We start from the raw sequence: 288,358 nt of genomic DNA on the forward strand, positions 1-288,358 counted from the left end.
TGACCAGGGGTCAAACCCATGCCCCCTGCATTGGGAGCGTGGAGTCTTAACCACGGGAACACCAGGGAAGTCCCTATTTCAGTGACAATTCTTGGGGCCTGATGCTCAGCAGCAGGGGCTGTAGCACCTTAGCAGACCAATCCTGCTAAGCTTGATTTTGAGCATTGGTCTCGGCTGCAAAGCCTCTCAGACTGGTTCTATAGTCCTGAAAATTGTGATATCATTTAAACACATACACACGCGGCACCCTTTATGGTTAATATAATACAAACTTTAAAACCCACATAGGGCAAATGTGTAGATTAATGTATTGCTATAAAGCAAACACCCTTGTAAACAACATCCATGTCATGATAGGATTTTGCTATCCCCCAAACCCTTCATGTCCCCCTATAATGTATAACCCCTCCCTCCCTAAGAATACCCCTCCCTGACTTTTTTTTTTTTTTTTTTTGTGGTTCGCGGGCCTCTCACTGTTGTGGCCTCTCCCGCTGCAGACCACAGGCTCCGGACACGCAGGCTCAGCGGTCATGGCTCACGGGCCCAGCCGCTCTGCGGCATGTGGGATCTTCCCGGACCGGGGCACGAAGCCGCGTCCCCTGCATCGGCAGGCGGACTCTCAACCACTGCGCCACCAGGGAAGCCCCTTAATATTCTTTATATTATTTCTGTACTTCCCTAAACACATTAAGGTTTAGTTTTGCCTGTTGCTTTTTTTTCCTTTCCATCTTTTGTTAATTTACAATCTCTCTCTCCATTGGAACTTAATTGTTGAAGAGACTGGATCAGTTATCCTGTAAAATTTACCAGTCTGGATTTTGTTGACTGATGTAGTTTAATATATTCCTCTGTCCTTAGATTTCCTGTAAAATTGGTAGTTGGATCTAGGTAAGTTTGACCTGAGGTTTGATCTTTTTTTTTTTTTTTCTGGCATGGCCTCAGCATAGAAAGTATTGTGTTCTTTGTCAGAAGATAAAATGTCTGGATTTCTCTGAACTTGCACTGGAGACATTTCCACTTTGTACTTCAATGACAATTAATGTTAGAAGTTCCTGAATTTTTTGCTACAGACTTTTTCCTAAGCAACTGTTATTCTCCCTTTGACTAGATGCAACAGGAACACACCACCTCTTTTTAACTTGGTGCTGGAAGTTTCAGACCTAAATTCGATGTCCCAGCAAAACATTCTGACTTGGAGCACTCACATCCCCTACATGACTCTTGATCTTAGGGAGTCATACTGATCTCAAATCCACCTAGGAAGTTGGCATGAACTTATACCCAGCTGCCTTTGCTCCCCGCCCCTGTATTTTGACTTATTTCACTACTATTATTCACTGCTGTGGCCATTATTAAGTAGCAAAAGTCCCCCTCAAAGTACATAGCCTCAGACAGCCAATTAAGAGAATCGTGAAAAGCAACTTCATCATCATTTACTTCTAGCCACGAGATGGTGTGAAGTAGGAGGAAACAAAATTAACAAGATGGTAAGGGGTAATATAGGTTTCAAGAAAAAAAGTAGTAAACTGTGCTAAGTACTTTTCAAGGGCATTGTTCTTTGTTCGAGGTACCAAGGTTAGGCTAAATGGCTACGTTAACTCGATAAGCTAAGGTTACACTCCAGCGTTCTATCTTTCTGTTGGCTCTGGCACGTTTGTTTTATTGCCCCCATTATAATCAGTATAACCAAACCTTAGGACCTTATCCTGAGAAACTGTGATATGGAGAAGGTGAAAATAGACTGAGCACTGGCTTGCTTTCGAAATCCAACTCCAGCACCAACTGGCAGTGCAACCTGAAGCACATTACTTCACCCCGAGACAGTTTACTTCGTACAAATGGTACTACTTCACCAGGCCGTTGACGACATAACCCAAAGAACAGTGCCACAAGTACCTAATCCACTTCCTAGTAGGCAAGAGACAGTCTTTCTCTTTCACATACTCCCCTGTATATTAAGCCTGCCCTCTGCCATCATTTTAGTCTGGTCTTATTCAAATCGCAATAATTCAGCAACCTTCCGTCTGATCTCTAGAACGCTTGTGTCTCCTCTTCCAACCCACCTAGACTCGCCTTCCTCAAACACACTGCTCTCTCCACTCTGCAGGGCTCACCAGGACTCCAATTGCCTATCACATTGTCCAGTTGGACTTATAGTCTGCCACACAAGCAAAGCTTGTTTCTAATGTGCTCGTGGTCTCTTCTTAACCTCCCCTTAGCCCTAGCCATTCAATCCACATACCTGAGGACCAATTCATGTCCCTCCCTCCTCTCTCAAACACCACCCCAACTACTCTCACCAACTGAACCTGCTCTTCTATTAACACAGCACTTAAATCTGGATCACAACTATTTGGCTCTTGTATATGTTCACCTGATCACTAATTCCTTTTGCTTTCTAAACTAGGTCATAAACGTAAGGGCAGAGGCCATGGTCTGTTTTCCTATACCAATCTTAAAGGCAGAAATCATAGGCCCCACCCGAGACACAAAATTCCGTGTTGATGGGAGTGAACGGGGAAGCATTAACATCACTCTAGGTGATCCTTATAAAAACTGCACTATGAGAAAACCTCTATATATCCTTCCAGCAGAGATAATCTTGTCAACAAGTATTTATCTTTATTTATTGACTAATAAGGCCTTAATACAGGATCAAACATTTCTTTCATCAATACTACATATAAAAAAAGCCAAAGTTGTTTTTTATGGTTCACAAAAAAGGTAGGAAACACTTTACATTTTTCAGATAAGAGGACAGTCACTGCTAAAACAAGGGTTCATCCTCCAGCATGGCAGCCTTACCTTGGTGCCCCTGGGTAATCAGCTGACTTCAGTTGTAGTTGGCCTCTGGCACATTCTAGCAAGTGTTAGCTGGGGAGTGACTACGGTTGTGCACTTGATGCCAGGATGATTCTGCTTTTAAAATGCAGTGTCTTCCAATGATAGCCCTTGAAATTGCCTTCCCAGCATTCCCTAGTTGAAAAAGTTATTCTCCTTCTATTTCTGCTCCTCTAATATCCAGTTTGCTATTCTGCACTATTTTCAGAAGGAATCCTCCATCTTAAACTCCATAAATAAATGAAAACCAAGCCACGCAGTTGGAAATCAAGTTTTGTTTTTATATGAACAGAAGTAGACCATCTAGAAATATTTCAGTTTATTTAAATTGTTAAGTAGAATATGAAACCGAATTTGTAGCTAGTACCAGAGAATGGACTTAACTGTTTGGTGTTGAATGAGAACGGCTTCTACACAGGATCCCAAGAGACTTACAGAAAAGGGGGCAAAGCCCTATTATTAAGCAAATAAAACTCATGTTTCAAACAGGTTATACAAAAATTGATTTATACTCCATTTCCCTTTTTTTGATATTTAGAAAGTGCAGATTTAACAAAAGGTAGCCATATCCTTTCTATGTACAATGCCAATTATAAGTATGCAAACAAAACTGTCAGTCTGTTACCCAAAAATCCCAGTGTTTAGCTCTCAAACCTTAAGTCACTGAACTGAGTAAGGATTAAAAGAGGGTTAAAAATAAAAAAAGCTACTGCCACATTCCAGATAAAGGAAAGCAACAAACACATTAAAATTAATCTAACAACAGTAGGTTTAACCTAAAACTTTTTGAGAAGCTTAACATCATGTCATTATTATTTTTAATGGAAAATTAAGGATTATTTGGCAATGCTGCTTTTACTAGTAGTAAACAATGATAAAGTGAGGCAAAAAACCTAACAACAACCACCAGTGAGGCATATAAAATCACTTTTAGGGCACTATCTGAAAATTCATGGATGTTCATAGCAGATACGTCCCTATGTTGTTTATGTGAGCCAAGAGGTCATTAAAATGCTACCCACGACACAAAAAGACTTTTCAATGGAAGCTGCTGTCCTAAACTCAGCCTCTGCGAGAAATGAATCATGCTATTCACAATTATTTCAACAAAGGTATCATCTTAGGATGCTAGCAGCATAGCAAACTTAACTTACCCTATCCTAATGATAAGCAATGAAGCAAAATTAGAAAAATGAAGTGAAAAAATGACAGGGTGAGAGAGAGCTACAGTATCTTATCTTCACATGAAAAGCCTTTGTTGTCCTTTTTCCAAATCCATGGCAATACAAGTTTTCCAAAGGGATGTGAAGATAGGACTTAAAATTAATAATATTCTAAAGTACTTCTAAATCTTAAGGTAAAGACAACTTAACACTGAAAGAATGTTCTTCGAAGGCCAAATCTCAATATATTTGGCAAACATGTTAATAAATTTCACTCCTCCTTCCCACCTTTTTGAAACAACCTTGACTGGGCTACCAAACTGCTAGAGGAGTTGCCAAAATGGAGACTATTCAAATTTAGGTTAAGAGATTTATTCTAGGAAAGTGAATAGGCTATACACCTAATTAGAAAGACAAACCACAACACCCTCCAAACACTAGTGCATGCAATTAACTCTTCCATTTCATAAACTCAGTGGAGAGACAGGAAGGGAACAAAGAGGGAAAGAGAAGAGGAACATGAAGTCGAACAGCAAATGAAGGAATCTGGGACAGAAGCTTTAGGGGAGAGAGAAAATGAGGGGAGGACACAGTTAACTGACATTTGATAACAGGCAGTTAGAATTTATCTTTCAGTTTACTTAGCAAGTTAAATCAGTGCTTTATGTTAAACTCGACAAACCTGCTAGTTTACCCCTTTCATTTTTAAATAAATCATACCACAGGGTGGTGGGGGAGAAGCAAATAAAGCAGCATGCAGGAAGAGACACAAGGAAAAAGTGGCCAAGGAAAAGAACCGGTGGCAGGAATAGTTTTAATTATAAAGGCCACTTAAGATGAGACTCCACAAACCAAAGCTATCATTTCTGCATTATCCTTTGTCCTCAATTAACTACTTTGAAAATTACAGCCAAGCAGACCACAAACATTATAATGCTTTATGTTTTGATGATATGTCTCCTGCACATGCTTCCACCAAAACAAAAAAAGGAAAAACCAAAGAAGTTCCTTTCCACGTAAGGCACAGGACAAAATCAACCCCATTTACATACACAAGGCGAAAATGAGTGTTTTCCTGGCTTCTGTTTCTTTTGCTATCACATGTCTATAGATTATAGGGACTCAAGCACATTATCCATGACAGAAAATTCCACTGTTGTACAAAATAAAATTGTTAATTCTAACTTTTATTCTTATACAATTTGCAGAATAGAGTTGAAATGATTGCTATAGGTTTTAATGTTGATAAGAACTGGACTATAATACAACTGAAATGCAGTGGTGAGCTGAGCAAGTACATTTAAAAATGAACTCACAGACATGATTTTTCTATACATTTTTTTGTTTGAAGAAAATTATAAAGTCAGCAAGCAGTCACAGATGAAAGAACAAATAAAACAGGTGGACTAGGAGTTAAAAGATGAGGAACAAAAATATCTGTTGAAGAGTTAAAAATGGACAGAGTGGTTTATTTTGCAGCAGGAAGAGAAAACAGGGTGGTGGATGGCAACTGATGGAACAGGAGAGCGTTCAGCAACATTTGCTCTTCCAGCCTGTCACGCCTCCTCCACTGCTGATATCTACGTTTTCACTGTTGGGCTCTTTTACAGGGGTCTGGAACAAACACACAAGGAAAGCAACCCGTGAAAAAACACTGCCATGGATAAATCAAGATTTAACAGCAATATTCTCACAAATGTTAATTTATGTAACAGTGCAATTACAGTCACATGAGATAGGTTTTCTCTCCCATGCAAAGTAAAGAAATGGAAGTTTTGTTTTTGATCTTCATTTTGCCTTTTTCTTCCAAGTTGTGAAATGTCTTGAGGCCTCCTGGCTTTCCTTTGTAGAACTTCTGAAATCTTCTCTGCCCTAACTCTTGTGAAGAGAGGTATATTATCTCCTGGCCTGACCCCTGAGTATTTAGTACTTAAAAAGCATCATCAAGCATATGTATAAAACCAATGTTGGATCATGTCTAACTTCAGAGAAGTGAAACAGCCCTTTTCTGTTTAGTTTTACTTGCCTTTTGAGATTGGAGCTTGTATTTCCATAGCATTGCTTTAAAAAGGCAATTTTAACCATGATACATTAAGTGGAGGGAATAGGGTGGGGCAGAATGCAAAGTTGTATAATTCATGTTAAAAATGGATACAGAAAAAAATCAAAATGAGAGACACCAAAATGTTAATAGTAGTAACCCCTTAGGTGGTGGGTTTATGAATTATTTTATTTTCCTCTTTGTACAATCCTGTATTACCCCAACATCCTAAATATTACTTGTATAATCAGAAGAATATACTATTTTAAGTGGATAGCCTATACTATATGTATGAAAGCAGAATTCATTTTAGGGATAGCATACCTACAGCAAAGTAGACAAATCTTAACTGTGCTTGATGGATTTTTAATATATGCTGTGAAACCACCAGATCAAAATATAGAACATATATAATATGCCCCCAGAAGGCTCCCTTGTGTCCCTTTCCAGTCAGTACTACCCTCCTAAAGGTAACCAATACTCTGATTTCTACCACCACAGATTAGTTTTTTCTGTTTTTGACCTTCATATACATGGAACCATATTTCATGTATTCTTTTGTATCTGATTTCTTTTTCCTTTTGCTCAGTGTCAGCCTATGCAATTTATCCTGTGTGATTTATCCATGCTGTTGTGTAACAGTGTTCATCATGAATGGAATTTTGAAAGCTAGGATATAAGTGGGAACTTATTTTCTCATGGAAACAATATAAAGTTAAGGTAGTTCAAGGGGAAAGAACTAAAATAATTTCTAAAGCTCACACAGCCCAAGGGAGGCTGAATTCATACAGAGGTGACATTTCTACTTGCACTTAGAGCTAACCCACCTAATCTCACTGCCTTATGGAATTCTTCTCTTTACTGTATGCTAAAGATGCAAGTTTTGCATTAAAAAGGTCTTTGTGAAAAATGCACAGAAGAGAAAGAGGCAGCTCAGCACCTGGCCACAGAAAAAAAAGTTGCATAGGAAGTACTCTTTCTCTGGGACTCCTGGGTGTGGGTCAGTTAAAGATATATGGGTGCTTATAGCCAGGGAGGTCACTACATTTATTCAGTTAGCATATCACTCACAGTCTGTCCTTGCACAATTTAACTTAGACCCTTGAAACAGACTCTCAAAAAAAGGGCCAATAACTAAATAGCAAAAGCGGGCAAAAGAATAAACAAAAAAGTTTACAGAAAAGGAAACACAAAAGTGCTTCGTAAACATATCTTTAAAAATGCTCATATTATTCATAAGAGAGCTGCAAATTATATCTGTGTTTTTCACCTGTCAGGTTGGAAAACATCTGAAAGTCTTATAATTCACTATGTTGGTCAAGAGTTTGAGTAAACAGACATTCTCATATATTGCTGGCAGGAGTATAAAAGGGTACAGCCCTCAGGCAGAAGGTGGCAAGCATGTATCAGAATTATAAATGTACTATATGCTCTTTGGCTACTTCTGGGAATCTGTCCTTCAAATATACTTGCACATGTGTAAAATAATATAAAGATTATTCACTACAACACAATTTATGAGATCATAAGGCTGAAAATCACCTAAATGTCCCTCACTGGGAAACCTGTTTAATTATAATAGACTACTCAAAGGAGTAGCACTCAGTTATTTTAAAAATGGAACTATTTTACTTATATTAAGTGCCAAACAGTGCAGAGCATGTTGCCTTACGTGTTTTTTTTTCTTTAAAAAAAAAAAGGGGGGGGCTTCCCTGGTGGCACAGTGGTTGAGAGTCCGCCTGCCGATGCAGGGGACACGGGTTCGTGCCCCGGTCCGGGAAGATCCCACATGGCGCGGAGCGGCTGGGCCCGTGAGCCATGGCCGCTGAGCCTGCGCGTCCGGAGCCTGTGCTCCGCAATGGGAGAGGCCACAGCAGTGAGAGGTCCGCGTACCGCAAAAAAAAAAAAAAAAGGGGGGGGGGAAGGATGGTAATAAAATGTATATATATTCATATTTACTCATATATTAGTAACTAAGAAATTAATTATTGGTTGCCCATGGGGGAGGGATGAGGAGTTGGGGGAATATAGTGAGAAACTTCTCTGTATGTTTACTCTTTTTATTTTAAATGTCTGAATCATGGGAATGAATTATCTATTCAAATAATTAAGTTTTAAATGTTTTAAATTGCTTTCATTCTAAAGTTCTTTTTTCTTTTATCAACTCAGGAGAAAAAGCACTGCACAGAAGGTTGCTAGTCAGGAATCACTACTGTATTTTACATCTTTTAAAGCAAGTTTACATTTGATGTTTTAACTCATAACTTTATCACACTGAAAAGTGCATGTATGTGTATGGGGAAAAAACGCTGCCTCACAATTGGGCCTGCCTACCTGGGGAAGACTCTAGACTGAGATCTTTCTTTATTGGTGCATCCATATCTTTTAACCTTTAATATGATAAGGAAGATCTACCTCACTGACACACAAATTATATGCCTATATAGCACTATTTTTTTGAAATGCAAAGATTTGGAAGAAGATCAAGGGATATAATACAGAAAGAAGTCAGAAACAATGGAGAAGACCAAATTTCCAGAAAGAGAAAAAACACAGAGAACACGGGTATTTCAGTAAGTTTTGTGATAATTCCTATAAGTACTGAAATAATTTTTCACTGTAACCCACCAATCTCAGAAATACAAAGTATTATACTTTCCACCAATTAAAGTATTTTTCTATCTGTTATTCCCTTCATTTAATTAAAAATACAAATGTTTTTTCGTAGTCTACCTAGTATTTTTCTGTTCTACTTTAATTTTTGTTTCTTACAGGAATCTTTTAAAATAAAAATATATTTCCTCAAGGAATTCTAATGGGTTTTTACCTATATCCAGCTGTGTAAAAATATTTTTTAAATTGTTTTTATAACTTTAAAAAGAAGCAAGTTAAAATTTCAAAACAAAACTGTACATGAAGTAAAAGTGATTCTGTCCTGTATCCCCTTCCCCTTCCCACCATCACGCTAGAGTACTCACTAGATAGAGTCTGGTATATATCCTTCCAGATCCTTATTTGCTAAGCATAACCAAATGTGTGTGTGTATATGTGTACATGTGTTTTTGGTATCACATATAATTTTTAAAAGATCATTTACCACACATGTTATATCCTAACTTGCTTTTTATTACTCAATATGTCAATACATTATAGATATCAGACATGATATGCAGGATGTCAGCAGATGTGAACAGGCACAACTTTTGTAGTTACTCTAAACAGCAATAAGTGATAACTGTTTTTTCTAGTTTGAACACTATAGTAAACAGATAGCTCTCCCCTCAAAAAAATTAAGTTGCTTGGTTCCTCAGAAATTTCATTAGATTTACACTCGATAATACCATCTCTATTACAGCTTAGATATATATGTGTGTGTGTGTATGAAATTTGAGGGGCTTTTTGGGGGCGGGGAAATACTGATATCTCAAGTATAAAAATAGGTTACCAGAAGCAATTAAATTTTCTCCTATACAATGCTTGCTCCTCCCTCAGGATTGTGTCAGATTTTCTCTATTTTACTTGCATTTTAAATACACCATAAGATTGAATAGCGAATTCAGGACTCATAACCTTAATTCATAACTCTGTATTTTATCTAGTCATTTGAGGGGAAAATATGAAAATCAGATTTCCCAATTTTGCTACAAGTTACTTGTACTGGCAAATTTTGGGATTCACGAATTAAACCCAGAAAGTAACCTCGAGGTAAAATTCCCCGAGATCAATTTTCAGCTTTTTTTTTTTTTTTTTTTTTTTTTTTTACCTTACAAGTTGAAATGATTGGGTAAATGAAATTTGGGGGCCGACTTACTCTATTTATTCAGTATATAGTATATACATGCCCCTCACTGGCACATCTGAGAAATGACTATATAGAAGAATAGTGCTTTTGTAGCAATAACTACATCATAGATTCACCTCTTATCTTAAATTTTTTACCTATGGGAATGCAAAGGATATATAAGAGAAATGAAACAGAAGAGCCATAACACCATGGACCAGACAAAAAGTTGGAAAAAGGAGTATGAAATTAGGCTAGAGACTGAGTACTGGAGCTCAGAGTGTCAACTGTTACCACTGACTAGATCCTAGAGATTTCTAGATGGCTGCCTGTTCCTTCCAGTTCCTTTCTTTACTTTGGAGGATTATATATTGGTGATGGGTAAACGTTTAGAAACAATACCACCCAAACCCAATTTCTGTATGTAAATCTAGTACTTTAGAAAACATGAAATGTTCAAATGTGACACCAGGCACCTTAGCAGTAAAAAAAAAAAAAAAAGAAAAAAGAAAAAGAAAAAAGAAATTTACCTTTCGAAGGATATCTTCAGCTAATGTGAGGAACGCCTTTTCGATGTTTATATTTGCTTTTGCACTAGTCTCAAAAAATCTAATACCATGCTCTCTTGCAATCTAAAATAGAAGCAAAATATCACCATAAAATTATCAAGTATAGGTTACCAATTGATGACTTTAGCATCCTAAAGGAAACAGTAATATTATTCTAAAGGTAGTAATCTCAACTAGGTTATCTAAAATGAACAGATTATTTCAATGGGTCAAGACTCAAATGGTCAACCTCCTTAGAAAACAAACAAAAATTCACTCAAATGATAAGCTATCATTTCCTATAGCATTTTTAAAAGGATGCAAATAGCTCAAGTGCACTCCACTACCACTAACATAAAAACAATCAAATGCAACACCATCTTCACAAAGAAAGGGCAGCATATTAGTCTCATTCAGAGCTTTTTACCTGTTCTCCTTTTCCTTTAGGTACAACTCTTTTATCATCCATATCACACTTGTTTCCTAGTAACATTCTTTCCACATCTTCATTGGCATGCTAAAATGAAATAAAAATTTAATTTACACACTACCATGAATTATGGCTTAATAAAAATGACTTCATAGGAGGCTGTCTAGTTTCTAGAAACATTCTCAACAAGAGAGGACATATGCAAAAGATCTGAAACTGTAATTTCTTACACATAGTCTAAATCCAAGCTGGATCACGATTTTAGATAATGTGTATTACCCTATAAGAAACCTTAGTTTAAAATTCTATAGAGCCCTTAGTCTCAAAAAGTCACATTGCTAGGGGAGTCCATGCACAAAAATCAGTTAAAAACAAATGTTGCTCCACTGAAATCCTAATGAAATCTTTTGCACAAATAGGAAAATCCATCTCTAAAATTCATGTGGAATATCAAGGGACCCTGAATAGCCAAAACAATCTTGAAAAGAAGTACAAAGTTGGAAAATTCACACTTACTTCCTGATTTCAAAACTTACTACAAAGCTACAGTAATCAAAACAGTGTGCTCCTGGCATAAGGACAGACATGGACAAAAAGAACAGAATAGAGATACCCGAAATAAACTCTTGAGTACACCATCAAATGATTTTCAGCAAGAGTGCCAAGACCATCCAATGGGGGAAAGGACAGTCTTCTCAACAAGTGGTGTTGGGAATACCAGATATCAACATGCAAAAGAATGAAGTTGGACCTTTAACTTACAACACCATACTCAAAATTGGATCAAAGACCTAAATAGAAGACCTAAATCTATTAAACTCTTAGAAAAAAACATAGGGAAAAAGTTTTATCACCTTGGAATTGATTTCTCAGATATGACACCAAAAGCATAAGCAACAAAAAAGAAAAAACAGATAAACTGTACGTCATCAAAATTAAAAACTTCTATGTGTCAAAGATCACTATCAGCAGAATGAAAAAGCAACCCATGGGATGGGGAAAATATCTCAAATTGTCTATCTTTGGCCCAATGCACCTTTCCCTGAAATATCCCTGCAGCAACACAATTATGTTCTCTGGACACCAAAAGTAATTTACGAGACTTGGTTTGTCTTAAATTTGAATCCATCATATTATTTCCACCAGCCCCATCCTCATCTGGATACCTTCTACTCATCTTTTCAGGTCTCAGCTTAAACGTCACTGCCTATTTCAAGACTGTTTGGCTATTCTGGGTACCCTGAATTTCCATATGAATTTTAGAATCAGCCTGTCAACTCCCACCGCTATCCGAAAGAAGCAGCTGGGATTTTGATAGGGATTTCACTAAATCCGCAGAACACTTTGGGCAGTACTGCCATTTTAACAATATGGAATCTTCCAATTCATGGACATAGGATGTCTTTCCAATTATTTAGATATTCTTTAGTTTCTTTTAACAACATTTTATGGTTTTCAAAGCCTTGTGCTTCTTTGGTTAAATTTTTCTTATTTTTTTCTTTTTGATGCTACTATAAATAAAATTATATTCTTAATTTCATTTTTTGATTATTTGCTGCTAATGTATATAAATACAACTGATTTTTGTATACTAATCTTGCTTCCTACAACCGTACTGAACTTGTTTATTAGTTCTAATAGTTTTATTTTTTGGTGGAAGTGTGTAGATTCCTTAGGATTTTCTATATACAAGATCATACCATTTACAAATATAGTTTTACTTTCCAATCTGGGTGCTCTTTTTTTTCTTTGCCTAAATGCCCTAGCTAGAACCTCTAGTACAATGTTAAACAGTAGTGGCCAGAGCAGGCATCCTAATCATGTCCTTGACTGTAGGGGAAAGGATGATGTTGTCTGTGGGATTTTCACAGATGTCTTTTAGATTTTGCCAAATGGGTTTTTTTGCGTGTGTCTGTTGACAAGATCATATGGTTTTCATCTTTTATTAATATGGTGAATTACATTATTTCATATGTTGCATTCCTAGGTAAATTTCTCTTGACCATGATATATATAATCTTTTCTTAAATGTTGCTGGATCAATTCAGCTGTTAAAGTTTAAATTTCTACAACACATTAAAAATTAGACAAAGTCTATCTCTTATATATCAGAAAAACAGATTTTTTTTTTTAATGGCTGGGTTTTACGTATGTTAGTTCTCATGCTGGGAAACTTAAGCCATCCAGCCTACCAAGTTAAATGTATGACCCTGTGGTATAATAAAAAACATATTTTTGGTCTTTGTTCCTATTCCTGGCACAGTGCTCCTAATTTGCTGAGTGATAGGAGTGTCTTTTGTTATTCATAACAAGCCTCTTTCTGTTTACCTAAATTTATGCTAATAGAGGACTCTCAGCAGGGCCTCTACAGAGTTTCACAATGGAGGCTGGTCACCAGAGGAACCAAACACTGAGGGTTCAGACTTTTAACCCCCACCCGCCACGAGGTGAAGGGGGCTAGAGATTAGGGTCAATCACCAGAGGTCAGTGATTTAACTATCATGACTACGTAACGAGGCCCCCATTAAAACCTGGAAACAATGAAGTTAGGGTATCTTCTGTGTTGGTGAACACATCAAGGTGCCAAGAGGGTTACATGTCCAGAGACAGCCTAGAAGCTCTGCATTCGCCAACCCCCATACACTGTCTATGCATTTCTTCCATTTAGCAGTTCCAGAGTTGTGTCCTTTATAATACAATTGTAAGTATAGCTCTTTCCTGAGTTCCATGAGTCCTTTTAGCAAATTACCGAACCACAAAATGGGTCATGGGAACCTCCAAATTTGTAGCCAAGTCACACAGAAGTGCAGGTAGCCTGGGGGACCCAGAACTTGCATTTGAAGGAAGAGCAGTCTTGTGGGACTGAGTCCTTAAACCTGTGGAGTCTGACACTAAGACTGAGTAATTAGTGTCAGAACAGGATTGAATTGTAGGACATCCAGTTGATGTCACAGAATTGGAAAATCGGTTGCTGCTGGAACACTGCACAGTATCTCTATATAAATTGCTCTTATTACACATGCTACTTGGCCAGACAATAAAATAAAGGCTAAGGAAATTTTAAAATGGAGGCTTTGTTTTTGGTTTCAAAATCTGTCTCATTAACAGATTATTAAATACTAACAGACTTCTTGTAGCAATGGCAAAGTTAGTAATAAGCCCTTAGGATTGTTACCATTGAAGATATTATTACCTTGGGTCTAATACTGGCTTAAGACTTGGTCTTTGTGTTTCCAGCCAAAAGTTGCTTTAAACAGGTTTTTTATTTTTGGCCGTGCCACACAGCTTGCGGGATCTTAGCTCCCCGACCAGGGATCAAACCCGGGCCCCTTGCAGTAGAAGTGCAGAGTCCTAACCATTGGACTGCCAGGGAATTCCCAAGAGTTAGTCTTAATGAAATTCAAAGCATAGAAGGTAGAAATAAGACATGAAAAATAAGTCCAACAAGAAGCTACCTATGCTGCAGCACAGAAACAGGCAAGCTTTGACACATTACCTTATAAAAACTGACATCTTCACGTGCAATGATATGGCACTATTTTCTTGGTTAGCATTTTAATGTATTAGTACTCTGTATCTTTCAAAATGTCTAGAAGTGATACGGTATTTCCATAACTTAAAAATACGTTTTTATTTATTTATTTTTGGCATGCCACATGGCTTGTGGGATCTTAGTTCCCTGACCAGGGATTGAACCCGGGCCACAGCAGTGAAAGTGCCAAGTCCTAACCCATGGACTGCCAGGGAATTCCCAAAAATACGTTTTTAAAATTACTATTGAAAATGTAATTCATTCATTCAATAAAAATTCCCCAAGAAAGAATTCATTTAGACAGGTGTGTAAAACCACTGGTAGCTTCTAGTTGGGGCCATCTTACATGATGACCGTATAGAGTTTCTGGGTAATCTGGTAATTGCCTTGGATGGGGTTCAAAACAGATCTGCCCAAAATTTTAAGAAAAAGGTAGGCAAAAAATAACATACCCTGTAAACAAGTAGAAATATTCAACAGTAATGATAGCAAACACTATAAGATCAACTGGAATATTTATTCTTCTTAACCAAGGACACAAATGTGTGTTTATGTAGGGTTTACGCAATTTCTAGGTCTTACCTCATCTATGTTTCTAAGCCATTTGCTGATGTTTTCAAAACTTTTACCATTGGTGATGTCATATACTAGCATGATACCCATTGCTCCTCTGTAGTAGGAGGTTGTGATGGTGTGAAATCGCTCCTGGCCTGCCGTATCCCTGAAATAAACAACCAATAATTTGCACTGAGCATTTGATATTACTAAGTTCTAGATAAAGGGCAAAACAGTAGAATAGTTTGGTAAAATAGAGATTAAAATCCACTATATGACACAAAACAAAATAGAACCACCACTCATTTAATTCTTAAATAGTATACAATTAAGGTTATTTGTAAACATATATATGTGCAAATACTTTTTAGTCTAAGGAAATTAACAACCTACCAATACTGGATGAAAATCTGAAAGGGAGAACAGTACAAAGTGACATAAAATTCTTTTTAAAGTTATTTAAAGACGAATACCAGCAAGTGTGATAAAAACTCTTGGAATTCCATTTATTTAGTGATCTAGTTCCACAATGTAATACAAAAGCTTGTGGAATTTTGAGAACATTAAAGGACTACACCATAGTATAGCCACATTTATCTTTAGAATCATTTACAAAAAGTTGTAAAGATAACCTCATTTATAAATAACAGGACAGAAATACGTAAATAGTAGTATTTTTCAATGCTTTCAAGCTAAAGATATTTTGCTCCTGTAATTTTTCCCTCATTTGCATCACCAATTCCTTTTTATGGATCATTATAATTAGCATATGTACATGTTTAAGTCTCCCCCCCACCTTTCTTAAAAAATTTATTTATTTTTGGCTGCGTTGGGTCTTTGTTGCTGTGCGCGGGCTTTCTCTAGTTGCGGCGAGCGGGGACTACTCTTTGTTGTGGTGTGCGGGCTTCTCATTGCGGTGGCTTCTCGTTGTAGAGCACGGGCTCTAGGCGTGTGGGCTTCAGTAGTTGTGGCACGCGGGCTCAGTAGTTGTGGCTTGCAGGCTCTAGAACACAGGCTCAGTAATTGTGGCGCACGGGCCCAGCTGCTCCGCAGCATGCGGGATCTTCCCGGACCAGAGCTCGAACCCGAGTCCCCTGCATTGGCAGGCAGATTCTTAACCACTGCACCACCAGGGAAGTCCCTCCCCTATCTTTTCTAAAAAAAGCAAAATTCAAACAAACAAAAAACCCCACTCTCAACCCCACATCCCTCCAACTAACACTGCATTTCTCTGTTCCCCTTCCCAGCAAACTTCTTTTTAAAACTTTTGTTTTAAAATAACTACAGCCTCACAGGAAGTTTCGAAAACAGTACAAAGAAGTCCTGTGTACCCTTTACCCAGTTTTTCCCAATGGTAACATCTTACATCATAGTACAAAAAGAAATTGACACTGGTACAATCTACAGACATTATTAGAGTACTGTTCTCTGCAATTTTATCACATGTATAGAGTTGTGTAGTCACTGCCATAAAGAAGGCAGAAAACTGTTGTATCACTCACTCCTCTCTCTACCTCCTATATAGTCCCTACACTCTGGCTAATAATCTGTTTTCCATTTCTCTACTTTTGCCATTTCCAGAATGTTATATAAATGGAATCATGCATAATGCAACCTTTTGAAACGGTTGTTTTCACTTTTTCCAGCATAATGCCCTTGAGATCTACCCAAGTTGTTGCATGTAATACTAGTGTGTTTCATTTTATTGCTGGGTAGTATTCCACTGAATGGACTCATCACAATTTGTTTAATCACTCACCTGTGTAAAGATATTTGGGTCGTTTTTAGTTTTTGGCTATTACAAATAAAGTTGCTATGAACATTCGTGTACAAGTTTCTGTGTGTACATAAGCGTTCATTTCTCTGGGATGAACACCCAGGAATGTTACTGCTGCGTCAGATGGTAAGTATATGTTTAACTTTATAAGAAATTGCCAGTAGTAGCTACTAGAGTAGCTATACTACTTTAATACATTCCCACTAGCAATGTATGAGAGACCCAGTTTCTTTGCATCCTCATCAGCATTTGGTGTTCTCACTATATTTTATTTTAGTTGTACTAATAGGGCATGCAGTGATATCTCATCATCATTTTAATTTGTATTTCTCTACGGCTAATGATGTTATACCCTTTTTGATGTAGTTATCTGCAATCCATATATCCTCTCTGGTGAAATGTCTATTCGTGTCTTTTGCCTATTTTCTTTCTTTTTTTTCCTTAGCTGCACAGTGCAGCATGCAGGATCTTAGTTCCCCAACCAGGGATCAAACCCGTGTCCCCTGCAGTGGAAGCACAGAGTCCTAACCAGTGGACCACCAGGGAATTCCCTCTTTTGTCTATTTTCTAATTGGATGGTTCCCCCCACCCCTTTTTTTTTTAACTATTGAGTGTTGAGAGTTCTTTTTACATGTAAGTCCTTTGTCAGGTTATGTGGTTTGGGAATATTTTCCCAAAGAGTCCGCCTGCCGATGCAGGGGACACGGGTTCGCACCCCGGTCCGGGAAGATCCCACATGCTGCGGAGCAGCTGGGCCCGTGAGCCATGGCCGCTGAGCCTGCACGTCCGGAGCCTGTGCTCCGCAACGGGAGAGGCCACAACACTGAGAGGCCCGCGTACCACAAAAAAAAAAAAAAAAAAAGGTATACAGGTTTGGAAGGAAGACATAAAACTGTCTTTGTTCACAGATGACATGATCATCTATGTGGAAAATCTGAAAGAACTGGCCAAAAAAAAAAGTAGAAACAACCTAAATGTTCATCAACTAATGAATGGGTAAATAAAATGTAGTATATCCATACAATGGAATATTATTCAGCCATAAAAAGGAACGAAGTACTGATATATGCTACAACATGGGTGAACCCTGATAACATTATGTTCAGTGAAAGAAATCAGACACAAAAGATCACATATTGTAATATAATTCCACTTATATGAAATATCCAGAACAGGAAAATCTACAGAGACAGAAAGTAGGTTAGTGGTTACCCTGGATGAAGGGTTTGGGCAGGATGGAAAAAGGCTGCTAAAGGGTATGGGTTTCTTTCCAGAAGTATAAAAATGTTCTAAAATTGTGATCATGGTGAATATACCTTGCAAATATACTAAAAAACTATTTAATTGTATACTTTAAATGGGTGAATTATAAGGTATGTGAATTATGTCTCAATAAAGCCATTACAAAACAAGTAAACAAACGGAAAACATGACTAGGCTTAAAAAAACAAACTAAAAATTCCAATGGCGATTCATTATAACCAGAACCAATCCCAAAATCCTTACCCTGAAGTTTACAAAGTATTACAGGATTTGTACTTTTCACCAGCACCCCCCCCCCCAAATTCTGAGGCACTCTTTTCCCTGACAGCTAGAACCACATTTTTTCATGTCTCCAAATTCACAAGCTTGGTCTCACCAGAGAGCTTCTGTACTAGCTGTGCCCACAGTCCTGTACATGGTTGGCACCTCATCTTTGCATTTTAACCATCACCTTATCAGAAGCCTTCTCTGCCCATCCAATTTAAATAGTCATCCAGTCTCTCTCTATTCCATCTCCTTGCTTTACCTCTCTGCAAAGCACTTATTATAGATTTATTTACTGTCTCCCATGTCCTCTAAAATGTAGGTTCCATCAGAGATTTGTTTGTCTTGTTCACTGCAAAATCCAGAGTATCTACATGGTGAATAAACACTCAAATGTTTGTTAATGAGTCAGTATTTCAGAATCTTACCTAGCAGTCCTTTATTATATTTTAGAATCAAGGCATTCCAATTTAGTTACATGACCCTTAAAAACGTACATTTTTAAAAATAGTGCTTATATGTCTAAAAATATGAGTAGCAAGGAACGTAAAAGAACTACCAGGGCTTCCCTAGTGGTGTGTGGTTGAGAGTCCGCCTGCCGATGCAGGGGACATGGGTTCGTGCCCCAGTCTGGGAAGATCCCACATGCCGCGGAGCGGCTGGGCCCGTGAGCCATGGTCACTGAGCCTGCGCATCCGGAGCCTGTGCTCCGCAACGTGAGAGGCCCGAGTACCGCAAAAAAAAAAGAACTACCAATACGTTAATATTCCTTACATTTAATCACAATGTGCATATATGTTCATATATTTGACACCTATCCATTTATCCATCAATTCAAATATATACTGAGGGTCTACCATGTGCTAGGCATTATGCAAGAACACACACAGAACATGGGTCTGGAGTCAGATCCAACTTTATTGTCAGGTTCCAATCCTTCCAGCTGAGTGACCTTGAAGGTATTTAACCTCCCTGGATCTTTGGGGTTTTTTTTTTAACAAACAAAGTAGTAGGGATAACTAAAGTAAAATTTTATAATTAATTTGTATTTATTATAGATAACCCCAAAGAATCTATAGTATAAAAATATGCAAACATGTAATAATATCATTATATGTGACCCAAAATTTAATTGTGCTTTTAAAATGTCCTAAGTCAAAACCATCTCTACAGAGATGCTCTATGTCTATGGTATTCAGAGCTCTCTCAAGTTAATAGTTGTGTGTGTTTAAGCTATAATCAAAATTGTTTCACAAGCAAAACCCTGGCTTTGCCTGAAGCCTATTTCTGTATGAAAGTAATATAATATGTTTTTTTATTTAGCCAAGTTAAAGATTTGGCTGGACTTTTCAATTTTCTTAAGAGAATCTCAGCCCTGTCATACAAATTTCTGGAGTTACACTTCTTCAGAGGGTGAAAAGTGTCAAGAAGACAAAAAGTAAAGAGACTAGGGGCTGATGCTGGGGATGGTGCAAACAAGTGAAATTTTAAACAGAGTAGAGGAAGTGAAGGGAATAAGGAAGTGAGCCATACAAATATGTGGGAGCAACGGTATTCCAAGAAGGGGAAAGAACAAGTGCAAAGGTCCTGAGGCATGGTTGAGGAATAGAAAGGAGATCAATGTGACTGGAATGGAAGGGGTGAAGCCAGACTAGCAGGAGATCAGAGAGGTGGTGGGGCGGGAGTGCAGATCATGTAGGATCTTATAGGCCTCGGCAAGCATCGCAGCTTTTCCTCTGAGTGAGATGGGAAGTCTATTGGAGGGTTTTACAAAAAGAAATAACTTAATCTGGGTTTAAAAAAAAACTGTTCTGTCTACTGTGTTAAAAATGGGTGTGTGTGCAAAAGCAGAGTTAGGAGGTAATGTAATACCTATCCAAAAAAATGACATTTAAGAAAAACCACCTAATAGACTTGCTATCAATTCTATGTTGCATCCTTAAATTAGGTTAGACTACTAAAAGGCCATACACACAGACACGCACATGTATGCATTTGTATTTATGTATTTATATACCTTCTTAGACACAATCTTATCTCCATTATCTCAATATTATGTCAACAAATTAGAATCATTACAAATAGCTTTATGAAAACTTATTGTGTATTAGTTATGACCTGTTCTTTCCTGCTTTCTTTACATTATTTCTGAAAAGAATAACTTACTTTTTTTGTTGGTAGCCCTCCCTCCCTGCCCTTTTTGTGTTGGACGCCAAGAAGTTTATAGGTAAACTTTACAAATTAAGCATAGCAAATGAGTTGTCCTTTAGAGACAGTATATTTACATTTTTCTCAATTCCAAATTCTTATTTTATCTTTTATTAATCTATTTAGTTACAAGTTGCCTTAAAACAGATGTAATTATAAATGTTTTCATGAAAAAACAATAAAAATTTGTCCTATCACAGTAGAAATAGTTTAGTTCTTTTGTAAATTGCAAAAAGAAGTATAAATTAACTAATAATTCTATCCCACTAGGGAGGGGTTAAAGTTTCCTACCTAAAATCCAGGCTAAAAATGTACTTATCCAGGGCTTCCCTGGTGGCGCGGTGGTTGAGAGTCCGCCTGCCGATGCAGAGGACATGGGTTCGTGCCCTGGTCCGGGAAGATCCCACATGCCGCGGAGCGGCTGGGCCTGTGAGCCATGGCCGCTGAGCCTGCGCGTCCGGAGCCTGTGCTCCGCAACGGGAGAGGCCACAACAGTGAGAGGCCCGCAAAAAAAAAAAAAAAAAAAAAAAGAAGTTTATCCAAGACAAAGAACATACAGGACCGGGCTTCCAGTAGTGTCTAACAGCTGTAATGTAGGAGGGATAGAAAACTTGCATTTCGATTTTTATCATAAGTAATAACAATTTAGGGAAAAAATCTTCCACAGCATTCTGCTATGAATACCACCCCCAACACTGTCTAACATTCTTGGAACACTGTTACACCCAGGTATCCATATGGCTCACGTCCCCATTCATTCACAACTAGCAAATTATATACACACTTCAGTGTCAAATCTATGACTACATTCTCCACCAAGAAAAAACACACTGCAAAGAAACTACTTAGCTAAATCTAAATCAATGGCACCTGGAGAGGAAATTTTATTTTTATATTATTATGCTGCTTAGTTATGAAATACTGATAAAAAGATATTGAAATATTAATGGCCCTTCTGAAAAAGTAATCATGATTTCAGAACAAAATAAGAGTTTTTGTTTTCACTGATGGCATACTACTCCATCTGTTCTTTGATTTTTGTCTCCTCCATCTCCCAAAACTTCTTACAACCCCTCTTCCTTCTTTTTATATGCTCTCCTTGCTAAGTCTTTTAAAATTATCCTTTTCCTGGATCCTCCTATAATACCAATCCCTACCAATTGTTAATGCAATCAACAATTTATTTCAAAGCAGAAAGGGAGTCCCTGCCTCACCATCTCTAGGCTAATTGGTGACCCTCCGCCCAGGGCTAAAAATAGCCACAGCTGCTAATTCATGGTCAAATTATTTTTAGGTTTGCATAAAACCTAAAACACATACACCCAGGTCTAAAGACAGCAGGTTGACTCCAATCAGCAAAAGCAGGTGTTTATTGTCTGAAGAGCAATTAAACACGGTATATATTCACATTACCTTTTCATGTCCCATATTACAGGTTTTTGAGCCTGTTTTCAAAACCACTTGGTTTTCCTCTCCTAGTAAAAATTTTTTCTTCTCAGCCTATGTAGTATAATCAGATTTCTGAAATTATGAATCAATGGCAATAGAATTTTCCTTACATAAAATGACAGATGCACAGCTAAGAGAATGTTGTAAAATCCTATTTTTTCCCACTGACATATAATGAAAGGAGTGATATATTCCTAGGAACTAAAAGAGCTTATTTCCTTAACTGTTAGTCCCACACACAGGGTCAAAGAAGCCGTGTGCTCTGGCTGCTATTATGACAGCTATTTTTAGGCTGGACACTGACAGCACCAGAACAGGCCAGAGACAACATCAAGCTCCTCGGCAAGGCAGAGACCCCAAATTTCGTAACTTTGTGCTTTTGGTAACATAATGAAGTTATTTACTTTATAAATTAGGATGTTAAATTTCTCACATTGGGTTTTATCTTAACAAGGCCTGGATTTCCTCACAGATATGCAACTTCTCTACACCCAAAATACTGTGAGTTTAATTTATGCTCGTCTTCATCGCCCAAAACGGGTCAAAAGTCAAAAGCCTGATACCTACCCTTGCAGAGCTTACATTACAGTGGGGACAGGAACAAACAAGTAAATAAATATGTAATTCCAAATTGTGATAAACCTTAACAAGGTAAACAGGGTAGAGTGATGAAGAATGACGTAAAGGGGAGGGAGGAAGCAATCTTGATAATCAAGGAGGTCTTCTCTATAGAGGTGATGTTTAAGGTAAGTGAGAAGTGAAGTATGAACAGAAACCAATCAAACAAAGTCATTCAGTCAACAAATATTTATTCAGCATCTGTATCTGCCAGGGTCTGTTGTAGGGGATGGTTACATAACCACAAATCAGACAGATGGCATCCCCACCCTCAAAAAGCTGACATTCTAGTGAGGGGAACAACAATGAACACATTTTTTAAATATGGTAAACTTAGATACTAAAAAAATACTATGACAAACATAAACTAAGATAAACATGATAGTGCCTAAAGGACTGGGGTGGCTTTAGTTTGTCATCATGCAGGGCCTCTCTCAGAGGCTAACAATGAACTGAGATTGAATGAGAGAAGGCAGCAACACAAAGATCTGATAAAAAGCATTCCAAGCAGAAGGAACAGGTGAATAACAAGGGCCCACAGATGGGAATATGCTTGGCATGTTCAGGAGAGGAAAAAATGACCACAGTGGCTGGAGCAAAGCTGGTAAGAGATGAGGTCAGAAGGGGCAGTAGCCAGAAACTGGAGTTTTCAAATTCATTTCTGTTGAAATGGGAAGCCTCTGGAATGGAGTGGTACTTCAGAATGCTTAGTCTAGCTACACTTGGGTGGGTTAAGGGGGATCTACAGGGTATGTACAAAGGTCCTAAACTGGAGAAGAGCTTGCCATGTTCATGGAATTGAAAGGAGATCAGCTGTGGGGAGAGACTATATATACAGGGAGCATAAAAGGAGGTCAGAACAGCGGGCAGGGGACCACTCTGTAAACTGTGGAAAGGAGTTTGGATTTGGAATTTCGGCTTTCATTCGAAATGCAAAGGAAAGTCAAAATGGTTATAAATAGGGGAAGGAATGACAACCATGATCATATTTATATTTGAAAAAGGTTACTAAGGCTGTTACCTGGGAAAAGTACTGGAAGAAGGCAAAGGGGAAGTAAGGACCTGTTAGAATATTAAAAGCCTACTGCAATGGTCCAAAGAATAGGTAATGGTGGCTTGATCTAGGGGGTAACAACGGAGACATCAGAATGTGTTTGGATTCTAGACATATTTTAGAGACAGAATCAACAAGACTTGCTAAATTGGATGTTGGGGTTAAGGGAATGGGAAAACTCAAAGACGGCTCCCGTGTATCCGGCACTTTATGTCGGTAAATGTTTAATTTCTCTACAATATGATACTAACTGGTTTCTGGTAACTGTGCTGACGTTAAAATCTGCTGCTGGTACAAGATACAAATGTTGACAGTGGCAAACATTTCTGACCCCCCCGCCAAAAAAAAACCCCAAAAATAACAAAAAAGAAAAAAACCGAAAGAAAAGGCAGACTTAAAGTAACTCACTATGACTGTTTTCCTGGCAGGACCCACTACTCCACGGAAAATGTAGATAGCAAAAGACACTTCGGTAGAAATTTTCTAGAGATCTGGGATTTTAAAAACCATAGCTAGCTGCTTCTCTATCAGCCAAACAAGCTAATTTCAGGCCCACATACATGTGCCTTGGACAGGTGAGACCCTTATGCAACAGTTAAACTAAAAGATTCCTAGAAAGAAATGAGTGAAGACCATTCGAGTAAGAAAAATAAGACAAAGCTTTAGCACAGACTAAAGAAAGTTTCCAAAATTAATATTCAATCACAGAACAATTTTTCATGCTGAAACAAGAACCTGAATATATTCATTCAAACTAAAGAGAGATAAAAATCACTGTGCTTTTTAGTAGCAACTGGAAGCAAAGTACTGAAGTTGAGAATAGCATTTTGAATTTTGGTATCATCATAAGTTAATAGTAATGGGGTTTTTCCTCCTAAAAGCTTTCTTGAATCACTGCAGCATATCCCAGCAGATCTCTTAACCTGGAGCTACATGACTTTTTTTCTCCCTGGAATATTAACATGCATATCAACTCAAGCAAAGAAAACAAAATCAGCTGGCCTAATGCTAACCTCTTGAAAACTATTAATCACAAATTTTAACCAGTCACTCATTCCTAATCTTTACAAGAAAATGGATATTTAAAATTAAAAGCAGGGCTTCCCTGGTGGCGCAGTGGCTAAGAATCTGCCTGCCAGTGCGGGGAACGCGGGTTCGAGCACTGGTCCGGGAAGATCCCACATACTGCGGAGCAACTAAGCCCGTGCACCACAATTACTGAACCTGCGCTCTAGAGCCCGCGAGCCACAGCTACTGAGCCTGCATGCCTAGAGCCCATGCTCCACAACAAGAGAAGCCACCGCAGTGAGAAGCTCGCACACCAGAAAAAAGAGCAGCCCCCGCTCGCCACAACTAGAGAAAGCCCGCGTGCAGCGACGAAGACCCAATGTAGCCAAAAATAAATAAATAAAAATTAATTAAAAAAAAAAAAGCAGGGCTTCCCTGGTGGTGCAGTGGTTGAGAGTCCGCCTGCCAATGCAGGGGACACGGGTTCGTGCCCCGGTCTGGGAAGATCCCACATGCCGCAGAGTGGCTGGGCCCGTGAGCCATGGCCGCTGAGCGTGAGCGTCCGGAGTCTGTGCTCCGCAACGGGAGAGGCCAAAACAGTGAGAGGCCCGCGTACCACCAAAAAAAAAAAAGCAGTCAATTGTATACATGAAAACCTAAACTACATCAAATTTTCCTTCTAAAGTGTTATAAACTCTAAATTATAAATGTTGCCATTTCTCTGCTATACTTGATTTTATAGGTACACTAGAAATCTTTTCTAGATTAATCTTGAAGGCTACACTGGAGGACTTCTTATTTCAAAAGAGCACCTTCTGAGGAAGGCTCTCTTTAAAAACAAGCATTACGTGTTACTCTTTACTTCTGAAAGCTACAGAAACTAAAATGGTAAGAGGAGGGAAAAATGTTTAAAGCCACAGGTCAAGAAACAGAAGGGAGAGTCTGTGGAGGACAGAGTGTAGGAGGAGGAACAGGACATATTCAGTAGGGCAAAGGTTTTATATACTGTATAAAGAAAAATATGTCTTAAAAATATTGTTTTGTATGCTCCTGTTTCTGTTATATACACACACATATACATGTATATTGAGTCACAGAGTCACAATGTAAAATGTATCTTACCTACTGTCAAAAAAGTTTGAGAATTATTGGCTTAAATAATAATTGTATCCCCTATACAGAGGGGATACAGTTAAGAAGAGAGCCAATCAGTCTGGCAAGGCCTAGGAGGGCGCTTGAAACACAAATGTTATGTAGGGACAAGGTCGGAATAAGACGTGAGGGGCTGGTTGAAATTCAGAATAAGTAATTGACATCCTTTCCCTTGAGATCACTTTAATTATAATGAAATAGAATATGAGGCATTTTTCATTTGCTGGGTTATTTCCCAGTTAAAGAAAAGAAAAAATCAATGATCATCAAGTGGGTTGTGCTTCAAAGAGAATCATTAAATTTAGGAAATGCTTTAAAATGTCTAGATTTTATTTAAATTTGTATTAAATTTTAAAGATGTTATGAAGATTGTACTTCTAATTACATGGTCAGGTAATGAAGACATTCTGGTTAGACATACTGGACTTCTAATTATACCTAACTTTTTGAAACTGTCTTTTGGATTCTGGGACATTGTTCTCTCCTAATTCTCCTTTCTAACTCTCCAACTATGGGTTTGCAACTTCCTTTGCTAACTTGTTCCTCTGCTCAAAAATGTTACCATTCTTAGGGTTCTAGCCTCAACATGGGAGATCCCCAAATAATAATACCTACGATTTCTTGAACATTAATTATGCACTGGAGACTGCTCTAAGTGCCTTACGTGTATCACTAATCCTCATAACCACTCTACGATATGTCCAATTACAGTAAAGCCAAAGATTAACATGAATTCATATTTAACACAACTGTTGACTGGCAATGAAGAAAGAAAAACGATAGTTACTGAAAAGAGCAGCAAAATCAATTGACAAACTACTATTTATAGGAGGCAGTATAGCAATTAAGAATGTCACTCTCAACCCTACATTCTGAGCATGTAATGCATCCCAGCTCTGCTATTTACGTGCTGTATGACCTTGGTTAAATTATTTCAAAATGCCTCCATTTCATTATCTATAAAATAGGAATAACCCAAGAGAAAAGAAAGCATTTGCCTATACAAAGATCTGTAGCAGCTTTACGGTGAATAAACAAGTTGTGATTTATCTTAACAATGGAAAACTACTTAGCAATAAAAAGTAATGAACTTATTGATACACATAAAATCATTGATAGTTTTCAAAATAACTACGCTGAGTAAAGAAGCCAGACCCCTCCCCTCAAAAAAGACAAAGAAAAATAACACATTACATGACTGCATTTGTATACAGTACTAGAAAATGGAAACAGGTCTATAGTGACAGAAAGCAGAAAGGTGGTTGCCTGGGGACTGGGGATAGGAAGGCAAGATTACAAAGAGGCTTAAGGAAACTTCTGAGGTGATGAATATGTTCATTATCTTGACTGTGGTGATGGTTTCACAGATTTATATATATGTCAAAGCTTACCAATCTGTATACTTTAAATATGTGTAGTTTATCGTGTGCCAGTTATACCTCAATAAGGCTGTTCAGGAAAATTTTTTTAAAAAAGGAATAATATATCTCTCACAGGGTCATTGTGATCACTTAATATTCACTGAAAAATGCTGCTATTATAATTTTAAAGTCTATGATTCATACCTGAATACAAATTTAAAGAATTTTATTGTGCTTCTACGGGGCAAATCCTATACAAACTAATGAAAATAATAATGCCTATAAAAAGTTATAAACACATTAAGTACATTTTTAGCTTAAAGACTCGCCAAACAACAAAAAGATTATATTAATTTTTTTATAGTGTTTCTGAGCAAAGTATTGTGCTAAAGGCATTACCTAGATTATTTCATGTAATCCTTATAACAATCTTTTGAGATAGGTGATATTATCTCCATTTTACATATGAAGATATAAAGGCCTCACAGTGATATGTAACTTACCCAAGTTCATACTGTAAGTAGAAAAGGTAAAACACTCAAGCCAGATCTCACGGACTCCGAAGTCCATGGCAACAATTTTTTTTTACATCACTGAAAGAAGGTCACCTGACTACTGGCTTAGAATGGGAAGTTTCCTAGAATTTAAACAGTTGACAAGGAAGGATTTCACTGCCTAACCTTCAGGAAGTTAACATTCTACTACATAAAGTGAATAAATTAGCATTACTTACCATATCTGTAGCTTGATCTTCTTTCCTTGCAATTCAACTGTTTTGATCTTAAAGTCTATTCCTACAACATAGAAAAAAAAAGGTAAATTGTATCTATGGCTCTGAACATGGCTATACTAAAATTAATTGGTGTAAAAACATACTTTCAAAATTTGTTTGTTTGGTTCTGGAAATTTACTATGTATGCAATTCTGAGCAAAAGTGTCCAACTGTAAACCTGTGTGATATAAGATCCAAGACAGTAGAAGAAATAGTTATATACAGAGATTTTACAATTAGGAAATTAAAAAAATATTTTTTAATATCTAATATTTTAATGCAAAAGAATAAAAAGATGTTTCCTATTAGCAAAAGACATACCCTTCACTAGCTTCCAGAAAAGAATACTACCAGGGATAAAGAGGGTCATTTCATAATGATGAACAGGTCAATGAATTTAGAAAGTGTAAAAGTACTAGATGTTTATGCATCTAGTAACACAGTGTGTCACAGTACATGAAGCAAAAGTATTATAGGTTCCCCAGGATCTGTCTGCTCTTTAACTAACTAAAATCTTCAATTTGGCCCTTTCAGTTTGTTTCCCATACCCAATTAAAATAAAAAAAGAGGGCCATTTGTCTGACACTTACAAACCTCAGACTATGTCTACAGCCCATATTTTTGTTTCTCTAGGAATTACTGAGAAAATCGTCCTAAAATGATCTGGTTGTCAAGAACAACTCTGAACAGGACTGAACAATCCCAGTTAGGCATAGAATTTGTTAATTAATCTTAATGACAAACCTGACAACCAATACTATTTCAGAAAACTTTCCTGAATAGAAGTGAAATTAGGACAGTCTGAAAGCTCTAAACCCTTTGTGATGGAAACCAGGTAACACTGGAAAACTTCCAAGAATTTAGACTGTTTTAAGCCATCCACCTAACTGTTCAAGACAGAAACCTCATCCTAGACTCCATGATTTTCCCTCTCCATCTCATGTTGTCTATCCTCAAAATAATTAGCAGCAGTTGAAGCAGTTCTTCATTCTTTTCTGCACAAAAACTCTGCTAGTGTTCCTACCTCTCCGGCCACTCATCAATCTTCATTACTGGTTTCTCCTCACCTAACTTTTCTAAAAATTGGAGTGAACGTCTTTTCCCTGATTTTATGGCTTTAAATTCCATGTACACAGTGGCAACTCTCAAATTTTATATCATAGCCCAGACTGCTCCCCTTAACTCCAAACTTAAGATACCCAACTGCTTACTGGCTATCTCCAAATCTCATCTTTCACAAAGACTAAAAAGCAAAAGTCCCTAAAATAGTCCATAAGGTCTTACACATTCTGCCCACCTCCCCCCTGTTCACTCTGACCTCAGCATTTTCTATATCATCTTTTTAAAAAAAATATTTACTTATTTATTTATTTTTTAAATTTTGGCTGCACTGGGCCTTCACTGAGGCATGCGAGATCTTTAGTTGCAGCATGTGGGCTCCTCAGTTGTGGCAGGCGGCATGCATGCAAGATCTAGTTACCCGACCAGGGATCAAACCTGGGCTCCCTGCATTGGGAGCATGGAGTCTTACCCACTGGACAACCAGGGGAGTCCCAGCATCTTCTATATCATCTTACTCTGATCTCGCTAACGGTACTGGCTTCCACAAGTTGTTCCACACACAGGTCAGGCAGATTCCCACCTCAAGGTCTCTGTATATACTGTTCTCCCATCCTGGAATACTTTCTTCTCCATCAGAGCTCCTTCCCCTAGCTAACATATCCTAAGCTGCAACTTTTCCTCATGTCCCTTACCCCATGTCCATTATCTGTTAATACTCCCTTAACCCTATTCCTTACTTTTTAATCTTTAACATTCCTTAAATATACTGTATATATTTACTTTTTCTTTTTCTTTTTCTGCCTCCCTTTGCCAAATATAAGATCCAGCAAGGGTAGGGATTTTTATCTGTTCAATTCTATTAAATTCCCAGCACCTAGAGCTATGCCTGACATATAAGCAGGCATTCAAGAAATCACTGTTGAATAAACAGATAAATGACATTTTCTAGAGAAAATAAAAGGGTCCCTGAGAAAAGACACAGATGCTTCACCTTTAGGGTGAAACTCACCACTTGACAAGCTCTACACTTGCCTGCTTAGCTTCCAGTCAGCTTTTTAGAGTTTCAGGCAAAAGCATGAAGGACAAAGTTCCAACGAGATATCAAAATAAAAAAGCAAAAACAAACAAAAAAGGAAACCTGGAGGAAACAGGGGCAATACAGAGGAAAAGATATAGTTCTTTTTATCTTCTCAGAACAAGATGGGGGGGTGGGGGGAAGAAACAGTAATCTGAACTAGAAAACTCCTGGAAATTAAAAAGGCAGAAATAATATACTCAACAGAAAGGCTGTAAGGGAAAATTAAGATCTCTCAAAAAATACAACAAAATGACAAAGAATGGAATGTATGTGAGATATGATAAGTCAAAAGATCATACCAGGAGATCTGACATCTAACTCATAAGTTCAAGAAAGAACAGAGAAAATGACACACAGAAAATAGTAATCTAAAAATTATGCAAGAAAACTTAACAGAATCAAAGGAATCTATTTTAGACTGAAAGACTCACCTAGTGCCTAGCATAATGAATAAAATAAGATCTATACCGAATTATATCATCATGAAATTTCAGGGCTGAAGATAAATTTCAGGAATAAAGATAATATTATAAAAGCTTGCAGAGAAACAAACCAGGCCATATTAAACAATCAAGAATAACAACTCTGAACTACTCAACGGCAACACTAGAATCCAGGATACAAAAAGGTAAATAAAAGGTATTCTCGGGGGCTTCCCTGGTGGCACAGTGGTTGAGAGTCCGCCTGCCGATGCAGGGGACACAGGTTCGTGCCCCGGTCCGGGAAGATCCCACATGCCGCGGAGCGGCTAGGCCCGTGAGCCATGGCCATGGAGCCTGCGCGTCCGGAGCCCGTGCTCCGCGACAGGAGAGGCCACAATAGTGAGAGGCCCACGTACTGCAAAAAAAGAAAAAGAAAAAAAAAAGTATTCTCGGGCTTCCCTGGTGGCGCAGTGGTTAAGAATCCGCCTGCCAACGCAGGGGACATGGGTTCGAGCCCTGGTCCGGGAAGACCCCACATGCCATGGAGCAACTAAGCCCGTGCGCCACAACTACTGAGCCCGCACGCCTAGAGCCAGTGCTCCACAACGAGAGAAGCCACTGCAATGAGAAGCCCGTGAACTGCAACAAAGAGTAGCCCCTGCTCACTGCAACTAGAGAAAGCCTGCACGCAGCAACGAAGACCCAATGCAGCCAAAAATAAATTAATTAAAAAAAAAAGTATTCCCAACCTATATCCAGCCAAAATCAAATAAGAGTAAAAAAAAGGCATTTCTAAAGATGAAAGATCTCAAAATATTTAGCTCTCGTGCATCTTTTCTAAGACAGCTACTAGGAGAGACTGCTTTACCAAGAATAGGAAGAAAAAGAATCCAGCAAAGAGAGTGATATAGGGAATTCCCTGGTGGTCCAGTGGTTAGGACTTGGTGGTTTCACTGCCGTAGCCTAGGTTCAATCCCTGGTCGGGAAACTAAGATCCCGCAAGCCATGCAGCACACTCCTCCACCCCCCAAAAAAGAGTGATGTAAAGGGCAGTTCAAACTGGCCTAGAGAAGCAACCAGTTCAGGAGAGAATGAGGAAAGAAAACAACAGGACAGAATAAAATGCTAAAATGCAGAGAAAGTGCCAAGAGGTATGCCTCCTAAGAGAAGGAGGGGATGAAATGGTATTAATAGAATTTAAATGAAAAGAAGAGTTCAGAAGGTCTGGCAATTCTGTTGTAGAGTTTGGGATAAAGTATGAATAGTGCCTTGAAATCTAAGCATATGTAACAATGAAGGGACTGTAAACTCAGTAAAAACAGAAAACTGTCCAAGAAAGGAAATGCAATTATAGTACACTACTTGGTTTAGCAGTTAACAAAACGTGTTATAACTATTTGAGAAGATGAAGGGAGAGGAACCAAGAATGCCTCATGGTATTAAGAGTATTCCAATTCTCATCTTCCGTAACAACAAGAGGAAATTTCTCAAATTAGTCTTTTTAAAAGTTAAATACATATGACTAGGGAATATGGGGTTGAATATCAGAAGTAAAGGCCAAAAAATGTTTGGGAAAGGTAACACACAAGTGAGCATGGGGCAAGGATTTATTGTTGCTGCTGCTGTTGTCATAGGCCTTAAAGTACTAACTTCTAAAACTCTGTAGTTATTACATTAATAGAAACAAAAATTAGGTTAATAGAGGAGGAGGTATGTTTACAAATGTTCTCTCCACTACACAAACACTCCGACTTGATCACCTAACTTCTAGCATGGCCCCAAGCCACCCCTACAGTCTCATTCCTTCCAGCCTTTTTTCTATAGTCACTCTCAAAAACAACTTTTACAACTGTGCACTTTTCCCAAGTAAATACCTTAGTCACTCCAGCACGCACTTTCCACACCCCCAAACATAGGTTGGAAAAACCTATATTTAAGATAGAGTAGAAAAGTTGTTTTTTGTTTTTTTTTTAATACCCGTTGCGGAGCACAGGCTCCGTACGTGCAGGCTCAGCGGCCATGGCTCACGGGCCCAGCCGCTCCGCGGCATGTGGGATCTTCCCGGACCGGGGCATGAACCCGTGTCCCCTGCATCGGCAGGTGGACTCTCAACCACTGCGCCATCAGGGAAACCCTAGAAAACTTTTTGATACAAGTTAAAGATTAGGGCAAAATCAATAACTCAGCTGCCAAGAGAAGCTAGGAAAACCTATCACCCTTTAAGAGTCTGCCAGGAAGAATCAGATTCTCCTGCAACACTATCATTTGTTAAATTACCACAGACTAGAGCAAAATCATAGGGTTTGATCCAACCAGCGATTCTTTTCCAGCTTTTGCTTACGTAAAAATATACTAGAGGAAATCCCCACTTTTTACAGATTCCTGGGACCCAGTTCAAACAAGTATTTCAATTTACCACAGTCTAATTCGTTTATCAATTTTCAGTTGCTCAGGAAAGTGAGAAACAATATCAGGCAAAACATTTGCCTTAATGATGTTGCACCATCCAGTGGCAAGAAAAGTAACTGCAACTTCTAGTCATTATAAATATCAGTTTTCCAAAACTTGGCTTCTGATGACACATCAATAGTAATTAATGCAGGCAGAAACAACCTATATAATAAACTCCAGATAACCGAAGTTCAACAACGTATAGCTAAATGATCTATATCTGTGGTTTTTAACAGGTGAAAATCAAGTGTTTTCACCACACCAGGAGAGGAAATAGGAATCGCATACCTACAATCCTTTGAATGTAGCTTAGTCTGAAATTTAAAAGACCTAGTCCTAGCTCTGTCATTAACAGCACAAATTTTGAAAAGGCCATTTTCCATAATGGACATCTCCATATGGATGTGAAAATGGAGAATGCAAAAAAGTTCCCTCTAAAGATCCTTTCATTTAATAGTAATAGCTTAGTAAACACTTTGAGAATTTACAATGTGCCAGGTACTGTTTTAAGCCCTTTGCACAGATAACTCATTAAGTCATCAGAACAATCCTAGTCCATACTATTATTTCTATTCTACAAATGATGAGTGAAATAAAAACCAATAGCAGCAGCAAAAGAAAAATCAATTAACACTAATATTCACTGGATAATTAAATATTGTAAGCATTTCACATATACTATCTCATTTAATATTAACAAAAATCCTCTGAGAAAGTACTAATATGCCTATTTTATTTTACTTTGGCCGTGCCACACAGCTTGCAGGATCTTAGTCAGATCAAGGATCACACCCAGGCCCCGGCAATGAGAGTGCCAAGGCCTAACCACTGGATCGCCAGGGAATTCCCCTAATATGCCTATTTTATAGAAGACAAAATATACAGTAATTTACTTAAGGTCACAGAATTAATAGGCGGCAAAAACCAGGACTCAATTTCATGTCTGTTTGATTGCAGACCATACATGCTCTTAGCCTATTTTCTACTGAGGTAAAATTCACATAAAATTTACCATTTTAAAGTGAACAATTCAGTATATTCGCAATATTGTACAACCAGCACCTCTATCCAGTTCCAAAACATTTTCATCATCTCAAAAGGAAACTCCATACCCATTAGTCAGTGGCTTTCCATTTCCCCTCCCACCACTCCCCTGGAAACCACCAGTCTGCATTCTGTCTCTATAGATTTACCTATTTTGGATATTTCATATAAATGAAAGCATGTAACATGTGACCTTTTGTGTCTGGCTTCTTTCACCTAGCATAATGTTTTCAAGGTCCATCCACGTTGTAGCATGTATCGGTCAGTACCTCATTCCATTTTATGACTGAATAATATTCCATCATATGTATATACACCATTATCTGCTTATCCACTCATCTGTTGACGGACATTTCGGCTGTTTTCACCTTTTGGCCTTGGTAAAGTGTTGCTATGAATATGCATGTATATGTGTTTATATGAGTACCTGTTTTTAATTCTTTGGGGTATATACAAGAAGTGGAATTGCTGGGTCATATGGTAATTTTGTTTAACTTTTTGAGGAACCACTGTTTTCCACAGCAGCTGCACCATTTACATTTCCACTAGCAATGTATGAGGGTTCAATTTTTCTACACATCCTAACCAATGCTTATTATTTTCCTTTTTATAAGTCATTCTAGGGGGTGCATATGAAGTGGTGCCTCACTGTAGTTTTGATTCGCATTTCCCTAATGACTACTGATACTAAACATCAGTTCATGTGCTTGTTGACCATTTGTATACCTTCTCTGGAGAAATGTCTATTCAAGTCCTTTGCCCTTTTTTTTTTTTTTTTTTTTTTTTGCGGTATGCGGGCCTCTCTCTGTTGTGGCCTCTCCCATTGCGGAGCACAGGCTCCGGACGCGCAGGCTCAGCAGCCATGGCCCACGGGCCCAGCCGCTTCGCGGCATGTGGGATCTTCCCAGACCGGGGCACAAACCCGTGTCCCCTGCATTGGCAGGTGGACTCTCAACCACTGCGCCACCAGGGAAGCCCCCTTTGCCCATTTTTAAATCAAGTTATCTTTTTGTTGTTGAGTTGTAAGAGTTCTTTATATCTTCTGGAAAACAGAGTCATATCACAAATATGGTTTGCAAATATTTCCTCCATTCTATAGGCTGTCTTCACTTTCTTAATTACCTTTGATGCATCAAAGTTTTTAATTTTGATGAAGTCCAATTAAATGACCTGTTTTTTTCTTTTGCTGCATGCCATTAACTACTGATTTTAATTTTTGAAATGTATGAGACAGGATAAGTTCCTGGGAACTGAGAAATTACTGACAAAACCAAAGCTAACTTCAACTCTTCCAACTACATCCTAAGATGTAATAAAGAGATAACACAAGCATTTCTAGTGCAATGTAATATATATGTCTATATATGTATTATCTACAAGCTATTTCACATTATAGTAATGTGTGTTACAGAAGAATAAACCACACTTACTATATACTTGACACTAAATGAAGCAGACAAAATCCTCTGTTGACGGGATTTACATTCCAGGGAGAGAAGACAAAAAAAAATAAAGTACGTGAGGAGAGTGTTTCAGGCAGAGGAAACAATAAGTGCGTAGGGTCTGAGGTAGAAATATGCTTGGCATGTTCAGGAAAGATAAGTAGGAGTTTGGGTACAGTGATAACGAGTCTTCTGATCCATGAACATGGTAGATGAACATGGTTCATCATCCATGAACATGAACATGATCTCTGTTTATTTGGGTCTTCTTTAAGTTCTCTCAACAGTATTTTGTAGTTTTCAGTGCCTAGGTCTTGCACATATTTTGTTAAATTTATCCCTACTTCATTTTGTGGATAATACCGTAAATGGTAATTTCAAGTTTTATTTTCCAATTTTTTTTTTTTTTGCTAAATATAGAATACAATTTATTTTTGTATTGACCTTGTATCCTGCAACCTTGCTACATTCACTTATTAATTACAGTTGCTCTTTTTTTTGGGGGGGGGGTGATGGTGGCTTAGAATTTCAATGTATATAATCAGGTAGTCTGTATAAAGGCACTTCCATATCATCTTCCTTTTCAACCTCTATGACTTGCTTCTTTCCCTTGCCTTATTGTACTAGTTAGGACCTCTAATACATTGTTGTTTTGTACTTGATCCTCAAAAGAGAAAGCTTAGACTGAAAGTTTCACCATTAAAGTATTGTGTTAACTGTACATCATTTAGTTGGTTGAGGAAATGTCCTGTTCCTAGTTTGGTGAGGTATCATGATGCAAAATGAGGTTGCATTTTGTCAAAGGGTTTTCTATACGTATTAAAGATGTTCATGATTTTTCTTCTTTATTCCAGTAAGGTGGATAATTAAAATTGATTTTGAATGTGAAGTCAACATTGGATTCCTGAAATAAATCTCACTTGGTTGTGACATATTATTCATTTTATAAGTTCCTGGAATTGATTTGCAAGTTAGATAAGAGTTCTTATATACATGTTCATGAAAGACATGTCAATGATCATTTGGAATAGGTCTTATCTTTATATGGTTTTAGTATCCAAGATAAAGCTGGTCCCATAAATGATTTGGAAGTGTGCCCTCCTCCTATATTTATTGAAGTAGTTTAAGATTGGTATTTTCCCCCTTAAACATTAGATAAAATGCATCAGTGGTGGCACAGTGGTTGAGAGTCTGCCTGCCGATGCAGGGGACACGGGTTCGTGCCCCGGTCCGGGAAGATCCCACATGCCGTGGAGCGGCTGGGCCCGTGAGCCATGGCCGCTGAGCCTGCGCGTCCGGAGCCTGTGCTCCGCAACGGGAGAGGCCCACGTACCGCAAAAAAAAAAAAAAAAAAAAAAAAAAATGCACCAGTGAAGCCACCTGGGCCTTGAGGCTTCTTTCAGAGAATTTTAAACTAAGATTCAGTTTCTTTTTATTTCTTTACTATTTTAAGTTTTTTTTAATTTTTTGGCCACACTGCACAGTATGTGGGTTCTTAGTTCCTGGACCAGAGATCAAACCCGTGTCCCCTGCAGTGAAAGCGCTGAGTCTTAACCACTGGACCGCCAGGTAAGTCCCTCAATTTCTTTAATATATGTCTACTTAATCAATTACTAAAGAGGAATGTTGAAACATCCAGCTATGTAATTGTACATTGTCTATTTCTCCTTCCAATTCTGTCAGGTTTTGCTTCAGGTATTTTGAAACTATTAGGTATATAAATATGATAAATTGACAACTTTATTGTTCTGAAAAGTCTGTATTACTGTAAAGTCTGTATTTATCCCTCACTCTGAAATCTATTTTGTGAAATATTAATAGTCATTTGAGCTTTTTTATGATTAATAGCTTATTAGATATCCCTAATTTTTTTTAAGTGGTTGCACTAGCATTTATAATATACATTTTTAACTTAGGACAGTCTACCTTCAAACAGTATTATACCACTTCTGGTATTAATATAAGACACTTATAGCAGTATACTTCCATTTTCTCCTATTACTGGGCTATTTAAAAAATCTTTTTTCTTCTACATGTTACACTTCTACGTTTTCTAAATATTATGAATCCTATAAAACATAGAAATCTTTGCTTTAAATAGTCAATTGTCTTTGAAATAAACTAAAATGAGAAAAAAGTGTTTTATATTTCCCCACATATTTACCATTTCTTAATCTCTTCATTCCTTTGTGCAGATCTGAGTTTCCATCTGGCATGATTTTCTTCAGCCTGAAAACTTCCTTTAACATTTGTAATAGTGCAAGACTGCCGGCAAGAAATTCTCTCAGCTTTTGTATGGAAAATGTCTTTATTTTGACTTCATTTTTGAAAGATATTTTTGTTAGGATTAAATTCTAACTTGATAAGTTTTTTCCTTTCGGAACTTTCAATATGTAATTTCACTGTCTTCTGGCTTGCATTGTTTCTTTCTCCAACTCCCCAATGTGGGGAGAACTGTAGATTTAAGAAATTTTTTATTTTGAAATTATTTTACAAAAAAGTTGCAAAAAATAGCTCAGAGTTCACATATACCTTTCAGCTAAGCTTCTCCTAATGTTAACACTTACATAACCATAGTACATTTATCAGAAATAAGAAAGTAACACTGGTACAATGCAAACTACAGAACTAATCCACCAGTTTTTGTTTTTTGTTTTTTTTTTACTAATGTCACTGTATTCCAGAATCCAATCCAGATTCCCACTTTGTATTTAGCTGTCATACGTCTCTAGTCTCCTCCAATCTGTGACAGTTACTCAGTCTTTTCTTGTCTTTCATGACCTTGATACTTTCGAAGAATACTGGTCAGGTATTTTGTAGAATTCTCCCTCAATTTGGGTTTGTCTGCTGCCTTCTCATAATTAGAGTAAGATTTTGCATTTTTTGATAAGAATACCACAAAACACCACAGATGTAATGTTTTGCCTTTCTTGGTTCATTATACCAAGTATATATTGTGGATGTCTTCTTTCTATGATATTAACCTTAATAACTTAGTTAAGGTGGTATCTACAGAGCTTCTCTCCGCTGTAAATTTGCTGTTTTTCCCTTTGTAATCAATAATTTCTAAGAGAAAATACCTTGAGACTATGCAAATGTTTCTCATCGTACCTTCACCCAGTGGTTTTACCTTCCATCACTGGACTGCCCGTGACAACTATTACTGCAGTATTTGCGTAACGGTGATTTTGTTTCAGTCACGGTTTTACACTTATTAATTGGAATTCTTCATTTATGATTTGTCCCTTCTACCCACCAACCTATCTGTTTGTTTTATACATACCAATATGGACTAATGGCTATTTTATTCTATTGGTAGTAATGCAATATTATAATTATTTCATTACAGCTTTGGACATTAGAAGCTCTTTCAGGTTGGTTCTTACATACTTTTTTTTTAATTAATTAATTTTTGGCTGTGTTGGGTCTTCGTTGCTGCACGCAGGCTTGCTCTAGTTGCAGCGAGTGGGGGCTACTCCTCATTGCGGTGTGCGGGCTTCTCATTGCGGTGGCTTCTCTTGTTGTGGAGCACGGCTCTAGGCACGTGGACTTCAGTAGTTGTGGCCCACGGGCTCAATAGTTCTGGCTCAAGGGCTCTAGAGCGCAGGCTCAATAGTTGTGGCGCACGGGCTCTAGAGCACAGGCTCAGTAGCTGTGGCGCACAGGCTTAGCTGCTCCGCTGCATGTGGGATCGTCCCAGACCAGGGCTCGAACCTGTGTCCCCTGCATTGGCAGGCAGATTCTTAACCACTGAACCACCAGGGAAGCCCGGTTCTTACATACTTTTGACATATCCCATCCTTTTCTGAGCACTTCTTCATTTTCTGGCACCAAAGATGCTCCCATATATCCCAGTTCTGGAAGCAGTCAGTTCTTTTTAAGAGTCCTGGTTCCTTTTGTTGAAAAACTGAATGTAGAGTCCAAGATCTGGGCACTAGGCATGCTCACTGCTTCTTCTAGGCATTCCCAGAGGACAGAGTGAGAAAATATATTTATGTACACTAATCCATGCATATACACACACCTGTATTTCCACAACCACCTGCATGTATAATATATAAAACCATGAGTTCATACTGATAATTCTGATTCCAATTCAACATCACAGAGTTCCTTCTAGTCTTCTTCCTTTCCTTAACCTCTTTAATAGTAGAAACCTGGCTCTCATTATCTAAAATATATTTACTTATGTGTTCATTCCTAGTATATAGTTTCCAACTTGCTAACCCATACCACCCTTGTGAGAAATCAGAATCACCAAAATGCATGTTTACAGTCCTTTTTACCTTTAGTCTTACAATAGCTAATCAAATACTGTTTTCTAAAGGTATTTTGATTATTCTTTTCTTCTTCCTCAGTGTGGTTATTTGCTCATTTGTTGGCTCATATTGTTTCATAAAAAGTCAACAGCTGTTCTTATCTTTGTCCCTCTGTATATGTAATGTGGTCTTTTTTCCCTCTGGTTTCTCTAAGATTTCTCCTTGTAACTGGTTTTTGGCCACTGGGTTAGCACGTGTCTCAGTGTGATTTTCTCTATGTTCATCCTACCTAGGTTCATAAAGTCTATGGGATTACAGTTCTCGTCATTACTTGGAAAATTTTCAGCCATTATTTCTTCAAATACTTCTTCTGCAACCACAGGACTCCCACCTGCCGTCCTAGAGTCCAAATGCACATGCATGAGACTGCTTGATAATGTCCCACACATCACTGAGGCTCTCTCCTTTTTTTCCCCAGACTTTTCCCCCCAGTGTTTCATTTTGCACAGTTTCTATTACCTTACACTGATCTTTTCTTCTGCAGTGTCTTTTCTTCTTTTAATCTGCTGTTAAGCCCATCAGCTGAATTTTTCATTTCAGATATTGTATTTTTCAGTTCTAGGAGTTCTAATAGGTCTTTTTTACATCTTACATTTCTCTCACGTTCATGCTTCCTTTAAATGCTTCCATGGGTTTCTTACATGTTGAGTTTTTGTTCAGGTGGGCAGCTAAATTAGTTGAGAATCAGCTTAATCCTTTTGAGGCCTATTTTTCAGCACAGTTTTAAGGTGGGACTTGAGTAGCCCCTTTTCTAAAGTTACTTTGGCCCTACTCCTAAGGAGTACCGTATCTGGGGACTCTCCCAAATGGTTCTGATATTCCACAAGGTCTCTCCATTCTGGCTGGTCAAAACTAGAAATACCTCACAACCCAACGTTAAGTCCCAATACTTCTACCAAGTCTCTGGTAGTTGTTCTTCCTCTAATAGTTAGTTGTTCTTTGCCCAGCCTATGGAGCTCCACCCAGCTTAGTATCCAGCCAAAGAGTCAAAGGAGCTCCTCTGCAGATTTCTGGATTTCACTGTCTGTGTAACCCCATCTTCTATGGTAATCACCCCTGCAAATTCCAGCCTCTCAAGTCTATTCTCTGACTTGTATCTCCTTGGCCCAACAAGACTGCCTCACCCTGCTTAGATTCTAATTAACTTAGATTCTAACTGGAATCTAGTTTCAGAAAGAAAGCCTGTGAGATTCGCAGGGCTGAATTTTATTTTCCTTCTCTCAGGGAATGCAGTCCTGCCCTGCCTGTTGTATGTGTTTTGTCCAAGTTCCTCCTTATTTATGGCCAGAGGGCTAATCTGGTACCAGTAAATTACTCTGTAATGTCCAGAAGTAAAAGTTCTCAACAGCTTTATTGTCTTTTAAAGGTTTAAGCAATCCTTAATCTTTCCTGGGATATGTTCCAAATCATTTGAGAACCTAATGAAAATCATGGATCCTTTGCACATGCCCTCACACCAATGTGCATACATACAAAATTTGTAAGTAGAATTTCAGGGAGTTCATAGCCTCTGCCCCAGTCCCCCCACCTTCTATTGTTCCAGAGGGCTGTAACTTATAGTATTGGTACACTACATTATCATTCTTTCCAGGTTTTAGGGCCAATTTTTATTTACTGAAAACTTGCTAAGTGTGAAATTAAAGTATTTGAGCCAAGGAAGTTTTTTTTTTAAATCAAATGAGACGCTTTTTTTTTAAGTTTATTACGAAGTTCAGAAACAATCCAGCTATTATTCTTTCTCCACCTGTGACAGATAATATTTCTCACGTATCTTCATGATGATATACTGGCAGTCTGACACTACAGAGTGAAGAAACAAAGCCAAAGTCATCTGGACTTTGTACCCGATTTCGTAATTAGCTTTTTTCATTATATAATTATTAAAAGGTGAATTATTTTCTTTTACTATCCCAAATCTAGCCACCAGCAAGAGCAACACTGATACTGAATTATAAATATATATATTTCATATACATACTTACTCACCATTCTTCTCTAACCGCTGTTAAAAGCTGGCATTCTTCTAGGATACAAGTCCTTAGAGTACATGCCAGCTCTGTCAGGCCAGATGTATGTGAATAAATCACCTCAGAAGTCACCCTAGTCCTATGTGCTCACAATAAACACCTGTTGATTTAAGTAATGGAAGAAAGTTGAGAGGGTAGAGACAGAAGGGTGAATTGGAAAGGACAGTACTTTGGGGTACTTAATATCTAATTAACAAAAATCAATTGACCAGAATATTAAGGGTTTATTTCTGAACTCTCCACTCTAGTCCACTGATCTGTATGTCTGTCTTTACACTAGTACCACACTGCCTTGATTACTGTAGCTTTGCTTTAAGTTTTGAAATCAGGTAGTGTGTCTTCCAACTTTGTACTTCTTTTCAAGGTAATTTTGGCTATTTCCACATGACTCTTAGGGGCCACCTGTCAACTTCTGCAAACAAGCTAGCTAGGATTTTGATAGGAATTGCACTGACTGTGTAGGTCAATTTGGGTAGTACTGCCATCTTAATATTGTCTTCCAGTCCATGAGCAGTGGGGTAATCTTTCCATTTACTTAGATCTTCTTTAAGCTCTTTCAACAGTGTTTTCAGTGTGCAAGTGTTGCAGTTCTTTTGTCAAATTTATTCCTAAATACTGGTTTCTTTTGATGTCACTGTAAATGGAATTATTGTCTTAAATTCATTTTTGGATGTTTCACTGCCAGTGTATATAAATACATTTCATTTCTGCATATTGCTCTTATATCTCATTCACAGACTTTTAAAAACCAAAGTAGCTAAAGTATCTGTACATTATATTACCTTAAAATTACATTACAAATGCCAACAAAAGTCATTCTAACAAAAAATAATTTCATCCAAGTAAACCAAAGAAGCTGACATCACACGGTAATATATAATAAAGCCCAAGAACTGCTGTATCTGTAAGTCAGGATGAAGAAAGTCTTATTTGTTATGCACTAATTTTAGAGACACTCCTCTAATTCATAAAGTCATTAGGATTCTCACAAGTAATATAGTTGGAAAAGACAGCTGGGAAATCTGACAAATTCCACATCAGTTAATAGACAGTAATATAAAAGCAAGAGAAGCAATACCACAAAAACAGAAAATTAACATGTTTCTCTATGCACAAAAGATGTGATGCCTTTTCTCGACCTGCCAGAGTAAGTTTTCCTATTTGAAAATTTAAAGTTTCCTTTAATATCTATATTTGTAATACCCATGTGGGTATTACAAATGTATTACCCATTTGTAATACCCAAATTTAATTTAAATTTAATTTAAAATTAAAAAAATTTTAAATATTTACTTAGAATTTCCATTTTACCACCTACCAAATTTGGTAAAAATGAAAAAAATATAACCAATTCACACGTACCTCTCACACAATTTCTGAAAACCCAAATGCTCTGAAAAAGTAAAAAACACAACCCACTTACTATGTCTTAATTATTTTGAATTCAAAATTAGTGTAGTAGAAAGTAATAAGCTTTGCTCTGTTTCACAGAAGTCATAAGATTTGTTTCATTGGAGTCACACATTTCCAGAGGTAGTTTTAAATTTGGCATGTGTAGTTAACTCCTTGAGTCCCTAATGAACTTCCTCCATTCCTTTATTCCTGAGCTTCTTTTATAATACTCCTTTGACACTTCTCTAAAAAGGAAAGAGAAACTTTTTTCATCTCAAAGAACTGAGCAAGTAGATTCTGTGATAAAACACCATTAGCTGCTTTTGTTGCTACTTCCACTACTCAAAACTTTGAAGGCACCTTCCAGAAGCTAGTGTTCTCTAGAACATGGCGGTATCTTCATATGTTCTTATTTGGTACCACAGCATCAAGAGTAACTCTGCCTCAAATAACTATCATGATCCCTCCAAAACTACTCCAATCATACTGATGATCTGTTAGGTTATACACTACACATCAATAAGCAAATATAAGGTTAGGGCTGACAGTGAATTAACTTTAGGAATTAAGAAAGGCAGTATGGACCACCGTGATTAAGAGGATACAGACAAACATGCCCTCTGACTCTGCCAGGTACTAGCTGTGTTGCACTGGGTGAAACTTTAACCTCTCTAGACCTGTTTCCCTCATCCACAACAGGAATTAAAATTTCTATCACCAGTATGCTGCGAGGATTACATGAGAATTAATGTGTAAAAAGTCTAGGATGGCACATAAAAAGCCCTCAATGAAGCTATTACATTGGTTCTGAACATTACTCTAGCTACCCAATTTCAGCCTTCTCCCAGTCTTAACGCTTTGCCGTTAGTGAGTCAAACTGTCTATCTTCTTTTTGGCCTGCCCTTATCTTATTCTCCTGATACCTCCTTGATCCAGACCAAACTGTATTCCAAGCAGCATCTCAAATCAGCAACATTGTTCTCAATTTTTCCAGAACTTGCTCACTCACCTTCTAACCCTTTGTTGCTTTCTATCTTCCTTCCCCTTTTATGGATATTTGCAACTTTTCAAGTATTGAAAGGTTTTCTAAATCATTAAAATGAGTTCATATACTATCTTTAAAGGCCACCGAATCTCCAGAATCTAGGACTTGTTGATCAACTGTTTCAAACTTATTAATGCATAATGCTTATTACTCTCTAAGTAATATGACAACTTGTTATTTAGCCACGAAATTTTTACATCAGAATAATACTTTGCAATGGCATTTGTTTATTCTGTATTAGATAAAACATAGCCACTTTAAATTCCTGCTAATCCACTTGACTTCCCCAAATCTTTAAGTCCTCCTCCCCTTTAGATTTCAGATGAGGTTTTATTTAATGTTTTTCGTTTTTAGTCTTTTTTTTTTTTTAATGGATTTATTTTTGGCTGCATTGGGTCTTTGCTGTTGCGCGCGAGCTTTCTCTAGTTGTGGCGAGCAGGGACTACTCTTCCTTGCGGTGCTCAGGCTTCTTATTGCGGTAGCTTCTCTTGTTGCAATAGCTTCTCTTGTTGCGGCAGCTCCTCTTGTTGCGGAGCACGGGCTCTAGGCGCACAGGCTCAGTAGTTGTGGCGCATGGGCTTAGCTGCTCCGCAGCATGTGGGATCTTCCCAGAGCAGGGCTCGAACCCATGTCCCCTGCATTGGCAGGCGGATTCTTAACCACTGCGTCACCAGGGAAGTCCTCCTTTTTTTAGTCTTAAGAAACAAAAACAAAAAAACCTTTCAAGCAACCCTCTTCTCTAGCTTATTTATCAGAGAGACAAAAACATCTGCTTAAACAAGTTAAATCTGTACTGATCCACTCAGGACACTGCCAGCCAAAGCACAAAACCATTTCAATTCCAACAGAGAGCCGGGAGGAGGTAGACGGGAAGGATCTTCAAATGGCATCAGGCAATAAATGACTTAATGGAGGGGATGAGGACTGTTTTCCCTACTGGAAAATAAAGGATAGTTCTACTTTTGGCACTTAAGAATTTAGGAGGCATGGCTTGTTAAGAATGTTTGATGTGGGGAAAGGGGATGTACTAATAAAATTTAAGCATAATGTTCTCTAATTCCTTAGCAATATTCCACTTTCAATTATCTCATCTTGGCATCTTTTTTCTTCTACTGTCTAGGAAGCCTGTACTCTCACGTTGCTGCATGTATCTGCTTCAAAATTTAGAACCAGGCATGCCTCTTCAAGACCTCCAAATTAAGCTCAGTTTCCACTCACAACAAATATGGGCCCCAACTTCTTATTCCTCCCAGAGGTCCCTGGCTTTTGTTACTACTTTTGTTTTATCTAACATTTATATACTGCTTACTATGTGCCAGACACAAGCACTTTACACCCATTGACTCATTTAATCCTCATAGTAGCTCTTAGGGTTTTGTGGATGAGAAAAACTAAGGCACAAGGAAGGTAAGTAATTTACCCAAGGCTAATTTACACATGGCTAAGACTGGCTTTTTAACTCGTCAGTTTGACTCCAAAGTCCACGCTCTTAACTATGAATGCCACCGCTTCCGTTTTTTACCTTGAAAAATAAAATCTGTAACTTACAGAATGCCTGTGCAAGAAATCAGACCAATGGCTCTCCCTCCTTTATAGGACCAATCTTATGTTGTTTCCAGAGGTGACAGATGACAAAGAAAAGGTGGAAAGATTTAAGAGTCCTCAAGATCCAATCAATGTAACACTACCACTGCTATACAGCCTTTCACTTTACTGCTCCCCTTTGAAGCCTCAAAGTAGTGTATAAGTTATTTTGCATATCAGTTAAGTCACTTTGCTCCAAATCTCTTAAAGAAATGTTGCTTTATTCTCTCACAGAGGCACTACTGCTGGTACACTGCTATTTCTCTATATGTAGGACAGCACAAACCATCTCTCAGACCATGCTAATACAGGAACCACAAAGACAATCCATATAAACCCTAGTACAGTTCCCAGCACCTTAGTTAGCCTAAGTGTTAGATCGTATCACTTTTATTACAGACAGGAAATGAAGGCCAAGATATGAAGTCATTTGCCTATTAAAAAAATTTATTGTTACCAAAGCTAGTTTTCTGTCTCCAGTACAAAGTTGTCTACTATTATACTACCAAAAGATTACTACAGAGCAGAGCAAAGAAAGTATTCCAGTTTATAGCCTCTGCAATTAGTTTAAAAATCCAATTCATTCAGTCACTCAACTCTTAATCTCTCCATTCCATAACTTTCATCAACTGCTCTTTCTTCTTCTACTCTTTGTGCTACAGAATGATGATGATAGGCACAAATCTAAGAAGTTCAAGGCCATTTCTAACTCATATTGGTTTATATCAACCTCCCATTAATTGGTTACCTTGGTTCTCTTTCACTGCAAACACAGAATAAGGAATTGTTTTTCTATTTGAGGGTTCCTAGACTGCTAAAAACATTCTACTAATACACTGTTAAAATTAACTATTTCTAAATCAAACAGAAATTAACAATTGTAATAACAATATAGAAAGCATTAATTCCAAACTTCCTGAAAGGAGTACCCTCATTTGCTCTTTACATTTCCTGAAACGTGTGATTCCATGCATGCCCACGGAAGTCTTCCTTATCTACTGATAGATTCCAAGTCACAAGGCTGTAAAAAGAAGCTGAAGTTATAACACCATGAAAATACTAATAAATACACAACTTACTAGCATCTATCCCTCAGCCATCACATAGACATCGTTGGTATGTCTCTTACCAGATGTTCTAATAATATAGTGTAAACTTAATTATAAAGAGAGACTGGAAATCCAGTAAAAGATGCACTGAAAAATGATAGGGAAGAAATAAAGTCACTGACAAACAAAGGAGTGGATAGTTAACATATAAACAGAAATAGATAAGGATGGCAGCACAAGTGGGCCTAAAATTAAAATTACATGAACAGGGACTTCCCTGGTGGCGCAGTGGTAATGAATCCACCTGCCAGTGCAGGGGACACAGGTTCAAGCCCTGGTCCAGGAAGATCCCACATGCCGCGGAGCAACTAAGCCCGTGCGCCACAACTACTGAGCCCATGTGCCACAACTACTGAAGCCCACGTGCCTAGAGCCTGTGCTCTGCAACAAGAGAAGCCACCGTGATGAGAAGCCCATGCACCGCAATGAAGAGTGGCCCCCGCCACTGCAACTAGAGAAAGCCCATGGGCGGCAACGAAGATCCATCGCAGGCAAAAATAAATAAATTAAATAAATAAATTTATATTTAAAAAATTATATGAGCAAAGGATTAAGAGAGTCCCTTGAAGAAATGAATAAGACTCTTAAACTTTTTTTTTTGAAGGTGTTATGTATGTTTATTTTTTAAACAAATTGTAATAATAACAGTATGTTATTGTGTTACTTTTTTGGGCGAACTGAGGTAATATCACTTCAAAATAAAACAGTTTGAGATACTGCCATGGATTTAATGTATTTTCCATAGTTAGAATAGCTTCTTTGTTGGATCTCTCTGCCCTATTTTAATCTCCTGTTATTCCATATTGTTTAAACGTGTTTTTAATGGATTTTTATGTTCATACTATAAAAGTCAAAAGATTCAAGGATTTTATTTATATACTTTTGTCAGATAAAGTATGCCAATACTTCCAACATTAGATTCTTTTTCTCAGTGCTGAATAGTAACGAGGAATCAAAATTATAATCTAAATTTTGTCAAATACAAGACAAAACAAACTAGGTGTCATTAAGTTTTAATTTTATTTCTCAACAACTTCCCAACATTTTTGTCTGTTTTCCATTACTTGTTAGGAAATTTCTTTTACTGTTTTGAATGGATTCCCTTTAAGTGACTTTCCTCAGTACCATTATTTCATACATTATCCTACCATCTGACTTTTCATTTTGTGTCAGTCTATCCTACTAGATTATAAACTGAGCTAGGATGGACCATACATAGAAGCAATGAAAGAGGTAGACCACCAGGACTCAAACTTTTTGTGCTGAGGAACCCTTTATACTTCTAAAATTACTAAGGAGCCCAACAAGCTTTTGTTTATGTGGATTACATCAATTTATACTTACCACATTAGATATTAAAACTAAGAAACATTTTAAAATATTTATTAATATATTCTAAAATAACAACAAACCCATAAATAACATATTTATGAAAAATAACTATATCCTCCAAAACAAAAATAAACTGTGAGAAGAGTGGCATGATTTTATAGCTTTGTAACTTTAACAGCTTAACAGACCGCAATTTTCACATCTACTTCGGCATTCAGTCTGTTGCAATATGCTCTTCTGATTGAAATGCATGAAGAATATGAAGTATTTGAAGAAAGTCTAGTTGCATGCAGATACGTAGCTGGAAAAAGGAAGAATATTTTAAGAGCCTTCTCAGATCACCCTAGATATTCTTCTTCTTCGACACTACCAAACTCAACAAGTGGTACTTTCTTAAAGATTTGTTGCAATGTGGAACCTAAAACCATGTCAATGAATTTTTCATATTCTATTACATTAAATCCATCAGTTACTTTACACTTTGAGTGGATCTTTTTATCCATGCATGATTTTATAACATATAAAACATTAATTTTTTGGAAAACATCAGTTCACTAAGCTTAAGAACATAAGTTCCAAATGTTGACACATCTCATTACACAATATGAAAAAAATCATATTCATTAATATCACCATGGACTTCATCAGGAGAATCTCTAAGAACTGGAAAGCTGTCAAGCTCATGGAGGCAGACCCAAGTTTTCCAAAATTCTAATTTTCATTTAAAAGCATGAATTTATCATTGGCAACAAATACTATCATTTCATTCATTTGAGAAAGTATCTGCCAAATACTCGTTTGAATAACCATACGATGCCAGTTTTCTTTCAAGTATAAATCAAGTTCCTAAAAAAGGTCGCCAATTTAAACAATTTCACAAGTGCTTTTCCTTGAGACAACCATCACTCTCACAGAATGAGGCAGAAGTATTTTACATTTACTTCCCATTTTGTCACAGAAAAAAGATGTGTGCTCATGCGTCAAGATTTAATAAAACTGAAAATTCTTTCCGCTTCATCAAGGACATTTTTAAGTGAAATTAAGCTTTGTTTTCTCCTGTTAGAGTCCATGGTGGTGAAGAATACAATAACTAACTAGGCCAGCTTGGTGCCATTGTCTTAGTTCACACTAAGACCAGCAATTTTACATACCATTGTTTCTGTACCATGATGAATATGGCAAATAACATCTTAGAATTAATATGAAAATACTTTTGACTATCTGTCAAAAAAGATCCCCAGGTGGGGTCAGTGGAGATCCAAATTTTGAGAACCATGGAGGTACACTAACATCTGTTGATAATTTACATGCCATACGATGTTAGACGCTTTCATTATGTATTTCGTTGGTTCCTTTTTTAAAAAAAACAGATAGGGAGGACTTCCCTGGTGCACAGTGATTAAGAATCCACCTGCCAATGCAGGGGACATGGGCTCGAGCCTTGGTCTGGGAAGATTCCACATGCTGCAGAGCAACTAAGCCCGTGCGCCACAACTACTGAGTCTGCGCTCTAGAGCCCCTGAGCCACAACTACTGAAGCCCGTGTGCCACAACTACTGAAGCCCACAAGCCTAGAGCCCATGCTCCGCAACAAGAGAAGCCACCGCAATGAGAAGCCTGTGCACTGCAACAAAGAGTAGCCCCTGCTCGCCGCAACTAAAGAAAGCCCGCGTGCAGCAATGAAGACCCAACGCAGCCAAAAATAAATAAATAAAATAAATCAATTTATATATATAAAAAATTAGGGCTTCCCTGGTGGTGCAGTGGTTGGGAGTCCACCTGCCGATGCAGGGGACATGGGTTCGTGCCTCGGTCCGGGAAGATCCCACATGCCGCGGAGCGGCTGGGCCCGTGAGCCATGGCCGCTGAGCCTGCGCGTCCGGAGCTTGTGCTCCGCAACGGGAGAGGCCACAACAGTGAGAGGCCCAAGTACAGCAAAAAAAAAAAAAAAAATTAATTCCAAAAAGGAAAAAATAAATCCTTGAGGTTCAAAAAGATGTACAGTCACTCTATTGACTGTGAAAACTTAATGTTTTTTAAAATGGTAAAACACACAAACAGATAAAACCAGATTTAATACTGTTTTGCTCAAATCACAACTTCATGATTTGATCTAGTCTTCCCCACCATATCTTATTGAGCTCTCTAGCCTATCCTTCTGAAGCAAGCTCGAATTTCTGAACTTCCCAGAAGAGCCAAAAACAAGTCATCTACACTCTGTGAAAAAGCCAGTAAGTCAAACACAGAAAAAGAGAAACTTAAAGCCAAGAAAACCAACTTCCGTGATAAAGCCAAGGATGCGTAGCTTCAAGTTCAAGGGCCCAAGCATTAAAAATCAAGAAGCTCTCATTGAATACTTGTAGCTTACACGTCCATTATGGCTCAATATAACAGGCAATGAAAAGTAAAGAGAAATCTAAGACTAACACGCAATGAAGTACAATGCTCCACACCAAGACTGTTACCAACAAAGCTATCTGAGCACTTAAAGTTTTTTGCTATCTAATACATTAATATCTTCAAGATATACCTCAGAAAGTTTAAATTATGGAAAAACATAAATCTGTAAATGCTGGAACACTGCAATCCAATAGTTCCAGGGACAGTTAGGATTATGTTTTTTATTTACAGAGGCAAAGATGCAGTTTTACTGATGCTACTAGGTAGGTTCTTGCTACTGGTGACAGGACCACTAGCTTCAACCACGGTCCTGCTGCAGAAAATTTAAACCACTTCTATTAAAGCCAATTTTGGGGGCAAAAAAATTCCAAAGCATCTCAATGCTGTTTAGAGGGAAAAAGAGGCTGCATTAGACACTAAGAATGTATTAGCAGCTCAAATTTTTTTAAAAATATATGAGATGATAGACATAATAGGCATAAGGCAAATCAGAAATTCTTAAATTTAAAATAGAAGGAGCTGCCTCAGTAGTCCTGTCCCCTAGCTATAGTGTACTGTATTCTCTCTCCTCAACGAATCTGCATGAATTGATATGCTAACTGCTCTGCAAAACACCCTTTTATTAAAAAACAGTAAATAAAACATACACACAACGACTCTTTCTTTCCCCTGACTTCTACAGATGAGGTATGAGATATCATTAAGTTTAACTGGCCTTTATTAAGCCTTGCCCACATAGTCAGTCTGAGAAAATGACTCAGCAAGACTCAGCCCATATGAGTTAAGCGATTAACACAATTAGGTTAAACACACATTTCTCTAACATGCTCAATTTACAGATAAAGAAAGAGGCTCAGAGATTAAATTACTTGCTCAAGCTCACAAAGCAAATTAACCATGATTAGAATTCTGTCCCCCGGCTCAATATTCTGTCACATATACTTGGGCACTAAAAGATTATTTCCAAAAAATTAAAGGCTCATTGTCAGCCACCAGTAGGCACATTCACATATACTCTCTCATGATCCTTAAAGATTAAATCACTCAATATACAAACAAGAGTTTAAACACACCTTTGTTAAGTCTTTCACTAGAAAATTCCAACTCCAATACATTTTGCACATTGTCTGGGCCACTCATCCTTTTAAAGCTGAATCTAACCACATCACATACCTGCTTAGACCTTCACTGGAATTCAGATCGTTAGCATGGACTACCAGGCTCCGGATGATCTGGCCAACGCCTACCTCTTCAACATCTACTGCTCTGCTCACCTTACCTGACTCATACCTGCAACACAGACCTTTTCGTTCTTTGAACTAGATAAGCTTCTTTACTCACCAAGGACCTTTTCCTGACTATTTCCTCTGTCTGGAATGTTCTTCCTTCTCTCCTCACTCTTTTCTCCTACCTAACTTCTAATAATATCTCAGATAACAGCATAAATTCCAATTCCTCAGGACCAAATTCCATGAGCTGTCTCCCCATTCCCTGAAACAGATTAAGAACCTGTTTATTCTGATCTCACAATATATTTTGTATTCATAGTAATTATCTAATTAGAGATTACTCTGGTTTGGTGTTTTTGTTTGATGAATATGCATCACATCACCCCCACCAAATTGCTGCAAGTATGGTGATCATTAAGTCTGTTTGACCAAAACAGTCTTCATTTGTCATGTTTCCCAATGTCCTGTCCAAATTTACTATGTCTCAGATTTCATATTTTTAACAAAGCTGCGTTAAAGTATGTGGAGAGGGTTTGGCAGACCTTGAATTGGTACTAACTTCTGCCAAGGTCTTAGCAAGTAGTTACGTGAGACAAATGTCCAGTGTAAACAGTTATCACTTTCTAACACATGGTTGCATCTAAAAAGATAATCAGTGATAACCTGTTGCTCTTTCCCAACCCTTTACAAATGCAAAATAACTGACATTTCCCTTTCCAGCATAGCAAGCTGACAAAGTGTAATAAAAGGCAGCCAGTTCCCTGTTTTGTTTTTGTTTTTTTGGGGGGAGGGGAGGGGGGTGGCACACCGCTCTGCTCACAGGATCTTAGTTCCCAGACCAGGGAATGAACCCAGGGCCATGGAAGTGAAAGTGCCAAGTCCTAACCACTGGACCACCTACGAAGTCCTCAATTCCCTCTGGTTTTAACAGATGCTGGGAAGAGAATGTTTGAAGCTGCTGCCTCAACAAGATGCAAGAAGTCATCAGGTCACCAGTCAGTGGGATAAATGGGTAACATGGAAAATTATACGTGTATGTGAAATGTTCTTTTATAAGGTATACAGAGAGTAAAAATGTTTTTGCTACGATAATTTTATATTATACAAGTATATACAAAATCAATCTATATATTTTGCAGTAAGCCCTCTAGGCAGCAATTTACTCAGAAAAAGTTTATGTTTAAAGTGATAATACTGACGAGAAGAAACAAATCTGACGCAGCATCAGCATTTAATTCAGAAGGTAGTAGTTACTGTAACACTGTGTCTGAAGATGACAATAACACATGCAGCTACAAAAGATGCCATTACAAACATTCTGTGAAGCATGACTTAATTTAGGTCAAACCACTGTTCCTCTAAATTAATTTTTCATTTTTTCAATTCCAAGTTTCTTGTCACTCAAAAAAATTTTTAGTGAATCAATAATTATTAATCTGTTGGCTTCATTAGCAGAATAACTTGACAAAGATAGTCATGTTTAAAACAGAAAAACCATCATCCCATTAATGGCATGTTTTACTTAGTCCAATTTATGGAATGAAAATTAAGCTTTTGGCACTGAAAACAGAATAATGTAATTTGAAAACTACATGTTAAGCAGTTAGTTATATATGAACACTATGGCAAAATGGTTATGTGTACTTTTTTAAATTTTGAAAATACTGTATTTTCAAAGTCAGTCCCAGGGTCATTACAAGTGCTTTCTAAAAACACCAAATAAGCCTTTACGTGAGCAACAGGAATAGAAATCACTTTAAGGCACATGGTAAAAAACTGGAGACTTTATTCTAAAGAAGTTTTGTTTCACAAGTGGACTCATCATGAAAACACTAGAGAATTAGAACTTGAGCAACTATTGGTTTTGCCATACACCCATTTACTAGGCACACCTCTCCCCTATAAAGTGTTGTGGGTAAATAAATAATAATAAGAGTAAAGCTTCTGTAGGTTCAGTCTGTTGAAGATGAAACATCTGATATTACTGTGAATGCTACTGTGAATTGAGTTAAAAATATATGCAACATTAAAGACAATTTTTTTCTCTTAGTAATAATGAGGATACAAATTCCAGTGGAGTACAGATGTCATGGTAAGACAGTATTTCTACTAAGCTTAAAAAAAAAAGAACCTATACAACAAAAAATATACTTGGAATGATTGTGGAACACATTCATAACTGCAGGGACTTCCCTGGTGGTGCAGTGGTTAAGAATCCGCCTGCCAATGCAGGGGACACGGGTTTGAGCCCTGCTCTGGGAAGATCCCACATGCCGCAGAGCAACTAAGCCCATGCTCCACAACTACTGAGCCTGCGCTCTAGAGCTGGCAAGCCACAACTACTGAGCCCACGTGCTACAACTACTGAAGCCCTCGTGCCTAGAGCCTGTGCTCCACAACAACAGAAGCCACCGCAATGAGAAGCACGCGCACCACAACAAAGAACAGCCCCTGCTCAAAGCAACTAGAGAAAGCCTGTGCGCAGCAACAAAGACCCAACACAGCCAAAAATAAATAAACAAATAAATTTTAAAGAAAATTAAAATAAATAAATAACTGCATATAAAAAGGCTACAATATTCTACCAACTGAAAGACAAGCTTTAGATGTTAAACCTTAGAAATACACACAGTGACTCAACTATAAAACCTGTGATCAAGCTGTTAATAATACATATGAATGAACGGGCAGCATGTGATTTGTTACATGTCCTCAATCATATTTTAGAAGTGTTTGAGCCTTTAAAGAACTACTTCATGAATCTAAGTATCCTACAATGGTACTGAACTTTTTTTTAATAAATGAGCCTTCTAAATTTTGGTTGCATTTTTAAAAATCTGCTGGAAGTATTTAATCAAAGTATTTAATGAAGTGAAATGCCAAAAACATCTTAAGGCTTTTTTTTTTTTTTTTTTTTTGGCGGTACGCGGGCCTCTCCCGCCGCAGAGCACAGGCTCCAGACGCGCAGCCTCAGCGGCCATGGCTCACGGGCCCAGCCGCTCCACGTCATGTGGGATCTTCCCGAACCAGGACACGAACCCGTGTGCCCTGCATCAGCAGGCGGACTCTCCACCACTGCGCCACCAGGGAAGCCCCATCTTAAGGCGTTGAAGCCTTTGGCAAATTGCAGTTCTTGAAAATGAGGTTGCAAACAGGGAAGTGCCAAATGAAATTTCCAATTATGTATTTGCAATATATAAACCCTAAAATACAACTCAGAGAACTGCCGAAAACTCTATTTAAAAAACACAACCATACTGGAAAAAACACATTCTTCACAGAAATACAAGGGACATGGCATTAGAGACACAGTTAATAGTTAATAAAGGTATATGACTGTGACACAAAGACTATTCTGCCTTGATTATCTTTTTAACAATCAAATATTTGATACTAAAAAAAAGTGTTACTTTCATGAATACAGACATTCATTTTTAAGAATTAAAAATTCTTATTTTTAAAAATAGTTTTGGAATAAATAAAACCAGTGTCAAATATTTCAATAAATTATGTAACTATTTTCTGCACCCCTTTCACTCTCAATACTTCAGTCTGGATGATAAATTACATGGTCACTCCAGCCACTAGGCATACTCAATTTTGTTCACTCTCCACCAACCTAGCACAGTGCCCATAGTGAGTACTGAATACATGTTTGCCAACTTACTGAAGAGCTCACCCCTTTGATCTTTCCAATAGAGTTTATATGGATTAGTAGAGACCTCACATAAATGAATTCACAAATAAGGGGAGGAAATCCCCATCCCCGCCCTACCATTAACTACTTCAGTTAAAGATATCAGTTACTAGTTACCTAAGTTAGGTCCCTTGATCTCACCAATCTTGTCCCCAACACGAATCACACCAAATCTTTAATATGTTAATTCTCACCTTCCCAGCTCGGATCCTCATCATCTCTCTCTCTTGGATTCTACCTAGCATTTTGCAAATCTGTCTCTCTGCCTCCATTAATTCCCATGTTAATATTTTGGTATATATCTCTTTGTGTTCTTTTTAACACACACATCAAAGTATATATACAGTCATCCCTCGGTATCAGTGGACACTCAAGTCCCTTATGGTTGGCCCTCTGTAACTTGGATACAGAGGGCCAACTACAGCACACTTTTTAAAGAGAGGAAAATGTCATACTTTAAATCTGAAGTCATTCCCCTACTTGATGATATCTTAGAAAATCCAAACTCCTTAACAAGACTTTTGAGGTCTTCTACAATCTAGCCCCAATTTATGTCCTGTCATGCCTCGAATTCTAGCCTCTATGTACTACCTGCAGTCCCCAAACACACCATGTACCAATGACTCCTCCATTCCTATATTCCTATATATTCTGGCTCCAGGATGTCTAGACTCAAACTCTCATATTCCACAATAGGAAATCAACACATAATGTCTAAAATTAATAAATACAGAAGTATAATCATATGATTTAGAAATATGACTTAAAAAAAAAAGTCAGGAAAATGCTTGCTTAATCATGGCCATGTTAACACAATTCTAGCTAATGAAATGTGAAAGTAAGCCGGCCAAAGGGCTTCTGGTCAGAGTTTTTATGCTCCTAAAAGAAGATAAAATGGGGGAATTCCCTGGTGGTCCAGTGGTTAGGACTCGGCAATTTCACTGCCGGGGCCCAGGTTCAATCCCTGCTCAGGGAACTAAGATCCCGCAAGCTGCAAGGTGTATCCCACAAGCGGCGAGGTGTGCCCCCCACCCAAAAAAAAGAGAAAAAGAAATGAGAGAAAGGCAGTTTTTGCAACCAAAAATGTAATAACTGATTCATTCATAGATCAAACCAACAGGTAAAATGTTACTAGAGAATAAGATAGTTGCACCATCTCAAAGCATCACCCTACCTATCATTTATTAATTACAAAGGGGGAAAGTACCTTTAATGGAGAAATCTGGCAGGCTCTATCTTACCCAAGGGTTCAAACTTAGTATCTCCAATAATAGGACAAAATGACATTATGCACTGAGATGTGATGCACTGAGAAAGACACATCACCTAGGTAGTATTTTTGCCAAAATGTTTAATTTGAATCTATTCATGGGGAAACATCCAAAATGTGGGCCATTCTTAATAAAATATTTAGACTCATTCAAAAAAGTCAATGTCACTATCTTATTTATTCTCGATTAACAAAAGTAAAGAGACAAGACAACTAAATTCAATGCATAATCTTGAATTGGACTCTGGAAACCTACACCACCAACCACTCCCCAAAAAAGGCAAAAATGTTGAGGCAGTTTGAATAAGAACTATAAAGCATATATTACTGACTAATATTAAATTTCTTGGGTGTAACTATGAGGTTGTAGTTCTATAAGAGAACATTCTTGTTCTGAGGAGATACGTACTGGAGTATTTAGGGGATGAAGTGTCATGATATCTGCAGCTTACTTACAAATTTTCAAATCGCTTAGCAAATAAAAGAAATACAAATGGTATGAGTGCACAAATGCAGCAAAATGTTAATAATATAGAAAATCTACATGAAGGACATATATGTGAATAGTTACACTATTCTTTCAAATTTTCAGTGCATTTGCACGTTTTTAAAATAAAAAGCTGGAAGGGAAAAACAGAGACACGAGGGCCTTCCCTGGTGGTGCAGTGGTTGAGAGTCCTCCTACCAATGCAGGGGACACAGGTTTGTGCCCCGGTCTGGGAAGATCCCACATGTCGCGGAGCAGCTGGGCCCGTGAGCCATGGTCGCTCAGCCTGCACGTCCAGAGCCTGTGCTCCGCAACGGGAGAGGCCACAGCAGTGAGAGGCCCGCGTACCGCAAAAAAAAAAAAAAAAACAAAAAGAGACACGAGGAAGAAATTGTCCCTTTTCCTCTGGATGATGTTATGACTCAGTACGTCTGGAGCCTAAAATTGCTGCATGTATCTCTATACCAATGAAGAGAACTAGCCTGAGGACAAACTGACTTAGTGGCAGGATGTAAAGATAACTTGGGTTCTTGGTGAGGATGCTGAGCATTTAACAAACTAACCCTAAAAGTGACACATCTTCAAACATTTTGCTGTTGTTTAAGCCAGCTGGGTTGGGGGGGGCAGGGAAAAGCAAAGAGCTGTCACCTCCTAATACATAAATGTACTGAAAAAAAGTATTGCCATCAAAATTACATTAAGGATGCGGAACAAAGAATTAGCAGCAAAGAAGAGGGACATCACAGTACTTATCCTTTCTATGCTATACATTCTAATGCTATGTTTTTAAGCTAATAGGCATTACTTTAAATATAAAATTTTTTAAAAATATTATTCAAATAAAAACAGATGCACCTGTCACTGGAAATCACTTTCCTGACCCAGGAGTAAAGGCACTTACTACAGTGATTTACCACACGATAAAAACATTCTAAACCAAAGAAAATGTCATATATAGAAACCAACTCCATCCCTTTTCTGAAAGCTCCTAGAACCTTAGGTTGGTGGTAGTTAGATTTTGACATTCCAGTGAGTCCCATTTAAGGGGTATGATGTTTGATGCTGGGAAGAGCAATGGCTGCTTAAAATTATCAACAAAAGAGATAAATGGGAAAAAAAATCTCAACTACGTATCAGCTCTTTCAACCTAAAAATATGAAGTCAAATTCTTTGTCTATAAAGAAACTACATCTAATCTGTTTATAACCATCCCCAAAATTATGTACCCAAAGAAATTACTCTCATAAAGATATTTTTCTTCTCATTTGTGTGTGTGTGTTTTGATAACTACTTCTATTTTTTATTTATTTATTTTTTGCCTACGTTGGATCTTCGTCGCTGCGTGCGGGCTTTCTCTAGTTGTGGTGAGCAGGGGCTACTCTTCATTGCGGTGCGTGGGCTTCTCATTGCAGTGGCTTCTCTTGTTGCAGAGCACGGGCTCTAGGTGCATGGGCTTCAGTAGTTGTGGTGCACAGGCTCAGCAGTTGTGGCTTGCAGGCTCTGGAGCGCAGGCTCAGCAGTTGTGGCATATGGGCTTAGCTGCTCCGTGGCATGTGGGATCTTCCCAGACCAGGGATCAAACCTGTGTCCCCTGCACTGGCAGGTGGATTCTTAACCACGGCGCCACCAGGGAAGTCCGAAAAGATACTTTTCAATAAAGTTTTATGAGTCAAATAATGGTAGCCCTTGTACCAATATTTCAGGCCTGGCCAGTATTGTTTTGTTCTAGGTTTTTAAAAATGATTTCACTTTTGTAAAGGTCTGTATTTCCAGCTTCTCTGGTATAATGTACTGGAAAGAATATGGGCTTTAGAGTCTGAGAGACCAGGATTAACAATTCTCGTTTCACCACTTACTAGCTGTGTGACCTTCTTGGCTCAATTACTTAATGTTCCTAATCCTCAATTTTCTCATTAACAAAATGGGGATAATACAAATTTCCTCAGAGGATCAGTGTGAGAATGAACTGAAATAATGTACAGGCATACCTCATTTTATTGCATTTCACTTTATTGTGCTTCAAAGACATTGCGTATTACAGATTGAAGGGTTTGTGGCAATCCTGTGTCGAGGATGTCTGTTGGCATCATTTTTCCAACAGCACTGCTCACTTCCTCCTGTCTGTCACATTTTGATAATTCTCGAAATATTCCAAATTACTGGAGGTTTGTTCCAGACCACCACAGTAAGGCAAATGCCACAATAAAGCAAGTCACATGAATCTTCTGGTTTCCCAGTGCATGTAAAAGTTATGTTTATACAACGCTGTAGTCCATTCAGTAATAGCATTCGGTCTAAAAAAATGTACATACCTTAAAGATACTTTATTGCTAAGAAATACTAACCATCATGTGAGCCTTCAGCAAGTCACAGTAACATCAAAGACAGCTGATCACAGATCACTATAACAAACACAATAATAATGAAAAAGTTTTGAAATATTGAGAATTACCAAAATATGACAGAGACACGAAGTGAGCAAATGCTGTTGGAAAAGCAGACTTGCTCAATGCAGGGTTGCCACAAACCTTCAGTTCGTAAAAAGTTAAGAATCTGTGAAGAACAATAAAGCAAAGCACGGTAAAATGAGGTGCGCCTGTACTGAGTGCGCTTTGGACGTGACCATGCTGCTATGGCCTGAACTATGGATGCTATACAATCTCAACCTAGTTGTGATGTGGGTTTTTTTTTTTTTTTTTTTTGTGGTAAAAACAAGTACCAGGGCTTCCCTGGTGGTGCAGTGGTTAAGAATCCACCTGCCAATGCAGGGGACAGGGATTCGAGCCCTGCTCTGGGAAGATCCCACATGCCGCGGATCAACTAAGCCCACGTACCACAACTACTGAGCCTGTGCTCTACAGCCCATGAGCCACAACTACTGAGCCTGTGTGCCACAACTACTGAAGCCCGCATGCCTAGAGCCCATGCTCCACAACAAGAGAAGCCATTGCAGTGAGAAGCCAGCACACTGCAACGAAGAGCAGCCCCCAGCTCACCGCAACTAGAGAAAGCCGCAGCAAAATAAATAAATAAATAATAAATAAATAAATAATAAAATAAATTTATTTTTTTAAATAGTACCATAAAATTTACCATCTTAACCATTTTTAAGTGTACTGTTCAGTAGTGTTAAGTATATTCACACTGTAGTGCAACAGATCTCCAGAACTTTTTCATCTTGCAGAACTACGTGCATTAAACAACGCTCCTTTGCCCCTTTCCCCCCAGCTCCTGATAAGCCCAAATGGTCTTTGGGTTCCTTCCACCTCATGGCTACTGTAACAAGTGCTGCTATGAACACGGGTGTGCAAAATCTCTTCAAGACTCTGCTTTCAATTCCTCAGGATCTATACCCGAAGGTGGGACTGCTGAACCATATAGTAGTTCTATTTTTTAAATTATCTGACTAGTTATGATACTTGTAATCCTAAAATACTCACGGTTTTTGCCCCAATAAACCTTTGGAATATTTACCATGTACTTCTCAAATTTCGCATTTTGGTTAAAAAAACTTATCATCATGCCTGTGAGACATGCTCCTAACTAGCATATTCCGTAAGTTAGTGGCACTGATTCGCCCAGCCAGTGGTAGCATCAGGATTATGTGACATGGATCTAATCCTGCCACTCACTACCCCATCTACAGTACAAGCTTACTGCCAGATCATATAAGGCCCTTCACAGGCGGCACCACATAATTTCTAAACACTTTATGCTCCAGACCCAAAATGTTGATAAACAGGGAACTGGTTAACTAAATCGTGATACATCTAATGGAACACTATGCGCAGTTTTAAAAAAATGAAGAAACTAATCATGAGGAATGATCTCCAAGATACACTGTGGAGGGAGGAAAAAAAGTAAAATACAACTATTTCTGTGATGTATTTAATAGTACAACCTTGGTTCTCAAACTTCAGCTTGTATGGAAATCATCTGGACGGTTCCGTCAAAACACAGATGGCTGGGGACTTCCCTGGTGGCACAGTGGTTAAGAACCTGCCTGTGAATGCAGGGGCCACAGGTTCGAGTCCTGGTCCGGGAAGATCCCACATGCCGTGGAGCAACTAAGCCCGTGTGCCACAACTATTGAGCCTGTGCTCTAGAGCCCATGAGCCACAACTACTGAGCCCACATGCCACAACTACTGAAGTCCGTGCGCCTAGAGCCCATGCTCCTCAACGAGAGAACCCACCGCGATGAGAAACCCACACACCGCAACCAAGAGTAGCCCCTGCTCGCCGCAACTAGAGAAAACCCATGCACAGCAACCAAGACCCAACACAGCCATAAATAAATAAATAAATTTATAAATGTCAGACTATGCGTGTTAAAAAAAAAAATACAGATGTATGAGTCCTACCCAAGGAATTTCTGATTCAACAGTTGACAGGTAGAACGTGAGAATTTGCATTTCCAGCAAGTTTCCCGGTGATGCTGGTGCTGCCGTGAAGAGGTCCACACTTTGGAACCAGTGTCTTCACAGTCACTGCGTATTTTAAAAAATGGATCATTATTTGTTCATTGCAGCACTATTTACAATAGCCAGGACATGGAAGAAACCTAAATGTCCATCAACAGATGAATAGATAAAGATGTGGCACATATATGCAATGGAATATTACTATTCCATTGGAATAGTATTATTATGGAATGGAATATTATTATTCGTTCCATAAAAAGGAACGAAATTGAGTTATCTGTACTGAGGTGGATGGACCTAGAGTCTGTCATACAGAGTGAAGTAAGTCAGAAAGAGAAAAACAAATACCAGATGCTAACGCACATATATGGAATCTAAAAAAAACTGTACTGATGAACCTAGTGGCAGGACAGGAATAAAGATGCAGACATAGTGAATGGACTTGAGGACACAGTGGGGAAGGGGACAAGGTGAGAGAGTAACACTGACATATATACACTACCAAATGTAAAATGGCTGGCTAGTGGGAAGCTGCTGCACAGCACAGGGAGATCAGCTTGGTGCTTTGTTGACGACCTAGAAGGGTGGGAAAGGGAGGGTGGGAGGGAGGCTCAAGAGGGAGGGGATATGGGGATATACGTATAGATATAGCTGATTCACTTTGTTGTACAGCAGAAACGAACACAAGACTATAAAGCAATTATACTCCAATAAAGGTATTTAAAAAAAAAGGATCATTCTTTATCATCTTTAAAGAAAATCAACCCACCACAGATTGTTCAAATTCAATGGCTGAGGAAAGCCAAATATGGTCTTAAAAGAAAATCATCCACTGAAGCAGATCATGGTAGTTATGTGAGAAAATTCAACTGACAAATAGCAAGGAAGATGAGGCAAGCTGTAATAGTACTCCATTTCAAAATCTACAAAACAACATATGTACAATTGCATTGCATATATCATACAATACCAAGCAGGCACACTGACACCATTGCTTTCAGGAAGATGTGTTTTACAGTAGAAGAGTCAAGAGCAAACTAACAAAAATTTTTAATTATTTACTCTTGAAATTGAGTTACCTATAATGCTTTCCTTAAAATTAATGTTTTAAGACCTCCATTTCTTCCCTTCTAGCCACTCATTTCCATCAACCAACAAATTCACCTAACAAGAGATGATAAAACAAACTGTATTTGAAAATACAGTTCTTTAAAAAACTCTCACTCAACTGAAGCAATTTTAAACTCAGTAGGTTTGCTAAAATTCAATAGAAGATCAGGAAAAAAGGCAAATGTTTGAAGAAACAAATCCATTCAGCAGGGGCTAAAGTATTCCAGGGGGCTCACGCATTCCAAGGGAGACAGAATGTCAAGGATGAGGATGTTACCTGAGACTGAGGCAAGTTTTAAAAGGCAAACTGTGCTTAATTAAATCACTGCTGGAGTTGGAAATCATCATTTAATAGAAAGACCACAACCTAGGGCAAAGAGTAATAGCATTTATATATATATATATATATATATATACACACATGTGTATGTATATCTTCATCACCAATGACTTAAACAGTGCCTACTAAAAAGCATAACGTAGAAAAAAAGTAAAAAATCAGCTCAAGAAAATGTGTTGGGGGCTAAAGAAGAAAGTTTAAAAAAAGTCCTGTAATCTGTGGCACCTACATATAGACATCTTACTAAAGAAAGTTTTTCAGAAGAGAAATTGAAGAAAAATTAGAGGGGGAAGGGGCTTCCCTGGTGGCACAGTGGTTAAGAATCCACCTGCCAATGCAGGGGACACGGGTTCGAGCCCTGGTACAGGAAGATCCCACGTGCTGTGGAGCAACTAAAGCCCGTGCGCCACAACTACTGAGCCTGCGCTCTAGAGCCCATGAGCCACAACTACTGAGCCCACTCGTCACAACTACTGAAGCCCACATGCCGAGCCTGTGCTCCACAATAAGATGCCCAAGCACTGCAATGAAGAGTAGCCCCCTCGCTGCAACTAGAGAAAGCCCATGCACAGCAATGCAGACCCAAGGCAGCCAAAAATAAATACATAAAAATAAATTAAAAAAAAAAAGATGAACCAAAATTGATAGGACCACTTTGTAAAATCGTTCAGTACTATGTGTGAAAGCTAGTACCTACCAAAGCTAAATATATGCGTACACCATGACCCAGCAATCCCACCCCTAAATACACATGCAAGAGGACTGTGTGCGTATTTTTAAAAAAAGAAAAAGAAAAAAAAATTAGAGGGGGAAGTTGTGATATTATAGTGTAAAAATTAGTTATTTGAGTGTATCAGGTTAACAATGAAATTATTTTTATTCCTTTAAGCACCCATTGATCATCAGTCACAAATACCCCAAAAAGGAAACTGTCCACCTGTTGCTTAATTTATAGTTACCTGTGTTATATAAGATATTACTATTAAACACTTTTATTAGAATATTTTATTGTACAGAGAAATACAAACTGCTAAACCCTGTCTGACTTATCCAAAAAGCCCATTATTCTTTTTTTTTTTTTTTTTTTGCGGTACGCGGGCCTCTAACTGTTGTGGCCTCTCCCGTTGCAGAGCACAGGCTCCGGACACGCAGGCTCAGCGGCCATGGCTCACGGGCCCAGCTGCTCCACGGCATGTGGGATCTTCCCAGACCAGGGCACGAACCCGTGTCCCCTGCATCGGCAGGCGGACTCTCAACCACTACGCCACCAGAGAAGCCCAGCCCACTATTCTTGAGGGAGGCATATTAAGTTAAGAGCATGGCTGACTTCCTGGAAGTCCATCTTAGAGCTTAGGTTTAAGCCAGTTTCATTAAGATGCTATTTATGGTCCTGACATTCACAAATCTGTGGAGACCCTTTTTGAATCCATTTAAAATAGAGAAATTACTTCTGTAAATGTTTCATTCAATATGAAAAAAAAATCCTTATATTTATCCCCCAAAACTGGTTCACTCACATTTTAAAGGATAATCCTCCAACAATCCTAATACTTGAGAACTAGTGAGTAAATCTTAAATTTACCTCATCCAAGCTCATAATTTTGTTTGGATTATATTCACCCTCAGGCTTCACTTTTCCATCGATGCATCCCAATTTTTAAAATTCTTTCTGAATACAAAAAATAATTTCATTTTATTATAATAAAGCATTTATCTAGCATCTTGTGGAAAAATTATTCCACAAAAGTCAAACTCTGATTACACATACATAAGGCAACAAAACTCATTTTTTATTATGTCTCCAAAATATATCAAACTTTCTACTTCAACAGAGACTACAGAAGATAAAAGAACTTCTAGGGAATTCCCTGGTGGTCCAGTGATTAGGACTCAGTGCTTTCACTGTCACAGCCGGGATTCAACCCCTGGTCGGGGAACTAAGACCTCGCAAGCTGTGCGGCACGGCCCAGAAAAAAAAAGGAACTTCTCATTGGCCATAATCATCAATTCACAAATCTGTAACTGTATCGTATGGTAATACAATCTTTAATCTTTGTCTTAGTTTTCAGTTCTCCTACCTAAATGTCTATCTCGTCTCATTTCTGCTGGCTGGACATGTCACCTGCATAAAAACAAAAGTCTGCTGCTTCTTCAGGGTCTAATAAAATGGAATTAAAAAACAAAGTCAGTAAGGCACTAAGAAAACACTAAGTACTATGTGTGGCTTTAATTTAGGTGATTTGTGAATATACTATTTGTTTTCATCTGGATTATGTTCAGAGGTTAATGGAAGACTAATCTCTAGATACATGTAAGTGTTTCCACCTGACTGTTTAAAATTCTGTATCTTAAAAAAAACAAAACAAAACTTTCTTTCATGAGGTATAGCAAACATAACTTTGTAAGACAAAACAGTAAAGGGCATAAAGCTTGTATTTCCCACAAATATGAAATGTCTTAGAAGAGCAGCAAAGATATTGAGAATCAGATTCTAACTTAGGTGCTGAGAAAGTAGTGGTATTTTGGTGCACTTTTCAGAAGTCTCCACTAGAACTTAAACACCACAAGGATAGGCACCAAGTTGTACTACTCACCACTGCATCTCTGGCGCTCACAGAGAGTGCCTGACACATTGTAAAACCTCAACGGCAAGTGCAAAGGCTTACAGCTTAATTTCCTACTTTATTTTTGAAAAATGACTATGGCACACAAATCTTTAATCTATTTTGAATCAGACACCACTTCATACACAAAATAAACTATCTAAAGAGACATAAAAGCAAATGTAGCAAAATATTGACAATTGGTGAATCTAGAGGAAGGATATAAGAGGATTCATTATAATAAGTATCTTTCCTGTAGGTCTGAAACTTTGCAAAAGAAGAAAAAAGTTTTCAGAATTCTTACTCACTTAAGCAAAGAGCTAACACTTGAACAGTTATTTTGATATTATATTTACCTTCCACAGCACTCTTGTCCATTTATTATGCTGAATATATATTCCCACACACAAAAATATGCAAAAAGACACTACTGGATTTTTAAAAATTCACACGTATCCATTAATGTCTAATTTAAGGAAGGCAAAGTTAGTAAGACTGAGAATATACAAAGAGGTAGAATAACTACTCACACTTTGTAGGGAAAAATGTTTACTAGTAGGTTTCAAACCAGCTAAAAATCAAGCGGGCGATACCTTATCATTCAATGCCAAGTGCTATAATATATAGGACCCACTGCAATCCTCTGACAGATTATGAGTTTGCTGAATCATTTGTTGGTCAGTATTCTATAAAATAGTATACATCGAGAGCAAAAGACTGAAATTTAAGACTACAGTCATACTCTGTTCAAAAAGCAAAAAATACTCTCCCTTCCCCCCAAGTAAATCAGCCAAGAATTATACATCTAAATTAAAGCTCTTTCCTTTAAATGGTGCTGTTGTGAATACTCTGATTCCCTACTACATTCATTTGACTATCCTAAATAACAAAAATATCAGTATTTTGAGGATGGACTAGATATTTACAAGAACAGTAGCAAAGTATCGTCCATCCCTAATCCTACTGGATGTTATTTATGAGTTAAAAAGTGGAGTCAAAAATCATTTGGAGTCAAAAATTACTTCAAATTCCAGTTAAACTAGAAGAGAAAAATCTTTCTGACCCCTTCTCTCCAAAATCACACCAAAACTTCAAGGAAAACAAGAAATATAAAGAGTTTACAAATGGAGAGACACTGTAACTAACCACAATAGATGAAGAAGTTTATGACCTCAGAACCCACTGAAGAAGATACCAATGAGGAGCAAGCCAATTCACGTCTAAATAGGAGGTTTAGCAATAGGAGGTATTAGGTACCAGGCAGAAAGTAAAGGCTGATTGAAGGTTTATATAAGGACACCCCAAGATGTAGCCTCCATTTCACATAACCAGATATTACCACTCCTCAAGACCTAGCAGGAGTCTAAAGATTTATTCTCTAGAAAATGTGAAACTGACACACTCTGAATTCAGGAACAAGAGTTTCAGTGGAGTGTGGAGATGAATCTAAAACCAGGGAGATTAAAAAGCCCCACCCAGGGCTTCCCTGGTGGCGCTGTGGTTAAGAGTCCGCCTGCCGATGCAGGGGACGTGGGTTCGTGCCCCGGTCTGGGAAGATCCCACATGCCGCGGAGCGGCTGGGCCCGTGAGCCATGGCCGCTGGGCCTGTGCGTCCGGAGCCTGTGCTCTGCAACGGGAGAGGCCACAACAGTGAGAGGCCCGCGTAACGCAAAAAAAAAAAAAAAAAAAGCCCCACCCATGTTTACAAAGCTCACGAACATCTTTTCAAAGACCCATTCTTTTTTTTTTTTTGGCACTTTTTAAAAAAATCTTATTGAAGTGCAGCTGATTCAACGACCCATTCTTAATTATGAACGTATGTCCTGAAATCACCAATCATTTGAGAAAGGCCTCTAAAATAAAATACAGAATAAAACAAACATGGGTATGGAAAACTTGAAGGAAAAAGAGAGTCAAGAAGAAAATGTCAAAAAACCTATCTTCCAAGAAAGATACCGTATTTATAAAACAGGAACAGAATGCTTAAAAAACAAATTTTAAGGAATAAAGCAGAAAAGCACTAGAAATTTAAACATACTACAGCTGAAATAAAATCTTCAATAGAAAAGTTAAAAGATAAAGTCAAAGAAATCTCCCAGAAAGAACGAATTAGCAAAGCTAGAAAATAGAAAATTATACAATCAATCCAGGAAGTCCAACATCCAACTAAAAACAGAAAAAAAAGGGAAGAAAATCACAGGAGGAAAAAATGTAAGAAAACGTGAAGAAGTTAAGGACCTGGAAAGGCCCACCAAGTATCGAGAATGATAGATTTATTTTTAAAAAGACCCACCCACTAAGGTACATGATCTGTTACCAGGAATTCAAAAAAATTAAAAAATCTAAAAACTTACAGAGACAAACTAGGCCATAAACGATGGATAAATAATCAGAATGAGGGCTTCCCTGGTGGCGCAGTGGTTGAGAGTCCGCCTGCCGATGCAGGGGACGCGGGTTCGTGTCCCAGAACCGGAAGATTCCACATGCCGCGGAGCGGCTGAGTCCGTGAGCCATGGCCGTTGAGCCTGCGCGTCCGGAGCTGAGCCTGCGCATCCGGAGTCCCGCAACGGGAGAGGCCACAACGGTGAGAGGCCAGTGTACCGCAAAAAAAAAAAAGAATCAGAATGGTATTGTACCTGCCAACAACATCAGAAGCTAAAAGACAAAAGTAATACTTTCAAAATCCTAAGGGAAAATTATTTTCAAACCAGAACCCTAGGCCCTGTCAAACTTTCGATGGAGTGAAAGGAAAGAATTTAGACATTATCAAATATGGAAAGTCTCAAAAAATGTCCTTTGCCATGTACCCTTTTTGCAAGAAGCTACTAGAGAATGATATGATCCAAGGCAATAAATTAACAACAGTATCTCACATGAGAGAGGCTAAGGGAACAGAAGCAAGAAGGAGAAAGACCTAGAAGAGAGGCATCCAGGAAGAAATATATATATATCTCTAATGGCTTGACTGTGTAGAAAGTCATTCTGAGAGGTTGTTGAAGGATATAGGAAGACTTGCTAATGGGTAAAGGAAATTAATCAAATAAAGAGAACTTTCAACTTCGGAGAAAAGGAAACAGAGTCATAACAGACTATTTGGCTTGATAGGGAATATTCACATGGCCATATTAACGTAACCACTGGATATCAATTTAACAAAAAAAACTGGGATAAAAGTGGGATGAGATTATAACAGGTTAAAATTTTCATCTAATATTAATACTCAAGAGATGGCTGTATACCTTATATTTTGAAAATATAGGAGTATGTAACAGAAGAGGTAGAAGATGCTTCTAAAGAAAAGGACTGAAGATGGAGAGGAAATGAGTCAGGAGACTGCTTTTTTTGTTACTATAAATCTCTTAGCAGTTTACTTAACTTCAAATATGTGTACACATCACTGGTAAAAATTAACTTTAAAAAGCTTTCAAGGGACTTCCCTGGTGGTGCAGAATTCGCCTGCCAGTGCAGGGGACACAGGTTCAAGCCCTGGTCCGGGAAGATCCCACATGCCACGGAGCAACTAAGCCTGTGCGCCACAACTACTGAAGCCCACGTGCCACAACTATTGAAGCCCACGTGCCTAGAGCCCATGGCAAGAAGAGAAGCCACCGCAATGAGAAGCCCGCACACTGCAACGAAGAGTAGCCTCCGCTCACCGCAACTCGCGTGCAGCAACGAAGACCCAACGCACCCAAATAAATAAAATAAAATGTATAAAGAGCTCACGAAACTCAATAGTAAAAAAAAAAAAAGAAAAAAGAATGCAATTAGAAAATGGGCAACTGACGTGAACAGATATTTCACCAGAGAACACACAGATGGCAAATAAGAACATAAAAAGATTTTTCAACACCTCTGGCTATCAAGGAAATGCGATTTAAAACAACAATGAGATTATTACTACACACTTATCAGAATAGCTAAAACACAAAATAGTAAAACCACCAAATGCTGGTGAAGATGCAGAGAAACAAGGTCACTCACACGCTATTGAAGGAATATAAAATAGCACAGCCACTGGAGAAACAGTTCAGTAGTTTCTTATAAAACTAAACATGCAATTACCATATGACCCAGTAATTGCACTATTAGGCATTTATCCCAGAGAAACAAAAATTTATGATCATACAAAACCTTCTACACAAAAATTCATAGCAGCTTTATTTATAACAGCCAGAAACTGGAATCAGCCCAGGTGTTCCCCAATGGGTGAGTCGTTAACCAAACTGTGGGGAATGCATACCATGAAATACTACTCAATAATAAAAAAGGTACTACTGATGCATACAACTTGGATGAATCTCCAGGGAATTAAGCCGACTGAATAAAAGCAAATCCCAAAAGGTTACATCGTATATGGTTCCATTTATATTACATTTGTGAATGACAAAATTTTATAAATGGAGGACAAATTTTTGGAGGAGAGAAGCGGGGGTGGAGGGAGGAAAGGGGTATAAGTTAAAAAAGAACACAAGGGATCCTTGTCTCTTGGAACTGTTCAGTATCTTGACTGTGGTGGTGGCTACATGAACCTACAGAAGTGACAAAACTGTAGTGAATTTCATACACACACAAATGAGTACAAGTAAAACTAGAGAAATTTGAGTAAGACTGGTGTGCTGTAACAGATGACAATATCCTGGCTGTGATATTATACCACAGTTTCACAAAATGTTACCATTAGGAGAAACTGGGCAAAGTGTACAAGGGATCCTTCTGTACTGCTTTTTACAACTGCATGTGAATCTACAACTGCCTTAATAAAAATGTCAATTTAAAAAAGCCTGTGTAAGCACTGCTACTGATATGAAAGAAACAAATCAATACTGTCCTCTGTTCTGATTTTGCTACATTGTACTTTTTGGGTCTCCAGAATAATGTTTCTTTCCATTTTCTAATGTTTTACAACCTTGGATGCTCTGTTTGCTGGAAACTTAGTGTTCCATCACCAGTTGCTGTTTTCCCCAAAAATATGATTTTTCATCTCTGGAAAGAAGGATAAATATCAAGCAATTACTTTTGTTTGTAACTCAAACTATATGGTACTACTATCTTCAAATATAATGTTTTTTCTCATTTGAGATTTACCTTCAGATGAGTTTTCTTCACCAAAATTTTACTCTAGTCTTCTTTTCAAATTCCTTTTCTTATGACCCAAATTTAAAGGACTTAATCCATTAACCCCCAATATTCACCTCTTTGAAGGAAGCAAATCCATGACCTTTTCAAGACTTTTATCAGTCTTTGGGTTCAGACAATGGTCTCAACACTTTATAGCTCTTTTACACTCTACCTTTATGACTGAACCATCTCCATAAGCAGTCTTCCCATGCAGATCTCTTAGCTATTCACAAATTTATATTTTGTGCTAAATAACGGTCTCTTATTTGTAAATCAACTCAACAAGCCCCTATTTCTCGGTTAATCACAATTGCTATCACAGCACTGGCTGGACAACTCTGTACTGTTAAAAGTTGAAACAGATTGACAGTATTTCTCCTATCATTCTTTCCCTTTACAAACCGAACAGGAATATCAGTATTTCCTTTGCCACATCTCGTATACCATTATACATGATAATTCTTGAAAATAAAATAATCATTTCTAACATTATCAGCTCAGCTCTGCTGTGTTACGCTCTGTTTGCAAAAGACAAGTAACCTGAACAAACCCCTTGGTATTTGGTGCTGAGACTTGTTACTTTCCCACTTCTGTCAAAACAAAGACAAAACAACAATAAACCACTGTAACTCCACTTTTCAAATTAAAACTGATGAGTAGGAGAATGACCCTATCATTAATTTTTTCAAACAAAACAATGAAATTCTCAGGATGAGAAACACAGCCATGAACAGGATTGGATGTGGATTTTAGTCAAAACTCTTTCACTAATTAGCCATATAATCTTCTGCAAGTTACCTCCCCTCATCAGTCTCAGTTTCCTGACTCAGTTTCCCTGGTGGTGCAGTGGATAAGAATCCGCCTGCCAATGCAGGCGACATGGGTTTGATCCTTGGTCCAGAAGATCCTACATGCCGCGGAGCAACAAAGCCTGTGCGCCACAACTACTGAGCCTGAGCTCTACAGCCCACGAGCCACAACTACTGAGCCCACATGCCACAACTACTGAGGCCTGCCCGCCTAGAGCCTGTGCTCTGCAACAAGAGAAGCCACTGCAATGAGAAGCCCACGCACCGCAACGAACAGCAGCCCCCCCACTCTGCTCACTGCAACTAGAGAGGCCTGCGCCCAGCAACTAAGACCCAACATGCTAAAAAAAGGAAAAAAAAATTCATATTAGGGTATTTTCCTGTATTAATATTCCAAGGAGATCTATGTAGATACACACAACAAAAAGACAAACCTGCCTTCAGTATCTCAAAGTACAGACCGGTAATAATAAAGCATGGGAAAGTACCTTAAAGGATCCTCTTGACTCAATGACCACTGGTTAACAGTAGTTATCACATGAAACAGTGAGGGGCTGTCTGTGATTAAATGCCCTTTTAGAGAGCTGTGTCAAGTGGCAAAGAGTTTTTTGGGGGCTTTTTGGTAGTAAAATATACGTAACATAAAATTGACCATTTAAACCATTTTTTAAATTTCAGTAAAAAAAAACACATAACATAAAAATATACCAACTTAACCAGTTTTAAGTGTATAGTGTAGTAGTGTTAAGTGTATTTGCATTGATACACAACAGATCTCCAAAACTTCTTCAGCTCATAAAACTAAAACTATACTCTATCCATTAAACAACTCCCCATTTCCCCCTCCCCCCAGTCCCTGGGAGACTATCATTCTACTTTCTACTATTCTACTTTCTGTTTCTATGAATTTGACAACTTTAAATACCTCATATAAATGGAATCATGCAGTATTTGTCCTTCTGTGCATGTTAACCATTTCCAAGTATACAATTCAGTGGCATTAAATATATTCACACTGCTGTGCAACCATCACCACTATCCATCTCCAAAACTTTTTTATCTTCCCAAACTGAAACTCTGTACCCTTTAAGCAATAATTCCCCACTAACTGAAATTCTGTACACATTAGCCAATAACTTCCCATTACCCAGTCCCCAGGCCCTGGTAACCACTATTCTACTTTCTCTATGAATTGACCTATTCTAGGTACCTCACATAAATGATTTTATGCAGTATTTGTCTATTTGTGTCTGGCCTGTTTCACTTAGCATAGTGTTTTCAGTGTTTATCCATGTTGTAAAATCTATCAGAATTTCACTCCTTTTTAAGGTTCAATAATATTCCATTGTATGTATATGCTACATCTTGTGTATCCATTCATTGGTCTATGCACGTTTGGGTTGTTTCCACCTTTCGGCTACTGTGAATAATGCTACTAAACAGACAATAACAAGTGTTGATGAGGATGCGGAGAAATAAGACCCTGGTGCAGTGCTATGGCAACATAAAACTGTGCAGCCACTGTGGAAAACAATATGGTGGTTTCCCAAAAAATTAAAAATAGAATTATGGTATGATCTAGCAATGCCACTTCCAGGTATATACCCAAAAGAACTGAAAGCAGGGACTCGAACAGATAAGTCTATGACAAAGTTCTTTTTTTTTTTCCCAAAGTTAATTTTTGATGTCAGTCATCCTAATGGATGTGAAGTAACGTCACATAGTGGTTTTGATTTGCATTTCCCTAATGATTAGTGATGTTGAACATCTTTTCATGTGTTTACTGGCCCTTTGTATCTTCTTTGGGAAAATCTCGGGATAGTTCTTAATCAATCCTAAAAATACAAGTTCAAATGAAAGAAATTCCTTAGGCGGGCTTCCCTGGTAGTGCAGTAGTTGGGAATGTGGGGGACACAGGTTCGAGCCCTGGTCCGGGAAGATCCCACGTGCCGCAGAGCAAGTAATCCCATGCGCCACAACTACTGAGCCTGTGCTCTCAAGCCCGTGAGCCACAACTACCGAACCCACATGCCACAACTACTGAGCTCGCGCGCCTAGAGTGGGAGCTCTGCAATAAGATAAGCCACCTCAATGAGAAGCCCGCGCACCGCAGCGAAGACCAACACAGTCAAAAATAAATAAATAAATAAATAAATTTTTTTTTTTAAAGAAAAATTCATTGGGCACGCTGGCATTCCTGCAGCATGAGCCACTGCCTGGGTGTCACAGCAAAGTCCTGTCACGTTTAATATGAAAAAGGTTTTGCTCAATTCTCTAAAAAGCAGCCTCTCATATAAAATGGGCTCATTTCAATTAAATAAACCAATTCTTAAATGCATGTTAGTGGAACCATCCTACTCTTCCAACGCTTAGTAAAAACACTCAGAAAGACAACAAAAAGGGTGTGTTCATTTTATACCTCTCCCAGAGGCAAGAGCCTTTACCAATTTAATTTTTTTTTTTTTCGGTATGCGGGCCTCTCACTGTTGTGGCCTCTCCCGTTGCGGAGCACAAGCTCCGGACGTGCAGGCTCAGTGGCCATGGCTCACGGGCCCAGCCGCTCCGCGGCATGTGGGATCCTCCCGGACCGGGGCACGAACCCATGTCCCCTGCATCGGCAGGCGGACTCTCAACCACTGCGCCACCAGGGAAGCCCACCAATTTAATTTTTTACATGGAACCCAGAGACTCCGTTTCCCAGTGAAAGACAGTCCTAACAGAAAAAGTAATATGAAGTCGAGGGGTGGAGGGAGGATTAACACCACCAAAAGACAGCACTTTCAGTAAAACAGCCCACTAAAAATTTCTGCTTTGGGACGAGTCCAAGTACCTACCATATCACGAAAAGGGTAATGCTTTCCTGAGCTCATACTGCCAACAGGGTTATAGCCAAATAAACCAATGAAATCTGCCCATCCGAAAGCAGTACCTCTCTTTAGCAAATACTTCAACAATCTGAGTTTCCAAGACCAGTTTTACCCTAAAATTACTCTATTAGCCAAACAGTTGATTTTCTTATGTAAAATCTGACCTCAATCTACTTCACATATTTAATGCTCAGAAAGTAGGTAGACAAGAAATGTTAAAATAAAACTAGCCAATTCTAGAGGATGCTGATTATACTTACTACCTGTCTGTCTGCCTGCCTTCATTCACTATTTACCATGCACCCATTAAATGCAGGGACTCTTCTAGGTGCTTAGCATCTATCAGCTAAAAGACAAAGCCCTCTGTCCTTGTGCAGCTTATATATTCCAGTGCCCTTGGATTCACTTTGCGATTGGTGAGTGTGGAACATACCAGTAATTTGTTTTTACAACTCTGTCTACAATAAATCTGACCATAAACAACATACACAATTTCTGACACAGATGTGTGGGAAGTGAAAATATACAGAAAATTTTAAATACGGTAGTATGTGTAAGCACTGTAAGTAAGCACCATAAGCCTATAGAAATTATTTCTTCCAAGAATCAATAGCCAATAAGTAACTGAAATGACTGTGCCTAAAATAATGAGGGCCAGCGTTATACCGGCAGTTTGGCCCTACTGAACACCTGCAAGGTAACTACTTCTGTCCAAACCTCAAGAGGTTTTAACAATCAAGTGACAACTCAAATTTCAGTATCATTCATAATTAGAGAGTGCTCTAGATTTTTTAAAAAGCAAAGCAAAACAAAAAAACATCCTAGTCAACTGATGAAATTTAAAATGTCCTAAAAGTAGTACACATTCCAAGTATCTCTAATCATCTGCACATTAGCCAACTGGCTAGTTTATACTGTTTAAACATGCATTGTCCAATATGGCAGCACTAGCCACACTCAGCACCTGAAATGTGCTTAATCTAAATTGAGATGAGCTGTAAATATAACATACACTCTGGAGAAAAAGAATGTAAAATGTCTCAACTATTTTTTAATCTTGATTACATAATAAAATTATAAGACTGGATAACATGAGTTAAAATTAGTATTAAATACTTCTTTTACTTTTTAAATGTGGCTACTAAAAAATATTATCTATGTGACTCACATTATATTTCTTTTGGATGCACTGGTGTTAAGATGCCAGCAGACTTCTAAAACCTGCACACAGAGCTAATACATGCAATGTGTTGGAGCTGTACTCAGAATTTTACACCCATGTATTTATCCATTTCTCAGCTTACACTGTTCAGTATATCTTATATATCAAAATATCATACATATCACACTTTTATATCAAAATATTAAAGTTTCAGAATCTAAAGTGAAATTGTTTAGCAGAGCACTAACAAATATTTGTGGGAACACTGCATGCAGGGCATTCAATCCATAAAGTACCTTGTTCTGCCTCACTTCAGCAGCAGAAGGGTCACAAGTTCCACATACAGCTAATATGCATGCACTGTGCTCCTACAGTGTGCCTGGCACCACGCTAGGTGCTTTGCTCTCAATGACCCATAAAATCCTCACAACTACCTTATGTGATAGGTCCTATTATTAACACTATTTAAAGAAGAAACAAGCAGACAGAGATTAATTAACTTGCCAAAGTTCCCTAACTAGTAACCTGTGGAACTAGGATTCCAACCCAGCAGGTTTGATTCTAAATTACTACACATTTTCCCTAGTAAAAAGACTACACAAGGAATTCCCTGGCGGTTCAGTGGTTAGGACTCCCAGCTTTCACTGCAGAGGGTGCAGGTTCAATCCCTGGTCAGGGAACTAAGGTCCCACAAGTCTTGCGGGGCAGCCAAAAAAAAAAAAAAAGTAAAAAAGAAAGACTACACAAGAAGATTATGTCATTATCTTACAGGATTGGGCTTTAGTTGAGGGTATGCACTCATTAAAAAAGACAAGAGTAGATGGAGTTAATGTTTTGCTTCCTACCCTCCACCCCCTACCCTTCTCAATGAAAGGTTAAAGTTGACCACGTGAATTAAATCCCTGATCTTACTACAGGTTTATTCAATGCTCCCTTTTCCAGAAAGGCCCTACCCCACCCGTGTTCCAATTCCTATCTGTCCTTCAGACTTCATTTTAGACACCATCTCCATGCAAGCGCCTAATTTGGGCTAGTCACCCCTCCTTCCCATGCTTACCCCCACTGTAGCACTTTCCACACTCTATTGTGATTGTCCTCACTAGACTGCTCCTTAAAAGGTCTATTGTGTTCACTTATCTATCCCCAGTCCCTAAAACAGTGCCTAGCATTAGGTGCTCAATAAATATTTACTGAACTATCTAACTACCTGACCCACCCAGATACAGCTAAAAGTGGAATATTAAAAGTAAACATAGTGGTAGGAAGTGCTAACCCACAGGCAGAGAACAAGTTCTAAGTTTCGTGAAATTTATGACAGGTCTAGAGAGCAGTATGACACTCAGGAAATAATGATTACAATGACCCCCTCCCCCCAAAAAAGGGAGTAAAATCAAAACGTAGTTTAAATGATCACTTGCCCAATTTAAATTCAGTAAAATTTGTTTTATGAGAATGAATTAAGTAGGTGACAAATATTTATCACAAGAAATCCAAATCAACGATTCCAAATGCTATAAACTGTTTGAAATCAGCTTAATTGTGACAACTACCAGAGTTCAAAGACTACAGTTGCTTTTTTAAAAACTCATCTTAGTATAAAACTAGTTACACTTAAAAATGGGTTTCATTGCACTGCCCCAACGCTGTGTTCTGGGCCCCAAGTGACAGAGACAACTATGTGTCCTTTAAGATATTTATTGTGTGGGGGGGAAAAAACGGATTTCGCATACAACCCATTTAACACAATTCGTGTTAATGCACTAAATTGTCTCAGCAGAGTCAAATGGGACTTTCCTAGAGCGTTCCCTTTTCTTTTCCTAAACGGGAAACCGATTTAAAAGGTCAATCTTTAGCTCTTATTTTCACACTAAATAATTCTGAAACATGAGGTGAAAAGTACATTAGAAGTCCCAAGGCTACGACTGGCAAGACACTTCCCTGTAAATTCTAGCGTAAACAGAAGGGAGAACTTCATTTTTTCGGGTTCGAGGACAGAAGCTGATCGTCTCCATTAGATTACTGCTTCTGTTGATGTCTCGAACAGCTCTGTGAGCAAACATGCCAGAGAGTCCCACCCCAAGCACGAAGAGCCTCCGATTGTTTGACACATCAATGGATTAGTCAACGCCGAGCAACTCACTTTTCCCTTCTAATTTGCCTTAATTATTCCTCACACAAATCCTCAAGTTTACTTTAAGACCATATGGAATCTTCTTTGCCCTGAAGTATGAATCCAGGCCTTTACCAAATGACTCCTAGTGCTTCAGTCCCAACCACCAAAATAAATCCCTTACAAATATCGTACAGCTAGTAACGCCACACAAACATGGAAAAAGCCAATCCAGACGCTTAAAGAAATAGGATTCTGGAACGCTGTTAATGCTGCATATTTTGTAACAGCAGGCACCGAGCAGAGTGAGAGACTTGAAAGCAAAAGACCGGATGCAAAGCTTGGGAAGACCCCGCCCCAGAAAGCTCGATGCCGATTCAAACAGTAACTTGGGTCTGTCGCCTGGAATCAGAATCACTGAAACAAAGGCGTATATTACTGGAAGCAAGATGTCTGGAATAAAAGAAACGGTTTGCAGATGCAGAGACCGCACACCACCCTCCCACAGGTCTTACCTATGGTGGAAATAAAGGTGGTATTGAAGGCATCATCCGAAAAACGAAAAAGGACGCAGGTCTTCCCCACTCCCGAGTCCCCTATCAGGAGCAGCTTGAAAAGCAGGTCGTACGTCTTCTTCGCCATTGGGAGGAGCGGCACAGGCTCTCGCCGCCGGCGGCCCCAAGGGATCGGTCCCTCTCACTACGGCCAACTCCTCCTCTCTCGGGCGTTCTCAGGCCGGAGGACCGGGAAAGCGTGGGAAAAAGGAGGGCTCGAGAGGGCGCGGGCGACCTAGGAACAGCCTCGTCGAGGAAGCCCCGACGGTGGAAGCGTCCGGTGCCTCCGAGGGCGGCGACCGCGGCTCCGCAGCCTCTCCCAGCCGCTCCGCCCGGTTCCGGGGAGTCGGTCGGGACAAAATGGCCTCCCCTCCCCCCTCAGGGCTGCTCGGCCGGGACGCTCCCACGGGCGAGCAAGCAAGCTCAGCCGTCGAGGGAGAGCGGCGGGCGTGAAGACAGTATCCCTCGCGAGCAGCCGCTCCGCGCTAGGACGCGGCGATGGCAGCGAAGGAGGACCCGGAGCCGACGAGCTCAGCTACATAGCCACAGGAAGCCGAGCCGCCCCGGCCAGAGCCACCTTTTCCCCGTGCCCTCTCACGCCGGCGTGCGCGCTGCCTGAGACGCACGCAAGGACGTACGCCCGCCCTCCCCTCGCGCCCTCGCCCTACGGGCCGCCTCTGCGCACGCGCATCAGAGGGCGTGGGGGCCCGCGGGGGCGCAGAGTGGAGCGTTAGGTCTCCGAGCCTCAGTCTAAGCCCCGACGGAGACTAGAGAGGGGAGGGACGAGAGAGGGCGAGGCCGCGGGCGCGCTCCCTGCGGCCGTCTGATAGGGTGCGCAGCGTTACGAGCACGCCCCGCGGGGGGGCGCTGCCTAGTGACTGCGCAGGCGCGGCATGCTGGAGTAGCCCTTTGACATCCACCGTTTTCCTCCTCAGGTCGCTCACCGGGCTTAGCTGAGGATGCTTCGGGCCGCGTTTGGCGCGTGTGTTTCGCTGAGAGTCTTGGCGCAGCCAAGAGCTTGGGTCGCCGTGTGTTCCTGTGTAGCTGTAGCCGTAAATGTGAGAAAAAGTAGCGCCCTGGGTCATTTAATAGCCTCTTTGCTAAAATGAGGCGCATCCTGAGTGCCCTCTCTCGTGGCTAGTCGGGGCGGGGGAAACATTAAGCTCCGTCCCGGTTTACTTAAGGAACCAGAGTTGGCGTTCAAGAGAGCAGGAGTTTGAAATGGGAAAAACTGGCCACGCTGCTCAGTTGGGATGATGTAATCTGCCCTCCAGGGCGAGGAGTAGAGGGCCGAGGAACACTTGGGTGCAGGGCCAACCTCCCCACCAAGTGGAAGCGCCGGTGCTGTGCTCTACGTGGAGAACCGGCTCCAGAACTTGGACACTTTCTTTTTTATTAATTAATTTTTTTATTATTTATTTTTATTTTTGGCTGCGTTGGGTCTTCGTTGCTGCACGCGGGCTTTCTCTAGTTGCGGCGAGCTGGGTCTACTCTTCGTTGCGGTGCACGGGCTTCTCTTTGCGGTGGCTTCTCTTGTTGCAGAACACAGGCTTTAGGCGCCTGGGCTTCAGTAGTTGTAGCACTCGGTCTCAGTAGTTGTAGCACGCGGCCTCAGTAGTTGTGGCTCGCGGGCTCTAGAGCGCAGGCTCTGTAGTTGTGGCACACAGGCTTAGTTGCCCCGCGGCATGTGGGATCTTCCCAGACCTGGGCTCGAACCCGTGTCCCCTGCATTGGCAGGCAGAGTCTTAACTACTGTGCCAGCGGGGAAGCCCTTGGCCACCCTTTTGCAATAGGGAGAGCCCAATAGCACCATGCTGAGGAAGCGGGGCCCCTCCCTGCCGCCAGAATCGAACCATCAATGTACCAAATTGAGAGATAGTGAAGCCAGCCCCAACCCCGCTGCCTTTTCCTTGCACTTTCTTTTCATATGCCTAGCACTCTTCCTTCCCTCTCTTTCCATCAGTCTCAGGTATACCTTCGCTTTCTTCTTCCTTTCTGTAGTTTAAATGTTCATACTCCTGCCCTACCTTTCTTAGTGTGTGTCATGGCTCCGAAGCACACCTAGGATGTGATGGCAGAGTAGTTGAACCTGGTGGGCTGGTTCAGCCCGATACAGGAGAAAACCCTGAGACATCTGGAAAGCAAGAAACAGGGATTGGGGCTTCCCTGGTAGCGCAGTGGTTGAGAGTCCGCCTGCTGATGCTGGGGAAGCGGGTTCGTGCCCCGGGCCGGAAAGATCCCACATGCCGCAGAGCGGCTGGGCCCGTGAGCCATGGCCACTGAGCCTGCGCGTCCGGAGCCTATGCTCGGCAACGGGAGAGGCCACAGCAGTGAGAGGACCGCGTACCGCAAAAAAAAAAAAAAAAAAAAAAGCAACAGGGATTGGGAAAGAAGTAAAAACTGCATTTTTACGCCCCACCACCACCAAAATGTTTGTGTATTTAATATGTAATTAAAATTAGTCTTTAGGCAGTAGGGTAATCGTATTTCAGTCTCCCATTCTTTGAAGACTTGTCTTACATTCTTCTTTTCCAACTACCCCTAAAGCTTCGTTCGTTTCTGAAGATGCCTGTCTTCTCTAATCTCACTCTCCGCTCTGTTTCTGGAATTGCTCTTGTCATTTAAACCTTATTCTCTATGAATCATTCTTTCTCCAACTGGGAATGTCTTATTAGGAATAATGCCACAATTCTAAAATAGCCTAGCCATGCACATCACAAAATGAGCTATGATCAGTGCCTCACAGGTTTGTCATCAATTCAGAGTCATAACATTCAGGAAAATCATCAGTATTAATGTGATTCTTCCTTTCAAAAGAACTACAATTAACTCAAGCCCCAATGTTGTGAAGCATTTTAGAAAGTTATGATTTTTAAACATAGAAAGCCTAATTAGTTCCACTACAAAAATGTTGGGGACAGTGGGCAACTAAAAATGAAAAATAATTTTTTTTAAATTTCTTTGTTTATCCCAGTTGTTTCCAACAGTTTTATCAGTTAGAGCCTTTTCTCCATGCACTCAATATTCTGGAACTTTAGTAATTAATTATACTATTAATGAAGTTTATTTAGTATTGTATCAGGATCCTAGAAGTTTAGAGCTGTAATATCTTTAAGTCATAATTCAACTCCTGCACGTAATTTACAGATGAGTCTAAGGCTCAGGGAGGTTAGGGACTTGCCAGAGGTCACACTGGCAGTGGCAGAGCCAGCCACTACATGCGCAAGGGAAAAGGGAAGAACACCTCTACAGGACATCATACTGCAAGAAGGCGAGAATTGGAAGGCTCAGCAAGTACTTAATGTTTGGCTTCCCTAAAATTAATTAAAGGTTTTGCTGCAGTGAGGCCTAAACCTCAAGCCCTGTCTACCACTGAAGGCCACTAGAGTGATCAGGCATGATCTCTGACTCTAGAAAATAAGAATAAAATGGGAGTCCATGTAGGCCTAAAGGTATACCTAGAGTTGCGAAGTAATATTTGATAATAATTGAAACAGTGAAAGAAAATGCCAATTTAGTAGTAGTAGCTTGGAGCTTATACCTGCTTTTAAAATTGCTCTGTACAGGGCTTCCTTGGTGGCATAGTGGTTGAGAGTCCGCCTGCCGGTGCAGGGGACGCGAGTTCGTGCCCCGGTCTGGGAAGATCCTACATGCCGCAGAGCAGCTAGGCCCGTGAGCCATGGCTGCTGGGCCTGTGCGTCCAGAGCCTGTGTTCACAATGGGAGAGGCCACAACAGTGAGTAGGCCCGCATACCGCAAAAAAAAAGAATTGCTCTGTACAGAATCTAGTCCAAATATGTGCAAAGCCAAGAAAGAAAATAGGTATATTTATATGTTCATACCAGTAATTAAGGTATTGTCTCTGTATTTTTCTAGAAAGTGCACAGCTGGCCAGTTCATGGTTCCAGTCTTCAGCTTCAACTTTCAGGACCTGCCTCTACAACATGTAAGAAATCCCTGCGTGAAAAGATAGTGACTCAGGATTGTCTTTATCATTCTTCCCACATGTATTTCCCAGTCTCTCTCCCTGATTTCTTCCTCTTTAATCTCTCTGCCCCTTGCTCTCTCTGTTATTGTTAAGAGTGAAGTCTTCCCAGGGACTTCCTGGTGGCACAGTTGTTAAGAATCTGCCTGCCAATGCAGGGGACACGGGTTTGATCCCTGGTCCGGGAAGATTCCATATGCTGCGGAACAACTAAGCCCATGTGCCACAACTACTGAGCCTGTGCTCTAGAGCCCATGAGCCACAACTACTGAGCCCACGTGCCATGACTACTGAAGCCCGCGCACCTACAGCCTGTGCTACACAACAAGAGAAGCCACTGCAATGAGAAGCCCGCGCACCGCAACAAAGAGTAGCCCCTGCTCGCCGCAACTAGAGAAAGCCCGCGTGCAGCAACGAAGACCCAACGTAGCCGAAAATTAATTAATTAATTTAAAAAAAAAAAAAAAAGAATGAAGTCTTCCCTTGAATGGCAGCCCCACTGCTAAGTCATCACATTGCTGTAAAACCTACCGCTCCAGTTCCTGGGACTTTGCCTATTTACTACTGCCTAGTTCCTGTGTTCACACTCTCATTCTTCCCCAGGGCCTTCTTAGAGGAAGGTCTTTGTTTGGCCTTCCTGATGCTAAGTACTGATTGCCCAGAGGCTACCACTGTTCTTATCACCATAGCCTGCCAATATTCTGCTCTGCCTTCATATCTTGATTTAGTCCTACCTCCTGTTAGAGAATTACTGCCCCATGAGCCTTCCCCAGCACATTGGATGTGTTTGTTGTAGTCTGCAGGAATATCTCAGTTCTGAAATGCTGGCCTCCTCACCTGGCACTTAAGGAGCGCCAGGCCCTAGCCAACAAACTTTATTTCCTACCCTATCTATCTTCCACATACTAGTCTCTAGACAGGCTGAACTACTCATCTTTCTCACAGTTACTCTGTATCTTCTTGATTTCATGCTTAGTTTACTGTGGTTCTCTCCATGCAAAGTGCACACCGCTGCTTATCCCACCCACATCCCTTCAACTTAAATGTCCTCACCATAGCCTGTCTTCCTCAGCACACTCTCTAAGAAGGAACTTGTTCCACCTTTGAACTCCCTAGCGCTAAAAAATCAAGTATGTTTCCTCCTTCTCATTTCCACAAATAATACATATTTACTTTTAGAAACTTAAAACCTGCAGATAAGCAAAACAAAAATTTTAATTCTTAAAAATTCTACCCCAGAGATAACGACTATTAGCATTTTGGTGAATAGCTACGTGGATATTCTTCTTCCCACAACTCTTTATTTAGACATTTCTTATGACACATTTTCTACATTTTCTGAAAGACATTTATGTACATATCGTATTTTCTCAAACTGGAATATCCTTGAGGGCTGTGACTATTGCATACATCACTTTGCACAGTGCCTTGAATATATCAGAACATCAAAACATGTTTAGTGAAGGAAAAAGCAAATGAAATTCAGAGATAGATTCACTTTTTTTTTTTTTTCCTGGAAAACAGTACTAATTTGGAGAAACTTTCAAAATGCTGGGAGTGGGGAGGGATTGAAAATTCAAGAGAAGTGAATGGGAAGATAATACCTTTGGAGCAATATTTTATTAATTTTAGAAAATACATGAAGAACTCACCTAACTCCATTTTAGAGTTTATTTCTATGAACAAGAAATACTGTTAGTACTAATGGAGCAACTGTGATATAGTGGAATGAACACTTAACTTGGAATCAGAGAACATAGACTCAAGAACCAACTGTGTGGGCTTCCCTAGTGGCCCAGTGGTTAAGAATCCGCCTGCCAATGCAGGGGACACGGGTTCGAGCCCTGGTCCAGAAGGATCCCACATTCCGCAGAGCAACTGGGCCCATGCGCCACAAATACTGAGCCTGCGCTCTAGAGCCCGCAAGCCACAAGTACTGAGTCTGCGAACCACAACTACTGAAGCCCACGCGTCTGGAGTCCGTGCTCCCAGCAAGAGAAGCCACCGCAATGGGAAGCCCGTGCACCACAACAAAGAGTAGCCTCCGCTCGCCGCAACTAGAGAAAGCCGGAGTGCAGCAACAAAGATGCAACACAGCCAAAAATAAATAAAAATTTTAAAAAAACCAATTGTGCTACTGACTAGCTCTGTGATTCATTTAACCTCACTAAGCCTCATACATCAAAAGAATATAGTACCTCATGAGACTGTTTTAAAAATTAAATAAGATAATGCAAGTAAATGTACTTTTTATACTGTAAAACACTATGCAAATATAAATGATTACTATTATTACTAAGAGATAAGAGCAATGAATTGCACCATAAGGAAAAAGAAAGCAGAAAATTACAAGTAAATTTAGAATACTTATAAATGATCAAAGCAACAAGCCATCCTGGACAAAACATGGTGCCAAAGGAAGTTGAACCAAGAACAGGAATAGGTCAGAAGGAGAATGAAATATTAAAACAGGGAGAAACAAGAATTGGAACTGACAAGCTGTGAAGATTTAATGGAATCATCAAAAGGAGACCAAAAGAAAGAAATACAATGGCTGAAGGCAGCAGACAACTGCCCCCTAAAAAAAAAACTTCCCACCATCAACTCCAGCGGATGAATCTCTATTCACTTCTGTTGGAGCAATTGGTCCAGCACAGTAGTTATAAACATGGGCCTTGAGTTGGCTGGACCTAAGATTCTATATCTGTCACTTTGTTAGAGACCTTGGGTAAGTTACTTAACCTCTCTAAACCTGTTTCCTCATCTATAAAGTAGGAACAAGATAAAAACTACTATAGGGTTGAGTGAGGATGAAATAAGACATAATGTTTGGCCTTTAGTTAATGTTCAGAAATGTTATTACCACCACAAGAACTGAGAAAACTTTTTCTGTTTGGGGATCATTGGCTTGCTGAAAAAAGCAAATCTAGAGGGACATAAGTTAAAAAAAAATCTCATAGTTTTGAGACAAGTAATGCATTCTGTTAATCTATAGGGATCTCCTAGAAGGGAAAACCTTCCCCTAAATCCATCTTTGCAACTCTATGCCTCTTCTAAAAGTGATTATCGGTCAAGCAGGAGCCCTAACCACACTAGGAACTGTATATTTACATTTACATATTAAAATGTAAATGTGTAAGTTAATCTCTTTTTTTAATATCTAAAGGAAAACAAAAGAATCATCTAAGGCAAAGGATGATTATTTGCTAATAATTGGCTATTCAACTATATATTAAAGTAATAACTGCTCATTCATTTTTTACTTAGAAAATGGAGAGCACCAAGAAATGAACAAACATAGTGGTTCTTTTTTAACATGAAGAGGTGCATAGTAAACCCCCAGATGGATCAATACAAAAGAGGGCTATAAGGCACACTTCCGCTGTCAAAGGAAAACTGGGGTATTTATTGTAGCAGCGGTCAGAGCTCTGAAGAGCAAAAAAGGCTTTAGGTAAACTGAGAGAGAGAAAAGGGCAGAGAGCACAGGTTTTGGCAACTTGACATGCCTGAGACGATTGGAAAAAACCCTAGAAGCCACTAAAAGTTAGGGCAGAATAGAGTTGGAGAAAAAAAGCACTTCCTAAAGGCAGAACCCAGGGGAGCATTGGCAAAGTGAGGAAAGAGGTCTGCTCAAGGAAAGACTTGGAACCCCAATGGAACAGAAACTTAGATATCTCTCCAGAAAACTGTATCTCAAGCATCAAGACCTAGAGGATTCATCAGACTTAAAAAGACAATGACAAGAGGGGAATGCTTTAACCCTTTGCCAAGACAAGAAGTATGAAGCTACACTTAACATAAATTCGTAGACTCATGGCACGGTATAATGGAGTCACAATGATCTGATTTTTTTTTTTTTTTTATTTTTGTCTGTGTTGGGTCTTCATTGCTGCACACGGGCTTTCTCTAGTTGCGGCGAGCAGGGGCTACTCTTCGTTGCGGTGCACGGGCTTCTCATTGAGGTGGCTTCTCTTGTTGCGGATCACGAGCTCTAGGCACGTGGACTTCAGTAGTTGTGGCACACAGGCTCAGTAGTCGTGGCACACAGGCTTAGTTGCTCCACAGCATGTGGGATCTTCCCGGACCAGGGCTTGAACCCATGTCCCCTGCATTGGCAAGTGGACTCTTAACCACTGCACCACCACGGAAGTCCCCACAGTGATCTGATCTTGAATCGTTGTTCCATCTCATTTTAGCTGGGTCATCTTAGACCATTTCTTAGCATTCCGAACATCAGTTTCCTCATCTGGAAACTGAGGTTATCAGTAGCTGTGAAATTCAAGCTATTGTAAAGATTAAACTAATCTATGCAAAGAACCTGGCAGGAGAACAAGTGGTTCATTAAACACTAATTCTCTTCCCCCATAAGATGTAAACCATCTAAGGAAGCACTGTTGTATCTCCTATAATACCCAGCCCAGTATCTTGCATGTAATAGGGGCTCAATGAATATTAATTAGGTTGAATTGTGTCTGCATTAGAAAAAAGTTTGGAAGTCATCTAAACTGATTTCTGCTCTGTGAAGAAATGCGGAAACCAACGTATGGCCTGTCCAGCCTCTGTGTGAACACTGCCAGTGAGCTGCTGATGCCAAGAAGGCTGATTGCAGGGCTGATTGCTGTTTGCAGGGCTGGATATTTCTGACGGAAGAGTGCACTGAGTCTAAGTGTGCTTCCATGTTATATCATCAACTTGTTTTAATTCTGTCCTCTGGAGCAACACAGAATAAACCTTCCCCTATATTCACTTGACAACTCTTCAACTATCTAAAGATAGCATTGGTATTTTCCTCTAAACTGCTCCAAACTAACCCTCTTCAAATAAGATGACCCTCAGATAACTGTTAGTGCCACCATTCTGATTTGGTGGCAGACGAAAACGTGTCCGTTTTCGAGCGTGGCATCCATAATTGAACACTGTGCTTGAGTTGATAACATAACCCTGTGAAAATGCCCAGATCAGGCTATTACCTTATTATAGTAGTAAGGGCCAGTTGGGATACTCTGTAAGGCTGAGGTGGTTTGGTACCTGACTGAGAGGAAACTGCCTTCCCGGGGAATTCCCTGGTGGTTAGTCCAGGTGATAAAGAGTTGGCTTGGGTTTGAAAATTGGCTAATATGAAAACTCAGACCCAGGTCAAGTTTGTTATCACTTCAGTTTACTAATAAATTAGCAAACTTGCAAAGAACAATGCCTTCCTAGTTCCCCACAGAAACATGCCCCAATTCTGGTGATCAGAGCAGGCTTTTCAGAGGGAGAAAACTTGTCTAATGAGTTCAGTCAGGACTAAGTTTTTGTAAGATTAGGCTTGGGGAGGGGCTGGGTCAGCATTCAAGGGTCTACCATCTACCACGTAAGAAAACTCCTGTTGGGGACTTCCCTGGTGGTCCAGTGGTTAAGACTCCGTGCTCCCAGTGCAGGGGGCCTGGGTTCGATCCCTGGTCGGGGAGCTGGATTCCGCATGCCGCAACTAAGGCCCTACATGCCACAACTAAGAGCCCGCATGCCGCAACAAAGATCCAGCATGCTGCAACTAAGACCTGGCGCAGCCAAATAAATAAATACATATATACACAAATATGTTTTTTTTTTTCACAAATATGTTTTTAAAATAATACTTCAAAAGAAAAGAAAAGAAAATTCCTGGTGTACTATTGGGCCTATAGCAGGCCCGCCCATGGCTTACCCCACATGCTATTGAATACCTTATAGCAATATTAAACTACTAACTAGCTACACATTCAGCAACATAGAAAACTGAAACAAAGGAAACAAACTGAGTTATAGTACAATGCCATTCATGTAAATTAAAAACATGCAAAACTAAAAAAAAAAAAAATGCAAAACTATGTTTTATGAAGTTTCATAGGTATTTAATAACACCCATCCAACATTAGAGAGGGAACCTGTGGAGGGAGAGGACATTGAGAAGGGAAGAAGGGAAAAATATAAAATGAGATAAAACAAGAGGGGGAATTCCCTGGTGGTCCAGTGGTTAGGATTCAGCGCTTTCACTGCCATGGCCCAGGTTCAATCCCTGGTTGGGGAACTAAAATCCCACAAGCCACACAGAATGGCCAAAAAATAAATTAATAATACATAAATTAAAAACGTCTCTTCAGATCATTTCATGTCAGAAAATGTCTTTTCAGACATTTTTTCAAAGAAGATGTACAAATGGCCAACAAGTATGTGAAAAGATGCTCAACATCATTAGTCATTAAGAAATGCAAATTTAAACCACAGTGAGATACTACTCCACATCCACTTGGATAGCTATAATAAAGGGAAAATAACAAGTGTTGACAAGGATGTGGAGAAATTGGAACTCTTATTCATTGCTGGTGGAAATGTTAAATAGTACAGACACTGTGGAAAACAGTTTAGTAGTTCCTTAGTAAATTAACATAAAATTACCATGTGACCTCATAATTTCATTCCTGGGTATACATCCAAAAGAAGTGAAAACAGGTGCTCAACAAAAACTTGTACATAAATGTTCTTAGCAGGACTATTCACAATAACTAAAAGATGGAAACAACACAAATGTCCATTAACTGACAAATGGATAAACAAAATATTATTTTAATAAAGTACTGATACATGCTACAACACAGATGCACCGTAACATCACACTACATGAAAGAAGCCAGTCACCAAAGGCCATATTATATGATTCATAAGTATGAAAATATTCTATTTTCACATGTATGAAAAGGAATAAAGTGTGATTCCGTTTACATGAAATGTCCAGAATACGCAATCTCACAGAAACACGAAGCAGATTAATGGTTGCTGGGGGAAATGGGAGCAGCTGCTTAGTGGGTATGGATTTCTTTTTGCGGTGATAAAAATGTTCTGGAAATAAGTGGTGGTGATGTTTGCACAGCAAAAATAATAATAAATAAACAAGGACTTTTAAAAAAGTGAGGAAGGGATTAACATTGTACATGGAGATAGAGGAAACTGATATTGATTGATACTCCTTATAGATATCAGAATAATAGTAAAGTGAGGGGGAAAACCCCTAAATATTTGGTTTGGTTTGATAAAAAGAACACAGATTCTGGCTGTTTGCTTTTATGCCTAACTGACACATAGTGTAACAATAGTCATGCAGATTTTAAAATTTGTGGCAGATTGATTTGATCACATTTATTTGATCACGGAAGCTCAGACTTCATGGAATTGCCTGTTCACAAAGCTTGTACTCTGCTCTCAGCTGTCCCTTGTCAGCCCTTGCCCAACCCTGTCTGGTCCCAGCTTTTCAGACTAAGCACCCAGTTATTTGCAGGCTGCCCCACCTCTTTCCCAGAGCCAGAGAGAGGGTAGAAGCGCAGGGTATCAAAAGCCCTCATGCTACATACCAATTGAATTAGACACTGCCAAGATAATATCTGAGCTCAGCCATCTCTTTTGTCCAAAATACCCCCAGGAGGAAGCGAGGCTCTCTCCCATGTAGCTTGTGCATCCAGCATTCCACTACCCTTTGCCCTACCTCAGGGCTCTGGTGTCCCTGACAGCCACATGGAGATCCTGTTTCTTTGCCTTGTTCTTACCAGTGCCAGTCCGCCACCCCTCACCCATATTCACACTCCCTTCCTTGTGTAATGGACATTTGACAGGTCTTTGGCTGCCCAGCCTTAAACCCCCTTCTTTTTTTTTTCTTTTTTTTTTTTTTCCAGTACGCGGGCCTCCCACTGCTGTGGCCTCTCCCGTTGCGGAGCACAGGCTCCGGACGCGCAGGCTCAGCGGCCATGGCTCACGGGCCCAGCCGCTCCACGGCATGTGGGATCTTCCCGGACCGGGGCACGAACCCGTGTCCCCTGCATTGGCAGGCGGACTCCCAACCACTGCGCCACCAGGGAAGCCCGAACCCCCTTCTTTGACTAAGAAACTCTCCACCGTGAGTTTTCAGTATGCAGAGCCCTCCTCCCACTATCTTCTCCTCCCCAGCACCCACCCCCACTGCACCCCCAAACACACAGCTAGGCTGTGGGGACATGAGTGGGGCTCTACCAGTCTCAAGCACCAGCCCAAAACCTTGACACAGGGGCTTAGGACACAAAGAAGCAGGCGCAGTGGGGTGTGTACTGAGAAGGCAGTGGGGTACAGCAGGAGCACCTGGTTTCCAGGGCACCCGTGGGCCCCAGAGCTAGGTGTATCCTCCGTCCAATGCTGGCCCTGCTGCCGGCTGCAGAATCTCTTTAGTGTCTAGAGAGGGCAGTGATGACCTCATTGTCTGGCCTCAACAGACTGCATGTGTGGCCTGTTTCTGTGCCCCAATTCCTTAGCCTGGTTCTCCAGCCTCCCCAGTAATTCTGAGAGCTTCCCAGTAGCCCTTCAGTAAATTTATTTTCTGCTTCTATTTGCCAAAGTCAGACTGTGCTGCAACCAGGATTCCTGACGGACACGCTTGTTTCTGGTAGAACTCCTAGGGTGACTCCAACTTTGCCTGATATTCTCACCATATCCACTTTCTCTTTCCTATCTTCTGCTGCCCTTGCCACTTGGACCTGCTCAAACTTTGCCCCTGTCTGCCGGTCTCTCTCCCAAGGCTGCTGTACTGTTTTTTTTGGCTGCACAGCACAGCTTGTGGGATCTTAGTTCCCCGACCAGGGATTGAGCCCCGGCCCTCAGCAGTGAAAGCACAGAGTCCTAACCACTGGGCCTCCAGGGAATTCCCAGGCTGCTGTACTTTTGATCCCTCTTCCCTGTGTCTCCACTGCCTTCCTCCAGCTCCCTCCCTCGGGCTCAAGCACCCTGTACTCCCAGCCCATCCTGAGGCCTGGACAGCTGGGCAGTCATCCTAACCCTTTTGTGATGTCAGCACTGGACCTAGTACTGACCAGGGGAGAGAGTCCTCAGATAGAAGGAAGGGTCACCAAGAGGAAAGAAGGGCACAGGCAGAGAGATGGGAGGGTAGCAGAGACATTTCTTATTTTTATATTTTAATCTAATACTATAAGTTATCATTTACTGAGTTCCTACATTGTGCTGGCCCTTTACATGCATGACCTCACATTAATACTCTGAGGTGGGGATTATTATAATCCCCATTTTCAAATGAGGAAACAAGAGTTTAAAGGAATAAAGAGGGATGGAGTGAGATGATGCCTGGGATCTCCTTTAAAATAATTGGAGGGAGGTAGATGAGTAGGATGTGGATGAGACAAGTTGCCCATGGGTCGATAATTGTTCAAGCTGGGTAACAGGTATATGGAAATTCATACTGTTATGTCTAACGTATATATTTGAATTTTTCCATAATTAAAAGTATGTTTTGGGCTTCCCTGGTGGCGCAGTGGTTGAGAGTCCGCCTACCGATGCAGGGGACACGGGTTCGTGCCGCGGTCCGGGAAGATCCCACATGCCATGGAGCGGCTGGGCCCGTGAGCCATGGCCGCTGAGCCTGCGCGTCCGGAGCCTGTTGCTCCGCAACGGGAGAGGCCACAACAGTGATAGGCCCGCGTACCGCAAAAAAAAAAAAAAAAAAAAAAAAAAAAAGTATGTTTTGTTTTAATTTAAGAAACTTGATCAAAGTCATACAAATAATAAGTGATAAAGTTGGGTTTTGATCCCAGGCCCTCCTGACTTCAGCACCTGCTCTCTTAACCTCTGCACTGGATTCCTGGCAAGGTACCTAAAAAGATCTAAGGGGAACAGATCAGTGATTTTCAAAGGATTCAAAGGGAATTCAGAAGACTCGACTAATTTCTGCTCCTGTTCTCTAGGTACATTAAAGCAAGAATCAACAGGGTATGGTCGGGTTATTAATTCCCCACGCCTACAGCTTATTATAAAGAAGATGCCCCCATTTTCTCTGCCTGCTTCTGAGTAGGTGCAGAAGCAGCCCATGAGAGAGCCTTTGGCAGCCAGTTTTCTAAAAACACCCAGGCAACAGCTGTCCTTGGCTGTCACCTGACTTGCCAGGCCCTGAGTCAGCACCACGCCCCCACCCAGTGGCCCTTGCTGAGCCAGATCTGACTTGCCCTTTCCTGGCTGGGCTGAACTGGTTGGGCCAGCCCAGCCCTGCCCCATCCCAGCATCCTCTTCAGTGGGTGGCTTCTTGCTCCCTGACTCTTACCTGGGGTTCCCACCCTTGCACTGCCCCTGTCAGCTCTGAAGGGAGCTGAAGACCACCCCCGAGCTGTTGGAGATACGGACAGGGCTCAGGAATCTATCCCTGGGTAGAAAGGATGAGCTGGGCCCCAGCATCTCCCACCGTCTACCAAAGATAGTCTTCCTTTGCTTGGTGACTCTGGGATTTGCTTTAGGAGGAAAGCAGAGGAAAATACAAAGACATCTCTCCTCTCCTATAGAAGAGGATTCCACGCCTAGGCTCAAACCCAGAAGAGCCCAGGGCTGGGGCGACATGAAGACCAAATTCTTGGTCCGTGTTTTTGTGGAGAATGCTCAATGTCCTCTTTTTTTTTTTAATTAATATTTTAAATTCATGTATATTCGATTTACAGTGTTGTGTTCATTTCTGCTGTGCAGTAAAGTGTCTCAATTATACATGTATATACATTTTTTTATATTCTTTTCCATTATCGTTTGTCCCAGGATATTGAATATAGTTCCCTGTGCTATACAGCGGGACCTTGTTGTTTATCCATTCTATATATGACAGTTTGCATCTATTAACCCCCAAATCCCAGCCCATCCCTCCCCATTGTCCTCTTATTATACCCATTTCTTGGTCTAGATGTGAAGCTACAGCAAGTGCTGACACGATATATTCCCCAGGTGTTGGTGCCCTGGCATTGACCCCATGGCTAAGTCACTAAGGTTAGCTTTTCCCCCATGTCAGCTCTATCCTTCTGGCCTCCAGGCCAGCCTGTTCTGAATCCTGGCCCTGCCACTTAGGCATTCATGACCTTGGGCTAGTAACTGACCTCTATGAGCCTCAGATTTTTGGTTTTTAAAAAATATTTATTTATTTGTTTATTTTTTGGCTGCGTCGGGTCTTAGTTGCAGCGCATGGTCTCTTAGTTGCTGTGCGTGGGCTTCTCTCTAGGTGTGGCGCCCAGGCTCCAGGGCCCGTGGGCTCAGTAGTTACAGTCTACAGGCTCAGTAGTTGCGACATGCGGGCTCTCTAGTTGTGCTGCATGGGCTCTGTAGTTACGGCACAGGCTTAGTTGCCCTGTGGCATGTGGGATCTTAGTTCTCCGACCAGGGATCAAACCTGCGTCCCCTGCATTGGAAGGTGGATTCTTTTTTAAACTTATTTATTTTGTTTGTTTACTTTTGGCTGCGATGGGTTTTCGTTGCTGCCTGCACTCTTTCTCTAGTTGCGATGAGTGGGGGCTACTCTTCGTTGCGGTGCATGGGCGTATCATTGTAGTGGTTTCCCTTGTTGCAGAGCACGGGCTCTAGGCGCGTTGGCTTCAGTAGTTGTGGCTCACTGGCTTAGTTGCTCCACGGCATGTGGATCTTCCCGGACCAGGGATCGAACCCGTGTCCCCTGCATTGGCAGGCAGATTCTGAACCACTGCACCACCAGGGAAATCCTGGAAGGTGGATTCTTAACCACTGGACCACCAAGGAAGTCCCAAGCCTCAGTTTTTATGTCTGTAAAGTAGGAATAAAATACCTACCTTGCAGGTTTATTGTGAGGGTCAGACAATGTTCTGTATGTATAGCACTTAGTAGGTGCACAACACCCATCAGTTTCCTTCACTCTGCCTGGGGATTGGCTTCTGCTCAAATTGGACTGACATCAAAGTTTTCAGGCCTGAAACCAAGTACTGCCCCAGCTCTTGTGTCTCATTTCTGGGTACTCAGACCTACTTTCCCATAATTCCCACATGGGCCAGTCGTTTTCTGATCATCTGCCAGCCCAGACCACACTACACCACTGTCCTGATGCCATGATTCTACACACTCTTAATTTGTTCCCTTGGCTACCACCATGTAGTCACACCTGATTATTTCTGTGTCGCCCACTAACTAATGAGCTTCTTCTTCCCTTTCTTTAGCTTCAAAACTCCTGAATGTGAGTGTTCCAGAAGAATGTTCCTTCTCCCAGCACCATCTCCTTGTGGATACCCAGTTTCTAAGGACCCTCTCTGCCTTGAGTCACACACCCAGATAAACAGCTAGCTCTCCCACTCCCTTCTCTCCAGCTGCTCTCTGGCCAAAGGAAGTGTGTTTCAGCTCTCTTACCAGGATCAGGGCTTTGTCTAAGTGTGCCAGTTTTCAGTCTCTCTGAATAACTGTATTGGGAGCCACAATCAGGACAATATTCCAGGCAGGATTTGACTTGGTATGGTAGAAAAGACCCACCACATCTTGTGGTGTGCGTACATACTGGGGTTAATGTAACCTGAGTATATATTGGGACTTTGGCAACTATATCATAGTGTTGACTATTTTAGGTTTGTGGCCAACTGAAAATCCTAGACCTTTATTCACGAACTGCAGGTGTCTCCAGCATTTTGTACTGTTACAGCTGACTTTATAAGATTTAATTTTAGTATTACCTCTGTTTATCTCTACTGTCATTTTGTTATCAAGATTATTTTGTTCATTAACAAATAAATTGCAAGGTAAAAAGTGGCAGAGAGGGCAACTGGTAGAATAAAAGAGACCTAACATATCAACCAATTACAGTATATAGACTTTGTTTAGATCCTGATTTGAACAAATAAACTGCAAAAAATACTTTTTTTAATATTTGTGAGACAATTGGAAATTTGAAAAATGGATATTTTATGATCAAGAAATTACTGAGTTTTCTTTTTAGGTGTGATAATAGTGTTCGAATTTTGTTTTTAACAAATAGGATGTCTGGGATTTGCTTCAAAATAAAATGAGGGAAGGGAAGTTGGGGTGGGAGAATAGGAGAAACAAGATGGACCATGAGTTGAAAATTGTTGAAGCTGGATGATTGGTAGATAGGGTTTATTATACTATAATGTCTAAATCTGTGAATGTTTGAAATTATCCTAAAGAAAAATTAAAAGAAAATTATTTTGAATCTTGCCTCTGTCATCGAATGTATTAACTGCGCTTAGTCCTGTAACCTCTCTCCATCTAATAAGCATGATTTCTGTATCTGTATCTAAGTAGTTAATAAACAGGTCAACCAGGTCAGCACTAAGAGCAGATCTCTGTGACCCACCAAGATCTACTAGGTTGACTCATTCGTCAGTCCTTTCTGGAAATGGCTGATCAATGAAACGTGACTCCAACTAACTCAATTATCCAGTCTTTGTTTACAAAGGTATCATGAAAAACTTGTCTAGTGCCTAGCAAGAATCAAAATGCCAAATGCCAAGCATTACGCTTATCTGCCACTTTAGCAATCTATTTTTTTAAATTAAGAGTTTTGATCCATTTGTTTAAGTGAATTAATGTTAGTTCCAAGTATCCATCTTTCTTTTCCAAAACACCCAAAGGTGACTTGTTCTAGATAATCCAATTCTGAAATTGAAAGCTTCAACAGTAACTCACTATAGTTTGTCCCCTACCATAATGCTGGGCCAATATGCCCCCCTTTCCACACACATGACCCAGGCCACAACAGTCAAAGTCTAATCCTGGATTTTTGTTGGGAAACACATTTTCTTTCCCTGCTAAATTAGGTTGTAATCCCATATTCACTGGTGGCCATCCTGCCATCACTTGGGGAGAGTCTGCCTGAGAATGAAGCCAACACAGAGGAAGGCAGAGCTGAGGGATGGAAAGATGGATTACATCATTTGAGTCTCTAGATTTGGCTATGCCTAAAGCCAGCAACCCCTGTAATTTTCAGCTACATGAGCCAATACATTCTATTCTTTTCTTAAACCAGTTTAAACTGGATTTCTGCCACTTGCAAAAGAAGTCCTGACTAATAGAGTGTGTGTTGTCGGTTGAGCAATGGAATGCATAATCTAAAATGCTCCATTTTTTTTTTTTTTTTTTTTTTTTCAATACGCGGGCCTCTCACTGTTGTGGCCTCTTCCGTTGCGGAGCACAGGCTCCAGACGCGCAGGCTCAGCAGCCATGGGTCACGGGCCCAGCCGCTCCACGGCACGTGGGATCTTCCTGGACCGGGGCACGAACCCGTGTCCCCTGCATCGGCAGGCGGACTGTCAACCACTGCGCCACCAGGGAAGCCCTAAAATGCTCCATTTTGTATAAGAACTTTTTGTATGGTCATATGGTATAGGCAACATTTTTTAAAAACACCTTTATTGAGATATCATTCACACACCACAAAATTCATCTATTAACATATACAATTCAGTGGTTTTTAGTATAGTCACAGAGTTGTGCAACTATTGCCACCATCTTATTTTAAACCATCTTCATCACCCCCAAAGAAACTGTATCCATTAAGCATCATTTCCCAGCCCCAATTCCCCCCACAACCTTCCTTTAACCCCTACCATCCACTAATCTACTTTTTGTCTCTGTGAATTTGCCTATTCTGGACATTTCATATAAATAGAATCATACACTATATGGACTTTTGTGACTGGCTTCTTTCACTTAACATAATATTTTTAAGGTTTTTGCATGTTGTAGCAGATGAATAATATTTCATTCTGTGGAAATACCACATTTTATTTATATATTCATCATTGATGTACCTTTGTGTTGTTTCTACTTTTGGTTATTATGAGCTATGCTGCTGTGAACATTTACGTACAAATTTTTGTGGGACATGTGTTTCAGTTATCTTGGGTACATACCTGGGAATGGAACGGCTGAGCCATATGGTAACTTCCTGTTTAACTTTCTGAGGAATTGCCAAACTATTTTCCAAAGTAGCCACACCATTTAAATTCCTACTAGCAGCATATAAGCATTCTAGTTTCTCCACATCCTCAGCAACACAAGTTATTTTGTCTGTCTTATTTTAGCTGTGCTAATGGGTGAAGTAATATCTTACAGTGGTTTGGATTGGCGTTTACCTAGTGATTAATGATGTTGAGCATCTTTTCATGTGCTTATTGCCATTTATGTATCTTCTTTGGAGAAATGTATATTCAAAACTTTTGCCTAGTTTTGACTTGTGTTGTCTTTTTATTTATTTATTTATTTATTTTTTGCGGTACACGGGCTCTCACTGCTGCGGCCTCTCCCGCCGTGGAGCACAGGCTCCGGACGCGCAGGCCCAGCCGCCATGGCTCATGGGCCCAGCCACTCCGCGGCATGTGGGATCTTCCCGGACCAGGGCATGAACCCGTGTCCCCTGCATCGGCAGGTGGACTCCCAACCACTGCGCCACCAGGGAAGCCCTGTGTTGTCTTTTTAAATTATAAGAGCTATTTATGCAGTCTCTTATTAGATATATGATTTGCAAATATTTTCTCCTATTCTCTATGTTTTCTTTTCACTTTCTTGATGGTATCCACTGAAGCACAAACATTTTAAATTTTGATAGAGTCTAATTTACCTTTTTTTCTCCCCTCTCACTTATGCTTTTAGTATCATGTCTAAACAAAGCATTGCCTAATACAAGATCAAGAAGATTCACTCCTATTTTGTCTTTGAAGTGCTTTATAGTTTTGGCTCCTACATCTAAGTCTATGATCCATTTTATTTATTTATTTTTTAACATCTTTATTGGAGTATAATTGCTTTACAGTGGTGTGTTATATGATCCATTTTAAGTTAATTTTTTTTAATATGGTGTGAGGTAGGGGTCCAACAGCATTCTTTTGTGTGTGGCTATTCGATTGTCCCAGCGCCGTTTGTTACATGCTTTCCTCCATGGATACAACATTGTTTTTGTAAACATGTTTTACTTAGAATAATATTAATGTAAATTTATATTCTCTGATCACACCCCAGTTGCTTTTGTCAGCAATGTGACATGCTGGAGATTGGGGATGAGGGTGATTTTTCTGTAGGTGATTAAACATTTGACTAGAAGATGATGAACATGTGTACAATGATACCCAATGCTAGTATGCATCATAATCACCTGAGGAAATTTTTTTTAATGGGAATTCCCAAGCCCCACCCCAACCTACTGCATCAGAATTTCCTGGGAACATTCTGTCTCTTACACATATAGAATCATAGAACATTAGAAATGGAAGAGCCCATAGGGTCATAAATTCACCTCCTCATTTTTAAATTGATGATTGACTTTGCTCTCACTCCCTCTAAACATCAAGGCCAGCCTGAGCACTTTGTTTGTATCCTCCCCAATACATTCAAATTCAACAATACCTATGATTAATAAGATTTTATTGAAGGCTTCATGGGAAGATGGAGAAGAGGATTACTTCACACACCACAATGAAAAACTTAATTATATCCCTCCATTTGACTGGCTAGACCTGTTCTTCCGCCCAAAGTTTTCTCCCTTGCTACCCTATTGTCAGGTCTCTTCTCTGCATCTCTCCCACTATGCAACTTAATTTGAAATTCCTCCTTTTTTCCCAAACCATTCAACTATGGTCTCAAGGTTTTTTGGTTTTGGTTTTGGTTTTTAAATTATTTATTTATTTATTTGGCTGTGCCGGGTCTTAGTTGTCGCAGGCGTGATCTTCGTTGCCGTGTGTGGGATCTTCGTTGCGGCCTGTGGGATCCTTAGTTGCAGCATGCAGGAACTAGTTCCCTGACCAGGGATCGAATCTGGGCCCCCTGCATTGGGAGCAAGGAGTCTTAACCACTGGATCACGAGGGAAGTCCCTGGTTTCAAGTTTATACGCACTCAACAAAGCGATAGTACAATAGCTACCTGAAAAGCAACCGACTACTTTTCCTCAAGCATTCTCCTTGGGAAAGTGGGAGGTGTCTCAGTTCATCCCATGGTCATAGAGCCATAAAATCTGATTTATCGTATCATATCTCGTGAAGGCTTATTAAGAACAAGACACTGGGCTAAGTACCTCATAAAAATGACTTAATGTCATGTAGCTCATTAATGGCAAATCTGGTATAGAACTTTAATTGTAAGGGTCAAAGCACAACTTCTAAGCCTCTCATATTCACAGTCTTCAATTTCTTTGGCTTCACAGCTCTGTGAGATACATGAAAATTTTCTATTATTTCATCTTTTAAAGATAGAGAAACTGAGGTCCAGTGACTATGCAGCTCAGTTAGTGGAAAGTTTTGATCTGGGGTCTAGGATTGTTTTTCTTGAGCAGGTTATGTGAAATTGTGGCTGAAATCTCCCTGGGAAGCCACAGTGGAAAATGTAACCAATAAGGGACACTGTGTAATCCTCAACACTGTAACATGAGATCAAGCCTAAAGGACTGAGGCATTATTACTGATAAGGAGCACAGAGAAGGAAGAATGGGGGAGGACAGACTGTCAGTGTTTCCCCTACAGTGACAGGAAAGGGATGGCAGCGTTGGGCAAGGCAGGATCCTGTTTGGCAAGGGACGTCTGTCCCCATGTGGGAAAGCATGACTCATCGGGGTGCCACAGCTCAGTGACACAATCTCTTAAGATCTTCCAAGTCACTTTGTCCGACTCTGTATTTACCAAGCAACTCTCAGATCTACTTTTGGCTTCTAAACTCCGCCTTCCCACAGAGTAAAGAACGTGCTGACTGGGGTTTCTTCAGGCCTATTGTCAATTATATTTTACAGGATGAATGAATAATGCTGTATCTGGTCTCTCCCTCATGAGTTGGGTTTAGAGTGAGTTTATTCATTCAATATTAATTCAACAAATATTTATTGAGTGCCATCCATGCAGCAGGCGTTGGTCCAAGCCCTTGTGATACAAGTCAGATAAGATCTCTATCCTCATGGAGTGCACACACTAATGAGGGTTACCATGTAACTGAAAATTAAACAAATCAATAGATCATTTCAAACTGTGACACTCCTCACCTAGGATTACTGAATTCCTTCCCACAGGCTCAACTACACCTCAAGTTCTGTAAACCTCCCCCTCCCATACTCACTCGGAAGACTTAAGAGGCCTTAGCCCCATCTCAGAGGGTTCAGCATCAAATTTCCTTTCTAGTCTGACCTGGACCCTGAGAGGGTGTGTTTCAGTGAGATCCACTGCCTTCTTCACTGCTGGAGGTCTAGCCCCTGGACCTCAGTGGTGTTTCCTAGGCCATGACGATAACTTCATCCATTTGTTCACTGAATAGATACTTTCTGCACTCCTCCTGGGCACCAATAATTTGGGGCTGGGGACTCAGAAATGAATAAGACGTGGTCCCTGCCCTTCAGTTCACAGTCCAAGGGAGGAAGCACACACTAATGGTTTCTGTGCTTCTCCTATGGGTGAGGAGAGAGGGAAGAGCAGGGTGCTGTGTGTCCAGAAGAGGGTTCCTAAGTCATACTGGAGAAATGGGTGATCAGGAAGGTGTCTCTGAGGAGGGGATATTTAAACTGAGGTTTTGTTTGTTTTAAAGTAACTTCTATTATTTTTTTCTTTACAAAAATAACAATTGTTGATATTTGAGAAAATACAGAAACAAAGGGCGTTTAAAGCCACCCATAAAGACACCATTGATAACAATTTGGTGGTGTGTACCTTCCAATCTCTTTGCTATTTGAACTTAGTTTTGGAGGGCAAAGATTTACCTTGACAGTGAACACAGGGAGGAGAAAATATTTGGTAAAGGCAATTGTCCTTAGGTTGCTTTAAAAACCTGATGTAATAGATAAAGACATAAAAGTATATATATACATATATATATATAAATTTTTTTTTTTTGGCTGCATTGGGTCTTCGTTGCTGCACGTAGGCTTTCTCTAGTTGCGGCGAGCGGGGGCTACTCTTCATTGTGGTGCGTGGGCTTCTCATCACAGTGGCTTCTCTTGTTGCGGAGCACGGGCTGTAGGCCCGCGGGCTTCAGTAGTTGCAGCACGTGGGCTTAGTAATTGTGGCTCACAGGCTCAGTAGTTGTGGCGTGTGGGCCCTAGAACATGCGGGCTTCAGTAGTTGTGGCACGTGGGCTCAGTAGTTTTGGCTTGCGGGCTCTAGAGTGCAGGCTCAGTAGTTGTGGTGCACAGGCTTAGTTGCTCTGCAGCATGTGGGATCTTCCCGAACCAGGGCTCAAACCCGTGTCTCCTGCATTGGTAGGCGTATTCTTAACCAATGTGTCACCAGGGAAGTCCAGTATATATTTATATATATATTTTGTTCATTGAAATATTGCTGGCATCTAGCCAGCACATGATAGACAGTAGTTGCTCAACATAGATTTGTTAGTTTAAAAAAAAAAAAGGAAAAAGATGTAATGGAAAGATGAGCCTTTGAATATTAAAGCATAAAAGGCAGTTCCTTCTTGGAGGCCCAGCATCTGCACAATGCAAAAGAGAGGGTCCTAGGAAGGGGCCATGCTAGGCTGAGGTCTCCTGTCACTTGTTAGCAACAGTGTGAACTATACAAAGACTGACGACTGTGCTATCCTGGGAGAGAAGGTGTCGGAAGGAAGAAGGAGGCTTCTGGGTGGTCAGGTATGAGGGACGGAGGAGGCTCCGACTGCTGTATGAGGTGGCCTGGCCGCAGGGATGTAGGTAGCCAGTAGGGGTTGCTCATCTACGCCCACAGAGCTCCTCCTGGTACTGTGTGGAAAAGTTGGCATGGAGACTTTGAGACATGTATCATATAACTAGCATTCAGGAAGGTGTGGAAAGAAAATAGATTTGATACCTCTACCTATTGTTTCTCAGGTGACTGGGAGGGGTTTTTCCTCAGGAAGAAGGAGAGGGGTTTTTGTTGTTGTTTGGTTGGGTTTTTTTGCGGTACGCGGGCCTCTCACTGTTGTGGCCTCTCCCGGTGCGGAGCACAGCCTCCGGACGCGCAGGCTCAGCGGCCATGGCTCACGGGCCCAGCCGCTCCACGGCATGTGGGATCTTCCCAGACCAGGGCACGAACCCACATCCCCTGCATCGGCAGGCGGACTCTCAACCACTGCGCCACCAGGGAAGCCCAAAGGAGAGGTTTTAGGGATCTTTACCCAGGGCCACCAGGTACAGTGGTTCAGATAGTGCACTCCACAAAGGCACCGCATTGAAGGAGGCAACTTTCATGGCCAGACAGGCATATACCAACCTGAATGAGAATGGGCAAGCAGTTGCAGACATTCTAGGCCTCCTGGCTGGAGCAATCCCGGAGGGTTACTATGTAAACCCCGACTTGCATACACAGCCATGCACAGACCTGACAGCAAACGCTTGCACATACTCACAGCCAGTGCCCAGCCATGTCTGTCTCAAGTGCATGGTGGGTGGACCTGAGGTCTCTTTTCTCACCACTCGCTGCTCTCAGAGGCCCAACTTCTAACACTCACTCCTCCCCAACTCTAAACTTGACATAGTTCACCTAGGAAGCTGGGGGAAGGATGAAGGTGTGGTGGGCTCACAAGTTGACAAAGGGAAAGAAGTGGCATTAGGTTATGTGTGAAAGAGCAGGGGTGTGAGTAGGCCTGAAGCCACGGATGCTTCATGCTAGGACCCTGACCGGCTGCCTGGGCCAAGCCCAGGATTTGAGCCAGCAATCACGACTGCACGGCTTGTGCAAACAATGTGCTAACTTAAAATGTTTTTAACTTGAGGAAGGGGACACTTTTCCTAGGGGCAGCCCTGGCCTTGCCCTATGTATTTCCTCCTCTCTTTTTACATCTTAACACGTTGTATAAATTCTGCTTCCTCTTGGGTTCCAAGGAGACAAGTTTTGAAAGGCAAATTCTGATGTTTCTAAAGCACGTAAAAGAGCTTTGAAAACATAAAGTACTAGTCAGGGATTGCAAACTCGTATGCATGCTGGAGGCAAGGAGTTAATCTATGTGTATAACTTGGGCCTTTATGTATTTAGTTCTGGGGGGTAAGCTTCATGGAGGTGTAATTTACATACAATAAAATTTACCAATTCAATGACTTTTGACAAGTGCATACAGATATGTAACCACCGCCATAATCATGATATAGAATATCTCTATTATACCTAAAGTTCCCTTGTGGCCCTTAGCAGTCAATCCTTTCCCTCTAAATTCTGGCCCCTGGCAACTACTTATCTACTTCCCTCACTGTTGTTTTGCCTTTTCCAGAATTTCATATAAATGGATCCATACATTCTGTAGTCTTTTGTGTCTGGCTTCTTTCTCTTGGCATAATGCTTGTAAGATTCATTCTATTGGGCATGTATCAGTTGTATTTCTTGAATTGCATACCATTGAACGGGCATACCACCAATTGCTTATCCCTCCATTAATAATGGACTTTTTGTGTTGTTTCTGGGTTTTGGCTATTTTAACTAAAGTTTCTACAAACCTTCATGTACGTGTTTCTGTAAGACACACTTTTCCATTTCTCTTGGGTAAATGTGTGTTTAATTTTACAAGAAACTGCAAAACTCTTTTCCAAAGTGGCTGTATGATTTTTACATTTCCACCAGCAAAAACTGAGAGTTGCTCCACAGTCCTGCCAACACTTGGTATTGTCAGCCTTTTTATTTTTAACATTTCTAGTGAGTGTGTTGCGGTATATCATTATGGTTTTAACTTACATTTCCCTAATAACTAATGAGGTTAAGTATCTTTCCATGTACTTATTGGCCATTGCATATCTTCTTTTATGAAGTGTCTGTTCAATAGACACTTTGCACACACATGCACGCACACACAGTTAGTTCTGTTTCTCTGGAGAGCCCTGACTGGTACAGTTATTTTTCTCCAATGAGTATATTTCCTTTGTTTTAGCAGGGAATTTTCTTGACCGGGCTGGAATGGCAAATCCTGTTTCTTGTGCAGCATCTTCATCCTTTGTTCATGTCATTTATCTTTAGCTGAGCTACTTTGAGTCTGTTCCATGCATATGTGGTTCAAGAATCAGTAAGAGATATGAGTAGACAGAGTTTGGAGATCTCCTCTCTGGTTCTCTTCTTTCTGAGGTTCTACTGTCTTCAGTCCTCACTGTTTTCCTGGCTTCTTTTTTCTGGTTTCCCAGGCCATAAGGACTGTGTGTTTTTCCTTGTGAACCCATCTGCCCTTTGTGTGCAACCTGGGACACACTTGGCCTTGGGCTCAGTCTATCTGCTTCTGTTTACTCTCCACTAACTGCAGAGCACCAGCTCCAGCCTCAGTTCAGTTTGCCTTTAGCTGGGCTATTTTGTGTGCTCCATTCATGAGTCAGCGAGGTGGGTCAGAGAGGTAGGTAGAGAGTCTCCAGTATCTTCAGGTAGTTCCTTTTGGTACTGAGCCCAGATTTTACCACTGTTTTCTGTAGGGAAGATTCATGTGGTAGAATCTTAATCTGTCACACCTGGAAGCAGAGTCACAGCTTTTGTATTTCTATTTCACCTTCATTTTTGAAAGATATTTTCCTTCTTGGTTGGCAGTTTTTCTCTCAGTGCTTCATTTTTTTAAAAAATAAATTTACTTATTTATTTTTGGCTGCACTGGGTCTTCGTTGCTGCATGCGGGCTTTCTCTAGTTGTGGTGAGCGGGGGCTACTCTTCATTGAGGTGCGCGGGCTTCTCATTGCAGTGGCTCCTCTTGTTGCGGAGCATGGGCTCTAGGTGCGCGGACTTCAGTAGTTGTGGCCTGTGGCTCAGTAGTTGTGGCTCGCAGGCTCTAGAGCGCAGGCTCCGTAGTTGTGGCACGGGGGTTTAGTTGCTCTGAGGCATGTGGGATCTTCTTGGACCAGGGCTCGAACCTGTGTCCCCTGCATTGGCAGGCAGATTCTTAACCACTGCACCACCAGGGAAGTCCTCTCTCAGTGCTTTAAAGATGTCTCTCCACTACCTCCTGGTCTGCATCATGGCCAGCAAGATGTCTGCTACCATCCTTATCTTTGTTCCTCTGCACATCATCTGTTTATCCCCTCTGCTCGCTTTCAACATTTTTGTCTTTATCATTGGTTTTTTAGCAATTTGATTATGATGTGCCTTGATGTGGTTTTCTTCATGTTTTCTCTGCTTGGAGTTTGTCGAGCTTCTTTGATTTGTGAGTTTTTAGTTTTCATCAAATTTGGAAATTTTTCAGACATTATTTCTTCAAATATCTTTTCTGTCCTCTCCTCCACCCCACCCTCTCTTTCTGGGACTCCAGTTATATGTATGTAAGGCTGCTTAAAGCTATATCAGCTCACTGATGTTCTGTTCATTTTTTTAACCATTTTTTTTTCTATCTGTGTTTTATTTTGGATTGTTTCTATTGCTATGTTTTCACAGTCAATAATCTTTTCTTATTTACTGTTTAATCTGCTATCAGTCCCATTCGTTGTATTCTTCATCTCTAGAATTTTGATCTGGGCCTCTTTTATATCTTCTACTTCACTCTCATGATGCTCATGTGCTCCTCTACCTTCTTGAACATCTGAAATGTATTAATAGTAGCTGTTTTAATGTCCTTATCTAAAATTAGCAGTATAATTTCTGGATCTGTTTCTATTGGTTGATTTTTCTTCTGCTTGTTTGAACGATAGGTAATTTTTTAATTGGATGCCAGATATTTTGAATCTTATGTTGTTGGGTACTAGTATATTTTTTTTGTTTTAGGATTTTTTCTTTTAGATATTTCGGTAGTTAATATGGGATGCAGTTGTTACTTGGAAACAATTTAATCCTTTTACTGTGTGCTTTTAAGCTTTGTTAGGTGGGTCCAAAACACCTCTTAGATGGGAGCTAATTTGGCTTGGTATCTATGCCCAGTGTGTTGGGAGGTCTTTCTATTCTGGCTGGTGGGAACACCAACTCTTCAACGGTTCTCTCTCTCTCTGTGGTAGCCTGGAAACTCTCTCCAGACAGTGAGCGGGGACATTGGTAGGACTCATCTCATTTCTTTTCATTCTCTCAGGGATCACTGTCCCGTCTGTTATCCAAAGTCTTAAGACCATTGTTTTATATCTTTTGTTCAATTTTATAACTGACTAAGGCAGAGGATAAATCTAGGTCCTGCTACTTCATCATAGCCAAAAGTAGACATTGCTTTTATTCTTTTAAGTGATCCTTTTTATTGAAACATAGCAAACATACATAAAAATGTACAAATCCTAAGTGAATGGCTCCATTAACTTCCACAAAATAAACACACCTGTGTAACCAACTCCCATATTAATAAATAGAACATCACTAGCACCCCAGAAACTTCATGTTCCTTTCCAGTCATTAAATCTCTTCCCAGAATAACCACTGTTCTAATACGTAGCACAACAGTGCATGTTTTTGAACTTTATATAAATGGAATCCTATAGTATGTACTTTATGTCTGGCTTCTTTCACTCAACGTATTTGTCAGATTCATCCATGTTGTTATGTGAAGCAATAATTAATTCATTTCCATTGCTGTGTAACATTCCATTTTATGAATATACCACGTTATTTATTCTACTGTTGATGGGCATTTGAGTTATTTCGAGTTTGGGGGCTATTATGAATAGTGCTGCTATGATCATGTTTGCACATATTTTTTGTGTACATATGTATGTATTTTCAGGAGTAGAACTGCTGCGTCATAAGCTAGGCATCTTTTCTACTTTAGTGGATACCACCAAATAGTTTTCCAAAGTAGTTATCCCAATTTACATTCCTTCTAGGTTTATATGAGAATTCCAGTTGCTCCATATCCTCACCAATACTTGCTATTATGTCTTTTTCTTTTTAGCCATTCTGATGGATTTTACTTACACTGCCTTTCAGAACACGCTACAGACATTATAAAACTACCAGGTGGAATGAGCTAACAGTGCACCAGTCTGAGACTCCTGTATATAAGGTTTTCTTCTCAATGGCTTTGAGCATTCCTAAAAGCATTCGGTTGTTACATTTGTGTTCATCAACATTATTTGAGTGGAATTTGTTTGATGATTCACCAGGTGAAGATATGGTGGGAGGGAAGGCAAACAGGGGCATTCTTGGCAGAGAAAGCAATACATGGAAAGGAAGTCATAAAAGGACCTGGCTCAGGGCTACCTGGTACAATTGTACATGATTCTTAGAATCGCTTCTCACTTCTTTGTCTGTGGGAATGGCACCTCCAGGAATTATGCAGTGCACAACTCATCAATCTGTACACAGCAGCCATGCCTCTAATGGTCAGGGATGATACGAAATTTGCTGTGACTGGAGGGCAGGGTGGGTGGGGTAGAGAATCAGGAGAAGCCAGATCCAGAACTGAGACAGTATAACTGACTCAGATATTGACAGAGGCTTACTTTAAAGCTCCACCCTGCCCCCGCCCCTACTAGATGAAGGATCGTACAAGCTTCCTCGTCTTGGATCCCTCAGCCTCTGAGCCAACAGGGCTGCCACTGAAGTGGGGCCGGGGTGAAACCCAAGCCAGGAAGGAGAAATGCTGAGTGTGCTCCAGCTTGTCTTGCTACATGACTCTGGTCTCAGCAAGTTGAGGAACCAACGCCCTGTCCTTCCTCTATGTTGGGCTTCCTCTCTTGCCTGCAGCCTCAGCACACTCCTGTGCCTGGGAAAATTGGTGACCCTGGATGGGACACTGTGCCCACCTAACTAACACCTAGGTTTGTGTCACTGAGGCACTGGAAGTGGTTTCTGAAGGCACAAGAAAGCGAAAGGAACATCCCAGGTCCCCCACATACCTCCCCATGACCTGCCAGAGTGAAGGGTATCCCTCTGAAAGAATGATACTTTTTGGGTTGACACTCTGTCTATAAGCCCTCATTACACTTTGTGTGTGTGTGTGTGTGTGTGTGTGTGTGTGTGTGTGTGTGGTATGCTTGTTAAGGGCATTAAATGGTTAAAGTAGGGCTACCTGTTGGGTTAAAAGGAACTATCCACCGTCTGTCAGAGAGGGCAGGGTCTCTTCTGGAAGGACAGGTTCATGTTCAAGCTCTGCCTTTCTTCCAGTTACTCGGACAAAAAGTACTTGGACAATATATTCCTTAAAGTAGAAACTGGGACTGATGGAAGGGTTCCAGGGAATGACAGAGAGACTCTCTCTTGGCTCCGGCAAAAAAAGGAGTAGCTCTAGAGCAGTAAGTGGTAAGGTTAGGGAGTTTGGGATTGACATATACACACTGCTATATTTAAAATGGATAACCAACGAGGACCTACTGTATAGCACAGGGAACTTTGCTCAATATTATGTAGTAACCTAAATGGGAAAAGAATTTGAAAAAGAATAGATACATTTATATGTATAACTGAATCACTTTACTGTACAACTGAAATTATCACAACATTGTTAATCAACTCTACTCCAATATAAAATAAGAAGTTTAAAAAATAAAATAAAAATAAATTGAATTAGAAGAATAGCAAAAACTAATGATAATGTTATTAGAAATTAATCAGGCAAAAAAGATGGAACATCCCCAGTAAAGCAGTATAAAAAAAAAAAAGAGGGGCTTCCCTGGTGGCGCAGTGGTTGAGAGTCCGCCTGCCGATGCAGGGGACACGGGTTTGTGCCCCAGTCCGGGAAGATCCCACATGCCGCGGAGCGGCTGGGCTGTGAGCCATGGCCGCTGAGCCTGTGCGTCCGGAGCTCCGCAACGGGAGAGGCCACAACAGTGAGAGGCCCGCGTACCGCAAAAAAAAAAAAAAAAGAAAGAAAAAGAAAGAAAGATGTGGTAAGATGGCACCTCCCCAGAAGGAGGCAAAAGCCAAAGCAAGGAACCTGGGAAAGGTTCCATGGTTGCACCAGAACTCTGGGACTAGAGTGGACATGGTGAGATCAGATGTCAACTGGAGATTTGGCCCTGGGACTAAGTTAACTAGGATATGAATAGATAGATACCTTTCCAACCTAGCTTTTTGGCTTATTTTTCTGCTTCTTCACAAGGTCAACTTTTTTTTTTGGCCACACTGTGTGGCCTGTGGGATCTTAGTTCCCCGACCAGGGATTGAACCCATGCCCCTTGCAGTGGAAGCGTGGAGTCCTAACCACTGGACAGCTAGGGAATTCCCACAAGGTCAACTTTTTTTTTTTTTTTTTTTTTGCGGTACGCGGGCCTCTCACTGTCGTGGCCTCTCCCGTTGCGGAGCACAGGCTCCAGATGCGCAGGCTCAGCGGCCATGGCTCACGGGCCTAGCCGCTCCGCGGCATGTGGGATCTTCCCGGACCGGGGCACGAACCCATGTCCCCTGCATCGGCAGGCGGACTCTCAACCACTGCGCCACCAGGGAAGCCCAAGGTCAACTTTTAAATCAATCAACAGGCGTACACACCCCTGTGGCTTGAGACTTATGAGGAGCAGAGAACAAGAGACACAGTGTCTCCCCTCAAAGAGGCTACTAAGTAATCAGAGAGAGAAGAATAAGGCAGGTGAAACGCCTAAGGAGTAGTACAACTGATATGATTTTGTGTTTCTATTTTAAGCCAAAATGAAAATTAGCATGAACTCCCTGAGCAGACACCAGCTGGGCAACAGTGAGAGCGTGAAGCATCCCAGGAGGCAGGGAGGAGCTGTCCTGATCCTGGGACTCAGAATTGTTTCCAATTCAGCTGTAAGTGTTGATGATCCATGTGTGAACTGTCAGATAGACTGTAATATCCCTAAAAAAATGAATAAACAAGATAATGAAAGGCCATATCTAATTAAATGCTAATCTGTGTGGGCTGAGGGGATCCACATGTACCCAAGAGGTTCCAGCTTCTAGGAAATGTACAATTCTTGCTGGACAGAGCCTGAAGGAAGGGTAGGCTTGGGATAAACAAACAAAGGGCATTCTGGACAGGTGAACAGTGTGAGGAAAAGGCAAAGAAATATTCACCTTCCAAATCACTCCCATTTCCATTGAATTTGAAAGTTTTCAAAGAAACTTAATAGCCCTGCTCTTTTTTTGATCTTCTCAGCAGCCTCAAGCATTTGACAGAACAGAGATTCCCACTCACAAAGAAAGTGAAAACTCGAGAGAGTCTGTTGATTTTGTTTGCTCAGCCTCCCTCTCTCCCATTTTCTGCATCTAGCGTCCTGGTTTTCCTTGGAAAAACATCTCTCTCCACTCTCAGACCAACCAGTGTTCTGACTCCACCCCTGAATCCAGGGTGGGCCTAACCAGACCTGGTCTACTACTGAACTACCACCACAGTAGTTCAGGGATGGGCATGTGACCCAAGTAGGCCAATGAGACTCACATCCAGAACCTTTGCTGGAAAACTGGGGAAGAGAATAAAGCCAATGCAGAGGAAAGCAGAGCCAAGAGACCATTTTCTGTTGACATCGTTTGGGTGTTTGGGTGTGTTTGGGTGTTTAGATCCAGCCGTGCCTGAAGCCAGCATTATCCTAGGGTTTTTCTGAGAGGTGAGCCATTACATTCCCTTCTTGTTCTAAGCCAGTTTGAATCTTATTTCTGTTACTTGCTACTAACAGAGTCCTGGCTGATTCAGAAAGCTTAGACCATGTATTTAAATTCTGATCCTGTGCTCTTAAACTAAGTATAATAACTGGAGTGATGGTAGTGTGGGAAAGGATTATTAAGCATGGTGGGGTCAACCTGGTAAGGCCTGACTAAAAGACATGCTAGGAAGTTAGACAGGAATAGGGAGCCTCAGAAGGTTCTTGAGAGAATTATCATATGATATTGCTTATATGTGGAATCTAAAAAAATGATACAAATGAACTTATTTATGAAACAGAAATAGAGTCACAGATGTAGAAAACAAACTTATGGTTACCAGCAGGGAAGGAGGTTGCGGAGGGATAAATTGGGAGACGGGGATTGACATACACACACTACTATATATAAAATAGATAACTAATAAAGACCTACTGTATAGCACAGGGAACTCTACTCAATACTCTATGATGGGCTATGTGGGAAAAGAATCTAAAAAAGAGTGGATATATGTATATGTATAAGTGATTCACTTTGCTGTGAAACTAACACAACGTTGTAAATCAACTCTTCTCCAATAATTTTTTTTTAATTCTACAAAAAAAAAAGATTCTTGAACAATTTAAAAGAGACATTTAAAGAAAATACCGGTACAGTCAGTGTTCTGTTTCTTAACATGGGGAATGGTTATAGCCCACATACGTTGACTCTAAATTATGCATGTATGTTTTTTACTCTCTTCTGAATAAAAACATGATATAATGTGTACCTTTGAAAAATGAAAAAGAAAATAAATAATGTGGAGGTGATGATTACGGAATGGAATGGAGAAGAGAGACCTTGAAATCAGAGATGCAGGAAGGAAGCTGGTAGTGAGATGGAGGAGTAGGGTAAGGAAGGATGGCATAGAGCAGTAGGAATACGGATGGAGAGGGGTGGAGAAGTGAGAGATGCTTCCTGCATGAATGAGGGCATGAGAAATATATAGCTCCAAATACTGGTAATGATGACAGAGACAGGGTAGTTGAGAGGGAAGGACCTGGTTGGGAATATTAAGGGGGCGTGTATGTGGTTACATTTTGAACTTGTTCAGGTGAGAACATCCAAACTGTGGGTCTGGGGACTTGCCTGGCGGTCCAGCGGTTAAGACTCTGCGCTTCCACTGCAGGGGGCACAGGTTCGATTCCTGGTTGGGGAACTAAGATCCCACATGCCATGAGGTGAGGCCAGAAAAAAGGAGACAAACTGTGGGTTTGTAATATCATTTGGTTGGAAGGAACAGAAGCTTCGTTGAGTTAGCTCAAGTGGGGAACTGGGAAGTCAAAAATGCAGGCTCCTCCCTCTGTATCTCTGGGGCACATGTGGTCTTTCCTCTGCTCTTCTCTGCATCTGCCGACCAGGTCCTTCTGCTTCCTCGGAGGGAGGGCCCACCTGGCAGAAGCTGGAGTGCCCTGCGAACCCCACAGGGAGGCAAGGCCACTGTGAAAGAAGCTGAGTGAAGGCACCAATGGAAATTCTGTCAAATATGTCTGGAAGTGACCAACTGGGTGACGAACAGTTCCTGATGTGGACAAGGTGTAAGGTCTGTGTTCAAGGAAAGCCACAGAAAAGAGAGCTTGGTTTTAGCCTGGGAAAGGGAAGCAGCAAGGTTAAGATCTGATGTGTCCAAGGATGCTAGAAGACCTTGCGGCCAGTAACATTCTCTACCGGACTCTTCCTTTCAGCTCAAACAGACTCTCCCATCCCCAGCCCACCTCCAGCTCCCCTACACCTCCCTTCCTTCGGTTCAAACTCCTTAAAAGCTGCCCATGCTCCCTGGCTCACCTCCTCCGCACTCCTCCACCCTCGGCACCATGCCTGCCCTGTTGGCTCTCCTTAGAAGTGTGCTAGCAAGGTGTCCGAGGGCTTTCTGGTCGCCATATCCAGACGACAGATACTCCCCAGCTCTAATCTTGTTTCATTCATTTGTTGTTCATTCATTCATTGATTCAAAGAATATTTGGTAAGAGCCGCTACTTTCCCTGTGCTGGAGGTACGATACTGAGCAAGATCCATTAGGCAGAAGTTCTCTACAGAGACAGTGTCTACTTCTTCCTCCCAAAATGCCACATGCTCACATATGCACCCATGCACACGCACGCGCACGCAGGCACACGCACTTGCTTTTTCTGCTTACATCCTCCCCAGAGCTTCCCACTAGGGACTCAGCTGCCAGGCATGTGATCTTTGAGGGACACAGACAAATGAGAAGGAAGTTAGGCCAGTAGCCTAAGGAAGCTGGGGAGGAAGAGGGGCCAGACGGCCTGGAGGGGCACCCCAGGATGTACACATCATCACCTGGCCATTTGCTAGTGGCCTGGGGAGTGTGTAACTCTGAATGGCAGGCACCCAGTGGAGAAGGGCACATGGCCAGGATCTCAGGTTCTGGCCACTTCAGGCAGTTCTCGAAGCAAGACCCTTCCCAGAGGGCCAGGGAGGCACCCAAGGGACTGGTTGCAGCCTTTGGGGAGACAAGCAGTCTGGGCACATGCCCGCTACATCATACTCCTTCACTGAATCCTGGCCTTGCTCCTGGAGCGTGCAACTCCTAGAACTGTCCCCATGAGGAAGGGAGTCTCTGGGCGGGACCCTGAGTCCTGGGCTGAACACTGGCACCCTATAAAGTCGAAGAGCCAGCCCGTCAGGGAACCCCAAGGGTTCTGGTGATGGAAGGTCCCAAAATGTTCCTTTCTTTCTCTTCCTAGGGAATTATATAAAGTAAATGAAGAATAAAGAGGAGAAGGAGAAAGAAGATGGGGGAGGGAGAAAAGGAGTAGGAAAGGAAGGAGGAGGTGGAGAAGGAAAGCATTTTTTTTTAAAGCACAGCCCTGGGCTTCCCTGGTGGCGCAGTGGTTGAGAGTCCACCTGCCGATGCTGGGGACACGGGTTCGTGCCCCGGTCCGGGAAGATCCCACATGCTGCGGAGCGGCTGGGCCCGTGAGCCATGGCCGCTGAGCCTGCACGTCCAGAGCCTGTGCTCCGGAACAGGAGAGACCACAACAGTGAGAGGCCCGCGTACCGCAAATAAAAAAAAAAAGCACAGCCCTGATCATAGTATTTCTCTGCTTAAAATATTTTAATAACTTCACATTGCTCATTGGATAACCACATCCCCCCTCCCTCTTCTCCCCCTCCCTCCTCACCCCTTCCAGTCATAGGAGGCCTGAGAGGATGTGTTCACACAGCTCTTTTGGGAAATTGCCCCATGGGGTTGCAACAAGTGAAACAGAGGGAGCACAACAACGGGCCCATCATAAGGAGCATTGAGAACTACAAGGAGGAGGGTTAAGGGGAATTTCCTGGCGGTCCAGTGGTTAGGACTCTGCGCTTTCACTGCCAAGGGTATGGGTTCAATCCCTGGTCGGGGAGCTAAGATCCTCCAAACTGAGTGGCCAAATAATTAATTAATTAATTATGTTTTTTAAAAAAGGGGTTTTAGTCCTAGGTCTGTGACTATAGGACCAAGGGAAAATCATGGTCCAAGCCTCCTTTTCTTTACCTGGTCAGTGGTCAGGGAGGATAAAACCTGCCCTGCCTGCCTCACTGGGTTACTGGGAGGCTCAGGTGAGATAAAGAGCCTAGAAACCTTTGTGAATTATCAAGTACTGAACAAATAAGGGATTGTTCCTACTATTGAGGAAACTACCTTGAGAAGTGTCAGAGGCCCACTCCTTTCATCTCTAGTGCTTTTCTTTCTAATAATCCTTCATGTCATTATAAGACCTTACGCTTTTCAAAGTACTTTAATATATATTGTGTCATTCGTTCTGACACCATCCCTGTGCAGCGGCCAGGCAGGGCTGCCCCTTGCTGGGCATATAAGGGCAGAGGCTCAGAGGGGTGAAGTCACCAGAAGGTCCGGTGTCACCGGGCAGGCATGATGTGGCCGAGCCAGGCCCGAGCTCAGGTTTCCTGACCTCAGCGTGGGGCCTGCTCTGCTCCCAGCACATACTGATGTTGTTTCTTTAGATTCTAAACCTACAGAGGGTACAGGCAGGGTCTTCTTAGGGGATGAACTTCCCCATGGCAGGCATCACGGCCTTTGGGTGGGGCTATATCAGGGGACACTTGAGCTTTTGCCAGTGAGACAGGCTTGGTCTTTGAAGATCTACTCGCCCTGGGCCCCTGGGAATTTGCCCAGGCTCCTTTGTCACTCCTCTGTGTCAGTGGTCAGCCAACCACCAGAACAGAGGTGGGTCTTTTGGATCATTTTGGAATCCTTCCTCCAGGTGTGATTCTAACCACAAAGTGTGCTGATGCCTAGTGCCACACAAACATCATTCTCACAACCGGGGAGTGTCAGCCCTGTCCAGCCTCTGGGGTAGGGTGAGCACAGAAACACAGGCCTGCTCCCTGACCGGGAGTTGCTCACAGCTGGAGAAACAGCAGTGCACGGGAAATAATGGCAAAGAGGACGGCGTGAGCACCCTCTCAAGGGGGCGACACGATGACCCTCCTGGATAAAAGACAGTATGAGCACAGAAAGACAGAGACCTCTGGGGACTGGGAGGCTCCGAGGCAGCTTCCGGACTGGGGACACCCGGTCCCCCTCCCCTAAGTCGGTCTCCAGTCAAACTGAAACATTCTTGCTGTTCGTGAACCACACCAGGAAAGTGCCTCTGCAACATTCCAGGATGCGAAAGCCAGGCCCTCGGTCTGACTGCTGATTGGTGGTGTGTGAGTCAGGGGAAAGGGCACTAGACGGCAGTCTCGAGATGCAGGACTCTGCGCCTTGACCTACACCAGAGCCGGAGGAGGCAAAGAGATTCGGGTGTTTTTCCTGTCAAGGTCAAATGCCCGGGTGGCCCCAGTTTGGCCTCAACTCAGGTGTCCCGAGTTTCTGTTGTAGGAGCCTCCCCTCAAGTCGGTGATGATGGCGAGCATTCCAGAGGGAAGGCGGCAGGCAGTGGGAGATACGATCTGAAATTCAAGAAGGAGAGCAAAGCTAGAACGATAGCGCACCAGGTGGGCAATACCTCCCACCCCACCACAACCTCCACTTCCTTTCCCTGAGTCCCCGAGGGGCTGAATGAGACAGAGAAGAGTGATGGGAGTTGTTCCCACAACATTTATGATAGTTAAAAAAAAAAAAATCAGAGACATCCTAACTGTTCAATACGGAGAGTGACCTGAAATAAATCATAAACTTAAGTAGCCATCCAAAACAATAAAGCTTTTAGAAAATAATATAGAATGTCTTTGTGACCTTGGGGTAGAGGAAGAGTTTTTAAGTAAAATGCATAAAGTGCTAATCAAAGAAAAAAATTGATAAATGTGTCTGTCTATGTGAAAATTAAGCAATCCTGGTTATAAAATGGTACCACCAAAAGAATGAAATGGGGACTTCCCTGGTGCTGCAGTGGTTAAGAATCCGCCTGCTGTGAAGGGGACACGGGTTTGATCCCTGGTCTGGGAAGATCCCACGGAACAACTAGTTGCCACGGAACAACTAAGCCTGCGAGTCACAACTACTGAAGCCTGTGCACACTAGAGCCCACGTGCCATGACTACTGAGCCCGCGTGCTGCAATTACCGAAGCCCACGAGCCTAGAGCTTGTGCTCTGCAACAAGAGAAGCCCACGCGCAACAACGAAGAGTAGCCCCCCGCTCGCAGCAACAAAGACCTAACACAGCCAAAAATAAATTTTAAAATAAAAAAAGAATGAAATGGCAAGCCACAGAGAAAATGCTTGCAATGCATGGAAGCCATAAAAGGCTCAAAGCCAAAATATAAAAGAACTCTTATAAAGCAGTAAGAAAAAAGTGACCCAGTAGAAAAATGACCAAGAGACTTGAAGGGGCAATTCACAAAATAAGACACAGAAGTGCCGTGTCATAAGCATGTGAACCGGTGTTCAACTCTATTTGTTGTCAGGGAAGTCCAAACCAAAACCACGCTGAGATACCAAATGTCTAAAACTAAGAATGCCGATATTAAGTGTTGGTTCTGATGTGAAGCCACTGGAACCCTCATACACTGCTGGCAGTGCATACTGTTATTCCCACTTTGGAAAACAGTTTGACGTTATCAGCTGAAGTTGAAGATATGCATTCCCTGTGACCCAGCAATCACACCCCTGGGTGTATGTGCAACAGAAATGTGTCCACTGTGTATAGGAGACGTGAGCAAGAATGCTCATAGCTGCACACCTTGTAATAACCCCAAACTGGAAACAACCTAAGTATCCATCAGGAGACAATGATAGGTCGTATATTCACATGACAAAATATTATATAGTAGTAATGGATGAACAACAGCCAGACACAACAACGTGGATGAATCTCTCAAATAAACGAAACAGGAGAAAAGCCAGACACGAAAGAATACACTCAGGTAAAGCTCAAGAAAGGACAAAACAAAACCACAATCTTTAGATGGTAAAAGAAAAAACAAGAAGCAAGCAAATGATTACCATGGAAGTCAGGAGACAGGTTACCTTAGAGAGGAAGGAGGGAATTGTGACCACAGAGGGTCCTGCAGGGGACTCCTGGGATGCTGTCAATGTTCTGGTTTTGGCCTGGGTGGTGGGTACCCGGCTGTTTTATGAGAATTCTTTAAGTGGTATATTTATGTAATGCAACTTTCTGAGTGTGTGGTTTATTCAACTGAACTATGTGAAATTGACAATATTCAACCCTTTTTAACTTAATAGTTAAACCTACTGGCAATTTCATATGGTTCAACCTAATATTTCATAATTAAAAATAACTTAAGTTAAGTAGCCATTCAAAATGATGGTCATGAAGGCTATTAATAACTTCATTCACTCATTTACGCATCAAACAGATATTTCCTGGGGGCTTGTTGTGAACCAGGCATATTTCTAGGCACCGGGATACAGAATAAAATTTGGTCCTGGTGCTCACATTCTAATGGGAAGATAACGTATAAACAGATACTGAAACATCGGGAATGTCATGTTGTGATAAATGCTATGAAGAAAAACAAAGCAGAATAAGGATATAGAGAGGGATGAAGAGAGATTTTAGGAAGCATGGTTAGAAAGGCTTCTCTGAGGAGATGACATCTGAAAATGCAGCTGAATAACGTGAGAGAGAGAAACCATGTGTAGCCATGGGAGAAAAAGCCTGTGGCAGAGGAAGGAGCAAGTGCACAGGCCCTATGACTGGAATGTGCACGGCAGGATTAAGGAACAAGGAGACCAGTGTTACTAGTTCAGAGTGAGGGAGGGGGAGACGATGAAGACACGAAACGGGAGAAGTAACGAGGGACCCATCACAGAAGGCCAATGCAGCTTTGCAAGGGACTTCAGATTTTACTCTGAGAGTGATGAGAGGCTATTGGAAGGTTGAGAGCAGGAAGTGGTAGGATTTGATATATAGTTTAGAAGGAAGACTCTGGCTGTTTCGTGGAGGAGGGAGTCTAGGCGGGGTGGAATTACAGATTCCTGTTAAAATGCTACCACAGTGTCCAGGCAAGAGATGAAGGTGGCATGGACTAGAATGGCCATTTTGGAGACAGAATCAATAGATTTTGCAGATAGAACCCAGATAGGATTTTTTTGATGGATGGCATATAGGGGAAGAGGAAGAGGCATCAATAATAAGTATAATATTTTTCTTAAAAATAGGATGCGCAATTCTATATTTGATCAAAACTCTTCAAAACATGTTCTTAAATTACTTCTATGATGAGAAACTTAAATACAGCAGAGCCTAAGAAATGCAGTTGGGGAGATGGGATATTTTCATAGATGGATGGATAACACCATAAAAAAAGCAGAAGCTAATTGCCACAGGAGGTAAGGAAAGGAAGAGACCCCAGAGGCCTGGAGGAGGCAGGAAAGTCTTTACTGAGGAGGCTGGAGTTGAAAGAAGAAGGTGGAGTTAGTCCAGGTGAGAAGCAGACTGAGAGCTGCGCCTGGGGGCCCAGTACAGGGTGGTAGAAAGAGCAGGAGCTTTGGAGTTAGAGAAATTAGGCTCAAGTTCAAGTATTGCCACTTACCACTTGGGTTAGTGTAAAGGTTAGATAAAACAACTGTAACTCACCTATTAGGTGCTCAATACAGGGTAGCTTCTAAGGAAAGCTCTTTTTTAATATTCAGATTTAAAAATTTTTCAGATTTTTCTATTTTTTATTTTGGGGGTTGGGAGTGGGGAGTTAACTCCCCATTCACTAGAAATTACAGCAGAGACAGGAGAAAATAAGCTGGGAAAAGAGGAGCTATTAGTAATCTAGACTTGGACATAGCTGGGAACCCTTGAGTGAGATACTCTCACACTGATTGAGAGCCCAGAAACTTCCTGTTCATCTAGGGATGGTGTCACATAGTCATATCTCCCTCTGCTGGTAGAATTTGGTGTTGCAAGGTAAACCCAAATCTTGAATTGCTTGCATCTGGAAATTTGCAGGCCCCTGGGAATATTGAAGCGCTAACTCTGCGTTCTTGGTATGGTCTCACCCAGACTGTTACTGAGACCATACTGGAAGAAGATGCTGGATGGGAATCCCCCGGGAAAAAAGAACTTTCATTGTCAAAGGAAATGAAGCAAAGGGAGCTTCTTCCTCCTACCAAGCCAACGATGGGTATGGACTCTTAGGAAACTGTCATTCAAACCAGGACTGAGCAGCAACTGTTCTGCCATCTTCACGGTAAGCTGTCCCCATGGCATAGGGGAAAGACCCCCAGGGTTTCAGTTTTGGAGTCTGAAGACTGACTATGCCACTTGGTGACTGGGTTTCCTTCCTTGGTCACTTAATTAGCCTAAAGCTTACAGTCCTCACAATATGGGGATATTAATATTTTCCCCTTTCCTGGGGTTGATGTGAGGATAAAGTAATAGAGATGATCATACTCTATTAACTGTAAATCACTCTACAAATATAAGAGTTTATTACTGTCACTTCTTTGTCTTGCCTCTCCAGTTTCTTGCCCTGAAGGTCTTACCTAAAGTATACAGAGTTCTGTGCTAGATATGGGGAAAGGAGACACAAAGACAAAAATCACAGCTCCTGTCTTCAGGGGGGCACACATATGGTGAGGGAGACAGATTCAGTTAACCACATTACTAGTCAGACTATGAGTACTATAAGACTAGTTAAACAACGAGCTATAGAATCATGAGGAAAGGAAAGATTAATTAGAAAGTAGAATCAGGGGAGTCAAAGAAGGTTTCCCAGAAGAGGTGATATTCATATGAAGCACAAATTCATATTCATTCATTCATATTTATTTTGTTTATTCATAAAAATATTTATTGAGCATATCTATGTGCCAGGAATTAGACTACAGATGGTCCCCAACTTATGATGGCTCAAATAATGACTTTTTGACTTTACAATGGTGAGAAAACGATACGTATTCAATAGAAACAATGCTTCAAATTTTGAAGTTTGATCTTTTCCTGGGCTAGTGACATGCAGTATGATATTCTCTCCTGGCTGGGCAGTGGCAGTGGCAGTGAGCCACAGTTCCCAGTCAGCTACGCGATCATGATGGTAAACAACTGATACACTTACGACCATTCTGTACCCACACAACCTTTCTGTTTTGCACTTTCAGTACAGTATTCAATAAATTCCATGAGATATGCAACACCTTATTATAAAATAGGCTTTGTGTTAGATGATCTTGCCCAATTGTAGGCTAATGTAAGTGTGCCGAGCATGTTTTAAGGTAGGCTAAGCCATGGTGTCCGGTAGGTTATGTGTATTAACTGCATTTTTGACTTAAGATATTTTCAATTTACGGTGGGTTTATCGGGATGTAACCCCATCATAAGTCAAGGAAGATCTGTAGTAATTGTGGATACAAAAATGAATGAAACAGACATGTATTGTCTTCACAGAACAACAGAACAGGTAGACGAATAATTATTTAATTACAATTATGCTAAGTTCTATAAAAGAAATACAGGTGGGGAAGTCAAGAAAGGTACCGTAAGGAAGTGACATTCAAGCTGAGAGCTGAAGGATGAAGATCAGGTATCTAGGCAAAGATGGTGAGGATAAATGTTCTATGCAGCAGAAACAGAATGTGTAAAGGCCCTGTGGTAGGAGATGGAAAGGAGGTGAAGAAGGCCATTGGAACTAGAATACAGGGAGCAAGGAGGAAAGTGGCCTGAGATGAGACAGGAGATATTGGGTAGGTACCAGGTCATGTGGGGCCTTGGGGGCTGCATTAATGATTTGGACTTTAAGAGCAACGAGAAACATTGAAAGTTTTAAAGCAAAGGGTGACATGATCAGACATGTGTTTTTAAAAGAATACTTTGTAGAGAATGGATGGGTGGAGGTAAGAGTAGACCTAGGGAGACCAGATTGGAGGCTATAGTGGGAGGCCAGGCTAGAGAAGATGATGGCTTGGATTATGATATTGGCTGTGGAAATGGAGAAGTTGATAGATCTGAGAAATATTTACGAAGTTGAATTGATAGGATTTGGCATTTGAATAGATATGTTGAGGTTGGGGGAAGAGCTGTTTACAGAGCTAGGGACCATTCTTGGAGCAGCAAGTTTGGAGGGGAGGACGATGAGTTTGGTGTTAACAAGTAGAATTTCAGGTACTTGGGAGCTATCCAAGTGGCTATATCAATTAGAGAATTGAATATATAGAACTGGAGCACAGAGAAGTCTGGACTGGAAACACAAATTTAGGAATCATTTAGATACTAAGTGAAGCCATAAACTGTAGTGATCACTAGAGGGTGGCACTGGAAGAAAAAGAAGACTTAGGACCATTCAACAGTTAGAGTTGAAAGAAGTCAGTTGGTTAAGGATTGCTGAAAAGGGAGACACAGGATGTGAACAACCTTAAATGCAAAGGACAAAAGGAAGGAAAACTACTATTTCTTGAATGTCTTTTATGTTCTGGGAGTTTTCACATGCATTATCTTACTTAATCCTCATGTAAACACTGTGAGCCAGGTAAGCATTCCTATCCTCACTTTTTCTACTGAGGAAATAGCTGTTCAGAGAAGTTGAATAATCTAGTTACTGTCACACATCTTGTAATCAATGGGATTCCCTCCCGTGCTGGAGGATCTGGGCAAGTGCCTTGCCAGGTAGTGACATTGGGTGGGGAGCGTAGGGCCAGAATCCCTTTTACCCAGCACTATAGTGCCAAGCAGGTAAGCCAAAGCAGAGGAAGGGTAGTCCAAAAAGCAAAGCCAAGTGCAACAGGAAAACAGTTCAAGAGCCAAATGGTCCATTCAGAAGTCAGGTTGCCGGAGCCAAAACCTCACCCAGTAACTGGTCCAAAAATCAAGTGAATCACAAGCAGTAGAACTTGATCAAAGAGAAGGCTAAGGAAGGCCAGTAAACTTCAGAACTGGGGAAGCCACCAGCTAAGCCTCAAGCTTCCAGTTGAGCTGGCATTTGGGTCCTGGGTATTCGAAGATGGGGAAGAGGTGAGGAGACAGGTTTTGTAGAGTTGAAGAACTAAACAAATAGGCCCTCGAGAGAATAACCTGACTGGGAATGTTTTGTGGAAAGATTCTTCTGGCGCCTCTGTGAAGAAGGGCCTCAAGGTGGGAGAATATGGACACCTCGGATGCAATGCATAGACTCAACTCCCCTCTGCAGAGTGGAGCATGGGTAGGACGCTGGCTTGGTCCCTGGGCTTGAGGAATTATACTTGATTTGTATCCTAGAGGAAAAAATATGAAGACCCCAAAGTGGAACACCAAACACAGGCCTGGTCTGTCCAGGATTCTCAAGGAAGCAGGAGCTGTCAGGTAAGCCAAGCCAGGACACATGCATGTGTTAAGGGCTTGCTTAAAAATGAGTCTTCTCATTGGTACAGAACTTCAGGAGGATCAATGGTTTCATTTGAGCCTCAAAACCACTTTAAAACTAATTGTTTTAAATAGATGAGGAAACTAAGGCTAGGGCAAGGTAAGTGACTGCCCAGAGTCACACAGTTGGATGGAGATTAGAACTGCAACTTGAGTCCAAGTTTTGTTTTATGCAAATTCTGTGTCTCTCTCTGTTAAGGAAAAGAGATTGTTCAGGGAAGGCTTCACAGAAGAGGAGGTGCTTGAACTGCCCACGCGGCAGGGCACCAAGTACAGAAGAGTAACAGGGTCCTCCTGGCAAAGTCACAAAGATGCAACACAGCACAGCCAGAAGGAAACGAAAAATGGTTCCTAGAATTGTGAGGTCCTTGAGGACAGGAAGGTCCAGCTCCTAGAATAAGGCCTGAGGTTTAGCAGGTGCTGGGTGACTGTTTGAAGGAATGAATGTGTGGAACACAGAGTCTCTCTAGGAGAGTAGCTGGAAGTGAGGCTGGGAAGTGGCAGGAGTCAGAAGACGGAGAGGTTTTATACAATATGGAAGGCTGGTGTTGGAGGAGGGGAGGGGACGAGGGTGCATGTGCGGAGAGGATGTGAGGAGAGAATCAGCTGGAAGCTGGTTCCAGGAGAGAGAAAAGGAAGGCCAGAAGTAAACCAAGGTAGGGAGAGGAAAGGACAGAGTCGAGAAACATTTAGGAGTTAGAATGCCTGGCAACACCCTTAAGGGGAGGGGTGACATGTACGAGTCTGCCGGCAGAAAGGCAGGAGCAGAAGAGAGACAGGGGATGCTGGTTGTGGAGGAAACAGGTGTGGGTAGCGGATACCCCGCATCCCCCCCAGCTAGGCTGCAACCTCAACAGTCACTCCTGGGGCAGAACGCCAGAGAGGGAGGGGCCTACCGGACTGGAGAAGTCATTAGCAACCTGCCAGAACCGGGTTAACAAAGGCAGGACTACAACTCCCAGCATGCTCCGGCCCAGTGGGGTGACGGCGGGCGGTGGCTGCGCTGCACCCGTCTGGTGCGCACAGGACCTGGGTCGGCACCGGAGCCTGTCATTCCGGAGGGGTCTGTGGGGGTGCGAGCGGGCATGCACCCGGGTCCCCAGCGCACTGGCGGCGCAGGGCTCGCGATTCCCGCCCCACGGCCCCGCCCCTTGCCCCACCCCAGCCGGGCGGCTTAGCTGGGGCCGCAGCGCGGCGGCAACATCACTCTCGCTGCCGCTGCTCCGCCCCATCGCCTTCTGTTTTTCTCTCTCATTCTCCGGTGGCGACGGCGGGGAAGGAGGAGGCAGGGGCAGCAGCAGCCGCGCTGGCTGCAATGAATGATCCCCCAGCTGGGGGAGAGGACTCCAGGTGAGCCTCTGCCCTCGGGAGGGCCGGGACCCCCGGTCGCCCAGGACCTGCAGCCCCCCCGCCATGGATCCCTAGAGGAGGAGGAGGACAAGGAGAAGACAGCTCTGCCGCCCACCCCCATCCCATTTTCCTCTTCCTTTATCTCATTGTTGCTGTAGCTGTTTACGGCAGGGCTCCCGCTGCCCCAGCATGGGGCGGGCTCCGGGTACTGCCATTCGGCCGGCGCTTCTCCCGCTGCTGCCCGGCGATTCTGCCTAATTCTCCCTCCGCAGCTGGTGCAGCGAGGACCGGAGAGCGGTGGAGGCCCGGACTGCAGCAGCGACGGGGCCACCTCCCAGCATCCCCACCCTAGGAGTCTACAGGCGGATTGAAGAACGGCGCCTGGGGGCTGGGCCGGCCCCGCCGATACGGACCTAGGGAGGACAGCAGGACAGCCTAGGCTGCGGAGAGGGGTGGGGGTGGGGGGGTCAGGAAGGACAGAGCAGCAAGATGGCCAGTAAAACCAAGGCCAGTGAGGCCCTGAGGGTGGTGGCCCGGTGCCGCCCCCTCAGCCGGAAGGAGGAGGCTTCTGGTCACGAGCAGATCCTGACCATGGACGTGAAACTGGGCCAGGTGACACTGCGAAACCCCCGCGCTGCCCTAGGGGAGCTGCCCAAGACCTTCACCTTTGATGCCGTGTATGATGCCAGCTCCAAGCAGGCAGACTTGTATGATGAAACCGTGAGGCCCCTGGTAGACTCGGTGCTTCAAGGTTTCAATGGCACCGTGTTTGCCTATGGACAGACCGGCACGGGCAAGACCTACACCATGCAGGGGACCTGGGTGGAGCCCGAGCAGCGCGGGGTCATCCCCAATGCCTTTGAGCATATCTTCACCCACATCTCGCGCTCCCAGAACCAGCAGTACTTGGTCCGGGCCTCCTACCTGGAGATCTACCAGGAGGAGATTCGGGACCTGCTCTCCAAGGAGCCTGGCAAGAGGCTAGAGCTGAAGGAGAACCCTGAGACAGGCGTCTACATCAAGGACCTGTCCTCCTTCGTCACCAAGAATGTCAAGGAGATTGAGCACGTGATGAACCTGGGGAACCAGACCCGGGCGGTGGGTAGTACACACATGAATGAGGTCAGCTCCCGCTCCCATGCCATCTTTGTCATCACCGTGGAGTGCAGTGAGCGTGGCTTGGATGGCCAGGACCACATCCGTGTGGGCAAGCTCAACCTCGTGGACCTGGCTGGAAGTGAGAGGCAGAACAAGGCAGGCCCCAATGCGGCTGGAGGGACGGCCACGCAGCCCACGGGTGGTGGCGGTGGTGGAGGTGGTGGTGGTAGTGGAGAGAGGCCTAAGGAAGCCTCCAAAATCAATCTCTCGCTGTCTGCCCTGGGCAACGTGATCGCTGCTCTGGCGGGCAACAGGAGCACCCATATCCCCTACCGGGACTCCAAGCTGACCCGGCTGCTCCAGGACTCTCTGGGGGGGAATGCCAAGACCATCATGGTGGCCACCCTGGGTCCAGCCTCTCACAGCTACGATGAGAGCCTCTCCACCCTGCGCTTTGCCAACCGGGCCAAGAACATCAAGAACAAGCCCCGGGTGAACGAGGACCCCAAGGACACGCTGCTGCGGGAATTCCAGGAGGAGATCGCCCGCCTAAAGGCCCAGCTGGAGAAGAAGGGGATGCTGGGAAAGCGGCTCCGGAGGAAGAGCAGCCGCAGGAAGAAGGCCGTGTCAGCCCCGGCTGGGTACCCTGAGGGGCCGCTGATGGAGGCCTGGGTGGCCGAAGAGGAGGATGACAACAACAACTACCGCCCGCCCCAGCCCACCCTGGAGTCGGCCTTGGACAAGAACATGGAGAATTACCTGCAGGAGCAGAAGGAGCAGCTGGAGGAGGAGAAGGCGGCCATCCAGGATGACCGCAGCCTGGTGAGCGAGGAGAAGCAGAAGCTGCTGGAGGAGAAGGAGAAGATGCTGGAAGACCTGCGGCGGGAGCAGCAGGCCACAGAGCTGCTCGCAGCCAAGTACAAGGTAAGAGCCCCCGAGGGAGCAGGGGCTCTCCAGAGGTCCCCAGAGGGATCTGGGCTGGCAGGCTTTTCTTTGAGGGTCTGTGACCTGGCTGGAAGCAAAGTGTCCTGCCCTCCTGCCAAGAGCTCCCCTGGAGAAGGCAGGCGAATTTCTGCGACTCTGGACTGCCAGGCAGAGCCTCCCTGGAGCACCTAGGAGGACACACACACACGCACGCACACATACATACACGCGCGCGCACACACACAGAGCAAAGCAGCAGGCAGTCTCTCAAGCCAGTGAGCTTGGACTGGTCTGACCTGCTGCCTGTCAGTCTCTTCTGGTGGCCCCCAGTACCGGTCAGGTCCATGGACAGCCAGGCGGGCACTCAGCCCCGTCTGGGTGTGGGTTCTCACTCTTGCCTGGCCACCTCCCTCATGACGTCCTCCCTTTGCAGCACCATCAAACCTCACACCATTTTAATATCTGACGTTTGGACACTTCACAGTTTACAAAATGCCCCACATACATGATCTCATTTGATTCTTACGGTAGCCATCCGGAGTCCTGCTTCTTAAACCCCCATTTTACAGGTGAGGGACTAAGGCTCAGAAGAGTGACATGACTGAGGTTCCATCCTATACAGTGGCAGGGCTGAGCTGGAACCAGTGGCCCTTGGGCTCTTTTAGTTCTTGGATGGCGAGGCAGGATTATACATGGGTCCTGCTCCCTGTGAAAGTGGTCCAGTGGTCCCCTGGGCCCATTGCATAGAATCTTAGGAAGGAGATCACGCAGAAGGTTGGAAAGAGCACTGGGGTCTACGCTGGAGACCTGGCATCTTGGCCTAGCTCTGCTACAGCTCATTGAGTGACCTTGTGTATGTTGCTTCTTCCCTTCCTCAAGCCTCAGTTTCCCTTTTTGTAAAACAGAGCGTTGGCCTGGGTGATCTCTGAGGTTCTTCTGATCTGAAAAACAAACCAACTGGCCCCCACACCCAGGCCTCATTCTAGTAAGTTCCAATTCCCCATTGCCCTGAGAGATATCAGGGCCTCGGCGTCCTTCCTGAGCTGCTCCCTTCCCTGGGGAAGCCTCCAGGCCCCGTTGGAACTAAGCTGCAGAGGCCCCCTGCCTGGCCAACCACAGACCTGTTAAGTTTCAATGCTGCAGATGCCATGACTCAATGTTCCAGGCATTTCCAGGTCCCTGGAGTCCTTAACACTGAAGGTTGGAGGAAGAACGCAAGGAACCGTGAGCTGATGACTTGCTGGGGGGAGAAAAACATTACCAGTTCTTAGTCCCTCTCAGGAGTGTGGGCTGGGGTGCAGGGAAGCCCTGCCTGGGAGGGAGAGTGGCAACGGCTGGAAGAGGGACAGATGAGCTGCAGGCCATTGTCTGTGTTATGGGAATGTGCTGCTACACCAGGGGCTCTGGCCTTGCTTATTTCGTATTTAATTCACCTCCAGGAGCTCAGCAAGGGTTATGCTGAGCCGCTTCCTCAAAGGGATTGGTACATTTGGGGTCCTCCTGGGAGAAGCAGGATGTTAAAGGCAGGACAGTTAGACTCAGCTCTCCCAGGAGGAAGGGGATCCAGGCAGTCTAGTGCTTCCCACCAGGAAATCTTACATGGGCAATCTGTCACCAGTTTCATAACCAAGAGTCCCACCACCACCCCTTACTCCCTTCCCCACCCACCCTTAAAGCTGGGGGTCAACGGAGGCTAAGAGAGTGCACTTCAGCCCTGAGCAAATGGGTAGAAGGGATGAAGCGAAGGATCCAATGGGATCTCCCATTGTTGGCCACTCCCTGGTTCCCTCAGTAAGGTTCTTGGATCTAAGGCAATGTGGTGCATGGATAATGGGACTGTCAAGAGATCAGGGCGGCCAGAGCCAGAATTCTTGTACCAGAGGCATAGCCCACAGAACCCCCCCATCTTACAGCTGCCAGGGGCCTTGGAAAACTGAGGCCCAGACTTGCCCAGGGCCACACAGGTGAGTTAAGGAGAGCCAGGCTCTTTGTACTTGCTCCGGCTTCTTTCCATTACACCAACGTCCTGATGTTGTTACCTGTGCTACTTGATAATCAGAGTAATTCATTTTTATGTAACTCTTTTATGTTTTAATCTCATGGAATCCTCCCAGCAACCTCAAGAGATGAGTATTACTATCTCCATTTGACAGTGATGAAAACCAAGGCTGGCGACTGTCTCCGTGACATGGGCTAATAGGCAGGCGGAGCCAGGACTGGAACCCAGGTCTTCTGATGGCCCCAGACCTGTGCTCTTTCCAAGTCTCCACGGATTCCTCCACATTTGATCTCTGTGTGACTCGGGGCAGAGGCCTTTGCCCCTCTAGGCCTCAGGTTTCCGTTGGCCTGATGAGGGGAAGTCTGACACAGCTTCCTAGGGACTGGGTGCAATGGTCATTATGTGCCAGGCTCTCAGATATAAGTGAAGGGGGAGGGTTGCCTGGTAAATTCCAGGGGGGGAATGATTCCACAGTCTGTGACTTCTTGTCACACCCAGCCCTGGACGAACAGCAGGCAGCGAGCCCTGAGTGGAGCCTGTGTAGAGGACCCCGACCTCCCTATAGTCCTTAAGGGACTGCTGGTTCAGTGTCGGATGTTTCTAGGATAGAGGAAGCAATTTGAGGGCTCTTGAGGGATCCACTGGGTAATGAGGGGAGGAGCGTGTGAGAGATAATCCCAGGCCTGCCCATTTCACAGGGTTGTGCTGAAGATTAAATGAGATCATTAGTGTGAGGGCATTTGAAATATGTTGAAAGCACTACATCAGTGGAGGGCATTAGCAGCCACTGGGTGGCTTCCGTCTGCCAAGCAGGGGTCCAGTGATCTCTAGGACTGACATCTCTGTCATTGGCTTAACGCTTTCCTTCCCCTGCCATCCCGGCTGCCTTGCCATAGCCCTGCAGCCCTGGAACAGTGCCAGGCGAGAAAGATCTGGGAGCCCTCCGAAGGCGGGAGCTCCGGTCCCTCCTGGAAATTAGCTGAGCTTCTGCTCCCCATCTGCAACACACGCCGGCTCCCACTTTCTGAGTTTCCACAACTCCCCTTGTCGCCTCCCTCATTCCCTTCTTCCAGTTCACACCACCCCTAGGGGCAGCTGAGCGGTAGCTGATGCGACCCAGTGCCCTCATTCACTCTCTCTGACTCATCTGACAGTCTGTCTCGCCTGTTTTCCCTGCCCGCCACCTCTAGGCTCCCCGTTCCCTTTGTTCTCCCCTCACTGTGTACAAACACCATGCCTGTCTCCTTGGAGTCTCCCTTCATATTTACCTCGAGCCTCAGGGGATGGGAGGGTGTGCAAGTGTCTGAGGGTTTGTGATTGTCATTAGTGCCCTGTTTATCAGTAGTCATTAGCCATCCATACTTACCTCGTGTCTCTGGGAGGGGGGGCTTGATAGCATACTAGACCTGAGAGGTAGGGAGAGTTGGTAAAGTCACAGGCAGACCCACAGCTGAGGTTATGCCTCTGCACGATGGCGACTCCAGTGTTTGTGCACAAGGCACGTACGGCAGTGAGGACTGGGATGCCCGTAGCTTGGTCTGGAGAAGGCCCACTTTAATTGTGCAAGGAACACTTTTTTTTTTTTGCGGTACGCGGGCCTCTCACTGTTGTGGCCTCTCCCGTTGCGGAGCACAGGCTCCGGACGCGCAGGCTCAGCGGCCATGGCTCACGGGCCCAGCCGCTCCGTGGCATGTGGGATCTTCCTGGACCGGGACACGAACCCGTGTCCCCTGCCTCGGCAGGCGGACTCTCAACCACTGCGCCACCAGGGAAGCCCCGGAACATTTTTTAATGACTGTTTTCATTTTGAGCTTAAGTTTCTGAGGGCTCGGGCTAGAGGATTTCTAAAGCGTTGATTCTAGATCTTTAGAGGGAAAGAAGAGTATGTGTGTAGGGGAGGCAAGGGCTGCAGATGAGACACTATGCAGGCTGGAACTGACGGGGGCACTGGAAGAGGTAGAAACAACAGCACTGCTTGTTGATCCCCAAGTAAGTAGGTCTGGAGGGAGGGGGCGGGGTGCTGCTTGGCTAGAGCCCAACTCTCTCTGTGGTGGGTATGGGAAAGAGACCCTGCAGAAGCTGCCCCCAAAGCCAGAGGGATGAGGTCACTACAGACAGTACAGACCGCACTGAGTTTTTACTGTCTATTTGTGGGCCCCTCTTCTTCCTCCCATTTCTCAGCATTGGCATTAACCATAAACAGTTATGCAAGAGGTGTTTCAAGCCCGAGAAACAGCAATAATTGCAAGAATAATGCCATTTACTTAACAGTTGCCACGAGCCAAGCCTTATACCATATATGGTATACAAATTATCTCATGTAATCCCTACAAGCACCTTCCACGAAAGGTGTTATTACTGTTCCCATTTTATACATGAGAAAACTGAGGATTTATGACTTGCCCAAGGCCTTATGGTTTGTATATGGCAAATCTAGTTGAGCCCAGGTTGGTTTGACACAAACTTGGATCCTCTTTTATGCTTAAAGAATCAGGAACATTGGGCTGGGAACTGGTTGCTGGGGAGGTGGTGAAAAATGACAGGAGCTGGTGTGAACGTGTTGAGTTGAAGGTGACAAGAGTCCCGTAGGCAGCAGGAGGTGGAGCAGGGGAGTTTAGAAGCAAGCACAGGACTGGAAGTGGAGTTTGGGGGCTCATCTGTAGAAGAGGGCTCAAATGAGCCCCCTGGCCCTCTGTTCTGGACGCTCTCTCCCTTTATGTAAGTGACTCCTGTCCAGGTCTTTGCTGACCTTTTTTTGTAGAGTGCTGTTTTCGGAGCATGGATATCAGAGTCAGGCAGGCCTGGGTTTAGTGATTTACTAGTTCTGAGACCTCGGTTTCCTCATCTATAAAATGGGATAGTAACAGTACCTATGTCATAGTTCTATTGAGAGGATGATAATCGACATTAAAGCACTTTGCATAGTTCCTGGCATGTAAGTGTTCGTAAATAATAACTTTATTACTGTTATCTTCGACTGCTTAATGGATGTTTTCACTTGACTACCTTCCTGATATGTTAAACACATCACATTTTCGTCTGGCATTCAAGGCCTACCAGAGTCTCGCTGTAATATATGTCATCAATCTCGCCTGCCTAAGCAAGAGATAAGAGAACCTAACAGCCAACTCGTCTACCCCATACTTTGAACTCAGGATGTACCTCACTGCCCTTCTGCTGATTGCACTGTTTTTGTATCCTCGATTATCCTGGTAACCAGGGAGTGGGAGTTACGGGAGCAGGTTAAGCTCAATGTAAAGAACTTCTTAATAGTTAGAATTGATCTACTTCTAGAGATAATGGGCTCCAATCCCTGGAAGTGTCCGAGGAGAAACTGAATGTCACAGTTGCTCTAAAGGGATTCAGGTACCAGAAAAGCCATTGAACTAGGTGATCTTTAAAGTCCCCTCCTCTTCAAAGTCCTTAATTGTTAAAAGTAGTATTTTTTAAAGCAAAATATAAAATGTTCAGTTCATCTTTTTGAAAATTAAGGTGACAGGATTTAAATGTTAATGAAGGAGATCAACCAATAATAGAGATATTTCCAGCTCTCTATCATGGCCAATTAGAGAAAGACAATGAGAAGCAGAAAATAGAAGAAAATAGGAGGAAAGACAGGAAAGAAGTAGAGGGGGACAGTGAAGAGGGGAAAGAGAAATGGAGTCACAGAGCCGGGAAGAAAGGAGAGAGAGTGCGTAAGGGGTGGACAGCAGTGTTTCTGGGGAGAAGAAACCCCAACTGGGAGAGAAAATGCTCTGGAGGAGAGAGTGAAATAGTATCGTTCCACTCTCCTGATCTTAAGGTTAGTCTCCACATAGGGCTGTGTCCGGGAGCGTCTACGATCCCAAAACTGGCCTGGTTCCTTCCACATGTCCCCAGGCACACCAGCCCCATGCCAGACACTCTGAGACTTACAGGGCCGGGTCGTCACGGAACTGTGTGCACCCGCACCTCCATCCCAGCTGAGTCCTCCATGATCCTTAAGAGAAGAAGCCTCACCATAGCAAGTGACCAGAGCTCCAGGCTGGGTCTGGTATCTAGGTCAGAGTCCATGGCCTCTTGGCACTGTTGGGAGCAGTAACTTTCATTCCTTCGTCTCCCTGGTGGGTGTGGTCAGTTAACAGAATTTCCATGAGCTGGGGGCATTTGGTAATATAAAGGTTGGACCAGCAGGAAGCGTTTAAGACTAATACATTTGCATCAGAGGTTCTGGGATTCAAGTTATGTTGGGGCTCAGCAGGCCTTTTGGTCCAGTGTTGGGTGTCTCTTGCTGTGTGTTGGCTGGCGGAGTGTATTAACATATTGCCCTTAGTCATCTCCAGCCCCCGGATAGCGCGCAAGATTGGATGAAGTGGCTGTGATAATGTTCTCATTGTGCTCTGAGGACTAGGAGGAAGGGCCTGGAATTCAGTGGGAGAAGGGTACCCCCTCCCATCTGTGCCCTGCCAGCCTGCTGTCCCTAGCCAGTCTGGGGCACTTCTGGGGCCAGCTGGGCCTGAGAGCTGCTGAATCAGGTAGCCTGAGTAGATAAGAAAATGGTCTCGCTTCCCACCAATCCAGCCCTTCAGCCATGGGAGCTGCACAAGGCAGACTCCTGTGCTCAGAGCTTATAGGGCACCTGTACCGGTGCTTTGGAGTATATCTAGAATTTTTAATACCCCGAGGAATTCCTGGGCATTAAATCCTGGTCAGACTAAAGACTTACTTTCTAGTTGTCTCCTTTTCCTCTCAGATGTACTTAACTGAGGGGTGCCAGGCCCTGGGTTGAACTGTTTCTGCCATGGTAGGTAATGGACCTGCAGGCTTTCTCTTTTCTTCAAGTGAGCCAGCAGAATAATAATAACAACAACAACTGGAATAATAACGGTAGCTACCATTTCTTTAGTGCATGTTTAATGCCGAGTACTCGCCCTACTCTCGCATTGTTTGATTCAGTCTTCACGATAGCACCATGAAGTAGCAGTGTTTTAACCTCCATGTGACAAATGAGGATACTCAGGCACAGTAACAACGAGGGAACCATCCAAGGTCACATGCCTGTGAAGTGTTAGCAGCAGCATATGAGCCTATGTCTGCCTGACTCCAAAGCCCACGATCTTCCCCTCCACACTGTATCACCAACTCAGAAAGGAAGGCTCCACGCCAGAACCCTGGTGGGTGGGCCCCAGTGGGAGCACTTGTCTGCTGAGATGCTTGACTCAACTCTGTCCTTCCGCATGATGCAAACCCCCAGCCTCTGACCTCAGCCTAGAGCCATTCGTTCATATAATCGACAAGTCTTTTTTAACACTATGACCAAGAATACAAGTCAGTAGATAGGGTTAACTTTGTCTTGAAATTGTTTAAGTTTCTGGAATGAATCACAAGAACTCACCAATAATGGTTATCTCTAGGGATTTTAATAGGAAGGGGGCTTTTATTTTTCACTTTATAGTGTTTTTACAACAAGCATATATTACTTTGTTAATTAAACAAAAACAAATCTAGAATTTTTAAAGGAGAGAAAGATATAAAAGAAATGTGTTAATACATGGTTGGAAGATTGGCTTAAATGAATAATTGAGGGGAATCCAGAGTTGATAATAATTCTTAATGATACCCAATTATTGGTAATCCTGTGACTTTGGACAAGTCACTTCCCCTCCCAGGGACTGTAAGAAATGATCAGTAGATGATTCCTTGCTTCCTGCACCATTTGCCTATTCATCTTGGAAGCGGCGGGTCAGGAGCCCGGGGTGAGAGACAGCCTGGATGAGGGGCAGTGAGGGCTGGAGAGGAATGACCAAGCACTACCTGGAAGCTGGAGGCTGAATGACCCGGGATCTGTAAAACACTGAATCTGCACTTTATGGATCCTTAGGTCTTATCCATTGCTGGCTTTGTTGCGTTCTGTTGTCTGGCTGGGTTTGCATCCCTGGTGCTGGAGAGAAACCCTTTAGCACAACACAAATAAGTGAGGGGGGAAAGACAAGGTAAGGATCAGGTCTGAAGTGCTCATGGTTTTCTTACTCAAGTAGATGGGCTGATTTTTTTCTTCCTGCTTGCCTCCAGGGTGGACTGAAGCATTTCTGGGCATCCGTACCCTGTCCAGGGCAAGGCTGGAAGTAGAGTCCAGCTTACCTCACTCCCCAGCCAATACGTTTCCTGATCTCTAATTGTTCCTTCTTCTTGATGAGAGAATTACTAGCATTTGAAAGACCATTTATGTAGTTTTTTGAGCCATCCAAGGAGACTCAAGGCAGGAAACTCGGACGCGGTTTCCTGATTTATGTTCCCCAAGGCAGAGAACCACTGAAAATAGCACTATTCTTCCCCTCACCATTGTCTCTTTCATTTCTTCTTCCCTTACCGCTGGTTCCTTGAGATCTATAACCAGTGGCCACAAAAGGAGAAACAGGTCTGTGATGGTAGGCATGGCCGTATTTCCTGAGAGGTGGGAGCCAGGATTGTTGCAGTAGTTATTTTGTTTTGCTCTTTGTGATGAGTGGTGGGTAAATGTCAATCAGGTACTGGAACAGCAAGTAACCACTGACATTTGATTGTACATTATCATTTACCAGGTAGTTCCACATCTATTATGCAACTCACCATTCTTACCCAAAGCCTGCAAGGTTAGTGGGTATTTGCACCATTTTACAGATGAGAAAACTGAAGTCCAGGAGCTGATGCCCTAGATTTCTTAGCAAATAGGATGGTAGAGTGTGTACCAGGATTCAAGTTCTCTGACTGTCATGCCCAGTGCCCTTTACATCTTTCCACCATGGAACTTGTGAGGTGGCCCTTCCCGTGAGCATTCGGGTTTCAACCTCTCTGGGGGACCCTAGTATTACTGGCGACCTCCCCCCACACACGCAGTTAAGAGCTCTATCCTGCTTATCTCAGAGGCCCCTATAAGAACTTCCCACAGGCAGAAGCATCTTCAGCAGAACCCTGCCTGTTTCATCTGGAAGAGAAAGAAATGGTGCCCTGAGCTTTGCTGATGGTTCCTGAGTTGGCAAAGGTGCTAAGACCAAATGTTGCTTCTCTCCAAGGCACCTTTCTGCCTGAACCCAGGAGAAAGCTGTGGACCAAGAAAAAGGACCCTGGACTTGGAATTAGGAAGCTGCTGTTTAAATACTACTTCTGCTGCTTACTGGCTCCATAACCTCAAACAAGTCACTTCACCTGTCTGAGCCTTAGTTTCCTTTTATGTCAAACGGGGATCACACTCGTTATCTCTTAAGGTTCTTGTGATGATGAAATAGGAAGATTAATGCAAAAAGGACCTAGCCCAGCCATAGGCACATGGCAAGTTGCATCTGAGGCTCCTGTCTCCTGCAGAATGTCATAGATTAGCTGGCAGTGGCAGCGCAGAGCCTGTTTGGCTTCTCTGTAAAATCATCCTTGATGATATCTCCTCAGAAGGGTGGCTGTCTGGGCCTGGCTGTCTCCATTCTGGCTTTCCAGATCAGCACTTAATGAGTGCTGGGGTCTCCTTCCTCCTCCTGATTTTGCACTACAGTTGCTCCTGGAATGGGAAAAGGTGAGCCTCTGAATATCCCAAGCTGTATCTGCAAGCTGACATGGTCCCTGTGGTGATGTTGGCTGTTAATTGTCACAGCAGCTGACCTGCCTCTCATACCTGGAATCGAGGACCCTAATCGAGTTGGGAAATTATTTGGAGAGTGCATAGTCAATATAGGAGCAGACACACATACCGATTCCGTAATTATGAGACTCCAGGCTTAGAATTCTCCATCTCTGGGCCTCAGTTTTGTCATCTGTAAAGCAAAGGGGGTTGGGGTGATTCCCTGAGGTCACCTTAGTTATCCGGTGATTCGTTTCCCTCTTGCAAGAGTCAGACCGTGACCTTGGAGCTCCCAGCCCTGTCTTTTCCACCCCACAGCCTCTGCTGGCCTTTTAGTTACAATGGACATATTTAGAACCAGTAGAACCAAACCCAGTCCTGTCCACAGACCCCACCCACCTGGACTCTTTTGCCCTGAGACATCACAAGGGCAGCATTAACTGGGGCAGCTAAGAGCTCTAGGGAACTTTTCCTGGGGACTAGAAACCCCATATTCTGCTTAGTACCCTCCCAGCCTGAAGTGGGCCCAGGGATTTAGGCATCCCTGTCCCTCCCTGCCCTCCTTAGGTGATTAAAGTTAAAGACAGAGATCTCTGAGGAAAAGGAGGAGACGGCCACTGGTATCCTCCAAGAAATGGGGAAAAGCAAGAGCAAAAAAGCTGTTTCTAAGCAAAGAACTGCAGCCATGCATGACATATTTCAGAACCGGGGGATGAAACAGGCAGCAATGAACTGAGACTGGGGAGAAGCGGGCACTGAGGCCCTGCACCTGGATTGGGGCCCACCCCCAGATTTCGTGCCAGGACCAGCCCCGTCTTCTAGCACAAGGCAGGTTCTGTCAGGCAGGCTTGGCTGACAGCGTAGGCTGGGCCGGTGGGCAAGACTTGGCGAGAAACCGATAAGGCACATTCGGTTGTCATTTAAATCACATGTGTGTCGGGGCAAGGCTAGGCAGAGAAGCGTAGGGGCAGTGGACGAATGGAATGGGGTGATACAGGCAGTCAGGCATCGTCCAGGAACTCTCTTCATGGAGCCCAGGGCCTGGCCAGAAGGAGACATCCCGAAGCGAGATTTCCAGGTCCAAGGAGGAGGTTTAACACGAAGCCTGATGAGCAAGAATCAGCACAGAAACCAGTCCCAGGAATCATGTCATGGGGGTGGCAGTGGGAGGAGGGTTGGAACTTGGAGGCCCTGGGAGTCTAGGCTGATGCATCAGATTCCGGGCCTGACTGGCAGCTGAAGTTCTGCCTGACAATGTCCAAATGGGTTTCTTGAGCTAGGTGTGGGCAGCTGGAGAAGGTGTGGGCCGAACAAACAAAGAATTGTTTTGAATCAGGTCCATCTCCACACTTTAAAATCACCAAAAAAAAAAAAAAAAAAAAAAGCATAAAGGAGCATTTTGTAAAAGGAGAGATCAGACCTTTGCAAGCCTACCGCAAAGGTATAGAGAATATAAAATAAACGGGAGGCTCAATTTTATATCTCTTATTAAGTAAAATTGAAAATCATGATAATACTTCATGACTATGACATTGTAATAAAAATGGTTCCATTATTTATTGCTGGCAGTGGTTTAGAAAGGTAACTTGACAGTATGTTCTAAGATATACGAAATGTTTATAACCCTTTGTCCACTCCTGAAATTTCCTTCTAAGAAAGTCTCTAAAAAAGCAAAAAATTGGGAATTCCCTGGCAGTCCAGTGGTTAGGACTCAGTGCTCTCACTGCCAAGGGCCTGGGTTCAAGCCTTCGTCGGGGAACTAAGATCCCACAAGCCACGCTGCTCGGCCAAAAAAATTATATGCACAAGAGTGTTTATTGTAAACATTAAGCAAACAACCAAAATATCTTATAATGGGGGTTAATTAAATATATTATAAATCATCCACTCTAAACATTATGCAGTCATTAAACATAATCATAAACCTTATGGAAGTAACAGGAAATTCTTGAGATATTTGATGAAATGGAAATAGCAGGACATAAACTTATACCATGTCTATAGATGTGAAAAAATGATGTGTGCATATGGAAAAATCTGGGGGAAAAAGCAATTTAATTAGCTATGAGGAGGAATACATGAATTTTTTTCCCATTTTGTTTTATTTCTGTGGTTATTTGATGTTAGTGCAATTTTGTTTTCTGAAAGCGGAGAAAGACAATAAAAGGTTAAAAATGTGTCCCCAGAATCCTTTAATGAACTGTGAGGTATTTAATCCAGTACCCCTGAGATAATACATTCCATAAATTTATTACCTTCTATAAACAGAACTCTTTGTTCTAAAACTCAAGGTACAAGCTCTTACTCTCTGTACCAGGGATTGATTGGAAAAGCCTGGAGCTTTCCTTTTCACACCTGTTTTGATGGTATAATTTCCAGGTCCATCCTCTTAACCTTTCTTTGTCTTTGCCAACTAAAGAGTCCTATTTTTTTTGAAGTCTCTTATAATAGCCCTTGCGTGGTTTTAGCTGCCCTTCTCTGGATCTTCTCTCTCCTTCAAGTCCCCGGAGATGCAGCAAGGGACTACACACAGTACTCCAGATTCAGCTGCATCATAGTTTTATATTAGGGTAGAATGATTTTTGTGTTGTTTCCAAAAAGCCTTGGTGATGGTGCCTGGCCAGATGCTCTTAGCTTTTTTAGCTGTGGCAGCATATTAAGCCAACGTCTTCTGGGAACAACAGAGAATTACTCCCCCTCTTTTCCCTCTGTTTTGGTTTATAACTGATCGCTCACAGCTATCATTTAATGAGTAGAGCGAAGATTACTTTTTCCCAAAATGTAAAACTCTAACTGAAGCTCATCTGCCATTTTTTGGTCAGCTCACACGGCCTAGAAATTCTGCTTTTTACCACCTGCAAGAATCTGGAGGCATCTGTGAAGTTGGTATTTTACCTGTACACCCTTTCTTGCATGATTTCTGATGGAAATCAGTACCCCCATTTAACATTTGGACATTTTTTCCACCTAGAGAGGTGCCTGTTTATTTCTGTTTCCTTTCCCTCATCCCCCTCCCGTTTCTCTGTCTCCTCACCCCCTCCCCCATGTAACTTTGAGTAACCTCTGATGTAGGACCTTGCCAGGAGCATTTTAACCTCTAAAGTTCTGGCCACTGGCTTCCCCGTGGACTGAAATAATCTATTTTGTCCCTGAAAGAACTCTTGGAGATTAGTCAGACATGATTTCCTCTTGCTGGAAACATGTTGCTTTTCTTTTAGCAGGTTCTGCTTCCTAAAGCACACCACACATTGTCTGCAGTAGGAAGAGCATGGGCTTTGGAGCCAGGCAGACCTGGGTCTGGATTCTCCATTTAAACTGAACAGCTGTGATGTGACCTTGGCTGGATTACTTGACCTCTTTGAGCTTTCAGCAGAAAAATGATGGTGTTAGTAGTATGCCACTTAAAACACGTTGCACAAGTCACCTGGGGGTCTCGGATGCTGAGTCACTAGGTCTGCATAGGGCCTGAGATTGTGCATTTCTGACAAGTTCTCAGATAATGCTGATTCTGGGGACTGCTAAAGCAGTGCTTCCCAAATTTGCACACTGGAATCCCCTGGGAACCTTTGAAAACCACCGATGCCTGGACCTCACCACCTGCCCCCTCCATTTCCAGTTTAACTGGCAGTGGGATGTAGCCTGGGCACCGAGCCTTTGAAAAGCTCCCCAGGTGATTCTAATGTACATCTAAGTTTGAGACTCAATGCCTAAAGGGTTATTAGCAGAAGAGTGAGACACCTGGCACATAGCAGGTGCAAAGAAAAGGATGGTTTTCTTTCTCTTGGTGCCTTGCCCTGTGCTTCTCTCTCCATCCTCATCCCCAGTCTTTACATCAGGTAGGAGAAGGCAGGGCATCAGCTGTCGCCCTGTGTCTTCCTTACTAGAGTCTCCTCGACAGCATCTGGCTTGGGAGTTCTCACCGCCACTTGTGAGGGGAAGGGACCAAGATAACCCTGCCATGTGGCCTGGCACTGGGAGTTTCAAAAGCTCCCCAGGCGATTCTAATATGCAACCTATTTTGAGAACTAGTGTCTTTCTATTCGGTGGCAAAGAGTGAAGAACACTAGGGCCACATAACGTGCCAAGGGAAGTGTGAGGACTCAGGGCTGGAGCGGGCAAGTGTGTCCTCGAATGGGGGCCAGGCCAGATACCAGGTCCCCCCAAATGCCATTACAGTTAGAGGGATCAATTGTCGTGGCCTGCAGCAGTCGGGGGCTTCCTCTGTGGACAAGCAGAGCTGCTGCCTTCCTCCTTCCTCCCTCTTCACACCCAGCCCATCCCTCCTGCCAGGCTTCCCAGATGCCCAGACCCTGCTTCTCTGCCCCTTAGCCAGTGCATGTGGGTTGACCAGTTGAAGGAGAAGCTGAGGTGAAGATCCAGTTCTGCTCTGGATGAGTGAGCCCAGAGAAAGGACCTGGAAGCCCCCCTCTGAGGCTACCCCAAGGAGTCCTTTCTGTTCATCAAACATATTGAGCATTTACTGTGTGCCAGGCACTGTGCTAAGTCCCAAGACTCAGATCCGAGTAAGACATGATTCCTGACCTGAAGGAGCACACAGAAGAGACAGGATGTAAACAAATGATGGGACAATATGGGAAAACAGTAGGAAAGTGTCCTAGCTATTGAGGAGGACTAAGGGAGGAAATGTGCAGAGTTGAGGGCATCAGAGAAAACTTCCCAAGATGCTCAAGCTGTGTCTCGCAGGGGAAGTAGCCATTTTCCAGGTGGATGTGAAGCAGGGAGAGAAGCCTGGTCTTGTGAAAAGGCACAGCCCACTCAGGGGGCTGGGATTCTTTTGGCAAAGCTGGAGCACAGAGCACATGTGGGGAGTAGGTGAGACCAGCCCACGGGGCCAGTAACTGCTACAGACTTTGTGGTTCATCCTGCAAGGAATGGAGGCCCTTTCAATAGTTTGCAGCAGAGGAGAGGCATGTTCAGACTTGTGTGGTTGGCGGATCCCCTTGGGTGTCATATGGAGAGGGCTGGAAGGGGAAACTGAGGTGGGGGGAGATCCTGGCAATGATCCAGGTGAGTCATGGGGACCACAGTGAAGTGAGCCATTGTGATGAGGATGAAAAGGAGGGAAGAAGGTGAGCTGTACCCAGAAGACAGACTTGATGGGATTTAATGACTGGCCAGATGAAGGGGCTGAGTGAGCTGCAGGGCGGGGACTCAGGTGAGGGGGGTAAGGCGCCTGGGGCACACAATTTAAGGAGTCACTCATGCAAAGGGTGGACAAGTGTGACCGTGAGAGAGAAGGAGTCTGTGCTGTGGAGGTGGTGGATGGTGAGATGGTAGCCAGGAGCAGGGCCTGGGGGAGGTGCTAGTGCAGCCCTGGCTACGCTGCCTTGGGGAGGGTGCCTTGCTTGGCAACAGCTCCCTCTGAGGCTGCGTGGGGCGGCTCTGACTGGCCCTGCTTCACTCCGTGTCCTCTGTCACCCTCACACAGCCCAACCTCTGACCCCACGAAAGCAACCTTCGACCCCTGTCCTGCTCTGTCCTCCATGACGGATGGTACAGGGACCCCCTGCTCCCCCATTCTGCCAGCACACCCTGCTTGGAGAGCCCTCAGGCAGGTCAGTGGCTCAAGGTGATTTCAACCTTCCAGGGGGCCTGGGATGAAATCAGTGGACAGCTGGCATGCCCCGGGCAGCACCCTCTGACTAGCAATAATGAAAATGCATTTTTTTAAATTAATTAATTTATTTATTTTTGGCTGCTTTGGGTCTTCGTTGCTGCGCGTGGGCTTTCTCTAGTTGCGGCGAGTGGGGGCTACTCTTCGTTGCGGTGCGCGGGCTTCTCATTGCGGTGGCTTCGCTTGTTGCGGAGCACGGGCTCTAGGCACGTGGGCTTCAGTGGTTGCAGCACGTGGGCTCAGTAGTTGTGGCTCGCGTGCTCTAGAGCACAGGCTCAGTAGCTGTGGTGCACTGGCTTAGCTGCTCCGCGGCCTGTTGGATCCTCTTGGACCAGGGCTCGAACCCGTGTCCCCTGCGTTGGGAGGTGGATTCTTAACCACTGCGCCACCAGGGAAGTCCCTGAAAATGCATTTTAATGTAGTCACAACTTAAACAGTTTCCCCTACTCCTTTATTATTTAAGCTTCAGATTCAACCATCACCTATGGAATGTCTGTGCCAAGTGCTGGGTCGGGCTGGGGGTACTGCACACAGCGCAGGGGCTCAGTGGGGAGACTGGCGTGGAGCTCAGATCTCACCCCTGTCAACTAGCTGCATGGCCTGAGGCTAGTTCCTCTCAGTTTCTTTACTTGTTGCCTGGGGTCTCTCTGGGGGTGAGGATGGAGACACCTGGCAGGTAGCGGTAGCACTCAGCAGATGTTTGCTGTGGCTTTCCTTCCTGGAGCAGAGGCGGCTCCAGGGTTATGGACGTGAGAGGTGACAGATAACTCGGCCGAGACCTTGCAATTGGTGGGTAGAGCCCAAGCTTTTGGCAAAGCTGGAGCACAGAGCACATGTTGGGAGTAGGTGAGACTGGCCATCTCCAAAGCTCATGCTGCTTCTGGGGCCCCACGTGCCCCTTAGTGCTGCAGAGTCTTCTCCCTTTGGCTTTTCTTCTGTTTTCCAGCTGAAGATTAGAGCCTTTCCTGCTGCCTGTGTGAGAACCCCCTTCCTGAGTCAGGAGCCAGTTACCTAAAGGGCTGGGCTGCCCAGTGACTGTATCCGGTGTCTCCCCGCCTCCTAACAGCAGCTGGGTCCTGTTGCCAGGATTAGATTGCCACCGCACTCCCTTCCCAAGCGTGGTGAACCGGCCTTCCGTATATCCAAAGCAAAGCTTCCATATCCAAAGCAAACAGAGCAGGTGCCCTGTATTCTCTGAGGGATTCCCTCTCTGTCTCACCTAATGGTCCTGCTGAGAATGGGAGCCTTGTGCTGGGGCCCAGGAGGCTGGAGGGGAAAACTTCACTCTTACTGAGGGTCATGAGGCTCCTTCTGGGACACATCTTCTGTCCCCTCCTGGAAGGACCACAAAACAGAGAAGCCAGACCTCTCAAGCTGGGGCTGCTGTGGTCCTTTGAAAAGCCCCAAAGCCCATCTCTTCACCCCTCTGTGTCCGCAGGCCATGGAGAGCAAGCTGCTCATCGGGGGCAGGAACATCATGGATCACACCAATGAACAGCAGAAGATGCTGGAACTGAAGAGGCAGGAGATTGCCGAGCAGGTAGGGCAGGGGTCTTCAGGTCCCTGGGTTGGGTGGGAGGGGGCACATAGCCTTGAGGTCGCACGGGGGTGCTTAGGGCAGTGAGCCGTCGTGGGCTCAGGATCCCTGGAGTTACAGTGCTGAGAACCTAAGGTATGCTGCCCTGCATCCCGTGGGTCCACTGCCCAGGTGGTGGCTCTCCATGAGGACAGCCTCCGTAAGGCACCAGGTACTCATTCCTGGGCCTTCCACAAAGGTGTGAGTTCTTTGCCAACTGCAAGACTGTGTCCTAAATCATCCAGAACCACAGTTTGTTGGTCTTACCAATCAATTGTGATACTACATGGGAGAGGCTGAGGCAGCTGGAAAGCCAGTATCTGGACATCGGTATACGGGGTTGACACCCCTGGAATGCCCCAGCTGTTAGGGCTGAGGTCTCCTTCTGTGGGGGGCAGTGCCTTGGCAAAAGCGTGGCCGTATGAGCTGAGAAGAAGGTTCAGAGAGGCTCCATTGAGGATGGGGTGGGAGCAATGGATGTGGGCCATGGGGTGCTCCCTGCTGCCTCCTGGCGCCCATGGTCATGACGAAGCCAGGTTCCATGGTAGGCAGAGCTCCCCGGTACATTCTGCTCCGCTGAGTCCTGTGCCCTGCCTTGGCCTAGAAACGCCGCGAACGGGAAATGCAGCAGGAGATGATGCTCCGAGACGAGGAGACCATGGAGCTCCGGGGCACCTACACGTCCCTGCAGCAGGAGGTGGAGGTCAAAACCAAGAAACTCAAGAAGGTGAGATGCCACACAGAACTGGGTCAGGGCGTGGAAGGGCCTGGCAGCCTCTGCCCGAGACGTCACCTGCCCAAGGGGCGTGTGCTTTAGCGACCCCTCCCCGCTTTGCTTGGACTGCTGACCCCCTGAGTTACACTGCGTGGGTGCTGGGTGAGGAGCAGGGGGAGGCGGGGGTCTGGGTGGGGTGGGATAGAACCTTTCCTCCTGGGCCAGGAGGGGCCGGACAGGCTGGGAACACTTTTACTTCCACTCTCCAGGGTTGCCATCCTCGTGGTCCTGGGTAACTTCCCCCTTTACTCTGGTGTCACCAGTGAGTCACAGTTTGGATAACCAGGCACAGAGCAGGCCAGGGGAGTGGTGGGGAAACCTGAGGAGACTCGAGCCTGGGAGCGCTCAGAGAGGGAGCGCGGGGCTCTCCAGGGATGAGAATGTTGGCTGCCAGGACCCTGCAAAGTCCATGGCCAGGGAAAGGCGTGTGCATACGCTGAGGGCCTAGGGCAGGAAGCGGCAAATTCCAGTCTGGATTCTGGGAAGAACCTGGAGAGCCCTTAGATTGCTGAGGTGTCTGCCCCAGAGCAGGCCAGGCAGAGGCCCAGCTCCAGTGGCAGTTTCCAGGGACACAGCTTTCAGTGGGTTAGGAGTGGGACAGGAAGGTTGGAGCTGCCCTCCACACCCCTACTTTTTTTTTTTTTTTGCGGTACGCGGGCCTCTCACTGTGTGGCCTCTCCCGTTGCGGAGCACAGGCTCCAGACGCGCAGGCTCAGTGGCCATGGCCCACGGGCCCAGCCGCTCCGCAGCATGTGGGATCTTCGCGGACCGGGGCACAAACCCGTGTCCCCTGCATCGGCAGGCGGACTCTCAACCACTGCGCCACCAGGGAAGCCCCACACCCCTACTTTCGAGAGCCGCTGGAGAGGCAGGAGTAGGATGGGTCACCTTGCAAACTGGCTGAGGCTCCCTTCCTTCCCTGAGCCCTGGATGGCAGTCCTGATACTCGCGTCCTGATTCCGGCTCTTCTGTTATCTCGTTGTATAACCTTGAGCAAGTCTGTGCCTGAGTTTCCTCACCTATAAAAGGGGGTGTTGGACCAGAAGGTCCCTCGGGTCCCTTCAGATTTGAGCATTGCACGATGTGGACAGCAGCTGAGAGAGCAGGTTAACAGGCCACAGTGTGGGAGGGACAGGGCAGCCTTTAGAATAACCCATTCCGATGGATGGTGGGGCAGGAGGGAGCTTCAGAGGTGGGCCCTGGGCTCATCCTGGACCGAGCTGGTGGACCCTGAGCCTGCAGCCGTCGGGACCCAGGCTGGGTGAGCGGAGCGGAGCCACATTGGTTGCCACACTGCACAGCCTCTGAGCTGCACCTGTCCCCACCCAGCTCTACGCCAAGCTGCAGGCGGTGAAGGCGGAGATCCAGGACCAGCACGATGAGTACATCCGCGTGCGGCAGGACCTGGAAGAGGCACAGAATGAGCAGACCCGGGAGCTCAAGCTCAAGTAGGGCCCCTCCTCTTTCCATCTGGGGCTCTCACAGCCATCCCTCAGGCCTTGGGCCTCTCCCTGACAGGCTCCTCTCTTTCCTGAAGGCTTCATTCCAACTGTCTCCTCACCCATGTCCATGTACCTTAGGAACAGAATGTGTCTGAGGGGTGGGGGAGGGGCCCATTGGAGTTTCCTCTACCTCCTGTTTCCTCCTTCCTCTCCTCGGCCTGCATTTGATGCACTCCGCAAAGTGCATGCCGGGTGCTGCCCAGAAGTAACTCCTAAGGCCCTGAGTCTATAATCTTTGCATTAGAAACTGTGATTTGCAAGCTCTATTATTTCTCTAGGGACTCCCTCCCCCCGACTTTTTGGTTTTTCCACCTTCTCTGTTCCCTCTGCCTCTTTGCTTCTTTTTTCTCATCCTTCAACCTTCATATACACTGTGCGGTCTCACGTGATCCCCTGTCTACCTCATTCCTCCTCCCAGGTACCTAATCATCGAGAACTTCATCCCCCCTGAGGAGAAGAACAAGATCATGAACCGGCTTTTCCTGGACTGCGAGGAGGAGCAATGGAAGTTCCAGCCCCTCATGCCCGGTGGAGCGTGAGTCCTTCACCAGCTGTCTGGGCCTAGGGACTTGCCAGCTCGCCCCAGGCCCAGGGTGGCCAGGGGCCTGGGGGAGACGGACGTTTTAGTGGATTGGGGAGGGCTGGGAAGGGTGCAGATGGAGGATGGGTTTCCCAGGACCTAATGTTGGGGTCTCCATGAAGGAAGGAGTGTCAAGTACAGTGTCTCATTGGTCTGGGATGCAGAAAATACTAGCTGGCTAACATTTGGCCAGTCTGGTGAGTATTCATTTGTCAGATGCCAAAAACAGCAACAACAGATAATATTGCCAAGCTCTAACTATGTGTTGGACACTGTAGGAGACTCTGCAGATGGGAGGTAAATCAGACACGGTCAGAGCTCACAGTCCAGTGGGGAATACAGAAAAGTAATCAGATCAAGAAATGATAGAGATGTGAGGTCCTTGTAGCCTCACTCAGCTGGGTGATTCAGCATTTCCACCTGTTTCCACATCCTAGCTCTTAGGTAACAGAGCTAAGTGCATTTAGCTCTGGGTGTGCCTTTCCCTCTGCTGGTGGCCATGAAGAACAAGACTGGATATTCAAACCCAGCAGAGTGACTACCTCACCCAGCTGGACCACTGTCCCTTCATTGACAATCTGTGTACAGAGGTGTTCAGGAGGCCTGACACCAATGCACTTCCCTAGAGATTCTTTGCTCTATCTATCCTAGGAATATTAACACCAAGATAGGGCAGGAGTCTCCCCAAAGCTGGGGTGGGAAGCTAGCTGTAGAGGTCTACAGCTTCTCACTGGAGCAACAGATGCCTACTTAATTTGTCTACTTTCTGAAGGGCTGATCCTACGCAAGGCAACACTACACAAGTTTGTAAGTGGCAAGTTCTTGAGTAAAGGACTTTTCAATGGCATCAGTTTGGATTTAAATCCACCTTTCCAATCTAAGTGGAGGCCTGCAGTAGTACGTCATCTAATGCAGAAGTTCTCCACCCTGGCTACAGCTAGAATCACCTGTGAGCTGGGCTCCAGAGAGTCTGATTTAAAGGGTCTTGCATGGATCCCAGGGCTTAAGAAAAATGTTTTTCAAGGCTTCCAGCTGATTCTACAGGAAGCTAGGTTCAAAAACTACTACTCCAGCACCATCTGCTGGAGGAAGATGCTGGGGAGGCTTCTGCTTCGTAGAGTTATTTTGTGCTTACAGAGTTCTTGAGTTTAAAGTTTGTAGGTGGAGGAGTTTCTTTACATTGGATAGAGATGGGATGAGAGACGCTCTGAGAAGGCGTGTGCTTTTTTTTGTTTGTTTGTTTGTTGTTTTTTTGCGGTACGCGGGCCTCTCACTGTTGTGGCCTCTCTCGTTGCGGAGCACAGGCTCCGGACGCGCAGGCTCAGCAGCCATGGCTCACGGGCCAAGCCGCTCGGCAACATGTGGGATCTTCCCGCACCGGGGCACGAACCCGTGTCCCCTGCATTGGCAGGCAGACTCTCAACCACTGCGCCACCAGGGAAGCCCAAGGCGTGTGTTTTTAAAAAATTTTTAATTTTGAAAAGCAAGAATAGTACAAAGAATTCCCATATGCCCGTCACCCAGACTCCCCGGTTGTTAGCATCTTGCCACATCTTGCTTTTTTAATCCCCTCCCGTCAACCATTTGAAATTAAATTGCAGACAGTCAACCCTTTACCCATATTTCCTAAGAGTGAGGACATTCTCTTACATAACCACAGTACAGTGATCAAATTCAGGAAATTCTGTTACCTCAATAATGTCCTTTACAGCAATTCCCCCACCGGCTCACCTGCGATGGTGCATTGCATTTAATTGTCATGCCTGTTCCATCTCCTTTAATCTGGAACTGAGAATGGGTCTTGATTTGAGTTTGGAAAATTTCATGCTTCAGAGGAGTTTATTCATTTCTCAAAACGTTGTCCCTGCGGTTTTTACTTGACCACCTAAGCACAGAATCCAGACTCCAAAGCGTGGTGGGTGCTTTGCCTGAAGCTAAGATAAGCTTTCTGCTTAATGGTTAGGAATCTCCATTCTTTGTTCTGGTTATTTTAAGTTTACTTTCTTCCTTTTAGTCGAATAACTTTTAAATTAAAAAACCTTTTAAATAACTTCTTTCTCTTTTTTTTTTTGCAAAAATAAAATGGTTTGCATACACTGAAAAACCATTCACAGATTTTCAAAAATAAAACAGCTATCTTAAAACAGCACATGTTAAATAATTTTTAGAGTAGATACCAGTAACACCTTTTTTTTTTTCTTTTTTTTTTTTGCGGTACGCAGGCCTCTCACTGTTGTGGCCTCTCCCGTTGCGGAGCACAGGCTCCGGACGCGCAGGCTCAGCGGCCATGGCTCACGGGCCCAGCCGCTCCGCTGCATGTGGGATCTTCTCGGACCGGGGCACGAACCCGTGTCCCCTGCATCAGCAGGCGGACTCTCAACCACTGCGCCACCAGGGAAGCCCAGTAACAACTTTTAAAAAGAAAGAAGTCCTCCAAAATATAGATTGGTATCTTTGCTTACTGTTGAGCTATTGCCTTTCCTAGCCTCTTATCCCTCTCTTTGCTTTAAAGGAGAATTTGTGCTCTTTACATGTTCTTTTCTAGGCCTCAGAACCAGAACCTTTCTGGGCGGAGGGAGTTGCCTGTGATGTTCTTTTCCCACCTTTCCCTTCTCTTCTGATTCCCCCCACCATCCTTCTTGCTCTCGGAAAGTAATGCAAAGAGAGAAAGATTCAGTGTTTTCTTTGCCATTAGGAAGCCTAAGAATTCGGCTCTTTCCTCAAAAGCTGCTTGTGGGGAATTCCCTGGCGGTCCAGTGGTTGGGACTCCACACTTCCACTGCAGGGAGCACGGGTTTCATTCCTAGGCAGGGAATTAAGATCCCGCATGCCACGAGGAGGCCAAAACAACAAAGAAACAAATAAACAAGCAAAAAACCAAACAAACAAAAAAAAAACGGGCTCAAAGCAGGCAGTGGGCTTTAGCTTACGCTATAGTGTCCCATAACTCTTTGGAAAGAACTGGTCTCGACATACATACCCCTTTGACTTAAATCTGCACACAGTTGCTCCCCAGCCTGCATTTGTACATCTCTATTAGCAGTGCTTCTAACTGGATCCCAGATAGACTGTGTTCCCTTAAAATTTTATATTAAAATTGTAAGGATATAAATACATTTACAAGCTTTTTCAAAATTATGGTTAAGTATATTCACAACTTAAACATGCTGTTTTATACAGAATATATATTTACCTCCTCAGAATACAGAGAGTATATATTTTGTGTAGAAAATATCAAAATATATCTGGGTAAGGGTAAAATGTATTAAGGCAATTGTGACATCCCAGTGTTCTCCACTGTACTTAAATACGGTTGATATAAACAGGTATTATAAATTTCTTTAAGAAAAATTCCAATAAATAAATTACTTCAAAAAGACATTAATAAATACCAGGTAGTCAACTACATGCTATTCTGAATTACTACTACAGATTATTTTCTTTTTTCTAATGTCACTTGTCCATTGTCTGATAACTGCAATAAATAATATTTATCTCAGAACTTAAAAAAAAAATCACAAAAATACTAAAGAAAAGTAATAATAGGGCATCCCAGACGGTGCAGTGGTTAAGAATCCACCTGCCAATGCAGAGGACACGAGTTTGAGCCCTGGTCTGGGAAGATCCCACATGCCGTGGAACAACTAAGCCCGTGCACCACAACTACTGAGCCTGTGCTCTAGAGCCCGTGAGCCACAAGTACTGAGTCCGTATGCCACAACTACTGAAGCCCGCTCGCCTAGAGCCCGTGCTCCGCAACAAGAGGAGCCACCACAATGAGAAGCCCACGTACTACAAAGAAGAGTAGCCCCCGCTCGCCACAACTAGAGAAAGCCCACACGCAGCAACGAAGACCCAACACAGCCAAAAATAGATAAATAAATAAATAAATTACAAAAAAAAAAAGAAAAGTAATAATAGATCTAGGAAGTTTTTATACAAAACAAATTTTTAAAATTACTTTCTACTGGGACTTCCCTGGCGGTTCAGTGGTTAAGACTCCAGGCTTCCACTGCAGAGGGCACGGGTTTGATCCCTGGTGTGGGAACTAAGATCCCACATGCCGCATGGTGCAGCCAAAAATCCTCAAGCTCTGACAGCTCAATAAATTCATTTTTAAATAAATTCAACCTCAATAAATTCATTTTTTTAAAAATTACTTTTGTATAGCAGCAGTTGGTGGTTAAAATAAAGTAAAAACAATTCCCTCCTAATTGGAATTCCCAAGCATGATAGTGACTCAGCAACAGAGAGCCCCAGGGTAGCATCACGATGTAAGAATCACTGGCCTGGATCTCTGAGATCTTTTGCCCCAAGCCCCTCCTTTCATAGCGGAAGGCTGAGGGTGGGCAGGTCCTTGGACGCAGCTTCCCGCATTTCGGGGAGCCCTGTGGACTGAGACTGTAGAACAAGCTGCCTCTCTGGGAGGATTGGGTCCCACTGTTTGCAACATAACTTAATCAGGGCTGAAAAACCTCTTTCTTCCCAAAGCATATTTAACTAATCAAGGCATTGTCCCATTTGCTCAATTCAAGTGTGGAATATTTTGCTTCCGTTTGGCCTGTGGTGTGTTGGGGATTAGAACACGGAAGGCTGCTCAAAAGGAGAGGAAAAAAGCATTGTTGGAAAGAAATTACCTAAAGTCATACCGTCCCTTTAGAAAGCTTTTGTTGGAAAAACGTTTCCCCTCTTCCACTAGCTGCAAGCATTTACCCCACACACTCTTCCCCGAGCCTCTCTTTAAAACAAGGAGTTATTGTCGGGGAGCTCTTGAAACACACCCTGAATCCACTTATTCTGGACGTCTATCCCTTTTTCTTTTTTCTCCACTACCTCTAGGCCACTGCTAGTTGATGCACAATAACTTCAGGTGAGGTCCCTTCCACAATCACAAACAATTTTGTGTTAACGTTACTTTGCAAAACACATTTCTGCAGCCAGCTCTAACCATAACTATTTTACAAATATGACCTTTTATTTTTGGTTACTCATCATGGACCTTATTTTTAATTGTGTTTATACAAAACTGTCTTCTAAGGGTTGTATATTTGGCAATGTCTGTAGCCCATGGTTTACAGTTCACAAAATTCTATTTGTAACTTTAGCCACTTGCCTTTTGCAATCCCTGCTATCCTAGACTCTTTTCAAAGTATCGTGGTGCAGTAGAAAGAGACTGGATTTTGGATTTAGAACGTTCTGAATTCTAGTCCCTGCTCTGCCTTGAGAAGGTTTTTTATTAACCTCTCTGAACCGAAGTTCAGATAAAAGTCGGGATAAAAAAAAAAAAAAATCCCTGCAGGATTATCAAGATTGAAGTGAGATAGTGTGTGTGGTGCGTGTTGGAGGTGGGGTGGAGGGTGTTCCAGGCCAGTACCTGGCACAGAGAAGATGATCCATAAATGGCTGCAATAGTACCAGTAAAAAAAAAAAATAGTACCAGTAAGCCAGTATGATAATTGTGGGCACTCCAGAGAAACTAGTTTGCCATCATGCCTTACAAGTGCCATAGAAGGACAGTTTGGTTTGTTGCTTTCGTTCTAGATTTTGATCTTTAAATCAGGCTGCCTCCAAATTTAGAGAGAGAGAGAGCAGAGCATTCCTTGCTCTAAATAGAATCAGGATAGAAAGTTAAACTGGTTTCCTTACAGAGGCAAAGTTTACCTCAGTCAGAACATGCTCAGCTCTGAGTTGAGTCCCTAGATTCATTCACAGGCCTGTGACAGCTGAAAAAGAATCTGAAACAGGGAGAAGTTTTTGCCTGCCCGGGCAGGCTGTGTGCTGTGTGAAGGGGAACTGAGAAGAAGAGTGGGATTTCAGACATGCAGGGGGGATGCTACAAGGTGGACAGCTCACCTGCAGGGAGGGAGGGATCCAATCATTGAGAAAAGTCAGATTTGCTGTGTCAGGTGCTTGTAAAGGACCGAGAAGGAAAACACACCCTATGATGCTGGCTGCTGGTTTTCAGAACAGGAGGGGAGAAAGGTGGTGAGCAGACAGAGCTGGTAATGAGATTGGGGTCAGCCTCTGAGATGGGACTGAGAGAGAACTTTTTAATATTAAGAGGAAAATCTATATAATCTCGTGATAGAAGCTATGTGGAGGGAGGGTCGTAAGAGAACTCTGAGGATCTACGACGCACAGGATAGCTGTTGTGGGTTTCTTTCAAGAGGGATGGATACTTGCAGAGCCAGGCCTCCACTCTAGGCTGTCAGCCACAACCTGCTTACTACAGACGGATCAATCATGGAAAGTAGGCCTGAGGCAGAGGAGAGAGTAGATGGGAAGCTTGGTGTCCCAATTACAGACTCCCCTCCCCCACCCCCTGCTTCCCACCTGCCACCCAGAATAGCCCTGGCATCTTTATTGGGTCAGGCTGCCAATTCGCCCTGATCCACTGCTCTGCTCACCCAGCCCTGTCCCCCTGTGCTGTTCCCAGAGCCTGCAGCCTTCAAGGCACGCTCAGGCCCAGGCTGTTCTGTGTGCGCTCCTGAAAGGCAGCGTGGCATCCTAAAAAGAGTATTTGGGAAGAATCCATTCCGAGTCTCTTCCTAATTGTACGATCTTGGACACAAAGGCGCTTTTGCTTTTCTGAGCCTCATCTCCTTGTCTGCCCTGTCTGCACCTCGGGAGGTTGTAAAGTTCAAATGGGATGCACAGATGCACCTTATAAATGATAAGTTGTTATTTTACTGATTTTCCCGCTCCCCTCCCCCCGGTGCTGCCACTCTCCACATGCACAGCCCGCCCACCTTCCAGAGGGTCCATAGCAGCAGCACCAGCTGGGGCTTCCACAGCCTCGTCTTCCTTGTTTTCATCTATGAAGAGGGGTCGGCAGGGACCCTAAGTGGGATCCAGCACTCTTTTATATACACTTGGTAAAAAAAAAACCCTGGGAATGTGGTTCTTGTTACTCTCTGTGGCAGAAGGCGGGCATTGTTCCGTCGGCGCCTGCACGGCTTGTTCTCCTATTCAAGGACAGAGTGTCCTATCTCTGAATTACTCAGCCTGTTTCTTCTCTTCTGTTTTCTGTCTGCCTTTTGGCTTTTTTCGTTGCTCATCTGTATCCCTGTTTGAAATTAGCAAGTGGAATTGAGAATTAATAATCATCACAGCTGCCACGTGTTGAGCCCTTGCGGTGTACTGTGCTAAGTGCTTATCTTGTTTAATCTCAGCAGTTCTGTAGGATCGCGATGAGATATCTGAGGCTCAGATACTAAGCCGCTTCCCAAGGTAACAAAGTTGTAAGGGGTAGAGCCAACATTCAAACTCAGATCTACCTCACTCCAAACCCTGTATTGTGTTTTTTAGTGGAAATAACTTGTTTTCTTTCCTATCTTTGTTTTGAATAATACAATACCTCACACTCATTAAGTTGCTGAGAGTAAAAAGTCTTAACATACCATGAGTTGGCCAGGATATAGAGCAATGGGAACTTTCTCGTGGTATATAGCCACTTGGAAAAGCAATTTGGCAATTTGGTAAAGCGGAAAATGCACATCGGAACCATTCCGTTCCTGGGTATATACCCCAGGGAAACTTGAATATGTACTTCAAGATACCTACACAGAACTCTTCACAACAGCACTGTGTTAAATAGAAAGGGAGAGAGAAAAAGGAATTGACCTAGATGTCTATCAACAAGAGAATATATTAAAAAAATATATATATATAACATATATAAAATGCCATATTGAAACCTTAAGATAGTCAATATAGTTAAACTTTAATCATCTAATCTAGAGCAGCATGGATAAATATAAAAGACATGTTTGTTGGGCACAAAACAATATAGTGTGTATACCACACAGTATAAAACTAAGAAGTAGGCATACAGATACCATATATATTGTTTATGAATAGCCACATATATAAATAAGTATAAAAATATGCCTGACATTGATAAGCATGAAACTCAAGAGAGTGATTAATTCTGGGGAAGGAAAGTGATGGAGTCTTAAAAACTGTGTCTACATTTTATTTCTTAAAGATTTGGTGTTAAGTATAATAAAATGTTAAGATTTGACAATGCTGGATGATAGGCGAACAGATATATATTCCATGCTTTTCTGAGTATTTGAAATAGTTTATTAGATATAAGATTAACCATACATTGTAAAAAATTTAGATATTGCAGAAAGGCATAAAGGTAATAAAAATCACCCATAATCACTCGATCCAAAGACAATCATTGTTAACATTTTGTTGAATATCCAGACTTTTTTCTAAGCATCCACGCACGTACACACACTCCTATAAAAACAAACAAACAAAAAAAAAAACAAAAAAAACAAAAAAATGTCATCTTTTTATCTGCTTTTTTATTTACTATGTTGTGGAAACCTTTTCATGTCTACACAGAGCCATAAGACAATTGAAATGACTACATACTATTCCTTCACCTGGCTGAATAATAAACTGGTCCCTATTGGTGCACATTTGGGTTGTTTCTAATTGTTTGCATTTGTAAATAATATTGCAGCAAACATCTCTGCTTATAAATTGTCCCTATCTCTGATTATTTCCTTAGGGAAATTCCTAGGACTGGGAATTTGGGTCAAAGAATATGCACTTTTTAAAAGCCAAGCCTGGGAGTTCCCTGGTGGTCTAGTGGTTAGGGTTCAGTGCCTTCAGCACTCAGTCCCTGGTTGGGGAACTGAGATCCTGCAGACCACGATACACGGCCAAAAAATCAAACAAAAAAAGCCAAGCCTGAGTTTTGTATGTTTTATAAATGATACCTTTATTGAGATGTAATTCACATATCATAAAATTCACCATTTTAAAGGGTATAATTCAGTGGATTTTAGTATATTCACAGAGTTGTATAACATTACCACTGTCTAATTCCAGAACATTTTCATCACTCCAGAAAGAAACCCCAAGCCCATTAGCTGTCACTTCTCATTCTCCCCAGTGTCCCCCATCCCTAGGAAACCACCAATCTACTTTCTGTCACTATGGACTTGCCTATTCCAGATACTTGATATAAATGGAATCATATCACATGTGGTCTTTGGTGTCTGCCTTCTTTCACTTGGCAAAATGTTTTCAAGTTTCATCCACCTTGTAGCATGCATCAGTCCTTCATTCCTTTTTGTTGCCAAATAATATTCCATTCTATGATATTCCACATTTTGTTTATTTATTCATAAGTCAATGGTCATTGGGGTTATTTCTACTTTCTGGCTATTATGAATAATGCTTCTATGAACATTTATATACAAGTTTTTGTGTGAGCATGATTTCAATTCTCTTGATTATATGTATCTAGTAGTGGAAGTACTAGGTCATATGGCAACTCTATGTTTAACTTTTTGAAAAACTACCAAACTGTTTCCAAAGTGACTGCATCATTTTATATTCCCACCAACAATGCATGAAGTTTCCCATTTCTCTATATCTTCACCAACATGTGCTCTTTTCTGTCTTCTTTGATTATAGTCATCCTAGTGGCTGTGAAGTGGTATCTCATTATGGTTTTGATTCACATTTCCATAATGACTAATAATGTTGAGCTTTTCTTGTGCTTATTGGCCATTTGTATATTTTCTTTGGAGAAATGGCTACCCAGATCCTTTGTCCATTTTTAAACAGGGTTATTTGTCTTTTTATTCTTGATTTGTAAATGTTACTTATATATTCTAGATATAAGTCCTTTATCACATTTATGAGTTGCAAGTAATTTCTCCCATTTTAAAGATTGTTATTTCACTTTTTTTATGATGTCCCTTGAAGCACAGAGATTTTTAGTTTTCAGTGAAGTCCTATTTATTTTTTCTTTGGTTGCTTGGACTTTTGATGTCATATCTAAGAAACCATTGCCTAATCTAAGGTCATGAAGATTTACTCCTTTGTTTTATTCTAAGAGTTTTATAGTTTTAGCTCCTACATTTAAGTCTATGATTAATTTTGAGTTAGTTTTTTATATATGGTACAAGGGAAGGGTCCAACTTCATTTTCTTGTGTGTGGATATCCAGTTGTCCCTGTAGCATTTGCTGAAGAGACTGTTCACTCCCTGTTGAATGGTCTTGGTACCCTTATAGAGAATCAATTGACTGAAAATATTGGGCTGGCCAAAGAGTTCGTTCGGCTTTTTCAGTAACATCTTACGGAAAAACCTGAACCAACTTTTTGGCCCACCCCATATGAGGGTTTATTTCTAGATTCTCAATTCTATTCCATTGGTCCATAGGTCGGTCCTTCTGCCAGTATCACACAGCCTTGGTTACTATAGCTTTGAAATAAGTTTTGAAACTGGGAAATGTGAATCCTCTACTTTTGTTATTTTTCAAGATTGTTTTGGCTAGTTTGGAACACCTGCAGTTCAAGCCTGAGTTTCTAATCATTTTATTGTGTTAAATCCTATGAAGGAAAATGAAAAGCAGAACCACTAATTGATGGTTTTATATAGTGTGTGAAGTCAGTCTACGAGTCTGACAGCTAAAAATAAGATTGGATTTCCTTTCTTTTTTCCAGCCTTTAGTCAAACCTTTTCACTGTGGAAAATAATTGAAGCAACAAGAGTGGAGAAATATGTGTCTCCTTGTGTTATACTATTTTGAGCTGTCAGGTTGTATTAGAGCAAAGAAAAGAAAATTCCAGAACCTGCAGTCTGCAGGGCCTACTGACTACCTGAATGGTGCTTAACCCATCATGATATCATTTTCCCTTTGTGTTCGGAGGAAATAGATTTAAATATAGCCTCTTCCCTACAGCAGTAACAGCCAAATGAAGAAGCGGCCAACATCTGCAGTGGGCTACAAGAGGCCTATCAGCCAGTATGCTCGGGTTGCCATGGCAATGGGGTCACACCCCAGGTATAGGGTAAGAAGCTGGGAAGTAGAAGGGGGGAGGGGAGAGAGCGCCCAAGGGAGGTGATGCTCACAACCTCTGCTTCCTCTACCTGCCTCATCACCCTTGCTACTCCCGTTATTTCCCAAGTGCCCAGAAGATGCAGGCATCAGGGCCAGTGCTCACGTCTGGCCTGATATTCCCACCACAGGCCGAGAACATCATGTTTCTGGAGTTGGATGTGTCCCCTCCAGCGGTCTTTGAGATGGAATTCTCTCATGATCAAGAACAAGACCCCCGTGCATTACACATGGAGAGACTCATGCGGTTGGACAGCTTTCTGGAAAGACCTTCCACATCTAAAGTCCGAAAGTCCAGATCCTGGTCAGTACCATCACGGTCAGAGTGGGCAGTAGACTTAGAAGGCATGGTAACCCCATGGGCTGGTTGAGGCTGAGGAGGGCTTGGGTTGTACCCAAAGGGCATGAAGGGAGAGTGAAAACTGGGGCTGTGGGAGCCAACTTCCTACAGCAAGAGGATGAGGGAAAGAAAAGTCCTCACTTTTCTGTTTCCTGCACTTCCCCACCCTCCCCTCTCGCCCACCTCATCCCCTTCCCCTGCAGGTGCCAGAGTCCTCAGCGGCCTCCACCTTCCATTGCACACGCCTCGCTGGCCTCCGCTGCTCTGCTCCCCACGACAGCGCTAGACCACGAGTGACAACCTTCAGTCGGGCTGCCCATCCCCCAGACCCCAGGGACGGGGCAGCCAACCCTGGATCATCTCGCCTGACGCTCGGTGTGCGTGCGTGCGTGCGTGCGTGTGTGTGTGCGCATGTGCATATGTGTGCGGGGAGAGAATCTGGCAGACCGTGCCTCTGCTGGCTCTCAGCCTCCTTTATTTAATTAATGTTATTTATTCGTGGAGCTCAGTTCTTGTGGGAGAGGTGCCCTCGCCTGAGCTTGCCATGGTCGCCGCACAGCCTCCTCGTCTCCTGACTTTAGACCCCCCTCTGCCCCAATCAGACCTCATGCTCCTCCCTGTCAGTTGCCCCCAGGAGGGAGGGCGGCGGGGCCTGAGAAGAGAGTGCTTTCTCTACCCAGCGCGCTCCGTAATCTCCCATCTCCTCCTGCACTGCCGGTAAGCAGCTCCTGAGCACTTTCTGGGACTAGAAAAATGCTAGGTGTCCACCGAGGCCAAGAGACGTCCATCCTGGTGGTGTTGAGCCTGTGCTTCCGGCGGACAGAGACCGCTCTCCACTTTCTGGGTCGCAAACAACCTCTTTCGGTTTCTTGGGCTCCTTTTCAAGGACTCCAGTGACCTCAGCCACACGGTCCATGCTTTTCAGCTTTGGCAAGAACTCGTGGCTTCCCAAACTCTGCTTCCTGCCCACCTTCCCAACCCGTGGATGCGAATTGTGACCCCACCGGTTGCTGCATCCTTGGGACCTTCAGGAAATGGAACAGTAATAGAGACAATGTGGACAGTCATCGAGGGACGGCCCTTTGTTTCTGTCCCCTCGGAGAACTAACCTTGGCCGACAAGCAATCAGGCCAGCTCCCCATCTTCGAGATGCTGCTCCTTCCTGCTTTCATCATTTTCCTTGCAGCTGCCTGGATCCCCGTTCACAGTGGAAGGGATCAGTATCCTTCTCCCTCTGGCTAAACAAAGGTACCACAGAATCTGTTGCTTTTCCCCCTCACTGAGCACAGGAGATGGAGGCCCAGGCGCAACCTGCCAACTCTGCCTGTTACCCCTGTTTCTGAATCACGTTTGCTGGGCACTGTTTTGTTGACAAGACTGACCTTTTCTTCAGCATTGTGCAAATTGGTCCCTAGGGAAGTACTCCTCACTTTCCTTTGTGACAACCCGGTATGTCTCCAGGTAACTCGAGTAAATTTCTACCAAAAAAAGAGAGGTTAATTTTCATTGACTTACCTTTTAATTGTATAGTTTAGTGGAAGGGTAAAGAGGTAATCATGAATGAAAACATGTGGTTTGGGATTTCAAAACGACCTGATAATGGAGTCTCCAGTTCCTAGAACATGAGGAGTTTTGTCACTGGGGGAAAGGCATGAAACTGACATGAAATTGGGGGCGTGGGAGGTGGCGGTAGGGGCCGACTACCTGGTTTTTCTCTTTCCGTCAGGAACTGAAAGCTTCTTGCACAGTTCAAGTTCTGCTCTAAGGACCAAGCTATGGTTTAGTTTAATTCAGTGATGCTGTCATCGCTGCCATAACTACGGGACCAGGTAGCTGGGCCACTCAGTTGCCACTTGCTTCTGTCCTTCAAGGAAATAACATTTCTCATCAGAGCCCAGGAGATTATTTGAGACCCAGGATTCAGATCAGAGCTTCGGCTGTGGCTGGGACAAGACCAGTGTGTAGAAATTTCCCAGGGGGCCTGGGCACAGAGGGACCTCCAGTCCTGCGCTGAGCAGCCTCTCCCACTGACCTCTTTCTCATTTGTGGATGAAGCCGCACGTGTTAGCCCCGTTCATCACCTGGACACATCGACTCTGCATTGTCTGGTCACTTGACCCTCACAGTCTTATAGCACAATATACCCAGCTTCTTCACCCCCTGTCTGAGGGCTGGGCCCAAGGTGTGGTCAGAGGAGGAGCTCCTGCCTGCAGTTTTGTGTACGTGTGTGTGTGTGTGCGTGTTTGTGTGTGTGTTTACCTCCACGGGGGACACTCTACACTCAGTGTAAGATATGCTGGGAACAGGGCCACCAGGGTGGCTGGATCTCGGTCTCTCTGTCTCTCTCTCTCTTCTTTTCCTCTTGATGTATCAAACACTTGGTTGACAAAGTAAGGGCCTTGATTAGGACCAAATTTCCGTGTCTGTTGCTATGGTCTTCATTTAGGACAACAGTTAGCAATGCTGTGGCCCATTCTTGTCACTCTATACATATGACGATACAGGACATATGGAATATATAAATATATATATAAAACATTACCCTCTGTCTTCTTGGCTTAGGATGAGATCTCTCTGTTGAGCTGAAATGCACCTGCAGCTCAGTGCTGCCAGCAACCTGCAGGCTCCAGCCCTGTTCTAATTAACGCAGTCGATAATAAAGGAATGAGTATCGTTACAGAGTTGGTGGCCTGCCTTCTCTTCCCTCTGACTCTTTCTACTTCTCTTTTTATGTTCTCCCTTCTCTCTCTTCCTTGTTTTTTCCAAGAGGGGTTCAAGAGTATTTGGAGCCCAGCTGCAGTGATGAGCACCTGGGAAAAGAACTGGCTGCTTAATAAAAGGGGCTCCGTCCGAGCATCAAGGCGGAGGGGGTGGGGCTCAGGCTCCAGTCTGAAGTCTGTGCCCGAGCCATGGCAGCAGCTGTTCGTGTTCTAAGCTAGCGGTCCTCTCCCAGTTAAGTCTGAGCTATTAGCAGATTTCAGAACTGCCTGTCCAGATGAGCTGTCAATATCATTTAACAGCTGTGCCCCTTCTGCTCCTCCATTTATCAGCCGAGAGAGATTAAAACAGGCAATAATGTGTGTAAAGCACATCGATATGACTGGCACGGGGTAGGTGCTGAATTAAAATAATTGAAGAGTAGCTTCCCCTTATCCTGTCTTCCCAGGGCCTCTTTCCCTCCCTCTGGGTTCTAGTTGTCGGCCCTCTGTAGCGTGGAAGTCTTACAGGAAATGAGAAGTAGTTGCTGCTAAAAAACACGAAGCCCAAGGAATTCCCTGGCAGTCCAGTTGTTAGGACTCGGCGCTTCCACTGCCGGGGGTCCGGGTTCAATCCCTGGTCAGGGGACTAAGATCCCACAAGCTGCGTGCTGCGGTCAAAAACAAACACACACACACGAGGCCCTGACTCCTGGGAGAGCACTGAGGTTAGCCTGGTGCACAGGGCGTGGCCGCGTGCCCACTGTGGCACTGACGCTTCTCCTGGAGGGGCCTCCTGCCTCTGTGTCGGCTCCAGCCCTGAGATCCGAAGGGGTTCCAGGGCTCTGCTGCTTGAGGGATTTGCCAGGTGTTGTTAGGTACTTTACACACCCATAGTCGTTTAATCCTCCCAGGTGGGAATGGTTGTCACTGGTTTACTGATGAAATTTAGGGAAATTAACTAACTTGGCTAAAGACGTCGGGTTAGTGATGAAGCTGGACTTCCAGACTCTAAAGCCTGTATTTTTTGACTCTGTGCCTCTAGTGCATCTGCACCTCAGGACTGATAGGCACCCTACATGTTCTACAAGTAGTGCAAGCCAGGGACAGAAGGGCAGAGTGGTGGGAATAAAACCAGATCGCCAAACCCTTAACCTTGAGGTCCTATTTTAATACCACTCATTCCTCCCATTAGCTGTGGGCTCACTTGTGTGGCTGAGATAGGCAGTTCTAGAGTTCCACAGACCAGCCAGGGGGCTGGAACTCACCCTTGGCTGGGGTCCCCTTGCTTGTCAATATGGCAACTGCCGTATTTCTCTTCTTTCTCCAAGCCTGGGCACCTGACCTCCAGAGTTACTTCTTTCTGTTTTCAGATGCCTAGGTCTGGGTGTGTGTTAGTTAGAACTCTTGGCCACTACTAAAGATTCGCTTAAGTTGGCCTGAACGAAATAAGGACACAGAAGCACGCTGTGGACACCATGGGCAAGGACAGAACCAGTTCTCAGGAACGACCTAGTGCCAGGGACTCAGACCCCACAAAGACCCTCTCTATCTCGCTGTACTTTCTGTGTGGGGTTCATGCTGTTTCCTCAGCTGCTCCAGTGTGTGACTTAGAATTTACGCCTGCCAGCAGCTCTCCGTTTACATAACTCAGTCATTCGGAGAGACTTAGAAGTCCCAGTGCCAACTTCATGGGAATGTGATTCCAATTCAGTGGTTTGGGTTAGATGGGTGGGAACATGATATATGAACAAGACCTCCAAGAATCCTACTGCAGTACCCATGTGTACATGGGGTGGTGATGGTGGAAATAAAGATATTCCTCAAAAAAGTTGATGGGGGTGGCAGGTGGGGTGGAGTGTGCTCTGGGAAGTCAACAAAACAGATGTTCACAACCAGTGTATTCATCACCCAGGATGGCTTAAGAAAAATTTGCTCTGGGCTCATCCTTTCTTTCTGGCCATTATTCTTATAACAGATCACCTGCACCAAAAATACCACCCTCAGAGGTTCTGCTTTGTTAGATCCAGGATAGATCCATGAGGTGGACACTGCAAGTTGCCTTTCCAATATCCATTTTTCCCTTCCTCCTTACTTACAAAATAATTTTTTTCAAGGAGGGCAGTGCACCCAACTAAAAATACTCATATTCCCAGACTCCCTTGCACCAGTGGGTGGCCATGGGGCATGGTTTTGGCTGAGGAGATGCAAGTAGAAGTTGGCTAGGGATTTCTGGAAATGTTTTTGCTTTTCCTATTATAGATATCACCCATTTCTCCTCTTCCCATATCCTCCTCCTGCCCAGAATTCAAATGCACCTCCTGAAGTACATTCTTTCATTGAACAAATATTTACTGAGCACCTGTTACCCGTATATTCCAAGTACTGTTCTAAGTGCTGGGAATACAGCAGTGAATAGAACAGACAGAAGCCCCTGTCTTCACAGTGCTTAATTTTAGGGTGGGGAGAAAAACATTAAACAAAAAAAAACTATTGCAGGGTCAGATGACAATGTGAATGGCAAAGAGAAATAAAGCAGAGAAGGGAGACGGGGAGTTCTAGGTACTGATGGTGGTGGTGATGGAAAGGGATTGGGGGGTTGTAGTCACCCCCTTATTAGTCACTTACTAAGAAGATGACATTGGAGCAAAGTCCTGAAGGAGGTAAGGAAGTGGACTCCAGGAGAGGGAAAGCAAATGCAAACTTCATGGGTGAGAGTATGTCAGGCTTGTTCAAAGATACTGCAACCCTGAGGCAACAAGCATAACACGTAAAGGTTGATGGAGTGGAGAGACCGTGAGTCCCAAGTCCCTGGCAGGGTTTGCGCTGCTGCATCAGCTTGGGTCTGTCCACTTCTAGACTTCTAATGGTGCCAGACAAACTCCCAGGGGTTTAAGTCAGTGTTAGGGGGGACTTGCCAGGAATCTGCATGTGAAACGGGATTTGCCAGGAATCTGAAGGTGATTCCAATGAACGCTCACTCAAGTATGAGAATCTTAGTTGCAGCCATTTGTGATTTTGTGTCATACTCCTTTGGGCCTGCCCTTCAAGCACCGGAGCTGGGGCCACCTGCTTGTGTAAACACCAGGACTGCCCTCGAGGGTGGTAGAGGCAGAGGGCACAGAGCCACTGGAGGGCACCTCGGAGCCCCTGTGTTCAACCACAAGTCCTTTCTTTACAACTGGCCCGGGGGAGGCTGCTACCTTGTTTGGTCTAGAAAACCAAAGGGATTATTTGTTAACATCCAAAGCTCCCATTTTGCAATAAGAAAAAGTAGACCCAGAAAAAGAAAGAGATTTCCAGAAAGTCACACAAATGGTGTGCAAGCTGGGCCTGGAGAGCATAAGGACTTATTTGCTAGACACACTGGTTATGTTTTTTGTTGTGTGTTTATTTTATTTGGTTTTTAAAAAATAATTTAAAACTCACAGAAAAGTTGTGGGTATCACACTAAGAATTACCATGTACTCTTAGCCCACAGATCTCGTTTAAGTTTTGCCAACTGACCCTAGAATGACCTTTATAGCAAAAGGATTCAATCCAGGATCATGTGTTGTATTTAGTTATCATGTCTCTTTAGTCTCCTATCTAGAAGAATTCCTCAGTCCATTCTTGACCTTTATGCCGCCTTTAATATTCTTTAATATTACAGGCCAGTTAATTTGTAGACTGTCCCTCGATTCAGGTTTGTCTGATGTCTCCCATGATTAGATTCAGGTGATGCACAGAAGTGATGCTGTCGTCCTTTTACTGTATCCCATTAGGTAGAACATGATGACATGGCTTTGTCCTATTACTGGTGATGTTAAGTTTGATCATTTATTTATTTAAGTGCCTTTTATTTTTTAATTCATTTATTTATTTTTGTCTGCATTGGGTCTTTGTTGCTGCGTGTGGGCTTTCTCTAGCTACGGTGAGCGGCGCTACTCTGTTGCGGTGTGCGGGCTTCTCGTTGCAGTGGCTTCTCTTGTTGCGGAGCACGGCCTCTAGGCACGCAGGCTTCAGTAGTTGTGGCATGCGGGCTCAGTAGTTGTGGCTCACGGGCTCAGTAGTTGTGGCTCACGGGCTCTAGAGCACAGGCTCAGTAGTTGGCGGCGCTTGGGCTTACTTGCTCCGCAGCATGTGGGATATTCCCGGACCAGGGCTCGAACCTGTGTCCCCTGCATTGGCAGGCAGATTCTTAACCACTGCTCCACCAGGGAAGTCCCAGTTTGATCGTTTATTAAGGTGGTGTCTGCCAGGCTTCTCTATTGTAAAGTAGTCACTCTTTATCCATGTGTAATTTTCTTTTTAACATCTTTATTGGAGTATAATTGCTTTACAGTGTTGTGTTAGTTTCTGCTGTATATCCATTAGTAATTAATAAGCATCTTGTGAGGGGATATTGTGAAATTATGTAATATTCCACTCCTCTAAATTTTACCCATGGTTTTAATGTCCATTGATAATTTCCTCCTTGAATTAATTATTACTGTATGGTTGCCAAACAGTGGCTTTTGACTTCCATTATTTTTCTTACATTTATTAGTTGGCATTAACTTGTTAGAAGCTGCTTTCTCTTCTCCTTATCTCTTTGTTTATTTATATCAATATGGACTCATGGATTCTTATTATATTCAGTGGGTTGTAATCCATTATTACTATGATTTGTTTTGACACTCAAATTATCCCAGATTTGATCAGTGGCAGTGCCTTCAAGCTGGCTTCTGTGTTCTTTTGAAATGTTCCCATTACTTTTTGTATACATTCTTACTTTCTGGCACAGAAAGATATTCCAGACTTATCACAAGAGTCCTGATTCCTTTTAATGGAGAATGGTACACTTGTTTCTAATGGCAGTCTCTACTCCCAGGAGTTCTCAATGGACAGACCTTGAATTAAAAAAAAAAAAAAATATATATATATATATATATATATGTATATAGTATATACAAAGATACACACACACTTTACAATTGAATTGAGTTTGCGTCTGAGTTCACACTGATTCCCCCAATTCCAACCAACATCTAGAGTTCCTGTTTTTCATCTTTATAACTCTTTTCTCTGACAGTTGAGAAACCTGGCTCCCACTAACCTCAATATACTGTATTTACTTATTTGCCCAATTCCCTTGTTTGTGGCCAATTTCTTGACCCACACAGGGCTGCCACCCTGCTCAGCTGTCTTCCTCACATGAGTGCCAACATCTCCACCAGGCTGTGGTCTGCGCAGCCATGCCTAATGATGGAATTACTAAGGAGGGAGGAAACAAAGGAGGGAACTGGGAGGTGAGGGGTGGGGAAGGAGACATTATATTTGAAGCAAAAACACTCCCGTTATTTTATATCCCTCTCTGTGTGCTGCAGTAAATCTAGAAAAGGACAAGATGATGAGAAAAGAAAGGATGTGAACTGTCCCTACTCTAGGGGTTTGCAAATTGAATAGTCAGGGAGAAATTCTTTCTGAATGCTAAGAGCGGAAACACCCAGTGTGCTCACCACCCAGGCTCACTGTGCACACATCTGGCTTCCACCTGGGGCTGGTCCTCACCGGTGCATTGGCTGTAGCATGCCCATCTCCCGTGTGCCCCTAGGCAAGTCATCCAACTCCCTGGTTCATCTAAATGATGACCTTTCCCCACCCCACCCCCTCACCAGCACTTACTCATGATAAGAGGCGCTCCAGAATTTACAAAGAATAAAGAGCCCTATAAGTGTAATGGGTTATTATTATAGTTGTGTCGGGATATCAGATCAGCTGCCTAAATGGAGATCCCAAATAACTGGGGCTCAAACAAAACAGAAGTTTCATTACTCTCTCGTATAGTAACATGGCTATACGTGGACCACGGCTGGTTTGCTGACTGATAGGGCTGTTCCATGGGATTAGAGACCTACACTCCTACCTTGTTGATCCAACATCTTTAGAGTGTTGTCCTTGTCCACAGGGCCAAGATACTCATCACTACATCTTCGCTCAGGTACCCAGGAAGGGAGAAAAGGAGGAGTAGAGGGCATGCCCTGTTCCTTAATGTGAACCTGGAAGTTGCATAATCCCATTGGCCAGAACTTTCTCACACCTACCTTCAAGGTCAAATCTTTGTCTTTATTCTGAGTGGCTAATAATCAGAGGTTTTATTAAGGCACAGCTGTATGAATTGGCTCTGTTTCTGGTCACAAGGTAATCCCTGTATTTTCTGGGCTCCTCATATAATGGCCTCTGCAAAGTCCAGATGTGTCTCTGCCACAGACAGCAGAGCCAAGATTTGCAGGACTTGGACCTTATACAGTTTTGGAGAGAGGAAGGATAACTCTTACCAAGAAAAAGAGAGAAAATAATGAAACAAAATTAGGTATGGGAGTGAATACGTAGAATGCGAAAATAAATCACAAATTACACCATTTAGAAGCTGACAAATACCACAACATCACAAATATTATTTAAATACCTGACAGACCTCTCTAAAACTTTTTCCCTGCATTTTCCGACTGTGCACTTTTTGGATGTGTCTGAATACGACAATAATTTTATGCTATTTTCTAGCCAGAAAAACCAGAAACATAATTCAGTCTTTCTTTTAAAATGGTTGACTAAAATTTTTTGTATTATTGAGAGTTTAGGAAAGTTTCTTTCTGCTTCAATTCATTATTGGTAATGTCATATAAATTTTTAGAATTATGATTAACTTTGGGAAAACCTCTATAAAATTTCTTTCATATACGCACTAGAGGATCTCAGGGCATTTCAAGTTATTCGTGTGTGTGTGCAATAACTAATCTTAGATACTGTTTGAAATAATAATGCTCATTAACCAGTTTGTTGACAATGTCCTAATTGTAATGGCTTATTATTAATTTTTTATATCTTCATAAGTCAGCATTTGGGGGGATGCAGAAAACATACAACATACACACAGATGTACTAGCTCTTTTAGTACTACAAGACTGTGCCCATCAACACAAGAATTCCTATAAATTCTCTTTTGCACAAGTTCCATCAAAGAGAGGGAAAAAATGAATGGTGTGTTTGTGATTATATGCACTATGTCATGTACATTCCTGACAGAAGGGAACTTCCATGTTGATCAGGGATTGATGAGAACCAAACAGGCCACTTATACTGTTTTGCTGTCTGACAACTGGAAGAGTTTTCTACAGACCAGCTTTTGGCTTTGTAAATTTCAGACTTTGTCTCTCCTTCACTACCCACCAACGTCTGGTGCCAGGCACTGGGGGACTCTTTGTTATCCGTTTATGGTCTCTGGCCCTGAACCTTCATGTTTTACCACCATAGTGGGTGAGTTGGCAGAGTGAGTGATGGGAGTATTCCTGGCAGCCCTTCCTACACTAGGTTATCTATACATTTATCTATACATATAGACTGTGAACCACCTAAATATATCCCATTAAGCCAAACTAAATATGTCCCCAACTCAACTTCTTTCCTTTCAGCTAGAACTAAAAATGCATGCAGCCATGTCTTGAGGGTATAAGGGAACTAGGAATGAATGGAGACAGTGGTTTTAAGTGACTACAGTAAAAATATCTTACTTTTAGAAAATTTTTTTTCAATTTTATTTATTTATTTATTTTTGGCCGCAGGGCTTGCAGGATCTTAGTTCCCTGACCAGGGATTGAACCTGCGCCCTCTGAAATGAAAGCTCAGAGTCCTAACCACTGGACTACCAGGGGACTCCCCCAATTTTATTGAGGTATGATTGACGTACAGCCCTGTATAAGTTTAAGGTATACAGCATAATGACTTGACTTACATACATCATGAAATCATTTCCACAATAAGTTTAGTGAACGTCATCATCTTACATAGATACAAAATTGAAGAAATAGAAAAAAATTTTTTTCCTTGTGATGAGAATTCTTAAGATTTACTCTCTTCACGACTTTCATATATAACATACAGCAGCGTTAATTGTATTTATCATGTTGTAACATTACATCCCTAGTACTTAGTTATCTTCTAACTGGAAGTTTGTACCTTTGACTACATTTATCCAACCAGGTTCCCCGCCACCTCCCCACCTCCCTGCAACCCGTAACCACAAATCTGATCTCTTTTTCTATGAGTTTGTTTCTTCGTTTTGCAGTATAACTGACCTACCACAGTATGTTACTTCCTGGTACCCAACATAGTGATTCAATGTTTCTATACATTTCAAAATGATCACCACAAAAACTCTAGTTACCATTTACTTTTAGAATTTTTAAAGAAACGTATGCCTATATGATTACATTGTCAGGGCCTGTCACTGGACCCTGCAAGCAGGGTGTCTTGGGGTTTAAGCTTCAGTATCTTCATAGTAAATCCACCTCAGCCCCCTTAGGTGTAGGCAGAGATTTTATGGCAGCGATTCAAGATAGGAAGCAACTTTGCATTCCCCTTGGTACCCTAGCCCTGCTTTTCCTGCTCTCCCCTCCATACCACTTCCCCTCCAACGTGCATTCTGAAGACTTCTCTCCTTCTGATAAAGAGAATTGGCAACAACAGTATCACCACGGATAAATTCCTTAATGTGAACCTTTTTTGCTTTTTGTTTTTGTTTTTGTTTTTTTTCCGGTACGCGGGCCTCTCACTGTTGTGGCCTCTCCCGTTGCGGAGCACAGGCTCCGGACGCGCAGGCTCAGCGGCCATGGCTCACGGGCCCAGCCGCTCTGCGGCATGTGGGATCTTCCCAGACCGGGGCACGAACCCGGGTAGCCTGCATCAGCAGGCGGACTTTCAACCACTGTGCCACCAGGGAAGCCCCGATGTGAACCTTTTTTAATTATAAGATTAAAACCTGCCAAGTCAATAAATCTGAAATAAATAAATGAACATATACACATATGTTCACACGCACATGAAATTAAACAATACCTAGGTAAATAATTTTAATATTTTGATCTGTGTATTGAGCCACTATTAAGAATGGGCAGCTAAGAGCTACCCAACCCACTTTGGGACTGTGCCCAGCTCCTGTTCAAAGGCAGCATTCATGGAAGGCTGAGCTTCTCCAGAACGTTGCTGCTTAGCCTGTGGGGTGTATGTGTGTGTATATATGTGTGTGTACACTCATATGGGTACACACAGGTATACACACCCATGCTACACATCAGGTACCGTGTAGAATGTGTGCTCTATTTGGCTGGAAATCTTCCCTTTCAAAGATGCTTTTTGGGACTTCCCTGGAGGCGCAGTGGTTAAGAATCCACCTGCCAATGCAGGGGACCCCGGTTCGAGCCCTGGTCCGGGAATATTCCACATGCCGCGGAGCAGCTAAGGCCATGCACCACAACTACTGAGCCTGCACTCTAGAGCCCATGAGCCACAACTACTGAGCCCGCGCACCACAACTACTGAAGCCTGTGTGCCTAGAGCCTGTGCTCCGCAACAAGAGAAGCCACTAAAATGAGAAGCCCGCGCACCACAAGGAAGAGTAGCCCCCGCTCGCCACAACTAGAGAAAGCCTGTGCGCAGCAACGAAGACCCAATGCAGACAAAGATAAATAAATAAATAAACTTACCAAAAAAAAAAAAGATGCTTTTTGAACACGTGCTTCCTCACACCGCCCTGTGTTCGGTCTCTCTCCAAAGAGGATGAAGAGTTTCTAGATCCCACGTATTCACACAGACATTCATTTTTGATGCCAAGCCTGTGTGACCTCCCTTTCTCAAGCCAGGGCCAACCCTGGAATATAGCTGATTAAAAAAACACCTTTATTTAAAACAGGCATGAAGTCTGATGACACAATTAGGCTGCTCTCACAGGAGGGAATTTAAATGCATGGGGCTGGCCTTCCTTCCTTCCTTCCTTCCTCTCTACAGTTCTGTCTGTCTCTGTCTCTCCCTCTCTCCCCGTCACTGGAGCTAGTGGCCCACAGCGGGGAAATCAGTACTTTAAAAAGTAAACAGGGCGGGGCAGGGGATAAATTAGGAGTTTGGAATTAACATATACACACTACTGTATAAAAAATAAATAACAAGGACCTACTGTATAGCACAGGGAACTATATGCAATATCTGGTAATAACCTATAATGGAAAAGAATATGAAAAAGAATAGATTTGTATATATGTATAACTGAATCACTTTGCTGTACACCTGAAACTAACACAACATTGTAAACCAACTATACTTCAATAAAATAAAAGAAAAAAATCTCAAAAACAAAGAAAACAGAATTTTTTTATCTTTTGAGAAAGAAATGATAATATATTTTACCTGTCTACATTTTTAATGAAGAATGAAGAACTAATAGTTTATAAGTTTACATGTAAAACATATAGTTTTTTATGTAAAACTAATAGCAAACATATAAAAAAGTTCTGCAGTTTGGCTGGTTTTGTACTTGGCTGGTTAAGGTACTCTTAGAGAGAGAGAAGAAATGGGTCTGCGGGAAAGAGATAAAGAAAGATGTGAGAGAGTTATCCAAGGCCATCATCTAGAAACCACTGTACCAGGAAAGGACCACGAACAAGAGCGATGAAGTGGTGGGAGATGAGCAGGAACCAGCAGAAGGAGCTTGGTGCTCAGGCACCAGACAGAACCCTCCAGGATCCTTGGAGCTAAAGCAAGTGGAAGCTGCCCTTTGAATCCTTTTGACTCATGCAAGTACTTCAATGCCATCTCTGCAAAGAAAAACAGGTTTTCTGCTTTTATTATTACATATTTAACTTTTGAAACTTCATGCTGAGAAAAATGGTTTATTTCCCCAGGGAATTCTAAAAGTTTTGCTAGCATTGGAAGGCATGACTTGTGTTTCAGAGATCCTCTTCCCAACCGAACAAGGCTGTCTGTCAGAGGAGCAGTACGACAGTTCCCTTTGATCTGTAGAAGCTGCTTGACTCATCTTTGTTTTTGCAGAGAGATCAGGGCTGTTGTATGCCACAGTCGTTGCTCGTGGCCCTTTCCACTTGTCAGACTCAACCCACATTCTGATTGCATTTCATTCTAGTTGCAAGAGATGCAGTGGAAACGGTAATAAAAATCAGTTCAGTGAAAACGACCCAAAGGCATAAAGTGATTTTTGCCCTCAGTTCTGCAGGGAAGAGGCGGTTGTCACTCCCAGCCTCTTCTCAGGAAGCCGAGCCCCGACCGACTCCTTACAGCTCCCAGGGGAACTGCAGATCCTAGGCCGCCCACAGTCAATTTGCTTTACAAAGAGAAAATAATTCTTCGGGAGCTGTAGAAAGCCTGCATTCCTTCTGAGAAGTGGGGGGAGGGTGGGTAGCAGTGAAATATTTTAAAAGAGAGCTAGAGAATGGAGAGGGGTATGATATCCAAAAATACTCAAACTAATAGGCACTCACATACACCCCCACACACTTATTCAAACCCCTGTTCCCAATTAGAAAATGGAATCCAGTTTAGGAATGATAATTTACAATATTCTTCAATTCATTAGTGAAATGAAGGATTATAATCATGGCGTTTCAGAAAGGAAGGGAGATTCGTTCATTCATTCATTCATTCATTCAGTGACTACTTGCTGAACACCTACAAGGAGTAAGGTGTTAGGCTAAGCATCATTCCATCAATAATTCCTCACCACCGCCTAGCTACCATTTCTCCCCATTTCCACTGCTGCTTCCCCTCCCCCATCAAATCCTGCTCAGGATGCTGCAAGTCTCCTAACTGGTCTGTCAGCTTCTATCTTTGCTTCCACCTTCCCTCCTGCCCCTCATGGTACGTTCTCCACACAATAGCCAAAAAGATATCTCATAGCAAAGAGTTTATATTTAAAATGTAAAATAAAATCATACGACTCCCCTGCCTAAAACTCTCCAATGGCTTTATGTTACCCTTTAAAAACTAGGCTTTTTACAACCGTCTATAAGGTCCTACACAATCTGATTCCTGTCTATACTTTTTTACAATCTTGTATCACTCTTCCTCCCTTCAAAATACTCTGCAGCTACACTGGCACTTCTAATGTTTTATTTTGTCCCTCAGATATGCTCTGCTTGTTCCCTGCTCAGGGCCTTTGCACTTGCTATGTCCTTGTCTTGGGGTGCCCTTCCCCCAGACTTGTAGATGGCTGGCTCCTTTTCACCATTCAGGTCTCACATCCAATGTCACCTCAGTGAAGTTTTCCCTGGCCACCCAGTCTAAATTGGCTGCCCTTTCTATGCCATTACGGTTTTAAATTTATTTACTAAAAGCATAGCACTTACCATTATCTGAAGGTATTTTATTTATTTGACTGTTAAGATAATAGTTCTCAGTGTGGTCCCAGGACCAGCAGTTTTAGCATCACCTGGGAAATTATTAGAAGTGCATAGTCTCAGGCCTTACTCTAGACCTACTGCACTGGACATTCTGAGGGTGATTCTGATGAAAATTAAAGTTTCAGAACCACTGGCTTATAATGATTACTGCTTCTCTCCCTCGTTCCCCCGCGCGCACCCCCCCATTCCCCCACCCGCCCCCCGCCAAATGTAAATCCGAAAGAATGGAAATCCATCTGTCTTGTTCAGCACAGAGCTACTAGCACCAAACACATAGCTGACACTCAATAAATCATTGAATGGTGACAGACTGAATGAATGATTGAACTGGTGCCCTGAGTTCTGTGTCTCAGGGGCCACATGGCACAGACTTAGCAAACAGCTCAGTGGAACCAGGCCCCAGGGATATGCTCACCGTCTTCCACAAGAGCTTTTATCTGTATAACACATTGATCTTGCAGGCTAGATAAGCCTGAACAAGGAGTTCTGAGGTTAAAGAAATGCTTGAAAACTATGGTTCAAAATGTTATTAATTACAGTTTGGAAACTAGGAGCATGTTCCATGTTCAGAGAACCAGACGGTTTGTAAGTTGTATCCAATTAGAGGGCAAGGATAACATCCCTTTCTTTTCAATTCTGTACAGTTCTTACCACATGAATCCTGGAGCAGGCTGCTGATTGACGAAGTGGCTTTGTCTTCCCTCAGTCTTTCTGCTTTATATCAATCCTGGAATTAAAAAAAAAAAAGCTCTAAACCAGTTAATCCTGCCTCCAGCAGTTTCTAAAAGCTTTCAGATTGAAACACCAGGTCAACCCCCAGCCCAGATCAGGGAGGAAAAACACCATCTTTGCAAAGGACATTGAACTTTAGAAAAGGTTAGATCAACAAGGAGAACAATGGAAAGGCCTTGGGAACCTCTTAGAAATAATAATACTCTGGCTTGAAGCAAATGTTATGGGCCAGGCACCATGCTGGGTACTGGAGTTACAAAGACCAAGAGAGTAGTGTTCACGTCTTCAAGGAGCTTGCAGTCTGGAGGAGGGACAGGCACGATGGGCATTTAGGTTGCTTCCATGACCTGGCTATTGTAAATAGTGCTGCAATGAACACTGGGGTGCATGTGTCTTTTTGAATTATGGTTTCCTCTGGGTATATGCCCAGTAGTGGGATTGCTGGGTCATATGGTAATACTATTTTTAGTTCCTTAAGGAACCTCCATACTGTTCTCCATAGTGGCTGTTATCAATTTACATTCCCACCAACAGTGCAAGAGGGTTCCCTTTTCTCCACACCCTCTCCAGGATTTGTTGTTTGTAGATTTTCTGATGATGCCCATTCTAACTGGTGTGAGGTGATACCTCATTGCAGTTTTGATTTGCATTTCTCTAATAATTAGTGATGTTGAGCAGCTTCTCAGGTGCTTCTTGGCCATCTGTATGTCTTCCATGGAGAAATGTCTATTTAGGTCTTCTGCCCATTTTTGGATTGGGTTGTTTGTTTCTTTAATATTGAGCTGCATGAGCTGTTTATATATTTTGGAGATTAATCCTTTGTCCGTTGCTTCATTTGCAAATATTTTCTCCCATTCTGAGCATTGTCTTTTCGTCTTGTTTATGGTTTCCTTTGCTGTGCAAAAGCTTTGAAGTTTCATTAGGTCCCATTTGTTTATTTTTGTTTTTATTTCCATTACTCTAAGAGGTGGATCAAAAAAAATCTTGCTGTGATTTATGTCAAAGAGTGTTCTTCCAATGTTTTTTTCATTTTTAATCATCTATGTCACTACACTACAGGAATTAGAATAAAGATTTCTAAAAACTTTAAAAAATATTACATATAGAGAGAAAATTATACAAACCTCAAGCATACTTGCCTGATGAATTTTCAGATAGACTCATGTAATCATCTAGATAAAGGAACAATGATTCTAGCTGTCCAGAAGCCCCCCTCATCCTGCCTGCCAGACTTCAGCCCTCCAAGGGTAAACACTATTCTGCCTTCTGATGGCATCCATCCCTGTGGTCTGCTGTTGCACTCTATATAGATGGAACTCTACAGTACGTACTCAGTTTATGCCTGGTTTCTGTCACTCAGCATTACGTTTGTGAGATTCATCCATGTTGTTACACTTTGTTGTGGGGCAGGCATTCTCACTGGGCATTTTTCAACTCTAGGCCTCCCCACCCCAAGATTCTGAAATGGGCCATGTTTCCCAGACTTATTTCATTGCAGTCTTAGGTTGGGATTCTCAAAAGCAGGCTCTGAAACCAGAAAGTAAATGCAAATAGTTTATCGGGAATTGATCTCAGGAAGCACCAGTCACGGAGCGAGGAAGGAAACACAGAAGAGAGGAAGCCAGGCGGAGGAGTTAACCAGCAACCCGAGCTCAGCCCACAGGGTTCTCCACCGGGTCCTCCCCGGGAGTCCTCCATGGGGGTCCTCCACTGGGTCCTCCCTGGGGGCTCCTGCAGGGGTCCTCCACTGGGGGTCCTCTATGGGATCCTCCAGGAGATTGTGCAGCATTTGTTACAGAGCTGTCCCCCAGAGAAGCAAAGAAACTGGGTATTTATACACCAACTCCTTTCAGTTATTGCTTGAGAGCTGAGTACATTAACAGCCTGGCAATTGCACCCTGCCCCCAGTGTGGGTTAAATACGCGCCTATGGCCAGAGAAAGCCTAGAGGCACAGGGTTGCAGGTGCCGCAGGAAACAGCCGTCAGACTGAGGGAGGTCAAGGGAATGGGCGCAGCACAACCGTCACACCTCGTTCCACCCTGACCTACTCATATCCCACATTAAGTCCATTTTGTCATGGACACTTTCAAGTGGTAGCCAGCAGCGATATCTAAAATAAATTTAATTGACAGGAAGGGTGGGAGGGAGGCTCAAGAAGGAGGGGATATAGGTATACATATAGCTGATTCACTCTGTTGTACAGTAGAAACTAACACACCATTGTAAAGCAATTATAATCCACTACAGATGTAAAACAATAAATAAAGTGTGGATAGTATAAATGAAAAGTAATTAATTGACAGATATGCGGCACCTATCAAAGTGATAAAATTTTTAAAAAAGTGGCAGCCACAAAGAGTGATTTGGGGATGTGGAATGAGTATTTTCAAATTTAATGTACAACAGTGATTATAGTCAATGATACTGTATTATAAACTTCAAAATTACTAAGACTAAATCTTAATTGTTCTCAATACAAAAAGAAGTGATAATTATGTGACCCGATGAAGATGTTAGCCAACACTACTGTAGTAATCATAATGCAATATACAAATATATCATACCAACACATTGTACACCTCAAACTTACACAATGTTACATGTCAATTATAGCTCAATAAGAAAAATTTTTCATGAAAAGAAAAATTGAGGCTAGTTCATAGAACCAGCCTCAGTTCCTATACCGCACTTGTCCTGCGGCTGTACTGTTATTTTATTTATCACCTCCCTCTTCTCCCACTCACTCTCGATCCCCCCTCATCCTCAGTCAACATTTTGCTGGTCTCAGTTACTTGCCTTCCATCCTTGAGGACAATCTGAAGTCCATCCTTGAAGAGTCTGAGTCTTTGGTTACCAAGCCTTTGCCTGAGAACCAAGTGCTCCAATCCAGCAGATCCTCAAATAGGGGACCATGCTGGTGTTTTGAGTCTCCTGGTATCAGTGTGAACTCAGAGCTTTTGAAAGATCTCGATATTCCCTTTCCCTCATTGTTCAGTTATTCTAGTAAATGACCATAAGTCCTTTTGTGGAAAGATTGAGGGAATCACTAGTGTATTGTTGCAGCATTTTAAGGTTCTTCCTCAAAGGGACTTGGCATCTCCTTCAATTGATGGGCTCTAGGTGTGAGAACAGGCTCAGGTCTGGAAACTGTGTAAGGGATTGTGATTTTCCATCGTAGTGGCTGACCTCAGGTTTCTACTCACTTGTACCAGTTTCATATTCTTGCTTAACAAACTACCACAAACTCAGAAGCTTAAAACAAACCCCATGCTATTATCCTACAGTTTCCCAGGGTCAGAAGTCTAGGCATGGCTTAGCCGGAACCTCCACTCAAGGTCTCACAAGGTTGTAATCAAGGTGTCAGATGGGCTACGTTCCTTTCTGGAACTCTTTTCTGGATAGAGCTCCTTCCTGGAGCTTAGAGTACTCTTCCAAGTCGACATGGTTGTTGGTTGAACTCAGGTCTTTGCAGTAGTAAGACAAAGAGGGCTGCTTCTGGCACAGGCCCTCTCTCTTATAGGCAGTTCACCTTTTAGCAGCTCGCTTCTTCAAGGCCAGCAGGAGGATCTCTTTGTCCAGTTGGCTAAGTCTTTCATAATGTAACCTAATTAAAGAAGTGACAATCCTATCACCTTTGCCATACTCTATTGGCTAGAAGCAGGCCATAGGTTTTCAAGGGCAGGAGATTATACAAGATATGACTAATGGGGGGAGGTGGCTCACCCTAGTGTGTGTCTGTGTGTCCACCACATTCAATCTTGGTCTTTTTTTTTTTTTTTTAATGTCAGTTAGGCAATATCCTTATTGTCTCCCCATCTATCTTATTCCCAGGAATACCATGGTCTATTAGCCATTGTCCCTTGAATCTGGGATGATCTTGTGACTTGCTTTGACCAATAAAAATGGCAAAAGTGATATTGGGCCAGCTTCAGAGCCTAGGCTTTGAGACGCCTTGCAACTTTGGCCTTTGCCCTCTTGATATGCAGAGATCGCCACTGGATGAGGAAGGCGGTCTAGCCCAGGAAAGGAAAAAAAGCCATGTGAAGGAATACCAAAGTGTCCCAAGCCAACAACCAATGCCAACTGCAAGACACGTAAGTGATACCAGCTCGGACCTTTCAGCCCAGCTAACTCTGCAGCTGAATGCAGCCACATGAGCGAGCCCAGGCAGAACTAGAAGAGGAACTACCCAGCCCACCCACAGAGTCATGAGAAATAACAAATCACTGTCGTCTTAAACGACTGGTTTTGGAGTGGCTTATTACACAGCAATAGGTAACTGAAATACGTATTTCTATACCAACTCCGGTCAATCATTGTTCGGTGGTTGCTCTGAGGCATTAAGACCCTGGCTTTTCTGGTCTGCCTTGCTCCTGAGTCAAGCATGCTCCAGTGATCAGGGAAAGCTCTCAGGCAGAGTCCCAGATGTTTGCAGGAAGAAACTGTCAGCAATTATAGGAACACTGAGTGTTGGGTGGATATGACGGGAGACCAGCCGTGTTTGTTACAACCTCAGAATCTTTTTCTCCAACTTGTAAACATTACGTGGAATGGGGATGGGGGGTGGGAGGCAGGAGGTTTCTTTGAGGAACCAAGAACATTGGAGTAGAGGATGCTTCTGGGAGACACCATCAGCTAGAGGAAGAATTTGCAGAACGTAGGGCTGGGGCTATCAAAGTCTGAGATTGGGGGCGTACCTTGTTCTTTTCAACTTCTCTGACTCTGTCTAAGAGCTCGAGTTCTCACAGCCTGCTGTCAGACTGCATGCCTAGAATCCCACCTTTTATTTGCTCTCCAATTCCTCTCTGTTGCTCTCTGCCTTCCAGTAGGCAAGCTCACTTATTATCCCTTGCCGGACTCCTCACTAGCCTCCTACCAACCCAGCTGTCATTCTCACCACTCAACACCTACCTGTCTCCCAGCTGCTGCCTCTGAGGTCCTCCACTGACTCCAGATCCTGTCCTGTTCAAATCTAGTTAATTTGGCATTTCTGCCATATCCCATATCAGTATCAGTGCTTTTCCTGTATTAGAACTTCTAAACCTTAAGGAGTTTTAAAAAAGGGTTTGTCAAAAAGGATCTCATTGGGTGACATGAAATTACAGGAAATTTCAGGTGTGATTTCCACCATTTCTGCGTTGCAAGGGAGATTATATTCAAAGTTGCAATAGAGGTGATATCCTAGGCTGCAGAGTTGTTCCCAGGTACCAAATGTGGGTGAATTAACATTTCAAAACATCTTTGGAAGGTTACCAAAAGAAATCTTTTTTTTTTTTTTTTTTTTGTCTGAGCACCCAAAAAGATGGAAGTAAAGTTTGTGTATATATTAAGAGAAGCTGTGTTCCTGTATTTGGAGTATAAGGAAGTGGTTCTACAAGGGACTGACCAGAGAGATTTACTTCCAGTTTACTAAGGCCACGAGAGCAAACATTACAGTGCTTTGTATTAGGTATGCAAAAACACCCAGGGTTAAAATATTCAAATGCAAAAAAACTCATTTTAGAAGAAAACCTGAGTCTTACAACGAAGAGTAGCCCCTGCTCGCCACAACTAGAGAAAGCCTGCACTCAGCAACAAAGGTCCAACGCAGCCAAAGATAAATAAAAATAAATAAATTTATTTAAAAAAAAAACCTTAGTCTTAAACCAAAGATCAGAATACACAGTGTATTATTTACTGCTCCTATGAATTGCAAATGGTTGCAAAAATAAATGAGCTTGTTTCATTTTCCTCATCTTCTTTTTTTCTGCCTCTTATGACAGCTAGTCAACATTTTTGAGCGTCTACCCAAACCTGCCATTCATCTGATCTAATCCTCAGAACAACATCCACTATGCCAGTTAGTTCTAGTTTAAATTCATGACCACACATCCCAAAAGGAGTCTTCAATGCTGCCAAGCAACCCTACTCCACTTCCCCAGCATGTTCTCTCACCCATTCTCCAAAACAACTACTTCACACATTCTCTGCTCTCCTCAAATCTCCCACATCCTCTTCCGCCTCCTCAGTCTTGCCTACCTCTCCCACTTCTTCCCAGATTCCTCTCCATCTCACTCCATTCTAGATCTTCTCTGTATTCCACTGATACACCAAACCCTTTCCTCTGCCTTAGGGCCTTTGAAATCCCCCTTGCCTTACACTGGAATGCTCCACACCCTCATCTTCACAGGGCTAGTTCCTTCTTGTCTTTCTTGTCTTTTGTTTCAGCTCAAATGTCAAATTCTCAGAGAGGCTTTCCTTGTAATCTAAAAATGCTCCCGCTGTCTTGCACATCAACTTGTTTTATTGTCTTCCAGACATTTATCAACATCTGATGTTGTCTTGTCTCTTTATTTCTCCCCTATCTCCACTTGAATAAAGCTCCTTGATAGCCTTACCAGGTAGGGCCTTACCTACCTGGTTTACTTCTGTATTCCCAACATTCAGATCTGAGCCTGTCCCATAATAGGCTCAAAATGAATTTGCATTGAGTAAACTATCCCAATTTTTGGTAGATGGGGAAACTGAAGATTAGACAATCTAAACAAATTGCTTAAGTTCACTCAGGTAGTAAATGACAAAGTTGGGACTTGAACCTAAATCTTTTTAGGTCCAGGCTGTATCCCCATCTATGTAAAAAATCTCTCTTGCTAGGATGAACATTTTAAAATGTATTTGAGGACTTCCCTGGTGGCGGAGTGGTTAAGAGTCTGCCTGCCAATGCAGGGGACATGGGTTCGAGCCCCGGTCCAGGAAGATCCCACATGCCGCGGAGCAGCTAAGACCGTGCGCCACAAATACGAGGCTGCGCTCTAGAGCCCGCGAACCACAACTACTGAGCCCGCGTGCCACAACTACTGAAGTCCGCACGCCTAGAGCCCGTGCTCCACAATAAGAGAAGCCACCGTAGTGAGAAGCCCGCGCACTGCACCTAAGAGTAGACCCCGCTCGCCACAACTAGAGAAAGCCCGCGTGCAGCAACAAAGACCCAACACAGCCAAAAATAAATAAAAAGTAAATAAATTTATTTTTTAAAAAATGTATTTGACCTCTGAGGAGTACTTACGAATGTGGACAGCATTTAAGACAACGTCAGAATGAATAGTCAAATTCCTCAGGCAGAAAACCAAGGAGATGCTGAGGACATCTGGCTGGACAAAGCCCGTGGTAACTAAGGAGCAGCACAGCCTGGTTATTCCCAGCTTGCTCCTGGCTGGCCTCCAATTCCTCCGCCTTCCTTCCTGCTTTCTGCATCTCTGAATCTCTGACCACCTGCAGTTCAATACAGGGTCTGGTCTTCCCTTCATGCCCACGAAAGTGAGCTACTTCATGCCTCTCAATAGCATCCAGATTTATGCTTTAGAGAAACTGGAATAGGATATTTTCCATGGGGGTCCATCAACTAAATCTGTGTTTATACATCAGTCTTAATTTTCAGGAAGTTGCCTTTTTTTTTTTTTTTTTTTGCAGGAAATGAAAACCTTGTATTGACTCTTCATTGGTCCTTAAATTGACTTATAAACAAGAGGGGAAGAGGAGGAAATGAGGAATCTTTTGGCTGTTGCCTTAATCACCATTCAGGGAAATCTTCATATATAGGCTAGAGTCTCTAGGAATGCTAGATTTAAGGGATTATTCACTGGATTTTCTTCAGAAACTGAGATCTAGACAGGTTATTATAGTATCAGTTATTGAATGTTTATACACCTGGCATTATTCTGAGCTCTTTATGTGTATTTTATCTTTACAACAAACTTATGAAACAGATACTATCAATATTACACCCATTTTCCACATGAGAAAACTGAGGCCAAGAAAGATTTTTGTTTTTTTAATTTGCCTGAAGTCACACACTTATGGGATGAAATTAGGGTTTCATACACTTAATCTGACTCTGGAGTAGAGGTTCTTAACCACCACCTGTTTTTGTGTTTGCTTGTTTGTTTACTGTGGATTCCTTTGGCAGTTTGTTGAAGGCTATGGATCCCTTCTCAGAATCTCTTTATTTTTTTTTTTGCGGTACGCGGGCCTCTCACTGTTGGGGCCTCTCCTGTTGCGGAGCACAGGCTCCGGACGCGCAGGCTCAGCGGCCATGGCTCACGGGCCCAGCAACTCCGCGGCATGTGGGATCTTCCCGGACCAGGGCACGAACCCGTGTCCCCTGCATTGGCAGGCGGACTCTCAACCACTGCGCCACCAGGGAAGCCCTCAGAATCTCTTTTAACGTGTAAATAAAATACATACGATTACAAAAAAAAAAAAAAAAAATTACATCGAAATCCAGTGATCAGCTTATTAGAAAAATGAATTTGTGATATGGTGGTATAGGTGCTTCACTGGTAATGCCTCACATAACAAGATATAGTGGCAGGTCTAGTAATACTGAAATTGTGAAGTTATGATAAATATAAGAATATTTCTGTAATATAATATGAAAATATCTGAGGTTTCTGTTCGTGACAAAGTCATAGGTGACAAATCAGTTTAAATTTAGGGAAAATAAAGATGTAATTTTGTCTAAACTAATGGACCCCTCCCTTGGACCCCAGGTTAAGAAACCTGATCTAGAACCTGAGGACGTAATGTCCCCTGGAAGACCAGTTACAAAGCCCTCCTAACTGGTTTCCCTGCTTCTAATCTCATTTACTCTCCCTGCCCCATCCACTCTCTTCACAGGTTGTCATTCTAAAGGGCTCCTCCTTGGGTCCTTGCTGGACACCCTCCCCAGACCTAAGCCCCATAGAGTTTATTACCTTTTCATCTATGTCACTTTAGGGTTTTGCATATATGTTTATGATTGTATGTATGACAATGTATGGTATCTAATTTGTTTATAGGTCTTTTTTACTTTAATATGAGCTTCTTGGGAGTAGGGGCTGTGTCTTGCTTATTTATTCATTTATCTGCTTTTTAATTTAATAAAATTATATTGAGCATCTCCTATAACAAGTGCTATTCTAGACACTGAAAATATAATAATGAACATGATAGACACAGTCCTTTTCCTCCCTGTTTTGCCATCTTGCACTCATGTCTGGTCCTCAGTGTTTGGCTCATGGTTGAAAGATACTAAATTAATCTGTTTAGTTGAACTGGATTGATATTTCAAGGTCGTATTTGTCCCTAAGAGAAATATTTCTTGAGACATTCCTTCATCTTCATATCCTCATATAAATTGCCAGGTATACAGCAGACACTGAATAGTCAATTCCTTTCCTTCCCTTTCCTCTTACTGTCCTAATCACCAAGTATGCTAAATCTTGTTGCATAGTAGAGAAATGGAAACAGCTGGGTACATAAAAGTTTTGCAGGAAGGAAGAAGAGTTGAGAAAGTCTACTTTTGTCCTCTTTTCTGGTCAGGTATAATACACAAGACACAATAACTAACATTTATTGATGGCTTACAATGTACTAGGTGCTATTCTAAGCACTCTACATCTGTTACCTCATTCAGACCTCATAATAACCCTCGTAGAGAGAAGTGAGGCTTAAAAAGTTTCAGTGGCTCGCCCAACTTCTGACAGTCAGGTGAGGGAACTCCGGCCCAGTCAGTCTGAGTCTGGCACCTCTTTCTGTGTGCAGCCACAGCTGTTGACCAATGTAGAGTCAGAGGCAAGGACTTTGAACAGGATCCACCTACAGCCTGCCTCCTGGTCATGACCTAAGTCAAGGCGAGCATGTTTTTTCTTTTTTAAAAAATTATTTTATTTATTTATTTATTTTTTGCTGCGTTGGGTCTTCATTGCTGCGTGCGGGCTTTCTCTAGTTGTGGCGAGCGGGGGCTACTCTTCATTGCGGTGCGCAGGCTTCTAATTGTGGTGGCTTCTCTTGTTGCGGAGCACGGGCTCTAGGCGCATGGGCTTCAGTAGTTGTGGCACGCGGGCTCAGTAGTTGTGGCTTGCGGGCTCTAGAGCGCAGACTCAGTAGTTGTGTTGCACGGGCTTAGCTGCTCCGTGGCATGTGGGATCTTCCCGGACCAGGGCTCGAACCCGTGTCCCCTGCATTGGCAGGTGGATTCTTAACCACTACACCACCAGGGAAGTCCAAGGCAAGCATGTTTGAGATGGCAAACTGATTAAGGCTGATGTCTGTGGCTAGGGTAGAGCTAACAAGGGCTTCAGAAGACCTGTGCTCTGGTGCCTTCATGCTACACTATTTATTTAATATTGTCTTTTTAAAACAACTATTTCCCCCCAGAATTAATGTTGGTTCTACTATCTGTGAGGCTATAAGAAAAAGTTTCTTAAAAAGAAAATTGTCTTTGGATTATCATTAGACAGAATTGGATAATTCTACCAAACTGGGGTATTTTTAAAAGTTAATTGTAGGGCTTCCCCTGTGGCGAAGTGGTTAAGAATCCACCTGCCAATGCAGGGGACACGGGTTTGAGCCCTGGTCCGGGAAGATCCCACATGCCGCAGAGCTGCTGGGCCCGTGAGACATGGCTGTTGAGCCTGCGCATCCGGAGCCTGTGCTCCGCAACGGGAGAGGCCACAACAGTGAGAGGCCCACATACCACACACACAAAAAAAACAAGACCCAGTTATGTGCTGCTTACAAGAGACTCACTTCAGCTTTAGAGGCACACAGACTGAAAGTGAAGGGATGGAAAAAGATATCCCATGCAAATGAAAACCAAAAGAAAGCAGAGGTGGCTATACTTATATCACACAAAATAGACTTTAAGCCAAAGACTGTAGCAAGAGACAAAGAAGGTCATTATATAATGATAAAGGGATTGATTTATCAAGAGTATAACATTTGTAAATATTTGTGTATGAACATAGGAGCACCTAAATATATAAAGCAAATATTAACAGATCTGAAGGGAGAAATATACCACACTACACTAATAGTAGAGGACTTCAAAATCTCATTTTCAACAATGGATAGATCATCCAGACAGAAAATCAATAAAGAAACATTGGACTTAAATGGCATGTTAAACCAGATGGACTTAACAGACATTTACAGAACATTCCATCTAACAGCAGCAGAGTACACATTCTTCTCAAGTGCACATGGAACATTCTCCAGGATAGATTATATGTTCAACCATAAAACAAGTCTTAATACATTCAAGAAGATTGAAATCCTACCAAGTATCTTTTCCAACCACAATGGTATGAAACTAGAAATCGGTTATAGGAAGAAAACTGGAAAATTCACAACTATGCTGAGACTAAACAGCATGCTCCTGAACAACCAGTAGGTCAAATAAATAGAAAGAGAAATTTAAAAAAATACCTTGAGACAAATGAAAATGGAAATACAATGTACAAAATCTTCTGGGATGCAGCAAAAGCAGTTTCAAGAGGGGAGTTTATAGTAAACTCCTACAATAAGAAAAAAGAAAGCTCTCAAATAGACAACCTAACTTTACACATCAAGGAAATAGAAAAGGAAGAACAAACTAAGCTCAAAATTAGAAGGGAGAAAATAAAGATCAGAGCAGAAATGAATGAAATAGAGACACTAGAAAAGATCAATGAAACTAAGAACAGTTTTTTGAAAGATAAACAAGATACGCAAACCTTTAGCTAGACTAACCAAGAAAAAAGAAAGAGGACGCAAATAAATAAAATTACAAATGAAAGAGGAGACATTACAATTGATACCTCAGAAATAAAAAGAATCATAAGAGACACCTATGAATAATTACATGCCAACACTTTGGACATCCTAGAAGAAATGAGTAAATTCCTATAAGCATATAACCTACCAAGACTGAATCATGAAGAAATAGAAATCTGAACAGACTGATTACTAGTAAGGAGATTGAATCAGTAATCAAAGATCTACCAACAAAGAAAAGTCCAGGACCAGAAGCCTTCACTGGTGAATTCTACCAAACATGTAAAGAAGAATGAATACCAATCCTTCTCAAACTCTTCCAACAAATAGAAGAGGAGGAAACACTTCCAAAGTCATTTTATGAGGCCAGTATTACTCTGATACCTAAACCACACAAGGACACTATAAGGAAAGAAAATTACAGACCAGTATCTCTGATGAATACAGATGCAAAAATCCTCAACAACATATTAGTAAACCAATTCCACAGTACATTAGAAGGATCATATACCATAATCAAGTGGGATTTAGTCTAAGGATGCAAGGGTGGTTCAATACCCACAAATCAATGTGATACAACACATGAACAAAATGAAGGATAAAGATCATATGATCATTTCAATAGATGCAGAAAAATCATTGGACAAAATTCAGCGTCCTTTCAAGATAAAAAGTGTCAACAAACTGGGTATAGAGGGGATGTACCTCAATATAATAAAGGCCATATTTGACAAGCCCACAGCTAACATCATACTCAATGGTGGAAAGCTGAAAGCTTTTCTTCTAAGAATAGGAACAAGATAAGGGTGCCACTCTTGCCGTTTTCATTCAACATAATACTGGGAGTCCTGACAGAGCAATTAGGAAGAAAAAGAAATAAAAGACATCCAAATTGGAAAGGCAGAAGTAAAACTGTCACTATTTGCACATGACATGATTTTACATGTAGAAAAACCTAAAGACTCCACCAAAAAACTATTAGAACTAACAGACAAATTCAGTAAAGATGCAGGGGACAAAATCAATATACAAAAATCTGTTGCATTTTTAAACACCAACAATGAACTGTCAGAAAGAGAAATTAAGAAAACTATCTCATTTCCAATAACATCAAAAAGAATAAAAACTTAGGAATAAATTTAACCAAGGAGGTGAAAGATCTATACACTGAAAACTATAAGACATTGATGAAAGAAATTGAAGAAGACACAAATAAATGGAAAGATACTCTGTGTTTATAGATTGGAAGGATTAATATTGTTAAAATGTCCATGCTTCCCAAAGGGATCTACAAAATCTATGCAATCCCTATCAAAATTTCAATGGCATTTTTCACAGAAATAGAAAAAACAATCTTAAAATTTGAATGGAACCACAAAAGACCCTGAATGGCCAACACAATTTTGAAAAGAACAAAGCTGAAGGCTTTCAGACTACATTTCAAAGAGATAGCAAACAAAATAGCATGGTTTCAGCATAATAACAGACACATAGATAAATGGAACAGAATACAGAGGCCAGAAATAAGCCCATATATATATGGTCAATTAATTTCTGACAAAGAAGCTAAGAATATACACTGGGGAAAGGATAGTCTCTTAAACAAATGGTGTTGGGAAAACTGGATAGAAAGTGAGCCTTGCATTAGACAGACTTGGCTCTCCAGCAGGGATGTTCCCTGATGAGGTAGTTAAAGATTATGTGAACTGGGGGTTCAATGTCCAGGATTCTGTCCAATGTATAATAGATAGCATTATTGTCTACCTTGAGAAGACAGTCAAGAATCCAGGTTGTGTGGATAGAGAGGATAGGATAGCAGGGATCAACAGCTAGAACTATGAAAACCTGAGGAACTGGGCTTGAGAGTTGCCAGTCTTGACTTCTTGCATTAATGGACCATTCTGTGAGCAAGGAGGTGAAACCAGAATGATTTTTCCCTTATTTCATCCCGCCAGACAGTGGAAAGTCAAAGGCTCTGACTTCCTGGCCAATGATGAGTTCCTACAGATGTATAAAGCTAGTGCCATCTTTCTTAACAATGATAAGATTTCCAATAAGAACGTCATGAAAAAGAGTTGATTCTTTACAAAACTGTTCTAGGGACATTTTTGCCAATGCCGGCTTCATAAAAGATGTTGAAAATATCATCTCTATCCCTAAGGGGCCTGACATGTGGTCCCTGGTCATCTTGATGGATGCCACGTTCCAGCAAAGGTGCTCTCAGAAGATATTGCCCATTTGGACCCTAGTCTGATCAACAACAAGGATATGTATTTATATTTATATATACATAACATATATTTGTTTTTTTTTTTTTTTTTTTTGGCGGCACTGCACGGCTTGCGGGATCTTAGTACCCCGACCAGGGATTGAACCTGGACCATGGCAGTGAAAGCCTGGAATCCTACCCACTAGGCCACCAGAGAACTCCCTTTTTACTTTTTTTTTTCTCATAATATATATTTAAACATATGTAAGGAGGCAAAGATAGGGGCCACAGACACCCAGACTCTGGTTTACCCTCCCTGAAAAAAAAAATGGAAGAGGAATATGCTCTATTTTTTTCTAAATGGTTATACATAAATTATGCCAACATCATTTACTGCATAAAACTTCATTTCCTCACTGATGATGTCACTTTTATTATATACTAAGTTCTGTTTATACTAAGGCTTGTTTCTAAGTTATCTATGGTATTTTGTTCACTAATCTCTGTCAGTTTTGGAACCAGTTTCTCTAGTTTTGATTATTTTTTCTTTTTGTTTTAAACAAGATTATTAGTCCTCAAAAATATGTTTTAAAATCTGTGAGACAAATCTTCCCACATTACTCTTCTTTTAAAAAAATTGTATTGGTTAATTTTAACTTATTGTTTGAGATGAACTTCAACATTATTTGGTCAAAATATAGCCAAATAAATCTCCCTAAGATATTATTTTGAATTAAAGAGCATTTAGAATAGTCTTCTTATCTAAGATCATGGTTTATACATTTATTTACTAAGAGTCTTATTTTAGTTCTCTCAGAAATGAGTTGTTCACTTTATATAGGTTATGAACAGTCAAGACATTTTTTCTTCACATTAGTCCTAATTTTTGGTATGTGTATAAAATATGTACATGTGGGTCCACTTATATGTGGATTTTTTTCAATAAATATAATACCTGTGTTTTTATTTTATAGATCTTTAACTAAGTGTGGGGAAAAGTTTGTGTTCGATTAGAGATCATAATAAGTGGAATCAAAAGAACTAGTGTTTGAGTCCTGATTCTCTCCAAACCGTTTCAGCTTCCTGCCTTTGGGTGAGTCATACTTATCCATTCCTTTGTTTTTGAGGCAGAGATAGCACTTCTTGGGGAGGTTGGTGACCCTAACCCCTGCATTGTTCAAGGGTCAACTGTATGCATATACACATACACTCTTTTGTAGCTATTGGGAATGGAGGTTTTCAAACTTTCTATCAGTTACTACTGGTATATAGAACAACTGTTAATTTTTTTTGGGGGGGGGCCACGCTGTGCGGCTTTCAGGATCTTAGTTCCCTGACCAGGGATTGAACCTGGGCCCTCAGCAGTGAAAGCATGGAATCCTAACCACTGGACTGCCAAGGAATTCCCATTTTTTAAAATAAGTTTTTAATTATAGTAAAATGACCCCAAATTTTCCATTTTAGTCATTTTTTTAAACATCTTTATTGGAGTATAATTGCTTTACAATGGTGTGTTAGTTTCTGCTTTATAACAAAGTGAATCAGTTATACATATACATATGTCCCCATATCTCCTCCCTCTTGCATCTCCCTCCCTCCCTCCCACCCTCCCTACATTTTAGTCATTTTTAAGGGTACAATTCAGTGGCATTAAGTACATTCATATTGTTGTGCAACTATCACCACTAACCATCTCCAGAAATTTTTTCATCATCCCATACTGAAACTCTGTACCCATTAAACAGTAAGTCCACATTCTCCCCTACTCCCAGCACCTGGTAACACTTGTGAATTTTTTTGCGGTATGCGGGCCTCTCACTGTTGTGGCCTCTCCCGTTGCGGAGCACAGGCTCCGGACGCGCAGGCTCAGCGGCCATGGCTCACTTAGAAGGGCAGAAGAGTGGGTGGAAGCTGTGGAGGTGGAGACTGTGAGTGTAGGCCACGCTTTCAAGATATTTATGGGTGAAGAAGAGAAAGAAAAATAATTTGGTAGGGTAAGGTGGTAGGGTAAAGAAATTTCTTTATTTAATCTTGAAGGATCTTGAGTAGGTTTGTAGAAGATGGTGGAGGGGAGTCAGAGCTAGAAAATTTTTTTTAAAAAGGCGTATTTTATGAACTAACATTCCAAAGATAGTGAGAAGCCTGGGCTCCTGTATACAGTATAGTATGCAGTGTACTGAAGGAAGGATTAGCCTATAGTAAGGAGAAGGTTGGGATTAGCAAATTTATAGGTAAATCAGGGGCTGAAGGGAGACAGGGTGGGACTGCAACTGGTGGCCACTAATTTTTATATGATGTATGAGTCAATATTATAAGTCAAATGAAAAGACAAAAGCAGAAGTAGGGCTAAGAAATTTGACTTTATTAGGAATTTTGGAGGGTGTAGTAATGGGGGAGGGTTGGGTTTTAAGAAGAACAATCTGGCATCCTTTGAAGAGTGGGTTTGAGTAGGGTGGGAGTAGAGACAGGACATTTAAGGAAATCCAGAACTAGAGTGGGAATATGAGAGATGCAAATAGGCATAACAAATTGAATCAATACACATTGGGACAAAAATACTCTCTGGGGAATTATATATAATTTAATAATAATAATAATGATAATAATAACCATTTAGATCTGTGGAAGATTAAAAAGTAGGAACTGCAATACCACAGTCCCTACCCTTGAAATTGAAATCTGGGAATGGAGCTCCAGAAAAGCAAAGTAAGGACAGTGGGAATATCTGTCCTAGCAGGATTTGAAAACAAGCTGAGGTAAACTGCCCAGGCAACAGGGCTAGATGGCAAGTCCCAGTCAACAGCTGGGAAAGGAGAGGTGCTTCTTGAACTGACTATTGACCTACGCTTTAGAGTGAGATGGTGCATACCTTGCATGTTATGGATAGTGCCATGAGTAGTAAAATATATTGTGAAAATATATCTATTATGAATTGCTGATATGGGGCTGTCTGATTAATGACTGAAGGAGAAAAATAAGGAAGTATCTAGATGCCTCTCAAACTCCCTATTAAGACTTTGTGTGCGTGTAACAGACCCCTTTTAAAACTTGAGGAAAAGTTATGAATCCTCTTCTCAGAAAATGCACAACTAACACACAAAATATTGCCCATAATTTTAGGGGGTTCATAAACTTCTGAAACCTATCCATGGACTCCAAGTTAAGTATTGTTCTCAACGGTCTTTTCTCCCAATAAACAGCTCAACTCTCAGTCCTATTTTAGAAAATAGTAAGTTAGTAGATCGGAAGCAGCTTCTGGAAGCAGGTGGATTTGGGAGATTAGTAGGCGTTACTACACATTCCTTACTTTTTTAAGTATAAAGACATGGAAATGCGACGGAAGATGCCACATTCTGGATCTTTCAGGAGGCTGTTATGGACACTACAAATAATTGTTTCTGACCACAGATACAGCTGAGTCATTCAGCAAATATTTACTGGGCGACTGATATGTACAGGCACTGTGCCAGGAAGCGAGCTCACCAAGATAAAAAAGACATCATTTGTGTCCTTGATGAGACATTCACATGTAAAAGCGTGAATGTAGTTACTGGTGGCCGTAAAATAAAGGTCACCTAAGACTGAGAGGCATTCTGGAGAGACGGAAAGGACTTTGAGCTCGTAGTTTGATTTTTGGCTTCACCATATTCTAGACTCGTGAGTTTGGCGTCACTCAATCTCAAATTGCTTCATCTATCAAATGGGGTAAAAAAAGTGGACGAAAATTGTAAATCTTCAAAAAGATAACCTTTCTAAAAATGAACGTGGACAAATAAAAAATGAAAGTTCGAGGCTTATTGGAAGTGATAGTTGCGAGGGTCCCCGTCTCTACAGCCACCGCGGCGCCCCGCACGCGGTCAAAATCCACTCAATAAACCTTCCGGGCCGTATCAAGTTCCGCTTCCGCAGGCAGGTTTTCGCTGTAGGCAAGAGCGCAAGACGCCCGACGCAGCGTAGCGTCGGACCTCCCCGATGCGCATGCTCTCTAAGCGAGGCGGAGCGCGGAGGGCGGGGGAGTGGCCAGGCGCGGCGGCTGGCCGGCTCGTTCTCCCTGCATCCCCGCGCGGGAGGCTGGGGCGCGCGCGCGCTCGTTCGCGCGGCTGGCTGCGTACAGTAGTGACGGCCGCGCGGGAGCGGTCACATGACCGTAGCGGCTGCCTGTACAGTAAGGACCCAATATGGCAGCGGCGGTAGCAGTGGTAACGGCAGCAGGAGGACCGGCCGCCCCATAGACCGCCCCCCGCGCACCACCCCCGCCGCTTCCTCTGCTTGGGTGCTCCTCCGGCCTGACTTCCCCTTTCTCCCATCTTTCCCGGCACCGCGGGAAAAACAGCGCAGGGCAGAGCAGGCAGGGAGGGCGGCCGCAGCCCGGACACGGGAGCCTCCCAGTCAGTTCAAGACCCGACATGAGGGAAAAGGGCCGTAGGAAGAAGGGCAGGACCTGGGCGGAGGCCGCCAAGACGGTAAGGAGGAGGGAGCGGACGGGAAGGCTGGGAGGATTTCGTTCCCTCGCCGCCCGCCGGTTGCAGGGGAAGGGAGGTCAGTGGCCCTGCGACCCGGCTGAGGGGGCACAAAACCGCGCTGTGAGGGCGGAGGTTAGTGTCGGGTTTGTGGTCCCTGTGGGAATGGAGGCGCCCGGCGGAAGAGGGTCACCGCGGGGCTGTGGCTTCTCCCTGCGTCTGCGACGAGTCCTCTTGGTGTTTTGAAGCTGCTGCTCGGGGTCACGACGCTCTCGCCCCCACTCTGTGGTAGCCCCCGCCCCGGCATGGGGAAGTCTCTTGGGCTTGCACAGTAACCGGTTCTTCTCCCTTGTGTGGCTGAAGAGCCCCCATTGGATGCAGATAGGAGAAGGCTTGTGCGTGTACCTAGCCCCGGAAAGAAGAGGGGAGCGCTGGAGCTGGGTAGAATTGACCCGCTATAGCAGACACGCCGCCTGACCCCGGGCCCCTTGCCTGTCTGGGCTCCCGGCTCAGGCCGGAGGTCACGAGGCTCTTGTTTTACGTTTGTTGTTGGAGCTGAAAGTGCAGGAGGTGTTTAGAAACGAAGTAACAGGTGGGACTTGTAGAATTTTTTTTTTCTGTTTCCGTAGAGACCTACTCTGAACAAGGCAGCAATGCATGGTGGGACCTGTAGTTTACCCGGCCTTGACTTTTCCGTAGCTAAAGTGATGGTGGCCTCACGAAGTTGTAATTAGTGGATAAAACCATCTTTTTTTTTTTCCTTCTAAATTTATTGTAACGAAATTTAGAGGTAGGTTTTAAAAAATAGAGTATTGAGGATGAATGAGAAGTTATGTTTTATGAAAAAGTTAAAAGCATCCACTATGTGGAAATGAAAGGTTTGGAAAAGTAAGGTTGCAGCAGAAAAGTAATAGGATATAACACAGCATTTTAGTGTTGGGAAGTGAGAAGGACTGGAGGCATTATCTTTAATGGTGAATCATGTCAGTAATACTTATTCAACATGGAGAGCCCTTCTAAATGAACCTTTATTATGTGTTGTGTTTTATTTTTTAAAGGGGAGTTTTCTGAAAAGTAATAAATGTTCACTGTAGGAAAACTTGTGGAAAATTATAGAATTTTAGTATAAAGAAGGAAATAAATCATGTATTTCACTTCTCAGAGCTCTGTTAACATTTGGTATATTACGGTCTAGTCATTTTTGTTTATTTCCCCCAATCTGGGTCCTATTGTTTATTCAATCTTACACATTTGTTTTGTAAACCTTGTGCATTTGTTTTGTAAATGTTTTGTGTTAGGGGGTTGATGAGTCTTCAACTTGTGTGTGCTTTAGTTGGAACTGTGAAAGAAAGTGAATAAATAAAAGCACATTTTATTTGTTGGGTGTCTTCACTTAACCATATATCTTCATAATTGTGACTGCTGGTCGTTTCTCTCTAAAGAAAAAACTCTAGAAATAGTTTTTTTGGGTGGTGGGGAAATTGGTCCTTCACAGAAGACTCTTTTACTTTGTTCTACTTGATCAATACTACCTCAGGACCTCTTTTATTTAAGGAAGGATGGTAAATTTTATTTACAGGTAAGCAGATCCCAACTCTAATTATGTTAATTAATTTTAAGTCTCTAGAATGTCCTGAGTGCTTTTTGAATTATCTCTTTGGATAAAATAGTCATTGAGAGATTGTGGCAGGAAAAATTTGCATCTACTGTTTAGATTTTCCTATAATAAATTAGTATATTTGCTCATTTATAATAAATATTTCAAGCCTTAACTAGTTATGTGGAAGTACTTAAAAGATGTAAAGACTAGTTTAATCAATAGAGCTCTGAGTTCTGAAGGGATTAGTATGTTAGTGGCTTGGTATTTTTATTTGATTCTGGCAAATGTGTAAGACTTCAGTCTAAATCAAAATGAATTTTAGAAAGAGAATGGTGACACTAAAACTTTTCTTCTTTTTTCTAGTAGCCAAAATCTAGAAAACACTCTATTCTTTTTTTTCTTTCTTTTTTTCTTAACATCTTTATTGGAGTATAATCGCTTTACAATGTTGTGTTAATTTCTGCTGTATAACAAAGTGAATTAGCTATGTGTATACATACATCTGCATATCCCCTCCCTCTTGCACCTCCCTCCCACTCTGTCTATCCCACCCCTCTAGGAGGTCACAAAGCACAGAGCTGATCTCCCTGTGCTATGCGGCTGCTTCCCACTAGCTATCTATTTTACATTTGGTAGTGTATATCTGTCAATGCTACTCTCTCACTTCGTCCCAGCTTACCCTTCCCCCTCCCCATATCCCCAAGTCCATTCTCTATGTCTGAGTCTTTATTGCTGTCCTGCCCCTAGGTTCATCAGAACCACTTTTTTTTTTTTTAGTTTCCATATATATGTGTTAGCATACGGTATTTGTTTTTCTCTTTATGACTTACTTCACTCTGTATGACAGACTCGAGGTCCATCCACCTCACTACAAATAACTCAATTTTGCTTCTTTTTGTGGCTAAGTAATATTCCATTGTATATATGTGCCACATCTTTATCCATTCATCTGTCGATGGACACTTAGGTTGCTTCCATGTCCTGGCTGTTGTAAATAGAGCTGCAATGAACATTGGGGTACATGTCTCTTTTTGAATTTTTTCTCAGGGTATATGCCCAGTAGTGGGATTGCTGGGTCATATGGTAGTTCTATTTTTAGTTTTTTAAGGAACCTCCAGACTTATTCTCCGTAGTGGCTGTATCAATTTAATTCCCACCAACGGTGCAAAAGGGTTCCCTTTTCTCCACACCCTCTCCAGCATTTATTGTTTGTAGATTTTTTGATGATGGCCATTCTGGAACACTCTACCCTTTTTTGTTTGTTTTACCATCTATAAAATGAAGGATTAAAGTAAACCTCAGTGTTGAAAAGGTTGCTGTTTGTAGGAGGAATAGGTAGAAGTAAATGTGGAAGGGATAGGCAAAAGTAAATCTTTTAATATTTTCAGATGCATAATAATGAGATCAGAAAATTAGTGGTTTGACAAATGGAAAGTTTAACTTTGACCTAAATTAGGAAACTGTGTATATTTATAAGATCAAGAGGACCAGGAGAAGTAAGTCTTAAACTTATTTCATAGGCATTAAAGTCAAATGTTCTAGTAACAGTTTCAGAAAGGATATATTAAAGTTATTTACTGAGTATAGGCAGTATCTGCTTCTTATTTCATTGTGTTCTTGGTACCTGCATTGTAGAGCTATCCTGTTTTAGGGAGCATTATTAAAATGGGGTTGTATTCCTGACCAATGATATAGCAACAGATAAATAAAATTATTCATTCAATAATATATATGTATATACATACATGATTTGGGGTGTTGTGTGTATGTGAGAGAGCTATACAAATTGATATGATTGCTATGAACAATCTGAAAAAGCAAAATAAGATTCATAATTATTATGAAATTATGCCAAAAGGCTGATTAAATGTAGAGTGTAGACTTGTAGAGTGTAGACTTCCAATAACTAAGGACACCAGACAGAAAAATAATGGGGTTGAGATTCAACTGAACTTGAATGCTCATTCACATTCACTACACTGGATTGTGTCCCTACTGATCTTATATTTGTTTCGTATAAATACACTAGTTATAAAAAGCATTATTCAAGTATTTAATTAACAGTCTTACACGTTTTACATTTTATTATTATTATTATTTTTGGCCATGCCCCATGGCGTGCAGGATCTCAGTTTCCCAACCAGGAACTGAACCCGGGCCATGGCAGTGAAATCCTGGAATCCTAGCCACTAGGCCACCAGGGAACTCCCATTACATGTTTTAAATTTTAAAGGTGGCAGTGATGGTGGTGATGAAGTGATTTGGATGAGAGATCTGTAGCATAGTGTTTGGTGCAATTTAAATAGAAAAATTTGTAGTAAGCCAGAGATATTGAGAACCATTACATTAACTTTAGAACTATGTTCAAAGTTCTGCTCATTCTTTTTAAAAAAACAAAACAAAACATTGTATCATGTAAACATTTGGTGACATCCTTGAGGAATTTAGCTGTTTTTGCAAAGCAGAGCTTTCGAAATAGTATAATCATAGTATATATACTATGTATGTATAGTATATATACATAGTATATAATAGTATATATAATGGTATAATGATGATACCATTTTCTTTTTGATTTTTCTCTTGTCACCCACCACAACTAGGGCAGCATTAAAAGGGAAAAATGTCCTTTTAGGACAAGTTTGTTGCGATTGCAGATGCAAAAGGCAGAGAGGCAGACCTTAGAGATTGCACTAGAGGTACCTTTGCGAATCTTTGGGGAGTGAAGTGGTCAAAGTATAAGTGAAGTATGGGTGTTAGAGATGAGGAGCACAGCAGATCTTTAGCATGCGATTTGTAGACTGAAGAAAAAGTGGTTTGTTTTTATGTTTGTATTTCTATGTAGACTTCACTTAGTGGTTAATACTATTTTGAAAGCACATAGATTTTTATTTATGTTATTTACCTAAAGTCATTTAACTTTAGGGAATAAGTTGGAAAATAGAAAGTTTCTATTAAAGGAGTAACTCTCATATGCTAATTATTTTATGGAGGAAGTATTGAAAACAGAAAAGAATTACTTAAAAGTAAAATGATAAAATATATGTAATGATTAGAAAGAAAAACATCTGAAAATACACTTTAGAAAAAACAGACGTATTAACTTAGAAATTTTCAGTACTCTTAATCTTTACCATGAGTAATTTTCTTCTGCTAGGAGTATGGCTGGGCCTGGTAATAGCTTCTTGGATCTATATTGACTAGGCCAGAGTCCTTGTATGTCTGTATTTGTATTATATTTATAGTTGTATTAGAATCTCCAGGAGAGAGTTTGCATCTTGGAAAAACATATTAAAGAAATCTATTCTTTTGTAATGTTGTTTGTTTATTTATTTATTTTTGGCTGCATTGGGTCTTCGTTGCTGCCCACGGGCTTTCTCTGGTTCCGGCAAGCGGAGGCTACTCTTCGTTGTGGTGTGAGGACTTCTCATTGGGGTGACTTCTTTTGTTGTGGAGCATGGGCTCTAGGCGCGTGGGCTTCAGTAGTTGTGGCACGTGGGCTCAGTAGTTGTGGCTCGCAGGTTCAAGAGCACAAGCTCAGTATTTGTGGCGCACAGGCTTAGTTGCTCAGCAGCATGTGGGATCTTCCTGGACCAGGGATTGAACCCATGTCCCCTGCATTGGCAGGCAGACTCTTAACCACTGCGCCACCAGGGGAGCCCCTACATTATTATTATTATTAATTTTTTCTTTTTTTTTGCGGTACACGGGCCTCTCACTGTTGTGGCCTCTCCCGTTGCAGAGCACAGGCTCCGGACACGCAGGCTCAGCGGCCATGGCTCACGGGCCCAGCCGCTCTGCGGCACGTGGGATCCTCCCGGACCGGGGCACGAACCCGTGTCCCTTGCATCGGCAGGCGGACTCCCAACCACTGTGCCACCAGGGAAGCCCCCTACATTATTTTTAATTTCAGCTTTATTGAGGTATAACTGACATAAAATTATAAGAGATACATTTATGAAATTGCTGTCTGCAAGTCTGTTTGTGCTCAGTGATTTGATGTAACATTCTTTGCTTGAGCGATTTTCATTCTTGCCTTAATGTTGAAGTAAAGTTCCCCTGTGTTTTGCTCTTGAATTTTGTATTATTTTCGGTTCATCTTTCCTTCTGTCCTGTTCTCATGATCCTGTCTTGAAAGCCCAGAAATTAAGGAAAAGGAAGGGAAAAAAAAATCTTTTTTGAACACATATTTCTGTGAGAGGTGCTGCTGCTGCATCTCCTAGAATTATGACAGGAGCTGAGAAAATGATGTCAGATTTGCAGAAGTCCTTGCTGTTTCCTCATCCACAAAATCTACTTTTAAAAGGCTGTACAATTTTGCTGTCGGTGAAAGGGCATTATATTTTCACTACAAAAGCTGTCTGGGAGGAGGCCACTGTGTGTGGAAGATATAACTGCAGGGAACTGATCAGTAAGGTTTGTTAAAACCTGCTATCTTTGTCCTTTTTACAAGAGCCTCTGAATGCCCCTCTAGTTCTGTTTTCTTTCTTCCCATATCTCATAGAGGCCATCCTCATAGTTTATAGTATTGTAGTATTGTGCAATTTAGTATTTTTAGTACAGTTTGATTTATCATGTTTTAGTGTTTTTTAAAAGGTTATTGAATATACTTAGTTTTAGAACTCTTTAGATATGACTTAAAAACTATAGTGTTTAAATTGAGTTACTGTTACAGTTATATAGGCTCGTTATTTAAAAAAAAGTAGAACAGCAGTATGTAGAGATTTAGTCTTGAATGAGTCACTATACTGAAAATAGGGATTAAGTGAAAGTCTGCATACACAAATATTGAAAATAATTTAGTTACCAAACAAATTAACTATAGTTATAGTTGATAGTCTGAAAACAGCTTTCTGTACTTTTAAACTTGTATGTAGAAATATGTATAAACATGTATACCTATCTATATTTTATGTACAGTTCTTCAATTTGCATTCTTTATGAATGTCAAGAATGCCTTTTAATGCCATTACTTATGTATCTGTTTCATTCTTCTTAATGATTTCTTAATATTCCATTGTTTTTAGATGTACCATCATTTAAAATAGTCATTTATAGTTTTTTTTCCCCTTTTGTAACAGATACTTCAGTATATATATCTGGGCGTATGTGTATGTACGTTTGTGTGAATGGAGTAGTTAAGATAAAGAGTTTGTGAACTTGAATTAGTGGCAGTTTATATTCCCCTCCAAAATTTTGAAGGTTCTTGTTTCTTCCCACTTTTCTCTGTTATCCAAGAAATCTATCAGTCTTTACTCTGCCATTTTGATATATTAACAAAGCATTTCTTTTGTTATTTTGTTCATTAGAACTTAATGGAAATGTTCTATATCTGTGCTGTCCAGTGCACTAAGCCACTAGTCACATGTGGCCATTGAGCACTTGAAATGTGGCTAGTTTGACGAAGGAACTGAATTTTGAATTTTATTTAATTTTAATTCATTTAAGCTTAAATAGCCACATTTGTTTAGTGGCTGCTATTATAGAGTAACTTCCTACACTTATTGACTGTTTGTATATTTTTCAGTAAACTTGTCTATTCAGATCTTTTGCACTTTTTTTTTTTGCTTCCTGGTCGTTTTTATACTAATTTCTAAGAGTGATTTGTAGGTTAAGGAAACTGGCCCTTTGTCATATGTGTCACAGATCTGTTTCCCATTTTTGGCTTTTGACTTGATTTATGCAGTTTTTTTTTAATTCTGCAGACATTTTTTATGTTTTTTAAAATATTTATTTATTTATGGCTGTGTTGGGTCTTTGTTGCTGCGCGCGGGCTTTCTCTAGTTGTGGCAATTGGGGGCTACTCTTCGTTATGGTGCACAGGCTTCTCATTGCGGTGGCTTCTCTTGTTGCGGAGCATGGGCCCTAGGCGTGTGGGCTTCAGTAGTTGTGGCATGCAGGCTCAGTAGTTGTGGCTCGCGAGCTCTAGAGCGCAGGCTCAGTAGTTGTGGCACACAGGCTTAGTTGCTGTGCGGCATGTGGGTTCTTCCTGGACCAGGGCTTGAACCCGTGTCCCCTGCATTGGCAGGCAGTTTCTTAACCACTGCGCCACCAGGGAAGCCCGACATTTTTTCTGTTAATGTAAATAAATTTACCAATCTTTACCTTTCATGCTTTTCTAGGTTTTGAGTCCTATTAAGAAAAGCTTTCTCAAAGATTATAAGTTGAGTGCTTTTAAAGAAAATGATTAGCCGTGAAGGTATATCTTCCCCAAATAAAATACATATTTTACAGTGAACAAGTAGGAGGAAATTCAGTTTATATATGTTAGTAAGTCTGTGCTCCTTGAAGGCAGAGACTTCTAAATGTTTCTACCTGCAGAGCTTAACTTGCTTTCTTGTACGTGAGTGCTAAATCTTTGTTCACCTTTTTTTATTGGATATGAAAGAGAAGACACTGTTCTCACATTCAAGAGAGCACAATTTGAGTAAAATTAGTCAACTATATTAAGTATTGTTTGCCAGGAAAACTGGTTGAATATCTTTTTTGTGAAAAAAAGAAAGAAAGAAAGTTACTTCAAGACACACCAAGGTATTTGCCTCCCAAGACCCCTTTGAATTACATTTGGACATAGGGAAGTTTCTGTGATAATTCTTACTTCTGACCTTGCTTGACAAAAACTAAAATAGGTTAATGGTAAATACAGATGTACTTAGTCCTGGGCATCAAGGGACATTGTAAACCTTATTAATTATAGCGTCTTCTCAGTAATTTGATCTATGTTTTAGTAAAAAATTACGTTGTGAAAGACTTTTCATTTGAAAATTCTTTGGCTGCTGACATTTAGCAGTTGATACTACATTTAGAATGGACTTTCATTGGAGTTCACAGCTTGGGATGGCCCACATCATCTTGAATCTTTAACCCACTGATGTCTGAATTATTCAGTAGCTGGTTTAGCCATATTCAGTTTCAAATAAAGTGCTTAATGGTGTTAGTGACTTATTCTAAATAGTAACATAAAAATTTAAATGTGTTGCTATTGATTTATAGTGATTAGTTTCCTATATGATTTGAGTGGTTCTGACAAATTTTGTAAGTTTAAATGGATGGTACCCATGAAATGGGTTGATATTTTAGGAAAGGTTTTCTCTTTTACATTGTTTGTGTGTGGGGGAGAGAGAGAGAGGGAGAAAGAAGGTGTCAAAAAGAGATGGATTACAAGATAAAGATAATACAAGAACACTTTTCATGCGTATCATTAGTCACCTATGAAAGACACAGTGAGGAACATAGGACTGTTTTTTTGGCTGAGCGGTGCAGCCTGAGGGACCTTAGTTCCCTGACCAGGGTTCGAACCTGTGCCCCCTGCATTGGGAGCGCGGAGTCTTAACCACTGGACCACCAGGGAAGTCTCAGGACTATTTTTAATAGCAACTTGGGAATAACCTTAACAATCTGGATCTGATCTTTATTGAGTTTATTATGTCAGCTTGAACAAGTTATTTAAACCAGTGCTCAAACATTAATGTGTAAAAGAATCATCTGGGGAGCTTATTATAATGTAGATTATTATTCAGTAGGTCTGCAGTGTAGCCAGAGATTCTGCATTTGTAAAAAGTTCACAGGTGATGCTGGTGGTTTGGTCTAAGAGCCACATTTGGAGTTGTAGGGATTACACTAAGCGTTCTCAATTTCCCCAAACTGTAAAATAGAGATAACAATAGAATTTACCATTTGAAGTGTTAGGTGATTAGGCTAGAATGTGTGAAAAGTTCTTTGTACAATGCCTAGTATGTTGTAAGCACTGTTTGTTAATATTACTGAAAAATTAGTAAATGTAGATCATTTTATGTTTCTGAATGGGAAAACTAAATATTGTAAAGATGTTATTTCTTAGCAAATGGGTGCAGAGGTTTGAAACAGTTCTAATGAAAAGCCTCTAACCTCAGGGACCCCATTTGCCACTTGTTTCCCAAGGTCAGTGTGGAATCACACAGAGACCTAAACTAGCTATGGACAAGTTTGGGAACCCACTGAAAGATCCATCTCATGCTTTAGGAGATTCTGCCCCAAATCTCACTCTCTTGACTTATACTTTGTGAACTGCTGTGGCAAGGAATGGCAGGCAGCCTCTGGTTGCTGAATGGCTCCTGGCCAAAAGTCAGCAAGAAAACAGAAAGGGACTAAAACCTGACAACAGGTAAGCTTCCTGGTAAGCTTGGAAAAGAATACAAGCCCAAGCCTCAGATAAGTTCACAGTCCCAGCTGTCACTTCAGTTTCAGCTCAGTGAGACCTTAAGTAGAAGACCCTGTTAACCCATGCCCAGAATCCTGACGCAGAGAACTGTGAGATAACTTTGTATTGTTTTCACCTTTTATAATAAAATATAATCAAAAAATAAATTTGTGTTGTTGAGGCTGTATAATAGCAAACTAAAAGTATTACTGAAATTTGGTGGAGGAGGGAACATGGTAAGGTTGGTCTCAGGGAGGGTTTGGCCTGGGTATTCAGGGGTAAATATGGATAAGGGTATTCCAGGCAGAAGAAAGGCTGAAAACATGCAGCATATGTTGTATGCATGCTATTTACCTTTGAGTATTGTGAAGTGTAGTGAAAGAAAAGGCCAGAAAAGGTAAGCTGGGACTAAAATGTTGTGAGTTGTACAAATTGGGCGGACAAATATTTTTATTCTAGTTGTAGAGAGTTTTTACGCAGGCAATAACATCTGTGTTTTGGGCCATTTGTGGGGTGTATTGTAGAGAGCTGAAGAATCTAGCTATGGTGAGGTTATAAGGGTTAGAGTGGGGCTCTCTTGAGTTAGAAGGATGGGTGGGAGTACACTTTTTTTTTTCTCATTTTATACCTATTCTCTGTACATCTATCCCACTTACAGGTCTCCAACAGAAGCCTATGTATTAAGTTCTGCCAGTCTCCTAAAGTTTTCATAAATACAGGAGGTCCTGGAATGCTCTTCAACACAACAGTATTGTATGATTCTTGAGAGGAAAAAAGAAAGTAAATTCTTTCCGCAGTTACTCTAGCTCATGTTGATTTTTCTTTTCTCTGAATTCTCATACCACTGTTCTTTCCATTCTACTATCCTGTGTGCCGCTGGTCTTCAGGTTTGTTGAGGTGGTAGAATCAGTCAGGAATCTGTTGCACAACTCCAGGGGAACCATTCATATTTACATATTGTATTTATGTGAATATTGCTTCCTGGAGTTGTGCACCACAGTGGCTCTGGGTTCCATGATGCTTTTTGTGAAAACATCATTAAATATTTGTGACAACACCATTAAATATTGATATATTTATTTGATAAAAGGTAAGAATAGTTTTGCCAGGAGAAAACCTATTACAAGTTTGTGATAGGAAAGTCACACCTTGAGAACAGATGGGTGGGCAGCAAGAAGGGCATCTTTTCCAATCTTTCATTTAGTATTGGATTTACTTCATGTGTATTTCCCAGGTCTGTTTCCTGGCAGACAAGAGGTGGTAGCAAATGACAAAGGTTTAATGAAAATGTTTCCTATTAGCTGTATATTTTTTGTGAACACTTATTACCAGGTTGAGAAAGTTCCCTTTTATTTCTAGTTTGCTGAGAGTTTTTTGTCATGAGTGGATGTTGAATTTTGTCAAATACTTTTTCTGAATCAATTGATCATTTGCTTTACTTTTTAGACTTTTAATATGGTGGATTACATGGATTTTCAAATTTTGAATTGCCTTGCATTCCTGGGGAAAGAAACCTCACTTGGTTGTGGTGTATTGCACTTTTTATACATTGCTAGATTGGATGTGTTGAGGACATTTATGGTTATGTTCATGAAGGATATTAATTTGTAGTTTTCCTCTATTGTCTCTGTCTGGCTTTGGTATCAGGATAGTGCTGATCTCATAAAAAAGGAAGTCTTCCTTCCTATTCTACTTCCTGAAAGAGATTATAGTTGATCATCACTATTCGTGGATTCAGTACAGTTGACCCTTGAACAGCTCAGGTGTTAGGGGCGCCAACCCTCTGCACAGTCAAAAATCCTTGAGTAATTTGTAGATGGCCCTCCATATGAGCGGTTCTTCCATATCCATGGTTCCTCATCCATAGGTTCAACCCCCTTGAATCGTGTAGTACTGTAGTATTTACTGTTGAAAACATTGCACATATAAGTGCACCTGTGCGGTTAAACCTGTGTTGTTCGAGGGGCAAGTGTATTTGTGAATTCACCTGCTTGCGAAAATATAGTCCTCACCCCAGACAGTGCTCGGCACTTTTGTCCATTCATGGACATTCGCTGAGTGGCAAAGCAGTTGTCACCTGACACTGAGGTCTCTGCTGAAGTTAAACAAGGTGATCTTCTGCCTTTTCATTTCAGCTCTCATAGTGAAAATGTGTCCTTTTTGTGGTCTATTCAGTGCAATGGTGTTTGCATTTTTGTGCTTTTTGTTGGTGCTCTCACTATTTAAAATGGCTCCCAAGTATAGTACTGAAGTGCTGTCTAGTATTCTTTTTTTTTTTTTACATCTTTATTGGAGTATAATTGCTTTACAATGGTGTGTTAGTTTCTGCTTTATAACAAAGTGAATCAGTTATACATATACATATATCCCCATGTCTCCTCCCTCTTGCATCTCCCTCCCTCCCACCCTCCCTATCCCACCCCTCTAGGTGGTCACAAAGCACCAAGCTGATCTCCCTGTGCTATGCAGCTGCTTCCCACTAGCTATCTGTTTTACGTTTGGTAGTGTATATATGTCCATGCCACTCTCTTGCTTTGTGTCTAGTATTCTTAAGTGCAAGAAAGCTGTGATGTGCCTCATGGAGAAAATAACTCTGTTAGATAAACTTTGTTTAGGCATGAGTTGCAGTGCTTTTGGCCATGAGTTTAAAGTCAGTGAGTCAGTAATATGTATTAAATATCTTTAAACAGAAACACACATAAAGACAAGGTTATGTATTGATCAGTTGCCAAAAATATGACCAGAGGCTTGCAGGAACCAAACTCTGTATTTCATCTAGGAGCGGTGCTTCAGTATTTGCTAATTTAGTTTTCATGGTGACTTTATAGAACATAACTATTGTGAATAATGAGAATGAACTGTATGTAGAACTAGTGTTATTTCTTCTTTAAATGTTTGATAGAGTTCACCAGTGAAACATTCTGGGGTCTGGAGATTTCTTTTGTGGAAGCCTTTTAACTATAAATTCAATTTCTTGTATAATTGTAGAGCTGTTCAGGTTATCTGTGTCTTCTTGGGTAAGTTTGAGTAGTTTGTGGTTTTCCAGGAATTGGTCCATTTCGTTTAAGTTGTTGAGTTTGTCTGTAGTTTGTAGTATTCCCTTATTGTTCATAGAGTCTGTAGTAATATATCCCCTCTTTATTCTTGATAACTGGTAGTTTGTCTTTTCCCATTTTTTTCTGCTAGAGATTTACCAGTTTTTTTTTTTACTCAATTGAAAGAACGAGCTTTTGGTTTCATTAATTTTTTTCTCTTTTTCTATTTTCACTCTTATTGATATTTACTATCTTTATTATTATTAGTGGTCACTTTTCATTCTCCCCTCCTACCAGCCTCTGGTAACCACTAATCTACTTTCTGTGTCTGTGGGTTTGCCTATTCTGGACAGTTCATGTAAATGGAGTCATACAGTATATGGTCTTTTGTGTATGGCTTCTTTCACTTAGCATAATGTTTTCAAAATTCATCCATATTGTAGCATGTATCTTTTTTATGGCTGAATAATATTCCATCATATGGATATACCACCTTTTATTCTCTTCATCAGTTGATGGTTATTTGGGTTGTTTATACTTTTTGGCTATTATGAATAATGCTGCCATGAACATTTCATGTACAACTTTTTGTGTCAACATATGTTTAATTCTTTTTGGTCTATAGGAGGGGCATTGCTAGGCCATATGTTAACTCTATGTTTAACTTTTTGAGGAATTACCAAACTGTTTACCGTATCAGCTGAACAAGTTTACAGCACTACCAGCAATGTTTGAGGGTTCTAATTTCTCCTTGCCAACACTTGTTGTTTTCCTTTTTTCCCTAAAATAATTATATCCGTTCTAGGGGATGCAAACTGTATTTTCCTAATGAATAATGACATTGAGCATCTTTTCATATACTTACTGGCCATTTGTATATCTTTTTTTTGAGAAATATCTATTCATATCCTTCGCCCATTTAAAAATTGGATTATTTGTCTTTTTGCTGATTTCTAAGAATTCTTTATATACTGCATACAAGTCCCTTATCAGACACATTATTTGCAAATATTTTTTCCATTCTGTGGGTTGTTCTTTCACTTTCTTGGTATGTCCTTTGGCACACAAATTTTTAAATTTTGAGTAAGGGTTTATTTTTTTAATTTAATCATTAGATAATTTCTGTTTCTCTATTTTCATGTTTACTCTTTTGTTATTGATTCATCCAGTGACGTTTTGTTTTGGTTTGGTTATTTTTCAGTTGAAAAATTTCCGTTTGGGGCTTCCCTGGTGGCGCAGTGGTTGAGAGTCCGCCTGCCGATGCGGGGGACGTGGGTTCGTGCCCCGGTCCGGGAGGATCCCACATGCCGCGGAGTGGCTGGGCACGTGAGCCATGGCCGCTGAGCCTGTGTGTCCGCAGCCTGTGCTCCGCGGTGGGAGAGGCCACAACAGTGAGAGGCCCGCGTACCGCAAAAAAAAAAAAATTCCGTTTGGTTTTTCTTTATATCTTCTACTTTGCTGAAACTTTGTATCTTTCCCTTCATTTCAAGCATGTTAACCCTTGGAGCATTTTTATAATAGCTGCTTTATTTATTTATTAGGTTGCACCGGGTCTTAGTTGTAGCAGGTGGGCTCCTTTGTTGTGGCTTGTGCTTTTTTTTTTTTTTTTAATTGAAGTATAGTTGATTTACAGTGTTGTGTCAGTTTCTGGTGTACGGCAAAGTGATTCAGTTATCCGCATCTATATTTATATACTTTATTTTATTTATTTATTATTTTTGGCTGCGTTGGGTCTTCGTTGCTGCGTGCGGGCTTTCCCTAGTTGCGGCGACCCGGGGCTACTCTTTCTTGCGGTGCACGGGCTTCTCATTGCGGTGGCTTCTCTTGTTGTGGAGCATGGGCTCTAGGTGCACGGGCTTCAGTAATTGTGGCTCACGGGCTCTAGAGTGCAGGCTCAGTAGTTGTGGCCCATAGGCTTAGTTGCTCAGTGGTATGTGGTATCTTCCTGGACCAGGGCTCGAACCCATGTCCCCTGCATTGGCAGGTGAATTCTTAACCACTGCGCCACTAGGGAAGCCCTATATTTATATATATTCGTTTTCATATTCTTTTCCATTATGGTTTATTACAGGATATTGAATATAGTTCCCTGTGCTGTATAGTAAGACTTTTTTTTTTTTTAATCTACTTTACATATAGTAGTTTGTATCTGCTACTCCCAAACTCCTAATTTATCCCTCCCTCACCACCTTTCCCTTTTGGTAACCATAAGTTTGTTTTCTGTGTCTGTGAGTCTGTTTTGTAAGTAAGTTCATTTGAGTCATATATAATAGCTGCTTTAAAGTCTTTGTGAAACTTTTCCAATATCAGTGTTATTTTGATTGTGTCTTTATTTTCTTTTCCTAAGCAAGCTGAGATTTTCCTTGTATACCAAATTTAGATTGTATTCCGGCCATTTTGAATATTGTATAATTGACACTCTGGGTCTTGTTTAAGTTCTGTGGAGAATGTTAATAGTTTTGTTTTAGCAAGTAGTTGACTGAATTGGGTTCAGGCCTCAGGTTCTGACCTGTGGGTTGTCTGTTCTGTGGGTTGTTGTTTCAATGTCAGTTAACTTTTCAAAGCCTTTTTAGTGATGTTTGGATTTGTCCCTGTGTGTACCATCAGTGGACTGTCTGGGATTTGGGTGGTGGTCTTGCCCATGGGTTGTGAAACCATGGCCTGTGGGCTAAATCCAGCCCACTGCCTGTTTTCAAAAATAAAATTTTACTGGAACGCAGCCATGCCCATTTGTTTATGTATTTTTTGTGGGTGCTTTCATACTATAATAGTCATAGTTAAGCAGTTGCAACAGAGACTGTTGGGCCCACAAAACCTTAAATTTACTATATGGTCCTTTATAGAAAAGGTTTGCTGATCCCTCATCTCTCCCAGAGTCAGTTCTCAAAGACTTTCTGTACTTTTTAGTGTTCAATCCATGTATCCACAGCTCAGGTGTTAGCCAAGGAGTTCATAAGCAACTTTAAGGGATCACTTTCCTGAGTTCTTTTTTCTGCAGTCTTCCCAGTACTTTCAGATTCCCTGGGGCCTCCCCTTTTTCATTTATTTGGCCAGAAATTTGGAGCTTTCTTTTATCCCACTCCTCTGTGTACTTCCTACAACTGTGCCTCCATCAGGCCAAGCAGCAGGAGATGTGAGAGGGAAAAAGAGCATAGTTCCTTTGATTGGAGGGGAAGATTTCCCTCCTTCAGAGTTACGGGCATCTGCTTTCTCCGTTGCTGTTGTTGCCACAGGATTACTTGGGGTTTGAGGTACAAGAGAACAGGGAAAATTAAAAATAGAAGAAAGAAAGAAAATGAGGAAGTTTCTGTTCTTTCTCTGAGCATTTTGAGACACCTGTCCTGATGGAACACTCTCTTTCCACACTGATGCCCATTTCCAGGTTTTGGGCTGTGTTGAGTTCGGATTGAGATACTGGAGGGGAAAAATTGCTAACATCATTGCCAGTTTGGAGGTACTTTGCATTCGGGTGTTCTTCAATCTGCCTGCTACTATTTATTAATACTTTGTTGGGACTTCCATGGTGGCCCAGTGGTTAAGAATCCTCCTGCCAATGCAGGGGACACGGGTTCGAGCCCTGGGCCAGGAAGATCCCACATGCTGTGGAGCAACTAAGCCTGCGAGCCACAACTACTGAGTCTGTGCTCTAGAGCCCATGAGCCCTAGAGCCTGTGCACGTAGAGCCCGTGCTCCACAGCAAGAGAAGCCACTGCAATGAGAAGCCCTCGCACCGCAACAAAGAGTAGCCCCTGTTCTCCGCAACTAGAGAAAGCCCGCATGCAGCAGTGGAGACCCAACGCAGCTATAAATGAATGAATGAATGAATAAAACATACATACATACTTTGTTAGATTTGATTTACTAATATGTATTTTGTTGAGGATTTTTGCATCAGTGTTAACAAGAGATCATTGGTCTGCAGTTTTCTTTTTTTATAATGTCTTTGTCTGGTTTTGGTATTAGGGTATTGTTGGCCTCAGAATGAGTTAGAAAGTATTCCCTCGGGTTCTTCTGGAAAAAAAATTGTAGAGAATTGGTATAATTTCTGCCTTATAATGTTTGGTAGAATTCACCAGTGAATCTACCTTAGCCTATTTTGGAGGATTATTAATTAATCATTGATTTTTTTAGATTGTCTGTTTCTTCTTGTCAAGTTTTGACAGATTATGTCTTTCAGGGAATTGGTCCATTTTATCTAGGTTGTCAAATTTGTGGGCATAATATTCCTTTATTATTCTTTTACTGCACATGGGGTCTGCAGTGATGTCCTCTCTTTCACTTCTGATACTAGTAATTTTTCTTTCTTTTTTTTTTATTTTAAAGCTTTAGGCTTACTGACTATATATAACTTTTCAGAGAACCAGCTTTTAGTTTTGTTGATTTTTCTCTATGGTTTCCTGTTTTCAGCTTCACGTTTCTGCTCTAATTTTTATTATTTCTTTCTTCTGCTTACTTTGGATTTAATTTGCTCCTCTTTTTCTAGTTTCCTAAGATGGAAGCTTAGATTATTGAATTTAGATCTTTTTCTTTTCTAATATGAATTCAATGCTGTAAATCTCTTTCTATGCCCTGCCTTTCCTGTATCTCACAAATTTTGGTAAGTTGTATTTTCATTTAGTTATGATATTTTAAAACTTCTCTTGAGACTTCTTCTTTAACGCATATGTTATTTAGAAGTGTGTTGTTTAATGTCCGTATAGTTTGGGATTTTTCCAGTATCTTTCTGTTACTGATTTCTAGTTTAATTCCACTGTGGCCTGGGAGCAGTCATGGCACGATTTCTATTCTTTTAAATTTATTGAAGTGTGTTTTATGACCCAGAATGTTCTCATTCTTGGTGAATGCTCTAGTGATCTTGAGATGAAACCATTTACTTTGCAGAATCCTTAGCTGCTCCATTCAGGTTTTATAGCTACATTCTTTGGGAGTGATAGGGTGGAATATGCTTACCCCATCTTACCTGGAATTGGAACCCATCCTATATTTTGGAGTATTTCCTGTGGAAAGATTAGAAATACAGTTACTTGTAATTTGCTATGTGGTATACTGCTTTATTTAAGGGTTGTACTAATTTATAATGCCACCAGCAGTACATGAGATTAGTTTTGCCCCATAGTGGATACATTTTAAAGCTAACATTTTTTGTGTAGAAGTTATAGAGAGATAGCTGGGAAGTTCATCTGTAATAGAATAATATTGCCTTACACGGCTAGAAAAGTTTAAAATATAAGTACTTAAACGTATACATATTAGCCTGAAGTTTTCCCTATAAAATTTGGATTTCTCCCTCTGTTTACTTTGTCACCGCACCCTCCCTTTACCAACCTCCCTTTGTAACATGAGGGTTTTTTTGTTTGTTTTAAAATTTCCTTTGAAAGGTAGACAAAATGGAGATGAAGAAGACATGGCTGCTGTAAAGTGAAGGAAGGCTCCAAACTAATGTACACTGGGGTGGGGTGGAGATAACATTTTCTTCTGAAACCTTTTCTGACTTTCTCCATATAGAGACCAAGGGACATAGTATTGTTATAAATATTGTCAATTAAAAAAAAATCAGGTTCTTAGCTTTGTAAGCTGATGGAAGGAGTGGTTCTTTGTGAGTGTCTTAGGTTGGCTTAGGATAGGATCAGTTTGCAAACACCAAATCTCAATGTCATATCATTGGAGATTCAATACATGGAACATTTAATTTAGTTAAATGTTTATTAAGGACTTACTGTATGCCAGGCATGTGGGTGTAGCAGTGAACAAAACAGGAGAAAAGAAAAGATCCCTGTCTGTATGGAACTTAATTTGTGGATGGGGGTGGAAGACAGACAACATGGTAAATAAATAAATTATATGTTTTGTTAGAGGTAAGTGCTATGGGAAAAAAATTAAGCAAGATGGCTGGGGAATGCTGGGGGAGTTTGGAGTAGTTTGCAATTTTAATTGGGTATTCAGGCAAGGCCTCACTGAGAAGCTGACTTTTGACCAAACATTTGAAGGAGGTGAAGGAGCAAACTTTGCAGATACTCAGGGAAAGAGCATTCTACACAGAGGGAGCAGTCAGTGTAAAGACTGAGGCAGGAGTGTGCCTGTCTTGTTCTAGGAACTGTGAGGAGGCCAGCGTAGCTAAAGTAATGTGATTGAGGAAGAGAGATGTAGGCGATGAAATCAGGGAGGCAACGTGTTTATTGCTAGGGCTAGACTGTTGCCTAGAATTCTTGGTAGATTTTCCTATCTTCTTGTTACAATTTACTTTCCAGCTCCTCTCATACTGAATGTCCTGCCTAGATGACTCAAGGACTTCTGGAACGATTCTGGATTGGCACTGGCCTGTGGAAGGTAGTTTCCATGGGGTATCATCCTTCTCTGTTGCAGGGAATAGCCAAGGTTTCAACAAAAAAATTTGTAAAGTCCTTCAGAGGCTTTCGGAAAATTATGACATTTTTATATTAAGTTTTAACACAGCCATTATTCAGAATATATTAGCTTCCTGGTTCAGTGTTCTTTATGCTGTATTTCTACAGTAAATTACTTCTGTCTGTATTACGGCAACTAGGATCTATATGTCTGTTGGATCAAGTATTGTTGAAATTGTGTCTGACTTCCCTTCTGACGGGATAGCGGTTTTACTGTTAAAGTATTGAACACCTACCACATATATAGCAGAAGTAATGCTAGCTAACTCAAATCAAAACATGATAACAAATAGGACAAAAAAAAAAGGAAAACAGGCTAATTTTACTAAGCACTTGTGTATGTAAATTGTAAATACAGCAATATAATAAAACAACACACCACGATTAATGAGAATTAATTATTCCAGGAACGCAAAGCTCCTTTGTTTTTAGAAAATTATCATCAAATTATTAGGTCAAAAATGAGAAAACTATATGTAGAGATGTCAAAAATGAGAAACTATATGTAAAGATGGGTACTTGCCCAGCTCCCTAGGCAAGGATTTTATTTTCTAGACTCCCTTGTATGTAGGTGGTGCCAAGTGACTTTTTTTTTTTTTTGGCAGTACGCTGGCCTCTCACTGTTGTAGCCTCTCCCGCTGCGGAGCACAGGCTCCGGATGCGCAGGCCCAGTGGCCACGGCTCACGGGCCCAGCCGCTCCACGGCATGTGGGATCCTCCCAGACCAGGGCAGGAACCCGTGTCCCCTGCATCGGCAGGCGGACTCCCAACCACTGCGCCACCAGGGAAGCCCCGCCAAGTGACTATTTTTAAAGTGCAATGTCAGCATAAATAATGTGTGTCACTTCTGGGTCAAGGTATTTAAGAGCAGGGTGTGCCTACTGAATAGAAACCATCTGCACTGAACTGTTAATAATTTAGTTCACAGATGAATAACTGTTTATAACTGAATAATAACTTGTATTGTGTTAAGCTAATGAAATTTTGGGATTTGGTTATAGCACCTAGTGTTACCTAACAGGTATGAGCTATATGATTATCTCACATGTCAAAAAAGCAGTTATTTAAATTCAATGTCTGTTTAAAACCTTTCAGTTAAAAGGAAGTGTTAAAACACATACATACCCAGGCAGGTAAGCTTAAGTAGAATTTCTTTCTCTATATGGGTGACTTAGATATAATTGACTCTGTGTTTGGTTTACTTAAATTTATTTTCCTCCTAAAATAGTAGTCTTGGGAATAGTGGAAATAAACTCAGCATATTGCCCTTTTAAAAAAAAAAAAAATGACACAACAAAACTTCCATTACCTGACCACTTTTTTTTTTTTTTTTTTTGAGTTTGGGCAGAAAGATGCTTTTATAACATAAAGACTGTTTTAGCCTAACCGCCAGCATGATAATGGTGGTGAAACACTAGAGACAAACAGTGGAAAAATTAGAACTACAACAAGAAAACTTGCTATCACTACTTTTATTTAGCATTGTTTTAGAAGTTGTAGCCAGTGTAGTTAGGCATGAAAAATAAATGAGGTGTGAGGAAGAAAAAAAGTATTGCTGTTTGCAGATATTATGATTGCTTATTTAGAAATCCCAAAAGAATCAACTAAAAATCTGTTAGAGATTTACATAAGAGTTCAGAAAGGTGATTGTTAAGTAAACATATAGAGTTCCTATACACCAATAATTAACAAAAATATTATGAAAAATATATTTAGTAATATGTTGAATAAGAAATATACAGGATCTAGGTGAAGAAAATAAAAATTCTGGGAAAGGATGGAAAAATTGAAGAGAGCCAGTTTGCACCTGGATCGGAAGAATCATTATGATGAAGATTTTAGTTCTTGTCAAGTAAATTTAAAAGGTAAAGCAATTCCACTCTGACAAATCAAAAGTTCATTTGGGTTAGAATATATATATATATATATTTTTTTGCAGTATGCGGGCCTCTCACCGTTGTGGCCTCTCCCACTGCAGAGCACAGGCTCCGGACATGCAGACTTAGTGGCCATGGCTCGTGGGCCCAGCCGCTCCGTGGCATGTGGGATCTTCCCGGACCGGGGCACGAACCCGTGTCCCCTGCACTGGCAGGTGGACTCTCAACCACTGCGCCACCAGGGAAGCCCTAGAATATATTTTTTTTAAAGAAGTGTAGTGAGGCATAAATTATATTACTAGAGATTAACATGTATAGCAAAGATACAGTGATTAAAGCAAGATGGCAATGATGTGGAACTAGAAAAGACTGGTGAATAGAATAGATGTGAAAGCCCCAAGGGAGTCAGGTATATCTAAGAATTCAGTAAACAGGTAATGTTGAAATCTAATCATCTTGAGAAAAAAACTTATATCCCTGCTTCATACCGTACATTAAAACAAATTACAGAAGGGTTGACATTTATAGGGCTGTATAAATGTATATGTATACAAGTAATGGGTGCGTGTGGCAAAAATCCCCAGTACTTCAGGGTATAAAGACTTTTACCTCTCCAACTCTTTTTCCAGTGGAAAACACTGATAATGGTTTCTAAGATAAATGGCTAGAAAGTTTCTTCACATATGTATAACACCTCCTCCCCCGCAAATTGAGGAGTCAAATGGTATCTATAATTCTGCAACTTGCTTTTTTCACTTAATAATGTCTGAATGTCTTTGCATATCTGCACATAGAGTGCTACATTGTTCTTTTTCCTCATAGTATTTCATTATGAAAAAATTAAAACAACAAATTTGAATGAATTTTACAGAGAATACCCTCCATATACCCAACACCTGGGGATTCTACCACTAACATTTATTATCTATCCACATTGCTCTTTAAAAAAAATTGTGGTATAATACACATAACATAAAATTTACCATTTTGATCATTTTAAAGTGTACAGTGTTAAGTATATGCACATAGTTTTGCATAAACTCTAGAATTTTTCATCTTGCAAAACTGAAACTCTACCATTAAACAACTTCCCAACCCCCCCTTCCCACAGTTCCTGACAGCCACTATTCTACTTCCAATTTCTTTGAATATCTTACCTCATATAGGTGAAATCATGCAATGTTTGTCTTTTTATGACTGATTTATTTCATTTAGCGTAATGTCCTCAGGGTTCATCCATGTTGTATCATGTGTCAGAATTTCCATTTTAAGGCTGAATAATTTCATCATAGGTATATACTGCATTTTAAAATTGATTCATCTGTCAGTGGACAGTTGGTTTGTTTCTGCCTTTTGGCTATTTAATAATACTGCTGTGAACATGAGTATACACAGATCTCTTTGAGATCCTGCTTTTGATTGTTTCAGATATATAACCCGAAGTGATATTTTGAGAGGAACCACCAAACTATTTTCCATAGCAGCTGCACCATTTTACATTCCCATCAGCAATGTACAGGGTTGCAGTTTCTCTACATCCCTGCCAGTAGTTGTTATTTCCTGTTTTGTGTTTTTTTTTTTTTTTAATAGCAGCCATCTTAGTGGGTGTGACGACATCTTATTGTGGTTTTGATTTGCATTTCCCTAATGATTAGTGATTATTTTTATATGATTCTTGGCCATTAGTGTATCTTCCTTGGAGAAATGTCTTACTCAATCCTTTGCCCATTTTTTTTTCTTTTTTCTTTTATTAATTTTTATTAGAGTATGGTTGCTTTACAATGTTGTGTTAGTCTGCACTACACAGCAAAATGAATCAGCCATATACCTACATATATCCCCTCCCTTTTGGACTTCCCTCCCATTTAGGTTACTACAGTGCATTAGTTAGAGTTCTCTGTGTTACACAGTATGTTCCCATCAGTTGTCTATTTTATACATAGTATCAATAATGTCTGTGTGTCAGTCCCAGTCTCCCAATTCCTCCCACCCTTTCCCCCTTGGTAGCCACGCATTTGTTCTCTATGTCTGTGTCTCCATTTCTGCTTTGCATATAAGATCATCTATACCATTTTTCTAGATTCCACATATATGCGTTATTATACGATGCTTGCTTTTCTCTTTCTGACTTCACTTTGTGTGACACTCTCTAAATCCATCCACATCTCTACAAATGACCCAATTTCATTCCTTTTTATGGCTGAGTAATATTCCATTGTATACATGTACCACATCTTCTTTATCCACTCCTCTGTTGATGTACATTTAGGTTGCTTCCATGTCCTGACTATTGTAAATAGTGCTGCTATGGACATTGGGGTGCATGCATTTTTTATTTATTTTATTTTTGGCTGTGTTGGGTCTTCGTTGCTGCATGCAGGCTTTCTCTAGGTGCGGTGAGCGGGGACTACTCTTCATTGTAGCGTGAGGGCTTCTCATTGCGGTGGCTTCTCGTTGCAGAGCACGGGCTCTAGACACGCGGGTTTCAGTAGTTGTGGCACGTGGGCTCAGTAGTTGTGGCTTATGGGCTTTAGAGCACAGGCTCAGTAGTTGTGGCGCATGGGCTTAGTTGTTCTGCGGCATGTGGGGTCTTTCTGGACCAGGGCTCGAACCCGTGCCCCTTCATTGGCAGGTGGATTCTTAACCACTGCGCCACCAGGGAAGCCCTCTAGTTCTCTTTTAAATAAAACTTTGACTGTTTTGTCTCTGAATAAGTGCATTTCACTATGTGTAGACAAGAGTAAGAGACTAAAATAACTAGGAATGATTTATATATGTATACACACACATACATATACGTATATAAAATAAATTGCTGAAATTACCCTTTTTAAGTACCTAAGGTAATTAAGAAGGAAGAGTGTCATTGAAATGCTAGCAGACTTCATGGATGAGGAGAGATTTTTATCTGAGCTTGGTTCTTTTTTTTTTTTTTTTTTGGCGGTACGCGGGCCTTTCACTGTTGTGGCCTCTCCCATTGCGGAGCACAGGCTCTGGACACGCAGGCTCAGCGGCCATGGCTCACGGGCCTAGCCGCTCTGCGGCATGTGGGATTCTCCCGGACCAGGGCACGAACCTGTGTCCCCTGCATCGGCAGGCGGACTCTCAACCACTGTGCCACCAGGGAAGCCCCTGAGCTTGGTTCTTTTGAGCAAGGATGTAGAAGTCCAGATTCTGTTCGACATTTGGGAAACTCTACAGTCCTAAGACAATTGCCTTGTCTTGGTAGCTTCAAGGCGATGCTTTGGCTAGTTTCTGGGAATATTTTGTCACATAGTTCTGTAGTTTTACAAAGCTTAAATGAAAAATATCATGTGAAATTTTTGTTGTTGTTGTTGTTGGCTATAGTATGGTTAAAAGCTTTTTGTGAGTAGTAGGCTAATCATTGCCAGTGTTCACCATAATTTGCTTTACTGTTATGAACCCATGTGTATGGATTCAGAATATAGATTTGTCATTTACTTCAGGAGTTCCTAGTCTTGACCTAGGAATGAATTCTGTCTCAGGACTGTTTTGAAAGTGGTAGAAAACCTATCCCAAAGTAGTAGAAGGAAGAAAAGGGAATTCATTGGTTTATTTCTGAAAAATATGGAGGAAGAGCTTCAGGTATGCTTGCATTCAGTCTTTAAATAATCGCATTGTCAAGATTTTGTTTCTCTCTCTCTCTTTCCCTCTCTCTCTCTGTTTGTCTTGGGGGTGTTAGAAAGCTGTTAGCTTCAGTCTCACACTATTCAAGTTTAAGTCCAGTAGTTGCTGGGGCAAAAAAAAAATGTCTTTTACCTGTTATTGTGCTCCTTTAGTCTTAATTTGAGTGTTGTCCCCATTTCTAAACCTGTTAACTGTGGTCAAGAGGTTGGTTTCATGCTTTATTGTTAGTCTTGGCTCCCACCATACAGATTGAGAATGGAGGAGGGGGTGAATATGCAAAAGAAAACCAGGGCCTTTTACCAGAAGAATGTTGAATGGTAGGTAAGTTGCTAAAAACACAAATCTACCTTAGTCTTCTTGGGGTCTGTGGACTAGCAAAAACTAACCATAAAAATTATATTTTTTTTTCTGAGAAGAGTCTTCATAGCTCTCATCAGACTTTCAAAGGGGTCTGCACCCACGAGAAAGGTTAAGTATTTTATGGGTCTGGGGAGAAAAGGGCATATTAACTGAGGATAGGTACATTACCAAAGGTGTACATGAGAGTCATTTTTGAAAGACAGTGGAATTGGATTAAACTTAATCCAGTGAAAATAGTATGTTGAGGAGAGGAGAGTATAAATTTGGATGTTGTAGATGACTTTTAGGTGATGGAAGTATAGAATATGTTCAGATATTTGTTGAAATCAAATATGGTAAAAAAAATCAAGTAGTTTAAGAGAATAAGTGAAATACATTTACATATAATAAATTGCTTCCTTTTTCATAATTATACCTTTCATTTACTTCTTTGGTCTAGGTATTAGAGTTGTGCTTTCCTTCTTGGTCCAAGATTTTTTTGGCATACGGATTAAAAACAATTTTAATGACTTTAGTGGTTTTTTTTGTTTTGTTTTGTTTTTGGGGCTGCACCGTGAGGCTTGTGGGATTTTAGTTCTCCCACCAGGGATTGAACCTGGGCCCTGGCAGTGAAAGCGCTGGACTGCCAGGGAATTCCCTTATTTTAGCTTTTGTAATTTATGGTTTTATTGCATAAGAATCAGAACATGTTTGAACACTTTGTGGGTTTTGTAATTATTGAGGTGTCCTAATACATAGGCAGTTTTCCTAACAATTCCATTAGTGATTGGGAGAAAAAGACTTTTTTGAAGAGTTTAAAGTTCAGTATATCTTTGAAATCACGCTTACTGCTTTTATTATTCATATACTCCTATTTCTGTCTTGTAATCATAAATGAGAATTGTAGTAGATGGAAAGTTGGGATAAGAGATGCACCCTAACTTTAATTAGGATCTATGATTGCTATCCCAATTCCATTTTTTAGTGAATGGTGTAGCCCACTTCATTTTATTGGAAAAATTTTTCAGGGATGGCCTAATAACCCTAGAATTTGGAACCTACTTTTTAGCTTAGACATAGAATCCTTCGATTGAAATTCTTCTGTAGTAGTAACACGTTATATTTATAGAGTGCTACTACCAGCCTTGGTTTCCTCCTCCTATTCCTTCTCCTTTGTTGGCTGAACCCTGTATGAAATCTTGATCCTCCAATGTGGACAAGAGTTGGGCACATTAGAAATGTATGTAAGCAAAGGAAAATTACATGTTTTGAGCTGATAGAAATGTTTTAAGGAAATGTCTCAAAGTGCAGGTCTTTTAATTTTTTTGTTAGGGATTGTTTATTTTTGTGAACTATGGACACTTTAAACTAATTTACCCTTTTCTTTCCCCTTGATTATCTGGCTAGTAATGTGCCTTGTGGAAAGTTTAAAAACAAAAGTGTAAAGAAGCAGGAAAAAATTATCTTAAAATTAATTCTATCACATAGAGGCATATTCTTAGTCATTTCAGGGTCAGAGTTCCCTTTTGGAATTTAATGAAAGCTGTGAATCTTTTCTCCAGAGATACAGGCACTAAATACTGTACATAACTCCAAAGGAGTTCATGGAATCCTGAAGCCAGCTGTGTATCCTATGGGCCTAGACTGTAAGTTAATAACTCTGATCTAAGGTAATACCATCAGCATTTTGACATTTATTTCTAATCCTTGTGTTTTTTTCTTAACTGAAATCTTAATTGTGTAATCAGTTTTGCTTGTGGTTTTTGTATATCATAAGCATTTCCTCATCACTGAAAACTCTGCTTACAGATATCTTTAATGACAACATAATATATCATTGTTTTCAATTTAGAAATAGTTTATTGGGTTCCTCTTATGTTTCAGGTGTTGTCTAACTGGAGGGCCATAAAGATAAAAAGGCTTGTGGTTTCTGCTTTGCTCTTGAACTACAGATCTCTTTATGAGGGGAGTTAAGTTGGTTTACTTTATTATCTTAACATTGGGAATTTAGGTTGTTTACTTTTACAACTGTTAGAAATAGTACTACAGTGCTCACCTTTGTGCCTCGCTCTCTTGTGTCTTTCTGTTATTTTGCTTTTGTAGATTGCTAGAAGAAAAGTTGCTGGGTAAGAGGATGTCACTCTTTGAAAGACCCTTCAAGTTACATGTTCACTAAATTGCTTTCCAGAAAGTTGTGTTAGTTTACTTTCCCAGCTGTGTAGTGTGTAAGTGCCTGTCTTACTCAACCCTCGAAGGATTGAATATCACCAGTTTTGAAAATTTTTGCTGTTTTGTTAGATGACAGATAAACTTTCAGATATAGAAAGGAGCAGAGAGTTATGTCAGGTACAGAGAGCAGCATGTGGAGAGGTGGGACGTTGGCAGTGTGAGTGTTGCAGGACACTGGAAGATTCTGTTATGGTTTATTTCTTACACAGCTAGTGCTCCATATTAAACCGACTCTTGTTACCAACTTCTCAAGATAGAGGCTGGCAGCAGTCTCTAAAAATGACTTAATACAGGACGTTTAATGGAATAAGCTATAGTCTCTGCTACAGTGCCTGGTTCCAAGGCCATAGGTTCATCATTTCCCTCCAATTCCATGTATTCTAGATTTCCTTCACCCTTGGCCAGACTTCAGCTAATCTAGGTTGCTTGCCTGGTAGGGTGACCCAGACGATCGTTCCTGAAGGGACTGAGCCCCTGTTTGCCTTTCCCTTATTCATGCCTTTGCCTTATGCTGCTGTTGCCTGTTATTACCAGGCTTGGAAGTGCTGAGAACCACCTAACTAGTACGGTTAGTTATCCCAACATTATAGTAACTCCTTTTTTTTGCCTCCTGGTCCATCAGCATGAGGAGCCCAAAGTGACCAACAGTTGTTAACTTCAGATTCAGATTAAAAGCCCTCTGATTAAAAATGTTTCCCCATGGGAATAAAGATCTCTAATTCTAGCAGAGCCTAAAGTTGCAGGAATGGGAAACGAATTCTTTTATTTACTCACTAGGGTTATAGGAACCAATCCTATTTCTATTCACACCTCTGTACTGTACTTTTAGGATGCATTTACTGTATTTTGGAGGCCATTCCAGTGTCCTCTCAGGCTTACTGCTTCTTGGTGATATAGTGTATGGTGAGATCAGTGCTCACTGCCCATTGTTAAATTTTGTTCATTGTAAAGAAAAGAGTCACTTGGTCTGAGGCAGTGTTTGCCCCATGTTCGTAAACTAGGTACATTTGGCTAGTGGTGCTGGCTGAGGCACTGAAGGCAGGGAAGGCAAACTTATCAGAATGGTTGTCAGTGCCAGTAAGGACAAATTGCTGCCGCTTCAGGGTGGAGGAGGTCCAGTGTAGTCAACTTGCCATCCAAATGCTTAGCTCATCTCTTTGAGGGATTGTAACAAATAGGGGGCTCAGAGTTTGCCTTTGCTGATGACAAGTTGTGGACACTCAGCAGCAACAGTAGCTAAGCTGTGTCAGTTTTGAGAGAAGAAGGCTATGCTGATGGGCTCATGCATAGCCTTTGTCCTTGTCACCATGACTTCTTCCTTTGTGGGCTTATTGTACATGTACAAGTGGTTTAAGATAGGATTTGGAACATTTATTCAATAGCAACTCCACTTTCCCCAGCAGTTGGTTTAAAATTGCTAACTCCAGTAAGGTTGCTAACTCCCTTGCTCTTCTGGACTGCCCTGTTGCTTTTTGGGCTCCCTTGGTATAGGAGAAGTTCCTGAGGCAGGAAAGTGGAGAGACTTATGGAACCTTGAGATAGGCTACTATCAGCATGAGTTGGACACTGTGAGTTTAAGTGGGAATTGCCTACAGCAACTGAGGCTGAGTTCATCCGTGGGCTGAGGAGTTGTGATACAGGGTACTAATTGTTTCTGCTGTATACTATACAGAAGAAGGGAAGCAGCCCCCCAGTCCATCGTTAGAAGACTGGTTGAATAAATTGTGGTATTTTCATATAATGGAATATTATGCAACTGTAAAAAAAGCTTTTTATATAAACATAAAGACCTCTAAGATGTATTAAATGAAAAAGGTCATGTATTGGAATATTGTATATGCCTTGCTGCCTTTTGTTTGCAAAAGTGAGAAAAAATATATTTGTGTTTGTTTATGATTGCTTTAATGCTAGAAGGATATACAGGAAACTAATAAGTGTCTGAGGAGGGGATGGGCGAGAATGGGAGGGAGATGGGACATGGGGGAGGAGCTAGGGGAGAATGGGAAGGGATGGAAGATGAGGGGAATGAAACATTTTACTTTATGCCTTTTTTTTTTTTAACATGTTACCTGGTTTTTCATTTGTTTTGTAAGTGAAACCACCCTGATGAAATACTTATTATTAGGTTTGAATTTTATTTTCCATGTGGCTATATAAACTAAAACTTCTTTGAGCTAAACTAATCAAATAGATATTAAATATTCCCATGCCTGGCAACTTGTCAGTCAGTTCTCAGCTTAAATGTTGCATGGTCATTGAGCCTGACCACTCAGTTGAACCCTCTCTCTTCCCATTCACTGTCAAACTTGTCACCCTGTTTTATTTTGTTTATTGTACTTATCACTATCAGAAAAAAAATTTTTGCTTACATATATATATATACTTTTTTGCGGTATGCCGGCCTCTCACTGTTGCGGCCTCTCCCGTTGCGGAGCACAGGCTCCAGACGCGCAGGCTCAGCGGCCATGGCTCACTGGCCCAGCCGCTCCGCGGCATGTGGGATCTTCCCGGACCAGGGCACGAACCCGTGTCCTCTGCATCGGCAGGCAGACACACAACCACTGTGCCACCAGGGAAGCCCTGCTTACATATTTATCGTTTGTTTCTACTACTAGAATACTAACTTCTCTAAAAGCAAGGACTTGCTGTATATTTTCCACCATTTCTTGGCATCCCATTTTTATTTTTGTTTGTTGGATACAGTGGATGCGCTGTCTTTTACCCTAAGGATTTATTTATTTAGCAAGCAGAGAACTTATATTCTTTCTTCTCCTCACTTTCCCTACCTACCAGCCCCCAACTCTCTTCACTGCCTCTGTTGTTTTGATCATTTAAGGTATTAAAACAGTCTGATTCTCAGATATGAGGAAGTTGCGTTTAATACAAATCATAACTTCCATCCTAACCCATTTTCAATTTTTTTTCCCCCTTAATTTGTGCTTCTCTTGAATTTCAGGGAGTGTGGTAAATTTTTCACTATTCATACATTTTGTTTTAATTTCTTTAAATATCAGCTTATTGAGGTATATGCCACCTTTATTGAGGTATAATTTCCATGTAATACAATACATGCCTTTTAAGCATACAGCTGACTTCTTTCTGACAAATGTATACACCCGTGTAACCACCACCTAATTTCTACTCATTTCCGTTTGTGGATTTGACAAAGCTTGTTAGTTGATACATAAGTGTTTTATTATTTTGTAAGTTTCCTCTGTATTTGAAATATTGCATAATAGGGAGAGTTAAATCTTCTTTACCTTTGTTTCTTTATGTATCTTTTCAGTATTTCTTCTCTCATATTATAGTTGTCCATTTTCCCTTCCCCTCCTTGCCCTCTACCCTAGTTGTGAACTGCAGGGCCTGTTTCTTATTCATCTTTGTATCTCCAGTTTTTGGCACTTATGAAGCACTTAGTAAATGTTTGTTACAGTAAGAGTTAAGTTTAGGAGTAGTATGGATGTATAACTGATTGAGAGGCAGTATAGCTTGATGCTTAGAAGCAAAGAAGCTTGTCTTCCATCACTTATTAGCTGATGTGACCTTGGGCAAGTTACTTATTTTCTCTGTGCCTCAGTCTTCACATCTGAAGAAAATGCCATAATGGTTATCTACCTCATAGATTTATTGTAGCGATTAAATGAGCTAATATATGTAAAGTACTTAGAACAGTACCTGGCACTTAAATTCTAGATTAGTATTAACTGTTACTATTATTAATTCTTCAGAGTTTTGGGAGAATTAGGTGCTGAGAATTTTTTTTTTGCTTGAACCAGGGAGTGTGCATAACACTTGGATAATCAGGTGAAAAGAATCTAATCTAGCAGATCAGAATGACTTGATAGAGCTGTTCAGAATTGAAGGACCTTTAGGTAAAGCTATACCCCTGAGCTTACAAAGCCAGCCTCTGTAATCTCTGGATATCCGTAGCTACCTTTCTGTATAGATATGTATTTAAGTAGTCTCAGTCTATTCTTACATTCAAGTTTCTGCCCCTGAATCTACAAACATATTTGCTTTTGCACTCACCTTTCAGCCTTCTTTTTTGTTAAAAAAAAAAAGAGGCATTTTTACTCTTGTCTAAAGGCAGTGTTGCTCCCTGTGTTCTTAATTCCACCAGGCAACCATCACATGTTTTAGACCTATCCTATGATAGGCACTAAGGGGTGCTAGGTGAACAGGACAGGTGGTCCCAGTCCTCGTGCAGCTTATGTACCAGTGGGCAAGACAGATGATTTAAAATGCAATTATAATAAATACAGTGTGATAAGCACTACTGGGGTGTATGGAATTCTGCTGTAGGAGCACAATTATTTTTGGAAACCATGGGAGGATGAAAATGCCCAAGGAGAGTAGAAATTGAGACAAGAAGAGAATCTTGAGAAGGATCAACATTCAGAGATTGTGGAGAATGAAGAATTGCTGGTGGAGAGGTAGGAGGGAAACAAGGAGAGTCTGGTGTCACAGAAGCTAAACAGAGGAGTGCATCTCAGGACAGAGGTAGTTAGTGATCAACAGATACTGCTCAGCAGCCAGGTAAGGTCCTTTTCCCTCTTTAATTTTCAGATATTTGGCTCTATCCGTATTCCTTACGTCTCAGTTCCATGCTTCCTTATTATTATCTGTTCAGCTCCTGAACTTCTAGTAAGTGTTTGTTTAGTGAGTTTGGTAGGTGAGGGATACTGCATCCTCTGAATTCATTTGTTTTCTAGTGTCAAATTATAAGTAGCACAAGTTTGGATAAAGAGAGATTTGTCAAACTCTGAATCTATTTGCCTCTGGTATTGGCATGGGGAGAGTCGGTATAGCTAGGGATACCTCTGTTTCCTTTTACCCTGGTTCAGTGAAACTTGTTCAGGTCCATTTGACAAAACAATTATTCTTTGATTCCATGTTTCCCTTCAGTGTTCTGGGAAGAGTTGTTTTAACTCCTTGTTGCCACCTATGGCCCTCCCACTGAGTGCCGACCCCCCGCCCCCCCCATTTGTTCGGTAGCATAGTCTCATCACTTCTCATTCTGCATGTTTCCTGGGGGACCTCATTCACTACTGTGACATTAAATTAAAGCTTTTGGACAGTAAATAAGTCATATGACACTGCAGTAAATCTGTAAAGATTACCATGTCTATTTTTTAAGATTTATTTTTTATTTATTTATTTAATTTATTTTCGGCTGTGTCGGGTCTTGGTTGCTGCACGCTGGCTCTTTGTTGTGGTGCGCAGGCTTCTCTCTAGTTGTGGCGTGTGGGTTTTCTCTCTCTAGTTGTGGCACTCAGGCTTCAGGGCGCGTGGGCTCTGTAGTTCGTGACACGCGGGCTCTAGTTGGGAAGCGGGAGCTCAGTAGTTGTGGCGCATGTTGGCTTAGTTGCCCCGCGCCGTGTGGGATCTTAGTTCCCTGACCAGGGATCGAACCTGCATCCCCTGCATTGTAAGGCGGATTCTTTACCACTGGACCACCAGGGAAGTCCCAAGAGTACCGTGTTTTTATATGTATATTTTAAATGTAAAATAAAATTTTCCAGACTACACAAAAGTTAGCTTCTACATATCTGTGTATATGAATGTAATGAACTCGTAAGTGCAGCAGTAATTGAAATACTGCTGTTATTTAGGCGAGAATTGAACCCAAATTTAGGAGCTGTTTACATTATTCTTGAATACTCAGAAAGTATAAGTTTTGTATCCTTTTCTTAGCTGGATGTAAGAATCTACAAGTAAAGAAATAGATGTATTAGGTACACTTTAGAAAAACAGATTTATTTTATCATACTGTAATTCTGTGTAGTGTTGATTTTAATTCTTCTGAACAGTTATTCAGTTTGCCATAAAATAGTTGCTAAAAATTGTTTTGTAGATTAATGAACAATTCCAATGGAATGATGTTTTGTTTGATAAACACTGCCCTCCTGTGGTTAAAGTAAACTAAATGTTTTGTGAAACTACTATAGTCTTTCCACTTAAATTAACTCCTGGTAAAATAATGTAATAGTAATAGCTATACAGTAATAGTGTTGTAATGGTAATGGAGTTTGGTATTTTTGCTCAGAAATATATGTGGCCGTTTTGTTTTCCTCTGCATCTCTCCCTCTTGGGTTTCTCTAGTGTGCCTCTGAACATTTTTTCTCACTGTTTATGTACAATTTCTTATAATTAAAAGAGTTAATTGTAAATGGAAAGATGGAGGAATGTTAAGCTATTGAAGGGAGGGAAACTGCACTTAAACATAGACGTGCTAAAAGAAATCAAAAGAAAAGACCAGTGAGTTATAAGACATGAAACTAATAAAAGCCTCCATGGAAAAAACAGTAATGAAAAGATGAAGAATAAAAGGGAAAAAGTATTTGCAGTAAGTGTGACAGTAAAAGTTTTAATATATTTAATAATTTAATATGAAAACTAGAGCTCATACAAGTGGTATATATACAAGCAGACAGTGGTTATGAATAACCAGTTTACAAGTGAGGAAATACAGTAATTAAAGCACAAAAATATATTAAGATTCATAATGGTATTCCATAAAATGGTATTCATAATATTCCTAATGGTGTGTCAGATAAACAGACAAAAAAGCCCCATTCACTTTTGGAGTATACTAGAAAAAGTAGCTAACTATTCTGATAATTAATAAATAGGACAGAATCAAGCACTTATCCTGCTTTTTTCTATATGAGTTGTATGTACTTCAGATAACCAACTAGTAGATGGAGGAAAGCATTTATTTTTAGAAGGATTCTAGCTTATAAATGAAGAAGGAAAGATAGGCTATCACCATTTTTCAACACCTAAATAATGAGTCTGAATAGTGGCTACTAATCAGTGGTTACTAAAGCAATTAGGTTGGAATGCTGATGGGAAACTTTGTAATGGGTGGATCAGGAGGACATCTGTTCCCCTGATTCATCTTGACATCTCAAAAAAGAGACCACAGATATTTCTCATGTGTGTGGGGTGGGGGGAGGGGGAGGGGAAGTAAACAACACTGTCTATGAAGTTCTTTTGGTAAAACAAAATCTGAATCTGAGCAGCCCTCTAGGTAATTCTAATTTTCAGGAAATATGAGGGACAGAGTACCATACAATTAGCAAAATACAGAATGTGGGAAACTATAGTACAGTTTTCTTGGTTTCTTCAGTAAATAAATTGGAAGAAAACAAGGAGAAATCCATAGATTAACAGAGACTTTAAGACATGTGTTAACCAAATGTGGTATGTATGGGTCTTCTTTGGATACCGATTTGAACAAACTAACTGTTAAAAGTGTTTTTCCCCCCATGAAAATGGAAGACATTGTGTAAATAATTTGATAATGAAGGAACTATAGTTACATTCTGAGGTATAAAATGGTATTTTTATCTTTAAAAAAATGAGTCCTTATCCTTTTTTAGAGATCTGTACTAAAGTATTTATGAATGAAATGTTTGAGATTTGCTTCAGGATAATCCACTTTGTAGAGGTAGAGTGGCTGGAGGTATAGATGAAACAAAGTAAGCCATGTGTCGACAATTGTTGATTGCAGTGTTCCCAATAATTTTTTTTTTTTCAAAACAATTTTTTTTTTAAATTTTTTGGCCACACGTCAAGGCCCGTGGGATCTTAGTTCCCCTACCAGGGATCGAACCCACACCGCCTGCAGTGGAAGTGCAGAGTCTTAACCACTGAATGGCCAGGGAAGTTCCTCTCTACTTTTGTATATATTTTAAAATGTTCATACTAAAAAGTTAAAAAGTAGAATACTTAAGTCTTTAGTTGAAAAACATTTCTCTTTCTCTCCCAAACTAAATGATTTATAGTTTTAAATATTGAGAAAATTTAGCATAAATAATTTTCTAAATTAAAATTAATTTCAGATGCCTAGTATGTAAAGGTACTAGTCATAAACTTTTTTTTTTTAAGGAAAGTAAACATCCCTTAAGCAGTTTTAACTAACTGGTTTCTTCTATTTTATTTCTTGAAAAAACAGTATACCTAGAAAGTCAATGAAATTAATTTTCATTAAAAAGGCACACAGAAATTTTAGGTCTCTGTTTCCAATAGCTTAATGTCCTATGTCAGCATACTTAAGTATTTTTATATAAATAGTAAAATTCACCCATATTAAAATAAAGTAATTCCTTGCTCTAGATAATAAATCAAAATATTTTTATTATTACCATTACCATGGATAATATAAATGTTTTAAATTCTAAATAGAGTTCATTCTGATAGTGGATTAATAGTTACCTTTCTATTAAGATTTGATATGCCAGAGAAATTTTTATTAATTTCCATTTTGTAGCTTCTTGGACAGAAAGCCACCAGTTCAGATGAACAGTAGGGCAGCCACATTCCCCAGTTTGCTCATCACCACTTTCTGGTAGAGTTGGGATTTGAACTCTGATATTCTGCCTCATTATGATGAATTAATCAAAATATTTTTGCATATGAATGTAAGTGCCTTATTCCGTGATATTTTGTGCTTGTTTTTCTTGCAGAATAGCTTAATATCTAGTCTTTATATTTGGATATCTGTAATGTAAATAGGATTTAAAGAACATACAAGTGACTTTATAGGGACTGAAGTCTTGGCATTTAACTTAAAGCTGTTTCATATTTTTGTAAATTTTAGTTTTTGTCTAATGTTTAGTATTATTGGCAGTATAGGGCATTGTTAACTACTTGTGAAAAAAAATAGTGGAAAAATCAAAGGGGCAGCCGGAGAAAAACATGCTATCTTTTGTATTTTTCATCCCCCTTAAGAATACTGGTGAAATTTTAGATCAGGATATCAAATGTGACTGGAAAAGATTTTTGTCATATAATTTATTAGTAATAACAAAAGCTACCATTTATGTCACTTGTGCTAAGTTAAGAATACTGCAGAATGTTTTACTTAATGTTCCTATCTATGAGGGTGTTACTACCCTCATTATACAGATGAAGGGTTAAGATTGAGAGCTTTTAGTCATCAATATTATGTCTTAGAGCTATTAGGTGCAGGCTATTTGAGCTCTATACACTTTGAAGCACTTTCATATTTTGCATCGATTAAACTTTTTCCCCCCAACTGAAACCTCTTAATTATGTTAATAACATCCTTTACAGAGACCACCAAAACTGAGTCTTAGTCAATCCATTGTATGCTGGTTTGGAGTATTTGTTATAAAAACTTGAAATGTGGAAGAAAATAAAGCAAATCCCACATTTGTAGTGTTATGTAAATTTGTGTCATACATTTTAGTATTCAGGATTTCCTAATGATAGTAACAGAGTAAAATTTAATTGCCAGGTAGATGATTATATCAGTTTCCCTAGAAATCCCTTCTATTTTTTGATTAAGGCAAGCATAACACCTGTTGCACAAGGTGTTTTTCTTGTATCAACTCCAGCGTTTTTCAGTATGGTTTACAAAAATCTCTATATCTTCCCACTTTTCTTAAGCAGAAGTTGTAGCAACAGAGTTCTTAGACTTCAGTGGCAGTATGTTTTCTTCCAGTAACCAAATGGGCTGTTTGAGGGGGAGTTCTGTGTTAGAAGTGAATCGGCCTGGAATAGCAACTAAATATAAAGCCTCACTTATACCTACACCAATGCTTTTTAAGTCTTTTAAAAATTAATTAATTAATTTTTGGCTGCGTTGGGTCTTCGTTGCTGCGCACAGGCTTTCTCTAGTTGTGGTGAGCGGGGGCTACTCTTCGTTGCGGTGCGGTGGCTTCTCTTGTTGCGGATCACAGGCTCTAGGTGTGCGGGCTTCAGTAGTTGTGGCATGTGGCTTCAGTAGTTGTGGCTCGCAGGCCCAGTAGTTGTGGCGCACAGGCTTAGTTGCTCCACGGCATGTGGGATCTTCCCAGACCAGGGCTTGAACCCGTGTCCCCTGCAATGGCAGGCAAATTCTTAACCACTGCGCCACCAGGGAAGTCCCTACACCAATGCTTTTGATGCATTTTTGCTTTTGTCCAATAGGTTGTGCATTTTCACTCTTTTAATTTGTTGGCAGAAATAAATTTTGTTTAGGTAGAGTTGTAATTTTATCTGACAAATCATTGAATATACTACTTTCTGTAATGGAAATAAAAGGAATGTATTTCTGATGTTCAAACAGACCTCTGATTTTTTTTTGCGTGTGATGTAGCTATTAAATTTTATAATTTTATTTTATTTATTTTTTGGGGGGAGGGGTGCGCGGGCCTCTCACTGTTGTGGCCTCTCCCGTTGAGGAGCACAGGCTCCGGACGCGCAGGCTCAGCGGCCATGGGTCACGGGCCCAGCCGCTCCGCGGCATGTGGGATCTTCCCAGACGGGGGCACAAACTCGTGTCCCCTGCATCGGCAGGCGGACTCTCAACCACTGCGCCACCAGGGAAGCCCTATAATTTTATTTTTTAATCTGATTTTTATTTAGATCAGATAGCTTATTTCAAAAAGAGGAAATATGAAAGTCTAAAAACGTAGCACAAGTTCAACTTCATTAGTAGCTAAAATTAAAAATTTTTTATATATTTTTTCAAATAATTACCAAGGATTTAAAAAGTAATATGAATGTTGGTTAATGGTTAACAGTAGTGAAACTCCCGTACACATGGTGGAAAGCAATTTGGCAATATTATATATTAAAATAACTTTATACAGCAGTTCCAGTTGTTAGAAGACTTTGAAAATAGTCAGAAGCACTTGGTGGCATTTGTTACAGTTAAAGAAAAAAAAAGGAGACAATAGCACACATTTATTGAGAATTTTATATATCCTCAAATTCTGAGCTAAGCAGCTCAAAATAAAATATTCTGTTTGTCTCCCATGGCCACTCCATGAGTTATAGATGTTTTTCTTGTTTTGATTTTACTGATGAAACTAAGACCCAGAGATTAACTTTCTAAGGTCACAGAGCTTTAAATTTTAGAGTCAGGTATAAAATTAAGATCTGTCTCACTCTAAACATGTGTTGGTAACCATCGGGAAAGAGTGCCTCTTTAAGCAGTCTAAATGTGCAACAGTAGGAAATGGATTAAGTGATTTAGTGTGTATATGTATGTGTGTATATATGTATATATATCAATCAGTGGAGTATCATGCTGCTATGAAATATATCAATAATAACTGTTGCAAGATTTGCAAAAAGGGCTTTTAAAAAGAGGTACAAACTAGTATATGCAGAAGGATGTCAACTGCAAAATGTTATAGAAAAAACCTGTGGAAGGGACAGCCAAAATGTTAAATCTTATTCTCTCATGGCAGAATCCCCCTTTGCATATAATTTGAGGTGGGGGGGGAGTATGGTCTAAATTTTCTAGAATGAATATGTATTACCATTGGGGGGAAGCCCTTGTTGCTTTATATATGGTATATATGACTGTGTATAGGTTTAACTCAGCACATGAAATGAATTTCTGTGTGGAATACTATGAAATATCACTGTAAGTTGGTGGAACACCGTTGTCTAGAGTTTGAGAACCACAGTTTGAGAAATACAAAGAATCTTCCTAGGCCCCACCAGGATCTTATTTTTCAGTTTTATGTTCTTGTTCACTATCAAAGACACAGCCAGGAACCCACCTCTTAAGATATTGACTTAATTATAGATATATGTGGGGGCTGCCATTTGCATTAAGCTAGTTTTGTCACATTTCAGAAAAGACCTGTGAGAAAAAGGTCTGTATCTGATCTTTATACTTGATGGTCACAATCCCCATCTTAACCAAAATATCAAGCAACGTTTCTGCAGTCCTCTTAGTTTTTCTGCCTCAGCAAGTAAGAACCTACCCATCATTCAGCAGAAGTATAGTTTTCATCATTCCAATGCATATTTTAGTTGACAAAAGAAAATTTTTTTCCTCATTGAAATCTTTGCTTTATATAAAGCTTTATTAGTACCCTCTTTAGTGTGGGGAATTAAGAGTTCTGACATCTTAAGTTTAGGCTATGCTATTCTCTTGAGTCTTACTTTCCTTTCTGGTAAAATTATAACTAAACCTGCTCTGCTGTTTCTTGGATTGTTGTGAGGGGCATATGAAATAGAATGGCTACATGATGTTTGTAACTGTAAGGCAGTTGTATGTAGGAATTAAGAGAAAGATGTAAAATTTTTGTATGTATTATCTGGGCAGCACTATAGGAAGATATGTCTTTAATGTTTGGGGTGAGCTCGAGTTTTTCTTTGAAAGGGATATCAGTCTTTTGTGTTCTTTTTTGGCCATCTTTTATGTGTGTATCTCTACGTAAGAACTCTTTTTATGTTACGTAAATTGGTACAGCATTATGGAAAACAGTTTGTAGGTTCCTCAAAAATTTAAAAATAGAACTACCATATGATCCAGCAGTCCTACTTCTGGGGATATATCCGAAGGAAATGAAATTACTGTCTTGGAGAGAGATCTGCACCCTTGGTTCATTGCAGGATTTTTCACAGTAGCCAAGACATGGAAAAAACGTAAGTGTCCAACAACAGATGACTGGATAAAGAAAATTTATATATATATATGTATGTAATAATATTATTCAGCCATAAAAAGAGGAAAATGTACCATATGCGATAACTTAGATGAACCTTGAAGGCATTCTGCTAAGTGAAATAAGTCAGACAGAGACAAATACTGCATGATCTCATTTATATATGGAATCCAAAGAAGTTAAACTCTTAAAAACAGTATAGATTGATGATTACCAGGAGTTGAGTGGTAGGAGGAATTGGGAGATGTTGGTCGAAGGATACAAATGAGCAGTTATAAGATGAATATGTTCTGGGGATCTGATGCACAGCATGATGACTATCGTTAACAATACTGCATTATATACTTGAAATTTGCTTACAGAGTAGGTCTGAAATGTTGTCACCACACACAGGAAAGGGTACCTGTGTGAGGCAATGAATGTGCTAATCAACCTTAATGTGGTAATCATTGAACAATATATATGTATATCAAATCATCACGTTGTACACCTTAAACTTACATAGTGTTGTTTGTCGATTATATCTCAGTAAAGCTGGGGGGAAAATCTGGCTAAAGTAATAAAATGTGTGTGTGTGTGTGTTTAGCAGTGGTGGTGCTTGTGAGTGTCTGAGTGTATTTTAGAGTGGTCAGGAATATCTCTGAAGAAGTGAAGTGAGGGAGAGAGTCCATGAATCTCTGGGGAAAAACATTGCAAGAGGAGGGAGCAGGTATAGAGACCCTGAATAAGGAATGAATTGGTTATGTTTGAGAAAGGGCAAGAAGGTAATGTGAGAAAAGCGAGATGTAGAGTTTCATGTAGAATCTTTTAAACTGTATTGGGAATTCAGATTTTATTTTAATTTTAGTTAATTTTTTTAAAAAAGTGACAGGGAGCTTAAAAATCAGAGGAATAGAGGCTTCCCTGGTGGTGCAGTGGTTGAGAGTCTGCCTGCCGATGCAGGGGACACGGGTTCATGCCCCAGTCCGGGAAGATCCCACATGCCGCAGAGCGGCTGGGCCCGTGAGCCATGGCCGCTGGGCCTGCACGTCCGGAGCCTGTGCTCCGCAACGGGAGAGGCCACAGCAGTGAGAGGCCCGTGTACCGCAAAAAAACAAAAAAAACCCAGAGGAATATGTAATTTAAGTTTTAGGACGATTACTTAAGTGTCATGTGAATAGATTGGTGAGTCATATTAGGCATAACTTTGGCTGCCTATAACAGTTCCTTAAATGATTTGGAAGTTTATTTCTCTTTCATGCAACAGTCTGGAGGTGTAGTTAGTCCACCGTTCTTAGGGTGCATCCTTATCTGTATGGTTCAGAATGGCTTTGTTACCTCCTCCACTTTAAAATCAACAGGGTGGAGGAAGGGCCAAAGAGGGATGTGTCCCTGCCTTTTGAAAATCTGGGTTTTTGAAGTTATCACTCCCTATCACTCCCCCTCACATTCTGTTGTCCAGAACCTGTATTCCACACCAAGATTTGAGGAAGACTGAAAGAAGACCCCCTGTCCCCAGCCCCCACACAGTGTCTTTTCATATATAGCTATATAATATTCAATTGTGTAGGTATACCAGTTTTGTTAATATCTTATTATTAGATAAGAAGCCTTTAAACTTTTTTCTTTATTGAGTAATATAATGAATATTTTCTTATATTATCAATAGATTGTGTGTACATTTCCATTTCATGGTGTTCATTTACTATTGCCACGTTTTTGCTATCCAAAATAGTAGGGGAAAAAACCATTGAAAAGTGATTTTTTTTTGTATTTAATTGTTAGTGAAGTCAGACATTCAATATCGTTTTTCCCATAAAATTTTATTCTGGGATATTGAATGTGTACACAAAAGCCAACAATAATATAATATCTTTGTACCCATCTTGTAGCTTCTATAATTATCAGCTTATAGCCAGTCTTGCAATACTTAAACTCCTATCTAAATTTCTTCTTGTGTAATTTTGAAGCAAATCCCCAACATCATATAATTTCATCTGTAAGTATTTCAGTATGCAAATATTTTTTCATGTCTTTTATCCAGTTGTTTTAACTCTTTTATGAGCTATCTGCTCATGTCCATGGTGTATTTTTTTTCTTTTTCAGTAATTTTATACAATTTTATAATAGTATATAGACAGTAAATACAGGTCCAGTTTTCTGTATGGGCCTTAATTTGGATAAAGGTAGTAAGTTAAATTTTGGACATGTTAAGTTTGAGATGGAACATCCGAGGTTGATGTTTAAAAGCAGTTATAAACGGACTGTGCTGCTTCTTTTCATTTATCAAAATAGGGGTGATTGATGAAGTCTTGGGAATGGATGATTTTATTCAGGGAGGGTTGGAGTGAAAAGCAAAAGCTGCAAAATGATGCTTGTAAAGTATTTAAGGGATGGCCACAGAAAAAGACCAAGAAGAAACATTTTGGGAAAAAAAGGTCTGGAGAGAGCAGTGTCTAAGGAGGGAAAGGTTAATAACATTTATCTGATGTAGTATAGAGCTCAGGGAGGATGACAAACAGAAATATATTTGTTGGATTTTATGATTAAACAAATGAAAAAAGAGATGCAGACCAGGACACAGTGAGCTGTAGGGTGCAGGATATCCCTGAGTTTGAATGCCGACTGCCACTTGTCTTGCTGCATTATGTTTGGAAATTTGCTTATTGAGCATTAGTTATCCCACTTTTTAAATGGGGGTAATAAGGCTTGTCTTTTAAGGTTGCTGAGACGTTTAACCGAGAGAATGATCTGCACTTGTTTGTGTCTTCTTTATAAATGGTAGTTGTTGACATCACATTTTGATACCTTACTGGCTGATCTAGGATATCTGACTTCAAGTGGTTTCTATTACACAAGTCCTGTATCTGTTGTTTTTGACTTGCTGTACTAATGGATATTCTTTTGATAGTATAGTATAGATTATTCAGAATTGGTTCAATTTTAGCTTTCACTTGCATTTGTTAATTGCCAAGGGTTCTAAGAATAGAAAGTGATTTAGGTATAAGAGAGTTTCTACCTAAAATTTGGATTAAAAAAAAAAAAAAGTAAAGAAACCAGAATTGACTTAAAAGAAGTCAATTTAAAGTAAGCCTGTTAGGACTCCCCTGGTGGCACAGTGGTTAAGAATCTGCCTGCCAGTGCAGGAGACACGGGTTCGAGCCTTGGTCTGGGAAGAGCCCACATGCCACAGAGGCAACTAAGCCCGTGCGCCACAACTACTGAGCCACAGCTACTGAAGCCTGCGCGCCTGGAGCCCGTGCCCCACAACAAGAGAAGCCACCACAATGAGAAGCCCTCGCACTGCAACGGAGAGTAGTCCCCGCTCGCTGCAACTAGAGAAAGCCGGCGTGCAGCAACGAAGACCCAACGCAGCCAAAAATAAATAAATAAATTTAAAAATAAATAAAATAAAATAGAAGTCTGTTAATGGCAAATACTCTTCATTTCCCTTTAATCTAAGAATGTCTTGATTTCCCCTTCATTTTTGGAGGATATTTTTGCTAGATAGGAATTTTGGAATTAAGTCCTTCCCTTTCAGCACTTAAAAATGTTCTTCACTGTTTCTGCCTTCCATAGTTTCTGATGAGAAACCCACAGTCAGTGGAATTGTTTTTCTCCTAAGTGGAAGGTTGTTTTTCCTTGGCTGCCTTCAAGATTTTAAAATTTTCTTTAGTTTTCAGTAATTTGATTATGATATATCTGGGTACAGGTTTCTTTGAATTTATGTTGTTTGAGATTCATTGATTCTTTTGAAATTGTAAGTGTATATCTTTCACCAAATTTGGGAAGTTTTCTGCTGCTATTTCTTTAAGTATGTTTTCTGTGTGCTACTCTTTATCTTCTCCTTTGGGGACTCTGATGACATGAATGTTAAACCTTTTGATATTGTCCCGTTGGCTTTGTTCATTTATTTTTTCTATCATTTTTCTCTCTGTACATCAGATTGGATAGTTTCTATTGCTCTATCTTCAGGTTTACTGATTCTCTCCTCTGTTATCTCCCTTCTACAGTCGAGCCCCTCCAGAGAATTTTGGGTTTACTTTGGATATTGTGGTTTTTAGTCTTAAATTTTTATTTGCTTTATACACCACATAGGCACACACACAATAATGTAATGAATCTTACTTCTCTGCTGAGACTCTTAACTATTTTTTTTCCCCCCAAGAATCATCTTTCTGGCTTCTTGAAGCATGGTTATAGTAGCTGCCTTAAAGTCTTTGTCTGAAAATTCCAGAGTCTGTAGCATCTTGGGTTTGTTGTGTGTAGGTTGTCTTTTCTCTTGTGAGTTATTGAGATTTTCCTGGTTCTTCATATGTCAAGTAATTTTGGATCATATATTAGACATTTTGATGTTAACGTTATGATACTCTGTCTCATTTAAATGATATGGAGAATGTTGTTGTTGTTATTACTTTATTTTTAGGGATGGGAGGATTTTTTTAAGCGGGCATTTGGTCCTGTTAGGTTCAGGTCATAAGTTTCTGCCTACCCTTCTGTGCACTAAAATTCCAATGACTAGTTTTCAAAGCCTTTGTTTCTATCTGTCCCGCATGTACACCACCGAGTGGCAAATTTGGGAACCTGATAGTATGTTTAGGGTCAGATCCACATAGGCATAGTTCTTGGGTGACCCCAGGAGTGTTTATAGAACTTCATGGTGTCACTTTCTTGAGCTCCTTTCTCTTTGCAAGTTCCCTGACACTTTCTGGCTCTTAGAGACCCTTCTTCCTTGTCCTATGGCTAGATAACTAAGGTTTTCATTTTGGTGTTTTGCTGCACACTTCCACAACTGCATCTGCCTTTGATGCCAAGCAACAGGATGGTGGAGAAAGAATATAAACCATGGGAATTCCCTCCACACTCATGGGATCGGAAGGAATCTGCTTTCTTGAAGTTTTAGGTCCCTGTCCAGCCACTGCTGGTATCATCACTGCCACAGCTGCTGCCTTTGGATTCCTTGGGGGCAGGGTCTGAGAGAAAGGGAAAAAAACCCTCAGAGGATTGTCCTCCCTTTTAGGGGCCCCCTTTACTGCTTTTTGGACAAAAAAAATAGAAGACTTCTCTTGGAGCCATTTCTGTCTGCACTTACTGTGCAGTTCTGAGTTTGGACTGCCCTTGAGTCTACCTAGGGGAAACAAAACCAGGAAACTCACTGCTGGGTTAGTAGTACTTCTAATTTTGGTTTCCTCCCTGAAACCAACTGCTACCATTTTCAGAGTCCTCAGATAGCTGCTCCATGCATTCTGTCCAGGTTTTTAGTTGTATTCGGGAGAGACAGGATAATTTATGCTTATTACATCATCTTCACCAGAACCAGAACACGGATACCATTTTAATTTCATTATAACTGTATTGTTCTTTTGTTTTGGTTAAGAAATTACTGAGCAACCAAGATGTACTAGACTTTGTTTGGAGATGTAAAGATGGATAATCTTTAAGGTGCTTCCAGTAAGTCCACAGGTAGTCATGTGATGAGGGAGTGGAGGCAGAAAGTAAACATAATTTCACATTATGCATTAATAATAATTGAATTATTAATCTTATCCTTTTTGATCCGTTTCTGCTTCAGGATTTGACTTAGGGTTTGTGACTGAAGGAGAGAATATCCTATTTACGTTTCATTAATTTTCCACTTATTATCCAAAAATTTAAGGGATGAAAAGTCTCTGGATTTGTATATGCTGGAGGAAATTAATACATAGCTATAATAAATATAATTTATATATGTAATTATAATAAGAAATTAAAATAATTTACTATTATATACTTGTTTCTCAGGTCTTAGAAAAATATCCCAATACACCCATGAGTCATAAAGAAATTCTTCAAGTTATCCAGAGAGAAGGACTAAAAGAAATCAGGTGAGTTATTTAAGTATTATTAGTAATAATTATAATACTTGATTAGAATATTTTATAGTATATAGCAGTCTACTTTAGTCCTGAAGATTGATTATTTAGTAATAACTGCTTTGTTAATTTATGATTTATTCAGCTCAGATCTTTGGAGTTTTCAGTCATAGCACAGTTACAAAACCAAAAGTAAGTTAGAAAAAAATTCTTAGAAGGTTGCTATCTCCACACCCATGCACTTTAATTCTTAGGAAGGCCTGGAGCCATCTTCAAGCCTTCATCTATCAGTTCAGGCTTTTGATTTAATAAGCTTAGTCATTAGCAAATTTAGAAGTCCTCTAGTTCAGGGAGAATGGTAGATGTAAACAGTCTAGGAAAAAATAACCTTGGCCAAAAAGAATTAAATGGAAAAGATACATAAAGCAGTATGTGTTTCAAGTAATCGTCTTACTATGTTCAAATAAAACAGCCTGGGGTCAATTAATATAGGACCAAAGATAGAACACACTTTAATTTCTAAGAGCTTTATTATATTACAATAGCACATAATAGTCACTGTTCATAGTCAAGACCCTCTGCCATCAAGAAATATTAAAATTATGTTCATTATATTTTATATGTTAAGGCAGAAATCCGGGTGTCTACATTAGAGATATTTTCATTAAGAGAAAAAGGTTACAGTGCTACTAGTTGTTCTCACCTGGGGCTGGTATAGTGCAGGGGTCCCCAACCCCACGGGCCACAGACCACTAGTGGTCCATGGCCTATTAGGAACTGGGCCGCACAGCAGGAGGTGAGTGGCGGGCGAGCGAGTGAAGCTTCATCTGTATTTACAGCCGCTCCCCATCACTTGCATTACCGCCTGAGCTCTGCCTCCTGTCAGATCAGCTGCAGCATTAGATTTTTAAAGGAACCCTACTGTGAACTGCTCATGCGAGGGTCTAGGTTGCGTGCTCCTTATGCGAATCTAATGCCTGATGATCTGAGGTGGAGCTGAGGCTGTGATGCAAGTGCTGGGGAGCGGCTGCAAATACAGATTATCATTAGTGAGGTTTGACTGCACAGAGACCGTAATAAATCAATTGCTTGCAGACTCATATCAAAATCCTATCAGTGAGTGACAAGTGAAAACAAGCTCAGGGCTCCCACTGATTCTGCATTAAGGTGAGTTGTACAATTATTTCATTATATATTACAATGTAATAATGGAAAAAAAGTGCACAATAAGTGTAATGTACTTGAATCATCCCCAAATCATCCTCCACCCACCCCACCCCCTGCCCCAGTTAATGGAAAAATTGTCTTCCATGAAACTAGTCCCTGGTGTCAAAAAGGTTGGGGACCTCTGGTATAGTGTAATACCCATAGCGAAAGTGGTTAGGATTTTGGGGGGCTATTTTTGATTGTCACAATGATGAGAAAGGAGGGAGCACTATGGCATTTGGTTATTACTCTGAGGAACAAATTCTACTAACGTATTCTAATTTTCTTTATAACACTATTGGGTTTTATAGAACAGGAATGAGCAAGAGATTTCATTTCTTTTCATAAAATTAGACTATTCGTAAAAATTTCATAAAATTTTCTATTCCTAAAAATACACACTGGGGAAATAGACCAGGAAATCTTATGTAAAGAGATCAGACTCGGGCTTCCCTGGTGGCGCAGTGGTTGAGAGTCCACCTGCCGATGCAGGGGACACGGGTTCATGCCCTGGTCCAGGAAGATCCACATGCCGCGGAGCGGCTGGGCCCGTGAGCCATGGCCGCTGAGCCTGCGCGTCCAGAGCCTGGGCTCCGCAACGGGGGAGGCCACAGCAGTGAGAGGCCTGCGTACCGCAAAAAAAAAATAAAAAAAAATAAAAGAGATCCGACTCCATCAGTGTCCTAGGTCTAAATGACAATTGCAGGATCATTTATCTCTAACTCAGTAAGGCTCTGACTTTAAACTTGTCATTATTATTTCTAGAGAGTAGGCAAGAACAGTAAATAAGAAAGAATACTAAATAAATAAAGAACAGAAGGGGAAAAAAAGAAGAACTTAAAAAAAAAAATGTAGCAAGATGGTGGAGTCATCAAAAATAGCTTCTGACTTCACTTAGTAACAACTCACAAGAAGCTATTCTTGGTTAAACTATATTGTGGTGATACAGTTACGTGACCACAAAGCAGTACTTTTAAAGTCACCAGTGACTTCCATTTTGTCACCTCCACTGGCCTTTTAGTTTTGCCTCTCTTGTTACCTCTCAGCATTACTTAACACAGATGACTACTGCTTCCTTTTGAAACTCTGTATCATTACCTGAAGTGACCAAACATTCCTGCTTTCCTTCCTTGCTCTGCAAGCTCCTTCTCAGTTTATTTGCTTATTATCTTCTCTCTAACTGAAGTGCAATCGACATTCCCATAGCTTTTTTGGGGTCACTTTCGTTTTGTCACTTCCCAGTTGTGTAGGGAAGCTAATTCCCACCTCAGCCTTTGTACATGCTGACCCCTTTACTTAGTTAACTGTTGTTTTTTTTCAGGTGTCAGCTTGAACATGTCTCTTCCAGAGAACTTTGGCTGACTTCCCAATCTAGATCACATTTTCCGTTTTTAGTTTGGTATATAGTGTTCTGTGTTCTTTCTTTATAGCACTTAAGATTTGAAATTACATATCGCTTTGGTCTTTCAAAAAAATCATGTAGCTTCTCTATAGCTTACATTAAGCTAGTAGCTCCATGAGGGCAGTGACATTTATCTCCCCCCCGCCCCCGGCTTGGCACGTAACAGGCCTTGCAAACCTACTTGTTAATGAATATATGAAGTATCAGTGATTGGAAGATGACATTCAAATGTAGTTCTAGCTTATCCTCTTGCTGCATGATGTGTCTTAAATGGTAGTCTTAAAATCTTTAGAGTTTTCAGGTACATTATGGAACGAAGTAACTATGCTTATTGAAGATGTGCTCTTTTTTTTGAACCAGTCTTAGCATTTAATTAACCAGGAAGGGGGATTATTGGGAGGGGCACCCCTGTAAAAATGTACAAAAGGTCTGTGGGGCTATGTGGAAGGGGGAGATAAATATGTACATGGAACCCCGCCTTCCTTTAGCCCTTCCTCCCCCAGCCCTGAGAGGGCATGAGGACTTGGGTGGTAGGTGAAGGGGGGGGCACTTTGGCCTCTGGTTTAGTGAGCCTCTGGGGAGGCAGGCCAAGGGCCTGGGGGCCCTCAGAAGCGACGATGGTAGGATGTGCTCCTTTTTACAGTTTTATTTTCATTCCTTAATCCTCAATACAAGACTTTTTAGCTATTTTTCCCTTTGCTGTTTTCCCTCTGCTCCCCCATTTTGAAGATTCTCGCTTGATTTTGATTATTCCATACTATATTGTTTTATTCTAAAATGTATTAAAATGGAAGCAGCTCAAATGTCCATCAGAAGATGAATGGATAAATAAAATGTGGTATATACAGTCAATGTAGTAGTATTCAGCCTTAAGAAGGAATGAAATTCTGATACATGCTACATAGATGAACCTTAAAAACATGCTGAGTATATGTATAACTGATTCATTTTGATGTACAGTAGTAAGTAACACAACATTGTAAATCGATTAAAAATTTTAAAAAAATATGAAAGAGAATGTATATATGTATTTAAAAAAATGCTGAGTGAAATAAGCCAGACACAAAAGGACAAATATTGTAGAATTCCACTTACATGAGATACCTAGAATAGGCAAGCTCCTAGAGACAGAAAATGGAATAGAGGTTACCAGGGGCTGAGAGTAGGGGAGAATAGGGAGTTATTGTTTAATTGGTAGAATTTCTCTCTGGGATGATGAAAAAGTTCTTGAAATGGGTAGTGGTAATGGTTGCACAACAGTGTAAATACTTAGTGCCACTAAATCGTACACTTATACAAGTTACCATTTTAGCCATTTTATTATGTATATTTTGCCACAACCAGTCAACAAAAAGAAGTATTAAAAATGAAGTGATTGGCTCCTGGCTGAGAAGGATTGAGGTACTAGTCCCTTTAAGAAGTTAGGTGATAAGATTGAAAATCATTTACCCAAAATATGGAATTTTGAATGAATGAATTAGAAACGTACAGTATTCTTAGAATATTATAACATTTAAATTAAATACTGTTTTATAACTGTAAAGCATATCAGCATTTTAGAAAATGGAGAAAAAAAAGGGTCCTTGAATTTTCCCCCTCATAATAGCTTATGACTTCGTGTATTCCTTTTTTTTTTTTTTCCGATACCTAAACGAACTCCTTTTAAAGATAGAGTTTCCCATGGGAGTCATAGGGAAGATATGGATTTTGTTGTTTCAGGTGAAAGGAACATTTTGAAGTGTTCTAAAAGGAGCTTAGTTCTGTTTAGAACAGATAAGGAGATGTGAAAAGGGTTGAAGTAGCCCCTAGGAAGAAGAAAAGATAGAGAGATTTTAAAAGAAAGAAGAATTTGGGACTTGTAGGTTGTAGCAGTTATTGGTAATTTAGATAGATAGATGCTCTAACTACAGTATTTGGTCACTCCTAAAGAAAAAGACTTTAGTTTCTGTACTGTTTGCCAGTAAATAGTTATTTCAGAAAATTAAAAATGGTTTTTAAACAATTTGTTGTGACATCTCACTTCCTTGTTCAATTTTCCATGTCTGAAATATAGCCTACTTGTTCTTTCTCTTAACTTATATAGTAATGATAACTTAGCAGTAGTTTCCTAGGGTTGAGCTCTTCGACACAGAATTGCTAGTTCCAAATGTGAAGTACTGTTAGAACCTTTTGAAAAAATTCTGTAAGCTTTTAATCATTTGTTTTTACGTAGACAGTTTCCTTTTTAAAAAGTCAGCATTGTTGACTGAATAGAGAGTTTTTTCGAGTTTACTTGGTTGAAAAACCCCCATTCACATTATAGCTGATGTGTTATTGAGTCTAGATCATGCTATACATTTATGTGAATCTAAATATTGAAGGAATAGTTAGTTATTTTTGTTTCCCTCTCAAGATACTACAAATGAAATCAAGGGTTCAGAGAGACAGATGTATCCACTTCATACAGTTTGTGTACTTCAGTTTCTTTCTAAGGGAAATTATTCAGGGTTTTATTTTATCTTGAATCAATGTAACTTGTACAGTAAATGGCTGTCATTAGCCATCAGTGTTTAAAATAGCCTTTCAAAAACTTAAGATGTTTCCTTTTTGTCTGATGATGATGTCTTAAGATATTTACAGTTTACAGGAAAACTCTCTCAGTGCCTCCCTTTATTCCTGTTTTCTCCTGATTTGAGTCCATACTTCTTCCTGTGATTACAAACTATCCCATCGGTCATGAATACAAACCCCAGAGGTAATTCAAACTCCAGCCTCCTGAATATACTCACACAGCTTCATGGAGCTGTTTCTGGACTTTGGGGCATTCTTTTTTTAATCTTTTAAAATTAAGTTTGTAAAAGATCTCTGCATCTTTGAGCTATATTCTGTAGTTCTCAGGGTCCAATCAGCAGACAAAAGCTACATGGTTTGAACAGGGAAGTTATTAACTGGTTAATTTATTAACTGGAAGTTAATAACTGGTAACCAAGAGTTAACTATTGAAAGGTAAAGATAACACAGAAGAATACAGTAATAACAGATATGGGAAGCAGCTGCTACCTGTAGGGCTGAGGCAGCATGCCCCAGGAAGGAATAACTTTCAAGGAGGCCCCTCCATGTCCATAGGGGTTGTGATTCAGCTCTCCCTGGAGAAGGTGGGGCTCTGGTCCAGTGGATGACAAAGTTCACTGGTGCCATAGCCGGGGGTGGCACATAGAAAACTGCCTTCTGGGTAGTAGAAGAACTTGCTGGAAAGCCTCCTGCTGGCTTCTCAACTGGGGAGCCAGCTGAGGCAGCAGCAGAATTTTCTGGGAAGGCACCCACAGGCATTCTGCTGAACATTGCTGAAGGGTGAGCACCATTGAGTGTCCCTCATATTGCTGGGTGCTGCAAGCCATGAGAGCAAGCAGGCAAAAGCACACTAAAACTGGAAAGAAAAGACCCCCTTTTTTCTTTCTGCAGTGTTCTCCCAGCACTATACTGACAAAACTAACAGTGAGCCAGCTGGCAAAGGAGAAATGTTTATAGAATCCAACTCCATTGTCACAGAGAAGGGCAAAGAAGGTTGGATTTGGAGCTAAAAGTCAATAAATCGGTAACTGGCACAGAAGCCTTCAGTAGTTTTTCCATAGAATAACTGAGGTCATTGAGTGGTCCCGTGTACCACTTTTGTTTACTTGATTTCTTTCCATCTGCACCCCAGCTAAACTGATGCAGTGCTGTTGCGTGTATAGGATCTGAGATTTCTTGTCTTTACTCAGGACATTAAGCCAGCATTTATCTTCCTCTCTTTATGAAAAAATCTTGACAATCTTTTACAATCAACTCAGTTATTACCTCCACAAAGCTGATGGCCTTTTCCTCTGCATTTTATTTTTTTTATTTTTTATTTTATTTTACTTTTTTTGCGGTATGCGGGCCTCTCACTGTTGTGGCCTCTCCCTTTGCGGAGCACAGGCTCCGGACGCGCAGGCTCAGCGGCCATGGCTCACGGGCCCAGCTGCTCTGCGGCATGTGGGATCTTCCCGGACCGGGGCACGAACCCGTGTCGCCTGCAGTGGCAGGCAGACTCTCAACCACTGCGCCACCGGGGAAGCCCTCCTCTGCATTTTAACATATCTTCCCCCTCTCAATATTTTTCTTTTTTTTTTTTTTTAATATTTTTCTTTTTTAAAGGAGAATTATCACCTTATATTTTAATATTATCCTCACTCTCTTACTAGATTAATTTTTAAGATTTATGATCAGTTTCCATCAGAAGAATAGGCTCTCAACACCAGAGACAAATGGGACTTCACTATTTTAATTATTTTATTCATAGAATTACAGAGAAAATAGACGAGAAATATAGTTATGCTTTTAAATGGAAAATTCACGTTCTTTATACTTAAGGTTTAAAAAATTGAGTGATAAATTTGTACATGGGAGAAAGTAAAAAAACGTAAGAACTGAGGTGACTTTAGAGATTATCTGATTCCAACGTATAATTTTGGATAGAATGAGGCCCCAAAAGCCAGTGTCTCCAAATTGGAATTTGCTTTTTCTTGAAATCCTCTCCTATTATTGTTTTGTTCTGGGTTAAGCTAAAATTGTATTATTCTAAACTTAGAATATATGTAACAAATACATAAATTATGAAACATAATAGTAAAAACACTTGTGAAATGTCCTTATCACCAAATATCATTGGAGTTGCCTCTGTGCTTCTACACTATCCCATTCGCTTCTCTTATTTTGCTGTTATGAACTCCCAGTACTATGTTGAGATAGAATGGTGAGCACACACTTCTTTGCCTGCTTGTTCGTAAGGGGAAAGCATTCCCTCTTCTGTATTCTGGAAGATATTTTGTAAAATTGGTGTTAGTTCTTTAAATCTTTGGTGGAATTCTCAATTGAAAACCATCTGGACTTGGAGGTTTCTTTTTCAGGAGATTTTAAGTAACAAATTTGATTTCTTTAATGGTTATAGGACTATGCAAATTATTTGTTTCTTATTAGTTGAGTTTTGGTAGTTTGTTGTTTCTGAAGCATTTGTCCATTTCTTCTAAGTTGTCAAATTAATTTGTGTAAAATTGTTTGCACTGTTCCCTCACTGTCTTTTTTATGGTTGCAGAATATATAGTGACATCTCTGTTTTGTTCTTTTGGTTTTTTGGGGGGTGAGGGTGGGGCTGTGCCACATGGCATGTGGGATCTTAGTTCCCAACCAGGGATGGAACCGCCAGCAAAGTCCCCTGTTTTGTTCCTGATATTGGTAATTTTTATTTTCTCTCCTGTCTTTGTCAGTCTTGCTAGAGATTTGTTAATTTTATTGTTTTTTTTTCAAAAAGAGACCAGGGCTTCCCTGGTGGCGCAGTGGTTGAGAGTCCGCCTGCCGATGCAGGGGACACGGGTTCGTGCCCCGGTCCGGGAAGATCCCACATGCCGCGGAGTGGCTGGGCCCGTTAGCCATGGCCGCTGAGCCTGCGCGTCCGGAGCCTGTGCTCCGCAGCGGGAGAGGCCACAACAGTGAGAGGCCCGCGTATCGCAAAAAAAAAAAAAAAACCAAAAAAAGAGACCAGAATTTTGTTTCACTGCTTTTTTTCTATTGTTTTTGTCTTTTTTTTTTTTTAATCATTTTATGATTCAGGTTATGGTCTATCTTGGTGCATTAAATATTCCATACATGCTTGAAAAGCATGTGTATATGTTTTCTTCTGGGGTAGAGTGTTCTGTAAATGTAAGGTCATTTTGGTTAATAGGGTGTTCAGATGGTCTATATCCTTACTGATTTTGTCTACTTGTTTTATTGATAATTGAAAGAAGGGTGTTGAAGTCTCCAGGTATAATTGTGCATTTGTTTATTTCTCTTTTTTGTTATTTCTGTTTTTGCTTCAGGTATTTTACATATTTGTTGTTAGGTACATATGCATTAAGGGCATTGTTTTCTTAGTCAATTGACCCTGTGTTCATTCTGTAATTACCCTCTTTATCCCTGATAATAGTCTTTGTTTTGAAGTTTATTTGGATACTAATAGAATACCTTTTTTTCCCGTTTTGGTGGTGAGGCACGAGGCTCCTAGGATTAAGGATCTTAGTTCCCCGACCAGGGATTGAACCCAGGCCCTTGGCAGTGAAAGCACGGGGTCCTAACCACTGGGCCACCAGGGAATTTCCTAATAGAATACTTTTGATTAGTGTTTGTGTGATATTTATTTTTTCCATTCTTTTAATTTATCTGTATTTTTATTTTGTAAAATAAATATTTATTTTTGGCTGCATTGGGTCTTTGTTGCCGTGCGTGGGCTTTCTCTAGTTGTGGTTAGCAGGGGCTACTCTTCATTGCGGTGCACGGGCTTCTCATTGCGGTGGCTTCTCTTGTTGTGGAGCACGGACTCTAGGCACGCTAGCTTCAGTAGTTGTGGCTCCCGGGCTCTAGAGAGCAGGCTCAGTAGTTGTGGCGCACAGGCTTAGTTGCTCCGTGGCATGTGGGATCTTCCTGGACCAGGACTCGAACCCGTGTCTCCTGCATTGGCAGGCAGATTCTTAACCACTGCGCCACCAAGGAAACCCCACTGCCTTCTTTTGAACTGAGTATTTTGCACTGTATTTTATTTATTGACTTTCTGTCACTCTCTTTGTGTGTGCGTGTGTTTAAAGTGGGTGTTCTAGAGATTATAATACATATCCAATCTTTCACAGAATTCTTGGGATTGATATTTTACCATCTTAAATAAAGTGTAGATGCCTTACAACCATTTAGGTCCCTTTATCCATCCTGTATATGTTATAGTTGTCATATGTGTTCCATCTCATACATGGAATTACCCACCAGACAATATTATTAGTTTTGCTTTCAGGCCATAAATAGTTGAAAGACTATTTTTACCCAGATGTTTACCGTTTCTTTTGCTCTTCCTTGTTCCCTTAAGTTCCACATTTCCCTCTAGTATCATTTCTCTTTAGCCTGCAGAACTTTCCTTTTAGTATTTCTTTAAGAGCAGTTCTGTGCTGGTGATGAATTCTCTTAGTTTTCCTTCATCTGAGTATGTCTTTTTTTTTTTTTTTTTGGCCTTCATTTTGAAGAATTTTTTTGTTGGATATAGAATTCGGTATTGATAGTTCTTGTCTTTCAGTACTTTAAAAATGTTGCTCCACTGCCTTCTGGCCTCCATGGTTTTTGATGAGAAATACATGCTGTTTGAATCATTGCTCTCCTGTAAGCAGTACATGGTTTTCTCTGGTTGCTTTCAAGATAATTTCTTTACGCTTAGCTTTCAGCAGTTTGATTTTTAATGTGTCTAGGTGTGGGTTTCTTTGTGTTTAGATCTGTTTAGCATTCACTGAGCTTCTTGAATCTGTAGCTTTATGTCTTTTGCCAAATTTGGCAAGTTTTCAGCCATTCTTCAGATGTTTTTTCTTCACCACATTCTTTCTCTTCTTCCAGTGTCGGGATTACCTCTGGGTATTTTACCACAGTTCCCTGAGTCTCTGCTCATTTTTTCCCAACCTTTTTTGTCTGTATTTCAGATTGGATCACTTCTGTTGCTCTCTTGTCACATCACCTGACACTTTTCTCTATCTTCTGCATTCAGCTGTTGAGCCCATCCAGTGAGATTTTTTCAAATTTCTGATGTTATGTCTTTTAATTCCAAAATTTCTGGGTTGTTTGTTTGTTTGTTTTTGGTTTTTTGTTTGTTTGTGGTACGCGGGCCTCTCACTGTTGTGGCCTCTCCCATTGTGAAGCACAGGCTCCGGACTCACAGGCTCAGCGGCCATGGCTTACGGGCCCAGCCGCTCCACGGCATGTGGGATCTTCCCGGATCGGGGCACGAACCCGCGTCCCCCGCATCGGCAGGCGGGCTCTGAACCACTGTGCCACTAGGGAAGCCCTGGGGTTTTTTTAATAGTTTCTATTTCTCTGCTGAAAACCTGTCTTCGCATTAATTTCAAGTTCATTTATCCTAACCTCATGGGTATAGTAATAATGAATGCTTTAAAGTTTTAGTCTGATAAGTCCAACATCTGGGTAATCTCAGGATTGGCAGCTGTTGATTGTCTTTTCCCTTGAGAATTTGTCACATTTTCCTGGATCTTTGCTTATTGAGAAATTTAAGGTAGTATTCTGGACGTTTTGAATAATATGTTGTTTTATGTTCTGTTTTTCTGTTAAAAACTTCTGGAGAATGGTGATTTCTTTGTTTTTTTAAAGTACGTAGCCCAGCTATTCTGACTATTCTGTTACCTTTTGTAAGTTTCAGTTTGATAATCAGTTCAGTTTTCAAAGCCTTTGCTCTGCTGTTCTGCATCTGTTCCATGCATGTGCCACTCAGGGTGAGTCTGAGATGTGAGTAGTGGTTCAGTTCTTAAAGCCTTTGCTGTGTTAATTGGGAATGTCCTAAGTATACACAGCTCAGGGGTGAGCCCAGGCCTCATGTGGAAATTAGGGGACTCCCTTGTCTGGTTCTTTTCTCTCAGGAATTCCACGCCTCCCCCCACTCCCCAATTCTTAGAATTTTATCTGTCCCCTACAGTAGTACATCTCCTCAACTAGGACCTGTTTTTTAGGCAAAGTGTTGAGAAATAAACCCCAGAAAATTCACTCTGTGAGAGTTTAGCCAACTGAAGTTAGAGGGTATAGTCCACATGACTGCCCTCACTTATTATACCAACTGCATAGTTCACGGGTTTCTAAGACTACTCTCAAGGCTTGATAATTTGCTAGAGGAACTTGTATAACTCACTGAAAACAAACACTTGGTTTTGGGAAGGTTACAGATTAAGATTCGTCAAGGGAAGAGACACATAAGGTAGAGTCAAATCTAGTACCCAACACAGAGCTTCCAGTCATCCTCTCCCCGTGACTTAGGACAGTGTTAATTGTCAACATCAGTGTGTGACAATAAGCACAGAGTATTGCCCCCAAGGAAGCTTACTTGAGCCTTGATGTCTAGAGTTTCTATTGGGGGTCCATCGCATTATTCAGTTTTCAGTGTCTAGCCCCTCTAGTGGTCAACCGATACCATGTGACCCAAGCCCCCACCCTAAATCACATTATTGGTATGTCTCAAAGCCCCCACTCCGAATTACAGTGTTACTATCTGGCTGGCCCAAGGCCTTCATAGGGCCTAGCAGTTATCTCTTGGAAGCCAAGGGCAAGGCCAGCCTTCTCTGTGGGTATGGGTAAATTCTATTCTATATATTCTCATATGAGTTAGGTTTTGACTTCCCAATGTGCCAGCTTTCTTAATTTTCAGTGTTTTAAGTAGTTGCTTTTAAAAAATTGACGTGTAAGTCACATACCATAGAAGTCACCATTTAAAAAACATACAGCTCAGTGGGTTTTTTGTTTGTTTGTTAAGTATATTCACCCAAAACATTTTCATCACCCTGAAAAGAAACCCTGTACTGATTAGCCACTCCCCTTCTTTGTCCCCTGCAATTCTCCCCGTGCCTCAGCCATAGGCAATCACTAACATACTTTCTGTCTCCATGGATTTGCCAATTCTGGATATTTCGTGTTATGAAATCATACACTATTGGGTCTTCTGTGACTGGCTTCTTTCGTTTGTTATAATGATTTGAAGGATCATTCATGTGGTAGCATTTATCAGTACTTCATTCCTTCATTGTGGAATAATATTCCATTGTACACATATGCCACATTTTGTTTACCCATTCATCCATTGATGGACATTTGGTTATTTTCACTTTTTGGCTATGATGAATTATGTTACTGTGAACATTCATGTATAAGTTTTTGTGTGGGAAGTTGCTTTTTACATTTTTGTCCACAGTCTTTTGTTGTAACTAGCCAGAGAGAGAGAGACAGAGAGACAGATACAGGCAGACAGGCAGACAGACATGGGCAGGCAGGAAGGCTGGCTGGCTATTGTGGGCCTGCTTTGTCTTCACCAGCACCAGAAATTCCGGTCAATTTTAAATCATGAAATTGGACTGAGCTTTAAATTCATGGAATCTTCCATTGATTAACCACAAATTTCAAGTCAGAATCATGGTATTTTTCTTTGGCTTAGAATAGAATTCTAGATTTTGGTGTAGCCTTTGTTTTCCAGTCATTTTTAAATTGCAATAAGGGGGGTGGTATCACAGACAGTCTGGTGTAGGCCATTTAACACAGCTGTTTTATGACTAGGTGTTTGGAACCTCAGTGTTGACTAGTTCCATAATTGGAGCCTGTTTTTCCTACCAAATAAGTAAGTGAATAGTACACAATAAACCAGTATGAATCCATTGGCATGGTTAAATGTTTAAGCATTGCTCTGTCCAAATGTGTAGTCAGTCCTCAAATGGAAATAAACCTACCCCAAATACTTACATCTGATAATTACTTTATATCTGATAATTACAAGATGATATGTAGTCTGACATTATTTTATTTTATTTTTTTTTGCGGTATGCGGGCCTCCCACTGTTGTGGCCTCTCCCATTGCGGAGCACAGGCTCCGGACGCGCAGGCTCAGCGGCCATGGCTCACGGGCCCAGCTGCTCCGCGGCATGTGGGATCTTCCCAGACCGGGGCACGAACCCGTGTCCCCTGCATCGGCAGGCGGACTCTCAACCACTGCGCCACCAGGAAGCCCCTGACATTTTATATATATATATATATGAAGAATGCACTGCAGCATTTAGGAGTTGAAGGGATTAAGGAGACGAATAAAGAGGATGTTATACTAGATTATGCAAGATGTAGTGGTTTGGATTAGGATGAAGAGAATAGACAGATTTGAGATCATGTTTCAGGACTTGCTGATGGATTGGATATGAGAGGTGTAAGGAAGGAGGAAATAAAACATTATTTCTAGGCTGCCTGATTGTACAGCTGCCATTTACCATAGAGAGGAAGAACAGAGGAATAAACTGCGAAAGTGAAGAGGGTTGATTAGTAAAGAATTCGTTGAGTATATTTTGTAGATTCAGAAAAAAAGGTTTGAACCTTATGAGAGGTGAGGGGACGTATTCAAGTGTGGGGACTGGTTTTGTTATACTTGTCAGGACAGCAGTTAAAAGGTAGTAATGATCTGGAGCTGTAGAGTAGGTATCTGTTTTCAGAGATTAATATTTAATACCTGTTTCGGATGTTGATGAATAAATAGTTCCAGGTATGTTATAGAATCTAAAAATACATTCTTTTCCTTCTGTGGTAATAAACTTTAACTTACGTTATAAGTCTAGGTTTGTAAGTTAGGTACTGAAGACAGTTTTTTTAATGTAAATTTTTACTTTTGGAAAATTCCAAACTAAAACAAAAGTATGTATCCTCCAGCATAAATTATAAATAGTCCTCTCACCCCAGACTGTTTTGGGGTGAATTTCAGGTATTTTATTACCTCGGCATTCCAGTATGTATTTAACAGATAAGAACTAGAGAGACTATTTATGTACAGTTGGATATTCTGGTTTATTTTTAAAAACAGAGCAACTAAACATACACGTTAAACATACATACTGTTGATAAAACATACACAATAGTACATAGTACATAAATCAAGTGCTTATGTACACTTTGAGACCATTCCTGCTAATCCTTAAAACGTTATCACTTGTTACTACTTCTATCCTTAATCTGTTGTACAACAAGTTTTTCCTGCCAGTCAGCTGTGGCTGCCATTATTGTTTACAAATGTGCTTTTACAGCGTTAAGTTTAGGACTTCAAGCCTTCCTTCTGAAGTAACCATTGCTTTTAATAACTACCACCACGCCCCCCACCCCCCCAGAGTTCTTTTACCTGCTTTGCTTATTCTGTTGGCTGTATTATCTTGACTCTTTTTATATCAGCTAATAGAGAAAGAGTTTTTAGGAAGGAAGAAAATGGTATTCATTTCCTGAGACCCAATTCTTTTACTCCTTTTTGTTTTTGTTTTTTTTGGTCTTGCCATTCATGAGTAGAAGAGGAAAGAGAAAGAAAAAAGATTCTGGGTGTTCATGAATTTATTATCCACAGATTGAGTATATTCTGAATTAGACCATTTATGAGTTGTCCCAAGGGTTTATGATACATAATAATTAGTAATTTTGGTGAGGCCCATATGAATTTGAATCCTTTACACCATAAAATCGTGTGGGTGAATAAGTTGTGCAGCTAATAAATGAGTATAGCCAACTGCCTAGCTTTTAAATAAGGTTGAGCATTACTTATTTGTCACCTCTGAAACAAGCCAGGAAGTATTTAAAAGCATTGGTTCTTCATGGGAAAAGACCTGGAAAGGAAGACTAAGTGCTACTTATATAGTAGTATTGGCAGATTTGGGGACAAGCACGTCACTTGGATGTGCATTCCTCACAAATGAAGCCTACCTAGTTCTATTACAACATTATGCCCCTGATTAATTACACCCCCAAATGGGTAATCTCTTTTGCATTCCTCATCTTCTTCTCCCTCCTCAACCTCTTTTCCAAACCAGTCACGTTATTTTAGTCACAGAATGATATAGCTGGAAAAGATAATTAGGATATTATAGTCGTATACCATTTTATTACTGAAGAATTAAGGCCCATAGAGATTGAGACTCGGCCAGGGTAGGACAAGTAGCTTAGTGAAACTAAAACTCAGGCTTATTACTCGCTTTTGTTCTTTTCTTCAGTATATACTGCCTCTACATCTATAGTTCTCCCTTCCCTTCTGACTAGTATATTTGCTCTATTGTTTTTTAAATAAAATTGATACCATGTGCTAACATAGAACATTAGGTTAGTTGCTGTCTAACTGTAAATTGCTTTCTGGAAGAATTTGAAATAAAAACCCCAGCCATTATAGTAACTTGGCTTCTGAAAGGGCCAGTACATTTTTAAAGAACCTATCTTATTGGAACATTTAAATAGATCTTTATATTGTTGTCTTGCAGAGCTCAAAATCGTCATCTAGCAAGGAGTTTTTCTTATGTCTCAGTCTTGTATCCCAAGCAAACTCCTTTAGAGTTGGAATTGTAAAAATCTCTGGGAACCATCTAGCTAAAATCATGCTCAATAAACATTTGCCAGATTAAAATTTTACCTCTTTGGAGGAGTCCCAGCTGCATCTGATTAGTATTAAATGCATTTACTTAGGAACAAAATAATCTCCCTCACATGGTATTTAAGTATGTTTTAGCTCACCTCCCACCAAAAACTAATCCAATTACCTAATTTTTTCCCTCACCTCTTATATAAAAGTATATAGCAAAGGAAATAAAGTCAACGTTTTCTACTACTTTTCAGCAGAAATCATCGCCACAGAGCAGATCATTTGACTGTCTGCAAAACTGAATTGCCTTGAGGTGATTTCACTAGGAAGAGCTTAGTTTAAGAATAAAGAACATTATTAATTAAATTGATACCATATTTATCTAAGGTTGGCTGATACCTTTGAGTTCAGCCTGCATTTTCTTTACCTGCTAGTTGCAGTCTACTTTCAAGCCTGCAAACCTTGTAGGGATGTCAAAAGGATTAATTATGAAAAAACAAACACAAAATGCTTGGATATTAACAGAAAAGAGTATTCTTATCTATTGTTATTTAGCTTCATAATGAGTTCCATTATGGAACAAAGGGGAAGCTAATAAACCTTAGGGTCTATAGCTGATGGCTTTATGATGGCTCCTTGAAATTTGAAATGCATGGGAAGGATATTAAAGAGTGGGGAATATTCACTGGATCCACATTAACTTTAAGCTGCTGTAATAGTTTTACTCTGCCACGTAATTGAGGTGCTGCAACTGTTATCTGAAATGGTTTAGACTATTGATGTATTTTAGACACTGATATTTGAGACTAACTTGTAAATTCTAAAGAAGAAATTAATGTTTTATGTAGCAAAGTGTTGGGGAGGGTACTAATTTGAAGAATTGTATGTTCTGGGAGGGGAGGGGAGAGTTTATTTTTTGGCTTTATTGTTGCTTTGTAAAGAAAAATTAAAAGCTCTTTTTTTTTTCCTTCTTTCATTTTCTTGGGGTGCATTCCAACTCCAGAAGGTAAGAATTACTTTATTCTAAAGAAGTATTATACAGTTATAAAGCACTCTTTTACAAGTTTAATTTAACTTTACCCTTGGTTGCATGATTTTTACTTTATAAAACTAAATAATTAGTCTAGAAGCTATTATAAATAAGAGTGATATTACTATGTAAATATTGGCTGTATGTGCTTTTTTTTTTTCTTCTCGCAATTTATTATAATCATTGGTCATATTTTTAGAAACCCAATCTACATTTAGTTTTATTAAAATCATTATTTGACTTTCTAGCATTAGGATACCTAATATTATACAGATTAATAAATGAAAATATTTCAGAGATTGGAAATGTGTGAGCTAACACTTGCTGTTTGGCTATAAGGTTGAAATGTATGTTTATGCTCTTACTGATTTAGAGAATACTGGTAAATCCTTTACGGGATTGACACGTACTTAAAACAAGGCCCAGAACAGGTTAAAATTCATAGTCTGGATCTTTACTGAATTGGTTTTTTATCTGTGTTTCTGTAACATTTTAAGTACACCTCTGTTATAGCAGTTCTTATGTTATATTATAGTTACTTCTTATAATGATCTCACTTGCCTGTGATACTAGACAGTAGAAACCATATCCATGTGTTTTCATTTCACTTGGACGTGACATGCTTGGCTTTTAGTTAGAGCTTGATAAATCAATTTAACTGATTAAATTTGTATCCCATTAAGTTTGTTTACAAGAACCTATTCATTTTTGAGTATTAGTTTATGGAGGAAACCTTAATTCAGGTCATACAAACAGAATTATAATTTAAAAAATTTTAAAGTAGGTAAGAAAAAATTTTTTGTTTTCGTTTTTTGAGGGGGGCTTATTCTTGATTAGGTTATTTAGGTATGAATAATAGGAACCAAATGTAAATAACTTAAGCAAAATGGAAGTTATTTGAAGAATGTGGGGTAGCTCACAGGCTCAAAGGAAAGAAACAAGCTCTGAAATAAAGAGAACTAAGGTAGCTGCAGAGATCAGGTAGCTCAAACTAATGGATGGACTCATCAAGGCACTCCAGCTGGGATGAATTAGTCTATGTCTACTCTGCTCAAGGTTAAAAATTCAAAGAAGAGTGAACTTGGCTGGCCTAAAGTCCAGGGATGGTGAGGCATCTTTGATGGACAGTCCTACAAAGACTATTTCCAGTGGGGTAAGGCATAGTTCTCCAAAGCAAGATTGCACATTCTTTCCAGAGGAAGAGAGAATATATATTGACCAGGCAGAAACAACAGATGTCCACTACATTGCTTACTGTAGAAGATAAGAGTACAGCAGAAAAACTTAAGCCACAAGCAATTGTAAGAACTCGTTGGGTTTTTTAAAAATAAATTTATTTATTTATTTTATTTTTATTTTTGTCTGTGTTGAGTCTTCGTTACTGTGCACAGGCTTTCTCTAGTTGCCGTGAGCAGGGGCTACTCTTTGTTGTGGTGCGCGGGCTTCTCATTGCAGTGGCTTCTCTTGTTGCGGAGCACAGGCTCTAGGCACGCAGCCTTCAGTAGTTGCAGCACGTGGGCTCAGTAGTTGTGGCGCACGGGCATGTGGGATCCTCCTGGACCAGGGTTCGAACCTGTGTCCCCTGCATTGGCAGGCAAATTCTTAACCACTGGCCCACCAGGGATGTCCGTAATTACGATATGTCTTGATGTTGGACTATTTTGAGTTTATCTTATTTAGATTCACTGAGCTTCCTGCATATGTAGGTTTATTTTTCACCAAGTAAGAGTTTTTCAGCCCTTAGTTCTTTGAATACTCTTTCTCCTTTCCTTCTGAGACTCTGATGATGTAAACTTTGAATCTTTTGTTATTATCCCACAACTCCCTGAGGTTCTGTTAAATTTTTTTCAGTTTTATTTTTCTCTCTGTTGTTCACATCAGGTAAATTTTATTGATCTGTCATTAAGGTCATTGACTCTATCCTCTGTCATCTCCATTCCACTATTGAGCCAATCTAGAAGTTTTATTTAATTTTCAATTTAATTTAATTTTCAAAGCCTTTGCTGTGCTATTTTGGTCTTCTTGTTTTATTTGGTGACACAGAGTCTCTTAGTGATCTCTGCTGCATCTTTCTGAAGGAGTGGGAGGAGTTACCACAGAACAGGCTGCCTGATGGCTCTAGGTGTAGGGAAAAGGAAGTCTCCAGCTTGTAGGGACAGAGAGGCTTCCTGGGCTGGGCTGCTTCTTGTGGTTTGATCCCACTCGCTGGTGCCACCTTGCCCTTCCTATTTTATTTTATTTTATTTTATTTTATTATTATTTTTTATATTTATTTATTTTGCGGTACGCGGGCCTCTCACTGTTGTGGCCTCTCCCGTTGTGGAGCACAGGCTCTGGACGCGCAGGCTCAGCGGCCATGGCTCACGGGCCCAGCCGCTCCGTGGCATGTGGGATCCTCCCGGACCGGGGCACGAACCCGTGTCCCCTGCATCGGCAGGCAGACTCTCAACCACTGCGCCACCAGGGAAGCCCTGCCCTTCCTATTTTAGTCTTTATTTTTGAGGATTGAGGGAAGATACTCGCAGTCAAAGCCATTTAATTATATGAACTTTACTGTAACTCTAAGTTACTTCTGTGAGTTGGAAAATGCCAAGAATTGGTAAAATTCATCGATCAATTGACTACTTCAAAACTCTGAATCTCGACATAAATGGCTATGTCAAGACCGACAGCTCCTGTTCAAAAGCAGAAAATAATTGTAGTCGATATTTTGGCTGTTTAGGTGTATAAACTACATTGCTAAATGGACAAGAATACCAAATGGAACAGATAGAAAATTAAACAAACGCTTACTTTTTTGATGCGCCTAATCAAAGTCGTTAGATTTTATTCTTTCCCTAGCTCATTTCTTTCAGGACTATTTCTATAACTTATACTGACAAGTATTTTATTTTCAGTTCCTGTTTTCCTCACTAATTCTTCTTTTACCTCAAATAATATGTCCTCACGTGTAACCTTCTGTATATCTTTAGTTCAGAGATGTATGGCTGTTTAGGAACTTGGCTCAGCCAGTTAAGAAATGTTAGCATCCTGATGAGCTGAAATAAAAGCGGTTGGTATTTCTTTATATGCAGTAGTTAGAGTGACAAGTACTGTGTTTGTCTTAAAGTCTACTTTTTCTTACCTCTTTCTCATCAGACTGAAAAGCAACATGCTGTAGTGAACGAATAGTGGAAATGGCCATGGACTAAATAAGATAGGAGTCAAGTACTTTATGTTCCATATATTTACTTTAAAATAAGTCATAGAAACACTGGACTCCTTTTTTTTTCCCTCCCCTTTTGAAGTGGTTTTGCTCATTTCTTACTGGTAGTGGACAAGCCATGCTTTTTAAAAAACAGTAGTGGGAAAAAAAAGACAATAAGAGGAAGGTGAAGAGAATGAAGATTTATAGTGAAGTATTAAAAGGATAGAGAGAGTATATAAGCACAGTTTCTGAAGAATCTTTTTTTGTTTCTATGACCTCCCTCTCCTTGCTATTCCTAGATTACTCTTACTTGTTTCGTGCCCTTTCACTACTCTGTTAATCCATATTTCTCATTTTGTGGTCCCAACTGGGCCTCCTTCTCCCAGAATGCCTGTTTGAAAGTTTTCCTGCATACCCTTTTACCCTTTCTCCAGTGGGTTTATTTCTGTTTCATGGCATGTTTGGGGAGGAAAATAGTGTGAAGAAACTAATTCACTAAAGGATAGATAAGTCGGATGCTACTCTTTAAATTTAAAAACTACATTTATGTTATTTCTTTTTAAAAAGTAGGTTAGTTGTTAACCCAAATGAACTTCTCATTGGAAGAATTGCAGGTAGTATGACCAAGAGAAGGCAAGCAAAAGATTTTAATGAAAGCGTTTGTAAGAATACAAAAATTTTCAGTGAATTTAAAGCCTACCAAGACTATTAATTTAATGATTTCTAAACTCACTATTTTCCATCATAAGGGTGCTGTTGAGTTCAGTTTTGTTTTGTGTACTCTGTCAGGTAAGCATGCCACAAATCAGCTGTTGATTTTGAAGTTATGTGGTGCTGATTTGTTTTAGCTAGTATGTGGATAATGATTACTGTGTGTGTGGGTAGATACACGTATATCACATGAGTGAAAGATTCTTATAAGTTTATTGTCTTTTTACATTTAATATTGACCGGAAATAGGGTTTAGTCAAGCATCTGTTTGGGGAACTAGATAATTCTTCATTTCTTTTAACCTTGGAAGTCTGAGTCCATTATTTAATCCTACTGGAATTCAGGGGATTGAACTTCGAAGGACAGAGTGTATAATAGTTGAGTCAGGGATAGGGAAGCTGATTATGTCTTAGTTTTGACAAGGCTGTTCTGTAGGAAGGAGTGCAGAAAAATGAACAAGAGATTGGGATTAAAGTCAAGATAAGGCAGGGTTATCTATTGCGAAGTGTAGTATGTCTAGGATTAAATAAATTAGGCTGACGATGTCCCTTAAAGCTCTTTATCAAAGGCTTGAACTGGGGATAATAAATGTTGGAAGACATTGGTGAATTTTGAGGATGGATTGTAAAAGTTTTTTTTTTTTTTTTTTTTTTTTTTTTTTTTTTTTTGTAAAAGTTTTTTATATTAAATTTCTTTAGCTTGGTTGCAGGGGAGGAGATGCCAGTGAGGAGACGAGAGACCAAAAATCTGAAAAAGACTTCAGGGTTTCATGAAGAGTCTTAAAGTACTTGAAGGGCTGTCATATGGATTAGTGAAGAAATAATGTTAAATTTGTTTCCCCCACTTACAAAGATAGTTTATTACAAGGTCATTTTAGCAAATTTAGACAGTAGAGAAAATCACAGAGAGGAAGGAAAAGATCCTCCTAAATTTTTCCACCATGATAACCACTGATTTACATCATAAAATCAGGGCTAAAAAATGGAAGATGTATTTGGCTTAACTTAAGGAAGAATTTATGAATATTTGGAAATGCTTGAGGACATAGTGATTCTCCACCACATTATATGCTTGTGCAAAAGACTGGATGATTAATCTGTTTATGACGTTTTAGGAGGGGATATATAAGCATCTGTAGGTAAATGGCCTAGATGACCTATGAAGCTCCTTGTCAACCTGTGGATTTTATCTGATTCTTGTCTGTAGGTATTTGCACCTGAGAGATGGTTATGTAAAGTGAGAGTAAGGTAAAGAATGATTAAAAGTTGTAGGATTTGGGGCTTCCCTGGTGGCGCAGTGGTTGAGAGTCCGCCTGCCAATGCAGGGGACACAGGTTCGTGCCCCAGTCCGGGAAGATCCCGCATGCCGCAGAGCGGCTAGGCCCGTGAGCCATGGCCACTGAGCCTGCACGTCTGGAGCCTGTGCTCCGCAACGGGAGAGGCCACAACAGTGAGAGGCCCGTGTACCACAATTAAAAAAAAAAAAAAATGTTGTAGGATTTTATTTGACCCAGTAATTCCACTTCTGGGTATATACACAAAAGAATAAAAAGCAAGGACTTGAATAGATAATTTTACACCAGTGTTCATAGCAGCATTATTCACAGTAGGCAAAAGATGGGAGCAACCCAAATGTTTATTGACAGATGAATGGATAAACAAAGTGTGGCATATACATTCAATGGAATATTTTTCAGCCTTTAAAAAGAAGGAAATTCTAACATATTCTACAACATGCATGAACTTCAGGACATTATACTAAGTGAAATAATGCAGACACAAGAGGACAAGCATTGTATGATTTCACTTACATGAGAGACCTCAAGTATAAGTCATATTTATAGAGACAGAAAGTAGAGGGTGGTTGCCAGGGGCTGGTGTAGGGGGGAAGTGGGGAGTTATTTAATGGGTGTAGAGTTTCAGTTTTGCAAGGTGAGAAGAGTTCTGGTGCTTGGTTGTGTAACAGTGTGAATGTACTTAAGTGAAGGTGAACTGTACACTTAGAAGTGGTTGAGATGGTAAATTTTATGTTATCTATATTTTACCACAATAAAGTTGTAGGATTTTGTTGTAATTTGAGTAGGGTACATTTTTATCTAATGTGGGAGAAACAACCATTGTATTGTATTGGTAGGAAATAATAAGACATTTGCCTAAGGTAGAGGGGATGAGCAGAAGTACTTCTTTAAATTTTTATAGAAGGTAGTAAATGTTTATCTTGCCCTGTTAAATTTAAAATCTAAGCAGTGATAGAAGATTGTAGAAGAATGTGAGTGTGAATTTTTTAAAATTTCTGCCTACAATGTGATGATACAGAATTGGTATAACAAGTGAGTAAATTCTTTAAGAGTGCCAGAAAGACCTATGGAATTAGGAGAGCTATAGACAAGATAAAGAAAGCTAAAGATTTTTACTGAGAGTTGATGGGCTTTGTATGTTTATGAACCCTTTTGCAGACTTCACTTACAGTTTTATTTGTATCCTCAAGCTCCAGAAAGAAACTAAAAATGAAAGAAAACAATAGTGAAAATGTCCAGACTTTCAGTGGAGAAATTTGGCGTGATTAGTTATGAGAAAGGTGGTTATCAGTTAATTTTTAGAAGATATCTTTAGTAAGTTCTAAACCTAAGTTTCTGATTTTGTTCAGTTCCTGAATTGATAGCAAATTTGCATTTGTGGCTAAAATTTTTACATTACTGAACATTTAAAATCTGTACCAACTTGCCTCATCTTTCTGGTGGGAGGGAAATGTTAATCATAAATTAAATGATAATATAGTGTGTATGTGCACACACACACACACACACTAGGAAATAAAGAGTCATATCGTTTGGCTGCGCTCAGTCCCAGTTCTTTTTTTTTTTTTTTTTTTTTTTGCGGTATGCGTGCCTCTCACTGCTGTGGCCACTCCGCGGCATGTGGGATCCTCCCGGACCGGGGCACGAACCCGTGTCCCCTGCATTGGCAGGCGGACTCCCAGCCACTGCGCCACCAAGGAAGCCCCCAGTTCATTTATTTTTACATTAAAATGTAAGAATATGTGCTTACGGAAACTTCCACTTTTTTTTTTTATATCACCAGCACTTACCCCCGTGCAGTTACACGGTAGCTATTCTGTAAATGTTCAATGAATGAGAAACCAAGTTCGCTTCTTTTCCACATCATCTTTTTTTAAAAACTTTATTGAGGTGTAAAGTACATACCATAAATTTCACCCATCTTAACTGTACAGTTCAGTGATTTTTAGTAAATTTACTGAGTTGTGCAACTAACACTGTAATCCATCCCCAGTAAGATTTTTCATACGTGTATACAGTTAATACTAGTTCCCACTGCCAGCCTCTAATCTACTTTCTGTCTCTGTAGATTGCCCATTTCTGGACATCTCATATAAATGGAATCATATAATATGTGGTCTTTTGAGGTTAATCCATGTTGTAGCACTTACTAGCACTTCATGCTTTTTCATTGGTCCATATTGTTTTTATAGACTTCTTATATATATTACATATTTTTAACTTTTTATTTATTCATTTGGGTTATTAATTTTAGACTTAAAAGTTGCAAAAGCAGTACAAAGAATTTTATATAACTTTACCTAGATGCCACAAATGTTAACATTTTATATACTTTATCTATCTATCTATCTAGTTTGTGTTACTGAAATGTCTGAGAATTGTAGACATGCTGCCCCATTCACATTTAAACACTTGAGTATACTTTCTAAAGGCAAGTATATTCTTTTACATAATCACAGTGTAACTATCAAAATCTGGATATTAATATAATATTACTTTCTAATCAACAGGCTTTATTTAAATTTGATAATTCTTCCACTGATGTCCCAATCCAGGATCACACATTGCATTTACATTTAGTTTTCATGTATCTTTACAGTCTCCTTTAATGTGGGAATATTCTTTTAGTCTTTGTCTTTCATGAGCTTGATATTTTTGAAGAGTTCAGACCAGCTATTTTGTAGACTGTCCTTCAGTTTGGATATATCTGATGTTTACTCATGATTAGATTCAGGTTGTACATTTTTGGCAGGAATGTCACAGAAATGATATGTCATTTTCACTACATCATATCAAAAAGTGTGTGGTTTCAGTTTATCCCATTATTGGTGTTGATTACGCCAGTCCCTTATTTTATGTGATGTCTGCCAAGGTTCTCCACTATAAAGATATGATTTTTCCCCCTTTGTAATTAACATCTTGTGTGTGGAGGGAGATACTTTGAGACTGTGTAAATATCTTGTTTCTCATTGTATCTTTGCCCACTGGTTTTAGCATCTCATTGTTAGTTATCTGTTGCTGCTTAACAACATTATCATAGATTTAGGAGCTTAAAACAACACACATTTATTATCTCAGTTTCTGTGTGTCGGCAGTCTGGGCGCATGGTTTTACTGGGTTCTCTGCAAGGCTGCAGCCAAGGTGTTGGTTCTTATCTGAAGGCTTAATTGGAGAAGGAACCACTTCTAAGCTAGGTGGTTGTTGGCAGGTTTCAGATCCTTGGGGTTTATCAAAATGGGGTGATTCAGTTCCTAGCTGGCTGTTGGCTAGAGGCTGCCATGGGTTCTTTGCCACTTGGGCCTCCCCAACCTGTATACTTCCTTAAAGCCAGCAAGGGAGAGTCAGAGTCACTTTGCAAGGATACTGCAGTCTTTCTCGTAACGTAGTCACTGTTCTGCCTGCTCTGCTGTATTCTGTATTGGTTAGAAGCAAGTCACAGGTTTCACCTACATCAAGGGGAGGGGATTACACAGGGTATACCGGGAAGTGATGATAATTAGGATCATTTTAGAGTATGTCCACCACAACTTCCACTGATAATACTTGCCTGCAGTGTGGTGGCCACATATGGTGATTTTCTAATTCCATCGTTTCTTCTTTGTTAGTTGGAATTACATGCAAAGAATTCTCCCCCATTCATTGATTTGTTCATTTATTTATATTAGTATGAACTCATAGATTCTTCTCTTATTCTGTGGGTTATTATTTTCTACTATATTCATTTATTTTATTGCTTAAGTAGAAAGTAACAGTTTAATCCCTACACAAACAGCATTAAGAGAAGTCTTTAGCATGGGTGCCTAAACAGATTTGTAGTATAATGAATCATTTATCAAACATACTTTAGATTAAAGGTAAATTTTAACATGTAAGCTGTTCTGTCATAGGTTTGCAAAGCCTTTGTAATTCTATTTGAAAATATACTTCGATGTAACAAACTTTTCGCGTTATTATCAAAATGTCATGATTGCATTTATATTGATATTCTTCAAGGGAATAGCTGATTTTCCCCCTAACAATCATTACCCTATAATTGAAATAATTACAAGCTTTGGTGATACAATCTAAACATACTCATTCTAAAACCACTGAATCCTCCCAGCCCCTTCATCTTTGGCTTGTCTCTTGATCTTTAAATGTTATATATAGGTATCCCTATTCTTTGCATTTGTGGGCATCTGTGACTGACTCTCTTTTTGAGTGTGTCTCTTCTTGTACAAAATACTTGGTCAACAAATACCTTGCTATTCATTGTGTCTTTTCTCTTTGGAAGTCTTGCACTTCAGTCTATATATAGTCTCCCTGCCCCCTTACCTGCTGTTCTAATTTTTGTTTTGTTTTAAATAGCATGCCCTGTGAAAAGGAAGTGATTTTGAAAAAGAGCCTTACTCTGTTTCAGAAGTTATATTGTTTTAGTAATTTATTCATATATTTTGGACTGTTTAATATTTTTGTAAAAATGATTCCTGATGACCAAAAAAAGGTCAATCAGTAATGAAAAAAATGTACACTAGAAAAGTATCCTGAAATTCACTAGCCAGGACTAACCACTGTTTATTGCATTTAATTGAAGAAACTAAGAAAATTGCTAATTTTTTCACTGAAGATTATAAATATATTTCATTTAGGATATTAATTCCTAAATAATCTCTGAAGTTGAGGGAAAAGAAAATAGAAAAATTCTGAAGGTGTGTTGTCATTTTTAAAATGAAAGTTGAAAAAATTAGAAAGCATTTGCATTTCTCTTATATCACTATAATTGCAGCTGTTTACTTTTTTTTCTCTAAACATTTCTCCATTCCTGAATTTTTTTATTTCTTTGTTGGCTAGATTTAAGTTTATGGGTGGTCTTTTCCCTGAGTTTTCATGGGCTTAATATCTTTCTGTTGCTTCTTTGTTTGAATGACATCTTGGCTGGAGATAAATTTTTTACTGTCCGGTATTGAGTATTGCTAAGAAGGCAGATGTTCCTTGCATTATACAGGGCTTATCAGTCAGTTTTTGCTGCGTAAGTCTTAATTTCAGTGGTTTATAACAACGAATAGTTCCTTTTCTTCTTCACGTCTTTAGAGGAGCTGGGGCTCAGTTATTGTTGCCTAGGCCTGGCTCTAGGCTGTGGGTTCTCTGTTCTCCTAGAATCAGTGGCCTGCTCTTGTGGCAGTCAGGAGTAAGTCAGACTGTGCAACCACATGTTAGCTGCTGTTTCTGTCATTTCTGTTATCATTTCATTGATCAAGTCTTACGGCCAAGCCCAACATCAGTGGGGCAGGGAAATAAATATATTTTCTTTACTGTAAGGTGGCATGATACAGGGAGTGAATGATGAATTAAAAACAGTAATTCATTCTGCCACTTTTGCTTTTCATGCCTAGGTCTCAGCTTGATTCTTTCTTAGTCCTTGAAGTTTAAGATTTAGAAAAAAGTTAAGATAAATATTTCTGAGTATCTTGGGTGCTTGAGTTCGTCTGTACAGGTTTAGTAGCACTTTGCCTCTTCTTATTCAGTATACACTGTGTATTCATAAACATATTTTCTCATTGGTAGGAGAGAGTTGTCACCTTTGAATATCCTACACTTTTCTTCTGCATCCTTTTCATATCTCTGTCAATATGAATGCTTTCGACCTAGATGCTTTGTCAGTTAAGGTATTTTCAGTTGTAAATAACAGGAAATGCAATGTAAACTGGCTTAAACATCAAAGGAAATTAATTGTGTGATGTAAGTGAAGAAAACCTGGCAGAACTTGATCCAGGTGCTCTGGCAGTTTGATCAGTTTCTCAGCTCTGCTTCCTTCATTTTTGTTCCATTTTCATCAGGCCCATCCATCATAGTTGCAGAATTGTTTGTAGGTCCTGGAGCCTATATGCTTTCGGGTTTGAATATAGAAGAGAAGAGAGAATCTGCTTCCCAGAGCTTCGGTGAAATCACATGCTGTTGAATCTGGCTGGCCCACAATGGAGTCACATGTTAAATTAAAACTTTTTCCTTACAATATATGTAGTTATAAATGATATGTATTTAGGAAAAGTATTGGATTCTATATAACATTGGCATGGCTTCCTTAAACAGGGTACATTGAGGCTGAAATCTGAAGAGTGAATTAATTGGAGCTTGCTAGGAGAAAAGGTGAGGGTTATCATTACAAGCAGAAGCATTAATTAGTACAAAGGCCAAGAAGTCAGGAGAATTGTAAGTTACAAAATGGAAAGAAGGCTAGAGTAGGCCAGAGTGGAGAGGGGGAAGGCGGGTCAGGTCACTTTGATAATTCTGGACTTCATTCTAAGAACATTGTTATATCATGGATGAATTTTAAGCTGGGCAGAGGTGGCACGATCATACTTGTTTTTATTTACTTATTATTATTATTTTTTCTTTTGGGTGGGTTGGTTGCTGTGCGCGGGCTTTCTCTAGTTGCGGCGAGCGGGGGCTACTCTTCATTGCCGTGCGCGGGCTTCTTCTCATTGCAGTGGCTTCTCTTGTTGTGGAGCACAGGCTCTAGGTGTGCGGGCTCAGTAGTTGCAGTACGCGGGCCCTAGAGTGCGTGGGCTCAGTAGTTGTGGCATGTGCGCTCTAGGGCGCATGGGCTTCAGTAGTTATGGCACGTGGGCCCTAGAGTGCGCAGGCCTCACTAGTTGTGGCTCACGGGCTTAATTGCTCCGCGGCATGTGGAATCTTCCCAGACCAGGGATCGAACCTGTGTCCCCTGCATTGGCAGGCAGATTCTTAACCACTACACCACCAGGGAAGTGTCCCATGCTTGTTTTTAAAAGGTCACTCTGGCTTCAGAGTGGAGAATTGATGGGGGTGAGAGAAGTTACTGTCACTTGAGATAGGTAGGGAACACTGGAACATTATGAAACTGGAATGGGGGAGCAAGTTGTTAAGGTAACTACCACAGTTACTGAATCACTTCTCTGTGGCATACACTTTATATATGAATTGAGATTCTGCACAAATTACAGATTAGATGGTATTTCCTCAGTTTCACAGATGAGAAAATTAAGGGTGTTTACAGTGACTTGCCCATGGCCACACTCAGATATAAATTCACATTGGTATGAATACATAAATCTGGCTCTCTTGGCCACACAGTGATGTCTCTTTTCATGAGTTACTATGTTGTTTCCTCTGAGCAGTGTGATTATAGGCCTCAGGTCTTTTCAGCCCTGCTGGCTACTGCTAAGGAACCACTTTTACTGCAGAGAGAATTAAATAAGGCTGTTGACAGCATGACTGAAGTTACTTTTGTTCTTGGGCCTTGTGTATGTTTCCTTCATGGGGTAGATCAGCATAAAATTACAGCACTGCATTTGTTCCTTTCCTTGAGAGCTGGCCCCAACCCCTGCCCCAACGCCAGTCTCCTGAGCATGGACAAAAAAATTAAAAGCTAAATTATCTCATGATAGTTATGTAATATTTTGAGGTGTTCTTGTTTCAGCTGCTACAGGTGTCAGGACTTAAGCCCATATTATATTTACTTGACTTTACGTCAGTATGATCTCCTTAGTACCAGTGTTTTATCACTCATGCAGGTGATGCCTATTCCTTCAAGTTATTCCGTTATTTTTATTTCATTATATCGTTCTGGAGTTACTTCCCTTGAAGGTATATTCCTGCCATCATGGGCAGTGTAGCCTATTTTACTTCTCTGCCATTGCTTCATTATTAATAAAAATAAACTCTGCAAGTATTCTCTGGTTTTTTATGTTTTCTTGAAATCAAATCTATATTATTGTTTTAAACAGTATAGTGTTCTGTGTATATTGTGGGTTTTTCGAAACTTTATTTCCTTCAAAGGAAAATTACATTGGATTTGCAAGGAAAATATGATCGTGTCTGTAAATCTGTTACCACATCTTTTCACCAGATGTACATGTGTGCCATTTGCTTTCATTTTTATGGGTTTTACTGTAAGGAGTTTTTTTTTGTTTTGGTTTGATTGAGTTGGGATTTTTTTGTTTGTTTTTTTTGGCTTTTTGTTTGTTTGGTTTTGTTTTTGGTTCTAGGTACTAAGCCCTAGAAGAGATTGTTTCTTTCTCTCTGACCTAAAGTACTTTATATATACACAAGCCTGTGTTCTCGATTCTATAATTCCAAAATCCAAAATGCTTGAAAAAGTTTTTTAGTCTTTTGGTAACAAACCTCATTTGTCAACAACACCTTCTCTTGAAACTGACATAAAACTATATGTAGTCTTTGTTTCTCCCACTTAGTGTGAATATTGATGTGTTTCACTGTGTTTGGTTATGGGATTGCTGCCACTAATCTCTGGTGATATTACATAGTATATGGCATATCATGTTGCCTTTCTAAAATCCAAACAGATTTTTATGTCTGAAACATTTGGCCTTAAGTGTTTGGGGTCAGGGATTGTGGACTTCGGTCTGTATTGGTAGCACTGGTTACAGGTGCTTGTGGCAGTTTATTCCCTTGTCTGTCTTTCCCATTAGACTTTGAACTAAGAAAGCTTTCCTCCTTGGCCCCACAGACCCTAGTTTATTGTGTACTTAGTAAACAGTACTAAACAGAGTTGGTACTTAATATTGAAATTGAATACCAAAAATTGGGGCAAAGCTTTACCCAGATAGGTTATTGAACTACAGATTATAGCATGTTTTCTTTTCACTTGATTATATGTTCTTTTTAAACAGTCTCTTTCCTGTTCTGCTTCTCTTTTCTTTCTTCTTACTGGAATCTTGGCTTCACCATTGACTAATCACTGTGTGATCTTGAACAGCTTACTTAACACCTCAATACATTCATTTGTTCATTTGTAAAAATGGTGTCATAATTTTGCTTACCTCAAAGGATTGTTGTGAGGGCTAACCAGAATGCTTCCTGGAATTTAGCAGTCCTTTTGCTGTTAATGTTGCTGTTATTGATTCATATCCTGTTGGTTACCTTACTAACATATGGTGAACCATCCTCTTACTGACTTGGAGGTCATTTTTAGTGTTTTGACGCTTTTAACAATGCTGGAGTTAATCCTTGCATAGATGTCCATAAGTCTTTGTGGCCTTATTTTTGTAGGATAGATTGAAGTGGGAATGTTGCATCAGTGGCCCCTAATATTTTTAATTTTAGTGGATATTTGCGTGTTACTTTCTTAAGGCAGAATTGAGAAATGGGGGGGTGGGGTAGCAGTTTTCAGTCCCACCAACAGTCTATATAAGAGTGCTCATTTCCCCATAACCTTACCTGCAATGGATTTTATCAATTCATTTTTAAAAAGTAATTATAAACTCATGGGAAATTATAAAAATAGTCCCATGGCTACCTCACCCCGCTTCCTCCAGTGGTAATGTCTTATATAACTACAGTACAATATCAAAACCAGGAAACTGACCTTAGTACAGTACTGCTAACAAAGACCTGAATATATTTGATTTTTACAAGTCTGACCAGTGGTGTCTCGGTTTCATTTGTTTTCCTTTAACCACTGTAAAGTTTGGGCAGCTTTTCATGTATTCTGTTGGCCATTTATATTGCATTTTCATATCCTTTATCCATTTTTTTCTAATTGGTTGTTTGTATTTTCCTAGAAAGCTCTTTTAGGTATGCTTGGTATAGTTTTGTTGATGATTTTTTTTCCTGTACAGAAATTTTTATTTTTATTTAGTTATTAAGGTTTTCTTTTGTGGTTTGGGTTTTTTTCTCTTTTATGTAGAAAGGTTGCTCTATACTGTAGGTTATACTGTTTTCCTTCTACTTTTTATATTTTGGCCTTGAATCCATTTGGAATATGTTTTTATATAAGCTGTGAGAATTAAATAATTATTTAATTAATTATTAAATAAACTATTTTATTTAGGACTCTCTCGGTTGTTTGTGACTTAAAACCTCAACAAAATTCCAAAGGTGGGACTGGCTTAAGGCAAGCCTGGATACAGTGGCATTAACTAATATTGCTAAAAAAAAGAATGTTGCTGTTTTCCTCTTTTCTCAGGTCTGCCTTTTTGGGTGTTGAGTTTTCCTCTATAATCCTTACCTAGCCCTTCCTTTCTCTCTCCTTTGTGTTGTTCCACCCAAATTCCAGATACTCCCCTCATGGTCATATGACTGAAAGTCTTACGTATTATTTTCTCATACTGCTTAGGGGAAGAGAAAGATTCTCACCACAGGTGACCGTGTCATAACTCAGTCTTCTTCCTGCTGCACAGAAATAGTACCTTTTACATTTATTGTGATCTGTTTCTATATTTTCTATTTTGTTCCACCAGCAGTCTGTAAGAGTGAACATTTGCCTGTTTATCCTGTCCCAGAAACACATTGCTTCAATAAAACTCTAATTTAATTATTATTATTCAATAATTATTCAATTCAATAATTCATTATTCACTAATATTCTAATAATGTGCTTAGAGTACATTTTAATATCTTCTTAAGCAAGTCTCTCATCATTTATTTCCCAGAAATTTCTTGGCAATTTTTATATGTTTATTTGATACAAACTTGGGAGTTTTGACTAGAATTGCATTATGTGTATTTTTAACATGGAAATATCTAAATTAGAGAAACATAACTGAAAATCAGCCTGAAGATACTCAGTGTTTTTCTTTTTCTTTTTCTTTTTTTTTTTTTTTGAGGTACGCGGACCTCTCACTGCCGTGGCCTCTCCCTTCGCGGAGCACAGGCTCCGGACATGCAGGCCCAGCGGCCATGGCCCACGGGTCAAGCCGCTCCATGGCACGTGGGATCCTCCCGGACCGTGGCACGAACCCATGTCCCCTGCATCGGCAGGCGGACTCCCAACCACTGCGCCACCAGGGAAGCCCTTCTTTTTCTTTTTAATTAATTAATTAATTTTTATTTTTACCTCCGTTGGGTCTTTGTTGCTGTGTGTGGGCTCTCTCTAATTGTGGCGAGAGGGGCATACTCTTCGTTGTGGGGCGCAGGCTTCTCATTGTGGTGGCTTTTCTTGTTGCAGAGCACGGGCTTTGGGCAAGCAGGCTTCAGTAGTTGTGGCTTGTGGGCTCTAGAGTGTAGGCTCAGTAGTTGTGGCACACGGGCTTAGTTGCTCCGCGGCATGTGGGATCTTCCCGGACCAGGGCTCGAACCCGTGTCCCCTGCATTGGTAGGCAGATTCTTAACCACTGCGCCACCAGGGAAGTCCCTCTTTTTCTTTTTTTTTTTAATATTTTATTTATTTACTTATTTGATTGGCCTGGGTCTTAGTTGCGTCAGGCAAGCTCCTTAGTTGCGGCTCACGGGCTCCTTAGTTGTGGCATGCAAACTCTTAGTTACGGCATGCATGTGGGATCTAGTTCCCTGACCAGAGATCGAACCCAGGCCCCCTGCATTGGGAGCACGGAGTCTTAACCACCGTGCCACCAGGGAAGTCTCCTCATCATTTTCTTTAACAAAAGGTTTTCCTTTATTTTCTTTGTTGTCCTCCATCTTTTCAGTTTATTTTATTTTATTTATTTACTTATTTATTTATTTATGGCTGCGTTGGGTCTTCGCTGCTATTAGCGGGCTTTTTCTAGCTGCGGCGAGTGTGGAGCACGGGCTCTAGGTGCGTGGGCTTCAGTAGTTGTGGTACACAGGCTCAGTAGTTGTGGCTCGCGGGCTCTAGAGCGCAGGCTCAGTAGTTGTGGCGCACGGGCTTAGTTGCTCCGTGGCATGTGGGATCTTCCTGGACCAGGGCTCGAACCAGTGTCCCCTGCATTGGCAGGCGGATTCTTAACCACTGCGCCACCAGGGAAGTCCCCATCTTTTCAGTTTTTGACCCTCAGCACCTTCATAGTACCAAAAGACAGTGGTCCTGCTCTCTCCCACAGAGAACTCTTATCTTTAGATACCCAAGATATCTAGCAGCCTCTTCCAGTAGGCTTCTTTGGGTTATTGAGTAGTACCAGCAGAGAACTGAGATGGGAGATACGGAAATGTGCGAATAAGTTGCCTTATCCCTCAGATATTGTGAGTTGGTTTTTTTTTTTAAATTTAAGGATGCCACACATTTCCATTTATATCACTATAGGAAAATGAAATTGATTACAATTAGAAAGGAAAATGATATATGTACATTTTCAACAGATAATTTATTATATACCTAAAACTCTAGAAAATATGATAAATGTATATTAGAATTAGTAAACTTTTAACCAGGTTTCTACATAGAAGATGAATATTCCAAAGCCTGCTTTATGTCTTTTAAAGTGGTCTCATGATAGGTCTAAAGACCATCGTAATATAGATAACTATGGAATCATTATATTTTACACCTGACACTAATACAATGTTACATGTCAATGATATCTCAATTTAAAAAAAGGGAGCATGGAAATGTGTTCGTTCCATAACTCAGATTCAGTCTGGTGCAGCAGTATGCAGGGAGATTAATATTATTTATTTCTGTGTGTGTTTTCTTTTTCTTCCCTGTTTTACTTCTGGGCATTTAAGGCTTGTGCTAAATGAAATAGATTAAAAAATTTTTTTTCAGCTTTATTGAGGTGTATTAACAAATAAAATTGTAAGTGAAATAGAATCTTTAGAGATATATTTGTGATGCTTCTGTGAGAGAAATTTGTCTTGACTGAAATGTTAGATGCTAAATTGGGATTAAGAAAATTATAGAATTATTTTTTCTTTAGATAACTGGGAAGGAATTTTACATCCATTTTCTCCATGGCAGCCTTTCTAGATTTATAGACTTTTTTTAGTTTATAAAATGTGTTTATGTCAAATGAGTGTTGATTTGTTAATTTTATCTTAATTCAGTGTTACATAGGATATTCAGAGACAGAAACTAATCATTGTGTTCTCTCTCTCTCTCTCTTTTTTTTTTTTTTGGCAGTGGAACTTCCCCTCTTGCATGCCTGAATGCAATGCTGCACACAAACTCCCGAGGTGAAGAGGGCATCTTCTATAAGGTTCCAGGTAGAATGGGAGTGTATACTTTGAAGGTAAATATTTTTGTTAGGGAGTCATTTTAAAAGTGAAAACAGGAAGTAACTACGTGTAATGAATAATACTTCCATCATAGAGACAGAATTCTGTTCTTGAAGAGCTTATTTTCAGGAAGAGGTAAAATTTTCAATCCTGTATCCAATACATTTTTTTTTTTAATTACTCTGTAACCATCTGTAGGTAGATTGGAGAAGTAACTTCATTTTTCATTCTTTGCCATAGTTTTTTTTTTTTTCATTCTTTGCCATAGTATTATTTTGAAAGGATGAAATGAAAATGACTTCCAGTGACTTTTAAAGGGTGTCACATATTTAAATAATAATGAGTATTACTGTGGAGTATACAGCCTTGATGCTTTATATTACTTTCTGATTTAATTCTCCATTACAATTCAGAGTTGTGTTTATTATTCCTTTATTATGATAGAGAAAGCCAAAGTTCAGAAGATTGGATTTTCTTGCTCAGTGTTGGCCAGATAGTATCAGAACCAGAATATGAATCCATATCTGACTGAATTCCCATGTTCTTTTACCATAACAGGCTTGCTAAGTTCTAATTTCTGCACTAAAAAGGGACCTTGACTTATCAGTGTCCTTTCGGTTACAAACAGAAAAACCAACTCAAATGAGCTTGAGTGAAACAGAGAAGTTATTAGTTCACATAACTGAAAATTCTAGGGAAACTCAGCCTGAATTCGGGAGCTCAAATGATTGTCATCAGGGATGGGTCTCTCCGCTTTCTTTTGGCTTCAGTCTCAGGCAGGCCCTCTCCTCATGGTACATGACTTCACTCCCAGCCCCCACTCTGCAATCTGTAAGTCTGGAGAGAAGGAGTCTCAGGAACTGAAGCCGGAGCCCTTTAGTTAGTTCTGATGTGGCTTAATTGGTTTGGCTTGGCCCATGTGCCTATACCAGAATGATTGCCGTTACCAAACATATGGAGTCTTCTGATTGGCCACTCTTCGGTTCATGATCACCCTTGATGTGAAAGTGTGGTTAAGCCCTCTCAAGCCTGATGAATTGAGGCAAGGGTTGTTTCCCAAAGAAAATTTATCAGCAGAAGGAGAATTAATGCTTGGCATGCAATGACTATGTCCATGTGTATGTGGGACTCTGTCCCCTCTTACCTTTTTAGTTTTGGCTGTAGTCTTCTCTGTGCTCACTGGTTGTGTGTAGCCCACTAACATTAAAAAGATCTAACTTACCCATAATACCTCCTTTTAAAACACCTTGTTGAACTTCACAGGGTTACAGGGATCTAGTCCCACATAGAGCTTTCTGTGTTTCTTTTAGGTTTTAGTTGTTCTAGACCTTCTGTATTGTTAATAACATTTATTAAATGCCTATTCTATACCTGACACTGTAGAGGCTATAAAGAAGGATAAACTATGGTCCCTGATCTCTTGCAGCTCACATAGTTACTGAAATAATAGCATGCTCACAAAACACACAGTGCTGTAAAGTACTGTGAGAGCATAGAGAAGTAAAGATGAACCTCGAATAAAGGGATCTGGAAGATTTAGTTTGTTTTTCTGTTGTTTTAAAGTTGTAAAATTTGAGTTGAACTTTGGCCGATAAATAATGGAAGGAAGGGCCTTCCAGGACAAGGGAATAGCTTAAGCAAAGGCACAGATAAAAGGATTCAGAATGGATTTGAAAGTAAATTGGAGTGGTTAGACCATAATCTGTGTGTGGGCTAGTGTGGTAAGGAGTCAGGATGGGGTAAATGTTAGGTGAAGAACAAACTTTGGAGGCTTTTGAAAACCTGACTGAGCGGTTAAGAAAGAGAAGGAGGGAGGGTAGGTATGTGTTGAGGAAACGGCAGAGGTTTTTTTGGAGAATAGCATGATCAAATCATGTTTAGGAAGATAATTCAAGTAGGATACACTTAAGAGTAAAGCAAGAAAATTTGTCAAAAGGATGGTTATGATTGTTTGGAAGAGATAATTGGCCTAAACTGTGAGAGTGGTGAAAGAGATGGAGGCAAGGAACATTAGAGAAATGAAACATAAACTATTTGGAGTGGGTAAAAGAAGGGGTGCAGTGATTCTAAGATTTGGGGCATGAGTTGATCCTGGAGGGATCACAAGTTTAAGAAGACAGTTAGGGGGGGCTTCCCTGGTGGCTCAGTGGTTGAGAGTCCACCTGCCGATGCAGGGGACATGGGTTCGTGCCCCGGTCCGGGAGGATCCCACATGCCGCGGAGCGGCTGGGCCCGTGAGCCATGGCCGCTGAGCCTGCGTGTCCAGAGCCTGTGCTCCGCAACGGGAGAGGCCACAACAGTGAGAGGCCCGTGTACCGGAAAAAAAAAAAAAAAGAAGAAGACAGTTATATTTGTATTTAAAGTGCGTGTTGAACTTACAGATCAAGAGGTCTTGTTTGCAACTAACTCTATAAAAGTTTCCTGTATTTTGAAGGAAAGGATATGTATTTTAAGAAAGTGTATAACATGTGAAATGGCACTAGAGTATAAACGTAAGTGGAAAAAGACAGTTCCTTATTAGATCAGAGGTTACTATCTTGACTGTAATGTTGTGAGTACTAGTTATAGATAGGAGGGTCATGTGTCAGAATTACTTTTTATCTGATTATAAAAATAAATTATGTGGGCAAACAAAAAATATATTGAGAAGAAAAAAGAATCATCCATAGTTTTATAACTCAGAAATAACATTCACTAATGTGTTTATTTATATGTATATATTTCACATACTACATAAATACATAGTAGCTAATATTTATTGAGCTCTTATCATATGCCAGGCCTTGTTCTAAGCATCTTATATTTATTAACTCATTTAATTTCAGAATGATCTTTTAAGGTAGGTACTGTCACCCCATCTTATAGACAGGGAAACTGAGGCATGAGAGTTTAAGACTTTGACCAAGGCTGCATAATTAGGAGAAGATAAAGCCAGAATTCAAACCCCCAAAGTCTTAATTTCCTAGTTCTTGATCTTACAACTACCCTGTTATATCTCTCGCATACTGTGGCTGACACAGGTGTCCTTTCTGATTAGCATTCTCACTGTCCAGTGCAGAAACCAAAGATTCGTGTGATTTTTTTTTTTTTTTTTTTAAACCATTCCTTTTGTGTTTGACTCTTTCTACTTACCAATTTTTGGAACCAGTTAGATTCAAATAATGCACTATCACTTGCTATCCAGACTTTTTATAATACGTAATGGTACTTACATACACACAAATATATATATATATATATTACATGGATGATGGGTGTACATACATTTTTAAAAATTGTTATTATATAGATTTTATCCTGAACATTTCATCATTTACCTGGATTTAAATATACCAAGTTTTTTGTCCAATTTAAGCCTCTGTGTTGTGCCTGCATAAGATTGTCATGTATATTTTTTATCTTTGAGTATGGATGGAAGCATTAACTAATTTGACCCAAAGAAGAGAGATGACAGGAATTCAGAAATTATTGCTGGTTCTGCTACTGAATTTTATGATACTAAAAATTAATCAGCACAATTAAAAGTCACAACAATGCATATCAGAAATTTAATTCCTATTTGCTGAAATGGTAATGATTAATCCTAATTGGATGCCTACATTTTCAGAAAGATGTGCCGGATGGGGTGAAAGAGCTATCAGAAGGTTCAGAAGAAAGCAGTGATGGTCAGTCAGATTCCCAGAGTTCTGAGAACAGCAGCAGCAGCAGTGATGGTGGCAGCAACAAGGAGGGAAAAAAGAGCAGGTGGAAAAGGAAAGGTAAATCCACCTGATCCCTCCATAAAGTACTGAATGCTGTAGGACAAATGCCCTTGTTAATAGTTCCTCTTTTTCTAGACCCCACGTCAGTTAGTCTCTTTCCCTTACCAGTTAGATCAGTACTGTCCCGTGGAATTTCCTGCAGTGATGGAAGTGTTCTGCATCTACGCTGTCCAACTCAACAAAGTAGCCACTAGCTACATGTGTCTTTTGAGCACTTGAAATATAGCTAGTGTGACAGAGGAACTGAATTTGTAATTTTATTTTAACTAAAATTTAAATAGCTACATGTGGCTAGTGGCCATCACATTGGATAACATGGCTCTGGGTTTTACCGGGGTTTATTTTTAGCTCTTGGCTGCCCGTAGCCTTTTTTAGGATGCTCTTATTTTATTTACCTCTCTAATGCTTTCTTTTAAAATTTGAGGACTTAATTGCTCTAAGAACTCTCTCCTTACTAGGAAAGCAATGCTTTTCATTTCTACTGGCAAAGACTAAATTTAGTCTGCTGGTCTTTGCTCTCATCTCCTGCTTGGTTTCTGCTTCATAACTTACCCAAAAACTTTCTTTAGGGAATAATATCTTTGTTGCTGCAGCTTCCCTGGGATGAATTTTCCACTTAAGGATACATTTTATTACCTCTTCTTCTAATTATTTGTAACTCCTTGTCAGGAGTCTTTTTGAAGAGGGCAAATCGTTTTTATCCCAATATTGATAAATTTAGCCATACATGGCGGGGCAGATTTTAAGCCAGCTCATGCTGGTTCCTTTATAAGGACTGATATAGTGATATTCCAGAGCAAAATAGACATCCAGGAGTTTCCCTAGCTTGGATGACCTCTTACGTTTGAGTCATAGGTGAGTTGCCTTTGGATCTAGAAGTTAGAGTGATGCTTGTTGGAATACTTGACTCATTAATTTTAAGTACCTCTAGAACTATTGATTTTGAACTATAACAGAAAAATCATCTTCTTTATTATCATTTCTGTGTTAATGTGTGTGCTACTCCTGGAGAAGATTTAGATAATTGGTGACATTATCTGTGCTCTCTCATACAGCTACTACACTTGCAAGTTGGGCAAATTTTGAAACCAGAGGATCCTAGCTTTAAGATCACAACCACTTAGAGAGCAGCTCAGACATCATGTGTTAGGAACAAATGGAATAAAGGCAAGGCAAGGTTGGGACCTGTGACATATTCTTGATATGTGTTTTTTAAAGTAATTCCTGTCAGTAGTGAAAGGAGATGTGTCCAGGACTTTACGTTTCTCAGAGTGTACTAAAGACCTCTTTTTTTGGAAGGATGGAGCCAAAAGTATTAAGGGCTCTGTCTCTCCTCGGCTTCTCCCCAGTTTAAATTTTTCTTTTTAAGTTTGGGAATTGTTGATCTAGGATTAGGAACCAAGCCAAGTCATCAGGCAAGAGAGACAGCTAGATTCATAATATCTGGATGTGGCTGGAAACAGGGAAGTCGATACTAAAGGAGGTCAGACTAGTAAACTGGGAACAAAACCTTGGTTGTGGAAGTCTTTGCTTTTCAGTAGCTCATATGCTGCAGTGGCTGTTTGTTTTTGTTTTTTTAACATCTTTATTGGAGTATAATTGCTTTACAATGGTGTGTCAGTTTCTGCTTTATAACTGCAGTGGCTATTTGAAGTAGTGGTTGTTACGTGGTTGTGAAAGGCTCTCTCTAAATGTATTATGATACGGGAGGATTTAAAATAACAATAGAACCCCATTGTCTGTAGCTTAATGGGTAGATTAAAATAGTATAACCTTGCCCCACCCTTGGCATAATAATAGAAGATATTAACAGCAAGGTAACAGCAAATTCAAAATTGTGGTCCACATAAATTATTTTTGAACTGCCTCTGATTCATTCTTCTAGAAATTGTCACAATATTACTTAGCCTCAGTTTACATTAAGATGAGATGTTCAGTAAAGATCTTTTCTGATTGTAGCCTATTAAACTGAGTATAGAATGGCCTTTATGTGGTGTTTGGAAGGTGGAGATGAGAGGTGCACATGATGGCATATGGACATGCTAACTACTCTAGCAGCTCTCATAGTCTTCAGAAATGGATAAATGCTGAGCTAGCAATAATGAAGAATGATTTAGTCTCTCATAGGATGTGCTTCTCTCATTCATGGGTCATGCATATGACATAGGCATAGAAATGTAGAATTTTAGGTTTATATTATATATTTATGAATGTTTTTATAGTCCAGTGCAAGTTAAAATGGAAAACTTGTAGTTAGCAGTGATAGTAGCAGCGTGCTGCACAGCAGTTCTAAGTCAGTTGCAGTTAATAAAGGTAAAACAAACTAAATGCGCCTATTCCTTTTTCTTATTTAGGGCTTTTACTCTCAATCTGACATCACTTTATTTCAAATGCATTGTAAGACAGGAAGAACACTGAGATGGTATCAAAACCCACTTCCTTTTATGTACAAAAATAAAGAGCTCTGACAGCAAAACTGATACTTCTAGTTGGAAATCGATAGAAACTCTTGATATAGGTATACCTTTTAGCCAGATAGGGACAGAGAATAGAACTTTGAAATTCAGTCCAATGTTAACACTGGTTTATTGATTTCTGTGTAAGGTGGAAGAACTTAGAAGTTTGTAGTTCTGGTTCCTAATTTTCAGACAGGAAACAATGTTCAGAGACGAGCTTTTTGGAATTCCAATCCAAGGTAAGATGGAATAACGCCAGAAAAATGATTAAAATCAACTTTTCTGTTGCTTTTTTGTAGGATTGTAGCTAAGTGAAGTCTCTGCCTTTCCCCTAAAATATAAATACTGCAGCATGAAGCAACTGCAAAAGCATTATTTTTATCTTCTGAAAAAAGTTTTGTTAAATTTTGGTCTGCTTTCAAAATGTCAAAAAAAAAATTAAGTGAAATATGCTTTTTCACTTATAAGGTGTTACTAATTCTTTCCAGGAACATGAGCTCATGTTAATTTTACTGCTTCAGGAATTTGATACATAGTGTGTTTGGAGTTACTTAAAATACCGTAGACCTGTCTGCCCTCTAACAGCATTTATATATGTGTTAAGTTACTGAATAGTGATGATTATATAGAGAGAGAAATGTCACCTTTAAAAAGTATACTGGAGAGAAAAACTCCTTTGGGCAAAGTTAACTTATATGGTGAGAGACCTTTGGGAGAGATGCTCTCTTCTCTCCTGGGGTGATTAGTGTCTGAGTTGGAGGTTTTAGCTTTGTCATGTATTAAAGACAGCTACACTACTAGGACTTGGATAGTTAGGGTACCCAGAAGCAAGGGAAGGTGTTCAGGTAAGGCCTCTTCATCTTTGGTTAGGGGACTGTTTGAATGTAATCAGGAGCCACAGCCTGCTCAGTTTGGAGTAGACTGTACTTGGTGTGAGGAGAAGGGATTTAGAACTAAAACGGTCTGTTACTTCTGGAAATGAAGTTCCTCTAAAGAAAGACTACTGTGAAAATAAAACTCTCCCTTAAGAGAAGGATTGCTGTTTTTGACCATGCACTCTTTCAACTATTAATCCTTCAACTATATAAAGCTCAATTTCAATTTTGATATTACTGCTCCATTATTTCTGATAGTGTCTCTAATACTTCAGAGGGGCCCATTGAATGTCTTCAGGAGAAACCAAAATGCTAAGTCAGAGATTATTTACTAAAGCTTTTAATTCAAATGCATCTAATATGAATAGTCCATTACCCTTTTGACCTTGTTCAATATGTTAATCATTTGTTGAAATGGAAAATTCCCAGTGCTATAATGTATCTGAAAGATGGTACCTTATGATCTTATACTCAGGGGATGGTACATATGTATCCAACAGCCTGAAACTACTTCCAGTAAACTGTGTAAAACTGGCTTTAATAAGCCTCAGTTCTAAAATTTGTTTCAAATATTTTTCTGAAAACTCTTAAATTTGAGTTTAAAAAGATCTCTACTAGGTCGCTGTTTGGTTTTTGTGTGTGACATTTTTGGTTTTTTAAATCAAATAATGAGTGCTTTTGATCAGAACTTGTTAATCTTTTGTTATGTCTATATGTTTATATGAAAGCAAGCATTTTTGTTTCCAATCAGATACTAAATAAGTTCTTAAATGAGTGCTTTTGACTCTGTTGCGCCGTCCACATTGGAGGACTAGTAGTTCAGGATATAATCTTGAGAACTGTTGTTTAAGCAGTTAGTTTATTTGCAGAACCAAAGAGTTTTAAGCTCTTTGGTTTTCAGGAGTTTTTGGTTCTTTTGGCTCATCTCATTTCCATGTAAATTTTAGAATCAGCTAGTCAGTTTTCACAGGCCCCCGCTTCCATTAACCTGCTAGGATTTTGATCGGGATTGCATTAAAACTGTATGTCATGGGCTTCCCTGGTGGCGCAGTGGTTGAGAGTTCGTCTGCCGATGCAGCGGACACAGGTTCGTGCCCCGGTCCGGGAAGATCCCACATGCCGCGGAGCAGCTGGGCCCGTGAGCCATGGCCGCTGAGCCTGCGCGTCTGGAGCCTGTGCTCTGCAACGGGAGAGGCCACAACAGTGAGAGGCCCGCGTACCGCCAAAAAATAAATAAATAAATAAATAAATTTTTTTCCTTGTGATGAGAACTTTCAGGGTGTACTTTCTTAACTTTCATGTATAACATACAGTGGTATTAATTGTATTTATCATGTTGTACATTACATCCCTAGTACTTATTTATCTTCTAACTGGAAGTTTGTACCTTCATCAGTCCCCGCAACCTCCCCACCTCTGGTAATCACAAATCTGATCATTTTTTCTATGAGTTTGTTTTTGAAGTATAGTTGACCTACAACACTGTCAGTTCCTGGTACAAAACATAGTGATTCCATATTTCTGTATTTCAGAATGATAACCATGATAAGTCTAGTTGTCCTCTGTCACCAAAGATATTATACCATTATTGACTATATTCCCCATAGGGTAGGATATATTACATACCTGTGGCTCATTTATTTGGTAACAAAGTTTGTACCTCTTAATCTGCCTCACCTGTTTCTTTCTTCCCCTCACCACCACTCTCCCCTCTGGCAACCACCTGTTTGTTCTCCTTATCTGTGGGTCTGTTTCTGGGTTTTTTTGGGGTTTTTTTTGGTTTTTTTTTGGCCACAATGCACAGCTTACAGGATCTTAGTTCCCTGACCAGGGATTGAACTTGGGCCACGGCAGTGAAAGTGCCAAGTCCTTACCATTGGACTGCCAAGGAGTTCCCATTCTGTTTCTGTTTAGTTTTGGTTGTTCATTTGTTTTGTTTTTTAGGTTCCACATATAAGTGAAATCATACAGTATTTGTCTTTGTTCTTCTGGCTTCATTTAGTATAATATGCCCTCTGGATCCATCATTGTTGCCACACATGGTGACAAGATTTCATTCTTTTTTATTGCTGAGTAATGTGCCACGTTGTGTGTGTGTGTGTGCATGTGCTGTGTGTTTGTACGTACGTGCATACATACATAGCACATCTTCTTTATCCATTCATCTGTTGGTGGGCACTTAGATTGCTTCCATATCTTGGCTGTTATAAATAATGCTGAAGTGAACATAGGGGTGCATATATCTTTCCTGATTATGTTTTTGTTTTGTTTGGATAAATACCCAGGAGTGGAACTGCTGGATCATGTGGTAGTTCTATTTTTAATTTTTTGAGGAATCTTTGTTCTGTTTTTCCATAGTGGCTGCACCAATTTACATTCCCACTAACAGTACATGAGGGTTTCGTTTCTCCACATCCTCGCCAGCACTTGTTATTTGCTGTCTTTTTGATGATAGCTGTTCTGACAAGTGTGAGGTGATATCTCATTATGGTTTTGACTTTCATATCTTTGATGATTAGTCATGTTAAGCATCTTTCCATGTGCCTGTTGGCCAGCTCTGTGTCTCCTTTCAGGGCTTTTAAATAGTAAGTGGAAGCAAGCCTACTTTGGGAAGAGTTACTGCCTTCTCTCAGAGTTGCTGACTGTAAATACAGCATCCAGGGACTTGCATTCTTGGCATACCCAGCAAGTACTTGTAGCAACACTGAGGGATTGCCTCTCCCAACATTGATATTGTATCCAGCAACATTTCTAAATTATTTTCTAATCTAATGGTTTATATATAGGTTTATTCTTAGGATTGTCCACATATGCAAACATGTGATTTATGAGTAGTGGCAGTTTTATTTTTTTGCCATGTTATACTGGCTAGGGCTTCCAGTAAAGAGTGACATAGGAGTGGTAATGTCAATCATCCTTTTCTCTATATTTATAAGGTAAAGTTTTGAATATTATGCCATTTTAAGAATGATGTTGACTACAGTAGGTTATTGTAGACACTCTTTATTAGATGAAGTTAGTTCCTTTCTATTTGTAGTCTAAGAGATTTTATAACAAACAGTTGTTGAATTTTATCAGTTGCTTTTCCTTCATCTACTATTTCAGTAGATATATTTTTTTCCTTTATTCTGTTAATGTGGTAAATTATGTTGGAACTCTCATATATTGCTGGTAGGAGTATAAATCGGTACAACCACTTTGGAAAACTGTTTCTCCGTATATACTATAGTTGAACATGCATCAGAATCACCTGGAGAGCTTATTATGATGCAGATTCCTGGGCCCCACCTTCAGAGTTTCTGGTTCAGTAGATCTGGACTGGGATCTAGTAATTTGCATTCTAAAAGATTTTTAGATAGTTATGGTTTTGTTCTTGGTACAACACCTTAGAAACCGCTGGTTAAGACATTGTAGTAATAAGAGCAAAAGACTAGAAATTACCAAAACAAGAGTCCAGCTGAAGAAATTATGGTACATCTGCCAGTGGAATCTTTTGCAGGTGTTAAGAGGAAGATCTCTTATGTTCTCTTCTGTTTTCTTCCCCAGGATATATTATATTGATTATATTTTAAAAATCAAGGGTATGGACAATTTCTAGTACATGGTTTATTTTGCTTAAAGAAGTGAGTTAACATATTAAAATACACACACACACACACACACACACACACACACACACTATGTTTTCACCAAAACAAAAATGCAAATAAAAAACAATGGAAGGATAAAAACTAATATAAATTATTTCCTTTAAGGGAAAGGAGGTAATAAAGTGGTATAGACAGGGGAGGGAGCTAGACTTATGAAAGTAACTTGTTTTATAGTTTTACATAATTAAGCCAATTAAAAATTTAAAATGCACTTTCTAGAAATATCAAACAACTTAAAGCAAACTCAAGTATATGTCAAATTTGAACATAATGACATAGGTAATTACTGTAGGATATGTCTTAGGTGTGGGAGACCAGACTCAGAGAAATCTTAAACTGCCTTCAGCAGTCTTCTTTTCAGTAATTATATTGATATGATTTCTTTGAAATTAAATCTATAATAGAAAACAAGTTAATAGTTACAGTAATGTTATTAGAAACCAGGATTATCTGGGAAGAAAAGCGATAGAAATATAAAATCAGAAAAGTTAAGTGACAATGCTGTAATCATAAATTCCGATTTATCTTTTGCATGAATTTAAAAAATTTTTTCCTTTGAAAAAAATTCTTTTTTTTTTTTTTGTTCCACTCACTGAGAAGTTCTAGAACCAGTGGTAACTGAGTAGCATCAAGTGCAGTGTTTTAATACCATTTTCAATAAAAAGGTATCAGGTCTCCTTGGAGAAGGGGGTGTTCCAAGTCTGGGCAAAAAAATTATGCAAGATTTGCCTAGGACTCTTTCTGTGCCAGATAGCAAGGAAGTGGTTGGATACTGCTGGGGCCATGTCCCAAAGATGGTTTACAACTTGAAGGAACTCCCACTACCCCAAAAGTGCACAGTTTGAGTGCCAAAGTTTTAATAATTGCTAATGATGTAAACATTTCAAATATGTAAACATCTATGAGTTGATACTTTAAAAAAATAAAATCAGTTTTAAGTGCTGTATTACTTTTCTGAGGCTGCTGTAACAGATTACCACAAACCAGGAGGCTTAAAACAACAGAAATTTATTTATTTTCTCACAGTTCTAGAGGCCAGAAGTCGGAAGTCAAGGTGTCATCAGGGCTATACTCTATGCAGAGACTCTAAGGGAGAAGTCTGTTCTGTGTATTTTCTAGCTTCTGGTGTTTGCTGACATACTTTCCCTATGGCCACATCCTCCAGTCTCTGCCTCTGTCCACATGGCCTTCTCCTCTGTGTCTTGTGTCTGCGGTCACTTGTCATTTGATTTAAGGCCCACTGGAATAATCCACGATGATCTCCTTATCTCAAAATCCTTAATTAAATCAGCCAAGACTCCTTTTCCAAATAATGTAACATTTCCACGTTCTGGGGGTTGGGACATGGACATGACTTTTGGTGGCCACCACTTAGCTCACTACAAGTACTCACTCATTCTGAAACTATACAGAGTCCAAATCTCGGTTGTGCTCCTTACTAGCTGTGTCCTTTGTCAGGCTAATTAAATTTCCAGATAGGGAAAATTTAGATAATACCATCACAATATGCAGGTGTGTATATTTATTTATTTATAAATGTATATCCTTGAAATTTTTTCTTTTCTTTTTTTTTTTTGCACAGAAAAATGTCAGCAAGGATGCCATCCCAACTATATTATTTAGTTGTCTCAGAGGATAGAATTGGAGGAGATTGGGTGGGGGTAGAAAGAGAAGTTGTACCCATCTTAGAGGGTAGTTACAAGAGTTCAATGAAATTCTGTTCAAATGAAGCTAGCGCAGCATTAGGCACATAGACGATGTTTAATTCATGGTTGCTCTTAATAAAGTTATGTGTCTTGGAGACAATGTAGACACTAAAAGGAATTAAAAGAGATGAGTTTCTCAACATGTGTTTAAATCTTATTTGCTGTTTGTAGTTCTGAATCTTTAATATTTAAAAGTTAGAGTAAAGTTTAAGTTTCATTAAAGTTATGAGACCAGTGCTTGGCATTAAGTACTGGGAGGTATTTCTCATTGGTGGGTCCTGGAATTTTCGTGATTTATTTCAGTTGGCTTTGAGATACGTTTATGGATTCATTTGTTAGAAAGGGCTTTTGCCTTAAAGGGAAACATTCCAAACAGTTTGCCCTGTTAATTACAGATAGCTTTATTATCTCTTTTCCAGGCTACAAAGTAGAATTCTTATGTTCTTTAATAGGGTCATTTTGGCTTGGTCGTTTGTTTTGTTTATTTTCAGACAGTTATTGGGACAGGTGAGGACGTGAATAATCTCAGATTTCTGCAAACCATTAAAAAGAAAATAAATATAGTTAAATATTAATAGTTGTTAGCTTTATTTTCATAATGTCCCTTTAAAAACATTGGTGAAATAAAAAAGACAGACAATATCAGATGTTGGCAAGGATATGGAGAAATTAGAACCCTCATACATTTCTGGTGGAATTGTAAAAAATGGTTCAGCCATCTTGGAAATCAGTTTAGCACTTCCTCAAAGAGTTTAAACATAGAGTTACTGGAAAAAACAGCAATTTCACTTTTAGGTATGAACCCAGGAGAATTGAAAACATCTGTCCAACACAAAATTCTGCTAACGAGTGTTCGTAATGGCAAAAAGTGGAAGTAACTCAAATGTCCTTTTGAGCAACTCAAATGTCAAATCAGCTAATGAATAACAAAATGTGGCTGTGCATACAATAGAATATTAATTGATGATAAAAAGGAATAAAGTATTGATACATGCTCTAACAGAGGTGAATCTTTAAAACATGCTAAGTAAAAAAAGCCATTCACAAAACAGCACATATTGTATGATACCATTTATATGAAATGTCCAGAATAGGCAAGTGCATAGGGACAAAAAACAGATTGCTGATTACCTTGGACTAGGGCAGTGGGTTAGGGGAAAGAGGAGTGACAGCTAACCAGTACAGGGTTTTTTTAGTGGGTGATGAAAATTGATTGTGATGATGGTTACACAACTTTGCAAATATATTAAAAGCCATTGAATTGTGCACTTTAGGTGAATTGTGTGGCATATAAGTTATATCTCAGTGAAACTGTTATTTTAAAAAAATTGGTCAACATCTAAGTGCACTAGGATATGGTTTCTTTTTGTTGCTTAACCATCTCAAGAATTATCCAACTCCATTTTTTGTATTGTATATTACGGTGAATTTTTTTTTTTTAACGCCACGCTTACTGTATGTCAGTTCTTTCCCATATATAACCTGATTATAAGGATTGGGATACAAAGTTAAAGCTAACTATGATAGGTCTTAAGATAGGTCTTAACATTGTCTACTGTTGTCCTCTTTAAATGTTGTCTACTGTGCATTCCTTTCTTAGGACATCTGAGAGTCCATTGAAATGCCATATTCCAAAACTTATGTATTCCAGTGAACCATGTTTCTACATTCTTATGTCAGGTAGCTACCTGCCAGCATACTTCATATGGTATCTTTAGACCCGTTAGCCATACCATGAGATGCCATTTTGCTATCCAGGCCCTTTCAGTCCAGCTACTTTGAAAGAAGGCATTAGTAAACATGGATTCTTTGAGAGTCATCACTAGCAGTAGTGATTATTATTTTTATTATTAAGGGGTCTGAATCAGCAATTTCTTTTGTTATCTCATATCATAAATAATACATTGTTGAACTTTATAGAACATGAAGATCTAATTGCTATTTATTATTAAGAGGTATAGGCCCTTGAAGGGAAAACCCTCATTCACGTAATACTAAGGTTTGGCTAAGCTCTGATGAGGTATAAAACAGCTGGTGATGAAGTAAAGAGTGGTTACATCCTGTGCAAACCTACACTGATTCCATCAGAGAAATCCTAAAGTACCCTTTCACATGGGTAGACCTAAAACTATTGATGTAAGAGATGAAGGAATATAAAAATTAAAGCTATGGTAGTGTTTGAGGTGGAATGGCCTTATTGCCTTCCATTTTAAAGATAGGGAGAACTGGAACCCATTCTATCAATCCAGGGCTCTTCCACAATATCATGTTGTTATTAGATTTACCTTAAGAACACAGATACTGTCCAACGGGCTCTAGCATCTTTTCTAAGTTTTATCTTAGTTGATGACTCATGGTTTATATTCTACTTCCTGCTTCTTCAGTCAGTTCTATTGAAAAATTAAAGAATGAAAAGTAATGAATACTAACATCCATCCCTTCCCCATCCTATCATCCTTCACTAGAGCTTTCTGAGGAAATAAACTGAAAAGGGAGGCTGTTTGCAGTAGAACTCCAAAAAGAAGATCCTTCCCAAAAGTGTTTGGTCACAGTTCTTAATACAGGTAGCAGCATATGATTGGGGAAGGAATGGTGCTTGATATCAACTCTAATAACAAAACTTTTCATTGTCATTTTCCCCCCTAGTATCGTCTAGACTGTCACAACCATCCTCTCCTCAGTCAGGCTGCCCATCACCCACCATTCCAGCAGGTAAAGTCATTTCTCCATCACAGAAGCACAGCAAGAAGGCACTAAAGCAGGTAATCATGCTATTCTGTTTATCAGAATTATAATCTCCTACATTAAAAATGCATGATTCTGGCAGTCAGTGAAAATTTCTTGAAAGGACGTTAGGGAGAAATTTTGTGTGGTTTCCCACTTTGTATTTAATAAGTTATGCACCTCTGTGTTATAGGTTTATGATAGGTACTCTTTTTATCACATTTTAAAAGTTCCTCATTAGTTTCCAATTTGCTAAGAGGGGTGTGTGTATGTGTGTGTGTGTTTAAATAAGAGTAGGTATTGAAATTTTCAGGTTGAGTTTCTTCAGCATTTATGAAGATGACCATGTAGCCTTTCTCTTTAAGTCAACCAATATACAGAATTCCAGGGCTAGACTTTCTAATGTTAATGTATTGTTAGCTCTCTGGAATAAACCCTATATGTTTTTTATATAATTTTTAATATGTTAATGGAATTTTATTATTTAAGATTTTAGCTTCGATTTTATTATTTTCTTGCACTATCCTTATACAGTTTTGGAATCAGGATTGTTCTTAGCATCTAAAATAAGTTGTATAGCCCTCTATTATTTTTCTGATTTTTGGAAAAAATAGAAAGTATTTTTTTCCCTGAAAGTTCTGCAAATCTCACTTTTACAACTGTTTTCCTAGCATTTCAATTTCATCTACTACTACTGATCTCTTGATTTTTCTGATTTTTGAGCCAATTTTGGAAATTACTTTTCTTAGAAAATGCTCCATTTCACTTGATTTTTTTTCAAATATTGGTATAAAGTTGTACATAGTATTGTTTTTTATGTTTCTCTTTTGTTCATCAGTGTTGTTCATTTGTGATGTATCTTCTTTTTTCTCAATGTTACTTGCCGACTATTTTATTGGGCTTTTCAAAGAACTTGCTTTCTATTTTTTGAAATGCAAATTATCAGTAAATTTAAATTTGACTAATAATTAAGGACACAGACTAATTTTATCCTCAGATTAGTATATATAATACAGCTTAATTATAACATCAAGCACAAGCACTGTCAAGTATGTGGGGAAATGACTACTTGTAGTTTGCTGGTGGAATATAAATTCTTATGGCTACTTTGGAGAGAAATTTTATGTTTATTAAAATTTTAAATGCATATCCCCCATGACTAAGTAGTTAAATATTTGGGAACTTATCTTAGAAAAATGCATGTATTCATACATACTTACATACACACACACACAGGAAAATGTTTGCATTAAAGTTTGTAATAGCAAAAACTTGCAAGTGGATATATATATATATATATATATGAATTCCTTAATAAACAGCGGCATATCCAGATGCTAGAAAATTATACAGGGTTAAAAGTTTACCTTGTAATTAAGTTTTTCTGTATGCATAGACATGGAAACATCACCACACTATAATGTTTAATCATTAAAATCAAGTTGTGTTACAACATTCATTAAAAACATACACATAGCCACATACATACCCAGAACAATAGTATATTTATTTATTTTTTTTTTTAACATCTTTATTGGAGTATAATTGCTTTACAATGGTATGTTAGTTTCAGCTTCACAACAAAATGAATCAGTTATATATATACATATATTCCCATATCTCTTCCCGCTTGCGTCTCCCTCCCTCCCACCCTCCCTATCCCACCCCTCCAGGCGGTCACAAAGCACCGAGCTGATCTCCCTGTGCTATGCGGCTGCTTCCCACTAGCTATCTACCTTACGTTTGGTAGTGTATATATGTCCATGCCTCTTTATCGCTTTGTCACCGTTTACACTTCCCCCTCCCCATAGCCTCAAGTCCATTCTCTAGTAACTCTGTGTCTTTATTCCTGTTTCACCCCTAGGTTTTTCATGACATTTTTTTTTTAAATTCCATATATATGTGTTAGCATACGGTATTTGTCTCTCTCTTTCTGACTTACTTCACTCTGTATGACAGACTCTAGGTCTATCCACCTCATTACAAATAGCTCAATTTTTAATGGAAATATGAATCTGTATATACACAGAAACACATACATACAATGTAAGTGTAAAAAAAGCTCAATGAGGAAAAATAAATTGATGACTGTGGTTATCTTTGAGGATTGGGGAACAAGACTGAGTGGTGGGCAAAAGAGACTTTAGCTTTATGTTTGAATTAAATGGTAAAAATGTATTCATGTCATAACTGTTTAATTAAAATTTTAAGGGAATTCTCTGGCAGTCCAGTGGTTAGGACTCAGCGCTTTCACTGCTGGGACCCAGGTTCAATCCCTGGTCAGGGAACTAAGATCCCATAAGCTGTGTAGTGCAACCCTAGATAGATGATAGATAGATAGATAGATAGATGGATGGATGGATGGATGAGATAAAATTTTTTTAATTATGGGCTTCCCTGGTGGCGCAGTGGTTGAGAGTCTGCCTGCTGATGCAGGAGACCCGGGTTCGTGCCCTGGTCCGGGAAGATCCCACATGCCGCGGAGCGGCTGGGCCTGTGAGCCATGGCTGCTGAGCCTGTGCGTCCGGAGCCTGTGCTCCGCAACGGGAGAGGCCACAACAGTGAGAGGCCCACGTACCGCAAAAAAAAAAAAAAAAAAAAAAAAATTTAAGTAGGTCTTAAAGTGTTTAAACCAAAAGTGCTTTTA

At 40.8% G+C, this 288,358-nt stretch overlaps 3 protein-coding genes across 13 annotated transcripts in view; 2 read left to right on the plus strand and 1 right to left on the minus strand.

The window, feature by feature from the left end:
- Positions 1-3,101: 3,101 nt before the first annotated feature.
- Positions 3,102-79,146, minus strand: RAB10 (RAB10, member RAS oncogene family). Of its 2 annotated transcripts, none has more exons than XM_027113652.1 (6): positions 78,268-79,146; positions 27,779-27,839; positions 14,919-15,057; positions 10,802-10,891; positions 10,357-10,458; positions 3,102-5,618 (listed from the first exon to the last, which is right to left on the minus strand). In XM_027113652.1, the coding sequence occupies exons 1-6, from the start codon at positions 78,392-78,394 to the stop codon at positions 5,535-5,537; spliced, it is 603 nt and encodes a 200-aa protein (XP_026969453.1). In that variant the 5' UTR covers positions 78,395-79,146; the 3' UTR covers positions 3,102-5,534. The 2 variants fall into 2 exon arrangements, with proteins under 2 accessions (XP_026969453.1, XP_026969454.1); XM_027113653.1 differs by lacking the exon at positions 78,268-79,146 and adding an exon at positions 65,159-65,195.
- Positions 79,147-82,182: 3,036 nt separating this feature from the next.
- KIF3C (kinesin family member 3C) lies at positions 82,183-159,154 on the plus strand. 8 transcript variants are annotated; one of them, XM_027113647.1, is made up of 10 exons: positions 109,514-109,630; positions 118,874-123,607; positions 123,766-125,629; positions 142,269-142,370; positions 143,011-143,133; positions 144,511-144,629; positions 145,102-145,218; positions 155,980-156,088; positions 156,267-156,439; positions 156,679-159,152. In XM_027113647.1, exons 3-10 carry the CDS (start codon positions 124,097-124,099, stop codon positions 156,770-156,772), a joined length of 2,370 nt encoding a protein of 789 aa, XP_026969448.1. In that variant the 5' UTR covers positions 109,514-109,630; positions 118,874-123,607; positions 123,766-124,096; the 3' UTR covers positions 156,773-159,152. The 8 variants fall into 8 exon arrangements, with proteins under 8 accessions (XP_026969445.1, XP_026969447.1, XP_026969448.1 ...); XM_027113648.1 differs by having other exon boundaries at positions 123,880-125,629; XM_027113649.1 differs by having other exon boundaries at positions 118,874-119,114; positions 123,880-125,629.
- A 30,878-nt stretch (positions 159,155-190,032) lies between these two features.
- Positions 190,033-288,358, plus strand: part of ASXL2 (ASXL transcriptional regulator 2) — a 126,658-nt gene continuing 28,332 nt past the window's right edge. Inside the window, exons 1-6 of one of the 3 annotated variants that reach the window (XM_027113654.1) lie at positions 190,034-190,335; positions 235,823-235,905; positions 236,109-236,111; positions 270,445-270,553; positions 274,147-274,297; positions 285,634-285,749. In XM_027113654.1, the coding sequence (XP_026969455.1) occupies positions 190,279-190,335; positions 235,823-235,905; positions 236,109-236,111; positions 270,445-270,553; positions 274,147-274,297; positions 285,634-285,749 (519 nt within the window). In that variant the 5' untranslated portion in view covers positions 190,034-190,278. Of the gene's footprint in view, positions 190,336-190,402; positions 190,468-235,822; positions 235,906-236,108; positions 236,112-270,444; positions 270,554-274,146; positions 274,298-285,633; positions 285,750-288,358 lie in introns of those variants that run through there. The other 2 variants (XM_027113656.1, XM_027113655.1) reach the window with 2 other exon arrangements.

The sequence above is a fragment of the Aethalodelphis obliquidens genome, unplaced genomic scaffold (genome assembly GCF_003676395.1).
Source record: "Aethalodelphis obliquidens isolate GAN/ISIS:26980383/991018 unplaced genomic scaffold, ASM367639v1 scaffold12, whole genome shotgun sequence".
NCBI lineage: Eukaryota > Metazoa > Chordata > Mammalia > Artiodactyla > Delphinidae > Aethalodelphis > Aethalodelphis obliquidens.

What these genes read in the sequence shown, in the direction of transcription:
- RAB10 (XM_027113652.1), bottom strand. Translation starts at nt 78,394, where the DNA reads ATGGCGAAGAAGACGTACGACCTGCTTTTCAAGCTGCTCCTGATAGGG. An exon ending in AAGATCAAGCTACAGATATG is followed by an intron (nt 15,058 to 27,778) that starts GTAAGTAATGCT and finishes TGTTTATTTCAG; the next exon opens with GGATACGGCAGGCCAGGAGC. An exon ending in GGCTTAGAAACATAGATGAG is followed by an intron (nt 10,892 to 14,918) that starts GTAAGACCTAGA and finishes ATTTCATTTTAG; the next exon opens with CATGCCAATGAAGATGTGGA.
- KIF3C (XM_027113644.1), top strand. Translation starts at nt 124,097, where the DNA reads ATGGCCAGTAAAACCAAGGCCAGTGAGGCCCTGAGGGTGGTGGCCCGG. An exon ending in CCCCTCATGCCCGGTGGAGC is followed by an intron (nt 145,219 to 155,979) that starts GTGAGTCCTTCA and finishes TCTTCCCTACAG; the next exon opens with CAGTAACAGCCAAATGAAGA. An exon ending in GGTCACACCCCAGGTATAGG is followed by an intron (nt 156,089 to 156,266) that starts GTAAGAAGCTGG and finishes TTCCCACCACAG; the next exon opens with GCCGAGAACATCATGTTTCT.